Below are 243,793 nucleotides of genomic sequence, written 5' to 3'. Positions count from 1 at the left end.
GACACACAAGGCTGCTCTAGCCAAGATGGACGGAGCTAGCAGAAGCTGGCGGGAGGGAGGACCGGAGCAGCTCGCGCGTCTTCAGGTCTCGGGAGCGCGCGGGAAGGGGGGCAGAACCTGCCGCTGAGCCGCGGCGCTGATTGGCTCTGCCACCCAAACTCATTTGCATGCCGCAGTTTCTCTTCCCTCCCGTCACGTGATCGGGGGGGGCGCTGAGGCTTCCTGTTTGGGGGGGGCGGGGGAATCGAGCAGCGGGTCTCCTCCTGGTCTCGCGCTGCCTGGCGGGGTTCTTGTCAGTTAGCAACAAAATGGCCGCGGTGGCAGCAGCTCTGCTCCTGAGGACGGTGGTGGTGGTGGCGGTGGCAGCGGCAGCAGCATCGAGGAGGAGCAGCGGGGGCCCGGCACCGCCTGTCTGCTAGAGAGAGCGCGCGCGAGACGCTGCAGCCCCAGCCTCCCCGCCACAGAGAGACGCTGCTGCAGCCCCCTGGGGAGACGTTGCTGCCTCAGCCTCTTGCCTCCCCCCGGGGCGCAAGACTCCTGGATTCCCTCCCCCCCCGCCCCCCAGTGAGAGGCTCCGCTGCGGCAGCTTCCAGCCTGGTCCTGAGGGGCACTTCTGGATCCCTCTGGAGGAGACGGAGAGACCCCGCTGGATCTCCCCTCGTCCTCCTCCTGCCACTAGATCCTCCGCGAGAGACGCTCTGCTGGATTCCCCTCGCCCCATTGGGTCCCCCCTGTGAGAGATCCTTCTGCTTGGATGCCCCATAAGAGAGACTGCTGGATCCTCCCCCTGTGAGTGACTGCTGGATCCTCCCCCGTCCTTCTCCCTGTGAGAGAGACTTCACTGGATCCTCCTCCTGCCTGGATCCCCATGTGAGAGAGACTGTTGGATCCCCCTGTGGCTCCAAATTTTGGAGGGGGAGCCCTCTTTCAACCAGGTTGTGGGATCCACTTTCTCCTTTTAATTTGCACTTTTTGAAGCCTCAGATGCTCCTCCATGTGGACAGAGAATCCATCAACACAAACAAAAAATAAACTCTCCCCGATCCACTCCACATCCTGATTCCGTGGGTTTTGCTGCAACTCGAAAGCAAATGTGTATTTAAAACAACATTCGTGTGCAAAAGTCTAGCTAGGGACTTTTTTCCCCTTTCTTTCTCCACTGGAAATCAAAAGCTTGTTTTGGAATTGAACCTGTTTCTCCTGCACTTGGGCTGGATAACACTGAAGCTCTTTGCTCTTCTGCTTGGATACTGTTTCTTGTTGACTTGTTTTTCTTCTCTTCTGTGGCAGGTTGTGGGGGGAGTTGCTTTTTGTTGGGGGGGGGGAACGACTGAATCTTTTTCGTGGCCGTGTGAGGTTTTTTTTTTTTCGGATTCAGATTCGTGAAATTACGGGTATTTTTTTTTTTAAAAAAAAGCATTAAAATAAGCAAGAAGCACGTCAGAGAGACCACACGCTAGACGAAATACTCACTCGTTTCATTGCAGAAAGACTGAGTCGAAAGCTGCCAAAGAGCCCCTGAAGGAAAAGAAGAAAAGGTAAGGGGCGATAGTTATATATTAATCTGGAAACAGTAGAAGTTGGAGATGGGAAAGACCTGTTAAGTCATTTCGTTAGTGCATGCCACCCTTTCCCCCCTTGGAGTTCAGGGCAGGATTTTTCACTATATCTGTATTTTATTTTCAAATCGTCTTCACCTTTTAATTTTATTATGGAACCGGTGGAACAAATAATACTGTGAAGTACTTCCACGCCAACTGTTTTTAAACCGTTACTTTAAGATATATCTTAAAACTAAAATCGTTTTCCCTACTTCCTAATTGTTAAAAAATAGACCTTTATAAAAACTTGGTATTTTCATATGGTGATTTTTTACACGTATCTAATTATCATTACCTGCATCATCATTTAAGTGGAGTCCCATATGTAGCAGTTAAAAATGTTCTAGATTACAGGAAGAACCTTGTGAGTTTGCTTTTAATAAATGATGATGGATGTGTGAGTTGATGTGTAGCGTTTGAAAATTAGTATAAAATAATTAGCGAGGTCACCAGGGCTGCTTTTGATCATAACCAAGTAGGTGAAACTTGAACATCATCCTTGATGGTCAGTTTCAGTTAAATGGTAAGAGCTCTTTAGATCCGTAGTTTTTTTTATATAATTAGGTTATGGTAACTACCAGAACTTAGTCTCTAAATACTAGACATGAGGGAGATTATTTTTCATATTTTCATGAAGCCAAATTTTCCTTATTGGTTTCAGTAAGAGCATCAGTAAGGAACAAAAACCGTGTTGCTAACTGCAAAGAGAGATGGATGTTCAATTGTTATTCTTAGAAATCATGAGGCAGTGGAAGTTTATTAAAGATATTTGAATCCTCTGTTTTATTTTGCAAGTTTCTGTCAAAGGGTAATCTCTTTACTGTGTAACTGTGCATTAGTAGAAGGTCCAGTTATGAGACTCACTGAAATATACGAATTATTTTATGCCTCATAATATAATTTAATATTTTGTTTTCTTAAGTTATATATTTTTAATTGTTATTGCTGGAAACTTCAGCATTTTATTTTCTTTAGAATGGCCATTGTAGTCTAGCAAGTCATACTTTGATTTGGTCTAGGGTTAGCTTTATTCTCTGCTTCAATTTGGATATTTTTATTGGAAAATATTTGCTTATATTTAGTTTATATAATTTTCAACTTTGATTTGTATTTTTCTTGAGCACAACATGGCCATTTTTGCATATAATGAATTGAGGAAATATTTTTTCCTGTATCTTAAACTAATTTGATTTTATATTCAGTGGAATCCAGACTAATAATTTAATTTCATCATTGGACTAATCAAACTAGTTAAAACCCAGTAATTGCTGCTGTTAGTGGTCTGGTTGGTTGTATTTGTATCAATATATATCTTAAATCAATGAATATTGTTACACTAAGAATAATGAACAAGACAACATCTGCTGTTCTTGGATGCCATTATTCAAATGATTCCCACTTTTTAAAATCCTTACTAACAGTAAATGTTTCCTCAGTTTGGATTTGGTGAGAGATGACCTTTGGATTTTGGTTGCTGTTGTACATTATATTTGATTTGTTTAAGAAATCACTGAGGTGGTAAACACAGATTTAGAAAACCTTTGTTTGCTTCTCTCAGAAATATGTATTGGGGGTTAGGTGAGATAGTATTGGATGCGACCTAACAAATTACCTGACAGGTTTTTTTTCCCATGCCTAATAGTTGAATTGCTTCACATCTTCTGTGACTTGTTAAATTCAATAAGCTGCCATTTGAATATCTTTCCAGCCAAGTTAATCTATGAATTGTGAACTATGATCTCAAAATGGTGCACTGACAAATGTCTAAAACGTACTGGTCTTCGAGTAATATTATTTTGTCTGCTACTGCCCCTTTTAAAATCTTTTCCAAAGTGACTCTTCTCCTTAATAGTAACTTGTGTATAAATAGTTAAGAAGGCTGCTGCTAGATATTTCTACTTAACTATATTGGAAGACACTGTTGTTATTGGATATCAATATTTTTACAGCCATGTTTCTTAACTTCTAAATTCAGACAATCTGGTTTCCAAAAAAGGCTGTGGAGTTCAATACTGGATAACTTGAGGGGACCTGGATGGTTCAAGGGACTGGTGGTAGTTTTTCACCTCTATGACCACATTAAATTCAGTGAAGCATGTTGATTTCTGAAATCATTTCACCATTGTTAGGCAGACAAGGTGGGTGAGGTAATATCTGTGAGATGAGAATGGTCTCAGTTCAGTTCCTGGTGAACAGGTGCTTGGGTCCCAAAAATCGCAGTTGTATTGGCCAAGGAATGAATGGGCATGGAGACTTAGAGGCAGTCCCTCCAGAGCAAGGTTAAAACATGCATCAGAGGCTGTTTGGGGTGGGGCCAAGAGTATGATATACTTCTTTGGATAAATAAGACTGTGTCTAATGTATGTAGTGTCATAGGCCAAATATGTTAGTGCAAAATGACTGTGCTGTTCAGAACTTTTTCAGGTGTTTGGTATTGCACTTACGATTTTTTTATGTTTCAGTTCTTTGCAGGATAGCAAGCTATAGGTAGAGCATGTATTGACAAATATTAATTGTTTGGTAATATACAAACGTACAGCTGTTTTTAAAAAAAGCCCACTTTTATTCTTGAGATAAATGGGTGATGGGGTCCTTTACCATTTTCATTTGGTGTCTCTCAGTTTATGCTGTACAGATTCTTTTGTGATTAGGAGGTTATCTGGTACATAGTTTGGATGTTGTACTAAACACCTACCAGGCAGAAGACTAAACCTACTAGCAAGTGGAAGAGGTGAAGGAGAGCAGGGAGAAGAGCTAGTCTAGTCCACAAGCAATGTCCTGGTGAGAAGTCTAGTCCCAACAAAGTTTCCCAGCTGCTGGGAAGTGAAAGTGATGGAATGTCTGACAAAGTGCTGTTTTTGAACCTTGGTTGGGGTCTCTTTTTAAAAAGGATTTGCTAATTTAAAGCTCTTTCCTTTTCAAGTTTTCTGGAATGTCTTTCCGCCTTTTCCAAAACTGTCTCCTGTGCTCTGTGAATGGGAATGTGTGCATCACCCTCTTTCACTAAGCCTCGTCAGTTGCTAGGAAGAGGGAAAGAAGAGGTAGAGACCTCTCTAACCTGCTTAGAGGGTCTTTCATTACCCCCTAACATCTAAAGTACACTTTTGGTGAAGTTTGTGATCCTTTTGTTGAAATTTTAAAGACAATAGATAAATATTTTACTTCTGCCTTGTTTTTATTTTTTGAATATTTTTGATACAATAGATGTTAAGTTTTTTCAGGTAGGATGAATTTTTCCAAATAAGTTTGAGAAAAACATGATCATTGTGGGAGACTGTATTGTTATGCCCAATCTTAAGATTCTTTGTGTTGACTAAATACTCAGGACTGTTAGTAGTTTAATGATGTGTGAAACTCAAAGTAAAGCATTAGATTAGAGTGAGACTAAAACTTTTCCCACCACAAGCTACAAATTATTTAAATCTTGAAATATTTTGATGATAAATATAAATTGAACTTATTAAGAAATTTCACTTAAAGAACAGAGTCTACAAAAGCAGTCTATCTAGAAATAGCACAAGCATTTGGTAGTCTACTTTTTAAGAATCTTGGTTACTTAGGATTGTGAACAAATTTGTTTTTCATATAGAGGTCTTAGTTTCCTTACTTGCTGACTTCTAGAGAAAACAGCTACCACTGTAAGCTGCTTACATATCAATGTATGAGTTACTCCAAACAATCTACAGTTTAACATTATAGACCCCCTTTTTTCATTCATGAGAAACCAATATATTAAAACAGTGATCTGGAAATGTTTTACTTTCAGTTTCAGTAAGGAAAAATCAATGAGACTGGTGACAGTGGGAATGGATAATACTTTAAATTACATTTATTTCCCTCTAGGCAGCTGTCCTTACAGAGATAAATATGCACTTTTCCAAATGCTGTCATCTGGCCCCTTTCCAAAACAAGCTGAAGGAGGAGGTCAAGGGTGGAGCAGTCTTTTACTTCAGCAAAGAGAGGCTCTCAGTTGGAAAGAATTGTTAGATAAAGTCTATGTAGTGCTGGCTATGCGAACACTGCAGACTTAAAGTTAAAAAACAAACAAACAAACCCTAAACCTTTCCTATTCAGATAAAGTAGACTGTTAATTTCCTGTATGTTAAATCCTGTTACTGTAGTTATTTATGTAATAATTTCAGGTTATGCTAGTTTAATTGTGGACATGCATACTACTTACTTGAAAAAAAAATCAATGAAAAATGCAAGACTTTGTTCAATCTTCAGTCACACCAAACCATGAGCAGCACAGAATTACTATTGGGTGTAATAGTTAAAATTCAGATAACAAGATTGTGGTAACACCATCAGAAGGTTTTCTTCTGACTTGGAAGTTGCAGGTAGAAGTTTGTCAATCCCTTAGTATTAGAGATGAATGATAAGGAAACCTCTTTAATGCCTGGTGACACTATATTCTGGCCAATTTTGTATCAGCTGGTGCCTTCTAGTGATTAATGACTGGAGGTTTTCAGTTGCATTATGAAGATATCAGCGAGGACAAATGGTATTTAAAAGAGAAAGTGAATTGGGAGATGCTTTAGAAATGACAATATAAAATTGTGTGCAGTGTTGTAGGTGTGTTGTCTCAAATAAAATTGCATTACTAAATGGATTTTACACTCTGCATGGCCTCTTTGATTTAGCAGTAAAAAGTAACCACATAAAGAGAGAGTGACCATTTTAACAGAAGTCAAATTTAGTGCTTAAAGCAATATATGGTTTTGTTTTTGAAATCTTGTCTGTTTATGAAAATTATTAATCTGTCAGAAAATCATGCTTTAGAGTTTGGACTCTTAATATAAGCATATTTAGAAATGTTTTGCGTGTAACACTTAAAATATGACTAATCTGCATTGTAGTTTTCAGAAAGCAACTACAAATGTGACCATGTATTAAAAGTTATTTTCTTTTGTATGAACTGCAACTTTAAAAAATTGCTTTAGTGCCATTCTGCTGGTCAAAATTAGGTTAGTTAAATTACTGATTTTAGTTGGAGACTAAGTTTTGCTATTAAATCACAATTATCATAATTAGATTCTTCAAGAAAATATTCAAACTTTTATTAGTATAATTTTAATGTATTTTAAGATTGACTTTGTTTTTTCAAGAAATGTTCTTGATTCGCTTAATTTTTCTAAAAATGTTTCACTTGGCAATCTGTCCCTTTTGAGTTTACATTTTAATCTTACCTCTTTCAAATCAAAAGCTCGCTCTTTGTGAAGACATGCTGGATAACACTATTAATATCTATAGAAAGATCTCTATGAAGTAGTTAGCTATATATTTACAATCTTCACAGTTCCAAGAATCTAAGCATCAAATTTTGAATTGATTAACCTTGACCCTGGATGTATCAGCCGTATAATTTTACAAAATTAAAGTCCTGTGTAATTCAGACCTATGAAATATTAAAAGTTTGGGGAGGTAGTGAAGGCTGCTTTCTGGAGCTCTTTCCTTTTGTGTTTTGTGGTCATGGAGGGCTCAGAAGAATGAGAACAGTTATTTGTGCTATAGCAGTGATGTTTTATGGCTGGATGCCCAGATTGTCTAGCTTTGCAGACAGCCCCATCGTTTCTTTTGAGGTCTGTGTAGTTGGAATACATTCTTAATGTACAACTATCTGCAGCTTGCTGTTCCTGTGTCATGAAATGTACATTCACGTCAGAAATTTAAATCAAAGTGAGATTTTTCTCTGGTTTGTCAACAAATGTAGTGGAATTTATTTTTACAAGTTTAAGTTTACAGAATATTCACGGTAATCTCTTGGGGCTTGCCTACACTACAGGGCACAGCTATGGCACTGCAGCTGTGCTGCGATAGACACTTGCTGCGGTGATCTGCTTGAGAGGTGGTAGCTAGGTCAACAGAAGAATTCTTCTGTCGACATAGCAGTGTCTATACGAGGGCTGATGTCAGCTTGTGTGTGTCCATTAGGGGTGTGAATTTCACAGCCCTGAGTGATGTTGACCTAAGTTTTAGGTGTAAACTAGGTCTTACTTGGAAATGTAATTTCTTTGTATTTAAAACGTGTTAGATCTATTCTAAAGCTAGTTTTTGTTCAGACTAAAGAGTGGAATCTTTAGAGAGAAAAATGATGCATATAGTTCTTCAGAGAGAAATTGACTTGTCAAGTAAATGTGACATACTTTGTGGTAAATAAGCCAGAGAGAAACACATTTACATGGCTCAAAATATTTTATAACTACTGCTAGGCTAGGGCAGTATTTTATTAGAGTCAACCCAAGGGCAGAATGGGACCTGTGTGGAGCTTCCCATCAAGCTGCTGTCTGTGGGCCTTACATTTTTATAGTCAATAGTATATAACTAGTACCAGTAAATATCTACTGAAGAAGGAACTTCATTTTCTTCCTTGCTGCTGTTTCCTTTCCCACTCCCTTTTATTCTTGTTTGTGTATGTATGTATTTGGACTTCCAGTGACAGATGAGAGCCTTTTTTCATTTTTTGTTTGTGAAAGTAAATTTTTTACTTATTTAGCTTTATTGAATAGAATTTTAAGGAGGTAGTTATCCATTAATATACAAAAACATGAGTTCATTTTAAACTCTGGTTTTAGTTAAAATTGTTATTGGCTGGCACTTCATGTTGAAGGCACTGCCCCCACAGTGGTTCCCGGCCAATGGGAGCTGCGGAGCCAGTGCTCGGGGTGGGGGCAGCATGCAGAGGTGCCTGCTGCGCCTCCGCCTAGGAGCAGCTGGGACAGGTCGCTGCTTGCAGGGAGCTGCTCATGGTGAGCCCCCTCCCATGCTCCAGCCCCACACCCTCTCCCTCACCCAAATTCCCTCCCTCTTAGTTAACCAGCATTTTTCACTTACCGGCACCCCCCATTTCCCCAACATGCCTGATAAAACAGCTTTTACTGTACTAGTATCTCCAGAGAATATCTGTTTCATTGGGCAGGCTGCATGAATTTATCAGAATTACAACTGTTTATTTAATTTGGCATAAACAGTAGTTCATTTTGATCCATCTAACTTAACTTCATCAACACAAGAAGGAAAAACTGTAAAAACAAGAATACCCAATTTAAAAATACTTTAATTGCTCTGTCTGAGATTAACATGTAGTTTAAGATTGTCATTAAACAGTGAAAAATCAGGTCAAAATTCAGAGGTAATTGTCGTTCTAAAAAATTCTTCATTCTATTATGGTTATATTTTTCTCAATTTAGTTTACCATGTATTTGTTAAGCATGAGTACAGCGGAGTCCTCAAACAATAATTGTAAGTTTAGCTTTCTGACTGTAGTCCTGATGTTGATATATAACAAATACAATATTGATTTAATAAGTTTCTGAATTTAAAAAGCTGAATCATTTTACTACAGGTTTAAGTATTTGTTATTCATCTATTAGTGATCTTTTCTTAGTATTTAAAGATTCTGCTTTGTATTTTGTCTACAGACTTTGCAATTGGTTGTCATTTTTTTTTCAGTTAAACTGTAGGTGTGGTCTGGAAAATAACCTTATAAATAAAATTAGTGTACCATATAAAACTCTGTTCAGATTACAAGGGATTCTTCAGACTGCCAGCACTGCAGGCTTAACCTGACATTTGAAAATCAAATGGTGTTCTCTGCTTTTTGCATTACCAAAAATAGAGAATCTGGAGTAGAATTTTAACTGTCAAGTTTGATAGGAGAGCATGTGGCAACTCGTTCTCATTTTATTTGCAATGCTGATGATGCTAAAACCTTAATACATTAGTTCAATAAGCAGTGGTGACTCAGAGTAATTAGGAAGCCAACACATGCCATACATAAGTGGCAGATAGGTTTTTAACAATAACACCGCTTGGTTTCACATTATAGAAGTAGTTGGTGCAAAATGTAATTCTACACTTAATAAGTAGATTTCCCCTGTGTTTTGGTAACTCGAATATGAAAAACATAGCTGCCATGCATTTGTGAAGCGGTGTAGGTGATGGTATTCTAACTGCCAATTCATATTTTCTAACATCATTTGTCATAAGACAGAATGCATATATTGTTGATTTAGATGTTAGACCACTGATTTCAGTGTAGTTGTCATAAATGTGTGGTGAGTAGTATTCTTACCATTAATAAACTAGTATCCTTATATGAACAGCATAGTTTGAGGGAAAACATGATTTTCTGTGGGATTTGATGGAATTGGGAAAATGCAGAATTGTTACTGTTTTTTGGTAATGCATATATCTTTCTAATCAAGCTTTTTGAGAGAAATGACCCAAATCTGGTTCAGATGTAAGTCTCCACAAATACTTGTTAAGTGAATATCATAAAGGATAAATTATCATGACTCTTGGTATATTGGAGTCTATTGTCAGACTTATTTCTTCATTCGGTTTTCAGACTTATGGCTGTATTCATACATGCTTACAAAATGTATCGTTCTAGCCCAAAAAAAGCATTTTGGCTTGTTTAATCTCATCTGTAAAAAAACAACAAGTTTTAATATTGAAAATAAAACTTTTAGCATAGTTTTATGGTGTAGTTAAATTAAAAATAGGGCGGTCAATCACAGTTAATTCACATGATTAACTAAAAAAATTAATCACGATTAAAATATTTATCACAATTGCACTGTTAAACAATAGAATATCAATTGAAATTAAATATTTTTGGATGTTTTTCTACATTTTCAAATATATTGATTTCTGTTACAACAGAATACAAACTGTACAGCGCTCACTTTATATAAGTATTTTTGATTACAAATATTTGCACTGTAAAAATGATAAAAGTAATAGTGTTTTTCAGTTCACCTCATACAGTTACCATAGTGTAATCTCTTTATTGTGAAAGTGTAACTTACAAATGTAGATTTTGGGGGGGGGGGGGTTACATAACCACTCCAAATCAAAACAATCTAAAACTTTAGAGCCTACAAGTCCACTCAGTCCTACTTCTTGTTCAGCCAGTCGGTAAGAAAAACAAGTTCGTTTACATTTATGGGAGATACTGCTGCCCACTTCTTATTTACGATGTCACCTGAAAGTGAGCACAGGCGTTCACATGGTACGTTTGTAGCCGGCGTTGCAAGGTGTTTACATGCCAGGTATGCTAAACATTCGTATGCTCTTTTATGTTTTGGCTACCATTCCAGAGGACATGCTTCCTGTTGATGATGCTTGATTTAAAAAAAAAAAAAGTGTGTTAATTAAATTTGTGACTGACCTCCTTGGGGGAGAATTGTATGTCTCCTGTTCTGTTTTATCTGCATTCTGCCATATATTTCATGTTATAGCAGTCTCAGGCGATAACCCAGCACATGTTCGCTTTAAGGACACTTTCACAGGAGATTTGACAAAACGCAAAGAAGATACCAGTGTGAGATTTCTAAAAATAGCTACAGCACTCAACCCAAGGTTTAAGAATCTGAAGTGCTGTCCAAAATCTGAGAGGGACGAGGTGTGGAGCGTGCTTTCAGAAGTCTTAAAAGAGCAACGCTCCGATGTAGAAACTACAAAACCCGAGCCACCAAAAAAGAAAATCGACCTTCTGCTGGTGGCATCTGACTGAGATGATGAAAATGTACGTGCATCGGTCTGCTCTGCTTTGGATCATTATCGAGCAGAACCTGTCATCAACATGGATGCATATCCTCTGGAGTGGTGGTTGAAGCATGAAGGGACATATGAATCTTTAGAGCATCTGGCACGTAAATACCTTGTGACTGTGACAGATTGGATCACAGAAACCTCCTTGGGACTGCCACCTGATGTGCCAAGATTACTTCTGCCCTTGCTTTCCCTGCCAGTTTGGGATTCCAGCACCCTGTCTTGCTGAGCCAGACATGCCAGTCTGCTCCAACACAGACCCAGGGTCTGAAACATGTGCCTCAAACTGCAAGCGTAACTGAAACAACTTAGGAAGTGTTCCTGTCTTTAACATTCAGATGCCCAACTCCCAATGGGGTCCAAACCCTAAATAAATCTGTTTTACCCTGTATAAAGCTTATACAGGGTAAACTCATAAATTGTTCGCCCTCTATAACACTGATAGAGAGGTATACACAGTTGTTTGCGCCCCCCCCCCCGGGGTATTAATGCATACTCTGGGTTAATTCATAAGTAAAAAGTGATTTTATTAAATACAGAAAGTAGGATTTAAGTGGTTCCAAGTAGTAACAGACAGAACAAAGTGAATTACCAAGCAAAATAAAATAAAACACGCAAGTCTAAGTTTAGTACAGTAATAAAATGAATACAGGTAAAATCTCACCCTCACAGATGATTCAGTAAGTTTCTTTCACAGACTAGACACCTTTCTAGTCTGGGTCCAATTCTTTCCCCTGGTACAGTCCTTGTTCCAGCTCAGGTGGTAGCTAGGGGATTTCTCATGATGGCCTTCCCCTTGTTCTGTTCCACACATTTATATATCTTTTGCATAAGGCGGGAATCCTTTGTCCCTCTGGGTTTCCACCCCTCCTTCTCAATGGAAAACCACTAGGTTTAAGATGGATTCCAGTTCAGGTGACATGATCACGTGTCACTGTAAGACCCCCAAGCCTTCGTTCCTCCCAGCCTGAGTCACAGGAAGGCCTGCCTGCAAACAGAGCCATCCGCAGTCACTTGTCCTGGTTGATGGGATCCTTCAAGATTCGAAACCACCATTAATGGCCCACACTTTGCATAATTACAATAGGCCCTCAGAATTATATTTCATATTTCTAGTTTCAGATACAAGAGTGATACATTTATACAAATAGGATGACCACACTCAGTAGATTATAAGCTTTGTAATACCTTACAAGAGACCTTTTGCATGAAGCATATTTTAGTTACGTTATATTCATACTCATCAGCATACTTTCATAAAATCATATAGAGTGCAACGTCACACTGGCTACAACAGTGCCATATGAATGCCTGTTCTCACTTTCAGGTGATATTGTAAACAAGCGGGCAGCATTATTTCTTGCAAATTGTTTGTCTGAGTGATTGGCTGAAGTAGGACTGAGTGGACTCACAGGCTCTAAAGTTTTACATTTGTTTTATTTTTGGATGCAGTAATTTTTTTTGTACATAATTCTACCTTTGTAAGTTCAACTTTCATGATAGAGATTGCATTACAGTACTTGTATTAGGTGAATTGAAAAATAGTATTTCCTTTGTTTTTTTACAGTGCACATATTTATAATAAAAATAAATATAAAGTGAGCACCGTACACTTTGTATTCTGTGTTGTAATAGAAATCAATTTATTTGAAAATGTACAGAATATCCACAAATTTAAATAAATGGTATTTATTATTTAACCGCACGATTAATCAAGATAATATTTTTAAGTGTGCGATTAATCTAGATTAATTTTTTTAAGCTCTTGACAGTCCTAATTAAAAACATTTAAAGCCAATAATAATATATATTCTGTTTTAAGGGGCCAGTCTGGTGAGCTAGAATTGCAACATTCTGCTATGCCACGGGAATAGAACTGAATGTACAACTGATCTGTGAATAGGCCTCTGTGGAACTCTTCCTGCATCTGCTAACCAGATCCCAGATTTGGTCCCTTTTAGTATGTGCCGCAGGGGTCTCTCTTTCTCCCAGGCTTTTTATGGAGTAGTGGGTGTATGTACAAGTTATGACTCGGATTATGATGGAAAACTGATGGTAGACAAGAAGGGTGTGTTCACTGCAACTGATTCCCAGATCCACGGAGAACATTTATAGATACGGTCTCCTATAGAGCTGGTATCTGTTACATGATCTTTCTGATGCCCAGAACATTCTCAATAAAATCCAGGGAGATGGGTCATTCTGGTGGCTACAAGCCCGGTACATGGATGCCATCCAGTTATCATTTGAATAATTTCTGCTTGCTTAGTTCCCAAATATATTGTTGCACTATTTCCCCCCGTGCCTTGCTTTTTGAAAGATTTTTTTCAGGCTTGATGACCTTAATGGAGTTGTATAAGTTTATTTTTTGAAAGGAGGTCATACTTTAAAACCTCCAGGTAAATTTGAGAAAAGCATTGATGCACTAGTAGAGATGTTGATACTGGTGAGATCGCCTCTCTTTTCTGTGTAGCTCAAAAACTTGTCTCTTTCACCAACAGAAGTTGGTCCAATAAATCTTATTTCTCTAGTATTGTTGTAATTTCAAAATAGCGTTTCAGCTGAGGATACAGATCTGGTTGCAGAAACTTCAGTGAAACAAACTACTTTCACTCACTTCAGAGTTCTTGATCTTCTCTTTTCAAGATGAATGAAACAAATCTTGAGCACAAAGTTTCAACTAGTTTTACTAAACAAAGTTTAATGCACATTAAGAAGTCAGTAAGATATAATTAGACAGTAATGTGCCCTCTTTTGTCTTTAGTTTAAGGTTTCAGATCTGTACAGTGGACATTTTAAAACACAGTTTATAGTAGAGCATGTAGGTGTTCTTTCTTAAAGATTTGGTGTTATCCCCCTGCTGAGAATCCCAGGACCCCTGACATTTTATTGTGACTCTGGATTAGCTCACTGGGGTCTTGCTCAAAATTCTTCTTTTCATACTTGATAAATTGAATTCCATATTCCCAGTGCATTTAACTAGAATAGTGTTTGAAAAACTTTAAAAAGGCAGCTAAACTTAAAAAAAAGAATTAATTCATTGAAGAATGGTTGTATGTTGTTGCAAGTTTAAATGTGGGGAGGCAGAGGAAATAAGGATTTATTGTAATCCAAAATCTTCCCAAAACATCAAGCATTTTGTATCCCATTGTAGCAATTACATTTACAAAAATGGAAAGCAACATTTTTTCCTTTTATTGTAGGCATTTTGGTTAAAGACCATAAGGCTTAAAGCTAAAACATTGGCATAGATCATGTACTTTTGTTTTTAAACAGGCCACCTATTTCATTTGTTCTGCTTATTTCTGTTAAGGTACTTACAACAAAAATAACTTCTACAGTATTACAATTTAATGGCGAGGCCAAAGTGAAATTGAACTTCTTTAATTGAACAGAGTTGGTTCTCTTTCCATCTCAGGTCTGACATGTCTTCTGGTATGGCACATATACACCATTGCTAGATGGCAGGGCTTTTATATTTTTAGCTTCAAAAGTAAAGATGAAAAACTAGAGAAACAATACTTAAGCTTGGAAAGATTACATTTTTATTGGTACATGTTGGGAAACGTTGATTGCACTCTTCACGCACAAACCGACAAAGTCCATCAATAATTGAAATTTACAGATGGGCAAAGTGAGAAAAATGCTGCATGAGAATTTATTAAAGTTTCATTTGAAGGTATTTTTACTTTTGATATGTAATGTTGACATTTTTTGTTTTATTGGTTAAAAAGCTTTAACTTTTTGAAATGTAACACCTAATGAAGTTAAATAATTATTGTCTGACCCCTGTAATTTCCCACAAGTGTGAACATATAAATGGATAAAAAAAATTGATATTATCTGTTGAAATAAAAATATTCCAATTTTGACAGTCCTAACAATACTGGGTTGATATAACTAGTAGTTTTGCTGTAAATTCAGATGCTCCAGGTATTCTTCATCAAGTACACAATACTACTTTTTTTCTAATGTTTTCCTCCTCCTTGTACCATCCTATACCTGTTAATTGCATAGTAATCTGTTGTATTTGTATAAATGCTCTTTTTTTAAAGTCTTGGATTCTTGTTTCCAGAAAGACTTTTTGTATATATTTATGATTAGATTTTTCTTTAATACATTTCACCACCTGCCCTTCCCTGGCATACACCTTGTTCAATACACCAGTGTTTCTGGGTCACTAATACAGCCTTTTTACCCTTCTAATCTTCTCTTCAGGACATTTGCTTGTAAATATAAGGTGATCCTGGCTGCTTTTTCTAGCTCTGTTTCCTAAGTTCTTCAGTTCTCTTCAAAGCTCCATCGATTGACTGACTATGCCTCGGACTCTTGGACTTGAAAAGCCACTAAAACTTTATTTAACCCAGAGTGAACATAACAGAAGCAGATGGTTACTAACAGAATTCCGACAACTGATTTTTAATGCAGTAGAACAGCTAGAAAAGCAACTACTAACTTGTGTGTGTCTACCATAGAGATTCTCAAACTTTTGTATTGGTGACCCCTTCCACACAGGAAGCCTCTGAGTGTGACCACCCCTCCCCCTCCATAAATTAAAAACATGTTTTTAAAATATTTAACACTATTATAAATTCTGGTGGTGAAGTGGAGTTTCGGGGTGGAGGCTGACAGCTCAAGACCCTCACGTAATAACCTCGCAACCCCCTGAGGGGTCACAACCCCCAGTTGGAGAACCCTGGTCTACTAGGTGACATTTGCTAAAGTAGAGTCTATTTAAAAACAATTTTTCCTTTTTGGAAGATACAAAAATAAAATGGGAAACATTTCTGGTAACGAATTGTCCCCTTCATGTCTTTCTTCCATTCTCATCTCTGCCTCTTTCCATTCAATGCTGTCTGCCTGGAACCCTCTACTTGACCTAGTTCACTGTGCCTCAGTCCTCTCTTCTAAATCTCTCATTAAAACATCTGTTAAAGTCCTCCATGCAGAAAAATGTACCATAATTGACTAAAAACACAAAACAGAGTTGTTTCCCTCTGCTGCCCCCACCCCCAACTTCAGGCAAATCCTAGAGCTAGTAGGATACCTGCCAAACTTAATGAGTCAATTCTGCTGTGTGTCAGTATTCTATATTCTTGTTTCTTTTGAGGCTTTGTTCTACGTTGGGAATTTTGTTCCAATTCGAGCAATAGATGACCAGCTAGCAGTGAAGCTGCACTGGTGCAAACCCCAAGTGTAGACCAGAAAAGCCGTGAAGTGCGCTGGTGTGGCGCCTCTTGAAACTGGATAAAATGCCACCAATGCAAATTGCAACTTCCCTTGTCTGCACTTGGGGGTTACACTGATTCAGGTGCTTTGGTAGCTGGATGATGATGGCTGGAATCAGGTCAAATTCCACTTTAAGGAGTACTGCTTTCCAGTATATGTGAACATAGTATATTGAATACTAGTGCACTGATTTTTTTCTTTATACTTTTGTAATAGAAATGGTGTTGAATGATAGGTTTGGTTATTAGTGTTCAGTAAACTAACACAACATAGCTCATTAAATAGTAATGTATAAGGCTGCATGTCTTCTGTCACAGAAGTCACAGATTCTGTGACTTTTGCAGCGGCCGGTGTGGCAGCCCCTGGGCCAGTAGCAGCAGTTTGGGTGTTGGAGAGGGCTCAGGGCTGGGTCAGGGGGTTGGGGTACGGGGCGGTGCTTACTTGTGGGAAGGGGACTCCCCGGAAGCGGCTGGCATGTCTCTGCGGCTCCTGACCCAGGCAGTGAGGTCAGATGGCTCTGCTTGCAAGCACCGCCCATGCAGCTCCCATTGGCTGCGGTTCCCAGCCAATGGGAGCTGTGGAGCTGGAGCTCATGGCGGGGGCAGCGCATGAAGCCTCCCTGGCCTTCCCTCCCCCTAGGAACTGCAAGAACACATGGAGCTGGGTAGGGAGCCTGCCAGCCCGCCCGCCAACCCTCCGCGTGCCCCCTCCCCCCCCAGCACCAGTGGGGGTCCTGGGTTGCACGTTGCTGCCAGGCCACCCCAGCCCCAGTGGGGGTCCCGAGCCACACCTGCAGCGCCCCTGCCCAAGTTTTAGTTAGGGTATCATACAAGTCATGGACGGGTCACGGGCCATAAATTTTTGTTTACTGCCTGTGACCTGTCCATGACTTTTCCTAAAAATACCCATGACTAAAACATAGCCTTAGTAACGTGTAAATGCTTGGTCTCCCTTATTGTCCAGCTCACGTTAATTGGCTTCTGTGTGTCAGTATAGCTATACTGAAAAAAATTAATGAAGCAGTTGTTTCACCCTACGTGAAAGGGACCTGTTGAGTTAATATTCGGAAACCTCCAAGTAAGATCTACATTTTGCAGGAAGTTGTTTGGCCTCTTCTCTTGGTACTTAACCTGTACGTCAAAATGACTGTAGTAGTGGGAGACTTTGTGCTGTTGGAGATACTATCCTTTAGGTGAGATGCATAAAACAAATATCCTTTTCAGTTCTCCTCATGAAAAATCATTGGCACTACTTGTCAGAGTAAGATTAAAGTATTAACATAGTTTCCTGTGTCAGCCTAAATATTCCCCTGTACCTTCAATAGGATATTTTAATTGACTGTTATATTTTCACGCTCTGTTCTAAACTATTGTTGTAGTGCTTCTGTGAGCTGTTAAACTGCAGCTCTATTTCACCCTTGATGCAGTAGCATTTCAGTAGTAGATTAAGTTTTATCTGTGTATATCCTGTTTCTACTTAAGTGTGTTGTGTGATTTTAGGGCTTGTCTTCATGGGGTTATTCTGCAATAGCTATTCCTGATTAACGATTTCTAATTAACTCCATGTGTGAACACTGGTATTCCAGAAGAAGAGTTCTTTTCTCAAAATTAGCTTAATGCACTAAGGCACTCTTATTCTGAAATAACATCCACATATGGAGTTAATCAGGAATAGTTAACCAATTTTAAATTCACACCTTACTTTTTCCAGATTAACTTTCACATGTAGACAAGCCCTTAATTAGAAGCTGTTAATAAAATGCTCGGAGGTCTCTGAAAGATGGTGTAGAAATGCCAGTGTATCAGCATCTACTAAACTAGTGGTTCTCAACCTATTTACTATTGTGGGCTGCACATGCAGCTCTCTGTTATGTAGGCCACATACCACATACTATATGTACTACCTGTGTTGCCCTGAAGATGTCACATGAGCTGCAGCTGTGTGCTGAATGGGCTGCAAGCGGCCCACGGGTTGAGAACCACTGTACTAAGCTAATACCTTAACCTTTTCAGAATGTTGACATGCTTCACGTTGCCTACAATATTACTTAGGAGCATATATGTAATGTATAGGATTTACTTCAGCAACACTACAATTAGTTAGTTTGTCTACATGGGGAAGTTTTTCCGGGATAAGGTAGGGAGTGAATTTAAAGCACAATAGTTATTTTGGAATAGCTCCCTGTGTGAACTCTCTTATTCTGGAATAATGGTCCCTTTTTCCAGTAGAATAAATTAAACCAGAAAAAGGCGCACTTGCTTCAGAATAAGAGTGTCCACATGGGGAGCCATTGTGGAATAGCTGTTCTAGTCAACTTTCATGTGTAGGCAAGTGCTCAGGATCTTAAAATGAATGAGGACAAAACTCATTAGAATGCCAATGTAAGAACTACAACAGAATGCATTGTATTTAGTAGCAACACCATTAGACTTAACTTTGAGTTTGTGTTTAAGCATAAACTATCCCCAGAAGGGTCAGTGCCAAGTTGTCTAGACAGGACTTCACCAAATTCTCTACAATTAAAAGTGTAAACTGTGATTTCAAATGTGAAGGAGACTCTGAAGATAATAAGAGAACTCAGTCACATGAGTTGTGAATATTTGGTGTCACCTGGAAACAGACATTTTTCTTTTTTTCACTTCCAAACTCTCAAAAAGTTATAAATAAGAAACCTAGCCCTGGTCTACACTAGGACTTTAGGTCGAATTTAGCAGCGTTAAATCGATGTAAACCTGCACCCGTCCACACGATGAAGCCCTTTATTTCGACTTAAAGGGCTCTTAAAATCGATTTCCTTACTCCACCCCTGACAAGTGGATCAGCGCTTAAATCGGCCTTGCCGGGTCGAATTTGGGGTACTGTGGACACAATTCGACGGTATTGGCCTCCGGGAGCTATCCCAGAGTGCTCCATTGTGACCGCTCTGGACAGCACTCTCAACTCAGATGCACTGGCCAGGTAGACAGGAAAAGAACCGCAAACTTTTGAATCTCATTTCCTGTTTGGCCAGCGTGGCAAGCTGCAGGTGACCATGCAGAGCTCATCAGCAGAGGTGACCATAATGGAGTCCCAGAATCGCAAAAGAGCTCCAGCATGGACCGAACGGGAGGTACGGGATCTGATCGCTGTATGGGGGGAGGAATCCGTGCTATCAGAACTCCGTTCCAGTTTTTGAAATGCCAAAACCTTTGTGAAAATCTCCCAGGGCATGAAGGACAGAGGCCATAACAGGGACCCGAAGCAGTGCCACGTGAAACTGAAGGAGCTGAGGCAAGCCTACCAGAAAACCAGAAAGGCGAACGGCCGCTCCGGGTCAGAGCCCCAAACATGCCGCTTCTATGATGAGCTGCATGCCATTTTAGGGGGTTCAGCCACCACTACCCCAGCTGTGTTGTTTGACTCCTTCAATGGAGATGGAGGCAACACGGAAGCAGGTTTTGGGGACGAGGAGGAGGAGGAGGTTGTAGATACCGGTTTTCCCGACAGCCAGGAACTATTTCTCACCCTGGACCTCGAGCCAGTACCCCCCGAACTCACCCAAGGCTGTTTCCTGGACCCGGCGGGCGGAGAAGGGACCTCTGGTGAGTGTACCTTTTAAAATACTATACGTGGTTTAAAAGCAAGCATGTGAAAGGATTACTTTGCCCTGGCATTCGCGGCTCTCCTGGATGTACTCCCAAAGCCTTTGCAAAAGGTTTCTGGGGAGGGCAGCCTTATTGTGTCCTCCATGGAAGGACACTTCACCACTCCAGGCCAGTAACACGTACTCGGGAATCGTACAACAAAGCATTGCAGTGTATGTTTGCTGGCGTTCAAACAACATCCGTTCTTTATCTCTCTGTGTTATCCTCAGGAGAGTGAGAGATCATTCGTGGTCTCCTGGTTGAAATAGGGTGCTTTTCTTCAGGGGACACTCAGAGGAGCACATTCCTGCTGGGCTGCTTACCTGTGACTGAACAGAAATGTTCCCCGCTGTTAGCCACGGGGAAGGGGGAGGGTTGAGGGGGTAGCCACGCGGTGGGGGGAGGCAAAATGCGACCTTGTAACGAAAGCGCATGTGCTACGTATGTAATATTAAGAGCAAGGTTTACCCTGAAAGACTGTAGCCACTGTTTTATAAAATGTCTTTTTAAATACCGCTGTCCCTTTTTTTTTCCTCCACCAGCTGCATGTGTTTCAATGATCACAGGATCTTCTCCTTCCCAGAGGCTAGTGAAGATTAGAAAGGAAAAAAAAACGCACTCGAGATGAAATGTTCTCCGAGCTCATGCTGTCCTCCCACACTGACAGAGCACAGACGAATACGTGGAGGCAAATAATGTCAGAGTGCAGGAAAGCACAAAATGACCGGGAGGAGAGGTGGCGGGCTGAAGAGAGTAAGTGGCGGGCTGAAGAGAGTAAGTGGCAGGCTGAAGACAGGGCTGAAGCTCAAATGTGGCAGCAGCGTGATGAGAGGAGGCAGGATTCAATGCTGAGGCTGCTGGAGGATCAAATCAGTATGCTCCACTGTATGGTAGAGCTGCAGCAAAGGCAGCTGGAGCACAGACTGCCACTACAGCCCCTGTGTAACCAACCGTCGTCCTCCCCAAGTTCCATAGCTTCCACACCCAGACGCCCAAGAACGCGATGGGGGGGGGCCACCGGCCAACCAGCCACTCCACCACAGAGGATTGCCCAAAAAAAAGAAGGCTGTCATTCAATAAATTTTAAAGTTGTAAACTTTTAAAGTGCTGTGTGGCATTTTCCTTCCCTCCTCCACCACCCCTCCTGGGCTACCTTGGTAGTCATCCCCCTGTTTGTGTGATGAATGAATAAAGAATGCATGAATGTGAAGCAACAATGACTTTATTGCCTCTGCAAGCAATGATTAAAGGGAGGAGGGGAGGGTGGTTAGCTTGCAGGGAAGTAAAGTGAACCAAGTGGCGGGGGGTTTCATCAAGGAGAAACAAACAGAACTTTCAAACCGTAGCCTGGCCAGTCATGAAACTGGTTTTCAAAGCTTCTCTGATGCATACCGCGCCCTCCTGTGCTCTTCTAACCGCCCTGGTGTCTGGCTGCGCGTAACCAGCAGCCAGGCGATTTGCCTCAACCTCCCACCCCGCCATAAACGTCTCCCCCTTACTCTCACAGATATTGTGGAGCACACAGCAAGCAGTAATAACAGTGGGAATATTGGTTTCGCTGAGGTCTAAGCGAGTCAGTAAACTGCACCAGCGCGCCTTTAAACGTCCAAATGCACATTCTACCACCATTCTGCACTTGCTCAGCCTGTAGTTGAAGAGCTCCTGACTACTGTCCAGGCTGCCTGTGTACGGCTTCCTGAGCCATGGCATTGAGGGGTAGGCTGGGTCCCCAAGGATACATATAGGCATTTCAACATCCCCAACAGTTATTTTCTGGTCTGGGAATAAAGTCCCTTCCTGCAGCTTTTGAAACAGACCAGAGTTCCTGAAGATGCGAGCGTCATGTACTTTTCCCGGCCATCCCACATTGATGTTGGTGAAACGTCCCTTGTGATCCACCAGAGCTTGCAGCACTATCGAAAAGTACCCCTTGCGGTTTATGTACTTGCCGTCTTGGTGCTCCGGTGCCAAGATAGGGATATGGGTTCCGTCTATGGCCCCACCACAGTTAGGGAATCCCATTGCAGCAGAGCTATCCACTATGACCTGCACATTTCCCAGGGTCACTACCTTTGATGTCAGCAGATCTTTGATTGCGTGGGCTACTTGCATCACAGCAGCCCCCACAGTAGATTTGCCCACTCCAAATTGATTCCCAACTGACCGGTAGCTGTCTGGCGTTGCAAGCTTCCACAGGGCTATCGCCACTCGCTTCTCAACTGTGAGGGCTGCTTTCATCTTGGCATTCATGCGCTTCAGGGCAGGGGAAAGCAAGTCACAAAGTTCCATGAAAGTGCCCCTACGCATGCGAAAGTTTCGCAGGCACTGGGAATCGTCCCAGACCCGCAACACTATGCGGTCCCACCAGTCTGTGCTTGTTTCCCGAGCCCAGAATCAGCGTTCCACAGCATGAACTTGCCCAATTAGTACCATGATGCATGCATTGGCAGGGCCCATGCTTTCAGAGAAATCTGTGTCCATGTCCTGATCACTCGTGACCGCGCTGACGTCGCCTCCTCGCCCGGTATCGCTTTGCCAGGTTCTGGTGCTGCAGATACTGCTGGATAATGCGTGTGGTGTTTAATGTGCTCCTAATTGCCAAAGTGAGCTGAGCGGCCTCCATGCTTGCCTTGGTATGGCGTCCGCACAGAAAAAAGGCGTGGAACGATTGTCTGCCGTTGCTCTGACGGAGGGAGGGGCGACTGACGACATGGCTTACAGGGTTGGCTTCAGGGAGCTAAAATCAACAAAGGGGGTGGCTTTAAATCAATGAGTATTTCAGGCAGGAGGGTTCCAATAAGAAATGGTGCACCAAAGTTATTGTTCTTATTGGAACAATGAGGTTAGTCTGGCCTCTGATTGATACATGGCTAGATTTACCTTGCTGCACCTTCTCTGTGAGTGACTGCAGTGTGACCTAGAGGAATGAGTCCCCTAGACAGGGGAGGGTAGGAAGCAAATGAGTACAAAACAAATCTGGTCTATTTCTTGTTTTGATCCACTCCATCTATCTTTTACATCTTTGGCTGGCAGCAGACTGTGCAGAAGGACTGCATGCCATCCACATCTCATGGCTGCTTGGCAGAAAACGGTGCAATACGACTGCTAGCCATCCTCATCTCTTGCCTGCCCGGCAGAAGATGGTGCAATATGACTGCTAGCCATCCCCATCTCTTGCCTGCCCGGCAGAAGATGGCACAGTACGACTGCTAACAATCCGTATTGCCTGCCTGCTCACCGTAAGATGGTTCAATAGGACTGACTGCAGGACTAAAGAGAATGACCTGGTTAAGTCACTCCAGACTTAGTCCCTGCACCCATGTCTGTCCAGGCACTCCCGGCCGACGTGGCCAGGAGCACCTCGGACATGACGATGACTACTACCAGTCATATTGCACCGTCTGCTGCCAGAAGGCAATGGGTTGCTGCTACTGTGTAGCAATGCAGTACCGTGTCTGCCAGCACCCAGGAGACATATTGTAACGGTTACCTGAGCAGGCTCCATGCTTGCCGTGGTATGGCGTCTGCACAGGTAACTCAGGAAAAAAGGCGCGAAACGATTGTCTGCCCTTGCTTTCACGGAGGGAGGGAGGGATCGGGGGCCTGACGATATGTACCCAGAACCACCCGCGATAATGTTTTAGCCCCATGAGGCATTGGGATCTCAACCCAGAATTCCAATGGGCAGTGGAGACTGCGGGAACTGTGGGATAGCCACCCACAGTGTAACACTCTGGAAGTCGACGCTAGCCTTGGTATTGTGGAAGCACTCCGCCGAGTTACTGCACTTAATGCACTTAGAGCATTTTCTGTGGGGACACACACACGCGAATATATAAAACCGATTTCTAAAAAAACGACTTCTATAAATTCGACCTGATTTCGTAGTGTAGACATACCCCTAGACCGTAATATGTTTTTACGGTGGTGGGTGAACTAATAGAGCCACATGTAATGCCGATAGGTAATATCCATGCTTCTTGACTTGGGTCTCTCAATTTATCTGAGTTCTGATTTGCCACCCTTCCTGCTGTTCCAGTAGAAGATCTCTCCTGAGCAATATGATGATCTCCAGTTTGAAAAACCATTTTGCTTTTAGGGTTGTGGGTTTAAATAATTTGTTTTCTTTCAGGTCAGTTAGAATGTGATAGTACAGTAAAACTCTTTGTCTCTGCTAGTTACTTAAAGCACCTGTGATACAGTACTGCATGTATGCATAAAATGAAAAAAAAGTCGTACAAATGCATACAAAGAAATTATGCTTTATTTTCAGTGGGCTTTTATATTTTTTAAACCAACCTTTTAACTTGCTCCTGTATAATAAAGGAGAACAAATAATGCCTTTGGAGAAAAATGTATAACACACACCTTGGTTTTTATCAATGGCAATATAATCAAAACTTTAAATAACCTTGTGAACTGTGCAGACTTTTAAATATTCTCATTTCATTATGCTGTTAGTTGACTGCTTAACATTGTACCTAGAAGTGAAATCAAGAACTACTGTCTGAAGCCACTTGGAGATTTAGTTGTGTAATTTTAAGCATATTTAAAGTACATGTATTCAGATGTCATTATGTAAATTAGTAATGAAAATTGAGCTCCATTAAAATTATAATATTTTCTGACTGAATTTGAGGCTACTTTAATCTCAGAAATGAAATAAACAGGTTTTTATTAAGAGTGGCACTTGTACCCCTTATAATGGTAATTGACATGTTAATGTGGTGATATTAAATATACAGTGTATGTTTAATATAGCAAAAATGTTTGCTGATCTCTGGTTAGTTTTGAGATGTGCTGTACCTAAACAGGTTTTGAATTTAAGTGTTGAAGTTGAAAAAATAAATCTGTTTCAAACCAGTTGGGTTGGGAACTTAGAGGACAGGTTGGAGGTACACAGTTAAATTTCCAGATACAATTATAACTTTAATAGAATATTAAAACTAGCCCTTTCTTTCAAGATATCAGAATTTTCTGTCATAAGTTATGTTGAAAGTCAAATTATTTCATCAACAACTAGCGGTAATATACATTTTGACAGGAGATCACATATGGATCTTTTGTGTAATGTACTCTTTCAGATCTTTTGAAAGATCTCATCATACCATAGTTAAGGCTAAGTTTTTGTCATGGATGTTTTTAGTAAAAGTCAGACACAGGTCACAGGAAATAAACAAAAATTCACGGCAGCCTGTGACCTGTTCCTGACTTGCACTAAAAATATCCCTGACAAAAGGAGTAGGTGTGTTCAGCACCCATTGCTGCTGGGTCCTCCACTGATGTGGGGCATGGGAACTTCAGGGTCCCCGTGCCCTTGGGGGTTGGGATGCTGCAGAGTCTCCTCGACCTGGGTAGCTGGTAGCTGCAGGGTCCCCTGGCTGCAGCTGTGGTGGGGAAGCAGTGTGGAGTCCCCATTGCCCGCCACGGCTGGGCAGATGCAGGGGGTCCCACTGCGGCTAGGCATATGCAGGGGGTCTGCCTGCCTGCCATGGCTGGGGCCTGCGAGGGTGGGGCTGGCTGGGAGCTCCAGCCCCAGGACAGAAAATGTCCTGGAGGTCAATGGAAGTCATGGATTCCGTGATTTCCATGACATAATTGTAGTCTTAACGATAGTATATGGGAACAAAACAGACAAAAGAGCTGCACCTTCTTAATGCATCGTGAATAGTGGTTAAAATATCTCCATTAGGGTTTCCTCTCCAGATCCCTACTAGTGCATACCTCAGCCTATGGAATTCAGAATCCGCTAGAAAGAAATGACCATTGGGATTACATTTACCATTTTGCAATTCATACATTTTTGTAAGTTTATATAAGGAGTTGTGACTCTAGCCATTCAGAATTCCTTTTCTGCTAACCGTGGCCATGCTTCTTGGAACCATTGTACTGGATAGCTTGTAGCTTGAGCTGACAGACAAACACAAGGAGATGTCAGAAAGACAAGCAGATATTTTAGTTTGGACAGAGACAATGTGGAGTAGAGAGGTAGATCTGAGAGTTGTCAGCATAGATGTAGTAGTTGAATTTGGGTTTGTGGATGAGATTGCCCCGAGATAAGGTATAAAGCAGTGGTTCTCAACGTATTTACCGTTGTGACCTGCATACACGCTATATATACACACACACACATACACACTACCTGTATGGCCCTGAGAATGTTGACTGGATTGTGGGGTTGAGAACCACTGATGTAGAGGAAGAAGAGAAGGATACCAAGGGCAGATCCCTGTGGAATCCCCACAGAAAGTTGACAAATGGATGAGAAGGATCCTCCAAAGGAAACACTGAAGGAGCAATTAGAGAGGGAGGAGAACCAGGAGAAGACAGTCATGAAGACAAGATTTCAAGAAGAATAGCAGGATTGAGTGTGTTGAAGGCAGCTGACAGATCAAGGGGGATGAGTGTGGAGTACTCATTCTGAACTTTAACTGGGAAGAGGTCAGAGACTTCGGCAAGAGCGGTTTCAGTGGTGTTCGGTGTCTCCAAGCTCTCTTACATTTGCAGCATGTCACAAATTGAAAATGATCTTTCTATGCTGAACCTCAGTAAAAAGAAATAAGATTTAAATGTAAGCCATGTGGTGGTCTGGTAAAGACTTTATTACGTCAGATGCTGTTAAAGTCTGGGAGGAGAAACTCCCTAAGAATAGTTTAATTTGCACTGGTTTTAATCTGTCGCCTTAAAAGAGCAGTTGGCTCAAACTTTGTTGAGGGTGTGCTTGAAAGCTTAGTGGAATAGCTAGGGTTTGTTTACTCCATGGAATGAACCATGAGGGATCTGGCATTGCCTGGAAACCAAGTGGTGCAAAAAAAAAAAAAATTCTAAGGAGCAGATACTGTTAACCAAGATTGGTATCCAAATCTGCATTGATGGAGCAAATATATAACACTGCATGAAGCTTCATCTTTGGGAGACCTAAATTTTCTGTCAAATCTGAGTTCATTCCAACAGGGGTTTTTCCTGTTCTCCTCGGCAGAACCAGACTTGTGTATCATAGTCTCGGCTCTATTTACTCTCAAAATCCATCAGCGGCACAGATGATGTCCAACCTCCTTATCTTTCTGCAAAGCACTAGAAGAGTTATTTAAAAACAACTTAAAAATTACCTGTACATAATTTCTTAATTTCTGCGTGCAGTGTAAGTGTGGTGGAAAGAGGTCACTTAAACCTCTTCAGGTAGCATTGGACTAACTATAGCTACAGCAATGAATATGGCCCTTTGAAATCAGTAAAGCCCTGTGAATTTTTATAAATTTTAAATTTTTATAAATTTTTTTATTTTGCTTTTTGGGGAATTTGTTTCATTTTATCTATTAAAATTTTATCCATTTAATTTTTTCTATGTTTACATTAATAAAATACCTGAAATGACTATATATAAATCCCAGTACTGCGACCCCCATATAACATCCACTTCTCCATCCTCACTCAATGACACAAACCCCATGGGAGACCATGGATCTTCCCAGTCCCTAATGCTTTCTTCTCCAGCTCTCTGTACCCCCCACCCCAGTATATCTAGGGACTCCTCCTTGGGTGCCCCATCCCCATTTATATATTCTTCTTTCATTGAACCTTCTCTCTTGAGTCCCAACACTTCAGCCTCCCCACTGTTCCCAGGAACTCCTCCCCTGTTCTCTTCCCCTGCTGGAGCTGCTGTGGAGCAGCAGTGGCGTGCCGCCTGCAGGTGGGGTGGGAGGCCTAAGGTGGATTGCGGAGTTGAACCTGCCCTGCACTCACCCAGCAGCAGCAGCAGCAGCTCCTGTCCCATGGGGCTGGGCGTGGCTTTCCTCTCTGGATGTTGCAGCCTGGCATGTTGGATTGCAGTGCTGCTCAGGTTTGTCTTGGTGGCCCTCTGTCATGATGACAGAGCAGGGGCAGGGCCATATTTGAGTGAGTGGTGCTGCGACTGTGTACGCCATGTCAGTGCCCAGAGTGGAGAGGCAGCCCCCGCCAAGGAGGACAGGAGCTGCTTCTGTGGAGTGTCTGTCTGAGGATTTTTTTTTTTTGGTTCATTTTATTTCATGGTATTTTTGAAAATGTGAAATATGCAGCATTCTAGAAATTAGCGTAAGGTTGGGAGAGCAGCTGCATGTGTCTGCATGCTCCACACATCCTATTCTGGTGAGTTCCTGAGCCTTGTTTCAGCCACCATTGTTGTAGCCTACAGGGAGCCCCCTGTAACCATGCACAGGTCTTTCCTAAGTTGAATATGCATTAACTTGCGGGGGCGGGGAGGGGAGGGAGTTTTCTATATGGACAGAGCAGAAATATCGGCCTTCTGTCTTCGTCCACTGTCTCTTTCTACCATTCAGCTCAGTGGTGTCAAATCCTTATTTTGTATTTTAAGTTGGATATAAATACTGTTTGGCAAAGAGGCTATGTTTAGATGTCAGTAGGAGATTTACACAGGCAGAGTGTTGGGGTGCAGGAGGGGGGTGAGGGGGTACAGGCTCCAGGAGGGAGTTTGAGTGCAGGACAGGGCTCTGGGCTGGGGTGCAAGAGGGATATGGGGTGTTGGCTCTGGGAGGGGGCTCAGGGCTGGGGATTGGGATGCAGGAGGGGGTATGGGATGCTGGCTCTAGGAGGGGGCTCAGGGCTGGGTGTAGGGATGTGGGCTCCCACCGGGTGGTGGTACAACGGGACTAAGGCAGGCTCCCTGCCGGCCCCGGCCCCACACCACTCCCGGAAGCGGCCATCACACCCCGCCCCCCCTGGCGGGGAGGAAGGTGGGGGAGGGGGAAGTGTGGCTCCACATGCTGCCCCTCTCTGCAGTCACTGCCCCCGCAACTCCCATTGGCTGCAGTTCCCCATTCCCAGCCAGTGGGAGCTCCAGGGGTAGTGCTTGCCGGCAGGAGCAGCGTGCAGAGACCCCTGCCCCCTTCCGTACTCCTCCCCAAGGGCCTCAGGGTGTGATGGCCGCTTCCGGGAGCGATGCAGGGCCAGGTGAGGCAGGGAGCCTGCCTTAGCCCCGCTGCACCGCCGGTCTTTTAGCAGCTGGAGATCACAATTGACTGTCAGAAGCTCCAGGATTGACCAGTCGATCGCGATCTACCGGTTGGTGACCACTCTTCTAGCCAAACATGGATCATAGGAGCTTTCGTTTTAGTTAACATTACGCAGTGGTCATTGTGTTTTCATTTATAACACTGTTATCAAGCACAGTCAAGGAAAGTTTGTCATTTAAATTAATTGTACTTCATTCCGCACAGTATTCATGTGGATTGTATCATGCATGCTTTGCATTTGTTTACATGATCTATCCAAAGTCAACTAAACTTAGAATTCGAAAGTTAAGAAGTAGATGAAAAAATTCTGAATGAAACATTTTGCCATTGAAAAAAGAGGTTGTGTGGAAAAACTACATTTTCAATGGAACTTTGTCTGGGAAAATCAATATGTAAGGTAGAATCTACATTAATCTGAGTCCATGGAAGCACATAATGACTCAACCTCAGGGAGAGAGATGTAGTGCAGCTCACATAATACCTCTGCGCTTCACAAACATTAACAAATTTATCCTCACAGCATCTGTGTGAGGTAGGGAACTACTGTCCCCGATTGACAAACGGGAAACTGAGACAGACCAAGTAAATGACTTGCCCAAGGTGAGAGAAGATGTCTGTGACAGAGACTGGTACTGACGCTTCAATTCAGCAACATACTTAAAAAAAGAAGTGCAATTGATTTCAAGGAACTACTCACATACTTGAAGTACCTTGCTGCACGGAAGCCTCAAACCAGGTCTTCTAAGTTCCATCTCAACTCATTAACCATTAAACAATCATTTTTTTTAAAATTTATATATTTGTATCTCAGAAAGAAAGAAAACCGAATCCAGGTCAGCATCATGTTTACCTTTGACAGCCTTAAACATTATTTCTCCAGGTCATCAAGAACATGGGTCTAGAAAAATGCAACTTATAAGCACTGCCTCAGCTATCTAGTTTAACAGGTTTCCCCATACCAGCATAATGCTCCACTCTTAAATTCATATAAACATTCAAGATGGTCTTAGGTTTTGTAAAGGTTTATTTTGACAAAAGACAATTTTATCCAGTATTGTTTGAATCTCAACTTTGAACTTCCAAGCCTACATTTATGTGTTACAACCTCAGTGGAAAGTGTTTTTTAAAAAATAAATAAATAAAATAAAGAAAGCTAAATTAGTACCATTCTAAACTGGTATAAAAATGTAACAGTCAATATTTCAGATCCTAAATTATATTTCCAATAGTAATGGCTCATTTCAAGGATGGACATTATTCCATCCATGAAAGCATTTCTACCCTAAGCCAAAATGCAGGGAGGTGTTTGTTTTGTTTTATATTTTAAACAAGGGAACACAATTTAAATTTATTATTTAAAATTCTTTTCTTTTTATGCTTTTAAGTGGGTTTCTTTTTGCGAAGTAAAGACCCTACAATGGCATTTTGAGAATGGTATCATGAACATGGAACTTCCCATCCCACAGGAGCACTTCTTGTGCTGATACCACTTCATTGGCTTTCTTGGGTTGACAAAAATAGCTGCTACTGTAGGATGAAGAGACGCTGGGGCCCGTCTACATGAACATTGGGTTTGCAGCAAGCTGGAACATGAATCTATCTTGCACTAGCTTGCCGCAAACTAACTGTCCTTGTGGACCCAGATGACACACACAAACAGTTTAATACGCTTTGATCTAGTCTTGTTTCGAACAGGACTAGATGAAAGCACATTAATGAACTGCTCATATGAGTCAGCAGGGTCCACATGGAGTTAGTGTGTGGCAAATTGTGTAGACAAGTCCTCTCACATAAAAGCAAATATTCAAGAGTGGAGAGAGAGAGAGACTATTTTAGCTGCAATGTTTTAGAATGGCTGAAGAGTTGGGATCCAGGCCTTGGTGCATGAATATAATGAAGGGGCAGATTTTAAAAATGAGATGGAGCAGCAATAAGATTACAAGAGAGCCTAGAATTGTAAGGATGGCAGAAAAACCAAAGATAACCCTATACCAGGGGTCCCCAAACTTAGTTTGCAGCTTGTTCAGGGTAAGTCCCTGGCAGGCCGCAACACACTTTGTTTACCTGAGCGTCCACAGGTACGGCCACTCGCAGCTCCCAGTTGCTGTGGTCCAACACTCTGCTCTAGTCTGGAGCCTCCTCCTGCCCCCAAACTCCCTCCCAGAGCTTGTGCCCCTCAGCCCCTCCTGAACCCCAACCCCCTGATCCAGGTTCAGCCTGGAGCTCCCTTCCACACTCTGAACCCCTTGGCCCCAGCCCAGAGCCCGCATCCCCTCCCACATCCCAGCTCCCTGCCCCAGCCCAGTAAAAGTGAGTGAGGGTGAGTGACGGTGTGGTGGGGCCTAATTTTGAGTGGCTGTGGTGGGGTGGTATAATAAACCATTAAAAGGTAATATTTTTGAGCTTTCATGTCTACACCCTAGCTATTTTATTATTATTACAAGGGAGTTGTCTGGCTTACTCCTTACTTGCCAAACAATAATACTTACTTTTTGTTGTTGTTGTTTTGGATGTTTTAGAATTCCATATAAATCAAATTATATGGGATGAAAGATTTGGTCAGAATCTTAAAAAAAAAATCCAGTTTTGTCAGTTAGTCTTTTGGTAGGAGTTTGCAAGTAGACATTCTCTTTATTTGGCTTTGGAATTTTGGTTTGGAATTTTTCATAACAATTCTGTTGGAATACTACTTGTTAGAACTTTAGAGAATAGTGTTTTCAGATATTACTTACTTCTGAGAGATGTACTTTGTAGCATTAATATTATGTATATTGTTTGTCTTGATTGATACGACTGACCTCATTCATAAACTTTCCCAATGCTTATTTTTAATAGGGAGAAAGAACAAGAAATTCAAGAAGAGGAACATTTGATGGAAGAAAAGAAAAAGAAAAAGCAGGAAGAAAAGAAAAAGAAGGAAGGTGCTCAGAAAAAGGTTAGTCTACACTGTTGTATTTTAGAGATGCAGTTACTTGAACGCTTATGTGGAGTTGGTCCTGTGGCCTTTACTCATGTGAATTAATTCTAGATAGTTTTAATGAGAAGTCACATTAACCGTATAAGAGTTGCAAGATCGAGTCTCAAGTTTTCCATGTACTGGGACCTCCTCTCCCTCCCGCCACCTCCAGCCACTTTACTACTTTTTTTTCTCGTGTGTACGAAGTTGCTAAATACATGGATTTCATTCAATATCCATTTAAGTGGTCAGCTGAAAATTATGGCTAGCGCTATATATATGTTATCTATTAATTAATCTATTAAATCTAACTCGTGTAGCATCCTGCAAATAGCACCAGTGGTTTTTATGTCTTAAGAAATTTAGAAAATAACATGAGTTTGGTTTTTATTGGTCCTATTTTAGGCTGCTCATACCCTTTCACTAAGAACCACACTTTCAGGAGGAGCTCTGATGGGAGGAAATATTTGGGCAACATGAGAGTATCTTGGATAATGCGGCAAGATATTAGGAAAACTTATTAAAACTTTGCTAGAATAAGCATATATAAATTACATTTAAAATGTGAATAATTGATAAACATTAAAAAAATCAAATTGAAATGGATAGCTCCAAATTGCAGCAGTACATGACATAAACACTTATTAAAACATATTTAATTATCTGTTTAATACAAACTCAATAATAATATAACAAATATGGAAAGTTCTTATAAAAATGCAATATAGTTTAAATGAAAGTGGAGGGAAATATTAACTATTTGATAAATAGATGAACAATATATTTCAGTACTTGGGTAACAGCTACTACAATGGCATTCAAAAATAAACTCCTTGTTAAAACCTCATGTACATAGTCATTTACCTTTGTGTGAGACTATTCAGAAGTCATGCCACTAATACTCACGATGGGATGGTTTCTGGTATAAGTATTATAATTCATTATTAATTTGGTATTTACAATCAGTAGAATTTGTATTTGTTATCTATTAATTACATACAAACTACTATATTAAACAGTATTTAGGTTGCAAAAGTAAGGTCTTGAAAGCTAGTAAATGCTTAGGTCACACATGCAACCTTAATTCTGCTTCGTTGTGCCCATGCATTGTAATAGGCTTTAATTACATGATCACATAATGTTTTTTTTCTGAAGGAACCCTGCCTCTTTAAGAGCACAGGGTGAATGATGCTCAAGGAATGAAATAACTGGTAAATATTTTTATCCATCTAACTCAATTAGTGTCCCCTGCCTTAATTTTAGCGTACACCATCCAGAGTTTTCAGTGAGTACAAAACTGTTCATTTCCTTATGGTCTCTTTTATGGGACTCATCATAGTATCTAAGCTTTACAAATATGAATGAATTTCTCTCTACTTCAAGATAAGAGAGTACTGTTTTATCCCCATTTTACTGATGAGGAAGCTAAGACAAAGACTTGATTGAGGACATACAGTTGGACTAGTGAGCTTGGAGTTAGAGGGTCCTGAGTTCTAAGCCTGTGCTCATTCCTTCTGACCACACTACTGTATTGCAAGAGGTACTAAACATCCACAGTTCTAATGACTTCATTTGCAGTTGAGTGCTCGATATTGCTGCATTTTCAGCCCCAAGTGGGGGTATCAAGTTGGGCACCTAGAAAATGAGGAATTGCACAATGATGAAATTTTGGTTAGTGACTTACTCAGCATTTGTATATGACTGTGGCATAGGCAGGGATTGAGCTGATTTTTCTCCTGCGTGCAATCACCTCCTTTAATTACAAGACCATTCTTTCTCTCCCTGCAATCCCCTACCTCATTCCCTTCCAACTTCTAGGGCAAATGAGGCAGGACTCCTACAAACAGCCTTACTTATTACACAACAGTGAATCTTTTGTTGAGCACTGTCCATCCTGTGCACTGAAAGAAACAGGATTCTTGTGGAAAAAATAGTATGTTCTATAATTAAAAACTCCTGGGGGAGGGAATGAGTCACCGAGTTCACAGGTGTTTGGGGGAACTTAGCCTGTTTCTCTTCCCTTCTTCTCCCAGATATGGGGAGTTTCTTCCCCATATAAAGCAGGGGGAAAAAGCCTGGAGGTTCAGGTGCGAGTGTCATGCAGAGGAAACCATCCTGTGTGTCTCTGTCTCTTGCAGAGAGGCTGCCTGCTCCCAGGATTCTGAGTGAAGTGAAGCTGCTGCTTTTTGGATTTGGCGTGAGCCTAGCTTTAAATTAGAATGTTTATATTCATTTACTGTTTTGGAATGCTGCTAACATTTTTCCTGAGGCATGCAAGCAGCGGAAGGAAAATGGAGATTTTGAAAAGTTTTTATATCTGACAAACATGAATTGAATGTAGTGGGACAAAGAAAAGGCATTTATCTGGCCCCGTGGCTTTTCTTTGCTGAATATTGAACACCTGCTGGAAACAATAGGAGAGATGCAACCTTTTCTGAAAAGTTCTCTGAATCTTTTATAATGGGAAGTGGTAAGCAAACTAAATATAGGGATTGCTAATAGCTCCCTTTATAATATGTATTACATATCCATGATGGGTAGTGTAACATAGTTTTTGGGCATGTGTTCTAGATGGACTCATGGTATAATAAATAGCAAAAATATGGGATATGTGGATAATCTCAGAGCAGTACCAATAAATCCTCATTACCCCTATACACCATTAATGGCGTTGTCGTGTACTTTTTACATAAGAAAAACAATGATACTTTTTTTTAATCCCTCCACTTGAAGCCAGCGTACTTAATTCCCAAGAGTCCAACTTCACAGACATCTAGAAGAAAGATAAATTTATATTAGTAACCTCTAATATAGCCTGACTGTAGATCATATTACATTTTTAAGCTCTAAGGTTTCATAATATCTTAAGGATATGTGCAGTATCTTATTGGAAAAAGGGATACCTAGCTCCCTATTGTGTCTATCTCTCATTCTCAGACTTGGATCATTAAATTGGGCTGTAAATAGTCATTCTTCTGAGACTGAGTACACCCAGTCATTGGCTTCAAGTGAGGAAAGAAACTTTTTTCAGCACTTGTATTTTATTTTTAAAAGTGGCAGGTTGAAGGGTGTCCTGAGGTTTGGAAAGGTGGAAGTAGTCCTGATTAGATGGATCAGTGAGCAGAATACAGATAAAGGCAGTCAAGGGTGGTGCAAGGTAAATTGCACTGATCTCTTGGTTCTTCAGTTTATTAATTGGATAGCATATTACATATTAATTGGATTTATAAGTGGTATAAATACAGATGTGTCTACAAACATTCCCACACGCTATGCTGCCGCTATAATAGTTCAGTGAACATTATTATGTAGAAACTTTTCAGAATGGGGCAAAGCTATCTTTAAGAAGCTAATTCCTTGTGTTGTGCACTTCATCTCTGAAAATGGGACTTCCAGACTATTGTTTTGCTTCAGCCCAAACAAATATTTAGATAAATCAACTTCACACATTATCTATCTAAAAAAAAAAAAAAAATCCAGAGTTTCATATTTCTCAAATCCTATATTGCAGCGGAGCCCTTGCATTTGGTTTTGAATTATTTTCATGCTACAGCCATGTAAAGATTTTGTCCCCTGGCTTTTATAGACATTGCCATTAATAATTATATGGATATTTTGGGGAGTTATCTGTATCTGCAAATTTCATAAATTATAAGTAAATATTAACTGGGATACAGCTTTGATGTTAACCTTCATAACAAAGTTAGTGATGCTAACTTCAGGTCATTTAAGAGCATAGCTAAATAGGGTTAAATTTAAAGTAGAAATAATGTTGTGTGACAGTAGTGCAGTCCTAATAAGATATCAGCAGGTTTCTCCTAAAGCAGGGACTCAGTGTTCAAGGAAGTTCTCTGCAAGAGAGGAAATTTTAAAGGGTCAAGGGTACAGTCCTATATCTTTGATATAACAGTAGTAGAAAGTGTCTAATACTGACCAGTATTTCTGACTTTTTTTTTCTTTCAGGCTGCTGAACAAAAAACCAAAGGTAAATTAACACTTACTATCTTATTGTGAAATATTTGATATGTTTGAGTTTGTTTTGAATGCATTTCTGATTTTTCCATAAATATATAGTCTTACTACTTACATTAGAAAATGTTCTTGTATTTTTCCACAGACTTGTGGGTGTTGTCTTTGGTATAATACTTCCTTTGGGTGTAATTGCTGTTTTACTATTTTTTTAAACTATAAAAGGCATCTAGCCTATGGTTTAGATGTATGACTCGATCATTATCAACTACAAAATCACAACATATGTTGGTCTGTTTAGTAGTAGTTTAATTTAGGGAGCCTAATGTAGAGGCAAATGTGATTTTTTTTCCCCTTCTAATTTTTAGTGGTCATCTAATGAAAATGGATCAGGATAATTTTCAACTGTTTATCATGCATTAAGACTTTCTGTACCTATGTCTCTTGGTTGATTTAACTAGGAAAATCATTTATCTCAGTTACTTTGAATAGATTTAAAATTAGTAGTTTCCCTTTAAAGATACAATTTTTGCATCATTCATCAGTTTTGGATCTTGTGCTCGGTGCAAAAGCTCTCAGGATTTAAGATTATTGGGCAGAGGCAATGGGACTTACGTAATGATCTACCTTCCTGCAAATGCTTAATAGCCAGGACTCCTACCTCTGCTCACCTTGGAAACATTCTTGAGCATAATCAGTGAAGAAACTTCACATGGGAGGTGCACTTCTTCATTTTGGCTATTAAACCCACCTAGTGAGTTGAAGACTTCAGATATGCTTTTCGACATGCAGCCCTCCTTGCCTTCTGCTCAGATCCTGTTCTTATGTGATTTGGAAAACCTTGTTTCTCTTGTTACCACTGGTTCAGGAGCACTAATATGGCACCTTTTTCTGGAATTATTGGAATTATTCTGGAATCTGTTTGACCCAGGTTTTCTGTTTTGCATAGAACATTTCAGCACCTTATTTGCCTTGGCACTCTTCACAGCCACAGCTTGTTACCTCAAGATTTTGATTCTCTGCACTTCAGAATTACTTCAACTCCAGAGGCTATTGGTTTCAAGTGCTTCTTGTTTCACTATATCATGTACTGCTGTGACCTTTTGAGAAGAAGGAAGACCACATAGAATCTTCAAATAATGCCTGTGTAGCAAAATGAGTATTGCTGAATATGAGACCTGGCCAAGTCACCCCTTATCTCTAAGACTGCCTCAAAGACCACAAGGCTGTCTTTGATTCTTCCCTCTTGCTCCATGTCATGAGCTGTTTAGTGCATTTTGCACTGAGATTTTTGCCTACACCCATAGAATTCTCCTTAGCACAAGCACTGGCCCTGACACTGATACCCCTAGCACCTTTTGGTTTAGAAGTTCTCTGCACAGCCCCTGGATTTAGTGTGTGCAAGCAGCTCGCATGCTCCCCGACAGGAGTCCTTCCACACAGTGGTGTGTCTTCTGTCTGGGAGTGTGCAAGCTGTTTGCGCACACTAGCACAACCAGGAACAGCTGCCAGTGAGCCTGTTGCCTGCCACAGTGGGCAGGGCTGAGGGTAGTACAGCTGCTGGTGCATGTTGTTGGCTCCTGGGATCAGTGGCCCAACATGCTGCTGCTTTTGTCGCTGTGGTTCCCAGTAGAGTCTGTGGTAGACTGAGAATCCTTGCTCAGTAAATATCTTTAGAAATGGAGAAATTAATTGCATTGTAATTCTGTTTCCTTCAAGGTGCCTTTCAGGACTCTCACTATTTATGGCCCATAGGTATCAAAAGCCTTGTAGCACAAGCCTCAGGAGTGAAAATCCTGCAAGGTATCTTCAGAAAAGCAAAATAATAAGGAAAGTGACTTCCAGTATAATAATAATTAGGTGTTCTACAGTAGGCCAGAATCTTGTCCCAATGAAGTTAGAGAATAGTCATGAGTGGGTACAGTACCTCCATAAACAAGTACCGTGAAGGGAATATAACAGGGTTCTGTCATTGTAAATGGAATACATAATTGACCAAGTTTGTTTTCCAAGAGTAAAGCCCTTGATTTCAGGGTGGATTGATTTAAATAAGTGCAATTTAATTAAGACACCAATTTTAATGCTGATTTGAATCAGTAAGCAAGAATTGTGTAATTTGTTTTCTGAATTCGTACTTTTCAGTTATTTTCTGAATGAAGGTTGGTTCTTATTAGTTGATAAAGATGTGGTTAAAACATGTTGATTTGCAACTAAACATTCCCCTAAATCCGGTGCTGCTTTTTGCTAATCAGGGTACACTATGTCTATACACATTTATTTAAGATCTTATATAAGACCTTATATAGTGTATCTTGCATGTATTCAGAGTCTTAATTTTGACATTTTTAATGTTAGAAAATAATGAATGATACGTTTCTTAAATTGATTAATTAGTTTCTTGTGATGTAAGTCTGTTTAGATGGAAATTCAAACAAATACACAAACAGTATTTTAATTTTATTAAATAAAACTACATTACAAGTCTGGATACTCATGATTCTCCCCTCCCCTTCCCCCCCCCCCCCCCCCAAACATGTTTTGCACATAATACTAACTGGTTTATTAAAGGCAGTATTGTCTGTAATTAATGCAATTACTGATTTGTTTTTTGTCACCATGTCTTTCAAGATTTTAGAACTAGTCTATCTCACCCTTTCATATCTAGTTTTCAGTCCTAAATTGGAGGAGGAAAACAAGCTGTCATGCTTTTTCAGCTCCAAATCAACTTCTTATCTTTTACTGAACTAGTCATTGAACTGAACTAGCTGAATAAACTGAAATAAAGAAAATATTCTCTCTGCACATGCAGGGGAAGCTGATGCTATCAAAAGCTGGTTTAGCACATCAACAAATTTTGGTTCCAGGTGCTTAGCCAGTGACTTCCACCAGTTCAGTGATTTGACTTCCTTTAAAATTTTACAGCAAACGTACTGCTTAATCTTGTTTTTTTGTATTCAGTTAAAATGATTTTAATAGATTATAATTTTTTATCTTTTAAAATAGGTTATCAGTTTAAAAGTTTAAAATAAAATGGGCTGCTTTTTTAAAAATAGCCCTTCATTTAATTTAAATAAAATTTGATATTTTTGATATTTTTAATTATTGATTTTCCCCTGCTAGATTTATGATTTTTGGACGTATTCTGATAGTGTGGGGCATCAAGAACTCAGGCACTAGTATGAGTGGGTAAATGAGAAAGGAGCTATCGGAAGACAGGTTTGGGTGGACCAGAAAGAGTGTATGATCTGTAGAAGATGATGAAGGTAGAGATGTAGGGAGATACAGTTTTGCATTTGCCTTGAATGTGAAGAGACGCTTGTATTTCAGCCAGTGACGTAATCTGGAAAGGGGAGACATAGTTGTGGAATAAAGTGGGTCTTTGAAACAATGTTCTGGATGGAAATAGAAAGGATACGGACCTCCAAAAGGCAGGACAAATTAGAAGAAAAATTCAGTGCAAAAGATTATTTTATTTTGGTTCTCATGGTAGTATTTTTTTTATTAATTCATTTCCTTTAAATTCATTCATCAAACAGTTGTGTATTCTATGTTTAAAAGCCACTGTTTGAGACTTCATATATTGAGAGAAAAGAAAATATTAACATAGTTGAACCTTGAATTACTTAGCTTTGTAAACACACACAACGGAATGTCAGTATCAAAAAGATTATTGTAGCTGATAACTATTTCTGTGTTCTCACCACACTACTTCCCACTAGATGTGTTGCATCTTCTACTTCAGTGGCAGTTAACAACACCAACGCTTAACATACCTACATCTTTTGGCATCTTCAGGGACTTTTTCCATCTTGCTAAAACTCCTTTTAGTTACAAACATCGTATTAGCAGCAGCTGTTTAATTTTCTCTGACTTAAATGACAGGAGTAAACCAAGAAAGGATAAGATGTTAAAACTGCTGTTGTGAATTACATAGGCAAAGTTGTTCCATACCATTTCTTCCTGTTCAATTGCTTGTTCTGATGGGAACAGAAGAGTGCTTTGAATATTTAGGCACCTTCTTGCCTGACCAAAGTAGCAGCTGATCAGATGCGATTCACCCTGGAAAGGCGAAGGAAGTTTCTCCCACCGAAACTGTGCAGAGGAGAATGAATCCATGATATAGGGTCAAGAAACACCACAGAACTGACCAAGGCGCAAGTGACTTACTTTTCTAGTCTGTTAGTTTGCCATTAGTAAATCAAGAACTAAAGAAAATGTCTTAGAAGACATCCAGATGATGCTGAAAGTCTCCTTCACAGAACAGTCCAGAACATGGTATGACTCTTGAAAGTTGTTAGTATAGTAGTCTAGATGACACACCAGAATTAAAAAGTTAATACTTTCAAAAGCTTTGCCTGTTTAGACCCTCCTTAGATTGAGACATGGCAGACAGTAAGGAGTTTATTGCTGTCCTTGAGAAACGTTAGACTCTCGCTTTCAGGCATTACTCTTCAGAGGGCAAACTACCTGCTGTCAAACTGAAAGGATGTATCTAGTGTGGTCTGATAGGGGCCTGTCCTAGATCTGGTACTAGTCAATATTTTCACTAATGACTTGGGTAATGGAGTGGAGAGTGTGCTTATAAAATTTGTGGATGATATGAAGCTGGGAGGGCTGGCTGGCACTTTGGAGGACAAAATTGGAACTCAAAATGACCGTGACAAATTGGAGAATTGGTCTGAAATCAAAGATGAAATTCAGTGATGGCAAAGGCAAAGTACTACACTTAGGAAGGAAAAGTCAAATGCACAAAAATGAGGGGCTGGGGAGCACGGGCTAGGCAGTAGTACTGCTGAAAAAGATCTGAGGGGTTATAGTGGATCACAACTTGAATATGATCAACAATGTTATGCAGTTGGAAAAAGGGCAAATATCATTCTGGGGCATATTAACAGGAGTGTCATATGTAAGACCAGAAAGGTAATTGTCCTGTTCCACTCAGCACTGGTGAGGCCTCAGCTGGAGTACTGTGTCCAGTTATGGGCACCACGTTTTAAGAAAGATGTGGGCAAATTGGAGTCCAAAGGAGAGTAACAAAAATAAGAAGTTTAGAAAATATGACCTGTGAGGAAAGATTAAAACATGGCATGTTTCTTTTGGAGAAAAGAAGGTTGAAGGGAGACCTGATAAGTCTTCAAATATGTTAGAGGACCGTGATCAGTTATTTCTCCATGTCCACTGAATGTAGGACAAGAAATAATGGGCTTAATCTGCAGCAAGAGAGGTTTAGGCTAGATATTAGGAAATCCTTTCTAACTATAAGGATAGTTAGTACTGGAATAGGTTACCAAGGGAGATAGTATAGTCCCCTTCATTGGAGATTTTTAAGAACACGTTAGACAAACGCCTGTCAGGGATGGTCTAGATATACGTGGTCCTGCCTCAGTATAGGGGGCCAGACTAGATGACTTCTCAAGGTCCCTTCCATCCCTACATTTCTGTGATTCTTTTCTTTTTAAAAAATGTCTCTAGTATTCATGGCTCTTGAGAATTGCTTGCCCTCAATATTTTAATCTCTCCCTTAATTGAAGGGAAGTCACTTCAGGGAGGTCACTACAGAAACAGGCTTCTCTGCTGAGGATACCATACCATACTTGTTTTCAGGTGATTTTTTTTTTTTTTTTTAAAGCTAGAGAATGTTATCGTGAGCATCCTAGATGACTTCAGCTGCCATGGCAGCCTCTTTCGTGAACTGTCTTTGTGATTAGCACTTGGTTAGGGACTTGGTTTAGTTTTGGGAATGGCCTGATGTGCATCCATGCATCAGTAATACTAGAATTTTGCAATAGGTATAGGACCAGTAGGTCAGTAACTATTATACAAATTAATGTTATGCAGATTAGCACCATTTTTATGGAATAATACCTTGCACGGTATCCAGTGGTTTCTAAAAGCACTGACATCCCAACAGTTTTGCAAAACAATCGGTTATATTTTCTTTTAGTAGCTGTAATTGCAGGCAGGATAGCAAATACCCTTAGTAATATGTGAGTCTCGGTTTCCCTTCAGCCACAGTCTCAGTGGTGACATTTGATATAGCCTTTTCCTTTGCCTGTATCTCTGCTATTCCTGGTATTCCATAGAGATGCGTTTCTAAGTGTGGAAGGTAAGGGTTAATGGAGCGTTCAGGTTGTGTAGTTGTAATTGTGGAAATCTGTAGGCAGCAAACCAAAACCACGGGAAAATTCATTGTAGTTTCTAATATCACATACCTGCATGAGGAAAGTATATCTACCAATATGGTATTTATAATGGAATCTGCTGATGGTGGTGTTTCTAGACAGTATGGGACTCTGAAAACCCTAGGCTAACATAACTTCCCATTTGTTTTGCTTTTGCAAACCATTTTTCTTTCAATCTCATTTTGATGCCAATCTTGGAATATGTTTTAGCATTTCAGTATGGCTTTTGGTCACAAGTTAGTCAGTTGAAATGTATCATAGTCCAGTGTCAACACTTGTCATGGAAAACTGCTACAAGAACGTAGAGTGAAGTGATACACTCGGTGTTATGAGAAGCATATTTATATCTCCTGGCGTATTGCATCATACTGTGTCAGCCAAAACCTGTCGATAAAGATGGTGGGAAATGACAGACTCTGTAGCTGCCACCTAGTTGGATGAATGAGTGAGTCTTCATGTGTCAGGCAAACTGTATGCAGGAGTTTCTCATCCATTTTCTTCTCCCAAGATGCAGGCAGGCTTCACCAATTGTTCTGGTCTTACTGGAAGATGGGTCTCTTGAGGCATTATCTTTCTTCCAGGTCTCAGCAGAGCTCCAGCATGACAGACCAGGGAAGAAAAAGGAAACTTACTCCAAAAAGAAGCCAGGAAAGAAGGGCCAGATAATGTCTCTCCCCTGCAATATTAGGCATTCAGTGCATTCTCCCTATCCAGTCCTTCTACCTTTACTCCTGGGGGAATTCTGTGCCAAAAATTAAAAATTCTGCTCATAGTATTTTAAAATTCTGCAAAATTCAACATATTTTATTTTTCAAAATAAAACAATATAATTACACCAGTTTCAATTATTTTGGTAATTTGTTTCAAAATACCTGTCAGCAACTGTGTCTGTAACAATGCAGACAAAAAAGATTCAGGAAATGTTTCTTGACAAATAGATTCCTTACTAGGAATACTAATACATAATTCTGTGTAATAATTCATTTAAACTACAATACAGAAACATATTTCCTGCACCCCTCAAAAGCAGTGCAAAGGCTTGGGGGAGTCAGGAGTAATGGAGGAGCTGAAGGAGAGGGAAGCAATTGCTGGGAAGCAGCCTGCGTGTGAACTTGGCGGGTTGTTGGGTGTGGGTGGGAGAAGTATGTAGCAGAGTTTTTGGGGGGCAGGGAGGGATTGTTTGGGAGCTTCCAACATGCAAAGCCTGGTTGATCCCTAGCCTCTCATTCAGGCACATCTGCCCATGTGTCCTTGCACCCCCACTCAGCCACCCCTCCTCCTCCTCCTCCTCTACCCATGTATCCCTGCATCCCCCTCCCCCGAGGGGCCCTGCACCCCCACTCAGCCACCCCGTATCCCCATGTATCCCTGCACTCCCCTCCCTGTCCCCATGTGTCCCTGTGTGCCCACTCCCATTCAGCCCCCACCCTAGTCTATCCCCCCATTAGCATTTCTGAACCCCAGTCTGAACCCCCAGCAACCCCATATGCCCCATGCTGTCTCTGCCCCTCCCCCCCCCAATTCCTCCTGACCCAGTCTCATGGGCAGGATACTGTGAGGAAGGCAGCCTCTTTTCCCTTCCCTATCTGCAGCTGGGGCTGCTCCTGCCCAGGAGCAACTGCTCTCTGCTCTGGCATCACAGCGCCCCCGAGTGGGTGAAAGGAGTAACTGCAGCACTTTTCTGGAAGAATGTATTTTCTGCAGTGGGGAAAAATCTGTTTAGCACATGAATTCTGCGCAGTGGCGCAAAATTCCCCAGGAATATACCTTCCAGGCCTGGGCAGGGGTGATAGAGTGGCTCTGATCTGGCCCTGACGCTGCAATACTTCAGCAGCTCCTGTAGAATATGGGGATCAACCTGACAGCTTCTAAAAAAACAAACCAGACTTCCAAGAGTGGGGCCTTCAGAAGGACCAAGACTGGGACAGACAACTTGTGATTTGAACTGTTCTACATATTATCCCAGCAGAATTATTTAAGTTTCATCTGAGTAGCCCAGAGTCCTGAGATGTGTAGGCTTGCTGATATGTGATGGGGAAACTTTGAGAAGTATACTTTACAGACTGCTCAACTTTGTATATATGAACTGTATTCCTCTGTCCTGACTTCTTATATGGGAAAAACTTTTGTATGAAAACAGGATCTTTTGATTTAGAGCTCTGTTTCTGTTGCTCATTCTCCACTTGAAATCATCTATAACATCTTAAATAGTTACTGTGGAAATAAATCATTCAAGAAGATTGACTTCAGGTGAGGACTAAACAGCAGGAGTTAAGCTTTTAAAGATCCTTATTACATGCAAAAATTGCTTGTACTAAAAAAGACTTAGACCAAATTGTCTCTAAATGGAATGTTTTCCAATTTTCCATGAGGTATCAGCTGCTTTGTCTCACTATTGGCCTTTTGCACTGTGTCAAAAGGTTTTACTGTTCTGCGGCACACTAATGAATCTTTCACATCATAATTCAATACCAACTGTCTTCTATTGTCATTGTAACTAATTAGGTTTCTTTTCACATTGTAATTTAATGCCTGTTGATTTGTGGTAATAGTGGAACACAATGCCTGCAGCTTTCTTGTATGTGAAGGTACTGTTGTGATAGCTATTTCTTTTTTAATTGCTTGAAACTGTCAAGTTTAATATCAGTTTCCTAAGTAGCTTTGACACCGTTTTCTCATCTAGACTTCTGTTTGTTTTTGTGTTTCTTTTTCAAATTTAGAGATGTATTTCTCCACTAATTTCTTGATTCTGCCCCTTGCTTTCCTACTTAGATGTCCTATACTACTGTGGTAGAAAAATGGGAAATTAGTGTCCACTTCTTCTGTAAAAGTATTGTTGCCAGTCCTTCTCTTGCTATATGTTTGATCCACTCCCCCATACACCCAGGTTCTGTTTCTGCAATAATTAGTTGTACAGCTATAATTCATGCATTCTCAATCCTTCAGAAATACATAAACAGTTTAATTTTTACATGAGAATTATGGGCTCCAAGACCCTACACCCCCACTCAGCCACCCCGTATCCCCATGTATCCCTGCACTCCCCTCCCCATCCCCATGTGTCCCTGCGCGCCCACTCCCATTCAGGCTCTGTTTATGCAATAATTAGTTGTACAGCTAAAATTCATGCATTCTCAATCCTTCAAAAATACATAAACAATTTAATTTTTACATGAGAATTATGGGCTTCAAGACCCTCAAGTGTGTTCTTTAGCCAGTTTCTGTATTTTTTTAATTGAATGGGATGGTGATGTCAGTACTCCCACCACAGCAATTGAAAGAGAGTTAGTGAGATTTAGGAAGAAAAATCTGAAATGTGTACTGATATGGTAGATCATTTTTCCTTCCAACATACTAGAGAAGCACTGCCTCAATCTTGAATAAACACTATACATAACAGGTATGCTTAGGAAGAGGAGAGCAAGAAACCAAACCAGAGAGTTTATACTTACTGGTTTTTTGTAACTCTTGTAAAATGCTCAGATACTACAGTGATGAGTGCTGTATAACTAGGTAGATGTTATGTTGAAAAGAGAACAATGTTCCTTCAGTGTGCAACAAGTGTTTCCTTTAGCTTCCATGGTATGTAATTCCAGAGATCCAGAGGAGTTGAGAGGTGTAGAAGTGTCTTACTGTTTTCTGCATCCTGACAATTTAAATATAAGTATAGGTTTCCATATTGAACTGGTGTAGTGTCTGACTACATCTATGAGGGTCTGATGATAAAAGTCAGGAACTGAGATGGCAATTGCTTGGTAGAGGGTAATGGGTTAGGAACCAGAAATGGAAGATATTCTATGAATGTTATGCTAGTATTTTCAAAGTAGCCTGAGGAGATAAGCATGCAAATCCCATTGACATTCAATAAGAGTTGGATGCATTAGACCTTTAGGTTCCTCTGAAAATCCCAGCTTAAGGGTTTGTGCCATATCTGAGTAAGTATAGACAAAGCAGTTGTGCAAGAGTTATACATACTTTTAAGTTAGGTAGAGGTTTCAAAGAAACCTACTAAAATAAAATGTAGGTACCAAACTACATGGGGTGTGTGTTGAGGAGCAATGTGAGAACAGATCACAGGAAGTGTGTGTTAGTGTATTTACTACTGTAGTGATGGAAGCTTTCTCCTCCCTAGGGATCATGTTCCTTGCTCAAAATGGAAAACAGAACATTTATGGATTTCATACTGAACAGCTGCCTTCTTAACTATATGAACAAGTGAACTAGAAAAAGTTCCTGTCCAAGTTTTGAGTAACACTTTGGAACTGAAAATGTAATGATAGAGAATTTAAGCACTAGTGACAAAACATAATCAGATTTGTAATGGGAACTAAAGTGAAGCAAAAAAGATAATTTGTTCTGCTACCAGATATTTTGGCACTATGCAGGAAGCAATCAATGGGAAGAAAGTGAGAAAACAGGAGGCAAGGAAAACATTCAGAGGTTAAACTACATATGTGTTTTACTGTAGCAATAAATATATTTTAAATAAACATATATAGTGTGAAGAAAGGAAGACTACAAGTCAAGGTAAGAAAGTGGAATAGGATAGAAAACATCCTGTAAAGTGGACTGGAAAATCAGACTGTTTAGTCTTCAAATACAGTTTTAAAAGCAGTAGAAGTTCAGAATGAATATAAAATTGTACAAATGGTTGAGAAAGAGGTTTTCAAAGAAACTAGAGGTCATTGAATGAGATGAGGTCTCTTAAGAAATAATGCTAATTTATTGATGGAAGAGTGATGACCTGACCAGCATAGAAAAAAGGGGGGTTGTGTCGGGTGAGGGGGAGGGCAGAGAATGTAACAGTTTTTATTTGGTTCTGTATTAGTATTTAACTAGAGTTTTATACCTATTTAACTTTTAGACCCAGCCCCTGTGATTTCTGCGCCTCTGTGTTTTTGTGTAATTAAAATCTATCTTTCTTTAGGGAACTCAAAGTTCAGGTCTTTATGGGGAGGAAGCCGTCAGCCTGTGCCCAAACTCTCTTAAGTGTCTTCCTTTTAGAGGGTCTGCCTTGTTCTCCAGTACTCTGTTCTGCTGTGCTCTTGGACTTTCCTCTAGTCTTCCTGGTTTACTTGTCGATCTCCATGCTTTCAGCAGGGCCTCTTTTAGGAAGCAACAGCACACTTCCTGGAGTTAATGCTCCCTTGGAATGAGCTTAGCCTGACCTATATGGGACCCAGACCCTTCCCACTCCCAGCAGCCTCTGCAAGGATTAGTGGTTAGTTTAAAATGAGCTGGACCCAACTCTAGTTCAGAGTTCCTAGGGTAGATCAATATCTATGGCTGCTTCTCAGAGGACTTGTATTTTTTGGTTTCTGTCCGGTGACAGTTCACTCTGTTTCTTTCACCCTTAAAAGAGATGCTGAACCACTAGCCATTGACAGACTAATGGGAATATCTTAAATTGTATAAAATCAACATACATTCATGAAAGGAGCAAATCTTGCTAAACTTCTTTTTAAAGAAGGGTCAAAGTTGAACATGGAAACTATGGACTTTGATTTAAAATAGAATATTTTGTGCAGTATTTTATGACATTTCAAAGGGTTGTTTGAACAATGCTGAAGAAGTGAGAAGATTAATTGGTACCACAAAGATTAATATTGAGAGTACAGTAGAATCTCAGAGTTACGAACACCAGAGTTATGAACTGACCGGTCAACCCCACAATCTCATTTGGAACTGAAAGTATGCAATCAGGCAGCAGCAGAGGAGAGAGAGAGAGAGAGAAAAGAAAATACAGTACAGTACTGTGTTAAATGTAAACTACTAAAAAGATAAAGGGAAAGTTTTTTTAAAAAAAGATTTGACCAGGTAAGGAAACTGTTTTTCATTTAAATTAAGATGGTTAAAAGCAGTACTTTTCTTCTGTAAAAGTTCTGTAAAGTTTCAAAACTGTTTTAAGTCAATGTTCAGTTGTAAACTTTGGAAAGAACAACCATAATTGTTTTGTTCAGAGTTACGAACAACCTCCATTCCCAAGGTGTTTGTAACTCTGAGGTTCTACTGTAGTTGTATTTACCTCATATACTCTGACTGAGAGAACAAGGCAATGTGCCGAAAAATAGTACAAAGATAGTGCTAATGGACCATAAAATTGAGTGAATTGTGTAGAGTAGATGTTGCATTTTGATGTGCAGAAGTGTTAAAAGTTACTGAGGCCAGTGACAAATATGAAAGAAACTGATAAAATGGCCCTTGGATATGAGTCATGTAACTGCAGGGGAAACTGTATTCCGCTTTAAGAGTGCGGTGACTAATAACTTTCACTTTACTTCCTGTCTATGAACTTTGTTGTTTTTGCAGTCAGTTGCTGTAACAATGAGACATATTTCCATCGCTCTTCTGGAGTGAGAGGAAAGGAAAGGAAATTGTTATGTGGCCAGATTCTGGGTATAGAAGTGTGCAATTAATACCTCTCAGTGTATTTGAAGCCTTGTTTTTATACTGTTTTATATTTGGGTATTGGTGTTTTAGAAGGGAAGGTATCCGTTCTAAGTAAATATAGGATGGAATAATCTGTCCAAGGAGCTTTACTTATATAGTCAATTAAAAGGTTAAGTTATCCAGGGTCACTTATTCCATTTTAGAATCCTACAATGATGTATTAAGTTTCTTTTATTCTGAACAAAACAGAGTTATTCAGTTAATTCTCTAATAAAATGCAAAATCCACTGCATTGTTTCATAGTGTATAGTGTAATGCATAGTTAGCTCCATCAAATATTGTGTGCACAGTTGTAGTTTGCTGTAAAATGTGCCCAATTTCTACATACCTTAGCGACCATTTTCTGCTGCAGCCTCAGGAAAGAGAGATTAGTAAGCAGAAAAAAGGTCTCCTGTGGGTGGGTGTATGTAGTGTGTTGTCAATTAAACATCACAAAGGGGTCTCAAGTGCAGCTAAATGTTTTCATTTATGACTTGAAGCACAGAACTCCTCCAGAATAAACAAACGTACGTTCCCAGCAGAGGAGGTGCTTTGAAAGATATGTGGCTTCTTCTGAAGTTACTGATCCCATGTTAGAAAGCGCTCCATTCACAACTTACACTCATATTTCAATTAAAAAAAGGATTAAACTCTAAATTTTCAGAAGAGATGAGAAACTTAGGCATTTCTCAGTTACAGAAGAGCTCCGTGTTGCTCGAAAGCTTCTCTCTTTCACCAACAGAAGTCAGTCCAATAAAAGAGATTACCTCATACTCCTTGTCTGTCTCATATTTTCTGAGGCATCGGCCACTAAGGTTTATTGTAGTAAGCTGAATATTTAATATTTCATTGGCCACTACTGCAGAGTTGTGTGACTAAAAAAGGTTTTCAGAGCTCTGATGAGAAATGAGGGTTGCTTCCTGTTTAACTGGAGTAAAGTGCTGCAGAATTGGATGATGTGGGGAGAACGTATACTTTTATCACATACTGGGTGTACTTCCACATTATTGGATTTTTTTTATGGTACTGCATTTTAGAAAATGGCTAATGAACTACACAGCTTGCTAGAATTTACTATAATTGTATAAACTTACTATTTTATATGTACTTGATGAATAGGTTCTTCTGATAAAGATTTTGTAAATCAAAGTATTCTTCTATAACATTCAAGTGTTCTGCACTCTGGTAAATAGCAGCCATTAGATCGGAGTGGGCAAACTTTTTCACCCGAGGGCCACATCTGGGTGGGAAAATTGCTTGCAGGGCCGGGGCAGGGGGTTGTAGTGTGGGGTGTGGGAGGGGGTGCGGTGTGCAGGAGGGGGCTCGGGCTGAGGTGGGGTGCGGGGTGTATGAGGGGGCTCAGGGAAGGGGGTTAGGGTGCAGGAGGGGTGTGGAGTGCAGGAGGGGGCTCAGGGCAGGGAGTTGGGGTGCAGGATGTGGCAGGGGGCTCAGGATGTGGAGTTGGGGTGCAGGAGGGGGCTCAGGGTGGGGAGCTGGGGTGAAGGAGGGGTGTGAAGTACAGGCAGGGGGCTTAGGGCAGGGAGTTTGGGGGCAGAGTGCAGGAGAGGTTCAGACTCTGGCCCAGCGCCACTTACCTAGAGCAGATCCGGGGTGGCAGTGATGCACACCGGGGCCAGGGCAGGCTCCCTGCCTGCCGGCCCCAGCCCTGCGCTGTGCCACTCCGGGAAGCAGCTGGTGGGGACGGGGGGCACAGAGGGCTCCTCGAGTTTCCCTCGCCTGTGGGTACCTCCCCCGAAGCTGGCCAATGGGAGCTTCGGGGGAGGTACCCACAGGCAAGGGAAACACGTGGAGCCCTCTGTGCCCCCCCACCCCCAGGGGCTGCAGGGATATGGTGTGGCTGCTTCCAGGAGTGGCACGGAGCCCGTGGCGGTGGCAATCCCGAGGAGGCTGATCCAAAGCCCCGAGGGGCTGGATCCGGCCTGCGGGCCATAGTTTGCCCACCCCTGCATTAGATTATTATAATCTTAATTAGTAACTATGGGGAGGCTTTTAAGAGAGGAAATGTATATACTTGTAGACTATAAACACTGAGGCTGACCCACCCTGTCCCCCTTATGGCACCGAGGGAACCATTGCTCTAATAATACACAGCTGTTCTCTGCAAATAATAGGTGATTGATTTGCTCTTCTCCCTGCACTTCTCTCATTGCCTATCCCAGCTGAAGCCCCACAGGCTTTGTCTAGACCAGGATTTAAAAATATGGTACTGTTTAACATATTCTAACACATGGTAAAAATCATGTTATAAAAGTCTGGTGTAGACAAGGCAGTGTATACTTGAACAAATACTACACTGATTGTCTTAAAGCTTAGGTTTCCACCACTGCAGAGCACGTCAATGTAAACCATAAAAAGAAAGGATATACATAAATAAGTTGTACCTGTGTGTTCAAAGTCGGCTAACGAAAAACAGTTTCTCCATATGCTCTGATTCTGGGTTCCCACTTCATTTCATAAAGCACAGCTATCTTTATTTTGTAAAATCTTTTTTGTCTGCAAACAAACGCAATGTTTAGTCTTATATAAAGTTTGTGAAGAATAGCAAGTGTTTCTCTGGTGACTGTATCTTAGATATTGCCAAAGCTCAGGACAAAAATAAGTGCATGTCCAGTTTTGGTTTCTTGGCAGTCTTAAGAAGCAGATGAATCTCAATATGTTGTAGAGGTCATTGGTGGCTTACTTTTTTATTATATATACGTCTGAGGGCATTCTGCATCAAAAAAGAAAAATTATATGCACAATATTTTACAATTCTCTACATTTTATTTGTCAAATAAAAGTGGAGAGCACAGGCCACTGGCTGCACAGAGGTGGGAGATCACTCTGCAACTCTCTCCCTCCCTCCCCGGGACCTAACAGTAAGGCTGCACCCAACCATGACACAGTGCAAGGACCGGGCCTGCCCTTCCGTGCCAGGCAGCGTCAGCCTGGCAGGATCCAAGTGTGTAGGGATACAGGTGTGGGTTGAGAGGGTTCTCAAAAAGGTAGAGGCTGTTTCTCCCCAAAAGTGAGATCATCATCAGCAGCTGTGGTGTAAATATCAAAATTCTGCAATGATTAAAACTGAGAATTTTCCACACCATCCCTCTAAATTCCTTGTCCAATTCTCATACTTTCTAAAGATAACAGTACAAGTTTGAGTCAAGAGGAGTCTTGAGTAGGTAAAAATGTGAGCCTCAACAATTGTAAATAGTATTTCAAGGAAGTAAAATAAAGTATAGCTTGGCTGTTTATGTACATCTATACGTGAGATGGACATACAGAATTCTGTAAGACTAACAAATTTTATTTAAAGAAATTACTGATATGATAGTTTTGCAGTGCTTTATAATGATCCTCCTGATTGTTTTAGGATGACTCAGACTTTGTTTATTGGGGGGTTTGATTTTATGAGCTAATCTGTTTTAAGCGTTGGTTTTCAGACTTGGTCCATATATTATTGGTAGTTTATTAGTTTTACATTTGCTGGTTTCTTTTTTAAGTAAAAGAATATGACTTTATATGAGCTTTTTAGTAATACAAAACGCCACTTCCTTTGTCTTGTCAAAATTATACTATTTCTTTGATTGTTTGGCTTGTTTAATCTTCTAGATAGCTGACCAATTTTTGGCTACAACACACTTATCTACCTGGACAGTTATATTTTCACTCCTGTTTGACAGTGTTTTAGATACAACATAGTTTGAGCGTGCATGTATATATTTTTATATATGTATAAAAATAGAGATGTTCATAACTTTTGCATCGTGCAGGAATAGGTAGTTTCTTGAAAATAGTTACATTTTCTCTAGTGTGTGCTTAATTTGTGTGGTTGTCATTTTGGATCCCTTACCTTGGGAAAGCCATGAATACAGGATGTGGCTCTCTTCAGAACCAGTCAGTTTCATTTCTGAATTAAACAGATAAGTGTTATATAGCTTTTGGGATTGCTGCTCCCTTCTCCCTTGCCAAATGTGCTGTTTCTAGTGCTCCTGCAATAAATGGATCAAGCTTTAGCCTTACACTTAGTTCTGGTTATGGTAGGGTGTTGTGCATTTACTAGGCTGCTGGCCAAAATGTAGCGTTGTGTACATTCCTTCGATACCCAGTGTATCAGAGCATATTAGAAAGCATTGAAGTAGTTAACTTGCATGTGAATTATCACCAGAAACAATGCAGAACCTTTTTTTAGCAGAATCCTGGTTTTGTTTTTGGAGTAAAATAACGCTGATATGTTTACATAACTAGGCTGGAACAAATTACACTTGTAAGTTATTTGGGGTGGATGTTGGACTATCTGTAGTTTGTCAGGGAACAGCAGAGTTTGATGGGAACATCTCTGAGATTTGTACAAGATTAGGAAGTGTGTTTCAGACAGTAGTCTGGTAAGATTTACAGCAGATTTATGACCTCTGACTCATCTGACTATTTATAGTGTGTGCTTGAATATCTGCCTCTGCCATCTTGCTTGTAAAGCGCTCTGTTTGTATTGAATTGCTTGACTTCCAGTAACAAAACATACCATATATCATGGCTGCTGAAGGGGGAAGGAGGCTCACTGTAACAAATGCTTCAGTTAAATCTTAATGTGTAGTCATTTGAGAATACAGTGCAGTGTATTAAGACCTTCAAGAACACAATCTAATACTCTCATTATTCTCTTTCATAAAGTTTTGTTTAGCTGCTTTTGTATTATATGCTGCTTAAATTCAGATTATAATGAAAGGCATATGGAAATAACCAAATGGCTTTCTTGTACTTTGGTGAAAAAAAGTAATGGTTTTATTTTCCACCTCAGACCAAGATTACAGGAAATACTGAATGCCTTGCAATGGAAATGGGTTTGCATGTTTTGGATGGTAACTAGATGAGGAGAAAAAGGTGAAAGTGGACAGACTCTAGGTTTTTTTGGAAATCTTGGGAGGGCAAACTTTTTTCAGTTCCAGACCTTACTACTGGTATTTATCCACTCCAGATGCAGAAAAGGACTGATTTTAGTTTTATTCTATTTGAACTCATGTTCTGCCTCCAGAGCCGTCCCTTGGGTAGGGCAAATTGGGGCGACCGCTCCGGGCCCCGCGGGCCGGTGCGATTGGCCGGCGCATTTGGTCCCAGAAGAGATGAATCTGTCACTTCCGCCCATGGGCCGGTGCGATTGGCTGGTGCGGTCGGTCCCGGAAGAGACGAATCCGTCACTTCTGCCTCTGGCCCTGCACGACCCTCTGCTCCCCTTACATCCCCCCACCTCCCCCCCGGCCCTGTCTGCCTCTCCCAGTTCTTAATAAATTTGGAGCAAATGTGAGAAATGAAAGGAAGATGCATTGTTTTTGTAAAGAAGACTCTAGCCTCAATTGTAATGTTTGCAACATGGATTCTGATAATTTAAGTTTTTATTATGACACTATGAATGAAATATTTGTGGTCTTTCATCCTAATGTATCCTCAGTACATCAGATCTGAACTGATGGGTTATTTGTTTTCTTCCTCCTGACAAGCAGCAGCAACAATCATTGCCATCAATAACTTTTGGCACCACCTTCACTTGCTTCCTTTCTCTCTGACTTTTCCCAAATTTATTACATTTCTTTTGAGAGAAGCAGAGAAACACCTACTCCCTTGTGTTCTTCCTCACTTTAGTTTAGATGTGTGTTTTGGAAGTCTGCAAGGCAGGCTCCCACTGCGTGTGACAATAGCAATTAGTCAGTTGTGAGAAAAGTAACCTCATTTTTATTAAAATAGTATTTTTCCCTTCTTCAAGGAGTGCCAGATTCTCAGATTGCTCCTCTAGAGCTCTGAAGTTGTTTAAAAATGGATAGCTTTCCATTCTCTACAACTCTTAGAAGACCAGCCCAAAGCCAGCTTAAGTTAGAAATCATCCTGAAATAAGAAACCCACAATGGTGTGGGCCCAGTTTCCACCTATGCTATGTCTCATTTGCAAAATCCTCTTTACCCCCAGTCAGTATCTCTCTTACAGACCAAATTTGACAAGAAAATTAATGGGTTTTTATGAAAAATCTGTCTATATAGCTATTCATTTGATTATACAGCTTCATCATTGCTTGAATGAGGTGGAGGACTTCAGCAAGACAGTTGTAATCCATGATGCCCAGATCCCACTTTTTCAGGAAGAATCAGACCGTGTACTGCTTTGGGGATTACAGCTTTTGTTTGTTTGTGTCTCTGAAGAGCTTTTGAACATTTTTGGAAGTATTATGTTTACAAGGTGACAATTCTGGGGCCTATGGTCTTCTAAATCCTAAGTTTAGCATTGTAACTATATAGTATACAGTAACTCCACAATTAATGTCCTCTCGCTTAACGTTGTTTCTATCTTACGTCCCTGCTCAATTACAGAACATGCTCCATTTAAAGTTGTGCAATGCTTCGCTATAACGTCATTTGGCTGCGTGCCTTGTCCACAGCTGACAGCCCCCCATCAGCTCCCCTACACCGCTCCCCTACACTGCCTCCCGCCCGCTGGCAGACCCCACGGATCAGTGCCCTCCCACTCCTCCCCTCGCCTCCTGCCCGCAGCAATCAGCTGGCTTGTGGTGTTCAGGAGGGAGGGGGGAGGAGTGAGAACACAGCGCACAGGCTCCCCCTCCCTCCCCTGCCTCCTGAAGACCACAAGCCAGCTGATTGCTGTGGGCAGGAGGCAGGGAAGGGAGGAGGGAGGCTGCACGCCGCGTCCTCGCTCCTCCCCCCTCCCTCTTGCCCCCTGAACATTGCAAGCCAGCTGATTGCTGTGGGCAGGAGGGAAAAGTGAAGATGCAGCGCACAGCCTCCCCCCTCCCTCCCCTGTCTCCTACCCGCGGCAATCAGCTGGCTTGCGGTGTTCAGGAGGCAGATGAAGGGGGAGCCTGCGCGCCATGACCTCGCTCTTCCCCCCTCCCTCCTGAATGCCGTAAGCCAGCTGATTGCCGCGGGCACGGGAGGGAGTGGGGAGGAGCAAGGGCTCAGTGTGCAGAGTAAAGGGGAAGGGGGGATGAAGAGGCAGGTTAAGGGTGGGGGCTTGAGGGAAGAGGTGGAGTGGGCGGGCTGAGGGTTGAGCCCCCTGCCCTGGTGCTTGCAGAGTAGGGGAAGCTGCTGCTGCGCAACATGCTTCTCCTAGCCTACAGCATCTTCAGCCTCCTTGCCTGCCTCATTGTCTCCAGTGCCAGTGGGCTGTGCCTGTGTGGGGTAAGGCGGGGGCATCTCCTGACTATAGTACTGCAGTGTATGGCAAAAAAAATTTCTCTGGAACCCAACTCCCCATTTACATTCATTCTTATGGGGAAATTGGATTTGCTTAACATGGTTTCACTTAAAGTTGCATTTTTCAGGAACATAACTACAACGTTAAGTGGGGAGTTACTGTATGTCACTGCATCAAACTACAAATGCTGGGTTTTTTGTGTGAACACAGTTTTGGTGTTAAGAATATACTGTGCCTTACCTCTTATCATTTTGCATCCATCTTTTATTGGAATTCCGAAAGGTGCTGATCTCTTCCAGAGAGGGTGACCAATACAGAGTGATCAGGGGTCATTAACTTGGGGAGGGGGGTGTCTCCTCTTTAGAGTTACTATATTTCAGGTTCCCAACTTCTCAGGAGGCTTAAGAGAGCCAGCACTAGTTTCAGTGCCTAGACAGTTGGACCACAAGGAGGTTGCCACTACTACCGGGTGTCAGACACATGGTGGTCTGCACCTGGACTGTGTTTGGTGGCCCAGTGCCAGAAAGACTCTGCCCAGCCCAAGTAAACCAAGAGCATGTGGCATCCAAAGTTTGTGTGCAGTAGAGTCTGATGAGTGTCCAGCAGAGAGAGCTTATCAGGTTTGTAAAAAAGTTTTAAACTCAATAAAACTGAACTTGCTAAATAAATAATCAAGTGAGACTCCTGAGCAGGAACAAGACTATTGCAGCTGACTGCAACAGATGTTAAAGCCCAATGTAATGGAGACACTATGGGTTCTAGGGTCTAGATTACTAGTTTTCTGAGACTTGACTTTTGAAATGAGATTAAGTCCAAAATGGTCCTTTATAGGTACCCTGTTAGTTATATGCTTTAGAAGTCATTATGTGCTATTACTGTGTATTGAAAAAAGCTCAGATCTCAGTTTAGCTCCGAAGGAGTCTGTGTTACTTCAGGTTTCAGAGTAGCAGCTGTGTAAGTCTGTATCCGTAAAAAGAAAAGGAGTACTTGTGGCACCTTAGAGACTAAGAAATTTATTAGAACATCATGCTCTAATAAATTTGTCAGTCTCTAAGGTGCCACAAGTATTCCTTTTCTTTTTTGTAAAAAGAAAAGGAGTACTTGTGGCACCTTAGAGACTAACCAATTTATTTGAGCATAAGCTTTCGTGAGCTACAGCTCACTTCATCGGATGCATACTGTGGAAACTGCAGAAGACATTATATACACAGAGACCATGAAACAATACCTCCTCCCACCCCACTCTCCTGCTGGTAATAGCTTATCTAAAGTGATCACTCTCCTTACAATGTGTGTGATAATCAACTTGGGCCATTTCCAGCACAAATCCAGGTTTTCTCACCCTCCGCCCCACCCACCACAAACTCACTCTCCTGCTGGTAATAGCCCATCCAAAGTGACCACTTTCTTTACAATGTGTATGATAATCAAGGTGGGCCATTTCCAGCACAAATCCAGGTTCCCACCCCCCCCCCCCCCCCAAAAAACCACACACACACACACACACACACACACAAACTCACTCTCCTGCTGGTAACAGCCCATCCAAAGTGACCACTCTCCCCACAATGTGTACGATAATCAAGGTGGGCCATTTCCAGCACAAATCCAGGTCTTCTCACACACCCCCTCCCCCCCCCCACACACAAACTCACTCTCCTGCTGGTAATAGCTCATCCAAACTGACCACTCTCCTTACAGTGTGTATGATAATCAAGGTGGGCCATTTCCAGCATAAATCCAAGTTTAACCAGAATGTCGGGGGGAGGAAAAAACAAGGGGAAATAGGCTACCTTGCATAATGACTTAGCCACTCCCAGTCTCTATTTAAGCCTAAATTAATAGTATCCAATTTGCAGATGAATTCCAATTCAGCAGTTTCTCGCTGGAGTCTGGATTTGAAGTTTTTTTTGTTGTAAGATAGCGACCTTCATGTCTGTAATTGCGTGACCAGAGAGATTGAAGTGTTCTCCGACTGGTTTATGAATGTTATAATTCTTGACATCTGATTTGTGTCCATTTATTCTTTAACGTAGAGACTGTCCAGTTTGACCAATGTATGCTCAAATAAATTGGTTAGTCTCTAAGGTACCACAAGTACTCCTTTTCTTTTTGCGAATACAGACTAACACGGCTGTTACTCTGAAACCTTTTCTTTTTTGTGTTACTTCAGACACTTTGGATTTTTCTTAAACTTACTGGAGGCAGGTTGGATGAGGGGTTGGTTCCAGTACCCAATGTGTGCATTCTTCAGCTTTTATTATGTACAAAGGAAAGTTTCAAGTTTTCAGATACCATGGTGCTGGATGAGGTATAAAACCTGGATAGTTTATCTGGTGGGTCCCCTATATTAAAAGCCAGGTAGCTTAGAGCAGATGATTAGTCCCTCTGCAGTCTATTCACTGCCACTCATTTCATTCATATTCTCCTACAGTTGTTGAGAGGCTCCATTCACGCTCCTTGTCTTGGTTCCCTCACTGGTTTCCTATCTATAAATGTTTTTGTTATAAACTGGCCAAGTACCCCACTGAAAGGTGACTATTCTGTTGCAACCCAATTTCTGGATCTTGGTAGAGTCTATTCTCTGTTTCTAGCTCTAGGGGCTATAGGGCATGTTCCTAGGCTTCCACCTCTTGACTGACACCCTACTTACAGATGTGTTGCTGCTGCCTAGCCACCCTAGACCCCAAAATCAGTGTCTTATATCTTCTGAACTCCCCTCTCCTCTAAGACACTTACTCATTCTCCACTTAGGCTATGAGCACTCTGGTCTTCTCGTTTTACACTTTCAGGGACAGTGTAACAGGAAAGCAAAGAATATAGGCTCAGGGCTGGTTTACACTAGAATTCACATCAGCATAGCTATGTCTCTTGGGTGTAAAAAATCCACATCCCTGAGAGAGACTATGCTGACCTAACCCCCAGTGTGGACAGTACTAGGTTGACAGAAGAACTCTTCCATTGACCTAGCTATCACTTCTTGGGAAGTGCTGATGGGAGAAACCTCTCCCGTCAGCATAGGTAGTGCCTACCCTGAAGGGCTGCAGCATCAGTTTAAGGGTAGACATACCCTTAACCTCTCTCTCTGATGTTTTACAGTGGGAAGCTCCCATCCAGTGTAGGCACCTGTGTAGAAAGCGTATTGTTCCTTGAGGGTGGGCCGGTAGTTAAGACGATTAGTTGGTGGCCTTAGGTTGCAATCTTGATGGTTTCTCAGTGACTGTCTCTCAATGAGAAGTGAAGCAACTTTTCTGGGTATGGTAGCTGTATGGAACACATCACAGGCTGCCCTCAGGCGAATTTAGGTCTGCTCAGATTATGAGCTCCATATTGTATAATGTGCTGATACAGACCTATCCCATTCTGTCGCAGTTTTGTTTCACTGAAGACTGTTTTTCAGAGTACGCCAAGATTTCTTCTACCTGGTTTGTTAGTTTCCTGGTTAACAGGGAAAGCAGTCTTGTAAGGTTTTTGTCACCATTCTTAATCTGGGTAGGTGAGGGAGTTGTTTAAAAGGCATCTGGAATGTAGGGTATGTCTACACTACAAAATTATATCGACCTAAGTTACAAGAATATATAGCCACCACAGTAATTAAATCGTTTTTGCATGTCTACTTTAGACTCCTTGTGTCAGTGGTGCACATCCTCACCAGGAGTATAGCGATTGAACTGTCAGTGTGGGGTATTGTGAGATGGCTTCTGAAAGGCAGCAATAGTTGATGTGCATCAACCTAACTGCATCAGTGTTTATGCCTTCCGTGGAGGTGGCGTTAAGTCAGTGTAGTGGGCGAATTACTTCAGTGGGAGTGAAGTTTTAGTGTAGATGCTTACAGAGTTAGGTCAGTGTAAGTTCCCTTACAAGGCCTTAGAACTGTAGGTCTTAGTCTCCAAAGTGCGTGTGTCACTTTTGGAAATGAGACTCAGGCACCTAAGTCACCAGGCACATTTGAAAATTTTACCCAGTACCCCATAAGCTTTACATAGTAGCTTTTTATTCTATAATATGTCTGGGGCCTTACGCCTCTAAGTGCTTGTCTGCATGGGGAAGCTATTGTGAAATAAACTAGAATGTAAATTAAAACAAGATAGCTATTCCACACTAACTTCCCATGTGGATGCTTATTCTGCACCAAGAGTGCCCTTTTGCAGTTTAGTTTAATTCACATCCAAAAGTGGATTAAGCTAAACTACACAAAGGCAGTTTCAGTGTAGAATAAGTGTGTCCACATGGGGACCTAGTGTGGAACATCTATTCTGGGATATTTCCCCATCTTGACAAACCCTAAGACTACTCTGTCAAGGTGGAATAAAAGCAAATATAAAGGTCGGTCTATCAAACTTTGTCCAGTTCAAGCTCACTTTTCTAGGGCAGCGGCAGGCTCCTTGGTAAAGCATCTGCAGAGAGAGCTTGCTTGTTCTCTGTCAAGTTTCAATTTCCTTTACAAAAAATAATCTACATTACTGTATTTTCTAGAACATAAATTGAGCCTAGCTATACAATGATAGTTGTGATCAAGCTGCATGCTGCTTTATGATGATTTATTTACCCACAGTGTATACTTCTGTGCACAATAATTGGCCTCTCCCCCTGTGACGTGGATTGCCTAACACAGTGTATTTAACCATGCAAACTGATATGGTCAATCACTTGAATTTCTGTAATCACAACTGGTTTTGGAAAAGCTCATATGCTTTATTTTTTTAATGGGTCTTTAGGAAACAAGGGTTTAATTTTTTTAGGAGAAAGTGACTCTCTGCGGTTTCTTGGCGCTTATCGAAGAAAGTCTTCTTTTTTTTTTTTTTTTTTTTTTAAGTGGATAAGATGTTTGGTTGAGTAACTGCTCTTTGGTGTCTTGCCATCCCACCCTGCAAGTTTCAAGAGTCAGTGTTACACAGCACAGTCTTCCAAGGAGCCAAAACACAGTGAAATGCATAGACTATTGAAAGGCAGCCTCCATGTCCACCCAGTCTTGGCTATTCTATGCCTCCTTTCTTGAAAGCATGGCTCTGACTAGTCCTCCAGTGCCTCTGTTACAACAAAAGGAGAAGAGGGACAAAGGGAGCCAAGCATTTTTATGATGATCCTCCACAATATATTAATGCTACCAGTACTCAGAAAACTAAAGCAAACCGTCTCTCTTGTGATCCATCCTGAATTTCAGGCTACCAGGATCTCAGATGGATGATGACTTTGCAAATTAGACACCTTAGTCTCTTAACCCCCACAGTTTTGACCTTAAGTGGCCAATCCAGGAGTCTTCCTGCTGCTGTTTCTGTACCTCAATCCAGCGTGCACCTCTCTGACCCAGCTTGTCTTCAGGAGTGCTGCTGCTGCCGCCGCCTGCTCTGGATCCTGTTCCCCAAGTATTCAGGAGCCTTCCTTTCTAGTTCTGTCAATTCTCTGGTAGTTAGGACAGTGGGAATATGTCTACACAACATTTTGGAGTGAGCCTGCCAGCCCAGGTCAACAGACTTGGGCTAGTGCAGCTGGGGCAAGCTTTCTAAGAATAGATGTGTAGACAGCGGTTTTGAAGTTGTGACTCGGGCTGTTGCTTGGGCTCTGAATCCATAATGCTGTGTGGACATACCATAGGGGTGTTGTCTCCCAATTGCTGCTCAGTTTTTTTCTGATTGATTGTGAGCAGTTCACCTCTGCTGCAGCCTTCAGAATCATACAGCTGAATGCTACTATTTGTTGTGAGGTTGAATACATCAACACTCCTCACTGCAAAGCTCCCACTTCTTTCCTGCCTCCCCTCTGGGGTTTCCTGTTCTCCTATCTCATTTACAGTAGTTAAATATTGGTATGAGTGGCTCCCTCTCCTTGCAGTCCCTCTCTGACAAGCATCTCATAAAACCAGTGGACCACTTCTCAACCAGAGGAAAACTTGAAAATGAAATAGTAGGGAAATCATAAATTTGAATATGCACCTGTGATGTAGCACAGTGTATTTGCTTTCTGCTGTTTCAATAAACACAAAGACAACTGGTTTTTTTCCTTAATGTTTAATAATACCTAGCTCTTATATAGCACTTTTGATTAGAGATCTCAAAGCACTTTTTTAAAGTGCTTATCTTTATCCTCATTTTACAGATGAGGAAAGTGAGGCACAGAGAGGGTAAGTGATTTGCCCAAACTCACCCAGCAGGTCAGTGGCAGAACTGGGAAATGAATCTGTCTCCTGAGTTCCAGTCCAGTGCTCCAACCACTAGGCCACGCTGCCTGTCTAAATCATGTTTCAGATACAGCCCAACAATCACCTCAGAAGATCAGATGGTAGATACTTTCGTTTCCTCAGGAGGCTGTAGAACTCTTTGTTCAGACATGCTTTCTCCCTTGCGTTCATCAGACAATTTTTTAAGCCATAGGACTCTTGTTCTCTGCCTTCCTTCCCTCTTTCCAAACACCAAATTAAGGATCCTAAGTCTCTCCACCTCATTCCTCTTTCATGTGGTCAACAGAAACTGCTTTTTTCTTTTCTTCCTCTCATGCTACTGAATAGTTTTCTCAATCATATGTCTGTCTCAGAGCTCCCCTCCTTTGCTACCATGTATGATGGTCTCCCATAATGCAGCACCATGGAGACATGTGAACCACTTCTCTCGTCTGGTGACGTTTCAGTATCTGCCAACTGCCTTTTGCTCCAGCCTCAAACTTTCCAGGAAAAGGAGAGCCGATTCTCCAGATGAAACTTCCCTTCTTTTATCATAGGTGAATGGGGCTCACAGTGTCCTTGCATCTGATGAAGTGAGCTGTAGTTCACAAAAGCTTATGCTCAAATAAATTTGTTAGTCTCTAAGGTGCCACAAGTCCTCCTTTTCTTTTTGCGGATACAGACTAACACGGCTGCTACTCTGAAAAGTGTCCTTTCTCACGCTCATATGTGGGATCACCTTTGGTCTTGCTCACCCCAGATTGTATTCTAAACACCTCATTTTTCAGTTCTCCCTGGTTATAGCTTGAGATGCTTTCTGTTGGAAATGGGGAAAGGAGTTATATATAGCTCCTTCCCTAATTCCAACTGATCCCCAGGACTGTGGAGAGGGCAATATCTATCCCATTTCCCCCCAGGTAGCCCCAAGGACTCTGAGCTCCTAGACCTTTCTTGGAGCCCAGGTAGTAGTCCCAAACAATTTGTCTGAATATCTTGCTCCAGGGTCGAGTCCACTTTTTTCTTGAGCCTCTAGGTCTGAAAGATAGTTTCACAGAGAGAGATTTCTGTGTCATGGTTGCTAAAATGTTGTTTACATAGCCACAAGCCTTCAAGCAAGAAGTTTAACCATGTGTCTGGATGACCTCTTTTAAGTGGTAAATGTGCAGACCTAGAATGCTTTTCTGGTGTTCCCTGCAACAAGTGTGTGCAGTTTTTTGCCTGGAGTCAAGAGGGCTTTGAATCTGCTCTCTGAATAGAGGTTTTGACTCTCTCTGAGTTTCAGGTTTCAATGCCATAATGTTTCTTTGGGAAACAATGGATTATGCAGAAGGAAGTGAACTTCTTCCAGTGGAAACTGGAATTATTAAGAATTAATCTGGGAACAGTTTTGAGAGACACTATCTTTGAGGAATGTTAGAAAAGTGTATAAAGGGTAAATGGGATGACCAGGTAATTATAGATAGGTTAGCCTGATAAAAGGATTCCCACTATACAGGAGTGGTATGTATGCATCCTGTAAGCCCTTGAAGACAGAAATTACACCTTTTTTTTTTTTTTAAAGTGGAGATAGGGAGAAGGGGGACATGCCCCCCTCCCATTAGTACACCTATGTATGCCACGAATGTGTACCTTACGATGTGAGGGAAAGAAGAAGTGCATGATTAGGGACACTGAAAACATTAAAATTATGGTAATATTCTGTTAGTTTGGATATTTACGGTGCTAAAAACACTCCAAAACATATAAATGTCCGAAATGTGACTTTCAGATAACATAATGACAGTATAACTATTGTAACATATGTTAGGTGGATAAAGTGTTCTGGACATCTCTTTATAGTTTTCGTTAGCAAATATTACTTTTCTGCCAGAAATGCATGTTCATGTAGTTCAAAGGTGGCCAAACTACAGCCCCTGGGCTGCTTCCGGCCCATCAGACGTTTTTATTCAGTCCTTGAGCTCCCGCCAGGGAGCAGGGTCGGGTGCTTGCTCCGCTGCCCGGCACTCCCCAGCCCCTGACTTCCGGTATGCGCAGAGCCACACTGCACAGGCGCGACTTCACTGTGCTGATTCTAGGATCAGATTCCCCCACCCATAGGTGGCAGCTCTCCTCCCCCTCCCCCCTCCACACGCAGCAGCCGGCCCAATTCCCTCCCAGTCTCCTACGGCCCCCCCTTGAGAGCCTTGAAACCTCCCAGAGGCCACACCCATCCCAGCTAGGGTTCTTCCGCCCATGGTGGTGCCAGTTACGGCCGCCTTAGTGTCACTGCTGGCAGGGCCCCTAGGAGTCCTCAGTACTGTCCCTGTAGAGCCCCCCTGTAGTGAGGCGGTGTGGTGCCCCACCACCCTGCTGAGGGAAGAACCTCCCCAGACACCAAAGTGGGCGGAGCCAGTGGATCCTGTGCCCGCCCGCCCTACGAGGTCAAGGTGCAGGACAGGAAGTAGAAAAGCCCAACCCCAGAGCTCATTTGGGCGACAGCAGCCGGAGAGGCCAGACGCCCATGGCCTGGCTTCGGCTTGGGAGACCCTGGCAAGCCTCGGCTAACCCGAGGACTGGCCAGACCGGCCAATGCCTGACACTGACCAACGCCCAGAGGAGCTGCCGAGCCTACCCTTCACCAGCTACCCAGAGGAACTGCCGAGCCTGCCCCTCGCCGGCGACCCAGAGGAGTCCGGGGTGCTGGAACCCTCCGAGGACACCATCCTGACCCAGGTGCCATATGAGGGGGAGTCCAGAAGTAGCCCAGGGGCAGCCAACCCCAGTCTGGCTGCAGCACTGCCAGAGCCCATGTCAGTGTGTTGCGGCCAGGATCCCTACTGAAACAGCAGCGGGTCTTCGGCCACTGCTAGGGCCCTGGGCTGGGACGCAGTGGAGTGGGTGGGACTGCGTCTCCCCTGCCACCCACCTTGCGGGTGACAGTCTCCCCTTCCCCCTGGTTGCTAAAGCTAGGAGCCAGAGCTTATATTGAACTATTTGACTCAAACCCTGCCTGAGAGCCTGAGCCCTTGACTGTTTGCTGCCCTGCCCTGACCCAGGGGCTGGGCTTATATTGAACTGCTTGTGGGACCCAGCCTGAAGGTCTGTGCCATAGACTGGGTATTCACCAACCCAGCCGAGAGTGTAGTGAGGCGTGTGGTGCCCAATCATCCCGTCGAGGGACGAGCCCTGGCTGAGTTCCCTCACACACACCCTCTCCCCACCTCAGTAACATCCCTTATAGAGCCCCCACATTCTACACCCCATAGAGTCCCCCTCCTGCACTGGGCATTCATGGCCCACCATACAATTTCCGTACCCAGATGCGGCCCTCGCGCCAAAAAGGTTGCCCTGCCCACCTCTGATTTAGATGTATAGTGGGTAAACAGTTACGTTTTTGTGGTATGATTAAAGGTGATTAAAATGACTCTTGCATGGATAACGCAAATATTTCTCTTACTTAATCATTGAACATTAGCAGCTGTGGTTTTGTATGTAGATATTCTGATCTTGGGGCAGTTATTGCATGACAGGAGCAACAAAGTCTTTTAAAAAATATAATCATTGTAACTTATATTCAAACTTCCAGTTGGTACTTCAGTGCACGCTTGAATCCATAATATTGTTTTTGTGATACCTCACAAATATGAACACTTTAAAGCTATCTGTGAGCCTCAGTTAGATTGTTGCTTTACTCCTGCACATTTAGAATGCACTCTTTTTGGTTTAAAAAAATGTTGAGAGACTGAAGAAGGTTTTTTAAATGATTGTCTTTGTTTTTCATTGTTTCTTATAGCTCCTTTTAGAAGCATATAATTTTTTCTTACAAGAGTTTTTTTTGCTGAAATGTTGACTTTTCTATATGTTTATAATTGAATTTGAAATGAACCTGGCATCTGTTTTTTCTGGTTTGTGCAACAGCGTCCTCAATAAGGTCAGCATAGGTAAGGAAATAGCTTGTGCTCCCTCTGCTGTTAGTAAAAGATTCCTGTTGTAGGTCATGCATGTTGTGGTTCTGGTTTAAAAGAAATGCAGTACTCAGATGTTATATGCAAAAAGAAAAGGAGTACTTGTGGCTTATTTGAGTATAAGCTTATAGTTCTGTAACTCCATTAGATTGTAATAGTACTAACTACTTGAATTTACCTTTAATAACTTCCATGCATGTTAAATGTTTAGTAAATGGTTTGCAAGCATCTTAGCAGCTGCCATCCAGTCCAGTGTTAACTTCATCGTTTTATGGCTGTAACCTAACATTGAAAAGTCTTGAATCATCCCTTCCCCATTTGAAAGAAATGGTGTCATCCAATATTTGAAAAAAATCAAGATAGCAGATTCCTTGTCTTTTGTGGATCCACAGTGATTCAAGTATTATCTTAGTGACCTGTCTAGACAGAGCCCGTCTCCCTTATTCTTCTGTCTGTTCAATGCCACTTCACAGTAGAGCTAAAACTACAATTCTGGAGATGATCCAGTGGGCTTGAGAAATTCCCAAAAGCCTTATGTTAAATGTGCAGTAGTAACCTATACTGTTTCAGTTTAAATAGTGCTGTCCCTTCCCATTGCTGGTGTCCTTAATTGCTTTGGACAATTGTAAGTAAAGCTGAATGAGACAAAGGCATGTGATCCAAGCAGCTTTGTGTGGAATGATTATGCATTCCTCTGTAACACGGGAAGAACGTGTCTGAAATAAACTGAACAAAATTTTGAATTAAAATGAAGTAATAACTTATTAGTAATAGTAATCTTTATTAAAACATCTTTAATTTCTTTTAACAATCATGTAATAGAACCTGATTTACTGGGAGTGGCATTTAATTAATTTAATTCAATTTAGAGAGTTTAACTCTATTACATATTAGTAGAGAAAATTACCTCTGAACAGTCATTTCTCATTGGTGACATGCAATAAGTTAATTTAGCTCAGAGTTCCTTTGGGTGCATTGTGAGTTTTGCTCTGAAAGTTGCTATGGTGACAGCCTGATCAACCAAGGGCTGTCAACGAAACAACAAATAGAACAGCCCTGCTTTGCACAGTGGCTCTGCTGCTGTAAACACTGGCAAATGGGTACTGCTTGCTCTATGCCTTATTCTAGTCTCATCATACTATTTTTAGTGAACCTGCTTGTTTAAATCTTTTATAGATGCCAAAGTTGTGTTTGAAGAGCTAGTGAAAAAGCTTCTTAAGGAATGCCTAGTCATTTAGCAGACCTGCTGTGCAGAAGCGTTTTCACTGAGAAGGTTTTCTTTCAGATTCTGTTCAACAAATTGAACTGAGCTTCATTGGTTTCAGCTCAGTCCCAGTGAAATGACTGCAGAATGGCTATCAGAATTTAGTGTGCTTTTTCTTTAGAGAACTTTCGTGCAGCATTTGTGAGATATCTGGAAACTGCTGGAATTGCATTCCTTGTGTTCCTGAATAATTTACGACCTGCTTCTCATATATGTCATTAATGTATGATGGCCCTGCAGATATAAAGAATCTGTTTGGCTTTAGCTGAATTAATGAGAAGAGTTCTTCTGATACTGTGTCAGCCAAGGTTTCAATGTTAGGCCCTTAAACTCCTCTGTTCAAAACAAAACCTACATAGAGAGGCTGGCTTTTGTAAAACTAGCAAAGGACAATTGTTTATGTATTTGGGGCATTTAAAAAAGTGTTAAATATTAAGGGTATTAACAGGCCTGAAAGAAAGTATTAAATTATAAGTTCTGTATATTTGTTTCTTTTATAATTCAGTGTAGGGAAGTGGAGGTTTGCCTTCTCAAGTATAGGAAGTAATTGTTTATTTACAAGATTTTTTTAGATAGAAATAGCATACTTTATACTACAGTGCATCCCAACACTAAACATTAGAACTAAATATTGTAATATAATGGCAAAACTTTAGTTGAAATGGCCTGCTTGTGTGACGAAGGGTTTGTGGGATCAAGATTGTAGTTTATAATGTCAGATTTAATTAATACAGTACATCTAAACTTTCACCAAAGTTACATGTTTTGGTATAGATTACAAATAGAAACATAACAGATATTTTCAGAGGAGTCAACATTGTATAATAGCTGCTAGGATATGAAGATTATCAGTAAACAAAGCAATATCAATGCATTTACTACCAAAAGACTAATTTCAAAATTAGGAAGGAAAGTGTTTTTAACGGTAATTTTGAAGACATGTTTTTTGCACAAAAATCATATTACTTCAGAAGACAAAGAAAAAACATTTTTGCATTGTCAAAATCAAAAAGCAAATAATTAAATCTGTCCCCAAATTCTCAAATTTATTTAGAAAAATTTCTGCAATAATATGTATTAGAAACATTGGTCTTTCAGAGAATGAAATAATTGCGCTTTGTGTTGACTGGTACATGCATACATTTGGGATGAAATTTTACTTTTTATTTTCAGATTTTACTCAACCTACCCTTATTTGGGGGCAGAAGTAAAAAAATAGCTATGCATATTAATTTTTCAGCAGTGGAAAAAGCACCTGAAGGAGGATGCAGGTCATCAGTTATAGCCTCCAACCATTGAGACAGTAACACAAGATTTGCCCTTAGTGACTCTGCCTGAGTCTCAGAAAAGCCTTCTCTTGTGGTAAAGGGTGAGTGTAGAGCTGTACCATAATTTCTGCTTCCTGCATCTGCTTCATCTGAAATATCATGGCTGGACCACAAAATTATTAGTTTAGTATTTCTATGAAATATATATTCCCATAAATGTACATGATTCTAGGGCCTTGATTTTGCATGTACTTAAGGACATGGATAATTTTATTTACATGAATAACCCCACTGAAGTTAGTAGAACTACTCATATGAGTAAAGGTTGTAGTTAAGTTTTTTCATTGTTGGATTCATAAATAGGACAGTGTGCCTTTGCAAGCTATAGTCTATAAACTACTGACAGATCTTTAATGGAGAGATCCTCCTTTTAGGCAGCAGTAATTAAAAACAAAAAATTTAAATAGAAACTGAAAATAATTGGAGTGGCCAGATAGGTAAACCAGAGTCATCAAACAGTTAAGAGGAAAAGGAAATGGAAAATAGATGTATTGTAATACTTATGGACTTGGCAAACAGTACTCACAAATCTAATGCCCTGCGAGCAGAGCTACGATACAAGTCTAAGTCTATCATTTTGACCACTGCTCACTTATGAAATACTTTTAATTATAGTAGCTCCTTTTCCTTTTACATGAACAAATCTTTCTTGGTTTGTGTACCATTTTATCCTCCCAATGATCACTAACCTGTCTTTCACCAATACCATACTGATATGTTGTTCAATAGAAACATTTTGTTTTGGGGCATTTTGAAAGGACTGTATTCATGGAGGAGAAGGAGCCAGCCCCGTCACCCCCATAACATTTTAGCTCAGGAGTTAGAGCACTTATCTGAGAGGCAGGAGACCGGGGTTCATTTCTCCCTTCTGCCTGAAGTGACGATGGGTTTTGAACTTGGGTCTCCCACCTCCGATGTGGGGCTATTGATTTATTCTGGGTTTGATCTCTGTCTCTCCTGTTGAAGCTGTTCCACTTTTTATAAATAATTAAATAGTCAAAGGGCCAAAGAGAGAGAGTGGAAGAGTGTGGCTGTCGCCTGGTGGTTAGGGCAGTTCCCTGGGATGTGGGAGACTCAAGATCAAGTCCATCTCCAATAACTATTTAATTAGTTATACTAAGTGGGACAGCTTCCACAGGAGAGATTGAAAGAGACCTGTCCAAGAATGCTCCATAGCTCAGTGATTTAAGGCATTCTCTTACAATGTAAGAGACTCAAGTTCACATCCCTGCCCTAAATCAGGCAGACTGGAGAATTGAACCTGGATCTCCCACATCCCAGTTGAGTTCCCTAACAAGTGGGCTAAAAGTTGGCACCAGAGACACCACTATGAGGATGACATTTTGGGTCAACCAAAACTGTATTTTTGGGGGTGAATAAACTATACTCCTGTCATCCCAATTTATCCAGTTCTAAGTGTTTCATCATAAGTAACACCTGAATAGATTATTTGCAGACAGAAGTGTTTTTTTTAAAGTTGGTGTCCCTCTACAATATTCAGCTGCGTATGTATTTGAAATCAGCAGCCTTTGCTTTCCATTACCCCCTTCATATTCCCAGTTTAACAGCCTTTCTACTCTATTTTCAAAACTCAGTTGCTTTTTGATCTGTAGTTAGGTAGTTCAGAAGGTTGGTAACTTTAAAAAAATTAATTCTAATGTGACAGTGGAGTGATGCAGTGTATTTGTAGTCACTCATCATTTCCAAAGGCAGAGAGAGGCTTGTTTCTCTGGAGTTCCTTGCTTCTATCAGCATAAAAGTATGAGAGCTTCAAGTTAACCTCTAACCTGCTAATCCACCAGACTGCCCCAGGTTATTCATTTAAAAGAAAAGCTAGTCTCGAGATTTTTTTTTTCTTGTAAACTCTAACCTATAGATCTAGTAGTGTCCCACATTCTAATGTAATTTTAGTCTCTCGATGTAGACAATAGAATTGATGAGTACACCAGACTATTATCTCTCTTTATAAATAAATGTGTTGATTGCTTTGAACTGAATTTTCAAATAACTTTGTACAGGTGTGTTATGTTGCAATTGTGAAGTTTTCTACTGTAAATAATACTTAGCTTTCAAGCTGCTGTTAGAAGTGGCTATCTCATTACTGAAGAAAAGACAATTTGGTCACTCTGACTTTAGCACCCTTTGTGAATTTCCTTTGAAATAGAAAATGTTATGCAAACATTGCATACCCTTTGCTCAAAATTGCCTTTAATTTATTTTTTGCTTTTTAGTATCAATTTAAAAGAAAATGATTTGCCTGTCTTCTGTATGATATCTGTACTAAAGGGACGACATCATTTCGAAATAAAGGATTCTATTCCTGATTCTGCCACAAACTTAGTATGTGACAGTGGGCCAAGTCTCATAATTTCTCTGGTTGTTGTACGCTAGAATTTTCACCTGATTTCTCAGCAATCCTAGCAGGGGGCAACTGGTGTCTAAACCACCATGTGAAACAGAACTCTGAACCAGCTCCTTGTCTTCACTAGCCCTCCTGGTGTTACTCTCTCTGGTGAAGTTGAACTGTTGGTAATAACATTGCAAAAGTACAGGGGGGGAAAAATTGTAGTATACACAGTTTCTGACTCTCTTCTAGTTTGTAAAATGTTATACTTTCCGATCTTACTGGGCTGTTGTGAGATAAATTAATTTTTGTGAAGATCCGATACCATGGTAATGAGGATTATAGAAGAACCTAATAGATCAGTGGTCCCCCAACTGTGGGGTGCGCCCCCCCCAGGGGGGCACGGAGGAATGTTTGGGGGGAGGGACACAGTGGGCCCTGGGCAGCCCCCACAGGGGTGCAGGAGGGAGCTCCACCCAGCCCTGCTTTGTCCCAGCTTTGCTAAGGCTCCACCCCAGCTGCAGCGTGGGCCCCAGCCATGGCTGTGGCTCCGCTTCTGCCCCAGGCTCCCAGCCATGGTTCCAGAAGGGCTGCAGACAGGTTTCATTATTGGCAAGGGGAGGAACAACAGAAAAAGTTTGGGGACCACTGTAATAGATACTGGATCCTGTCCCTGGGTCCACTTGTCAGTTGTTGTGACTTAAAATTGCTTTTTCCTATTTTTAAATAGATTTTTCTCTCCACTGTTCTGTGAAAGACCCATACACGCAAAACTACCTAGTGAATTCTGAGAATGCTATGAAGACTAAACCTGCTTTATGTAGAACCACATTATCAGAAGATTTACTGACTTCCAGAAGTTTCTAATACTGGCAAACCAAATCCTCCTAGTAGTTAGCAACTCTACCCATCCATTTAATCATTCACTAATAGCTGATTCCACAGACAACTAGTCCCTCCCTCTCCTGAGGTGAGAGTTGAGTTTACAGATATCAGAATTCTACAAATGAAGTTCTGAATTCTTCAGGGTTGTTGAGTGAAGACGACATATCCGAGAGCAAAAGAAAGAATAGGTCTGTGCTGAAAATAATGGCATGAAGCTTACATTTCAGAATTAGAGAGTAATCTGCAGGCTGTTTTCTAGCAAGAGTTATGTATTTCTTCTTGCCACACACAAAGGGGTTTTTTTTGAAAGGCATGTGTGATATAAAAATGAATGATTAATATTAGAATTAAGTCATATGGATTCATAAATGCTAATTCACATGATCAGTGAGAAGGAGATCTGTAGTTTGAAAGAAATCAGAGAGAGAGTATTAAGCAGTGAAAGTTACCATCAGTTATCAGCTCTCATCCCAGGAGAATTTAGCCATGAAAACTATGGTAACTTTAAATGTTCAGTTCCCCAGACTGTGATTCGAGAATTTCGAGTTCCCACTTTTTAGTAAGTTTACAAAGAGCATTGAATGTAAACTGTGAATTTACTTGAAGATTAAAATCTTATTTCAAGCAAACAGAAGAAAAGTGCAAAAGAAAGTATTAGAAGTTGTTAAGGATTTAAGTTTTCTTTGACAGACTACGACTGCATGTTAAAACAAAACCTAATGATAAAGAATGTGATTGACAAAAGCTTTTAGGAAATTGAATAACATAATGCAAAGCAACTTCTGTATCTCTGTTTAAGAAAGGCTAGATACCTGGCTGCTGACAGCTATGAAAACAACAGGAAATGCAATCATTCTTCAAGAATATGCAACAGAAGCTAAAATCTAGTCAGCGAAGCATGCTAATTAGTACACAGGTTATAATGTTGAAATACAGAAAAATACCTCATCAAGAGTAAACCATAGTGAAAAACATCCTAAGTACTGTGAAAAAAGCAAAAGTGTACTGGATTGGCTATAATGTAAGAGGATGGGGAAATGAGCTGTATTTATGACATAAAGGAAACAAGAATGAATTAAGAATCACAGTTTGTGGTTATGTTTGACCGAGAAAAAAGGATGCTTCATGATGAGGCTTTTATCCTATAACAAAGAAACAGTTGTTAATGTTTGTTCATTTGTATTGTGATAGCATCTAGGTGCTCCAGTCATGGATGAGAGCCCCATTGTGCTCGGCAATGTACAAACACACAAAGACAGTTTTTGCCCCCAAAAGCTTACAATCTAAGCTTGTAAGATGAGAAACAAGAGAATGCAAGAAACAGACTGAGGGGGCAGAGGTGAGGAGAAGTGATACAAAGAAGCAGTGAGATACTAATGGTCAGCATAACCTGTGTTCATAGCACACCAGCTGCCTAACCATTGTTGGTTTTTTTTGTAGGCACGAAGAGTTTTAAGAGGGAATTTGAAGTAGAAAAATGAGGTGGCCCTGCAGATGCCTTCAGTGAGCTCCTCCAGTGCATAAGAATGACATGAAAGGAGCATGAAGGTGTTCAGAAATTTTAAAAATGAACAATAGAGGCGATATCGTTGGCATAGCAGAGTTGGGAGTTGATGTCTCAATACTGTGTAAGAGGTGATAGGGTTGGGATAGACCGGGGTTCTCCCACTGAGGGTCATGCCCCTCAGAGGGTCACTAGGTGGTTACATGGGGGTTGCGAGCTGTCAGCTCCGTGGGGCTGAAAGTCCTGAGCCCCCATTAAATTAAACTAACTCCCCCCATTTTTAATTTATGGGGGGGGTCACATTCAGAGGCTTGCTGTGTGAAAGGGGTTCACCAATACAAAAAGTTTGAAAAGCACTGGGATAGACAGTGAAGGGCTTTCAAAGCAAAGACAAGAGATTGTGTTTGATGTAGTGAAGATGGAAGAATGTGAAAAAGGCATGGTTGAAGTGACGAACCATGAAAGTGATTTTGCATCAGATCTATTATTTAGTTACAAATGGGGACAAAATGGAATATGACAGTGCTAGAGAGGAAGAGGTTGCAGTAGTTAAGACATGAAATTACAAGGGCCTGGACAAGAATTTCAGCTGTGTGGATGAAGAGGAAAGGCTGGGTTTTCAAGGTGTTATGCAGGAAGAAGTGACAGATATTAAACGTGGTCTGGATGTGAAAATCTAGAAAGAGAGCCATGTTAAAGGCCGTGCTCAAGCTTTGGATCTGAGTGACAAGGAAGGTGATAGTTTATCCACACTGTCGACTTCTTAGCGTATGTGCAATGTGCCTCAGGTAGCACATAACCAGGATTCATGACCAAATTTGGTCCACTGTTTAGATCATGAGCTTCCCTGGGCCAGGTACTGACAGGGAGTGCAACATGAACACTGATCCATGCCCCCCTCCACAGTGACTGCAAAAAGAGAAAGGAAGGACACCTTGGGGGAAAGATTAAGAGCCCTGTTTTGGCCATGTTATGCTTAAACTGTTGTCTGGATATCGATGAGAATATGTCAGAAAGATGGGCTGAGATATAGTTTGAACTGGAAGACACAGGTCCCTGTCTTGCTTTCCAAGTGGAGGGGTAGATCCGTGAGCTGCCAGCATAGAGACAATAGTTTAATATATGTTTTTCAATGAAATTATCCAGAGGTAACATTTAAAGGGAGAAGGGGAGATTGCCAAAGATTAAGGCCTGGACAACCTCCACAGAAAGTTGGGTAGAGGTTGAGGAGGCACCACTGATGGAATGATTAGAGAAAGTAGAGGAACTTGGGGGGAGAGAGAATGGAGTCACAAAAGCTATGGGGACGACACATTTCAAGAAGTGCAGGGCTGTGTGTGTGAAAGACAGGCGATAGGTTGAGGAGAATGAGGATGCTGAGCTTTGGCCTTGAAGAGGTCATTAGAGACCTTGGTGAAAGCTGTTTCAGTGGAGTGCGGGGTTGGAAACCAGATTAGAGAAGATCTGTGGAAAGTTTCAGTAATTGGAGAGGCAAGTGAAGTCAAGGGTGGTTTTAATAAGATGAGAGAGACTGAGGCATGCTTATACTGTCCCTGAAAGAAAAGTACACAACACCAGATTGTTTGCTTCAACTGAGGATCAATTTCAATATAACATCACAGCACTGAGATATATTTATAGTGAAAAGCTTATTATCAAAGGCTAGGATTTAAGAGATAGTGAGTAAGGATAATGATGAAAACAGATCTGGTTACATATAAAACAAAAAGTGTAACACAATTCCTAGAGTCTAAACTTTAACAGGCTAAAACCCTTGTCAAAAGTAGTTTATCTCAATCTCCCAGCTGACATGGCTGGGATCCAACTTTTATGCCTACAGAAGGCACTGTCCTTTTTGCTTTTTCAGTGACTGATGGAGTGTCTTTTTGCCTTCCACTTATGGTCCCCAAAGCCACTGTTTTGTCCCCAGAGTCACATGACCCCCAGGGTTTATTCCCTGGTATGCTGGCACCATATTGCCTTCACATCCTCGTGTTGATGTTGTAAGCAAACTCCCTTCCATTGTGATGGCTTATAATGATAATTTTACATATGAACCAAGGCAGACAGGTGAATATACATGCTTTGTCTTGTCCAAACCTGTTTGTGAATTCTCCTTTGGTTCAGACTTTAAAACGTAAATTTCCAGTATATATACACAGACCCTTAAATGTCATCTGGACATACATCTTGCAATGACTGAGGATCAGTATGACAAGCTTTTTTAGATACCTCACTTGATCCTCTTGGATAAATACTATGAAAGCAATGCATAAGGAGTAGAGAGTTTGTCAGGCCTGTCGAGTAACAGTTATAGAGCAGTGAACCCTTTGCCAGTTGGCACTAGCTCAGGTTCACAAGGGTCCACACTGCATTGTAAATAATTGCTGGACCCAGGTCTAATAGCTTTGCAAACATGTCCATGTTGCCCTACCGAGACTTGGATTGGGTCTGCAGCTTGAATTGCATCCACACTGCAAAGTGACAGGGCTTGGACCCGAGTCACAGCAGTACTCGGGCTGTGACCCTGTGATTTTTTTCCCCCCCTGTGATGGGTTCCCACCGGGGTACCACTTGGAATTGGGGTTCCACTGAGCCCTCTGACCCACCAGCCTGGATTCCCTCTCACACTGTGCTGCTGTGACAAGCTGTAGACTGCTCCTAGTCCTACACTCCCACCAGCATTCACACAGACAGGGACATACCCAGCTGCAGTTACATGCAGGCTGACCAGCCCCTGCATGAACCAACAATGGAGGGGCTACAGCCAAGATAACGCCCACCTTCTCAGCCTAGGACCTCAGAGCTGTACCATTCTGCCCTGGTCAAAACCCTGACCAGTATGAATTTATTACTCAGTTTGCCTCTCCCTCAGTGTGGAGAGGAATATGCAACAAGTCTGTTAACCAAGCTGAGATTTTTCCCCAGACACTTCACTTAAAGGCACACTGATTTAGGTTAAAACATAAAACAAGTTTATTAACTACAAAAGATAAATTTTAAGTGATTATAAATGATAGCAAACAGATCAAAGCAGATTACCTAGTAAATAAACAAACCACAAACTAAGCCAAGGATACTAGAAAGATTGGATATGAATTACCAGTTTCTCCCCGACTGATGATACAAGCAGCACTTGCTTTGCAGCGTGGGCTCTCCACCCCCTTTTCTTTCGGAGCTTTTCTCAGGTGTTGAGTTGTGGGGGAGTGAACAACAGATGATGTCACTTCCTACCTGATATAGCTTTTCCATATGGCGGGAATACTGTTTAAAAAAACAGTTCCCAATTTGTGGGGGAAAAAACAGGTACCCAAATGGAGATCAGTGTCATGTGGTCTGATCACATGCCCTGCTGAGTCATAGCAGCCACAGGCTGTTTGGAGCGTTCTCAGGAAGGTTCACCAGGTGATGGATAAGCTTCTCCTAAGGTCTGTTGTTTTTCCTAATGGCTCATTACTCTGAATAGGCCCTTCACCATGAGCTCTCTAGGCTGGAAGCATTTTGCCTAGTGGGTGCTACCTAAGTGTGATTGATTGATTAGCCATCCCTCAACTCGAGGATGATCTCTACCACAGATTTACATATGGGTCCTGAAATGACTCAGGAGTCCAATCCTGGAACCGCAGATCTGCCCACTGTAGGTACAGGCATTTTGTGGCAGGCCAACTGCCTGCTGGGAGAAAGTTATTTCTTTTTCCTTCCTTCCCTCTCTCTCCAGCTTCGAGGGCAAGGCACTTCTTCTTGAAGTGGGCCACTGCCTTATGGAGGATATGGCTCCATTGGGGTCGGTTGGTGGCTTGCTCCTCCAAGCTTGTGATGTCCACATCAGTTTTCTTAAGGTACGCTTTCAGTGTATCTTTGTAGCATTTCCTCTGACCACCATGGGTGAGCTGAGAGTAGAAGACTTATTTTGGGAGGCAAGAGTCTGGCATCCGCAAACAATGTCCAGCCCAGTGAAATTGGTTCATGAGGATCATTGCTTCAATGCTGGTGATATTGGCTTCAGCGAGGATGCTGGCATTAGTGCCACTTGATGCGAAGGGTCTTCTGGAGGCATCACTGGTGATACCTCTCCAAACTCTTGAGGTGCTGTCAATAGGTCACCCAGGATTCACATCCATAGAGGAGTGTAGGAACAACAATTGTCTTGTAGTCTTGGATCTTGGTGTCCAACTGTAGATCACGGTCTGTGAAAACACGTCAGAGCAATTTCCCAAAGGAAGCACTTGCACACTGGATCCTGTGCTGGATCTCTCTGTCGATTTTTGCATTTTGAGAAGGTTGGCTACCAAGGTAGCAAAAGTGCTCAACTGTCTCCAAAGTCAGGTTGATAGAGCACTTTAGCCTTCTCAATATTCAATGAGAGTCCTAGGCTTCGGTAAGCTTGTGCAAGTAAATCCAGGTCATTCTCGGTGTGTGTGAGGATGACACAATCATCAGCATATTGAAGATCAGTAATGGATATCCTGAAGACTTTAGACTTTGAGCAGAGATGTCGAAGATTAAAGAGCTGCCTATCCATTCTACATTGAATGTCAGCTCCATTGGGGAGGTGATCTTTAATGAGGACCAAAATAACTATTAAATAGATGGAAAACAGGGTTGGGGTTATAACGCATTGTTTAACCCCAGTTTTGATGATGAAAGGTTCCATCTCAAGGCCATTACAGAGAACCGTGACAGTCATCAGATCATGGAGAAGACTTAGGACTTAATAAATTTTGGAGGGCAGCCAAATCTGGCCAGCACCTTCCACAGGGCTTCGCGATTGACAGAGTCAAAGGCCTTTGTCAAATCGATGAAAGCCATGTACAGGTCGTGATTTTAATACCAAGATTTTTCCTGGATTTGACAGGCAATGAAGCTCATGTTGGCTGTCCCGCGGGATGGTCTAAAACCGCACTGAGATTGCGGCAGTATTTCTTCAACAAGGGGAAGTAGTTGGTTTAAGGGGATATGGGCAAGAATTTTCCCTGCTGTAGATAGCAAGGCAATGCCTCAGTAGTTTTCACACTCCGACTTATCGGTGTTAGCGTTTCTCAAGTCTTCTGGAATCGTCTCATTATACCAGATATGAAGAAAAAGTTTGTGGAGCTTCCTTACCAATTCCTCACCTCCAAACTTGTAGACTTCAGCTAGTATGCCATCTGGCCCTGCTGCCTTGTTGTTCTTAGTTTGCTTAATGGCTTGTGTTACTATTTCGACCTGGGGAACAGGGGGGTGTCAGTAAGTGATTCTTTTTTGTATCATTGAGGTATAGATTCGATAGTGGCATCAGAGACAGTTGACTCACAGTTCAGGAGTAACTCAAAATGCTCCTTCCATCTGGCTTTAATGGCTTTGCTGTCCTTAAAATACATTGACCCATCTTGAGCTTGGACTGGGGTGGGTTCATGGAAGCAAGGACCATAAATGGACCTTATTGCTTGGAAAAAAACCTCATGTCATGTTTATCAGCATAAAGCTCAATCTCCATCGCCTTTTCTTGCCACCACTTATTTTTGATATCATGGATTTTCCTTCGGGCTTCAGCCTTGAGTTGCTTGTATGACTTCAAAACAGTATTTAAAAAGAAGCTACTCAACCTCAGTTTGACAGAAGACGACATTTAAGCACACATTGAAACAAGAAGGGATGAAAAGACTGAGGTGGAGACCCTGTAATAAAAATGGATAGGCTAGGAAGATGAGACTGACAGTATTCTGGGAAACGCACTTTTGTCTAACCATTTAAATAATAATATGCTAACAGTGTATATAAATGAAGGCAGTATCTTCATTCTGGGGTGCTCGTAGCAAGAGCCAAACCATTTGTTTGACTTTCTGTAATTTCTTACACCATCTGCAGTGTTTCCTAAGAGTGGACCCCAGACAGACTATCCAAAATATGTAATGTAAAGTATAGGAGAACAGGAAATGTGAAAAACACGGATTAAATTACTTATTTTTGGTACTGTCTTCGACTGAGAAAAGATGATGGGAGTCTTTCACAGAAGAAAATATAGTGGTGGTAGGGTCCTTTAGGTCTGGGGGAAGAACCTTGTTCCAGTCTCATTTCATGGAATTATAGCCTCATGTACAAAGGTTGGAGTGCATTAAACAAACCAACCTTGCCCACTCGTCTGCAGATGTAGAAGGTCCTCTTGGAGCAGAACTATAAACTGAAGGTGGGTAACAAAGTGAATAGAGCCTATAGAGAGGGTGTGGTGATGTGTTCCATGGTGAGGGTCAAGGAGTCTTCCCAGCTTTGAAAACACTGTGTGCTTGGAGAAGGATTTGGGTTTAAGGGTCAAAGACTGGTCTCACTTGTCAAAAACTCCCATTGATTTGTTAACAACCAGAATTTGGTACTGAAATTTGTGCCCATTTCCATAAGGACAGTTATTGATGGGATAGAGAGGGGACTGTAGGAATTGTACTCTCTAGGGAAGCTGTGTGGCTCTAGCTGATATGGCATTGGACTGAGACCTGAGTTCTGTGCCTGGTTCTGCCACTGGCCTGCTGGGTGACTGTGGGTAAGTCGCTTCACCTCTGTGCTTCAATTTCCCCTCCTTTCAAATAGGGATAATGATACTGATCTTTGTAAAGTGCTTTGGGATCTAGTGATGAAAAGCCCTATGTTAGGGCTAGGTGATATTCTAAAACTGAGTTAAAAGGAAACGCACTTAAGTTCAGACATCCCATAGCAGCCATGGTTCCATATGGTCTAACAATATTTGGTATAGACAGCATATAACAGCACCTCTGAGGATCCAGGAAGATGCAGAAATAATAGATTTTTAAAAAGCCTTGTTTTGAGAGCAGCTGTTAATGTCAATATAGGAATGAAGGCTTAAGAACAGAATGTTTAGAGCTCTCAAAATTGGAAAGTATAATCAAATTAAATACTATTCTCAGTTTACTTGAATTTTTATGTGCTTCTAGGAGGTTAAGAAAGGAAGATTTTATTTTAATCTTTAATTTATAAATATTAATATTCAAGTCTCACTCTTGGAAATGTGATTTGTGACATGCTCATCGCTGTGGGGCCTATAAGTTATCAAGGTTTCCTCATAAAATGTTGGTTTCCAACGGATGGCAATAAAATATTTCTGGATGACAATTGCAAAGGAGCTTTTCCAGTATCAAAATTAGGAATTAATTTTTGTCTGAATCAAAAGCCACTGAATAGATAGCAAATAAATTTCACTGTTCTATAATATATCCATTTATGATGGGTAGTTATCTATCAACTGCCTCTGATCATATGCCTGAATATGTGAGGTTCTAAGACAAATCATGTTCACACCTTGAGGAAGCCCATGAAATGTATTCATATGAGCAGAGCAGACTACTGCATTTGTCTTTAGAATACATGGACTGCAGATAGATAGGGCTTTGGAAGGTACTGCAGTATAGATATTACACAAAACTAGAAACTTAATTCTAGGCTGAAGAGCTGCCTCAGACAAGTAATATATATATTGTTTAGGCAACACTTTAAAAAAATCACTTACCTACAGTGAGTAGGGATTTTTCCTGAATGAGTGTCATCTACTTGTAGAACCAAAACTGTCGTTAGAAAAAAAAAAAGTTTGAAGACAGCTTTTCAAATGTGAACTAGGTATAAACCGATGCAGTGCTGACTTGTAAGTCTGCACACAGAGCTCCAGTGTCTTTCCCTCGCCCCCAAAGATGGAGCAGAGTGAAAATAGACCAGAACGTTGTCATTTTTCACCGCTGCTATTGGGTATGCTATATGTAACCATGAAACAGGTAAAGATCACATTCTGCTGTGATTTAGGAAAGTTATGAGTAACAGCGAACTGGAGCTGTTCTCGTTGGAAGAGGACCCCAAAACTGAGACTGAGGAGAAGGATTACCAGAATCACTCTGCCATCGCAGAGAGAAGGCTCTGGAATGGGGATGAAGGAACAGAGCATATCTTTTGGAAATTTATTGTATATGTGCTACCTGCAGGTTACAGAAAATTGAGCCACTGAATATGGTATATGGACATTACCCTATTAGAAAACCCAACAACTGGGTAAGGGGGAATACATGGTTTTTTCATTGCCATTTCCGGTGTGATGTTGGGCTCCTGATCTTCGTTTATGCATCTTATTTAGTAGTCTGACTGAGTACCTGGTAATTTTTTCAAGCTCCATATATGTATACAGGGCTACTAGGGTGGGCTGAGGGTGAGGGGTGAAAGGGTACCCTGATGTAGGTTGGGGAGAATGGGGGAAATTGGTAGGGAAGAAGCCTGGTGCAAGGAAAGATTTTGGAGAATGAAAAGAAAATAAGGGAAAGAGGTAGAGCACACATAAGGAACAAAAGAAGAAAAGATATAAGGAGGTGAGGGTGGAGAACGAAAAAGAGGAAGCTGACACTGACCTGAGACATAAATTACGTTTTTAAACATTAGGGAGAGACAAACTGGATGCTGTAATATTTTTTATTGGACCAACTTGTGTTGGTGAAAGAGATGACAAGCTTTCGAGCTACACAGCTCTTCTTCAGTTCTTGTCAAATAGAAAATTGATTGACAATATCTTAAATGCAGTGTGCAGTAAACAGCACAGAACTGATTTATTCCTTTGAATACTAAGGAGTAAAGCTTTGGGGGTTATGGTGATGCAAACATATTCCGTGTAATTTTATATTTAACCCTGGCTAGTAGGCTTAGTTGTCAAAATGTAACTGTTGGGTAAATTTTTTAAGCCCGTTACTAGGCCATTTCTTAAGTCATTGTTTAAAGTTCTTTCTCTTGTGAACCATCTTGTTTCATTGTCAGTGTCAAACTGAAATTCATTGTTACATCTGATAGATTTTAAGCATGTGTGTGTTCAGGTGAGAAGGAGAGGGGGAAGGATGACTTTTTGTGTACAAATCATTGGATATTACATAACAAGCTAACAGTTTTGCTGAAATACCTTTACTTTTACCAGTAGATGTCACTGTCGTGAAAAACATCAGAGTTTAATAGACAAAGGAGATAATTTTCTAAATGAAAATTCACCATTTAAAAGTAGATTGGAGGAAAAAAAATTTCCCTGTAAGAATTTTTTTCAGCAATTAAAAGTGAATTTACTACTTATCAGAGCATCTGTGCTTTTGACCTAGAATTTTTATTTCTCAGCTGAGTTGGGTAAGCGCTAGCATTTGTATCTGGTTCCAGGAGGCAGTGCTTATGTATGGGCATGCTAATGTTCTCTGTTTTATCAAAAAGGCATTTACTGTTTCAAGGTTGCTTTAATAACTTCTGTTTCTCTGCTCAGCATACATGTGCAGGGATTTGGACATCAAGGAAGTGGCTTCATTAAGATTGATTTGGAGTGGGGAGCAAGATGGGGGGGGTGGAAATTGCCTGTATTATTGAGTGGGAGAATAGTGCTGAATTATGGGATCCATCTGTTTCCTGTAATGAATTCATAAACCATCAAACAATGACCTGAACGAATTGCTGAAGGAAAAAAATAATACATTGGCATGATATGTTTAACGCAGTGAGGCATTAGCATTGTGTAATCAAAAATTCTTCTCACATACAATAGTTTGTAGTGGAGCTGCTGTGTTTAACAGAAGCTGTAAATAAATCCTGTCACAGTAGAAGCCAAGAATGCATTTCTGGTTTTAACTATTCCTGTTTCAGAATGCCTTTTTTAAAAAAAAAAAAAAAAAAAAGTTACAAACGCCAGTTTGGGCAACTGGGGGCCATGGGTGTAGGATTCTGTAGTGTAGTGGAATGTTAATAATCCTGCTATAAATCAGTATTTTGTGGCTTCACCTGTTTCTGTCATTTATTCATATTCTTTCCTTATGTCACAGAAATGTACTTAAAAGCTGTTGTACTTACTGAAACCTGGTAGTTTGATCCTATTCATTACATCAGTACAACGGCTTATAACACTTTTTTGTATAGTTGGGCTTTCTCAGAGATTGTAATCATTAAAAAGCATATGCAGTAATTATTGGATTTGTTTGTGTAAAATTGGATTAAGACGTTTAGATATCAGTAAGTATCAAGTAATTTATTACTAGCAAGCAATATTTTAGTATGTAGTAGAACAGTGGTTCTCAAACTTTTTTTTTGTGGACCACTTGAAAATTGCTGAGGGTCTTGGCAGACAACTTAATGATCTTTCCAAATGTACCGTTAGCTAACTATTGTAAAGCGCAAAAAGAAAAGGAGTACTTGTGGCACCTTAGAGACTAACCAATTTATTTGAGCATAAGCTTTCGTGAGCTACAGCTCACTGCATCGGAAAGCGCTATATTAAAAAAAAGTAGAAATTGTTTTTCTGTTCTACAACTAGAAGCACAGAACTCATATTTTAATATCAGTAATATTGCCTTTCTAGTGTGATGGATGTGCCCTCTCTCCCCGGCCATGGCAGCCACAGAGCTGAGGCTGGGAAGCAGGGGGTGTCTCCCTCTCTCCCCCACTGCAGCAGCTCCAGGGCTGGAAAGCGGGGGGGGGGTGTCTCTCTCTGGTAGCCGCAGCCCTGAAGCTGGGGAAAGTTGCCTCTTTCTCTGACCACCACAGCCCTGTACATCCCAAATCCCCCCCACCCCCTCTTCTCACCCCACTGCCCCCTCCTATCTACCCCCTATTCCCCTCAAGGCCACCATCTCACCTTACATGTGCGTCTTCTCCAGGGTCCAGGCACCTTGTGGCTCCACTAATTAGGTGGGTGGCCCTTCATTCTCTCATGTGCGGCTGCCCAGGCATGCACCTTAGAGGCAACTATCCACAGACACCTGAATGGAGCTCGTGGACGAGTAGTGGTCCGCGGACCACAGTTTGAGAACCTCTAATAGAAGATACATCTACATCACATAAATCTAAAGTGCTGGCAATATTTTCTTGTATTTTTTAAAAACATGCTTGTTTTTGTGTTTGACAGAATTCTTGCATTTATCAAGAATGTGCAGTTTCTCTTCAATGAAGTTTTAAAATTGAGTTATTTAAGAGCACAGTATTAAATACTGTCATTTAAAAAAATAATATATTACTTTAGAAAAGATGGCTTGTGGTGATATAAATGACGTCATGAAAAGGCTAGACTTTATTTTCCATATTTCAAACAGTTGATCAAATAACAACAGCTGTGAAAGTATAATACCTTCCAATGAAAGGTTTGACATGCAGCTTCTTCTGGTACTGGCAAGATCTCTCTATAGATTGGCCGTTGACGCTGATTAAATGTATGGTGCACAATGCTTCCATCTCCTGGTCAGCCTCCACTGACCACAAGCATTGCCCTGTTGTATGAAAAATAATGCTCTCTGGTATGCTTTCAGCCTAAGGTTTGCTAAAATAGTATGCCTTTGTACATTGTGGGTACGTTTTGCAAAGAGCATCCACATTTCAAAAATGTGCCTGTTGGATCAAGGAAGGTGTTTTCAAACTCTTGACAATTCATACAGTAGTTATGAGGTCTGCTGCAGTACATGAAGAGTTAGCAAAATTAATGTAGTCACCCACAGCAGCAGGCATTTTCCCACAATGCAGCAGCAAATCAGCATTGCTGCTTAGATGCTGCAGAAGACTGCTCTACAGAATAGTATGCTGAGAGTTTTTGAAGAGTTTGTTACAATTTGTAGTCATTTTAAAAATACATTCTCCAAATAATTATTGCTGCTTTTGATACCCAAAATGAAGTATTCCATACCCATACCCCAAAGTGTTGCTCTTGTACAGAATTTTGGAATTAAGCCATTTTCTAGATCCTTCATATGCCTTGCTTTAATTAATCATAGTGGTGTAATTAAATGTTTCTCTTCCAAATACCATGATGACGTTAATCTATTTTTTTTGGAAGGATATTAATTTCATTGTTTAAATGTTACTTTTTGTTACTAGTTTAAAAGATAGAGATATTTTGGCATTCAAAATAAAAAGCACTTTTATGTTTTGTAAAATTATTATTATTAGTAGTAGTATTAAGTATTATTATTATTAATTTGTGGAAATACTTTCATTCTAAAACAGAAGCATGACTGATCCTTCCATTCCCTTTTTTCTTTATATGTTCTGCTAGGACTTTCATACTTATAGTGTGACAAAGTTCCTCCTCTGCCTTGGTGGGTCCTGCGCTTATTGGCGGATTTGCTCACCTCAGAGGTTCATGGCAGCCCTCAGTTTGGCCACTTTCGTGGCTCAAATCTGCTGTTCGCTCAGTTAGCCTCATCAGTGGCCAGCATGGGGAAACAGAAGAACAACAATCCCCGCAGTCTCTGCTGATCCACGTAGTAGATTGGGAAACAGGCCAGAGACCTTCCCCTCTGGTGGAACCCACAGTCCAGTTCAACTCCTCCAGTATCAAGTAGGGAGTTGTAGGGATGGGGGGAACCTGGGCCCACCCTCTATTCCGGGTTCCAGCCCAGGGCCATGTGGATTGCTGCTCTCTACAGTGGTTTCTGTAACAGCTGCGTGACAGCTACAACTCCCTGGGCTACTTTCCCATGGCCTCCTCCGAACACCTTCTTTATTCTCACTTCTTAGTCTTCCAGTAATACACCTTCTCACTCCCAGCTCCTCGTGCACACACCACAAACTGAAGTGAGCTCCTTTTTAAACCCAGGTGCCCTGATTAGCCTGCCTTAATTGATTCTAGCAGCTTCTTGATTGGCTTCTTGATTGGCTGCAGGTGTTCGAATCAGCCTGTCTGCCTTAATTGTTTCCAGAAAGTTCCTGATTGTTCTGGAACCTTCCCTGTTACCTTACCCAGGGAAAAAGGACCTACTTAACCGGGGCTAATATATCTGCCTTCTGTCACTTTCCTGTAGCCATCTGGCCTGACCCTGTCACAACAGGCAAATATTGTTTGTAAATCCAAAATTAGGCAGCTACTGCTATAGCTTATTTATGGAAAATGCTTGGTTAAGAATTTATTTAAAGCAGTCATTTTTATGTAGATTATTCTGTGCTATTAGTAGTTATATGTATCAAATATTATTACTGTCAAATGTATATGCACATACTTATAAATATCAGATGCTATGGTTTCTATACAGTGCTTACCCCTGAGAATATGCTGCTTTTCCAAATCAAAAATCTGTCTTGCCATTTCAAATTTTAAACAATGTAAATTTCAAACAACTGTTTTCCTTTGGGAAAATCTTTGGGACAGGAGGGCATCTGATTTCTTGCCATCATGACCAATGTTGGGTTTAGTTCTGCCAAAGAAACTTCCTTTTGGGGTGCATCCACCCTAGAAAATTTTTTTTCTTTTTTTTTGTTAAACCACGTGGTAAAATCCTGGTGAGGACAAGGCAGTGTGTCATTTTAACACATGAGCAGGTCAAGGTAGACACTAGGTCAGGGGTCGGCAACCTTTCAGAAGTGGTGTGCCGAGTCTTCATTTATTCACTTTAATTTAAGGTTTCGTGTGCCAGTAATACATTTTAACGTTTTTTAGAAAGTCTCTCTCTATAAGTCTCTATATTATGTAACTAAACTATTGTCATATGTAAAGTGAACAAGATTTTCAAAATGTTTAAGAAGCTTCATTTAAAATTAAATTAAAATGCTGATCTTACGCCGCCGGCCCTCTCAGCCCGTTGCCAGCCTGGGGTTCCATTCACCTAGGCTGGCAGCAGGCTGAGCGGGGCCTGCGGCCGGGACCCCAGCTGGCAAGGGGCCAGCAGCCAGAACCCCAGACTAACAGTGGTCTGAGCGGCTCAGCCCGCTGCCGGTCTGGGGTTCCATCCGCTGGTTCCTGCCAGCCAGAGTCCTGGCTGCCAGCCCGTCTCAGCCCACTGCCAGTCTGGGGTCCCGGCCCTGCCCATATAGAGTGGGTACCTACCTTCTCCCTGGTTCTAGGCCATTCTCTTCCTCTCTCTTTGCACTGAGCTGAGGGTGGGAGTGCACTGAGCACAGGGCTGGAGGTGAAGGAGCAGGCTGGGGGTTAGGGTGCAGGGTCTGACCAGCAGCTAGAATGAGGGAGGGGGCTCAGGGTTGGGGCAAGAGGTTTGGGTGTGGAGCACTTGCCTGGGCAGCTCCCATTTGGTGCAAGGGGTGCAGGAGCTCCCATTTGGTGCTCAGGGTGGGGGTGGGAATGTGGGGGGTGCAAGAGTCAGGGCATAGGGTGTGTGGGGGGGTAGGAATCAGGGCGGGGGCTGCGGGTGTGTGAGGAGGGTGCAGGAGTCAGGGCATGGGGTGTGGGGGGCTGGAGTCAGGGCTGGGGTCGTGGGGGGGTGTAGGGATCAAGGCAGAGGGCTGGGTGTGTGTGTGGAGGGGTGGAGGGGTCAGGGCAGAGGGCTGGGGGGTGTGGGCTAGGGTCGTGGGGGTGCTCCCAGCCCCCGCCCAGAGCGGCTCACGGCAGGGAGCTGGAGGGGATATGCCCTGATTCCACAGCCCTGTCCCCACCTCTTCTCCGCCTCCTCCCCGGAGCAGCGCGGGGCTCCGCTTCTCCCCCTCCCTCACAAGGGCCATCAGCTGATCGGCGGCAGGGAGGGAGAGGAGGAGCAGTAGGAACCCAGCACGGCTGGAGAAGAAGCGGGGTAGGGGGGAGCTTGCCTGTCCTGCAGCAGCAGCCGGCAGGGACCAAGCTTCTTCACCCTGCCCCCAGGGGAGCGGAGAAGAGCAGGCCAGGGTGGGCAGGATTTTGAATGGCACGCTGCTGCCTGCCAGGTTCCCAGCCTGGGTTCAGCAGTCGGCTGAGCGGGGCGGGCGGCTGGGACCTGGCAAGCAGCAGCGTGCCTTTAAAAATCGGCTTGCATGCTGTAGGTTGCCGACCTCTGCACTAGGCTCTTCCTTCATAGAATATCGGGGTTGGAAGAGACCTCAGGAGGTCATCTAGTCCAACCCCTTGCTCAAAGCAGGACCAATCCCCAAATTTTGCCCCAGATCCCAAATGGCCCCCTCAGGGATTGAACTCACAACCCTTGGTTTAGCAGGCCAATGCTCAAACCACTGAGCTATCCCTCCCCCCTTCATTACCATATGTGTGGTAGCATATGGTATCTCTACACCCCCTTCACCATACACACACTTTTTTTGTAGTGAAGACCATGTCTTAGGCCTTGTCTACGCTGCCACTTTACAGCACTGAAACTTTCTCGCTCAGAGGTGTGACTAAACACCCCCCTGAGCGATGCAAGTTTCAGCACTGTAAAGTGGCAATGTAGACAGTGTACCAGTGCTGGGAGCTACTCCCCTCGTGCGGATGGGGTTTTTACAGCTCTGGGAGAGCTTTCTCCCAGCACTGGTGCCGCAACTACACAGCCACATTAAAGCGCTGCCATGGCAGCGCTTTTACGTTGGTAGTAAAGATATACCATTAGAGTAGTTTCAGGATTACTGAGTGAGCCAGAAGCCCTAATCTCTGCTCTGCCCCTGCATCATTTTGTGGCCTTGGGCAAAGTCATTTAGAGTTTGATTTTCAGAGATGTTAAGAACCTGCAGTTTCCACTGGAGTTCTAAGCACTCAGCCACCTGTGAAAATCAGGTTCTTAACCTTTCTGTGTCTGGTCCACATCTGTATAAAATGGGAATACTTACATTCCTCACAGGGGTACTATAAGGGATTTTGTACAGAACTTTGAAATTAATAATAAATGCTCTTTTGAGTCATCTCAATCACCAAAGCTAGGCAGCTTATCAGATTTTTGCATCCGATCAATTTGAAAAGACAAGCATTTAGATATAAGTTCTGAGTACAGGTAAGTCTTAAATGAGGTAGCCTTCTCAAAGGCAGAATGGCAGGCAGAAGTACTGTGACTTTCTTCATGTTCTCTGTATAGTATGTTCGATAGTTGCCAGTGTCTATTGTTAACAAGTAGAAGCTATGCTTTTTCTAACAGCAGTACTTCTGCAGAGAGCTTGCCTGAAATTCATTTCCTTAGGGACTATAGTCAAGTGAAAGAACCAATTTAATTCTTACTGTACACTGCAAGCTTCTTAAAGGTCAGCTGGAATGTCAAAATCTACTGTAAAGTAATGAGATGCATTAAAACAAAATGAAAATATTTTGGATCACGTGGGAAACTTGATAAAACTAAAAATGATTTATGCTGAAAAAACAAAATCATTTGCGTGTAAATGATGAATGTTGATTTTATTCATATTTGAAGAGGCATTATTCTGTGTTTCATAGGTTTCTCTTTCCCCATAAAATTTTCAGTTGCAGGATCTGAGAAGACAGTATTGGTTGGCATTTTAGAAAAGGCAAAAGTTTTTTTTTCCTGCACATTGAAATTATTTAGAAATTATTAAAATAGAACATCATGGAAATGTATTATTTTTTATTTTAGAAATAAGTTTATATAAAATGATGTAGACTCCAAAATGAAAGGTAGATTAATTGTTTAAAGAGTTACTTAGATTGTTTGTTCTTTGTGGCAGGTACTGTCTTGTTATGTATTTTCACAGCACCAGTGGGTTCCTGGTCCGTGACTGGGGCTATGCGGTGTTATGATGATATTTATATAGTAAGATTCTGGGATTGGTACTCTGTCTCTCTTTGAAGCCTTATTGCATACGAGCTTGCCAAGCCAGTTTGTCGGTGCCTCATCAGTGAAGTGCAGAGCCCTCAGACCACTATCAAATCTCTTCAGAGGGCAGTCCTCCGTGAATAATGTCTGTTTGAGTCAGTGTGGCATGTTAGAAAACAGCTACAAGCATGGTGAGAGTTCTTTCTGTTTAGAATGTCACTACGTTGAATCATCACTGGTATTTGTGGTGTGTTACTATCTGGTTTTCAAGTTCAGTCATTTTCAGCTTTTTTTATACACAACTTTACAAATTGCACTCATGCAACAGCACGGGCTTTCAGCTGCTAGTAAATAATAGTGAGAAATGGAGTATTGATGAGTCCTATTGCTTTTCAAACATATTAACCTATTTTACATATGCGAAAGCAGCACTTAGTCATCGGAACTGCTCTCAAAACTCCTATGACACCTAAACAGTGTTTACATTGTAGGGTTGCCAATGTAGGGTCGTCCTGTATTGTAAGGGACATCCCTTATTTAAATAAAAAATTGCCTGTCCTGTACTAATTCAGTGCAGGATGCCTTTTATCCTGTATTTCTTCCTCTGCCTGCTCCCTCCCCTTTTGTGGGCACATACACATGTGCTGCGGATGAAACAGCCAGAGTTCATTGGCTGTGTCTTCCATCAGTAAAAAAAAATTCTGATTGGTTGGCCTGTACAATAGGAGGCAGGGCTACAGGGGTTGCGGGCAGTCAGGAAGGCTCTCCATACAGCAGGCAAGGTAGCTGGTCTCAACTGAGTCAGGAGGCAGAAGCACAGGACCTGGTTGCACAGGGAGCTGGGGTCAAGGGAAGCTGGGTTGAAGGGATGGGGCTACTGCATAGTGGGGCAGAGCAACAGCTGTTAGGGGAGACTCCTTGGTCCTAGAGCCAGGCAGAGGGCTAAGCCCTCCCCCCGACAATTCCCATCTGTGCTGCACCCCTTTTTTCTACGTCCCAGTCCCCAAAACCCTGGTCATTAAGGACATCTGAGGTCTGTCCTGTATTTTTGAAATGCAGCATTTTCAATCCTAGTTCACAATATGGATGCATAACAGACTTTCCAAGGATGGCTAAAGCCAAAAGCCAAAACTTAGTGGCTGATCATGGGCATTGGCTGGCTGTGAAGAGTCTAGGTTCAGTTTTAAGCAAACCATGATTTTGCAGTTTAGTCAACATTTTTCTGATTAACCAAAAGAAATTTCCTGCCTGTTCTGCAGTGGCTGCCCAATGACTTCACTGAATCAGTGCATTTCCCAGCTACAAGCCATAACCTCTCCTTAGCTAATGTCACTCTCTTGGTGTTACTTTGGTCCTCAGCATCCTATTGCCCCATCAAAGTGGAAGTCACAGCTATGAGCCCCTTCCTAGTAGACTTTACACTATTAAGGACTCTGTGCCAGTCTTTGTTGGCAGAATCTGGTGTAGTTTTGGCCTCATTACTTCAGGTAAGATTAGCATGTGTGACATGTCAGATATAAATCTGGAGTACAGGATTTAGATGCACAGCAAAATGGGGATATGCTCAAATGGCTGATATAAATAAGGTAAAAGATTTGGTTAAAGACAGCCAGAAAACAAAGGCTTAGTATGTCCACATAATAAACTTTTGGATCAGTTTTGATGTAGTTTTTTGTTTCCTGAATTATTAGACAGGTTAAAAATATGTAAAATTGCTTAAGGTTCAAAGCATCATGGCTGTAAACAATGTGAAGGTTATATAGTTATGTGGAATCTCACCAAACATTAGGAGAAGTGACTAAACTTAAAAGACCATGGGCTGATCAGACATACACAATGGCTTATAATTAGGGTTGGAAAGGTTAGATTTTTATCAGTAAATGTCAATCTCACTGTACAAACACAAACTGATGAAAAAATATTGCAATTGACGATTATCAAGATTTACAGATAGGCAAAGTAGGAAAAACGTTTCTTGAGACCTTAGTTTGATCTAAGGAAATCTGCTTTGTATATTTTGACATGTGGTGGTTGTGTTTTAATGGTTATAATTTTTTGAATCTGTTTACTATCATTAAATAATTGTGTGACCCGCTATAATTTCCACAACTATGAACATTTAAATCTATAAAAATCTGAAAAATGCTTAAAATAAACATCGCTACTGTCCATTGAAATGATAAAATTGAATTCTCCAAAGCCTGCTTATAATTCAAAGTCTAAATGAGTACTTTATCCCAAGAGTAAATTGCCCCTGCTAAAGAGAGGAATGTCTTATCAACTGTACAGACGAGAGATTTGTTATAGTAACTGCGAAATAAACAGCTCAAAGATTGGAAATGCATATTATTCACACAGAGGATAGTGAGAATTTTTCATGATTTTGAGAATTTAGTATTCTGCTTACTTAACTGGTACTTCTATGGGGAAATTTTGGCTTTGGTTTAAATTTAGAAACTGGTAATAGAGGAGGAGATAAAAGTTGGGATAGCCATTAAAAAACACAAGTGAAACTGATTTTAGTGGTTTAAATCTAAAATTTGTGGAGAGCATTAAAGTTTAAATACAAGGATTATTTATATAGTGTATTATTTCTATTTATGTACATTTATTTCTGAAGTATCTAAGATAGATCTTTTCTGACTATCCTATAAATTACTCAGTACATTTATAAAAGCTAGTGCTCTTTCTGTAGTGCTGTCCTACTGTGCCTTGGTCTATCTATCTGATGCCCAGAAAATGTAAGATAACACAAACGTTGGAGAATCAGACTTCTCTTTCAAAAAGGCAAAATCTTTATCACCCAAATTGAAGATACTCTCACCAGGCGAATACTAATTCAGCAAATCCACATTCAGTTGTACTGCATGGAAAACATCTATTTTGGATCAACTCTGCAATTTAAATAGAGTACCTCTCCTATTGTAATCAGCAAGGAAAAAAGGACTCCGCTACTATTCATGATATGAAGAAAACTAATTTGGTATTGTCAACACATATATTGTTGATTATTATCCTTACAGCCATTCCCTTTTGTGTGCCTGCAAAATATCTTCAAAAGTACAAAATATGTATGGCTTTTGTATAGAAAATGGGGTAGTGAATTTAAACTTAATGTTATGACTAGGAATGTTTTTGGACTACTATATTTAGGAGTACTATTGGACTACTATTTAGAAAAATGTCCTTGACTTAGAACTATTGGATAGAGAAACAACTGTTGATTTTGTAAAACATTGGATATGTTATAATGAATTATGTGCTCTTAGTTATGAATTAGTACAGTGATAGGAACACTTGGCATTATTGTATGAAAGTGCAAAAAAAAAAAATCCAGAGAAATGTGGTCAGCGTACATAGGATACATGTAATTTATTCTTTCCAACCAAATGAAATAACTGAATAAATCCATCCTATTCATGTGTTTAAAACAGATCTCATAATTTAAAACATTTTCTAATTATGTATGTATGTATAATCCATTTCTAAACAAACGGCACATACATACACATGAATGCAGTGTGACAAAGTTCCTCCTCTACCTTGGTGAGTCTTGCATTTATTGGCGGATTTGCTCGCCTTGGAGCTTCACGGCAGCACTCAGTTTGGCCGTTTTCGTGAACCCACAGTCTAGGTCAATTCCTCCTGTGTCTGACTAGGAGTTGGGAGGTTTGGGGGGAACCTGGGCCCGCCCTCTACTCCGGGTTCCAACCCAGGGCCTTGAGGAATGCAGCTGTCTAGAGTGTCTCCTGGAACAGCTGTGTGACAGCTACAACTCCCTTGGGCTACTTCCCCATGGCCTCCTCCCAACACCTTCTTTATCCTCACCATAGGACCTTCCTCCTGGTGTCTGATAATGCTTGTACTCCTCAGTCCTCCAACAGTCTACGTTCTCACTCTCAGCTTCTAGTGCCTCTTGCTCCCAGCTCCTCACATGCGCACCACAAACTGAAGTGAGCTCTTTTTTAAACCCCCATGTGCCCTGATTAGCCTGCCTTAATTGAGTCTAGCAGCTTCTTGATTGGCTGCAGGTGTTCTAACCAGCCTGTCTGTCTTAATTGTCTCCAGAAGGTTCCTGATTGTTCTGGAACCTTCCCTGTTACCTTACCCAGGGAAAAGGGACCTACTTAACCTGGGGCTAATATATCTGCCTTCTGTTACTCTCCTGTAGCCATCCGGTCCAACCCTGTCACAGCAGACAAATACATAGTATGTGCAAGTATATCTTAAAATGGAATCCAGAGTTATTTATTTGATAACTTAAAAAATAGTGAGCTGACTTATTCCCTTGAAATTACTTTTCAGCCAACACACACACACTTCGCTTCAGTGATAACAGAAAGTTATTTAACAATATTCTTAAATTAGGTATTAAAGCAAAACACTGCTGCATCTGTATCTTACTCTGACCATTATGGATAAAACAGTGGTAGAATAGTCTGTATAGTTTTTGACTTTGTAATTTAATTCCTTGGCTGTGGAGAATAGTAAAGCAATTTTATTCGAAGCAACCTTATACTTGCTGTTTTATTTTATTGTTTTAGGACAGTCTTACTTCACCAGGAATCTAGCTTTGACTTAAACTCAATTTAAAATCCAGAAAACTTTTCCAGTCACACACACACAGAGTTGTGGAGAGTTAAAGGGAAATGCAGATGAAACATTCATTTCACAAGTATACATTCTTGAGTTATGTTTTTTTATATATATTTTTTTTCAGTTCCTTCTCAACTGCCGTTGGCCTTAAAGACTAACAAATTTATTTGGGCATAAGCTTTCATGCGTAAAAAACCCACTTCTTCAGATGATGTGTTTTACCCACGAAAGCTTATGCCCAAATAAATGTTAGTCTTTAAGGTGCCACCAGACTACTTGTTGTTTTTGTGGTTACAGAGGAACACAGGTACCCCCTGATATGTGTGTGTATATATATATTTTACTTACACACACACACACACACACACACACTCTCTCTCTCTCTCTCTCTCTCTCTCTGTTTTGAGCTTCATGAATGCGAGCCACACAAGGTTTGGAATGAATTTCAGTGAATATTTAGGGCTTATTTTATCCTACACTAGGAGATGAACACTGGTGTGTGCATGAGCATGCGCAGCTCATTTCCAAGATGCTGGGTGAAGGGCAGAATGTACATGAGGCAGAATTGAGTTTTTGATGCGCTCTGTTACAAAGATACTTGAGATTATATTCACTGGTGTGTACGTGGACCTATGTTATGGTTTTGATCCAATTTATAAATTGTATTTAAACATCATTTGATATTTTTAGCTATCATAAGAGTTATTGTATATATTTAAGCATGTATTAAAGTTTGAGGAGACCACATTTTTTCTTTGAGTAGTGTCCCTGTGGGTGCTCCACTATAGGTGTATCTGCCTCCTTGCGCCTCAGATCGGACATTTTAGGTGGCAGTGTCTGTTCAGTCTGCACATGCACTTTCTCTGTCTTGTTTCTTGCCTCGAGGCTATCTGGCACTGCACAGGTGAACCATCCTCAGTTCCTTCTCAACTGCCCTTGGCCTGCGACGGACCATTAGCACAATCTGAGAGATGTTTAATTTCTAAAATTAATTTTAGTTTACAGAATAGCTAGTAGGATTTGTTATCTAGGTTTGTTTTATAATAAAACATTTTTTTGTAGCTTTCAAAAACCGTTATTTCCCTCTCCTTACTGATTTTGTTACCTTCTCCCCTTGTGGGGGCGGAATGAACCCCAAGAAGGGGCATGACCAGCTCCCCCAGGTTTAAATACTGTCTTTCCTGCAGAGAAGCCATTCTGGTCAGTGACAGCCATTCATGCTGCAATAGCTGCTTAGGAGAATTCCATACGCCACCAAAGTGTACTTTCTGTCTGAAATATAAATAAAGGACAAGACCGACCCATTAACTGAAGCTCAGATTCCTTATGATGAAAAATTTACTTAGACCAGCCTCTGACCCAGGACCTCTCCAGAGCAACAATCCTTGACGTGACCATCAAGATCCTCGGGACATTAAACTCCAGTGGATTCAAAGAAGAAATCTGCTGATTCCTTTAATAAAACCTAAAAAAAGAGGGCTACAGGTTCCCAGACTGAAGAATTTGACTAGGGAAAAAAAAGGTGTGTACAAAATGGGAAATGACTGCCTAGGAAGGAGTACTGTGGAAAGGGATCTGGGGGTTATAGTGAATCACAGGCTAAATAAACGCTGTTGCAAAAAAAGCAAACATCATTCTGGGATGTATTAGCAGGAGTATTGTAAGCATGACATGGGAAGTAATTCTTCTGCTCTACTCCATGCTGATTAGGCCTCAACTGGAGTATTGTGTCCAGTTCTGAGCGCCACGTTTCAGGAAAGGTGGGGACAAATTGGAGAAAGTCCAGAGAAGAGCAACAAAAATGATTAAAGGTCTAGAAAACATGACGTATGAGGGAAGATTGGAAAAAAATGGGTTTGTTTAGTCTGGAGAAGAGAAGACTGAGGTGGACATAACAATTTTCAAGTACGTAAAACGTTGTTACTAGGCAGAGGGAGAAAAATTGTTGTTCTTAACCTCTGAGGATAGGACAAGAAGCAATGGGCTTAAATTGCAGCAAGGGCAGTTTAAGTTGGACTAACTATATCAGAGTGGTTAATCACTGGAATAAATTGCTTAGAAAGGTGGTGCAATCTCCATCATTGGGGATTTTTAAGAGCGGGTTGGACAAACACTTGTCAGGGATTGTCTAGATAATACTTAGGCCTGCCTTGAGTGCAGGGGACTGGACTAGATAACCTCTTGAGGTGCCTTCTAGTTCTATGATTCTATGCCTGGCAAAATAATCTCTGTACTAACTGAATCGTGACATGGTACCCATGAGTACCAGTATTGGCAGTAAGCCTGAAGACTGGAGGGGCACAGGTTCAGAAGCGTCAATACGGTCAGTCAAGAGAAGGGATAGAGACCGGACTACTTCTCCTAAAATAGCACTGCTGGAGACAAGGAGAGCTTCGGTTCTGAGCACTTTCACCAGAGCGCCATCTTCTGATCAATTGTTGGACCACAGAAGACTGCAGGTACCACTGACTCCCTGGACACTGATGGGCCACTCTAGACCGACTCAGTCGACACCGATTACCACCATGGTACCACAGGAATTCCGTTTCTCCAAGGACCTCTTGGTTTCAAATGCTGGAATCCTCCCTGCTAGGTATCGACCCCATCTTAGTCTCCTGAATTCCCCAGAGTACTGAAACACTCTCTCCATGGGCCTCCTTATCTGCTCCACCTCTGTTGAGCGAAGAAGAAGAGGTCAATGATAACATATCTTTGGTCTCAGTTCAAAGCTCCCCAGGGCAATGTCAAGGGACCAGTCACCTGGAAACACTTGCAGAGCCACAACGTCACCGTGACAGGGAAGGCCCGCCCACTTGGTATGGACAACGTTGGGTATGGACCACCCATGACTTTTGCACCACTCCAGTGGCAGTACTGGGACCAGTGGGCAGCATATAGACACCAGTTCTCTAGGACCTCAGGTGTCTCTCATAGTGATAGAGAAAAACGATCTCCCTCAGCTTCCCTTTCTAGACCCCATGATCCTCAAGAGGAGATCTTTGAGGAGTAGGAGGCACAACTGAATAAAGATGATATTCCAGCAACAAACATTTCATCATTCTATCCAGATGAAGCTGTGATGCCTCCTCCATCATCAATCTCAGATGACTTCAGACAGTTTCAAGACTTCACCAAGAGAGTGGCAGACTTACTTTAGATCCCCCTCGAAGTAAAGGAGTCACAACACAAGCTGCTGGACATACTCCATAGGTCCTCATCAGCTCTTACTACACTCCTGATCAATGAAGCTCTACTAGATCCATATAAAATCATCTGGCAAACACTGGCCATGATAACGCCCACATGGAAAAGGGCAGACAAAAATATTATGTCCCCTCTAAAGATGTGGACCCAAATTTCCTTGTGGTAGATGCTGTAATTGATCCTGGCAGACAGCACCACCCTAAATCAACACCGTGCAACAAGGATTGGAAAAAACTGGGCTTATTGAGCAGGAAATTGTACTCAACAGCAATCCTGCAGTTTAGGATTGTGAATTATCAGGTCCTGATGGCAAAATATAATCAATATCAATTATGTGAAAATCAGTGCCTTTATTGAACATGTCCCAAATGATCAAAGAGAACAGTTACAAGCCATCAGTGCTGAGGGCCAGCTTGTGACAAGGACAGCGCTATAGACCACATTAGACACTGCAGATACAGCTGCTCACTCCATATCAACTGCGGTAGTAATGAGGAGAGCTTCATGGCATCACTTTTCAGGCCTCCCAAGAGAAGTCCAAATGACTGTGGAAGACCTTCCATTAGAAGGATCCATACTCTTTGTGGAAAAAACATTCCTCTCCACACAGTAAAGGGCTCAAGAGCCACATTATGTTCCTTGGGGATCTACATACCTGCACAGAAAATAAAGTACAGCAAATCACAGGCATCACAAAGATTGACTGGCCCAGTTCCTTTCACCCCAGAGACACTACAAATCCCAGAGGAAAAGACAATGGATACAAAACCAAAAGCTAATAGCCCCTCTCCCCCCCAACTTCAACTGTACAGCTCTCAATGTCGAAACATCAATTTTGAGACATTGGTTGAGGTCCAGATCGCCCACTCTCACTATTAATTGCTGCAAAACTAGAGTTAGCTATATCCTTTTAGACTTTTTCGATAAAACTGGGAAAAGATAACAGACAAGTGGGTACTGGAGATCATCTCCAATGGTTATTCAATCCACTTTACCTCCCTCCCTCCTACATATCTTCCCTGCCTGTCCCTCTTCAGGAACCCTTTTCATGAGTGCCTGTTATGTCAGGAAATAAATCATCTCCTAAATCCTGGTCATGTAGAACCAGTTCTAAATCAGCACAGAGGGAAGGGTTTCTACTCCAAATATTTCCTGATACCCATAAGGAATGGAGGATGGAGACCCATTCTGGATCTGAGGTCACTAAAGAAATATGAAACGGCACAAAGATTCAAGATGGTTACATTAGCAACAGTAATTCCATCTCTGGACCAGGGTTCTTGACTGTTGACCTATAAGGTGGTTATTTTCATATTGTGATTCAACCAATCCCGCAGGCGGTTCCTGAGATTCACCTCAGGTCAAGACCATTTTCAATACAGAGTACTTCCATTTGACTTATCTGCACCCAGAGTGTTCTCAAAGGTCCTATCAGTGGTAGTGTCCCATCTTCGCAAACTAGGAATCCTGATATATCTGTATCTAGATGGGTGTCTACTTAAGGCTCAATCCTTTGAAGTCGTCCTGGTAGCCAAGCAAAAGACTATAGATGTATTCATGCAGGTGGGACTACAACTGGCACTCAAAAATTGACTCTGACTCCAGTATAACATCTACAATTCATGGGAGCCTGTGTAAATGTGGTGAAGGCCAAAGCCTTCCTCACACTACACAAGTTCAACACCCTAAGCATCTTAATCAGTGCCATTCAGATCAGCCTCCAGACATTGGCCAGAAATTGCCTTCAGCTACTACTGGGGCACATGGCAGTAAACACCTTTATAAAAAGTCACGTAAGTCTCCACATGCATTGCCTTCAAGCATGGCTCCAAACGGTATACACACCAAACAGAGACAGATTGAATAAACTGCTGTTGATGGTCAAAGACTCTCTCAAATGGTGGAAAGATCTGCAGGATGTCTGCATAGGAGTCCCCTTCACTCAGCCACCTGCAACACTGATACTGACAACAGACTCATCTTTACGTGGCTGGGGAGCTCATATAGATAATCACATGGTTCAAGGCAAATGGTTCCTCTTAGAATCAACACTACATATCAACCTGTTGTAGCTCAAGGTGGTCAGGAATGCTTGTTGACATTTCCTATAATTGATCAAGGATAAACATATAAAACTCATGACAGACAACATAGCATGAATGTTCTACATAAGCCACCAGGGAGTAGTGAGATCACCATCCCTTTGTGCAAAGGCAGTGAAACTATGGAATTGGTGTGTTTGGCACAGCAGCATCATAACAGCAGCCTTCCTGCTGGCTGTGCAGAATACCACAGTGGACACCCTCAGCAGGACATTCTTGCAGGAACATGACTGGGAAATGGACCCTGTTGTTCTCCACAATGTATTTTGTCATTGGAGAGTCCGAAAAATACTTATTTTATTAATTATTTTAATTTATTAATAGACCAAAACAAAAAATGCTCCCAGTATTGCTCCAGAGCCGGTCTGGGACATCATTTGCTACGAGATGCCTTCCTCTTTCACTGGAATACAGATCTCCTTTATGCTTTTCCTCCAATTCCTCGCATATTGAAGGTCCTGCTCAAGATAAGAAAAGAAAAGTTATTCTCCTAGTTCACACGTGGCCAACCCAAATGTGGTTCTCATACCTTACTCAGTTAGCGGTGTGCCTCCCAATCACTTTTCAGTCCCTTCCTCACCTCCTCTCTCAGAATGCCGGCCAGATTTGCCATCCCAGCTCACAGGTTCTGTGACTCAAGGTATGGTTCCTCAATGGTTCGAAAACATGGAGCGTTCCTGTTCAGAGCATGTGAAAGAGGTGTTATTCCATAGCACAAAAATAACAACTCATCACATGTATATGCAGAAGTGGAAAAGATTCCAAATCTGGAGTGACTCAAAACATGTTACCCCCATATCCTCTCCACTCCTGCTAGTACTAGACTACATCCTAGATCTAAAAAAGGTCAGGATTATCTCTAAATTCAATAAAGGTACACCTCACAGCCATAACAGCCTTTCATCATAAGATAGATGGCTATTCCGAATTCACTTATCCTACAATGATTCCTCAAGGGTATGGGTAACCACCTACAAATCAAGCGTCCTACACCAACATGGGGCCTTAACTTGGTTTTCAAGTGCCTTACAAAGCCTCCTTTTGAACCAGTGGTCACATGCTCACTTATGCCTCTGTCTATGAAAACGACATTCCTAGTAGCCATCTTCTCAGCTTGGAGAATCAGGGAAATAGAGGCTCTAATTGCACACCCACCCTTCACAATTTTTTTTTTAGTGATAAGGTCACACTGACACCACATAAACCAACTTACTTCCCTCCCAACCTTCTTTCCAAAGCCACACCATGCCAAGAGAGAAGCAATATTGCATAAACTCAATGTCAGAAGAGCTTTGGCATTCTATTTGATTAGAACAATAATTTTCAGAAAATCTCCAAAACTATTCCTTTTGCTTGCAGAGGTCTAAAGGATCCTCAATCCTGAAACAGAGACTCTAGATGGATATCTAACTGCATTTCCTATTGCACCTACAATCTTCAGCCTCTGTCTGGAGTTCAAACTCATTCCACAGGATCTGTTTCGACTTCATTAAAAACGTTCCCATCACAGAAATATGTAGAGTAGCAATTTGGGCATCTGCTCATACTTTTGCAGAACAGTGTGCAATCATCTATAACTCAGCATCAGATGCTGTGTTTGGATCCACAGTATTATCATCAGTACTAACTCTTTAAGTACTGACTCTGAAGTCCCACCCTTCCATCAGGGATACTGTTGTACAGTCACCTACAGTGGAGCACCCATAGGGACACTATTCGAAGAAGAGGTTACTTACCTTGTGCCGTAACAGTGGTTCTTCAAGATGTGTGTCCCTGTGGGTGCTCCACAACCCGCCCTGCTCCCCTCTACTTTGGAGCTCTTAATAAATGTCTTTGTGGTAGAGAAGGAACTGAGGATGGTTTGTCCACACAGTGCTAGATAGCCTCGAGGCAAGGCATGAGATAGGGAGAGCGCACGTGCGGGCCCAGATGGACACTGCTACCTAAAATCTCTGATCTGAGATGCAGGAATGTGGATACAGCTACAGTAGAGCACCCATAGGAGGGCATATCTTGAAGAACCACGGTTACTGCACGAGGTGCGTAACCTCTTCATCTTGTAAAGTAATTTTGGTATTATCCTGTTTGTTCCTGCATTTGTTGCTTCAGGATTGTTGTTTAGGGAAAAGCCCTGGTCAATTTTATACTATTATCCCTCCTAACAGAAACTTGGATAAAACTGTTTATTCCTTAAACAAATGTAAACATTTTTCTCCGTAGAAGTTTCTTTATATATTTTATATGTAATTCTTGTATGTATTTTACTTTGCGTTTCTAAGATTAAATTTTATAATTTCTTTTACTCACTCGTTTTGAAGAAATGATCTTTAATTCTTCCTTGGATTAAACTAATATTTGTTTCATTTTATACAGTGCCAGAACCTATTAAGACCAGTTTAAGCCAGCCCCAGCCTGCCGGTACCGGTACCAGTACTTCCACCAGCACTATCACCAACAGCAGCAATGGCAAGCGTGCATCTGCTAATGGGCAGCAGCCAGCTGCATCCCGTTACCTGCCTCGTGAGGTGCCTCCACGCTTCCGCCAGCAAGAACAGAAGCAGCTCTTAAAGAGAGGTCAGCCACTGCCTACTGGAACTCTGACAGGCGCAACCCCACCACAAGGTACTGGACAAGGAGGGGCAAGTCCTCCTCCACAGCCAGGAGCAGGTGGACAGCATCATCCCAGTAAGACCCTAACCCAAACAGGTAAGATGTTCACATCTAATGGGGACACTGCAAACTCATTCTCTGTGTAATTATGCCTTTTACCTTTGGTAATTAAAGAGACTATGATCAAAACTACTGTAAGAAATTCCAAATATTATATGTGGCAATGATAGTATTGTAAGTTGAACATGTGCAATTTCTTTCTTCCTTAGAGAACATGAAAGCAGATGCATTAGCAACTTTATCGTGCAGAACTCAAATTTAGAAATGTTTACATATGCCAAAATTTAAAAAACTTTTTGTTCAGCAACCATTATCTACTGTTTTCCTTTTCTCAGTATGATGAATCTTACTGAAAATCTTACTATGAGAGAGGAAAGGGAGACATGAAATCTGAATCTTAAAATATATTATTTTTTGTTTGTATCACTGGTAAAAATCTTCATATCATGTGAATAGATTTCTATTTCTGCAGGTAGCAGGGCCTCGTGCTAGATGTTTTAGGCACAGCCTAAGATTCTTGCACAGGCAACCTTAATTTGGGAATTTCCTATGTGTTGAGTGCTTGACTTTGCGATCGTCATGTTCTTTAAGATATCTTTTGCATGTAGGTTAAAAACAGGTATATTTCACATTTGCTGTACTGCATTTTTTTGGTGTACATTTACTTGCTCTTCTGCTCCCTGATAAGCCACATGGTAAGAAACAAAAATCATAGAAAAACTAAATGAATACCCTGGACCTTCCTGCAAAGTCACCATGTTCACTTCAGATGGAAGCATGAAGGCTACCTACCTTCCTGACTATTGGGACTAGTGTGTGAGAGGATGGTCTCTCATCCACCTTCCCTCTTCTTTCTTCCTCCGCTCCAGCTACTGGTGAGGACATAAGAGGCAATTTTGCTTCTCCCTTCCCACTCCCTGTTAGGGATTCTGTAAATCTCTTTCTCACAGTGGTGATCCATTCGTTCAGAGTCTCTGATAGATACCTGTCAGTCTGTTTTCCACTATGCCTGTTACGTACATATGTCAGGCAAAGCAGGGTGCATTCTTGTATGAGGTATTTACTCTGAAAAGGCAAACAGAGTGGGTCAGACCTGGTCCACACTTGAAAGCTAGGTCGTCCTAGCTACATTGCTCAGGACTGTGAAAAATTGCATGCCCTGTGCAACATAGTTAGGATAACCACATCTAGATTAATGGAAGAATTATTCCATCAACTTCGCTACTGCCTCTCAGAGAGGTGGGTACACCTACATCAACAGAAAAAACCCTTTCGTTGATGTAGGAAGCTTCTATGCTAGAGCAGCATAGCTCCAGTGCCAATCTGTGCAGCTATAGTAGACGTACCCTCACAGTGTTGTCAATGTTTGAGATATCATGAATATTACTGTTGCAGCCTGACTTAATTTAATTTTGTCGAAACTGCTCGCGGTTTCCCCATTTGGATGCTCAAGGACATTTTGCTGTAACTGTAGATGTAGCTGCTGCCTGCAGTACGGTAGTACTCCTACACATACTGAGCATGGCAGAGCCCTGGAGCAGGCAGAGCAGGACAGTGTTGCCAGCTGTCATGGTCTTATTGCAAGTCTGACAACATTTGGTGTTTTCCTTAAACTCTCAGCTTCTGGGGGTATTTAATTAGATTAGAATCTCAACCTTTATTTAAAAACAAAGAATACGTTTCTAGTTCTTGTGGTTGGGGAGAAAAAATTTGAAAATGTGACCTGAGTATTTCCCTAAAGGCACAAAACCCCAAAGGCAAATAAAAAGAACCTGAGATTGAATTGAATTTATTTTAAATTTCATGATTTTGCAGGGTCTGACTCTCATTTGGGCATTTGTCTTTGGTGGTACTGGAAGTAGCCCATTCCCACACTCCCAAGCTCAGAAGCAGAATCCTCATCCTGTCCTTTTCCCCAGTCACACTGCAGGAAGGAGGGAACTAACAGAGTTAAGGTAGTAAGCCCCTTTCTCCATAGATTATAGAGAGAGGACAGCTGCTGGAGCCTGCCAGGGGGCAGTGTGGCTCTTGGGGGCTAAAGGAGCCTATCAAAGTGGGAATCAAGGGAGCAAGGCAGACTGGGGTCCAGGAGAAAGAAGATATACAGGGGAGCTGCAGCCTGTATTTGAATTCACTTACAGTAAATTTTTTACTCTGTAAATGTCACACCGATATTTGGGGAAGGCAGGGGGAATTAGATTAAGATTTTTCAAAAATTCTCATGGGTGTTTTTGGGGTCCCTACTCAATATTTTTGAACACTTAGGCTGTGGTCGTGTCATGCAAGTTGTATGACTGTGAAAGCACCAAACTTCTTAACTGTTCTTTGTTGCAAATTGGTTATGAAAATCAATTAACTTGAGGTTTTTGACAGAAATATTTTAGATAGGAAACTAAGTTGTAGAGGTATTTCTGTCCAAAGTACCCTGTGATTGTATTCGAAAAGATATTGGAGGCAATTGCCATATGTTAGACCACAGGAAATGGTAAATGCTACGAGATTTATGCAATTGCTCTTGTCCAATATCAAACTAAAATGAACAAACTCAGAGTAGCTAGGAGTTAAAAAGTACTCTCAGAACAATTTATAAATGTGTTCAGTAAGCAGACACAGTTGAATTTCTGGGGAAGTTTCACAGTTATATATTTGAGAAGAAATAACTCCATTATTTTTGTCTTGATTTTGTTTTGTACATTCTCTGTCCTAAGATGATGATATTCCAGAAATACAAAAATAAGGAATTCAGTCACTCCTTAGCAGATATGAATTTATCCTGAGTGATATGGAGGTCTTTGAATTTGAAGTCTGTGGCAGTATTTTCCTATGGCAACAATGTATCATGTAATTGCTTGATGTTTTATTTATTGGTGCTCATATTGCTGAAATACCATTTTGAGGTACGTTTTCAATATTTCTTTGCTGTTTAGGTTTGAAAACTGAATAGATCAGTTAGTTTTCACGGTTCTTTTTTTTTCTTCCTTTTACATTTGCTGCTGATATAGAGGTGCTTGTGAATTGTCAGATTACAGCAGCATTTCACATCAAATAAGTTTTTGTTATAATGAAAAAGAGGATCAAGGGAAAACTTAGAAACACAGTAAAAGTTATTTAGGAATTGTCACAACAGATATAGTTAACTACACATTTGTTTTTCTTCTGCCAACTGATGTAGGCCAGTTTCTTTCACTTACTATATATCCTGCAGAAGTCATAGCTACTTCTCTCATGAATGACAAATTTTTATCTGCTTCTGCAATGTACACCTGTGGCTAGCTGGAAAGACATGTCTTCCATAATTACAATCTCTCATGTTCAGAGTTCGCCTTGTTTCATAACCCTGTTGTGCTATGGATGGGATGTTTTGTTTTATTTAGTTTTCTAAAAATGTGTCAGTACAAGTCTAAACACATTTAAGAAAACAATACAGTTGTCCAGTGCCAACTGAGACTTTTCCAAGCCATATGGCCAAACACTACTTAATAGTCATCCCTATCCAACATCCTCTTCTTACTTAGAAAAACCCTGGAAAAACATGAGCCTTGCAGCGTTCTCTGTAAGTTGTCATATCTCCTTTCTGGAAGTCCAAAGAGAGAAATTATTTCCAGAATCAAGAATGCCATTCTTTTTGGGTTGTCATAGACACTGTGCCGTTGGATAGGCTGTAAAGAAAATACAGTCTATCCACATAGCGTAAAGAAATCAAAGGTAAATTAGTTCTTGCTCACTTTGTGGAAAGTTACTCCCCTCCCCCCAAAAACATGCAGAAGATCACTATAAATTACAGTATAACCTACAGAGGGATTTAGTATACAGTAATGTGAGGCTCTCTAGCAAGCCTTGAACCAGAGACTCCCTGACTAATAGGTCTCCTGAGGTATCTGGCTTTTATAGTTTCTTGTACCTCCATTTCCCATTTGCTAATCTGCTGCACCAGTGCTTCCAGCAGGGTTTATTAATTTAGTTCTTTCAGTCTTAGTAGCAAGGCAGTCCTCAACAGCACTTTCTACATCGGTGTGTGCATTTACTTATTTACCCTTTTCCTAGTTTTCTGTGAAGGCTAGAAAGAAAGACAGAACACTAGCAATTAACAAAAGAGAAAAAAAAAAAGCAAGCAGAGCAACCTTTCCCACTTCTTTCATAGCACATTCACTCTGGGGCATGCAAAACAAGTGAACCCACAATAATAAAGAGAACTGCTGCAATATTATACGGTTAGCGAAATCGGGATGCAGAACAGTTAGGGTCAAAATGAAAACTTTAAACTACACGTAGAAATCCAGTTAGCAGATTTTGGAGCACACGTAGTAGAATGTGTCTTTCTCCAGTTATCTTGGCCAAGCTAGATGCTTGGGAACTGTTCTGCCTGCTAGCAGATGGAGATGGCACACTGAGACTTTTTAGTGATATCATCCCCTGCATATAAGGAGATTGCTGAAATCTCAGAGCTCATTTGTTTTTCTCCACCAGGTGGTGCTAACTGAGGAGTTCAGATTGAATATAGGAGAAAATGCAACTGGTAACATAGGTCTAGGAAGATATCAGGCTACATACCAGTGTGCAGCTGTCTCAGTCCCACATGCAGTGAGCCAGTTGAAAGAGGTGTACAGCATGTCTGACTCTTATAGGAATTCCAGGGTCACAAAATGCCCATGTTGCCAGTCTTTTACACAAAAAATGAGGCTTTCGTAATGGTTTATTCCACCTCCGAGCAGCATAGAGAATCAGGAGGTAAGACCTGTTCAGCTGCAAGGGGGTCTGGTATCTAAGCAGATAGTCTTCTCAAAGGGGATTTATGGTGCCTTCACCCAGGCATAGCTAGAGAGCCTTTCCCTGCTTCCTTTAGGCACCTCCCTGGTGATAGAAGCAGCTGTGACACCTGGCACAGGGAACATTCCCGCCCTTGACCCCACCCTAACTCCTGCCACTGAACAGAGGCTGCTTCTCCCCTCCCATTGGAAGAGCTGACATATTGCACAGAGACATAGATAGCTGAACTAAGAGGTTACAGAAGGAATTGAGTTCATACGGCTCCAGAGTTCATGGACTTATGAAAATAGCCTCAGGCATTCAAAAAAGAGGATCCAGGCTGTGAGAGAGCAAGAATCTGCCAGAAGCAAATGCCTCTACTTCCTCCTGATACTATTACCTTACCTTAGACCTTAGTCCGTCCTGTGCTTTGCTGCATGTTGGGCTACCCACATTTGCCATCCTTGCGTGTCAACTGCCCTTCTCTGCAGATCTTCCCATTTCATGTTGAGGTGCTTGATGTCCTTCAGAACTGTTTGTTTCCATGTTATTTATGGTCTTCCTCTTTCTTCTTGCGTTTTCTGGCTTCCATTCAAGGGCGGTATTTGGTAAGCATTCTTTTTCAATTCTCCCAACCACTGATGTCTTCTTTTGTAGATTATTTGTGAGAGAGTACCTTGTCTAGTAATTTTTCTGACTTGTTCATTCGTCTTCGTATCTCTATATGTTATTCCCAGTATTCTTCTCAGACATTTGTGATGAAATGCATCCAGCTTTTGCGTATCTTTCTTGGTAAGTTGCCATGTCTCACTGCTATATGTTGTGATGGCAATAACAATTGCTTTGTACACATTCAGTTTTGTCTTGAGGGAGATGTTTTTGAGTTGCCTGATACTATTAGACAAGGGGTATTCATATTTCAAAACCTGTTGACCTGGGTTCCTCAGATGCACCATTTACCAAAAGAGGTCCCTGGGGGATAAAAATACCCATGGGAAGAAGAGATCAACAGTGAAGAGGAGGACCTGAATAATCAGATCCACATCTAGATCAGTGATCCTCTGGTAGCTTTAGAGGCATGATGATGCACATTGTATCATCTGCTAGACATTAGAAGCCTCTGGATCCTTTTTTCAGATGAAAAAGTCTTGGACGAAGAAGAGCTCAAGGGAATCCAACAAGCTTCTGGGGATAGATAGAACTTTTTCCTTCTTAAGGATAGATTAATCTGTAGTGGAGTCTGTCCCAGCTCCCTTGGAAGAGGAAAAAATTCCAAACTTATTGTTTGGGAAAACGGTCACAGTTTTTCAGGAAAGGAGGTGGTTCTTTGAGAAGTGCTCCACTTTTGCTTTGGGTCTACTCACACTCCTCTTTTGCCTTTCAGACCTCCCCAGTGGCCATCCTGGGATCCTTGTGCATCATCTCATCAGCAGTTTTTCCATGCCCCACAGCCTCTCTAGTGGAAAGTACAGGGGAAGATGCTCTCCCACTCCAACTGCCCCCCTCCATTTCCCCAGGTGCAAGACTGTTTTGAAGAACAGGAGGTCAGAGTAGATAGAGGTTACCCCTCAAAAAAAAAATTCTTCATCTTCCCTAGATGACATGTTTGTGCATGTCTGCCCGCCCGCCCCCCCCCCCCCCCCAATCAACCATGGCCGATGACTTCAGACTCTTCCAAGAAATGATGAAGCACATTGGAGACTCCCTTCAGATTCCCTTGGAAGAGGTCAGAGTTACAACATAAGCTCCTAGACATCCTCCAATGGATTCCCTCCACCCGTGTTGCCCTGCCTATTAATGGGGCCCAGCTTGACTCTGCCAAATCCATCTGGCAGACCCCTTTCACAATCTCCCTGATGTATAAATGGGCTGATTAAAAAAAAAAAATACATTCATGCTAAGGATTGAATTTCTGTTCACCTACCCATTTCCTAAATCCCTGGTTGTGGAGGCAGTGAACAAACGTGGCAGACAACACAACATAAAGGCCACATCCTATGATAAGAATAAAAAATGCCTTGATCTGTTCAGCAGAAAGACATGCTTATCCACTGCTCAGCAATTTAGGATCCTGAACTATCAGGCTTTCTTGGCTAAATACTATCACTCAAATTATGTCAGATTCACCACCTTTATTGAGCGCCTGCTGGCTGATCAGTGTGAATGATTTCAGGCTACTATTAATGAGGGTCAGCTGTTAGCTAGGTCATTGCTGCAGGCCTTGTTGGATGCAGCTGATACTGCCGCTCAATCCATCTCTATGGCGGTAGTCATCTGGAGAGCATCCTGGTTTCAGATGTCTAGATACCCAACGGAGGTCCAAAGTTAAGGACTTTCCCTTCGATGGTCTCAAATTGTTTGCGGAGTCCACTGATTCACTTTGTACCCTTAAAGATTCAAGATCCACAATTAGATCTCTACACACTTAAAAATAAACAGAGGTTTAGTAGATCCCAGTCAGCTCAAACATCCTACCCAGTCTCATTTTCAGGACTTCAGAGACCCTATGGGCCACCCAGGAAAAGGTCAAGATTCCAGAGGGGGAGTCCATCTGCTCTGTGTATGCCCACTGCAGAACCATCATCATCTAAATGTCAATTTCAGTTGTCTGGATGAGGGTCTGAAACTATCCCGCAAACCCGCTCTGCCTATATGACCTGTTACCCATCTCCCACCCTTTGGTAACAGTCTTTTCCCCATTTCTTTCTGCATGGGAGCGAATCACATCAGAGAGATGGGTGCTGGAGACTATAAGATTGGGATACGTTATCCATTTACCTTCCTGCCATTTACTCACCCACCTTCCCCATACTTTTTCTGGAACACCTCCTATAAGCACCTCTTTTTAAACAAAAAGTTGACTCACTTCTGCAAATGGGTGCTGTAAAGCCATTCCGTATTCAGCACAGAGGGAAGGGATTTTACTCCCAAGTACTTCCTAGTTCCAAAAAAGAATGGAGGGTGGAGACTGAATTTAGATCTGAGCTTCTTAAACAGCTCTGTCGGGTCGCAGAACTTCAGGATGGTGTTTCTTGCAGCTATAATCCCATTATTAGAACCAAGGGGTTGGTTTTTGGTCCTCAGCCTGCATGATGCGTATTTCCATATTGCAGTTGACCCAGTCTACAAAAGGTTCCTACACTTTTCAGTGTCAAGTGCACCCTTTCGGACTCTCATCTGCCCCATGAGTGTTCTCAGTGGTGCTGGCAGTGGTCGCAACTTACCTCCAGCATCTGGGGATAATTGTTTTTTCATACCTGGACAACTAGCGGATCAAGGGCCGTTTTTACAACGAGGTCTTTGACACTATACAGACTACAAGATCCATGTTCTGCAAACTAGAGTTGCAGCTCAACATTAAAAAGTCAGCTTTGAGCCCAATACAAAGAATAGAGTTCATGGGAGCCTAGGCTAGGGCTTATCTTCTCCACAACAATTCGTGACCTTAGCAGATCTCATCTCAAAGCTTCCTCCTGCCCCCTCTTCCCTCTTGATCGTCCTGGATTACCTCTAGAGCTGAAGAACACAGGTTTATCTGTAAGCTCTGTCAAGGTCCATTTGGCTGCTGTAACAGCTTTTCATTCAGCGGTTGAAGGATTCTCAGTCTTCACCCATCTTACAAATGTAGTATTTCTGAGAGGACTAAGAAACCTCTTTCCCCAACTTAAGGAACCCACCCCTATTTGGGACTTGAAATTAGTTCTTAGATGTCTGATTGGGACCTCCTTTTGAGGCAAGGACTACATCTTCCCCCTTTGATTTATTTCAGAAGATAGCCTTTTTGGTGGATATCATCTCTGTTCAGAGGATTGGTGAAATAGGAGTTCTAATGGCAGATCTTTCATTTACAGTATTTTGTAAGAACGAAGTCACGTTACTCCCATGCCCAAAATTTTTACCCAAGGTGTCAAGCTGGTTGATGTGAACCACAGATATCTACCTTCTGTTTTTCCCCAGAGAAGAAGTGGTTTTACACACTTGAGATGTTAGGAGGGTGCTAGCTTTTTATTTGGACAAATCTAAGGAATTTAGACACTAACAGTCTGGTTGATTTTCTATCGCAGATAGAGCCAAAGGTTTGACGATTTTCCACCCATAGACTTTCCAGATGGATCTATGACTGTATCATATTCTGTTTTAAATCTTCAAATATACAATCTTCTTGTAGAGAGTTGGTCCATTCTACAAGATCCTTATCTGCTTCTGTGGCATTACTCAAGAATGTTCCTCTTTTGGACATTTAGGCAACCACTTGGTCTTTCATACATATCTTCTCTAATCATTACACAGTGGTCCAGTCTTCTAGATTAGATGCTGCTGTTGGAAATGCTGTGTTGTCTGCAGTCTGAAGTCCAGCTGTGAGTACTGCTCGGTAGTCACATAAAGTAGAGCACCCATAAGGACATTACTCGAAGAAGAAGAAGAAGAAGAAGAAGAGGTTACAAACCTTTCAGCAGTTTTACTCTGTCTTCTTCGATCAAGCCAGTGCAGGGTTTGAATAAGTTAAATTCATTCCTTTGGGTATGGAGTTTTCAAATAGAGCCTGAACAGTCAACTCAAAGCAATTCTCTTTTCATTAGGTCTACAGAAGTTTACCTCTAGATCCTGATCTTAAACTCTCATCCATGGTTCCTATTCTGTGCAGTCCTGTAACAACATTTTCCAAACAAAACACTGCTGTCACATCTGAACTCAGCATGTTGAGTCTTTACCAAGATAATGGCCAGATCTGCAGATGCTCTTGGAAAATGCGGCCTTTTGATTCACTCCACCATGAGGGTCAGTTAGTCATTGTCAAGTCACAACCACTGGTCAAGCCACCCTTCTCTCAACTATGGTCATTTCTCAACCAGTGTGGCTGGATATTTAACAGAAATTCATGGTATCCTGATGTGTCCTTTTATATTCAGGAGCCCAGTGCAATACTAAACCAGAAACCACTTCAGATAGTCACACAGATGTCATAGCGTCCAAGCAATCTTGAACCAACTAACAACAATTATCTTAAGAAGATATCCTTCAGCTAAGGTTACATGTAAATAATAAGACACCTCCACCTGCTTGATTCTCTCTCACTGCATGATGAGCTGGGTGCCTAACGAGTTGATTGGGTCAATATTGGACTTAGTGTCGTCTGACCAAGTCTCCATTATGCTATGACAGATCAGGTGCTGTTTCTGTACTCACATGATGAATAATAGAAAGAACGAGGAGTACTTGTGGCACCTTAGAGACTGACAAATTTATGTGAGGATAAGCTTTCGTGGGCACATCTTCCTACTGTATTTTCCACTGCATGCATCTGATGAAGTGGGCTTTAGCCCACGAAAGCTTATGCTCAAATAAATTTGTTAGTCTCTAAGGTTCTACAAGTACTCCTCGTTCTTTCTGCTGATACAGACTAACACGGCTACCACTCTGAAACCTGTCATGATGAATAATATTGTCTTTATTTTAACCATTAGCCTGAATTAAAGGACAGGAGGGTCACTGTTGGCCAGTGTCTCACTTCTAGCCCAAACTATCTTAAGAGTCTGTTCCTGCATAGTTAACTTCAAACATGTGCAGCCAGTATCCTCCATGGGCCTCCATATAATCCTTCCAGCCGCAGAGGAGCAATTAAAGGCAAGTACATCTGGTCATCAAGTACTCACTATTGCCTCTTTTCTTCCTGTAATATCCTCTTATAATTAGTCTTCCTTATCCACTCAATCCTATCATTGACCTATTCAAAAGACTCCTCATAATGTTCATCCTGATGCCAAGGAGTTAAAAAGGATGTTCTGTAAATATAAGGAATGTAAGGATTAATGCCAGTAAATATATCATTACTACGTATCAATGAAGCGGGTATAATTTTGTTGTTGGCTTTTAAAGTATTCTGTAATCATGATCTGGATGGGTAATACTTAAGAAGTAAGAAAAAAATGTTTCAAATCGGTTAGGAATGTTGATGTACAGATGTAAGTAATGTAAAAATCTTATTCTTTGACCTAACTACGGTAGAACCTCAGAGTTACGAACACCTCGGGAATGGAGGTTGTTCATAACTCTGAAACCTTTGTAACTTTGAACAAAACATTATGGTTCTTTCAAAAGTTTACAAATGAACATTGATTTAATACAGCTTTGAAACTTTACTATGCAGAAAAAAATGCTGCTTTTACCATTTTAATTTAAATGAAACAAGCACAGAAACAGTTTCCTTACCATCTCAAATATTTTTTTAAACTTTGCCTTTATTTTTTTAATAGTTTACGTTTAACACAGTACAGATGCTCCCCAACTTATGCAATCGTTACCTTCTGGAAAGCCTTGCGTAACTCGAATTTTGCGTAAGTTGGAAACGTATACTCGAAAGTTATGCCAAAAAAAACCCAAAACCCCTACTCCTATTTCTAGTTTAACTTTTTCTATAAGTGCAAATTTGTGTAAGTCAGGTCTTGCGTAACACGGGGAGTGTTTGTACTGTATTTGCTCCCTCTTCCCCCCCCCCCCCCCCAAAAAAAAAGACACCCTCTTCTGCTGCCTGATTGCATGCTTCTGGTTCCAGATGAAGTGTGTGGTTGACCGGTCAGTTCATAAATCTGAGGTTCTGCTGTATACATTTAATGTTAAGTATTTTAAACTCAATTTCATAAGAACATTGTATTTGACACTACTAGATTTCTTCAAAAATAAAAGCATATAAAAGTGTACATAAGTATCACTGTCCAAATCCTTATACTGGAGTCAAATAACAAAAACAGTCCTAAAACTCATGATATACAGAATTGCTCTTTTGGACTTCTTTTCAAGATTATAGTTAAAGAAAGCTATGTGTGTGTATGTAGCTTGTTCTAGCTTCCAGTTGCTATTCCTTATCTCCCCCGCAAATAATGATGATGGAAATTGGTTTGTACCTTTTTTCTCCTCCTCCAATCAACCCCAGTATGTCGCCAGTAGCGTCTTCCTTTATTGAGGTGGAACATTTCTAGAGTACTTCTAGTACCTCATGATCCAGAAGAATGAAGACTACAGCTGGCAACTATTCTTAGAGAACAAGAGTAGCAAATAATATGTCTCATCCGATGAAGTGAGCTGTAGCTCACGAAAGCTTATGCTCAAATGAATTGGTTAGTCTCTAAGGTGCCACAAGTACTCCTTTTCTTTTTGCGAATACAGACTAACACGGCTGTTACTCTGAAACCTGTCAATATGTCCTTTGTTTTGTTATAAGTAACAAAGTTGGTATAGCTGTGTCCAGATAGCCAAAGCATGTTTGATTAGATGTGCCAGGTTTAAATGATACAATCAGTATTAGTTTTTCTTAAAAGATTATTTTTCTGTAATTTAGCATTATGAAACTGGCATGCATTAACTCTCAGAAATGGTCATGGTCCTGCAGGAATTATGATGAAGCTTCTGAGCGTTATGGTTTTTTGTATTGGAAAGCAGAAGGTCGTCTTGCAACTGATCAGGAACGTATAAAAAGAAATGAAAACAAGAAATACATGCAGTAGTCAATATGATGTGAAAAACCAGATCATTTACAAGCAGATTTAAAAGTGCATCTCTTGTGCTCTGAAAAGTGAGGGTTTGACAACAGTGGCAGTATCTCATTATTTTCCAGCCCCATGGGCTGATGCCAGCATCAATACTGACCTTTTTTCTTTCAATCTCTGTGGTTCTGGAGAAAATACAGCTTTTATTTTGGGTTTTAAAAGCTCATTGGCTGCAGTTTTGTTAAATAATGTTCGTAGTGTATTCTGTTTAGTTTGAAATAAGTGTTGTGAACAAATAGGAATTTGTGAATGCTATTATATAGACCACATATTTCCTATTTGGGTTTAATTATGTTTTTTGTTTGTGTAGTGTATAAAATTTTGTTTTATGTAGTAATATCACAGGAAAAACTAAATGAGCTGTATTCACATCTCAGGATACTTATTTCATCACATATTACTTAGCTTCTCTTTTGTTGTCATATTTTAATTTAGAATTCCTGGGGGTGGCATATCCTCATAGTTTAGTGTATTGGCTTATAAAGGCAAGATGTCTACAAGGATAGCAAACATACTGTCTAATGTATACTGATAAAGTTATCCTGATTTCAGCCTCCTGAGAATTATAGAGGTCCATGTTTAACCTCATTTCTTGGAGGACTGTCTAACAGGTGCTTTTTACATGTAAGGCGTTCAGGAAAATAATTGTTTTTCCAATTAAAAAAATTAACTGAAGACTGGCTGTTTGGATCCTAAATTCTGTAGCTGCTATTAGGAAATATCTTCACATATCTCTATTTTGTTTGGAGGAAAAATCAGTTACTGTATGAAAGCAAAATTATTCTAAAGGTATCCTGAGCTGCTGCTTAGTCAAGGAAAAAGTTTAAAAAATTTGACAATTTTCCCATTCCACTGCAGTCACTTTCCCCATTTGTTTTATGGGTGATGTTTCACTCAGGTGGAAGAAGCATTTTAAAAGAGGAAAATGTAGTTATAAACCTTCAAGAATGGTAGGAGTACTCAGACAGTTGTGGTATCTGAAACTACTTTTAACTAATTTTTAACAGACTATATTTCAAGTTGATGGTGTCTCTTTAACAAATAGGCACAGCCAGCTGAGTATTCACAGGCTTGGTAAAAAATGAGAGCTCAGAAATCCCAACTTTATTGCATTTCACCAAAACAAACCATTTTAATTTAGTTTAGGTTTTTTAACATGTGGACAGTCACCACTAATTCCTTTTTTTGTAAAACAGAAGCGGTTGATAAAATAAAAATAGAATGCAAATCAGTGAAACTAGAGGTAAAGCACTAATCAAAATCAACAGCAAAACAAATAGGGAAACATTCTGGATTTAGAATGGAACTTAGCTCATGGCTTTCAGTAGTTATTAACTCATAGCAATGCCACTGTCTACTTCGGCTTGTTTTCAGATACTGTATATTTTTTCTTTGTGGCTTAGGGGTTCAGAGCAGGAGTTGGAAGTGATTACTAAATGATGATTTTTCAAATTTGAGTTCCTTTTCAAAAAGTATTTCTGGCCTTGTTTGTAAGTCTCTTATGTGGACTGTTTTAAAACTTGCAAGAATAATATCTTCTGTTTGTATGGAACATACAAAAAAAGCTATTCCCTAATGTTCTCAATAGTTAGTTAAAATAGTCCTTATTCCTGTTTATTGGACAAATATGTTTTTTGTTTAACAATGGAAGGGAAAGAATTATTGCGGTTTTTAACTACTGAACATAGTTATACCACCAAACTGAAGTCACTCCTATGAATAAACTAATTTGCAAGTTCCATATAGCTACAGCCTTACATCTTACAATTTTTTATTTTAACATATTCCTATTTTATTAATTCTTAGGAAAGTCAACTCTACATAAACCTGTAGTGTTTAAAGGTAAGGTTTATCAGAGTAATAAGGTAGAATTACAATCATGTGTCCTGTATTAGACCTTGTCTTTGGAGATAATTGATTTATAAAACTAAAGCTTATAACAAAATAAAACTAGTCCTTTATTTGTTGGTTACACATCAAATGGTTAAAATGACTGGAAGAGAACTTAGTTGATGGCAGTAGCCCTTAGATAGAAACTGTATGTGCTGATGCTGGTGAAATTTAAATATGTAACTGGAGAGCCAAACATGCTTACTAGTATTAGATGAACATTTTGAAAAGGCTGACAAGAAGTAGTATTGTTAGTGTGAAACAAGTTTTTCTTTTTCAAATGTTGCTCTAATGTGTTGTGGAGGAAACTGAACTGTCAGAAGTAGTAGTCTCCCTGTCCTATAGTCACACCAAAGTAAACCTGTTTGTACTTAAGATAAGTAATATTTTTGTTATGTTATTCAGAGTGTGATTAATAAACATATATCTGATTTAATTTGGCTTTGCCGCAACTTACTTTATTTAGGATTATTTTGCAACTTGCATCAAAGTGTATTTAAATAAAATGCTTGCAGGAGCAGGATGTTACCTGCAGTCTTCCTGGTGCTAAAACAAATTTAGTAAATTGTCTATTACAAAAGTTCACCTTGCATGTTCTTTATTTTAACTAAGTGCTTTTGTTTAAAAAAAAAAAAGTCAATACACAAAATTAATGGGGTAGGAGGAACAATCCAGGTTTTCAGATTTATAATTGCCTGTGAGTTTTAATGATTATATTGAATGGCAGTAGTAAAAATAGTTAGAAAACTGAAATGAAGTGACAAAAGTTGTTTGTAATGGGTGTAAGTTGGCATTTGATTTGATACTAGCTAGTTGATAACTAACAAAAATTATCCAGAATGGATTTCACACAGGAATCAGATTAATGTTTACGTGTTGGCTGCCAGAAAGAGCAGATATCCGGATTATAGATCGAGACCCTAAGAAGGACTTTAAGCATAGTGGAGTAGTCTTTAATTTTCTGGGGTTTTTTTAAGTGTGTTATGAAATAACTTTAAGATATGCAGTATTATATAATCACGATTGATCCTGAAATAAAAGGAACTCTCATTCTACTGTTGTTTAGCTAACTCAGGGATCTGCAATATCTTATTAGTTATGTAAAGATTAAACCTTTTTATAGCAAATATCTGATTTCTTTTTTTGAAGATGGAATAGAACATCTAGCAAAATCAGTTTTCATGTCACTAATTAGCCATTCCTCTTTGGATATATGTAGGTCATAATGTCACTACCATGCAATGTAATAGGATAGCTGGATTATAAAATAATAGGCATTTTCTATAAATTTGACAACATAAGGTTTAGATGAAAAGATAAGTGTACACATGCTGCTTACATCTGAATTACACTTTAAATAGAAAATCATTTTATTAATGCAGTTTTGTGTGTGATGTTTATTATACTGCTACAGCCACTAAAGCTTAACAGTTGTGTGTATTTAATCAGTGCACACATGTCATCCATAATATGGTTAAGTAATAAAGTTGTCATATTAGTGGGACCAAGTCTGATACTATGCAGTCAGTATAAAAAGAAAAAAAAAGTAAAGTTCAGTTTTCATTAACCAACTGATACCAGCAAAAACAACGAGGAATCCTTGTGGCACCTTAGAGACTAACAAATTTATTTGGACATAAGCTTTCGTGGGCTGAAACCCACTTCATCAGATGCATGGAGTAAAAAATACAGTAAGCAGTATATATTACAGCACATGAAAAGATGGGAGTTGCCTTACCAAGTGGGGGGTCAGTGCTAACAAAGCCAATTCAATTAAGGTGGATGCCGCCCATTCCCAACAGTTGACAAGAAGGTGTGAGTATCAGCAGAGGGAAAATTACTTTTCATAGTGACCCATCAACTCTCAGTCTTTATTCAGGCCTAATTTGATGGTGTCCAGTTTGCAAATTAATTCCAGTTCTGCGGTTTCTCATTGACGTCTGTTTTTGAATTTTTTTTGTTGAAAAATTGCCACTTTTAAGTCTGTTGTTGAGTGTCCGGGGAGATTGAAGTGCTCTCCTACTGGTTTTTGAATGTTACAATTCTTGATGTCTGGTTTGTGTCCATTTATTCTTTTGTGTAGAGACTGTCCGGTTTGGCCAATGTACGTTTCAGTGGGGCATTACTGGCACATGATGCCATATATCCCATTGGTAGATATGCAGGTAAACGAGCCCCTAATGGTGTGGCTGATGTGTTTAGGTCCTATGATGGTGTCCCTTGAATAGATATGGGGACAGAGTTGGCAATGGGATTTGTTGCAGGGATTGGTTCCTTGGTTAGTGTTTTTGTTGTGTGGTGTGTAGTTGCTGGTGAGTATTTTCTTTAGGTTGGGGGGCATTTCTATTCAAGGGACACAATCATAGGACCTAAACACATCGGGGGAGGGGAAGCACATACAGTACAGTGCTGTGTTAAATGTAAACTACTAAAAAATGAAGACGAAGTTTAAAAAAAAAAGATTTGACAAGGTAAAGAAGCTTTTTGTGCTTGTTTCGTTTAAATTAAGATGACTAAAAGCATCATTTTTCTTCTGCATAGTAAAGTTTCAAAGCTGTATTAAGTTGTAAACTTTTGAAAGAACAACCATAATGCTTTGTTCAGAGTTACGAAAAACTTCCATTCCCACGGTGTTCATAACGCTGAGGTTCTGCTGTACTTTAAGATTGTGCTTGGGTTTTTGTTGTGTTGCTTTCTTCTACCTATATATATCTCAGCAAAATGACTGACCAGGTATAATTTTATCAACTACAGTTGGTTAATAACATAATAAAAGCATCCTGATTGGCTAAAAACTTAGATTGGTTAATAATTCAGTCACACAGTGTTTTAATAGTGTGTGCTTCAAAAAGCTGCAGGAGACACTGCAAAGAGTCACTTGTGGCTCCCAAGCCTCAGTCTGAGTATCACTGGTTTATTTCAAAAGTTGAATGACTATAGCCCAAATGCATACATTAGCAGAATAGGTATATTAATCCAAGGCTACAAATTACTTGAGCTGGTTAGCTCATTAGTGCAAGAAGAAATTGGGTAAATGATATAAGGAGGAAAACAGAGTCAATGAGAAGGCGAGGAGCCAGCAGGACTGGTTAGGCAACCTGTTAATGCTGACAGCCCCTGAGATGAGATTGGGTTGATGGTTTTTCTTCTGACTCTTTTTTTCTAATGTGGGGAAGGACAGAATCAGTGAAGCATCTTGAGTGGGAGCACCAGTGTGGTACCCATTCAGGCCTTTTGACAGGGACTTGGGTGCATAAGTGACTTAGGTGCTTTTGAAAATTTTACCCTTTGTGCTTATTGTGCTTCCCATAGAATTTGCCTGCACCAAAAGATAGAGTGATCATGCTAGAAATCTTCCTTTGCGTTCATGGATTATTATGATTTTTAGAACTTCGAAATATTTGTCTGTTTGAGTTAGTGAAACCAAAGAAGTTTTAAGTGTAACTAATGAAGGGAAAACATTAAGAGAAATGACAGCAAATCTGTATCAGTGGATTAAGCGGACACCAGAGCTTGTCTATATGTACTGAAAACCAGATATGATGGCCAGCTATCGGAAAAATGGACTTCTAAATAGAATTTCCTAATGGAAGTAATTCTGTCACTATTATTACTTATTAATTTCTTTAATGTGGATAGTGTGCTTGGTACTGTACAATGCACAGAAATAGAGTTTTTGTTGTAAAGAGCTTTCAGTAGAAAGGTCAACAACTTCTAGAAATTTACTTTCTGAAACTAAGCCTTTCAAAATCACTGTGATGTGTTATTTTAAATTGATGTAGGCTGAAAATCAGTCTGTAGATGAAAATACATTCAAATAGATTTTTTTAAACAATTAATTAGTTCAGAAAATATTTGCTAATTTGCAACTAATGGTTAATAGTGGTGTATTAGACTAAGTATTTTAAAAGTAATAGTTTTAAAATAGAAAGTCTTAGAAGCATTGTATTATCTGGTAGTACAGTGACTATAGAAATCAGCTAGCAGGGTCCCAAATCTGCAGCTTTTACTGAGAGTAAACAATAGATTAAATAGATATGTACTCCTTTAAAGGAAACATGCATCTGCCGATAACTGCTTGCAGCAAATATAGTAACCTGGGGCTTTAGCTGCCTTCATGCAGAGATTCCCGTAACCTGTTGCCATTCTGGCAGTAGCTTTGAAAGAGCATGCTATGAAAATGCCATTTGTTGTCACCTCATATTTCTCTGTGCACATAGGTATTGCCTCCTTTTTATTAAAATGTGGAGGCAAAGGTTTTCAAACTACATGATGTCACCATCTATAAGTTGTGCTGTTTATCATGATAGATAAAGGTAGACTGTTAATGATAACTATGGCACACAGCATGCATTTTGATGATGACCGACAGGCTTGTTGTCATGGTGAGCACAAGACTCATATACATACTGGACAGCATAAGATCATTAGTCCCTGCTTGATAAACACTATTTTTCCATTAGAGTTTAAATTTAAAAGTCGTCTTTTGTTAAGCTCTTCAAACACAGGCCTTGCCTGTTAAGTCAACGGTGACTCTTGCTGGCAGAGCAAAAATGGCAATAATTAAGCACTATTTGCACTTCTACAGAAGATATGCATGCGAGTGGCTTATCTTAGTGATGAGAGAGACCTTTGTGAAGTCCTGCAAACTTAAGTTGAACATCTTACTGCCTTGTCACCGTATTACATGTTCCCAAACATCTGGGACATGAAGACATTACTTATGTAGGGTTGGAGACAGTCATTGGAGAGAAGGCTCCGATAGGAAATCAGCGTACAGTTGGTTTTAGAACACACTTTAAAAGTTGCTGTGTGTGCAAGCTCGGTAGTACAGATTCCAAAATAATGTCCCTCTTGTAAGACTTCTCAAGTGCTGTGTTTAGAGGAAACAACCACAGAGTGAGCAAAACAGGTATAATTACACTTACATGGTGTAAGTACATGTGCTTTATAAATAAAACTCACCAGAAGCATTGGTAATTTCTCCTGGAAAAGCCCAATTTAAAAAAGGAATTGTCACAAGTAAGGAAAAATTCATCTTACCCCATTGTAAAGGGAAATCTAAGGAAGAGAATGAAAGTGTTAGACATGTTGGTGGCTTCTGGTGGACATTCAGAAACATTCTGTGTTAAGGCCAGTTCACATAAATATATTTTTCTGTATTTCTCTCCTGCTTTTTTGATTTCTAGATACATTAGCATAGCCGATCAGTCTGTCTTGGTTAGAAGTTGATGTTTTCCTGCTGCTCATTCCTCACTTGAAGTCTCAGTCCTCCTGTTCCTAATGTTCTTTTACTTTGGAGATGATGATATCACAGAAACAAGATTTGGATTTCATGTAACAAGAAATAGTAACACATGACCTCCTAAGCAAGAAAGATTCAGAATTGGTTGCATGTTTTTTTTTTTCATGAGTGTCGCTGATGAAGGATTTACTTTTTCATGCCATATTTTAAAAATTCCAACATATGGTCATTTTGACGACAATTAGAAGTGACAATCTCAATGTAGAGAAAACCACGAGCATTTTAAATTAAAAATTACTGCAGTTGTAAAACTCATCAGCAAAGTAATTTTTGGAAAGAATTTCTCTGTTTTTTACAGGGCATTTGACATCAGACAGCAGGGCTGGAAAAATGTACCAGACACCTAGCAGAAGTTAAGCTGTAGTGTGTACATAGCCTAGGTCAGTATAAGCTATGTCACTCGGGGGTGTGAATAAACCCACCACCCTGAGTGACTTAAGTTACACCGACCTAAGCGCCGGTGTGGACAGTGCTATGTCGACGGGAGAGCTTCTCCCACCAAAATAGCTACCGACGCTCACAGGGGCTGGAGTAATTGCGTCTATGGGAGAACTCTCTCCTATTGGCTTGGAGCATCTGCACCAGCAGCACTGCAGCGGCAAAGCTGCATCGGTGCAGTTGCATTGCGGTAAGCTCTATAGTGTAGCCATAACCTAAATCTATTGAGTTAATGTCCTTTGCCAGGCACTGGAGTTATTCACTGGATGATCCAAAACCAGAGATGAGTGAAATGTTGAATAACTGAGATCTCTTGGTCTTCTTTCTCTCCCCACCTTGCTGTATCTAGCAGAGTGGGGGGAGCGGGTATATTAGTTGGAGATCCTTTACTATCACTACATCAAGGTTCTTCAGGAACAGGAAGAGTGAGAAAGCTCCTGCTTTCCTCCTGCAACTAGATCCTGGGTGGGCAAACTTTTTGGCCTGAGGGCCGCATCTGGGTATGGAAATTGTATGATGGGCCATGAATACCCAGTGGGGAAGAGGGACTCTATGGGATGTAGCATGGGGGAGCTCTATAAGGGATGTTACCAAGGTAGGGGGAGGTGGGACTCATGGGGTGTGGCGCAGAGGGGGGGCTCTACAGGGGCAGTACTGGGGGCTCCTTGGGGCCCTGCCGGCAGTGACACCAAGGCAGCTGTACCAGGCACAGCCACGGGCGGAGGCGCCCTAGCTGGGACAGGTGCGGCCCCTGGGCGGTTTCGAGGCTCTCAAGGGTGGGGCCATAGGATACTGGGAGGGGATTGGGTGCGCTGCTGTGTTTGGGGGGGAGGGGGCTGCCCTGTGGGAGGGGTTCAAATCCCGTAAACAGCACGGCAAAGTTGTGCCTGTGCAGTGCAGCTCTGCATGCCAGAAGATGGTGTTCATCAAGGGAATTGAGTTGGGGACTGGGGAGCGCCTGGTGGAGAGGGGCAAGCCCCTGACCCCACTCCCTGGCAGGAGCGTGAGGTCTGGATAAAAATGTCTGACGGGCCGGAGTTTGCCCACCCCTGAACTAGATGGAAACAGAGTTTCCAGTGTATAACGCCTACTAGCCAGAGGCTGGTATAATTAAGCCCTCAAATTTGGTCAAGGGACAACACTCTGGTAGAAATTCTAGCAGCAGATCGAATGGAAACCGTGCTTTTAACCAGGATGTTGCCCCTGAAGCCTCCTTAGAGGCCCTAATCTCTCTGTAGCTTCCCACAGTCAGATTTCCCATTTACCTCTGTCCAATAAACATATTCCTGTTGACTATCAGCTGAGGGTTAACCTCTGTGGCCCTAATCTGAGCGAGAGAAAGTACTCTATTATAAATATTTTTTTTTGCAATCTACCATATTTAAAAACAAAACCAAGCCGCAATGTTTGTGGAACTCATGCAAACAGGGTTCTACATTCTTTGCTGGTTCTGCAGTAAAACGAATCAAAAGTGCACTCACATAACTGAGTTCACACAGATATTCTTACATGAAAGGTGCTGTAAAATGGACACAACATTCATGCCAGTTATGGTTCCATTCAAAATAGTGGGGTTTTTTTCCAAATTGAAAAAGGCATGGTCAGAGGGGAAATTTTATTTTTAGGCTTCTAACTTACTTAGATTTAAGTTGTACCTATTCAGGATTCTAAGGTTATTACAAACAAATGGAGAGTAAATGTCTTCAAATAAAAAAAATTGAGCACTTTCAAGAATGTTTAGTAAGTGAAACGAATAACTTCACCCACTAATTTGACAGTGGTGATTGTACTGAGATGTTAGAGCGGTAGCAATTTTAAGAATGCAACCAAGCCTTCAAAGAGGCATCAGTAATGTGCAATCTAATTTAATGGATAAGGCAGCTCAGATAAAAGTCTGACAAGAATTGTATCTGCAGACTTAAAACAGTTGAATTTAATATAAAATTAGTGTGTATTTCAGACAGAGGAGAGGGAGAGGAAGAAAGTGAGGAAGCAAAGTAGTTGAAAAGGCAATGCGTTAAAAATATTGGAATGGGGGGTTGAAGATGCACCTGTTAAAGCTTTTGTACGTATGCATTTATATAAGATACTGTACATACGTATTACTATAACTCATGATACTGTTTAGGTCTTGAAAATGTTAGATCATTATGTTTATTTTTGTTCACACTGTATACATTCACAAGTCTGCAAGATAACTAGTGGTCTCCAGCCTGCAATTATTAAAGAATTTCTTCTTCTTCTTCTGCACAGCAAGCAAGGCAAGAACCATCACAGTCTGATGTATTGTTTTGGACTGCTGTGCTATACATTTATAAACAGAGGCTTTGATTAATATGCTCTCATGTTTGTTGCTTAGATCTTTTTTTAGATAGAGGTAGGAAAGTAATTAAGAATTTGGCAGCTTGCCAATTTACATATGGGACTTGCCCTGAATATTACAGCTACTGTTGGTATGCCAAATGTCTAGAGCTGTTGTCATAGAGGGATTGGGGAGGAGGAAGACATAAAGGAGGCAGGAATGTATTTGCATGCAGCCAATCAGCAATATGCGGTTGTTCTTTTGGCTGACTTTCAAAAAACAGAAGAAAAGCAGCTACAGTGCTAATTGTAGCTAGGTCCTGAAGTGAAAATGTTTAGTGACAGTTGAAAGAATTTAAAGAGGAAGGAAGATCGGTTTAGTGTCAGCTGCAATTAGATAATCAAAGATTAAAAATCCTAGTCTGTTGGTTCCTTAACCCAGAGTTAAAGGGGCTGGAGATTGCCAGGGGCCGAGGGGAGCTCCCTGTGTGGAAAGGGCTTTTCCAAAGCCAGCGCAAGTAAGGCCCGACTGAGCTTGCAGGTTGTCTGGATGCACGCTTGCACCGAGAGATTTTCTTGGCAGCTCTACAGGATGAGGCTCACACTGTACACAGCCGACATATTGAAGCAGAGAGCCCAGGCGAACATAGATGAAGGAATAGAGACAGCTCTGCACACAATGTAGCGTCTCCTAGGATGGTTGGGCGGCACCTTTCCTCAGGTATTTCATTACCCATCAGCCCCTTTTAGAGCAAAAAAAGCCTCCACAAAAAACCCTGAGCAAATAGCATCTGCTTCTGTTAAATCAATTTATTACATAACATTTCAGAGACAGAGCAGCAGCACAGCGTCCTAAGCTTTTGGCTGCATTTCAGGTTTGATAAAATGGCGTCCTCGCAGAAAGAGCTGCTTGCTAAAGATATGCTGCACTGAACAGAAAATTGAATTATTTGTCATTATTTACTACTGTTTTTGTTTTAGAGAGTTAGCATTTAGTGGAATACCCACTAATAATGAAGAATGCTCTTTCTTCTGCTTGTTTTTCTTGATGCATTTTAAAGGCTCTTGCATCGGAGGAAACCAGCTACATTTTAATGTCATGGTGCAGAAAATTAAACTAGAGTAACAGGCTTTTCCACTTGGTTACTTAATTTTGTTTTTGTCTTTTAAAAAATGTTCTATTCAATTGTCTTATCTCTTAACTATCTTCCCACACTTCTAGAAAAACATGAACAGTTTGGCAGCTCTAGCATTTATAAAGTCACTGTTCTTTGGAAGAAATTTTGGACACAATGCTTTCAAGAATTCCTCGTGGGACTTTAAATCTGAGAATAGTTGTAAATTGGCTTTTTGAGCACCTTCAAACATACAACAGTTTTTAAATTTGCTTAGACCCCAGAACATAAGGATTGATGGAATTAGACAAAATCTGCTAATGTTGTTAAACATATCTGACAATCCAACTAGTAGCACTTGAATTGAGATGTTTTTCCTACTTTATGCTGCATCTTATTCTTTAAAATGAATGTTCCGAGACTCTCTTTTTTGCTGTATAAAAGTTAGACTACATTTGAGCTAAGCTTTTAAATGCCTTTCTGGCAGGTCCTATTTATTTTATTAACATTTATTGTAATCTTTTTAGAATTCTGTTAAGATGTCCATTTGAATCACTACAGTGAGCTACTTCTTATTTTGGGGGAGAAGTAGTTGTCCTTTTTGGACTTGCCTGATCAGGATACATAAACTTTATCTGATTAGTGCTGTGATTTAAAATCCTCACCAGGATTGATGTCACTGGCTTTAGTCATTGCTCGCAAAATGAACCAATTAATTATTATGTTGGCTGAAAAAAGAATTCAAACCTAGAATAAGATTTTCTTGTAACGAGAGAAGGTTTTATTTTTATCTTTAAAGGTTTGGGGGGGGGGGGTTGGTGGGGGGGGCTAAGGGGGAGAGAGGTTTTATAAATGAACTTGAGCTTTTCAATTTTTTTCTTTTTTAAATCTGTTAATGTGCAACTATCAAGAATCTGTGCCAGTCTCTGACATTTCATCCAATTCCCCTCTCCTCCCCTCCCCCCCGCCAATATGTTTTTGTAAATCAGTTGAATCTTTCATTATGGTTGAAACTTGTTAGGTGTAATTGGTTTGAACTGTGTGCAGTGAACAAATAGAAATTTGGAGATATGGATAGTGTACATTATTTTTTTTCTAGAATAGAATGCAAAGCTGAAAAGAAATAGTTTATGTAAACCACTGAGTATCACTGGAGGGGTTATAACTTTTGAGTAGACTGCATGATGTATAGAATGGGTATTCTGTTTGTTAATATGAGTTTACGGGTAAAAGAAGCTTTTCTTCATTTCTTGCTCTTCTCAGAGTTCATATTTGTTATCGGTTTACTTTTGATGGTGCTGCCAAACTCAAAACTAATATTTGAATTGTTCAAGCTAATTATGAGCTGTAGGAGCAAAAAAAAATTGGGTTCTATTTTGAATTAGTAACTAAATCAAAGTTTTAAAGGTATATTTCACCACAGTTCTTAATGTTAAAAAATGTTGTCTGTCTCCTACTCTTTGTAAGGGAGGGATTGAATTATTAGTGATTATTGGTGACACCACTTAAAGCTATGCATGTTGGAGGTATGCTGTCCTCCAGCTTTCTCCATTCAGCTTTCCTAATGAACCATTAATCCTGAAGAGCAAAATTCCTAATACTTCCAGTCCTGGATTGTTTCTGAGCAGAAACTGCACATGGTGCCATTTTGCAGGTGGCTTTGTGGAAAATGGAAATGGCCACCAGGAAATGACAACCTCAATTTTAAATTGTTCCCAAAGGTGAAATATTGATGGATGAATTTAGTGTACAACATAGTAGTTGTTAAATTACATCTGTCTGAAATATATAGCTAAAATTATTTGCCTCCTTAAGATCATTTCCTTTATTTGATCTCATTTTGATTGTTGCATTTAGTGTGTGAGTGCTGGGTGGTATTGCTGGCCTGTGATGTATAGGAGGTCAGACTAGCCCTTCTGGCCTTAAGCTCTGTGGCTCTATTTTATTTTCCTTCATTCTAGGGTACTAGGAGTCATTTGTAAGATTTAGTCCCATCTTGACAGCTCACTTGCTGTGTGACCTTGTGTAGGTTAATCTCTATGTGCCACAGTTTGCTCTGCGATACAACCGCATTTGCTCCAACCCCTCAGACAGAGACAAACACCTACAAGATCTCTGTCAAGCTTTCTTACAACTACAATACCCACCTGCAGAAGTAAAGAAACAGATTGATAGAGCCAGAAGAGTTCCCAGAAGTTACCTACTACAGGACAGGCCTAACAAAGAAAATAACAGAACGCCACTAGCCGTCACCTTCAGCCCCCAACTAAAACCCCTCCAACGCATTATTAAGGATCTACAACCTATCCTAAAGGATGACCCAACACTCTCACAAATCTTGGGAGACAGGCCAGTCCTTGCCTACAGACAGCCCCGCAACCTGAAGCAAATACTCACCAACAACCACAGACCACACAACAGAACCACTAACCCAGGAACTTATCCTTGCAACAAAGCCCGTTGCCAATTGTGCCCACATATCTATTCAGGGGACACCATCACAGGGCCTAATAACATCAGCCACACTATCAGAGGCTCGTTCACCTGCACATCCACCAATGTGATATATGCCATCATGTGCCAGCAATGCCCCTCTGCCATGGTCAAACTGGACAGTCTCTACGTAAAAGAATAAATGGACACAAATCAGATGTCAAGAATTATAACATTCATAAACCAGTCGGAGAACACTTCAATCTCTCTGATCACGCAATCACAGACATGAAGGTCGCTATCTTAAAACAAAAAAACTTCAAATCCAGACTCCAGCGAGAAACTGCTGAATTGGAATTCATTTGCAAATTGGATACTATTAATTTAGGCTTAAATAGAGACTGGGAGTGGCTAAGTCATTATGCAAGGTAGCCTGTTTCCTCTTGTTTTTTCCTGCCCCCCCCCCCCCCCAGATGTTCTGGTTTAACTTGGATTTAAACTTGGAGAGTGGTCAGTTTGAATGAGCTATTACCAGCAAGAGAGTGAGTTTGTGTGTGTATGGGGGTGGGGGGGATGTGAGAGAACCTGGATTTGTGCAGGAAATAGCCCAACTTGATTATCATGCACATTGTGTAAAGAGTTGTCACTTTGGATGGGCTATCACCAGCAGGAGAGTGAATTTGTGTGGGGGGGTGGAGGGTGAGAAAACCTGGATTTGTGCTGGAAATGGCCCACCTGATGATCACTTTAGATAAGCTATTACCAGCAGGACAGTGGGGTGGGAGGAGGTATTGTTTCATATTCTCTGTGTATATATAAAGTCTGCTGCAGTTTCCACGGTATGCATCCGATGAAGTGAGCTGTAGCTCACGAAAGCTCATGCTCAAATAAATTGGTTAGTCTCTAAGGTGCCACAAGTACTCCTTTTCTTTTTGCGAATACAGACTAACACGGCTGTTACTCTGAAACCAGTTTTTTTTTCTCATCTGTGAAATGGGTATAATACTGACAGGATGAGGTGAGACTAAGTGTGGAAAGCATTTGAACTTACCAGATCAAAAGTATTCTAGAATTCCACTGTAATTGTGTTATAGTTGAATTTTTCCTTTCTGATTGACTACATATTAAATTTTACTTTTCAAGTGAACTATACTGTGAACAGATTGCATATCTAGACTTAACAAACACACAGCAATGTTTAAAAATCTGTTCCATCTTCAATGACCTATTAAGACTAATGCTCAAACTAGTCTGTTTCCTGCTCAGGACTCCTGGACATCAGATTCCTAAAGCAGACTGATTTCCTGTACCCCTTGCTTTAAATGTTTGTCATCAGTTTGCAGGGTAAATATGGAATCCTGAAAGCATATAAATGAAATAGTAATTGATTTTCCAATATTAAGTTTTGTAATGTTCTTTTCACTTTTGAGTCCTAACAGTTTTATTTTTTAAAACAAACTTTGGCAATGCTTATGAAGAATTATACCCTTTGTTTATCTTTAGATTGTAAACCCTTTAGTGCAGGGATTGTCTCTTTTCTATATATGTACAGTACCCAGCAAAATGGGGCCCCAGTACTGATTTGGGGCTTTTGGAAGCTATCCTAATATAAATACTTACAAAATAATAAAATACTGACTAACGTGGCATTGAGATCAAAACTGTCACTCTCCTCTTTATTATGTGGCCTTCAGTAATGTAGCTAGATTATTTTTGGTCTTTTTATATTTTAAAAGTTTAATAGAATTCATAGTAAAGCTTTTGCATTTGTTTTGCAGATTAGGCAGATCTAGTCCATTCTGTCATTGTTCTAATCAGTTTGGCTCTTTCTCTCTGTTGTGATGTAAGTATCCCTAATGGTGGACTGGTCCGGCGTGTGTGATCCAAATGATTGCATTTTATGCATCCATTCAGTGAGTGTTCTGTATCAGTCTTCACAGCTGAAGTATTCTGGCATTTCCCATAAGGTCTGATCCAGTGTAACAGAGCTACTTTTTGAAATTCTTTACTACTACATTTCAAAGGCAGATGGCACTCTGGATGAATTCAAGGAGATGAGGTCTATCTGGTGATCCTTTACAAGCTTTCTCCAGACCAGGGATGGCCAAACTGAGCCTGAGAAGGAGCCAGAATTTACCAATGTACATTGCCAAAGAGCCACAGTAATACGTCATCAGCGCACCCACCCATCCCCACTCCCAGCGCTTCCCAGCCACTGACAGCTCTGCCAATCAGCGCCTCCCTATAGCTCCCAATCAGCTGTTTCGTGGCTTGCAGGAGGCTCTGGGGGGCAGGGGGAGGAGCAAGGGCAAGGCCAGCGTGGGGGCGGGAAGGGGTGGAGTGGGGGCAGGGCCTGTGGCAGAGCCAGGGGGTGAGCAATGAGCATCCCCTGGCATACTGAAAAGTTGGCACCTGTAGCTCCAGCCCCGGAGTCAGTGCCTATACAAGGAGCCACATAGTAACTTCTGAAGAGCCACATGTGGCTCCGGAGCCACAGTTTGGCCACCCCTGCTCCAGACTCTAGAGTTCCTGTATGTCTTCATTCCAATACTTCTACTAACAAGGACAGATATCCATTCTGATTTTGGTAGTCCCAACCTGGAGTTATCAGATCTGATTCTCAGTCTAGTTAGAAGAAATACAGACCAACTACCAACTCTTGTCTTTTTTGTTGTAAGACTATGTTTACATTGTAAACTCGGATCTGAAATTTCTCTGCATGTCTGTATGGAAAGTGGCTTCTTGTTAAGCTTTTGTTTGGATTGTGCACAGGAAGCTCAACAAATCTCTTAGCAAAGTCAAACTTTCTACAAGAAAGAGCTGGGCCTTGAAGTGGAATAGGAAAGTAGCAAGATCATCTGGCAGCTGTATCAGTGTTCCATCCTTCAGTTACAGACAGCCTCAGTCTTTGACCATTGTAAGTTAAAGAAATTATTGAAAGGACTAATAAAAGTCTTTACAACTATACGTGAGCCACCACCTACTTGTGAGAATGTGGTGTTTTTAATTCCCTGCCACTGAAGATTTCATTTTTAATGGCTATAACATAATTGAAAAGTCAGTGAGAACCAAACCATGATGGCTAAACTTCCAGATGATGATATTTTCTGGAGGATAACATTGTACTATATTTACACCCCAAATTCCTGTTCAAGGTGCCTTACATTTGAACAAAGCTGTCAGCCCTTCCTGAAAGTTTCCTAGTAAATATTGCCAAGACAAACTAGGTTTCGTAATCCAGATATTACGAGCTCTTAACAATTACCAATATCTGAATAATATCAAACAGGCTTTTACATAAAGAACCCAAGATTGTGCCGTTCGAAGATATTCTTTTTATTCTTTCCTCCCCTCCCCTGTGCTCAGATTAGAAAATCTGGTAAAACGCTATATAAACCTACTGTTGTCATGTGGGTCTCACGGTGCCTGAGAGTTTGGGGACACAATTAACCAGGTGCCAGGCAATCTCCAGAGCTTGTTTTAGGAATAGCTCCTTCACAAAGAATCATAAAATCATAGAAATGTATGTGTGGAAGGAACCTGAAGAGGTTATCTAGTCCATTTTCCCACTCTACCTCCCGTTTTCCCCCACGCACAAACACACACACCTTTCCCTGCTGAGGCAGGACTAAGTATACCTAGACCATCCCTGACAGGCGTTTGTCTAATCTGTTCTTAAAAACCTCCTGTGATGGGGATTACACAACCTCCCTTGGTAACCTATTCCAGTACTTAACTATCCTTTAGGTTTGACATTAGGAAAAACTTTCTAACTATATCTTCCTTGCTGCAGATTAAGCCACCACTACCTGTCTTACCTTCAGTGGACATGGGAAAACAATTAGTAACTGTCCTCTATAACAGCCTTTAACATATATGAAGACTATTATTAGGTTCGCACTCAGTCGTTTGTCAAGACTGAACATACTGAGTTTTTTTAACTTTTCCTCATAGGTCATGTTTTATAATGTTTTTATCATTTTTGTTACTTTCCTCTGGAGTCTCTCCAATTTGCCCACATCTTTCTTAAAGCATGGCACCCAAAACTGGACACGGTATTCCAGATGAGGCTTCATTAGCAAGTAGAGCAGAACAGGTGCCCCGTGTGTCTTTCATATGACACTCCTGTTAATACAGCCCAGAATTATATTGGCCTTTTTCACAACTGCAGTACATTATTCGCTCATATTTGTGCTTGGCAGAATTAGATTTTTATTTTTATAATTTCAACGGATAATAGCAGTGTTTATTTTTAAGCCTTTTTTTAGATTTTTATCAATTTAAATTTTCACAGTTGCACCAAATTATGGGTTTTAAGCATTTTTTGATTGAATTCTTATCTATTTAAATTGTCACAGAAAATAATCAGTTGGTCAAACCGGGGAGGTGTCAGACACTTTAATGACTGTAGACGTTAAGATTCAAAAAGTTTAAGCTTTATAACTGCTAAAACACAAATTGTCAACATCACATGTCAAAATATAAAAAAATGCCTTAAATCAAACTCTAATAAATTCTACAGCAGCATTTTTCTTTGTTTTTGTGACAGGTGATGGAAAGAGTTATGTAGTACCATTAAATTGACTATGAGCATGAGCATAGAAGTGAATCAATGGCAACAGTTTATTTAAAAAGGAAATGATCATTGCAGTTGTGGTTTAACTACTGTGTAAATCTTTTCTTGGTCTGTGTATACTTGATAAGGTGTAAGCATGTATTAAAAGGTTGCTAGGCAGAATGGTATTTACTGATAGAGCATTTGGCATTTTCCATTGACTCTGTAATGACTCTATATCAGTGGTCTCCAACCTTTTTAAGCCCAAGATCACTTTTTGAATTTAAGGGAAACCCAGGAGCTACCCCGCCCCTTCCCCAAAGCCCTGCCCCCCCACCCAATCCCCCCATCTCTCCATCATTCACTCTCCCCAATTCTCACTAGTTTTCACTTGCCTGGGGTAGGGGGTTGGGGTTCAGGCTCTGGGCTGGGGCTGAGGGGTTTGCAGTGGGGGAGGGGGGCTCTGGGCTGAGCCTGGGTTAGGGGGTTGGGGTGCATGCTCTGGGAGGGAGTTTGGGTGCAGGAAGAGGCTCCGGGCTGGAGCAGAGTGTTGGGGTGCAGGAGGGCGTCAGGGGTGGGGCAGGGGGTTGGGGTGCAGGAGAGGGTACGGGGTGCTGACTCTGGGAGGGGGTTCAGGGCTGGGTGTTGGGGTGTAGCCTCCAGCCGGACAGCACTTATCTCCAGTGGCTCCTGGTCCGTGGTGTAGCATGGCTGCTGCTAAGGCAGGCTCCCTGCCTACCCCAGGTCCACGCCACTCCCGGATGGGGCCAACGCAGCCCCTGGGGAGGGGGGCACATGGCTCCGTGTGCTGCCCCTCTCTGCAAGCACCACCCCCACAGCTCCCATTGGCCACAGCTCCCCAATCCTAGCCAATGGGAGCTGTGGGGGTGGTGCTTGCAGGCAGGAGCAGTGGGCGGAGGAAGACCCCTCACCGCTGCGGGGCTGCGTTTGCCACTTACGGGAGCGGCGTGGGGCCAGGGCAGGCAGGGACTCTGCCTTAGCGGCAGCCTCACTACATCACTGGAGATCGCGATAGATTGGGAGATCCTCTAGGATCAACCAGTTGACCGTTGGTGACGACTGCTCTGTATTCTGACTGGTGAATGGTGTTTCAATCAGCAGCATGTTTCATTTTATTACTGCAAATTAGAGGTTATACACCACTGCTTTTATTTCCTTTTTTACATGCTGATTCAATAAACTAGTGACGATAGTAACGATACAAATGTAAAAACACAAACGTGGGCCTATATAGTACACTGATTTTAGAAAAAGAGACCCTTTCTTGGCTATTTTCAGTTATGAGACTATTTCACTCTGGCTGCATAGTTGTGGTTTTTTTGGTTTTTGTTTTAAATCCACTCAAACATAATTGCTGTTAGTAGTCTACCTTTGAAGCATTATCCTTGGTTTTAATTTGGCTTACATAGGGTACACACCTATACAGAGCTGGCTAAACATACATCCCTGGTTGGCTTTGTTTGAGGTAGATGATTGGTTTTTTGTGGACAATATAATTGTCTATCTTGTAAAGAGTTTGGTCTGCTTTAGAAGTAAAGTAGGTTGGAAAGGCAAAGAATAATTGAGACTTCCAGCATTCAATATTTGCATGTATGCACACTGGTTTTCCTCTCTACCCAAACTACAATTTAGAGAGACTATCCTACAAGTTGCCTCTATTCATAGCTCTCTGATCACACTAGCTATACAGGATAAAATTCCCATCATGAGAAAATATAAGGGAATAATTGCACTCATATCTTTTGCACAATGCAGTCAGGATAGATAACAATATCTAAGTCTTTAAAACTTGAAATAAGCTTAACATGACCAATTGTGGCTTCTCTCAGGTTATTTAACTAAGTGCACTCTAGTAAAGAGCCAGGTCATCAGAAGGATTTGGTTATATTTTTCTGTTTGCTTATATGTTGGAGGAACATGGGGGAAGGGAGCAAGAGGATGAGGAGCTAAGAAGGCTGGTGCTGCATTTTAAGGATAAGTACAAAGATAATGTTTATTTTCTTTGGTTTTTGAGACAAATTGGACTGTAATTACAAGTTTAAAAATGATATTCAAGTACCACCTAAATCATTTAAGAGCTAAATTGCTTATTCTGGTCTTGCCATTTAATACATATTATTGAGTGACATAACCAGGCTGTTCTTTAGAACTACTTATCTTGCTCTACAAAAAACATTACTTATAGCCATGCTCAGATACTATAATATAGTTGCATTAAAATATCATAGTTCTGTATTCTCTGTGTATGGTTCTTAGAGAGTTTAGCAACGAAAGAAAACTAAATGAGCAGTGAATGTAGTGTTTTGACACTATTCATATTTATCAGTAATAGCTCTTTGAATATTTTACATGAGGAAATATTTTAATTTTTAAAATGATTTTTGTTGAACTGTCTTTTTTCATATTTCACCAAAAGAAGGGGGGGGTTAACTGAGTCAAAATAACTAAAATGTTAACAGAATATCAACACTTGACATAGTATTCATCTCTTTCCAGTAATTTTCAAAATACAGATACAGTTTTCTTAAATGTGGGAGTTTTTTTGGATTGCTTATTTCTGGTGCAGAGATATTATGACTTAGAGACCAAAAATTTAAAATTTGTAAGGTTTTATTTTTGGAAGCTCAAAGGAAAAGTTTAAAATTAAACCAGGTAAAGCACTAGAAAACCTATTATTGTAGGGACCAGCCTGCATTGGCAAGCGGATAGATTAGATGTCCTAATAGTTTTTTTTTTCAGATCTTCTTTTTGGATTCTGTACAAGTATACTGTGCCTCAGTATAACCTGTTTGTTGTTTTTGATCTGTTTGTTTTTCACTGGTTTATCAGTTTCTACTAGTATACCAAAAGACGCAAAATATTTATAACTTCTGGGCAGTTCTTAAACCTTTTCAGTGTAAAATGTTTGTAAAATTTACATAAAATGTTGAATATGAACTTGATGATATAGAAGATAAATTTATGATCAAACTCCTTTTATAGAAAAAACGTTTTTAAACAGAAAGATGTAAGGTACTTATTGTGGTGCATAAAATTATCTTATATACGTCTTTTAAAAATAGTGTATGCTTCGTTTTAGTGTAATTTGGAATTTATGTAGAGTATGGTATAGTAATTAAGAAAGTAAAATGTATTTAATGACGTTATTTTAACAGAATTTGAATGGCAGACTAATTCTGAGTCTTGTTTAATCCTTTTCAGATCTTAGTCACAGTGGTTTGGGAGACCATTATGAAAATTCCCACTGGGGACAGCAGCCCACTTTCAGAAGTGAAGCCAACTGCAGCTGGGATAAAGTGATAATAGATAGGACTGACAAGGAAGCGTGGCCTTCCATTACAGGAACTGAGTCTGAATCTGCTTCAGAATGTACTACAGAAACTGACTCTGCCTCTAACTGTGGCTCAGAGAACAGTAGCATGGCTACAGGGAGTGCCCAAGGCAACTTCACTGGACATACAAAGAAAACTAATGGCAATAATGGCACCAATGGAGCACTCATCCAAAGCACTTCTAACCAGAGTGCCCTTGGAGCTGGTGGAGCAAATGGTAATGGAAACTCAACCAGAGTGTGGGGTGTGGCCACAGGCTCCAACTCTGGCCTAACTCACTGCTCTGCCAGTGGTGGGGATGGAAAGATGGACAACATGATTGCAGATGGTAGAAGTCAAAACTGCTGGGGTGCTTCCAACTCAAATGCTGGCATTAATCTTAACCTTAACCCTAATGCCAATCCAGCTGCCTGGCCTGTACTCGGACATGAAGGAACTGTGGGAGCAGGCAACCCTTCCAGTATTTGTAGTCCAGTCAGTGCCATAGGTCAGAATATCGGCAACCAGAATGGTAACCCAACAAGCACCTTAGGTGCTTGGGGAAACTTGCTGCCGCAAGAGAGCACAGAACCACAAACGTCCACTTCTCAGAATGTGTCTTTCAGCGTACAACCTCAGAACCTTAACACTGATGGACCAAATAACACTAACCCCATGAACTCTTCACCAAACCCTATCAATGCAATGCAGACTAATGGACTGCCAAACTGGGGGATGGCTGTTGGTATGGGGGCCATCATCTCGCCCCACCTGCAAGGCCTTCCTGGTGCTAATGGAACATCAGTTTCTCAAGTCAGTGGGGGCAATGGTGAAGGAATGGGTAGTTCGGTATGGGGAATATCCCCAGGTAATCCTGCCACAGGAAACGGCAATTCTGGGTTCAGTCAGGGGAATGGAGACACTGTGAACTCAGCATTAAGTGCTAAACAGAACGGATCCAGCAGTGCTGTGCACAAGGAAGGAAATGGAGCAAGTGCATGGGATTCAGGACCTCCTGCTGGTCCTGGGGTACTAGCATGGGGCAGGGGCAGTGGCAACAGTAGTGTTGGTAGCATGCATTCTGGAGCTTGGGGCCACCCCAACCGTAACACCAGTAATGGTGTTAATGGTGAATGGGGTAAGCCCCCAAATCAGCATTCCAATAGTGACATCAGTGGTAAAGGATCAGCAGGGTGGGATAGCCCTAGTGTTACCAGCCAGAATCCTGCCATGCAGCAGGGCAATGAACAAATAAACTCTTGGGCCAAAGCTGCAGCATCTGTCACCACAGCTAGTGAAGAAAGTAATGACAGTGGTGGAGGTCAAAATGAGGGCAACACTGGGAGAGAAGGAGCAGGAGAGGCCAGAAGGAGAGACAAAGGGGTGATAGACCAAGGGCAAGTCCAGTTGCCAAGGAATGACCTTGACCCAAGAGTTCTGTCCAATACTGGTTGGGGGCAGACTCCTGTAAAGCAAAACACTGCCTGGGAATTTGAAGAATCCCCAAGGTCTGAACGAAAGAATGACAATGGAACGGAGGCCTGGGGTTGTACAGCTTCTCAGCCTTCAAACTCAGGGGGGAAGAATGATGGGTCCATCATGAACAGTACAAATACCTCTTCAGTATCTGGGTGGGCCAACTCTCCACCCTCAGCTGTTCCAGCAAATACAGGTTGGGGAGACAACAACAACAAAGCGCCAAATGGCCCAGGGGGATGGGGAGAATCAGCTAGCTCTACTGCTGTCAATGCTGCTGCTGCTACTGCTGCCAAAAGTGGCCACGCTTGGAGTGGGACCGCAAATCAGGAGGAAAAATCACCGACATGGGGTGAACCTCAGAAACCCAAATCTCAAAACTGGGGAGATGGACAGAAATCAAATCCAGGCTGGACTTCAGGAAGTGGAGATTGGACTGAACCATCATCTGTCCCTGGACACTTGGCTGAGGGGAAGAAGAATGGATCTGGATGGGATACTGACAATAGATCAGGGTCAGGTTGGAATGATACTACAAGGTCTGGGACCAGTGGATGGGGAAATGGCACAAACACCAAGGCTAATACAGGTACAAGTTGGGGAGAATCTCTAAAACCTAGCCCTCAACAGAATTGGGCTAGTAAACCCCAGGACAACAGTGTGAGTAACTGGGGAGGAGCAGCTTCTGTTAAACAGACTGGGTCAGGATGGGTTGGTGGGCCAGTGCCACCCAAACAAAAAGATAGCAGTGAGGCAACTGGCTGGGAAGAGCCTTCTCCACCATCCATTCGCCGTAAGATGGAAATTGATGATGGTACCTCAGCTTGGGGTGATCCAAACTACAACAACAACAAGACTGTAAACATGTGGGATAGAAACAACCCTGTAATTCAGAGCAGTACCACAACCAACACCACCACTACTACCACCATTATCAACACAAATATGGCTGAACCTCAGCCTTCGCACCAGTCAAGTGCCCAGCCGAACCGGTCCCCACTGCTTGGTCCAGGTATGGAAAAAGTTTCATTTTCTTTTTAAGACAGAAGTAGGATACAGTGGAAATAAATATTTTATTACACACACACACACACACACACACGTCTCTGTCTTTTAAGACATACATACACATGCTAATAACGAGGAGTGATTTCAAATGTTTTTAATTAATGTGAATAATAGTATAAAATGAGATCTGTTGGACTTTTCCTATTTATTTAAATTTAGTGTTACTTAAGAATTTGTTCAATTTTTCAGATAAGTTTAAAAAAACGTTTAGGATAATACAATTGTGTAGGTTGTGTTTACTAAAATAAAATAAAAAATATTACATTCTCACCTGCAGAGCCCCCAGTTGATGTGCTTTTCCAGTTGGAAAACTTCTGATATGAGGGAAAACAATGGAGAGTCTGGTGTCACCTTAAAAACTAACAGATGTATTTGGGCATAAACTTTCATGGGTAAAAAACCCAGAAGAAGTGGGTTTTTTACCCACAAAAGCTTATACCCAAATAAGTCTTAGTCTTTAAGGTGCCACTGGATTCCCTGTTGTTTTTCTGAATACAGACTAACACAGCTACCCTTCTGATACCTCATCTGAGGGATGCTCTGTAAAATTCATGAATAGGTCAGCAGGATCCAGGAATGAAAAGAAACTGGTGTGGGGAAGGGGATCCTTCAAGAAATCATTATGGCAGGATCTGCTGTCATAGCTGCACTCAGCATTGCATCAGGTTCAGCAGGCCAGTTGAGGCCTTTTGAGCTAAGAAGGCAAGGGGGAATGGAATGTCTTTAAAGAGTCTGCACTCACTTGTCTAAATTGGTTGTCTGCTGCACAGGAAGAGCATCTGGAAAGTGAGGTGGAGGATTCAGCTGGCACAACCCATAAAAATGTAGCTATGGTCTCACTCAGATTTTCTGAGTCCTGAAAGCCTCATTCAGAAATTAACTCCAGCCCAGCAATGCTTATGCTAGCCACTGTTTCATCCTCTGGGTTGGGATATGCATTGTTGTTTGAAGACCTAGAGAAAGGGATTGAAACTATAGCTAGAGAGCCTATTAAAGTTTATTAGATATTTCATTTTTATATGTACAGTGTTGTAATGTTTGTAGTGTCCTTAATATTTTTTTAATAATTGCTAGATTTATAGAACATTAGTGGCTTAAGTATTATAAACAAAAATTATGCTGTGTATGTTGACTAGCAGTAGTGATTACCCTTTGATGTCAAGCATATTTGGCATAGTGTAGTAATTAGCAATAAATTGTGTTTTTTGTTAACTGTTTTGTACCTGGAATCAGATTTTCCTTGAGAATAAGCATAAAGATAGAGAAAAAGTCAGCCTTGTGCATCATGAACTCTAGACCATAGGCAGGAATCCATCAAGTATTGATTTTAATTGCTCCATAGCTGGACAAACGAGTTTGTAATCTTGCACTCTTTGTACTTGTGAACAGGTGTAGTCTACCTTTTTATTAATTAAGGCAGTGTATTTGCAGATTTACCAAATCACGTGTCCCACATGTCTTAGGGTAAGGGATTTCTCTTCAATGGCTGGCTCTTAAAATCACACTTTTACTGCTCTCAATTGGGAAGTTGCCTTTTTACTGGTCTGCTGCTGAATTCAGAAATTTAATTAGGGAGGCTAGTATTCTCAGTTTTCTACTTTCCTTTTTTAAAAAAAGGAAACCAAGATGTAACAACATCTGATAACCTAGATTATTCAGCTATCCCTGTGCCTACACTAGCGCTAGTCTGCCCTGCTGTGTCACTATTTCAGGAGAAAGACTGGAGTCTTCTGTGTCTTATTTTATATCAAGGCAGTTCCCCGCTTCTTTGTCTCCCTAAGAAGAAAAGAACATTGTTCACTCTCCATGGTTCCATTCAGTAACACTCCTAAATAAATCTCCAAACTTAATTCAGTTTTCCTTAAATGAAACAATATTTTATTGATAGTGCAAAGAAAAGGAGATGGGACATAAACTTACCTTGAGCATTCACCTCTGTACAAATACTACAGAAAGCTTTCTAGGTCTGGTTGAAGTTTAGTTGCAGATTTTTTGAAATGCTGTCTGTATTTATAGCATGGCAGAAAATGACTCCCACAACCTACAGCTTGGTTAGCTTGATGTCTTGGTTAGATACCCTTAGTATCTGACAGTAGGAAAGCCCCCACTTTTCTTTGCTGCTTTTGAAATCCAAGCATCAAAAATCTCATTTATAATTCTTCCTGGGCCTGACATGGAAGTAATCTTTTTCCTAGCGTCCTTGCTACCATTTTGTTTCTCGAACAATGCTTAGTTAACGTATCTGAGACTAGCTTGGATTAGGTTCTGATAGCCAATTTGGAAAGCTGTTCATCCAGAGTACATTTACTCAGTTACGAAATGTGAATTAGAAATTTAGATATCCAACAGAATTAAAACTGGCCAGTAGTCCTTACTTATCTCCCAGCGTTTGTGATAAAGGAAGAATACTTTTCTACAAGTTAAGGAAGTTCAGCGGAATTTTGTTGACTAGCAGAATGAATGTAAGAAAAGCTTCTCAAAAATGTCAGTTTAGCCATTGATTACACTCTTAGTAATCAATCTTGATCTCTCTCAATTTTTTCAAACTTTCAGTGGGTGGGAAGGTACCATGTTGTAATTCCTTTTCATAATTGTCACCATCCTTACTAATCTCATCCTTACAATCACAGCAGGAACAAAGATGAGGCAAGAGGAATTATAGAGGGAAAATCTAATAAATATCTTAGTTAATCTGTATACTAATGCAAGAACTATGGGCAATAAACAGGAAGAACTAGAAATACTAGTGAATAATCGCAATTTTGACATAATTGGCATCACAGAAACTTGGTGAGATAATTCACATGACTGGGATATTGATCCAGAATAAGTTTGCACTGAGGTTGAGATAGTGGGAGGCAGACCTGTTGAAAGTCTCTGAGTAAGGATAAAAGGAGTAAAAAACTAGGTGTGATGTCATGGTACATATCTGCTACAGATCACCTAACCAGGAAGAAGAGGTCGATGAGGCTTTTTTAAATAATTAACAAAATCATCCAAAACATGGGACTTGGTGGTGATGGGCGACTTAACTACCCAGACATCTGTTGGGGAAATAATACAGTAGGTCACAGATTATCCAACAAATTCTTGGAATGCATTGGATACAACTTTTATTACAGAAGGTGGAGAAAGTGACTAGGGGAGAGGCTATTTTAGGTACGATTCAAATAAATAGGGAGGAATTAGTTGAGAATTGGAAGGTGAAAGTGATCATGAAATGATAGAATTCATGATTTTAAGGAATGGTATGCAGGAAAACAGCAGAATATAGACAGTGGACTTCAAGAAGGTAGACTTCCGCAATCTCAGAGAATTGCTAGGTAAGGTCCAATGGGAAGTAAGTTTAAGGGGAAAGAGACTTCAGAAGAGTTGATAGTTTTTTTTAAAATCAATTTTATTAAGAGCACAAGAGCAAACTGTCCCCATGTGTGTGTATATATGGCAAAGGGACAAAATTAGAAAGTCCAAGACAAAACCAAGATTAAACTAGCTAGGGATATAAAGAGTAACAAGAAAACATTTTACAAAGGTATTCAAAATAAGAGGAAGACCAAGGACAGGGTAGGCCCATTACTCAATGAAGAAGAAAACACAATAACAGAAAATGGGGCAATGGCCACAGTGCTAAATGCCTTTTTGGTTTGTTTTCCCCAAAAAAGTTAGCAGTGATTGGAAAACTGAGGACAGAACAAGAAGTAGTTGTTTTAAATTGCTGCAAGGGAGATTTAGGTTAGACATCAGGCTAAAATAGGAAAAGAACAAGTCAAATTATTACTTAGACAAGTAAGATATCTTCAGATCAGTAGGGCCTGATGAAATAAATCTTAGAATACTGAAGGCACTTGCTGAATAGATCTCTGAACCATTAGTGATTATCTTTGAGAACTTGTGGAGGACAGGAGAGATACCCAAGGATTGAAAAAGGGCAAATATAGTACCTATCTATAAAAAGGTGAATAAGGACAACCCAGGGAATTATAGACTAGTCAGCTTAACTTTGGTAACCTGAAAGATAGTGGAACAAATAATCAACCCATCATTTTGTAAGCACCTAGAAGAAAATAAGGTGATAACTAATAGTCAACATGGATTGGTTAAGAACAAATAATGTCAAACCAAGCTAATGCCCTCATAGCCTTCTTTGACTGGGTTAACAAGCCTTGTAGATTGGGGGGAAGCAGTAGATGTGATACATCTTGACTTTAGTAAGGCTTTTGATACTCTCTCACATGACGTTCTCACAAACAAACTAGGGAAATATTGCCTAGATGAACCTACTATAAAATGGGTGCACAAGTCTTTGGGAAACTACTAAGAGAGTAGTTATCAATGGTTCATAATTAAGCTGGAAAGGCATATAAAGTGGGGTCCTGTATGGATCTGTTCTGTATCTGGTTCTGTTCAATATCTTCATATATGATTTGGATAATGGCATAGAGAGTACCCTTACCAAGTTTCTGGACGATACCACACTGGGAGAGGTTGCAAGCATTTTGGAGGACAGGATTAGAATTCAAAATGATCTTGAAAAATTGGAGAAATGGTCTGAAATGAACAAGATGAAATTCAATATGGACAAATGCAAAGTTCTTCATTAGGGAAGGAATAATCAATTGCACAAATACAAAATCGGAAATGACTACCTAGGAAGGAGTACTGCAGAAAAGGTTCTGGAGATTATAGTGGATCACAAACTAAATATGAGTCAATATTGTTGTGCAAAAAAAGCAATCATCATTCTGGGATGTATTAGCAGGAGTGTTGTAAGCAAGACACGAGAAGTAATTCTTCCACTCAACACTGATAAGGCCTTGATTGCAGTACTGTTTCCAGTTCTGGGCACCACATTTTGGGAAAGATGTGGACAAACTGAAGAAAGTTCAGAGAGCAACAAAAATGATTAAAGGTCTAGAAAACATCATCTTTGAGGGAAGATTGAAAAAAATTGGTTTTGTTTTGTCTGGAAAAGAGAAGGCTGAGGTGGAACATAAGTATGCAAGTGTATGTAAATGGTTGTTCTAAAGAGGAGGGTGATAAATTGTTCTCCTTAACCACTGAGGACAGGACAAGAAGTAGTGGGCTTAAATTGCTGCAAGGGAGATTTAGGTTAGACATTAGGAAAAACTTCCTAACTGTAAGGATAGTTAAGCACTGGAACAAATTGCCTAGTGAGGTTGTGGAACCTCCATCATTGGAGGTTTTAAAGAACAGGTTAAACAAACACCTGCTAGGAATGGTCAGAAGATAACACTTAGTTCTGTCTCAGTGCAGGGGACTGTACAAGGTAACCTTTTGAGGTCCCTTCCAGTCCTACATTTCTAAGATTCTGTGTTTTCTTTTCCCTGTTGCTATTTGTTTCCCTATGTTTGTCTTTCAGCCTTTGATGGCCATTTTCAGACAATTACTGTACTGTACATCTGTTTCTGTTCTTCTGGCTATACTTCCTGCCAAAAGACATATTTTTCAATTGTGTCTGTTATTCAAGTCTGGAATGCTGCTGTTCCTACTAATTCTATTCATTGACTTGTACTGGGAGGATATCCTCTTCTGCACTGGGATAACAAGCATCCTTGCACTTATATGTCACTCCCACAGAGGCACATTGGTTAAAAACTTTTATCTTCAGGGTGACTAGGAAAGCATCTGTAAACTTCTGTTGTAGTCCAAACTCAAGTTTTTAGGTTATTGGGTCATTTCAGGAGGAAAGAAATATACAGTTTTCCTTTATAGGGACAGGGTGTTGTGGTGAGCGAATAGCAATGAAAAATATAGGTCACCTTTTAAATACAAGTTATCAGAAACCTGAAAGATCATGCACTGGAAATAATGTTCCATATGATGATTCCCGACATCACAAAACTAATTAGACCTAGCAGTGTTATCTGAAATTCTTCCATCCAGTTTTGTCTTGACCTGGAAAGCTGTCCAAGCTAATGCTACTTATTTTCTCTGAGTTCCCACCTATAAGGATGTTTTGTTCAAGTTCCAGATAGATTTGCCATTTTCTTTTCCTGCTACTGAGTTCTTGGTGCCTCTTATTTTGGTCATGACTAACACTGACATTCCAGATGCTGCTTCTATCCAGTTGTGGTTTTTCTGCCTCTGCATCTCCTTCATTTTCTTCTACCTGGTGTTCTGGAACAATACATATTTATTGTAATTTTGGTATAAAACTATTTCCATACACATTGGCCTTAAACTCTATGATGATATGAACAGAAGAAACCATTAGATCATCTAGTCTGACTTCCTGTCTATCACAGGCCCTTAACTTTGTCCCAGTTATCTTTGTATAGAGCCCAATAACTTGTGTTCGGCTAAAGCATATCTTCCAGAATGGCATCCAGCTTTGATTTGAAGACATTAAGAGATAAAGGATCTAGCGTTTCTTTTGGTAGGTTAATCACACTCACTGTTAAAAATTTGTGCCTTATTTCCATTTTGAATTTGTTTGGCTTCAGCTTCCAGTCACTAATTAAAGTATTTTTAAAAGTTGAGGATATCTGTTTTCATTAAATTGACCTAAACTCTAGAAAGAAAAATATTTTCCAGGGGCTAAATGGATGACAAATATAATGGACTTGCAAAACATTTTAATCATAGTACCTTGCACATGAAATTGTCACTTCAGATTTTTTTAATCTTTCTGGCAGTGTTAAAGTAATTCTTTCTTTACACTAATTCTGATTTTAGTAGATCATATCCACAATTTTGAAACTATAAATTTTAAATTATGTGCTATTCACACTATTCAAATAATTCGATACCTTGCACAGGAAAACTTACTATTTTTAAAAAGAAAAGGAATATTTGTGGCACCTTAGAGACTAACAAATTAGTCTTTCAGGTTTTGAATGTTACCTTTCAATAAAAGGTGTTACTATACATGGTTTCCTCTTCAGATGGAAAAGCACTATTACAGATTTTTTTTGTTTTCTAAATTTATCTGCTTATACCATATGACTTCTAATGATCATTTTTAAAAAATCCAACCGAGAAACCATAGCATTAGGTTCAAATGATAATATTGAAAAATGTGCATGAATGTTCATTAAAAAATGCTGAGATAGTGAAATAAAACAAAATCCAAAATATTTATATATTGGTATATGTTGTAAAAGGAAGAGAATTGTTGCTTTAAAAATTAATTCTGAAATCATTGTTGCAACAATGTTATGAATAAACATCTGTCTGTGTGTGTCTGTATGTATTACACACAGAACTGTTAAAAGGTTGCAAAGTCAAGCACTCAAAAGTTAGGAATTGCCATAATTATGGTGGTTGCCTGTGCAGCCATAATTGGGCCACCTTGTGTGCATGCATTGTGATGCAGTCTTTAATTACGTGATCATATACACAGGAGGGAGTTGCTCTGGGGATGAATCAGGTTTGTGTTGTAAAGAAGGCTATTGTCTGTCAAGTCCCTTTGACTTTGTTGCAGAAATTGGAAATTATGTAGTGAATGAAGTAGGAGATTACAGGAAGAGAAAAGGAAGTCTCATGGGTAAGACAGTTGAATGCTGCCCTGCAGGCCTGGATTCTATCCCTGTCTGTGCTTCATTATTCCTGTGTGATCCTAAATAAGTCACTTAAACCTCATTTTCTGAGTGCCAAACTTGAGACCCTGGGGTCTGATTTGCTCTGATGCTGAGCACTCACAACTACAACTGAAGTCAGTGGGAGCTGAGCTTAAATATATACAGTGATATAGAAAGCTAAATACTCTGAAAAATAAGGTCCTTGATGCCTGAACTAGGGCACCCAAAATTAGGGGATGCTTTTGCCCTTAACCTCTGTGGCTGTGCTCCCCACATATAAAATGGGGATAATACAGCCCCTTCACTTCTGTTTTGTGAAGATGAATTAATGTTTGTGGAGCACTCAGATATGATCGTGACGAATGCCATAGAAAAGCCCATAAGGAAATCAATAATTCTGTCTTCAGATCAGGGTTTGAATAGGGTGACCAGATGTCCAGTTTTTAAAGGGACAGTCCCATATTTTAAGGCCTCCTGCAGGTGTTCTAACTTTTTCTTAAAAACGGGCAAATTGTCCCGTATTTTCTGCGTGCCTCCCCCCCATCAGCACTGGTGGGTGCTGCTGCTGACCGGATCCTTGGTCGCCAGCCACCTGCCTGCCAGCGGTTAGTGGCACGGGGGTCCAGTGGTCGATGATGGGAATGGGTGTGCAAGGCTGGTGGCGGGGCAAAGTTGCAGTGCACAGGGTTGGCCACTCCCTCTGCTGGTCTGTCAGCACAGTCCCCCCCTGCATGCTGGCTCCCGCCTCCCATCCCATTTCCAGCCGGCAGTGGCTGTGTGCTGCAGTGGCTGGTGAGTGCGGGCAGGTGCTAGATGATGGCCGCTTATGTGTCACCTCTGCTAACCACCCATCGGCCCTTTACGTGCTCCCCCTCTCGCTGTCCTCCCCCTGTTTTGCTCCCCCTCCCCCCAGCCCCACTGCTCCTCCACATCCCCCCGACAGGGCGCATACTGCTCCCAGTGCTGTGCAGAAAACCAGCCCCTGGTTAGAGTGCTCCGCTCCCCTACAGCCTGGCGAGCAGGCTCCTTCCTTTCCGCACTGTCTCTGGCTGGGCTGGAACCCTGGGAAATCTCAAAACTTTCTGGCATGAGCTGGGCTCCACAGCAGCCCCCCCTCCCCGGGAAGGGGCTTAGTACCCTCTTCACCTGCTCCCCCGGCCCTGGGTCCTGCCCCCAGTGAGCACAGGGCTGCTCTGTTCCATAGGCACACTCTCTTGCTGAGCCACCTCTCTGGCTGGGTTCGCTGAAGCCCCTGCAGTCAGGTTCCCTGGGCCCTGCCTGCTGCACAATGCATCCTTAGGGCTTAACCCCTTCCTGCCCGCACTGTAGCTGGGGGACAGGAGGCGGCTGGGTTATGTCAGTGGCCAGCAGCAGCCTGGAGGTGTTAACTGCTTTTCGACACTGTGCAGGCAGGAAGGGACAAGCTGTTTCCAGCCACAGGGGAGGGTGGTAGAAGAGATGAGATCTGCAAAGACACGGGGCAGGTCATCCCTTTCCCCCCTCCTCCTTCCTTGCAGCTAGAAGCAGCTCCCATCCCTTCCCTCCTGCACAGTGCAAAAAGGCTGCTGCGGGCCACGTTCTGGGCTTGGCCTTGGCAGAAATCTGGGGCCGGGGAAGGGGGCATGCATGTGACCCTGCATGCCTCCCAACCATGTATTGCCTCAGGAAGACGCGGCGCCAGGTACCAGGAGAGGTGTGTCTGTCCTGGGGGCCCAGCCAGGCATCGAGGACGGAGAGAGCCGGGCAGGGAGGGTCGGGGTCAGTCACCCCCTCGTGTGAGAGAGGTGTACGGGAGTGTGTGTGTGTCACCTCTCCCCGTGTGAACCCTAAAGCCTTAAAGATAAGAAGGTAAATAATAAGAATCCAGCTAGGCAGTATTTCTTTTTAATGGGGGCTCAGTCAGCTTCATGTTAATTTGAACATTTGTATTGCATATTTCTGATTGATTGCTGTTGAACTCACTTGAATATGAGTAATTTTACCAGGTGTCCCATATTCAGCATAGGGAAATATGGTCACCCTAGGTTTGAATAATGTGGAGGTCTTGTGGCACTGGTATGTTCTGTGGCCTGGAACTATCTTTCTTCTACAAGAAATATTGGGTGGGTATCTCAACCTCTACGGAGGCACCTGAGAGTCTTTCTATCTCACACTGACTACACTGTTCTTAGAATATAAAAACTCTCACACAGTAAATATATAAAACCACACAGGAAGTAGGTGCCCTTAAGAAGTTAGTTGTCACTTCATAGAAAAATGTAAGAGAGTAATGCTGTGAGCAGGTTTCAGAGTAGCAGCTGTTAGTCTGTATTCACAAAAAGAAAAGGAGTACTTGTGGCACCTTAGAGACTAACACATTTATTTGAGCATAAGCTTTTGTGAGCTGTAGCTGTAACAAATAAATGTGTTAGTCTCTAAGGTGCTACAAGTACTCCTTTTCTTTATGCTATGAGCAGGTATTCTCTCTCCTTAGAATAGGGAGTTCTGGTAATGCCTTACTTAAAAGTAAAAAGTTTACATAATTATTTTCAAATGGGGCCCATTTTATTAGGTTGCACCAGAGTCATTTGCCCATGTTTTCCTTCATGGAAAATCTAGGATAAAGAAGAAAAATCCCTTTTTATTTTTTAAATACTTTTTACTCTAACAACTTATTTCTTTTTTGCTACATGACTACTTTTGTGTTGAGATATAAAGTGTATGATGAAGATGAATGGACATTTTCTATCCTAGTTTCTCCTTGAAGTGTGTGTCTTTCTAAGCAAATAAAGAAAAATATGGCAATTGAAGCATCAAAGCTACATTGAACAGAATGAAAACCAATAACCCGGAAGAGCATTTAACAGAAAAAACAATTCTCAAAAAATAATATAAAAAAAATATTGTTCTGATAGAGGAAACCATTAAGGATCATCTTTAGGTCTGTAATTTAAGATTAATATCTCAAACTCTACGTAGATGGTCTCAACCACAGTTGAACTTGGTACATTTTCATTATATTGGACCAAGAATCTTCATGTAATTTTTTTCTCTCATAATATGGTCAGGAGAGTTACTGTAATTTTACAATAGGACACAGATGTTGCGTCTAGCACTAGAATATCATGAGATCAGACCGTAACCTCACCTATGGAATGGTGACCTCAACCCTCTTGCTTGAGCATACTGTACTATGTCACCAATTTAGGAAGAGAGGATTCTGTCCCTGTATTTCTGAGTTGATCCTCTGCTGAAGCGCATTTATAAGGAGTGTAGGTTTTCACCCTCAGTGTGCAGTGTGTCTAATTGATATTTTACCATTGGTGGAGAAGGGGGAATGAGAGGGGAATCCTATGCCTGGTCCATAGTTCCAGTAAGTGTTGAAGGGATAGCTGATTCATTTAAGAATATCATTATATTCACAAAATTTCAGCAGAGGATAGAGATGTACTTTAGCAGATATGACCCGTCAGTCCATTTAACAAGGCGTTTGTAGTTCCTGTTTCAACAACCAACAAAACAAAACACATATTTTAAAATGGCATAATACACATCCTGTGCATTTTTAACATATTTTGAAGGCAAATTAAATATACATTTCTTGCCTCTTGACAGTTTCTCTTAGACTTTTGATTGTGTGGTCTCTCGTAGAGTAGTAAATACTAAAACCAATTTTTCTGCATTACATCAAAAGTTCATGTTGCAATTAGCAACATGTCTTGTACAAAGTAAATTCTTACAGATTGCTGTAGACCATTTTGATGGTAAAAGGCTGACCTGCAGAAAACTGATGCCTCTGTCTGGTTCTTGTTTTATGCACATAGTTAAGTTGAATAAATGAGGTGGGTTTTTTTGTTTTGTTTCGAAAGTGCATGTTGAAAAGAAACACCAATTAAAACACCACCCGGAAAACTTTCTAAAAGTAAAATATGACCCTTAATCTTTGAATCACAATTTTTTCTTGCACAAAGTCATTTTTACATGGTTTTAACCTTAAACAGTCTATTGACTGTTGCTAATCTGTTTAGGATCATGTTATGCTTCTGGAAGTCTCTCATCAAACTGCAAATAAAGCAAAGCATGCAGTATTTCAACAAAAGTTGATATCCACACCCATTCAGTATGCTTTTCTCCGAGATGAATAGCTAAACAGAAATGGTTGCTTTTAAGCTCTTTAGCTAGCTACCCCCACAACTCATTCTGAATTGAAACCAGACCGAGTCCCTCCTTCACATAAACAGAAGCCTAACTTTTTTTTGCATCTGTTTAATTTCTGTTATTCCACTAGGCAGTTCCTTTTCTTACCTGGAAAAACCGAAGAAGTGTGACAAAAGCCAGTCTGATAGTGCAAAACATAATTAGAAAAGAAATCCATGGTAAAAATATAATAAAATAAGAAGAAAGGGGGACACTCTTGTGCTCTGAGGAGTTAATATTTTTAGTCTCAGTGGATAATGGGAAACACCCATTTTAATTTCAGTTGGAAATAATAATGTCTGTATTATGCACAAGTGGTAAAGCAACAAGTGAACTATGCATTTTATCCCAAACAAATGACAAAAAACCTTTGTGTATTTTAGCAAGTATTCATGTGCTAAATACTTAAGGAAAAACAATTAGGTTTTTTTATTATATTGGCACACTTTTTCACATTCTTCTGCTTGTAAAGCCAATCGTGCACATTTTGGATGGAGAGAAAATTAATAAAATATCAGACCTCTAAAATGTATCTATAATACCTGTTCTTTATCTAATAATGTGTGGTTAAGGTCTGATCTAAGGCTATTCTATGTCCTATTGTAAAACTAGGACTCTCTACTTTCTAATGATTAAAAGCTCCAGTCTCTAGCCCTGATATGACACAAGATATATCAGACCTTAAACTTCACTGCTCCGGGACCAGTAGAAGTTTTGGGGATGCAGAGACAAGAAACATTTCTATAGCTACTGAGTGGTTTGTGATGTTAGTAGTCCTGGTAAAGATGAATTAGTGGACAGAGTGCAGATCAAGTGTATAAGGGTGCATGGTAAATGAAATCTGTCATTCTGCAATTTATTACATGGATATCACTTCTGCTTTTGTGGAGTCAATATTGTGTGTAGTATATTGTATGATTCTACACAAATAATGTATAGTAATAAACTTTCACTCTACACTTGTCAGCTGGGTCTAATGATAATTCATGGGTTTTTACCCTTTCCAACAGTTTTCATATAAATGAATAATGAAAAGTGTCTGAGTGCATCAGAAATTAAATTTGTCTATTTAAGCCAGTCTCCCCACATTGCCTTCTAAAGCGTCTCAACCCTGACCTGAAGAATACTACCTCCAAGGTGAAGTGAAAACCCATTTTTACGGTTTATTCAGTTTTGCACCCCTGTTGAAAATAACAAGAATGCAATTTAGTGCTGTTTGTGTGGGTTTTTTATGATATTGAAACTGATGTGAATCCACAGACTAATTTCACACAGACTTCCAAATGTTTTGTGTATGTTGTCATAAACACAGTTAGGACTAGAGTATGCATGATTGTGAGGTTTGAGTTACTCCTATAATATAAATATTTAGAACTAGAGGAAGAAAATCCAACTGAAGAATTTCAAATAACAATCTAACCATTGGAACCACCAAGACCCCTATTTGCTTTGCTGACTAATGCAAAAAATGCATTAGCACATCTCATTGGTGAATTCTGACTTAGAGTACCACAGGCTTAATAAATAGAAATTCTCTTTAAACTTATAATACAATCAAGTGTGCTGGAGCAAACAGACAACAAAGATGACAAATCAATATTAAAGTTTCCTTCAGTAGATAAATTTGTAAAATGTTTTTTTGTAGCAAAATTTCAGATGAGCATTTCTCAGTTGTTTTTATTTAATATAAAATTGCTATTAGAAAAGTTTTAAAGGGCTCTGAGTTGCACTCCCTGTCAGTACCTAGACCAAGCCGGGGAAGCTGGTCTAGGTACTGATCCACCAGTGCGCCAGGCAGCACAGTAAGGAGGCAGGGAGCGGGGGGCAGAGGAGTTTGGGGGTGGTGGTCAGGGGGTGGGGCAGTGATCAGGGTGGTTGAACGGAGGTAGGGGTCCCGGGGGGGGGCAGTCAGGAAGGAGGGGGATGGGTTGGATGGGGCCGTCAGGGGCAGGGGTCCCGGGGGGGCAGTCAGGGGACAGGGAGAAGGGGTGGTTAGATGTGGCAGGGGTCCCGGGGGGGCCATCAGGAAGGAGAGGCAGGGCGCAGTCAGGGGCAGGGGGTCCAGGGGCGGTCAAGGAGAAGGCGTGATTGGATGGGGAAGGGGTCCGGGGGGTGGGGGGGCCAGTCAGGAAGGAGAGGGAAGTTAGGGGTGGGGAGTCCGGGGGCATTCAGGGGACAGAGAGCGGGGGGTGGATGGGGCAGGGGACTCCAGGGGGGCTTGCAGGAGGCGAGAAGCAGGGGGAGTCGGATAGTGGGTGGGGGCCGGGCCATGCCTAGCTGTTTTGGGAGGCACAGCCTCCCCTAACCAGCCCTCCATATAATTTCAGATGTGGCCCGATGCGGCCCTTAGGCCAAATAGTTTTCCCGCCCCTGCTCTAACATGTGGGTCCTGGTGATACCTGACTTATTTGGAGAATTTGCTGTGGAAAATAATTTCACTGTTAACTATGGATCTGTCTTTGTCATTTTAATTGTCTATCTAGGATTAAATCCATTATTATAAACTGTTATATTAGCAACTAATATTATCAGCAGATACTTAATAAGTTAACAGTTTATAGCCACGTATAGCTTAATTATTTCACAGTACTATTAGACTGTCTAGTGACAGATTGACTAGTGGTTGTTTTGTTACCAATCAACTTTATAAGGAGATCTCATTGTTCTAGAACACAATCTGTTTCTTTTTAACCTATATGAGGCCTCTTGATTTTTGTTTGCTTGTTTTCAATTCCACTGTCTCCTCTTTGCAGTGGATAAAATAAATCTGAGGAAAAATAACACATCTACCAAATGACCATAGAGTGATTTTAAGGGGAAATAACTGCCTTGTGACACAGTTTCATTTCTCTTGATTATCCAGGGCTGGATTTCCTATTGGCTGAGACCCCATGTTGATTATGCTTTATCTTTCTGTAAACAAACCCTGCTACTGTGCCCAAAATATTTTTTTAATAGGGTCGCTGTTAGGGTTACCATATTTGAACATTCAAAAAAGAGGACACTCCACTGGGGGTGGGGTGGTATCTCGTGCCTCCCCACCCCAACTCCACCCCTTCCCCGCCCCCATTCCAACCCCTTCCCCAAAGTCCTCGCCCCAACTCTGCTCCCTCCCTGCCCCATTGGACCCCTTCCCCAAATCCTCGTCCCGGCCCTGCCTTCTCCCCTGAGTGCGCCACGTTCCCCCTCCTCCCCGCCGTGCGAAACAACTATTTCACAGCGCAAGCCCTGGGAACTAGGGGGAAAAAGCAGGCACTCTCTCGAGTGATCAACATTCACTTTCTTTCTTGAATGATCAACATTCACTCTTTCTTGAACGATCAACTCTTCTTTGGGGAAAAATAATAATGGCAAAATCCCGGATGTTTTTAGATATTTAAAAATTCTTCCCAGATGGCGATTTAAGAACCAAAAAGTTGGACGTGTCCGGGAAAATACGGATGTATGGTAACCCTAGTCACTGTGTGTATTGATATTACTGGTCTACAGCATTAAAATAGTGGCTGGAAATGTTAGTGTTAAACACATACTTTCTTGCCACGGAGAAAGCCCTTTTATGGACTTTATTCCTGTTTTAAAAACAGATCTGTGTTTGCCTAAAACCATGGAGATATTTTCTCAGGACACTTTATATCTGTCTCTCTCGCACTGTAAAGAAAAATGTAAAAACAGAAATTTTCTATTAGCAGAACTGTAGAAAACCAACAAAATGATTTCAATAGTTTAAGCTGTTATAGAGATATTGTCTTTCCCAAAGCCTTCCAAAAGACAGATTGGAGAGGTTTTAAAAGCACTTTAAATCATTTCCATCCAAACAATTCTAGCTCATTTTCTAAGCTGCTTCCATTGTGAAATCTAAAGTAGTAGTGGAAAGCAGTACCCTTACCAGTAGGAAAGCTGCTTGGACTGGGCAGGCAGAGAAAGGTTTGGTGTGGAGGACAGAGTTTCTTTGAACTAAGATTCCACACGGACGTGCCACAGATATGAATCATTTCATCTTATTTTCAAACCCCAGAACAAGTAAAAAGAGGAACTTTCCCTCTGAATACTAGGTAAGCAGACACTCAGTCCATCACTATGGCAGTATTTTGCGTCAGTAGATTGATAATGGAATTTTCTCCCATCTTTTTAAGTCCCTAACGTAGAACAGTTGCGTACAGTCATAAATGTTGGCACAGAGCTATGTAACAGCATTAACAAAATTTTATACTTAGCTTGGAAGAAAGTAAAAATGAAAAAATTACAAATATTCATAGCTGTTCTGTTTAAATTACCAAGATTGTTGGCAGTTTTTCTGGGGGTTAGTGTTTAGCAGCACCCAAGCTATTGTAGAGGTTTCCACACCACCTATCATTTTTATCTACTCTGCTAATTTCCTGCATTTAATTTCATCTGTTAAAAGAGCTTTGAAAACTGTTGTATCAAATGGATTTTGTTTTTATGTAATTACAAGTAATATTTTAGTAAGGGCTAACTCCATTGTTATTGGTAATGTTTTACATTGTTATACTTAACACATTTAGAGCACTTAAATCAAAATGACTGAGACATTACATACAATCTGTGGTTATTAGTCAATGTTACTGAATTTAGTTAATGTAAAGAGCAAGAAGAGAACTGCTTCCTAGGATTTTTTACTTATTAACTAGGTCTATCAATTAATCACAGTTAACTCAAAAAATTAATCGTGATTTAAAAATGTAATTGTGATTAATCGCACTGTTAAACAATAGAATACTAATTGAAATTCATTAAATATTTGTAGATGTTTTTCTGTATTTTCAAATGTATCAATTTCAATTACAACACAGACTACAAAGTGTACAGTGCTCACTTTATATTATTTTTATGACAAATGTTTGCACTGTAAAATGATAAAAGAAATAGTATTTTTCAATTCACCTCATACAAGTACTGTAGTGCAATCTTTTTATCATGAAAGTGCCACTTACAAATGTAGGGGTTTTTTTTGTTGTAACTGCTCTCAAAAACAAAACAATGTAAAACTTTAGAGCCTACAGGTCCACTTGATCCTACTCTTGTTCAGCCAAGCACTAAGAGAAACAAGTTTGTTTACATTTACGGGAAATAATGCTGCCTACTTCTTAATTACAGTGTCACCTGAGAGTGAGAATAGGTGTTTGCATGGCACTGTTGTAGCTGGCATCGCAAGATATTTACGTGCCAGATGCGCTAAAGATTCATATGCTTCTTCATACTTTGGCCATCGTTCCAGAGGACATGCTTCCATGCTGATGATGCTCATTAAAAAAATAATGCGTTAATTAAATTTGTGACTGAACTCGTTGGAGAGAATTGTATGTCTCCTGCTCTGTTTTACCCGCATTCTGCCATATATTTCATGTTATAGCAGTCTCGGATGATGACCCAGCATGTGGTGTTTATTTTAAGAACACTTTCACTGAAAATTTGACAAAATTCAAAGAAGATACCAATGTGAAATTTCTAAAGATAGCTACAGCACTGGACCCAAGATTTAAGAATCTGAAGTGCCTTCCAAAATCTGAGAGGGATGAGGTGTGGAGCATGCTTTCAGAAGTCTTAAAAGAGCAACACTCTGATGCATAAACTACAGAGACCAAACCACCAAAAAAAGAAAAGGAACCTTCTCCTGGTGGCATCTGAGTCAGATGATGAAAATGAATATGCGTGGGTCCACACTGCTTTGGATAGTTGTCGAGCAGAACCTGTCATCAGCATAGACACATCCTCTGGAATGGTGGTTGAAGTTCAAGGGACATATGAATCTTTAGTGCATCTGGCATGTAAATATCTTGTAACACTGGCTACAACAGTGTATTGCAAACTACTGTTCTCACTTCCAGGTGACATTGTAAACAAGAAGCAGGCAGCATTATCTTCTGTAAGTGTAAGCAAACATGATTGTCTGAGCGATTGGCTGAACAAGAAGTAGGACTGATTGGACTTGTAGGCTCTAAAGTTTTAGATTGTTTTACTTTTTGAATGCGGGGGGGTTGTGCATAACTCTACATTTGTAAGTTCAACTTTCATGATCAAGAGATTGCACTACAGTACTTGTATTAGGTGACTTGAAAAATACTATTTCTTTTGTTTTTTTACAGTGCAAATATTTTAATAAAAAATAAATATAAAGTGAGCACTGTACACTTTGTATTCTGTGTTGCAACTGAAATCAATATATTTGAAAATGTAGAAGACATCCCAAAATATTTAAATAAATGGTGTTCTTTTATTAAGTGTGATTAATCGCGATAAATTTTTGTAATCGCTTGACAGCCCTATTAAGAACTAATACCGTTTATTGAAATTATAGCATTCATGTTCTGAGGCTAAATTTTGGGGTTGAACTAGTTATAATTTTCAGCATAGGCTGTGCACACACAGGCAAAGATTATAATACTGTAGATACACTGTGTTCTGGTTGGGACTTCAGATGCATTTCACGTTTTCCTACCTCATCTGTTTGTGTATAGTTGATCTCTTTCATTATGCCAACATATATGTAAAACAGAATACATGCACCTGTCTGCCAGGGATGTCTCCTGAACAGAGGAAAGATTATTTTGAAATAATGTCATTTTAAATCTTTTTAAATGGATTTGACTAAATACCCACTGTCACCAAAAGCAAACTTGAATAAAAATTTTAGATGAGTCACGAAGAGGTTTGATTAAGAATTTCTCTAGTTTTCTATTAAAAATCTTAACATGAAAAATACATTACTTTCTGGTACTACTAAGTGCACAGTGACTTTGTTTCAAAAATGAAAATCTCTTATGAATTCCATGAAAATAATTTGAAAATCATCCCTTCTTATGGCAATGCAAATTCAGAAATGATGTTTTATGGAACATCATGAAATCAATGTTTGTGTCAAGAATAACATGGCGATTATTGTAAAATATATTGGAGTTAGAGTGAAGAGCATGCTGCTAGGGAAGGAGATTTATATATTAAAGTTAAATGGGTATATAGTTTATCTCAGCATTATGTGCAATGCAGTCATCCAAATATCTAAAAGTGAGCTGTGTGTTGCTGTGTGTTGGCCAGTCGCCAATTATTGGTGAAGTGATGTATGCTGCCTGTGGCTTAGCCACACCAAGACTGGAACATTGGTGCAAGTTATGGGTAAATGGCAGCAGCATGGAGTTTGAACTCAGTGTCACCTCCATGGTCTAACAATCAGTTAGACTGATTGTTCCCTCAGAAATGACCATATGGATTACTTGCAAATGTAGACCTCCTTGTTAAAATGGCACCTGTTCTTAGTCAGTTTACATGCTGCTTTAAAAGGTAGAGCAAATGATATCAAATATCTTGTCATTTGCCAAGAGGCTTCATCTTTTGGCAAGGGAAATAGTTCTTAAAAATATTAGTACTTGATGGAGTTCTTCTCTGTTGAAGAAAAAGGAAAAATTATGATCAAATCAGATAATACTCTTCTGACCTTGCTTAAATGTAAACTAATCTGAGTGAGAAAAGACCCTTTTTATACAGTAGAAGGGAATTAAGGATGATTAGAAATGACTGATATCTGTTAAACAGATGGATTCTGCTCTACTTAAAGTAAGGGGGAGTGCTGCGCCAGGTGCTTTCAACACAATCTTCCTACTTCTGGATTAGGGAGAGGACCATTAGCATCTCCCCCACAAGTTTCTGTTCCCAGAAGGAATCCGTGCTGCGGCAGAAGTGACATACAACTTCAATTATAACAATACTAACCTTGTGTTTTGTATTGGGTGGCAGCCTGTTCATAGTGGGTTTTTTAAGCTTATGCTCAATTAATGAAATGTGCTGTCCTTTCTGAACTTTGTGCTTGCACGTGATGTAATTAATTTTGTGATTACTGTAGAACAATATTTCTCAAACTGGGGGTCCAAAAGGGGGTCACAAGGCTCTTGGGGGGGGGGGGGGGGTTGTCGCAAGATCACAAAAAATAGGGTTACCATACGCCTGAGTTTTCCCGGACATGACCTCTTTTTTGGTGGTCCTGTTTCAAAATGGACAGATTTTTGAAATATGAACAAATATCTGTGATTTTTTTTTCCTTGCTCATTCTTTTTCCTTGCCTTCAGTGCTGAGCTGCCAGAGAGCAGCAGCTGCTGACTGGGCACCCAGCTCTGAAGGCAGCACCGCTGCCAGCAGCAGTGCAGAAGTAACAGTGGCATGATATGGTTACTTAGCTCTGTAGGAATTTGCACTGAGGCTGCAAAGCTATGACTGGTACCAAGAGTGTGGGGAATGAGGGGGTGGAAGTCGTCAGAGCCTGAAATATTTTCAAAGGGGGGCCCAGCAAAAGAAAGTTTGAGAACCCCTGCTTCCGAACATGTACCATGGTTTCAGTTCCGTGTAAGATAACATTGTCTTTCAGTTCCCCTGTAATATACTGCCTGTCATAAATACCCAGTGCATATGCTTTACCTTGACTTGAAGTCCATCTCTAATAAAAAAAAATATTTCACTCATATCTTTTGGGAAACTTGCCCAAACAATTCAGTTCTCCAAAAGAATCTGTAGGTGCTATGTTTGTCTACATCTTGTTTTGCTTTCTAGACAAAGTTGGTTTCTTAATCGCTAACACTCAAGTACACTGAAATGAATATATAACAAAAAATGGAATGAGTAACTTTTCCACCAGGAAAAGCTTTCTGTAGTGTAACAGACTTCAGAAGACCTAATTTGGAGGTAATTACAACTTTAAATGGAACCTTCCGCTTGTACTATATCCCACGCTTTATTTTTCTGTTGGTCCCAAGAGCTGTGCCATAATTCCTGGTAGATTCATCCTAAGTGGTAAAATCAATAGGAGGTGGACTTGGCTAAAAGCATTCCACTCAAGCCAAGCTAAAGTGATTTACCAGGTAATCCCTTGAAAGACATTAAGATACTAATACAAAAACCGCTTTGGTTGGGAAATAGTACCTTGTATCAGCAATCCCTTCAACTGGTTTTGGTGTAGCCATAGGTGGTTGTTGTAGTCCCATTTAGTCTTGGTATGGTAGGATGTTGGTTACAGCACAGGGCCTCAGTGATGGAGGGAATATGGGGGGAATACACTTTCCTGCAACCCCATAATAAAAACTTTTTAGAATGCTTATGAAATATATGATCACATTAAAGGTAGCCACCCAGGCAAATACAGTATTTTATTTTCTAGAGCACAAGAAAGGAAGTGTGACCATCTGCAAATGGTTAAGAGAACTAAAAATAGCTTAAATTATTTGGTTAAAAATTGCACCTCTGTGTTCAACTCTAGCTGAGATTCCTCCTGATATTTTCAGTGATCTTACAGCCTCCTAGTAGCATGATATGACACAAAACCACTTCACTTGCACTTTGAGACTGGTTAGCATGGTCTGAAGAGGCATAGCATTTAAGGAGATGATTCATCTGAGAAGGAGAGTGGTTTCTCCAGATCAGAGTTGAGGTACATTTGTATAGCAGTATGGATAAGCTTGAACATCTGCCTTTATGCAGTTGATAGAAAATATTTTTTCCATCTTGACACATGCATATCATGAAGTTCAATTAAGAAAAAGAAAATTGAGAGTAAGTCAAGTTGATTTTTACATGCTCAATTAGAGCCATTGTGTCTATCCATTGCTTTATGCTCTCTCTCTCAAAAAAAGTCATTTTAATGACAGATGTAGTTGGAAATTTATTCAGAAAGGTTCACTGTTGTTTTCCACTTTTTTTCCTTTTTGACTAACTTTATTTTATCTTTCTGATTTCAGCAGGCTGGGGAGAAATGCCTACTGTCCACACAAAGACTGAATCTTCTTGGGGAGAGCCCTCATCTCCTTCTGCTGCAGTTGATAATGGAACTTCAGCATGGGGGAAACCTCCCAGCAGTGGTACAGGGTGGGGAGATAATTCTGCCGAGCCAGCGGGGACCTATGGAAGAGTGAATGCTCCAGCTGCTGCCCCAGCACTGTGCAAGCCAGGTGAACTCTCACACTGCTTCTGTTGTGATGGTGTTGGGAGGTAGGGTGGATAATGTGGGAAACAGCATCTGTACTTCTGCATATTTTTCAGTCATGTTTCCTCTCCCATACCCTTTTTTTGCATTTAAAATTGTTTTTAGTTTTAATTATGGTTGGAAAATATAATACCATTATAACCAAGGACAATCTAATATCAATATATAACTTCCACTTTCTTAACTCAGTAAACTATCTCAATTCTTTTGGTGTGTGCACTAATTTTGTCCCATTTAGAACATTTTAGAAAACCAAATTTGTTTACTGGACTGTCAGATTCAAATACATTGCTTATTGTGTGTGTGTGTGTGTGTGTATCCTGGAAGCAATTCAGTATAAACAGCAAAAGATATAGAAAAGGGAAGTCGTAAGACACCAACACCTCAAATGCCTACGTTACACAGATGACACCCAATTCTGTTCTTCCTCATCAAATGCCAACAGTGCTATCACCAATTGTGTAATTGAGATAATTGCCTGGATGAAAAGCTGCTAAACTCCTTCAAGACCCAGGTGATGTTAGTAGGAAGAGGATTGTACTTAAGAACTAATAGTCTGAAACATCTTAAACTGAATTAGTGGGAGAGGAATTATACCCTTCAACCATCAAAACAGTTCACAGCCTCAAGTCATCCTGGATTGTTTACTGCTATTAGATTCCCAAGTAGCATCAGCTGTCAGATGCACATTCTTTCATCTACAGTTGGCCTGAAGGCGACACCTCATCTTGTAGAATGCCATTTTGGCTGTGGTGAGCTTTTTATTTGTAACTTCTAAGCTCTACTGCTGCAACATGTTGTACATAGAAATAATTGACAGCTCTGGAAAAGCTATAGAGGGTTCAAAATGTGACATTCCACCTTTTGAGCAACACAGGACAGGACAATTGGAAATAGATCATCCCAGTTCTCCTTACACATCTACTTGCAACTCACTCACTACTGCCAAATTCCATGTTCATGTTGTAATCCTCAGAGATCTCAATAGGTTTGGCTCAGACCACCTTCGAATCTGCTTCTGTCTCAGCAGCTATAATCTATGTTCATTAGGAATAACAGAAATTGTCAACTAAAAGGGCAAGAATCATGAGATCAGGAGATAATATATTTGTAGTGGCTGCATGGCTTTGGAGCCCTGTTCCCCAAGAGATCGGATTGATCTAACATTTCACCTCCTTCAGAATATAAGCAAGATTCTGCTCTTCACAATTTTCCCACAGTAATAATAAAAATATTGTATCCCTTCCCTCCAGCTTCAGGGAAGGGAACAAAAGATTAATATTGATCAAACTGTATGTTGCACCTGTGTAATTCTGTAAAATGTTCAGATGCTAAGATAATGAAGATAGGATGGATGGATGGATGTGCATATAAACGAAAGGATTTAAAATCTAGAGAAAATTAACATAAATGTTTCCTTCCTCCCCAGCTTCTAAATCTATGCAAGAAGGCTGGGGCAGTGGTGGGGATGAAGTGAACCTCAGTACTAGTCAGTGGGAAGATGAAGAAGGAGATATGTGGAATAATACTGCTTCACAAGAGAGTAACTCCTCCTGTAATTCATGGGGGAATGCCCCAAAAAAAGGACTTCAAAAGGTAGGACAGTGATAAGGATGGATTGTAGAAATCAGTAGGATTAGAGTACAGCATTTCTAGCACTGAATGTTACACATGGTTTCTGTATAAGATTAATACTCTGAGTTTGAATGAAAGTTTGTCTCATCACGAGTGGTGAAAATGAGTGCAGTACTGTAGGAAATGGATTTATATACACTTGTTGCAACTAAAGTAAAAGCAGTCATATTAAATGATAGACAACAAAATATTGTTCCCTTGAATACACTTTAGCTAGTCTGACAGGTTTCAGAGTAGCAGCCGTGTTAGTCTGTATTCGCAAAAAGAAAAGGAGTACTTGTGGCACCTTAGAGACTAACCCATTTATTTGAGCACAAGCTTTCATGATCAGATCCGATGAAGTGAGCTGTAGCTCACGAAAGCTTGTGCTCAAATAAATTTGTTAGTCTCTGAGGTGCCACAAGTACTCCTTTTCTTTTAGTTAGTCTGTTGTAGGTGTGTCTAGAATGTCTTAACATGCAGACTATTCCCAAGGGGGGTAGTGTAAGGCAGTGGATGGAAGGCTACAAAAATTTCTTTTACTTTTAGAGTGGTGTCTGATGTTTCTGATTGTTTTTGTTTCTCACCAGTTTCATGAACGTTTATGTATTATGAAGATCTTTTAATGTATTCACAAATTAATCATACTGATGACCTCTTAAACGATTTTATTTGCAGTGGAAAAATCAAATGTTGGTCTCTTAAGAAATGGTCCAGCTTAATTCATAAGCAAAAAAAAGTATCTATTTTGTCTCCTACATCTGAAGGGGGAATGTATAATTTTGTGGCCTGAACTGATGTGGGAAGAAAGCAAAATTTAACCAAAATGAAACTCAAACAAGAGAACATCCACAATTACATTAGGAATTTTTATATTACAAGAAATATAAACCCTCAAATTTCAGGACATGAACCAACCTCTAATTTACAGACTTAGCTTTGCTTATGAGCAGCTTGTTCCATAATTGTCAGCTATACTAGATAGACCACTGGTTTGATCCAGTATTACAATTTTTATATTACTGTCCCAACCCTTAACATTTGTTCCTCTGTAATTCAGAGAGTTGCACTTCAGGGTCTTGAAGTGGAGAAGTTGCCCAGAGCTCTACTAAAGATGTCTATTTCAGTCTTTTCAATGCAGCCGATGGATTGAATGGACTCTGACAGATTAAGTTTGCATATTCAGTTTGTTGGGTATTTTGAGGGAACTTTGTACTATGTCAGAATTTCTGAGTGACTTTATTTTGTTTTCCTGCTGATAACTGAAATGAATAATGCTGTTTAGAGAAAGGGTTAGCTATTTGCAGTATCCAGCGTATCAGGCAGATAGCAAGTAGTTCTTTACAACACCTGATCAGGTGAGGTAAAATTTGCTCTGTGCCCTCTGGGGAGAAGAGGAATGTAATTCTATCCTGTTTTGTAGGTTTCATGAATGTGTTATAAATATACATATGAATATACCCTGAAGCAACATACGGTATTAATAAGGGAAACCTGCCATAGATTGGGCTGCAGCTCATTGCTATAAATATGAAAAATAGATGATTAATGGTCTTTCCAATTTGTTTACCTAGGGCATGAAGACATCTAGTAAGCAAGATGAGGCCTGGATCATGAACCGTCTGATAAAACAGCTCACGGACATGGGCTTCCCAGTAAGTAACATTCATATTCTAGGATTTTCTGCAGCTTGGTTTTTGTAGCTTCTAGTGTGTGTGTTTGACCTTTCTGACTGCAGATACAAAAATGTTTCCTAAATGGGAAATCAGTTGTTTTAACTATATTTGGCCATTTACTCTAATATAGTTTGTGAAACCTCAGAAGAGCATGTAAAATACCCTTTGAGTGTAGATACTGACATGCTTAATTTTGATGAAACCTGTAGAACTTTTATATTTGTAGCTTTTTTTAATCATGGGTTTTACTTTGAACTTATTAATAGTCTTCGTTCTCTTCCCCATTCCCCTATTAAACAAATGAAATAGGGAGTATTATGTGGTTTGGGGAGTTTTTTCGTTTGTTTTTTTTAAGTTAGGGGTGTGTGGTGATATTTTTAAAGTTATCCGTTGCATAAGGTTACAAATTCGGTTATAAAAAGAATATAATTTAACTTTATAGAGAAGAATATACATTTTGTCCAGTGAGACAAGCCAGATCTTTCTGGGAAGCATGTCATAATTGGTGAAAGCAAAAAAGTTACGTGTAAACATAATCTGATTCAGTTAATACATGTCAGTGTTACCCCAGTATTAAAGAGAATCTTGAAATTTCCCATTTAGTTTGGAGTCCTGTAAATGTGTTCTTGCTTGAAACACAATATAACCAAACCCACATTATTGTTTGCAGAGAGAGCCAGCAGAAGAGGCCTTGAAGAGCAACAATATGAATCTCGATCAGGCCATGAGTAAGTGTCTTTCTAACCAACACTTTTCGTAAAAGGTACTTCAGTAAATGAATACATGATTATAAAGTTTGATCTATTCCAGTTAAATTAGCTTCTGTTTTCCTAAAGAGTATTTCAAGAAAACACATACAGTTTTGTGATTATTTTCTATGCCAAACCCCAGAGTGTAATTTGTAGTGCTTTCAAAGATAGTGTATTTTAGTTTTCTACTGTAAAATTAATATTAATTGTAATAGGTGTATAACTGACACTAGTGTTGTCGTTTGGGTTTTAGAAGTTTTTGCAGACTCACTTTACCCTTGCATCACCAGCCCTTGTCTTGCTTCCACTCTTCCCTTCTATGCAGGTACTCTGCTGGAAAAGAAGGTGGAAATGGACAAGCGTGGAATGGGAGTGACCGACTATAATGGAATGGTCACCAAACCCCTTGGCTGCCGCCCACCATCAATCTCCAAAGAGTCTTCCATGGACCGCCCCACCTTCCTTGACAAGGTAAGTTCAAAAGTATGAGTGTAATTTATAAATCAGTAGTGACAATGCAGGGTGGGGGAAGAGCTGCTGATTTCTGCTGACTGTTGTAGTAATCTGGACAGCACTACAAACAAAATGAAGAAAAGAGGTATAGATGTGTCCGTCTTCTCCATCTTTTTTTTTCCTTTTGTAAATTCTGCAAAGGTGAGAGGAGCCCACTTAGTACTAACGGCCTGCCCCTCATTCAAGGGAAGGGCCACAAGAACTGAGGAATAATTAATTTCATGGTATGGGAAGAAAAAACTAAACAAAAAACAAACAAACCAGGAACAGTAGTGCAGGTTGTAGATATAAAATGAGGGCACTGGATGTCAATACCAAGCAGTCCCCCAGTCAGCCCTCACTGCTCTGTGAAGCAGTCCAAGCAGTTAGTGGATGACACTCGGAGCTGTGCTCAGATATGTGAGACAAGTAGGGACTGAAAATAGTCTTCCCAGTCACAGAGAACCTCCCTGTCAAGCTTTCTTCTCCTAACCTCAGGTATGGCCATCTTGGCCAATGCCAGGAGGAGGAGGTCTAGACGAGGTTTTCATGTCTTTGTGAGGCCGTGGACACAAAAGGCTGTAGGAAAAGGGTGTGAGAACTTCAGCACGAAGTTTCGAGGAGCCAGAAGTGGGGAGGCAACCTGGTGCACTGGAGCAGAGATAGGTGTGTGCCAGGATCTCCCTCCTACTGCAGAAGGTACAGGTGGCAGGAACTTCGTGAACTGCACCTACCACACACCTGTGTTCTTGGCTCTGTGGAGCAGCCACCAACTTGTGGAAAGGGACAAATTGACTATACTGTAGGTTGAAATGCTTTCTTAAGTTACAGAAGAGGTACAACAAAAGCATTGGCACTGTTAACCTCCCCGCAGTGACCCACCAATGTATCTCAGTACCCCTCTATAGGAATTATTAGGAGAGAAAAGGATAGTTGAGATTCTGAGATTCCTCTCCCATTTGTTTCTTGAATAATGTTGAAAATCAGTACCCACTAGGAACTGCATTGAAACCAGTTCATTTTATGTAGGCTACTCACCTGATGATAATGACTTTGTTGTCTATCAATTTGGGCTAGCTTAAAACTAGTGCTTTACGCATGAAAGGGTGTGTCTGTTACCAGTCCCCTGAAGCATTCAGTTTCCCTCCTCTGTATATTAAACTCTTTCCTACAGTGGTCATCATTAAAATGCAGTTACTCCACAGCTTTTTTTTGAGATGCCACAATTCTTTTCCTACATTTTAAATAGAACATAAATTTGGTATCTCAGATACTGAGCTATAATTGCTAAATATTAATTTTTAGTGACCACCATTGTAGATAATTTCTGCTACTTTTACTTTGCACTTTGCAACACAAACATTTAGCTGAAGTTTCTATTCAGTGTGACAGGGTCGGGCCAGATGGCTACAGGAGAGTAATAGAAGGCAGATATATTAGCCCCAGGTTAAGTAGGTCCCTTTTCCCTGGGTAAGGTAACAGGGAAGGTTCCAGAACAATCAGGAACCTTCTGGAGACAATTAAGGCAGACAGGCTGTTTAGAACACCTGCAGCCAATCAAGAAGCAGCTAGAATCAATTAAGGCAGGCTAATCAGGGCACATGGGTTTAAAAAAGAGCTCACTTCAGTTTGTGGTGCGCATGTGAGGAATTGGGAGCAAGAGGCACTAGAAGCAGAGAGTGAGAATGTAGACTGCTGGAGGACTGAGGAGTACAAGCATTATCAGACACCAGGAGGAAGATGGTTTGGTGAGAATAAAGAAGGTGTTGGGAGGAGGCCATGGGGAAGTAGCCCATGGAGTTGTAGCTGTCGCACAGCTGTTCCAGGAGGCACTCTAGACAGCTGCATTCCACAGGGCCCTGGGCTGGAACCCGGAGTAGAGGGCGGGACCGGATTCCCCCCAAACCTCCCAGCTCCTGGTCAGACACAGGAGGAGTTGACCAGGACTGTGGGTTTACAAAAACAGCCAAACTGAGTGCTGCCGTGAAGCTCCAAGGCGAGCAAATCCGCCAATAAGTGCAAGACCCACCCAGGTAGAGGAGGCACTTTGTCACATCAGGAACAAGGAAAAGTATAAAACAAGTTACTATATTTAAACAGACACACACCTTACATTAATACTGCTAAAAATTATTACTGTTACTAAAATCAATCTAGTCTCATTGCAGTTTTCCTCCAAGTGAATGTATGTTAACAAAACACTTCCCTGTTTCTGGGGGATCAGCTTTATTCTCCCAAAGACCACTGTTGTATCAGCATCTATTCTACCATCCTTCCTTAGACCAGACTAAATTGATAATTTTCTCTGTCTCCCATGGCTCATCTTTCTTACTATCCTCTTCCCCTTGCTTTAAAATTCATCACTCATTCTTAACTATTATCAGTCAGTTTGTGGGATGCCTTAATGAACATGGTAAGTGAAAGATTCTTTCCATACTCAAGTGTACAAAATGTGTGCGTATGTGTCAGTTAACCTTTTCTTTTCTAGGTTTACACATTGAGCAGTTATATCATTACTAGAGAGAGAGAGAGGCAGGCACATTATGCAGCATATTGTACATAATATAGAAATATATGTTAAGCATAACTATTTAATATTAAGTACTAAATTAATCAGTATTTATACAGCAAGTAAAATCCCTATCTGTCAGGGTATGCATAGTCTGTCACAATGACTTTTTCTTTCAACAATAACATTCCACATGATTCTAAATAGATATTTACTTGTTAATGTTAGATAGGGATTTGATCATCTTGCTAGTAAATAAAAAAAATCTCTTCTCTAAAGTAGAGAAAATAGTATTTTTTTAAATATATCATTCTCATACTTCAGTTTCATGCAACTAGAGTAACTCACCTTCTCAATGATTTTTTTGCCTTTTGAGTGGTGGTATTTCAGTACAAGAATTCATCAACTGGCACTGCCTTAGTCCCTAGTCCCTTCTAGCCAGCTCAGCTTTGTCCTTGGTCAGTGAACAAGCTAACTGCCTTAGCTGCATCAAGATCTTCAGTCCACCACTGCTCCAGCCCTCCTTTAGCCCACTGTTTCAACAAATCACCAGGTATCTTTTTATTTGATTTTTCTGAGTCTCCAGTAAGTCATTAAATATTTCTATGTTTCTGCGTGCCAGCTGTTTTTGGATGATCTGAGCTGTGTGCCCCACAGCTCTCTTCTGAGTTAAGCCAAATGCCCTTTCTGCTACTCCCACTCTGAAGATTTTGTTCAACACTTATTTATTCAGATTCTTTTTCTGCCCTATGAATTGTGGTGAGGGACTTCCAGCTCCTCAGTACTCCACATTGGGGTCTGCTTCTGGATGTGCTGCACTCCTTACTTGCTTTGGGATAGCTGTAGTTTGTGGAGCAAAACACTTATTTGCCTTGAAGCTTTTGTTTGACTTGCTTTCTCAACATAACACACATTTTTTTTCTGTTTTGCACTGAGTCAAGCTTTGACACTCAGTGCTTTCTGAATTGTATTATTTTTCAGGATGTCATCTTGTCTTTTAAAAGGAAGAAGTCCAGTGGCTTCAAGAGCTACAGATGCAGCCTAGCAGTGCCCCTCACACATGATTGCAACCATATTATCTTGTACCTAAGAGTCAAGTATGCTCTGCTCAGATATAAGATTTGCTTGAAGTTGTAACCTGGATGTCCAGTGGAGCCATCAGTTTGGGAGGGGAGCTCCTGAAGATCCTATGAGAGAAACCGTCAGTCAGCCCAGTATACTTCAGAGGATCTTGTCTTGAAGCAAAGGTCTAATCTGAGTTCCATTGCTGACAAGTAGCACTCAATGTTACCACCACTCATAACTTCACAGACAACAGTATTCATTAAAATTTAGAGGATCTACTTGGTTGTCTGAAGGTGATCTGCACTGACCACCTCATAGTTAAAGTCTCTAGAGCATATTGAGGCTTGGTTTATTAGCAAACTAAATAGATACTATTGAATACCAGATCACTGAAAGAGGCGATGCTTCGACTAAAGTGCCAAAGGTAGAAGATGCTGAGAGGGGCAATATCCATCAGACTCCACCACCACCAATTTGCTTGTTCCAGGCAGCTAAAGATCCCCCTCTCCATGTGTGTGCGACATTTAGCAATTTGAGACTAAGTTGCATCAGTGTATTGTGTGTTATTGAATTGCTCCATGTAGCTTTGTGGCTGAGGTTGTCTTGAAGGGAACAGTACCATCTTTGATGCCCAACACCAAATTTGTCCAGAGCCAGAAATGCCAAAGGGCCAAGATTGATAGCTGTACCAGGCTCCCTCCCACATTTCTGTGCTTTTGTATCCTGTTCTTGATGAGTTGGTGAAGAATAAACTTAGCATGGCTCTCTCCTTATCCCAGCTGGTGGAGAAAAAATGTATCTTACAAAGTGAGTACGGCTAAGTCTTCTACTCCCAGTATTAAGAGCTTGATGAACATGGTGTCTCTTGGTAGAGGAAAACCTGCCAAACTCATGACACTGCAACCAAACCTCTGAGATTTGTTACATCATACAGTTTGCTACTGCAAAGATGGTTTCCTGACTGGTTTGGCATCAGATTCAAGCCTGTTAATTGACTTGCCTTCAACATCACCTCTATTGATTTCATGGTAGACTCACTCAATTCTACTCTCTCCTCCTCTCTTGACTCTTTATGCCTTCTTCCACACTGCTCCATTCATACCACTAGCCCCCAGGCCTGGCTCACACCACCCGTATGTTTCTTCCAAACCTGCTGCTGGACCCTAGAGCATCTGGAAGATCACATGGAATTCCTTCCTTACAAATTCTGTCCTTTCTTTCAGTACTATCTTGCTCACTAAACAACAGTTCTTCTTCACCTTTATTGAAGAATCCAGTGCCTAAAAGCTTTGATGCCTATTTGCCACGTTCAGCTCCTTCCACAAACCACTTCCTTCTGCCCAGGCTGTCGCCTAGTACTTGGAGGTGAATATCAGTGAGTTTCTTCATCCTTATCCACGCTCTCTATCTTCTTGTCCCAGATGTCCCTAATGAGTTGGACAATTTTTGAAAGTTTCTCTCTTTTTAGGAGGACATAGTCTGAGCTTTTGTCTGTTTGTATGTAGATGATGATGTTGGTTGGTGGATTTTTTTATGATATTTTATTCACTCGCACACACTTTGTTCCCTCATCTATCCATGAAGCATCTGATTCAGTGTTTTGTATTTTTTTATTTTGAAAACTCTCTCAAGCTCCACAGATAGTATCCTCAGGATAGTAATCACTGCTTCTTTGAATAGATCACCTTGCAAGATTTGCACATACCTATCTACTTGCATGGGTTTGTGTGATCTGCTTCTGAAGTGTGATTTCCCTCCAAATACTCCTACTTTTCAGCTTTATGTATGTAATATTTTTACATCTTTAGCAGGGATTGGGGGGGATTGTATTTATTTTTTTTAATTGTTTACTGATGTTTTGTCTTATTTTTTAAATTGATTTGTATGAAAAGCTTTGGCTTTCTATGCAAATCCAGTACTGTTTAAAAGGCCCTTTGGAATCAGGTAGTGGCAGTTAGGTGGCATGTGACCATTGAGGTGTAGGGGAGTCTCGTGAAGCTATCAGTATCTTGCACAGCTAAAAATCTTTGCACAAAGGGATTTCGGTTGTCTATCATTTGGCGTATGAGAAGAAAGAATCCCATGAGAGATTTTCAAATAACTGGAAATAAGTAACTTTGCCTTACTGACCACCAGTGGCGTGCTCTGCACTATACAACCACAAGAGCATATGGTCCTATCCTAGAAGATTACAATCTTATCAACTCTGATAAAATACTAAATTCCATATTGGTTTCATTGTTTTATGGGGAGTCAAATATGAGAAATTGTACTAATGGATAGGAGACATGATGGTTGAACTTGGGAGGAGTGTACACATTTTTTTTAACAAGATTATTAGAGATGGACTGAGAGAGGGAAAGTTGGCTGTGACTGGATGGTCCTGAAGTTTAGTAATGGGTTACAAATCTCTAGGTCATTAGTATAAGTCCAGCCTACCCTAAATTGGTAGTAACCAAAAGTCCTTAACGTTTATTGAATTAAGTGCCTAAAATGAAATGAGTTTACCTCAATTCCATTTCTAGAGAATAAATATCCCACGTCACAAACTGCAAACCACAACCAAAGACCAAATTAACATGGACACTGAACTATACTTGCCATTTGATTGTTCCGGTTCAGGGTTGAGGCACACTATTGAAGTTCGGGGGGAGATGGCATTGCAGCTAAGCAGAACACATCTGTTCTGGAAATTGAAAATTTTGATTTCCATAGTAGTCAGTCTAGCACTTTCACCAGCACTGCAATCAATGTACATTTTTTTTAAATGGGGGTGAGGGGGGGAGGGGAAATGTGGCAGTAGATATTTCTGCTTTTGGCAATATTTAGTGGTTACATCCATTACTCTCTCAGCCAACACTGTTGTTATTTGTGTAGAAAACAATGGCACCTGGAAGAAAGAACACACAAGTCACTGGGAATTATCTCCACTTTAAAGAGTCCAAAAAAAAAAAATTAACGCATGTCCATGACCTAGGCATGAGAAATCTTTGAACCTGTTACTGTCATGCAAGCTGCAGTTGTTTGTGGAGTATGACTGATGTCCAGCAGAATGTAAAACATCTTGAGCTGAAAGGCCTTGGGGATATCATTAGAAAATGTCAGCATCCCCCTCAGGATATTCAAACACCAAATCAAGTGTCACTTTGACTGATGATAAACTTTTCCTTTGCACAAAGGACTGCTGTTGAAAATTCATATTTACAGGGTAACTTAGAACATAAAGTTTCCTGAGAATTCCCACAGTTAGGTGCTTTATTTGATATGCTCCTCTTTCAGCTTTTTTGAGGTGCGAGAGAACAGCAAAAGACTTTTTTTTTTTTTTTTACTTCTAAAAACTTGTCTCATGTTTCTTGGGACTCAGCACTTTAATCACTTACCAGGGAGAGTACATACTTAGGATATAAGTAGTTTTTAAATGTCTTTTTTGTGTTCGCATATATAGAGAGAGAGAGAGAGAATAGCAGAATTTAATTATGAATATTAGTAAGTCAGTGCTACATGAAAATTAAAACAAGGTTACAAGTCTTATCATCCAGTTGAAACTGGAGTGGGAAAGAGGATTAATGCAAACATGCTTTCTGAACAGCTGAGTTGGGATTTGGAACTGAACCCAGACTAGTGATCACATGGCATTCTGCTAAAGAACCTGTAAAGCGAGCTCATCTGGTCTTTCCTTAGTTCTAGCTTTACAAAGTGCGCGTCACAAGTGGGTGCTGTGTTTCTCTGACAGTGCAGCAAACAAACTGCAGGGAGAAAGATTTCTGAAATTTGCTGTTGCACTACTCTTTCCACTGTTTAATGTCCTGGTGCCAAGAGAGGAGAGAATAGAGTGAGTTGTAAAAGCAGTTGTATGGCAGTGGTCTGATTCATGAGGTTGAAGTTGCCTGCAAGGCCATGGAATTTGTTTTACCATGTTCATACTAGATTTTAAACTTAACATAAGCACCAATTCCTGATTATTCTGGATGGGAAATGAGAATGGTCATGCATCTGTACATTTGCAATGTGCAAAAAGTAAAAAAGAACAGTACCTTAATCCTGTTTCTCTTTTTCTTCTTTCTTCCACCCCATACTTTCCATTCCCTATTACTCATGCCTTTTTTTTTTAATATTTTGATTTTTTTTATTCATCCATGCCCATTTATATCCCCATGGGAAACTGTTTGGTGCTCTGTCTGCTTGTGGACACGGCACACAGCTCACCCTTTCTTTCTCCAATCAGGATGGCGGCCTAGTGGAAGAGCCCACTACTTCACCATTTTTGCCTTCACCAAGCCTGAAGCTCCCCCTTTCAAACAGTGCACTCCCTAATCAGACCCTGGGCGGGATTGCCTCAGGGCTGGGCATGCAAAACTTGAATTCTTCTAGACAGGTAAGGCTGTTGGGAGAGATCACAATTTGAATTTCGGCTCTCTTGAACTCACTACTAGAGGAATTTCTCATCCCTTTTTCAGTTTAAACCACTATTTCCAAATATGAACAAATTTTGTTCATATGAAATGTCATTGTAAACATTTCACTTTAACAGCTGCTGTTTAACTGTAGTTGCTGTAACCTGAAACTTACATGCATCCATTGAGAGGAGAATGCAGCACTACAGATTTATAATACTGGACATTGTATTTTGAAGTACAAGGAACTTAAAATATATAGGGTATATTTGACTAAACCATAAATGACTGATATAGTGTTTCTGTATTTTTAAGGCATTGCTGATTGCCAGAATAGTTGTTTAAAACAGAAATTTTCTTCTAATTAGCCTTCACTGGCTTGATTATTCAGTGATGATACAACCTTGTGATGAGGCTGGAGTTATATCAAGTTTTTCTACCATAATTGCTGAGATAAGACTGTTAGCTTTTGCATGTGTGGGGAAAGATCTTGCATATCTCTTTAGTGAGCATGTCTAGCAGACTAAAGGGTGGGAATCATTTCTTATCTGCCTTGTTGGAAGAGGATTTGAGGGACTGAAAATGAAAGGAGGGGAAAGGAAAGTAAGTGGAGTGAACATTTATAACTATGAATGTTTGTGAGGTCATAAATTATGGCTGATCATGAAAAGAGAGAAGAATATAGAAAAATCTTGTAGCATTCTCTTGTGGCATTGACTATAAAAAGGTAGCTTGAGCATGGTGGAGTATGCTTAACCACTTTTCTGCTTTTCTGACAGCAGTAGCTCTCCAGCATTTACAACCCGTTAGGCACACCTTTGGGAACAGTGACTACACTAATATCAGATACATTACCAGTAGCCAGGGCTTTGGAGCAGAGCCTGGAGCGCGGAGCAGTTCCGGAGCAGTGGAGCTGCAGGTTTTTGCCTGGAGCTGGAGCAGAGCCGGAGCACAGCTTCAAAGCCCTGCCAGTAGCTTTATAAAACAGAAGTGTATTGGGGCTACATGGACACTACTTAGAAAATTCAGTCATGTGTGGTGATAGGATTTTAGTGATTTCATTCTTTGCCCCTTCTCATGGACACAGAAATGTGTTTGGCAGATGATTTTATTATTCGTTTCTTGGATGACATCCTAGAGTCATGCAGACTTATTTTGGAAAATATTCAACCTTCTGGTGCCACTCAAAGAACTGTACAAAACTTTAGCAGGCTTGGAATGTCTGTCTTGGATTTATAGCTATTACTTACGAGCCTGTTTCTAAACCACATCTTCAGTAAAACTTGCCACAAAATAGATATAAGCCTGTATGTGATCATTTCGTTGTCTATGCTTATCATGATCTTTGAGAATAAAAGGCAGCACAAGCATGTCACTGTCATGGAGTCTGTGGAATGTTGCATCGAAATAAGACCATCTTCTTTGTCATATTGTAGATACCGAGTGGCAATCTGGGTATGTTTGGCAATAGCGGAGCAGCACAAGCCAGGACCATGCAACAGCCGCAGCAACCGCCAGTGCAACCTCTTAACTCATCCCAGCCTAGTCTTCGTGCTCAAGTGCCTCAGTTTCTATCCCCTCAGGTTAGACTGAATTGCATAGCACAAAAAACTGTCACATCTTTGTTTCATAGCGACTGTATACTGAGTAAGAACATTTTCAATATGAAAAAAATTCTAAATAATGAAGTAACATGACCAGATGATTTGGACCAGCATTGATAACAGAAACACCATTAAAAAACTCTTTATTTTCTTTGTTTCTGCATCCATCAGAAAAACAGATTTGATTGTGGTTATTGTTGTTTATATTTGATATAGCGCTTCTAAAACTGGTGACAACTCATCTAATTGCAAATTTATTTTGTGTATGATTTGTGGCTCTTACTGGCTATTTACATAGTGGGCAGTTTTAACAGTGAACATACTGCGCTTAAATCTGATATGCTGTATTCTCTGTTCCCCAGGTTCAAGCACAGCTTTTGCAGTTTGCAGCAAAAAACATTGGTCTCAACCCTGCACTATTAACCTCGCCAATTAATCCTCAGCATATGACGATGTTGAACCAGCTCTATCAGCTGCAGCTGGTGAGTTAAAAGGCACAGCAAACGAGATGTAAATCAGACTTGAAGACGTTTTTTCAGATTTGCACATCACATTTAAAATAAGAGAAGTGCCAGCTTAGTTTTAAAAATGGAAAGTACAATGCTACTGTTTTGTTTTTTTTAAAGATAGTTATTCCTTTGAAAGTTACGTATTCTTCAAGAAGTAAAAGCATGTTTTGTTTTTCCTAATGCTCCTTAATTGTTACAGTGACTAATTTTCTGTATTGTCATTTAATACTAAGGACACTAGTCCTTTTCATTCTTGTAGCTGTAATTAGTAAGTCAGTTGTCTCCGTTTTTGATGTGTGTACTGTATAGCATGCTCTCAAATAGCCCTACTAATATGTGGCTTGGTGACGTCTTATTTACAAATATTGTTTGGGAGCTATAGATTTTTCTGTAGCCATAGAGTTTTATTTGTTTGTTGTAAGGACTAAAACTGCTGATTTATTTTTAAAAATTTCTTCTATTATCACTGTACTTTTACTCACTTACGGAAATCGTCCCTGGTTAGAATCTTTGCTACCACTATTAATCTCTGACTGCCTTTCTCAATTTTAAGGAGGAAAATTAGATTCACACTCTTTAATAACTGAGCAGGATGGTGCTTGAAAAAACAGCCCTGAAACTTTCCTCAACTAGTCCCTCTGAAATCAGTGGTACAACTTTTGGAGTAAAGTACTACTTGATGTAAGGATGTCAGAACCTGGTCCTGTATGACTTCATTTTATTTTGTTTTAATCTGACCAAATGCCAGAATTCTACCAGTCTGTTTGGACAGCACTGAAAAACATTAATTCACATTATTGTTTGGATAAATAGTTTTCATAATTTCCCTTAACTTTTTCATTTCTAGTTTTATGAATCATGCAGAGAAACTCTCATTCCCATCTTTAAGTGAAAAATAATTGCTGAGAGTCCTACTCATTATCAACAGTTAAGTTTTATTAGCTGAATTGCGTTTTAAAAAAATCAATATACTTAAAGCAAAAATATATTTATCCTTTCAAAAGTTCTTTTTAACCAGAAAATGTACTTTTGCTGCAGTAACCTTCTTCAGGAAGCAAGAATATTTCAGTTTGCATTTTTAGAATCATAGAAATGTAGAAATGGAAGGGACCTCAAGAGGTCATGTAGTCCAGCCTCTGCACTGAGGCAGGACCAAGTAAACCTAGACCATCCCTCACAGGTGTTAGTGTAACCTAGTCTTAAAAACCTCCAGCAGTGAGTATTTCATAGCCTCCCTTGGAAGCATATTCCAGTACCTAACTGTCTTTATAGTTAGTTTTTTCCTAATCCTAAATCTCCTTTGCTGCAGATTAAGCCCATTATTTGTTGTCCTACCTATAGTTGACATGGAGAACAATTGGTCACCATCTTTTCTATAACAGCCCTTAGCATATTTAATGTTTATTATCAGGTCCCCCTTCAGTCGTCTTTTCTCAAGAAGCAAACCTGTTCAGTTTATTTAGCCTTTCCTCATAGGTCATGTTTTCAAAACCTTTTCTCATTTTTGTTGTTCTCATCTGGACTCTCTCCAATTTGTCCACGCCTTTCTGAAAGTGTGATGCCCATAACTGGATACAGGACTCTAGCTGAGGCCTTTCCAGTGCCAAGTAGAGCAGGGCAATTACTTATATCTTAAATATGACACTCCTCTTAATATAGCTATACATTATAATATATTGCTATACGTTGAGCAAGTAAGGCTCACAACCCCCACCCCCAAGAAATAAGTATTTTTGTCCCCATTTTACCAAACGGGAAATTAAGGCATGGAGATGTTGTGTGCCAAAACAGTGATAGGAAGAGAACTCAGGAGGCCCCAATCTCATGCGTAAATCTCTAGATAGATCATAACATTGCATTAGTTCATCATAATGGGGCTCTGACACAGTGAAGAATGTTACGGTATAAGTGTCATAAGGCCACTATGTTGTCCCACACAGAAGATCAAACACCAAGAGTGGCAGGAACATAACTGTGCCGCTTGCATCCACACAAGGACGGGGCTGGCCTCGTTCTCCTTTCAAATCTCAGGTTTATTATTTAATGGCAGATTATCTGTGGGATTTACTGATGCCACATGGGGCCAAGTGGAGCCCAAGAATGACGTTAGACTTTTTTCTTTTTTTTTTTTTTTTGTAACTGCATCATGTTGACTCATTTTGAAGTTGTGATCCACTGTAACCCCCCAGACCCTTTTCTGCAGAATTACTGCCAGGCCAGTTATTCCCCATTTTGTAGTTGTGCCTTAGGAAGGAAAAATCAAAGTGTAGTACTTTGTACTTGTCTTTATTGAATTCCACCTTGTTGATTTCATATTTATTCTCTAATTTGTCACAGTCATTAGGATTAGAATTCAAATTCTTCAAAATGCTTGCAATCCCTCCCATCTTGGTGACATCCTCAAATTTAATAAACAGACTCTTCATTAATGAGAATATTGAATAGTACGAGACCCAGGACAGACCCCCTACAGGATCCCACTAGATACATCCTCCGAATTTGGCAACGAACCATTGATAACTGCTCTTTGAGTACGGTCTTTCAACCAGTTTTGCACCCATCTTATAGTAATTTCATGTTGACCACATTTCCATTGGGACTGTGTGAAAAGCCTTACTAAAATCAAAATATCATGGTTACAGCTCCCTCTCCCCCACCCACTAAGCTAGTAACCCTATCAAAGAAGGAAATTATGTTGATTTGGCATAATTTGTTCTTGGCAAATCCGTGTTGGGTATTACTTATCTCCCTGTTATTTTCTAGCTGCTTACAAATTGATTATTTAATAATTTGTTCCAGTATCTTTCCAGGTATCGAAGTTAGGCTGACAGGTCTATAGTTCTCCAGTAGTCTTTGTTCCCCTTTTTAAAGATAGGTCCTACTTTTGCCATTCTCCAGTCTTGTGGAACCTCACCCGTCCTCCATGAGTTCTCCTAGATAATCTACCACGTCTGTCTCACAATTCTGTGAGATTGTTTCGCCGGGTCCTTAAGTACCCTTGGATCAATTTCATCAGGCCCTGCCAACTTGAGTGCATCTAACTTATCTACATAGATTTTATCCTGTTGTTTCCATATTTTGGCTTGTGTTCCTTCCCCTTGTTAATATTAATTGTATTAAGTATCTTGTCGTAATTTACCTTTTTAACAAAATAGGCATTAAACACCTCACCCTTCTTGATGTCAGCCATTATTAGCTCTCCTTCCCCGCTAAGTACAGGACTAACACTTTCCTTATATTTTGTAACTTACAAACACACTTTAAACAAGGATGTTAGGTTTTTTTTAATGTATGACTTTTGACCTTCCTTGTTTCTTACTTGTAGGCGTACCAACGTTTACAAATCCAGCAGCAGATGTTACAGGCTCAGCGTAATGTTTCCGGACCTATGAGACAACAGGAGCAGCAAGTAAGTTTAACCTGCCAACTTTGATTTCAACATTAGGTTCTGGTTTCAGCTGCCTATAAAGATTCTAGTTCATTACTCGAAATGAGTTAGAGTAGCATTAAGTAAACCAAACTGTATTGCATGGATTTATATTGAAAGAGAAGAGTACCAGTGTTACTGAATGCAGTTCTACTTTCCTCACTTTTGAAAGAATGTTGTTGAACTCTTAATTCAGTTAATTCTTTGTTTCAAAGGGCTGGATGTTGTGTTGATTCAATTTAGAAACTGGGGCAGCATGGCTTGTGCACCTTTGTACTATCTAGCTTTTGTTGATTGTTTTTTGTTTTTTGTTTTTAATCTTTGGTGACAGGTTGCACGTACAATCAATAACATGCAGCAGCAGATCCAGCAGCACCAGCGCCAGCTGGCTCAGGCCCTGCTTATGAAGCAGCAGCCTCCCCCTCCACATCTATCTTTGCACCCCTCTGCAGGCAAATCAGCCATGGATAGCTTTTCACCTCATCCCCAGGCTCCCGGCCTACCTGACCTGCAGACCAAAGAGCAACAGTCTTCTCCTAACACCTTTGCTCCTTACCCTCTTGGTAAGTTTCTTTCATTTAAGCTTCCACTTACAAAAGAGAGGAGATAGTGTTTATATGTTTAATTATTTCAACTTCTGAGCACCTATCCTTTGTTCTAGGTCAGTGGTTTTCAACCTTTTTTCATTTGTGGAAGCCTAAAAAATTTTGAATGGAGGTGTGGACCTCTATGGAAATCTTAGACATTGTCTGCGGACCCCCCGGGGGTCCATGGACCACAGGTTGAAAACCACTGCTCTAGGTGCATTACAGTACTAAAAATATAAAATACAAGAGAATCTACAAGAAGCATGTTAACAAAATGCATATTGAGTTGCTACACAAAATTACAATAATTTATCCCCATCACTGTAGTAGCCCTACACCTAGTCGTCATAATAGCCTACCTCAACTCACTCCCCCAAAAGCCTGAAAGAAATTATGAACTTAGCAGCGTACTTAGAAAGCTAATTCTTGATTCTGGTGCACCAAAGGGGGGGGGGGGGAGTTCCAAAGTCAAGGATCTCTTACAGAAAATGCCCTTCCAGCACTGCAATTGCCCTCCTCTTTAAGCTGGATTACAGTGCATTAGATGTCAATGTGTTTATTTTTGTCAGCAGAATGTAGCGTGATTGTGAACCAGTTCCACTCTAACTGAACTATATGGTTTTCACTAAAACTTGCACCAGGAGGATATTAAGGATGGTCTTGTGTGCAAGGCAATTGAGTGGGATTCAGGAGATCTGTATTTTATTTCTATCTGTGCGAGACTTCCTGTGTGACGTAGGGCAAATAACGTAATTTATCTGTGCCTCTATCTAATCTTTGTAAAGTGGGGTTGATGATACTTACTTATCTTACAGGTTAGCTGAAAAGGTATATTAGTGTATGCTAGGTACTAGGATGATGACCACCACAAGGTCAAAAAGGTGCTTATAAGTATATGAAGGGCCTAAACTTGAAAGGTGCTCAGCACTGTCTGATCTGTTAACTTTCAGAATCATTTCCTGAAAATCTAAAGATCCCCATCTTGGAAAGATGAAAAGTTCTTCCCTAGAATACTGTCTATGTATTGATTATAAAAATGTATCATTTAGTCTTTATTATAATTTTTAAATACATTAAACGTGACTCTGAGTAGAAGAGCAGCAACTTAAAGAATAACAAATCAGTATTATGCAATTGGTTGCTGAGGTGTTAATCGTTTTAAAAAACAGTGGTAGCCCAAAAAATCCAAGGATTTTTTGGAAAGTTGACCAGAATGATCTGTCACTGATGGAACGTTGCAAATTCCTTGCTTGTTTTAATTTCGAATTCTAATGCAAAATGCCTTTTCTGAGACAACTAGGAAGAATTAAAGTGGAAATGCCGATGGCATTAAAATACATCCCTACGGTGAGTTCTTTTTCTCATTGTCAATGGTTTAATTTTATCTGAAGTTAGTGGGAGTTTTAGCAGAAACAAAAGGGTGATATTTTTTAGAGGAGTAGAATTTATTGAGCAGCAGGCTGAGACCAGCATGTGATAAATTGACATACAGTATATACAGAACTATTTCTATCTGAAATCTAAAGTTCAATAACTCATTTGTGTGGACATTAAGCACCAAGAATTAATGTTGGGGATTGGGGGAGTATAAATGTTAGGAATATGTAACAACCTACCTGCTTCCCCTAAGCTGGACTGAATCCGAACATGAATGTAAACAGCATGGACATGACTGGTGGTTTGTCAGTGAAGGATACTTCTCAGTCTCAGTCTCGCCTTCCTCAGTGGACACACCCCAACTCCATGGATAATATATCTAGTGCTGCTTCTTCACTTGACCAGAATTCTAGCAAGCATGGTATGTCAACTACGTTTATCAATTAGTACTCTTAGGACATGATGGTCAGATTGGCAAAGCAACCTAATTTCCAGGCATTCTCTATTATAAGAGCTCATACAAAATACCCTTTCAGATTATAAACTATTAAATTAATACTTTTAAAGAACTTCTTATGGTATAGGCTGTCTCATTATGGTTGCAGAACATGGATCCTTCCATCAAAGCTTTGTTTAAAAATGTTTTTGGTTTGGCGAATGTAGTTCAGAAAAATGAGTGAATAATAGCACCAACTAGAACCAGCCTTAATGTGGCAGGCACTACGCAAACATCCCTCACAGAATTGCCAGTGTACCTCAGAACAGAGCTGCATCACCTTTGCCCTAACTGTAATGCGTTTTAAATTCCTTCCCCAACTCCACCTCCAAAATCTTGAGTACTAAATTCCCAGCTCTGCTCAGAGTTGTGCTCTGTTAAGATTACTGTGTCCTGCTTCTTTGTCATTAGCAGCACAAATCATTTCACTTCGATGATAGCTGTTAGCCTGCAACTATTTCTACATCCCCACATTAACTTGTTGTTTTCTAATTCCTATTCAGAATCACCTTATCCATTTGAGCTTGTTTTTGACAGAGATCTCTGAATTGCTGTTAGCTAACTTACAGTATGATGTGCTACTGAGGTTTTCATCCGATTCAGATCCTGGGAGTGCCAAGAGAGACTATCTTGAACTGTGTTAAATCTTGAATAATTGTTTGTTTTCTTACTGTATGTATATTTTAATTACATTACTTAATTTTAAAATTTGGAAAGTTTTAAGGACAAGAAAAATTATAAAATATAATAAAGATGAAAGGAGCAGCCAAAGAATGAGTCCTGCCCCCATACAAATTATTTTTTTCCCTTCTATCATTTCAGGTGCTATTCCTGGAGGTCTAAGTATTGGTCCTTCAGGAAAGTCCTCCATTGATGACTCTTATGGACGGTACGATCTGATCCAAAACAGTGATTCACCAGCCAGTCCACCTGTAGCTGTTCCTCACAGCTGGTCACGTGCCAAAACTGATAGTGATAAAATCTCCAATGGTTCCAGCATTAACTGGCCACCAGGTAACAAAACACAAAAATATTACCTTAAAAATACTGATGTCACTGAATCTAAGTGTTGGTTTTATTTACTGAATCAGTGTCTGTCTTTTGTGTGGGAGCTTAGAGCAAAGGATAGTAATTTCATAGACTCTTGCTTCTGCTATTTTAAAATAGAATTTCATCCTGGAGTGCCATGGAAAGGACTGCAGAATATTGACCCTGAGAATGACCCAGATGTCACTCCTGGAAGTGTTCCGACTGGGCCTACCATTAATACCACCATACAAGATGTTAATCGCTATCTTCTCAAGAGTGGAGGTAGAGCAAAAGTCACACAAACACTTTGCACCTCTGTAGTCACTTTGTTTCCCTTCCTTCCAAACATTTGAACTAACTGTCTTATTCCTAAAAAACAACAAGGCTTTCGGTGGCACCTTAAAGACTAACCGCTTTATTTGGGCATAAGCTTTCGTGGGTAAAAAACCACTTTTTCAGATGCATGAAGTGAAAATTACAGATACAAGCATAATCTGTAATTTTCACTTCATGCATCTGAAGAAGTAGTTTTTTACCCACGAAAGCTTATGCCCAAATAAAGCGGTTAGTCTTTAAGGTGCCACCGGACTCCTTGTTGTTTTTATGGATACAGACTAACATGGCTACCCCTCTGATACTTGTCTTATTCCTGTGTTTTGTATATACTGGGGGTTTTTTTCGGTAGAGAATTGTCTGTACTACCTATGTGCAGATGAAAGGTGGATCTGATAGTGTTCATGCTTTGCTGCTACTGTTGAACTTCCACCATAAATCTAGACATTTTTGGCCCGCTAAGTCAGAATTTGGAGATTCCTGGATTCTTATTGGAAACTTACCACTTTTCATACTGTTGAAAACTCTCAGGCTTAAATATAAATCTACATGTTTTCCAGGAGATTTCTTATTATGTTTAAATACTATATCTGTTTGGTTTTGCTCTCTACACAACCCAGCCTTTTCTCCTACTTGACACAGCAGTGAAGTCATAATGCCAAAGTCAGGAAATCACAATTCTTTCCATGGCAACAAATTGACGTCATGAAAACCTGATTTGTGACTTCACTACAGGATCAAGCAGAAAGAGAAGATGGATTTGTATATCCCTAAAATCAGCCAAGAGAGGGTTGGAAAAAAATTATTATATATAAATATTCTTTTCACCTTTCTCCATCCCTCTCCCCATAAGTTTTACTCCAGAATGAAGAGGGATCCTCTCTAAAACACTGAGTCATTGGACTTTAGTACACCTCAACAGGGGTCCATAGCTTCGGAAAATGGACCAAACTAAAGGTAGCTTAGTTGTTGTTTGTGGTCATGCTATGACCTAATATGTAAATTGTCCGAAGAAAGCAGTCTAGTAGAACACTATAATGCGCAGAGCAGAATTATAACCAAGCTGTCAGTAGGACCTGCAAGGACTTTAAAACGTAGATTGAGCTATCATAGTCACTTGTGGGTGTTTGCCTAGATTGTGAATCATAATTATCATTGAAGCAAGTTTCCTGGTATCCTGAGCAGTGGAACTCGAAGCTATGTCCGGTAAGAGGCTGTGGAACTTGAAGGGAGTGAGAGATGACGGGATGTTTTTTTATCACATTAAGTAATGTTGAATTATATCCTTTATCATCTGGAAAGCTGTCAGAAAGTAGTCTTTGTTCAAGCTAAAACTTCAGTTATTTGTGTATATGAGTAATACTCAATTAACTATTTAATGACTTTAGGTGTTTTTAAGGGAGGGGAATTTAAACATTTTTAAATTATTTTTACACTGCTAATCAGGTAGGCTTAAAGAAGTTATTTAGCTATAGTTGAGATTCTGATGCATCCAGTATTTTATTTGTGTTGTGCCAACATTAGAGTGACACTGAAATTAATATTGTCTACTTTGTACATTTATATATAATAATTCATGGCTCTGCATCATGCAGATCTCATATCTGCGTAGTTAGAAAATGTACTATAATCCTTTACATAAATACTAGTGTATGAATAAATAATTGTACTATTTCTTCAAGTGCTGGTCCCTATGTGTATTCCACACATGGGTACACATACACGTCATACACCCGAGTCCGGACATTCTTCAGAGCAGTGTCCACTGACTCACACATGCACAGTGGTTTCCCTTGTGCTCCTGACTGAGAGTATAAAGAGCAATGTGGATCAATGCCTTTCCAGTTCCTCCTTGCTGTCTCATGGCCTGAATTGGAATCATGTCCTCTTTTTCAGTGCATAATCTGTAAAGTAAACTTGTTGTAAATAGATTTTATATGTAGTTTATTAGTTTTAGTTAGCGTATGTTTATAGTAGGTATAGGATAAGTTTCCCCAACCCCCATTCGGAGGACAATCCTCCCCGGTCCTGGGATTATGCCCAGAGTCCCAAGATTGAAGAGTTGCATCTCCTGCCCTCATTCCTTCTCCAATAGTGACAAGCATCAGTGGTGCCGGTACCACCTGGGTGAAGCACGTATGTCAGCAAAGTGCAATATCTGCTCATCTTTTCCATCCAGAACTAGAGAGGCATGAAAGTTCTGTTGTAGGAACCTATGTAGGACCTATGTAGGAAGGTCGTCTCCTCTGCAGGTCTGCAATTTCATTTAGCTGATTACCAAGCCTTATTAACAAAATACAATTTCAACACCTACGCCAGATTTACGGACTCCCAGTGGAAGACCGAGCCCAATTCCAAGCTTTTCTGGTCGAAGGAAAACTAGTGACAAAGTTGACTCTCCAGCTGCAGTAGATGCCGGAGATACTGCATCCAGAAGTTTGGCCACACAGGCCTGGTCATGCAAAGGGACTCCAATTGTCAGGCTTTTCTAGAGAGGTCAAAAACACTATCCATAGACTTTCCTTTCGACAGGTCCCACCTGTTTAACGAAAAGTCCATTACACTTCAGCCCCCAGGAGAAGAAACCAGAGACAGCCCTTCAGGCCACAACCACCCCCTGCAGATGCTCCATATTATCAGTGTCCACCTGAACCACTGGCAGCTCCTACTTCCACAGCCTCTGCTTATTCCCAGCCTCAGGCCAAAGGCCATTTTTTACATGCAGGTTGAGACTTGCTCACCACTGTTCATGACACTTACGCCTTCCCCTGTCAACTTTGGAGGTCATGTTACCCTCTTCACCCACACCTGGAACAAGATCACCATGGACATTTGGGTCCTGGAGATTATACACCAGGGATACTCTATAGAGTTTCTTTCCTTCTCCCCTCACAATCCACCTCCCCAGTCCCCCTGCAGGGACTATTCTTATCACCATTCGCTATACACGGCTTGCGGGGACTAGAAGTGTGGTTTCATTCAACCTACTGACCAAGCAGAGATCACATCGACTCCAGATGCCAGTGTTTTTCCTGACATGATGTAGCATTATTTCTAAAATGCCTAGAACAGCACCCTAAAGAAATTAAAGGAGAAAGATCGGAGAGGGTAAATGATGCCCAGCAGCAACACAGTGTAGTTCTGAATTATCCAGGGGGGTTTCTTTTTAGATCTCCTCAGCTTCTAGTTTCATCACGAGTGTTTCAACAAAAAGAGCAAGAGCTACCTCCAGAATGCCCCTTCATTTACCTATGCACAAGTATTGGATGATGATAACTTGTGGAGTATGTTTAAGTTCAATTTTATATCTAAATGGCTTTCTCTCCTCCTCCCCTCCCCCGGCCAATGAAAGGGTTTTGTTGTGGATGATCTCTATACAGATGGACCTTTTACCATAGTTAATTAATTTCAGTTGGTCCTACACAAAGGTCTCATATTACTGGGAGGCAATGTTTGTTCCAATCTTTATTTTACGGAAGTTTTACAAAGAAACATAATCAAGTAAGTTCTAATAATTTAGCTGCGCTTTAATACTTACAATAAGTTGTGCTAAATGAATTCTTCAATATAATGAGCCACTTAGGGAGAGGTTTTACCAGAGAATCACTATCCATAGCTGTCTCTAGCACAGTTTCCAACAGAAATTGCACTAACAAACACAAAAGGGCAAATTCTGTTCTCTGTAGTACTGCTGTAAATCTGGAAAAAATTGCCTGGGTTTCAACCATTATTCTGAATTTGGAGTTGTATAAATGAGAACACAATATGGGCCATCTTGTTTCATTTTTAGTTTTGATCTTACTGCTATAAGATTTTGAACAATATATTTTGACCTCCTTCATATAAACATGAAGTTCATTGAAATTCTATTACATTTAGAATGTCAATCAATCATTTATGCATTGGGAAAGTCAGAATACAAAAACCAATGCTATGGAAAGTGCTTCCATTGTGTGTTACTGTGAAACAATCTTTGAGTTAGTGTGTAATAAAATATTGTTTGTGTGAATCATCCAAATTGTTTCAGTATCACAAGGTTTAAAGTAGTTAGCCTGCAAGGTAGTGGTGGTTGGTTATTTTTGAAAACTACTTGTATCTGCAGTGTAGCCCCTGGAATCACCACTAAAGTTCTCCTCTCCCCGCTCCCAATCTGAAATGGCACCCCTCTCTGGGCTACCAGCTTCCCTGCACCCTCCTTCACTCTGAGCATTGCCTGCTAGTCACCCATGTGTGGAATACACATAGGGACCAGCACTCGAAGACGTAGTGGAGATTACTTACTGGAACTGGAGAGTCTTTTAGATTGGTGGGCTCTATCTGTATTCCACCACCTGCCCTCCTTCACCTCTGCTTTGGATCCTGTTGGATTGTGGTAAGAGGGAACTGGAGAGTCATCAATCCATACTGCCCCTTATGCCCTTGGTCAGGAGCACAAGGGAAACTACTGCGCATGTTCAGGTCGATGGATGCTGCTTTGAAGAATTTTTGGATTCTGGCGCATGGCACACATGCATACCCACATGTGGAATTACAGATAAGGCCACACATCTCGAAGAATCTCCAGTTACAGTAAGTAATCTCCCCTTCTCCTTTAAATGGATTGTCAATATGCATTACCATTCTAGGGGCATACATGCTCCTTTGAGACAAACCTCTATGGAAAGCAGTGACTCTGGGGCTCACTAACATGCTGTCTTCCTTCATCAGCTTTTTCCTTTAATTTGTGTAAGAATTAGCATTGTAATGTTAGCTTAGCTGTTTGGATAGCTTTTATCATTGCTTAATACTGAGGTGTCTGGTCCCGTGCCCAGTTCTGAGCACTTTTGTCAGCACCTGTTCCTTCAACCCTGGTCAGATCCCTTGGAGTCTGAGATTATATTATGGCATGCCCTAGCGTAAGAGATTGACTTAAAAGCTGTGCATTTTGTAGTACAAAGAAGACACTGACAGACTGGCATTTCTGATGCCTAAAGTACCTCAGTGAAGGTCACTCACAGGGTCAGAGCATGGCTTGTAGTCCTTTTATCCTTCATACCCATAAGGAGGCGGATTCCAAGCTTTATTCCCTGTTCTTGGAAAAGCATTGCTGGATGAATCTGCTCTTAGTTAAAAAGCCTAGCTATTTAGAATCGGGGCTATTTTTGGCACCAAATAGATTTCTGAATCATGGCTCCTAGAAATCCTCAGGTTCAAATAAACTCGAGGAAGGGCAATGTGTTGTGCTTGGCCTTAACCTCTTACTCCTTGATATAAGAAGGAAGATAAAAATGAAAAGTCATGACTAAATATAAGAATTTGTCACAGAAGTCACAGATTCCATAACTTTTCAGAAACCTCTGTGACATTTTCCCTTCAGCTTCAGCCACTGCTGGCAGTGGGTACTGGAGTGCCCCCCCCCCACCCCCCACCACACACACAATAGTGGGGCTTAGGCTCTCATCTCCAGCATTTTTGTTTATTGCCTGCAACCTGTCTATGAATTTTACTAAAAATACCCATGACAAAATCTTAACCTTCGTCATCACTATTCCTCTGGGTATTTCGGAATCCCCAAGGAAGGGTCTGTTTTGAAAGTAGGTTAGCACCAGCGGAGGCCTTGGCATTGAGGCTTCTTGGCACTGACGGATTCCTTTGTGTTGGTGTGTGTGTTGGTGCCCAGCAAGGTTGGAAGGGTGAAGTCTAAGCAATTTGTTCAACTTTTGTTCTCTTCTTGCCTACCTTCTCAATGCCAGTTTAACACTCAATCCCTGTTGCTGTAGTGGAGGTGAGGAATTAGATGACACTCACGGTTGTCCTGTCCATTTTTTCCCCACCTTCTTTGAAATGTCAGTCTCCCATTACCATTAGGCAGTTTGAGGTATCCTAGAAATTGAGGCCTCTGGCCCAGGGATTTTTGGTGTCCATTCTGCTGCCATCAGGAAGGGAGTTTGAGACCCATTCAACTGTTACAAGGTCAAAGGTCGAGGTCCAATCTTTATTTGAAAATTACCAGTGATGGAGAATCCAGCACAACCCTTGGTAAGTTGTTACAGTGTTGAATTAGTCAAATGATAGATCCCTCACACATAGCATTCTGTAAAGATAAGGTGGTTCCACAACCTGTTCTAAGTTTCACCCAGGTGTTAAGTTGCAATTTGGATGGAACTATGCATATCAGTGAGTCCCCTACACTGTTTGTATCATCTAGGGAAATGAGCTGAAATTCCCTTTAATCTCCCCCTTTTCCTGTCCATAATGGCACCTGTGATAGTTTGGGGGAGTGTGGCTGTTTATTCCCCCCATGCCCTGGACTTTTGCCTGCTGCCTGTCTTGGGAGGGTAAGCTGACATGGCTGTCTGAACCCTTCCTCTATCTCAGTGTTTAATCTTCCCTCTGTACCTCCCACCAACTCCCACTCCCCTTACTAGTTCTGCTACCCCTGCTTTCCAGCAAGCTAGTTCACCCATAATAGATGGGCTGCTTCCCTTGCAAACCTTGCCTCCCTACAGTGATGTCTGAGACCGAGCTTCCTAAGGCTCACTCAGAATAGCAGCAGGGCTCCCAGGTGTTCTGGAAAACTTCTCCAATTAATTTGTCAGCTCTTTTGAGCTATAACTGGTGCTAATGCTCACTTCCTTTTTTTTTTTTTTTTTTTTTTTAAGGTGGGGGTATTATGTTTATACCAGTACTTCAGTCATCTAAAATTGGGGAGCTATACTGACAAAACAGGAAGAAGAAAGATAATTGACCAGTAACTGTAGTGTAACCATAGATCCTCACTTTCCACCACCATTCTTCTTCTATGTCTTCATTTTAGATTCTGAATACATAGAAGGAACTGAGGGACAGTTATGGCTGAGGATCCCTTCCATGCCTTCAGGTCTTGAAGGTTCAGTTCTGCATGGAAGCATTGTGCAACCCCAGCTGCTTTCGAGAGGGTTCCGACTCAATGGCAAGAGAGCATGTGCGTCCCGATAGTGTTAATATGTACTGACAATATACTGTGAGAGCTCGGTTACTGATAAGCAATCTGTCTATAGGCTGTATTCTTAGTTTCCATTCTACTTTGTCTTAGGAACAGTTTGATGGCAGGAGTTTAGATGTGCAGCAGCCACTGGTGCCACGTATTTATTCAGTTTCAGTCAAACTGACATTAAAGTCAAGTTGCAAGTGTCTGTCTTCTGGGTGCTGTATAAATCATTAGTCTCTTGTATCATCAATTAAGATACAAAACAAAATATTTCCTAATAACAGTGCATCAGAATTAGGCTTTTGTATAGCATATCATCTTGTAAAGAGAAACAATTTTGTGTTTTCTGAATTAATATATTACGTAACACAGTATGTGTATATATGTTTTGAATAATGAAAATCACTCATAATATGCTGCTAATTGTGGTTGATTGCTAGAGTGGATACTTTCAGTTCATAGCCTCCCATTCTTTGTTCTGACTGTTCTGAAGGTATTTTGTTTCAGTCCCTACTTTTGGTACATCGTATATTTGTTAAAAGTAGGAAGGTTTTGGATGTATGTTTAACATTCCTATAAGGCAACCTGATGACAAGATAGCTCCTAATTTAAGTTGTGTGAGTTTGTCGAACACATGTAGAATGATTTGCCAACTTAAGATGGTTTCAAGTTGTTTCTTACTATTGCTCTTTTGATATATAGTTAGTTTTAGAACATTGTTATGATATACACATTTATTTTACCGGCTGCAAAACCTAAATTTGCAAAATACCTGAGGGTATTTGTGGGGATTAGGGCATGGGAAGAAGTGCTTACTTCAGCAGTTTTTAGGTATCAAGGATATTTGGTTGGTTTTACATATACATTCATATCCATCCACAGTTGCTGGTGCTTAGATAGGCTGACAAGCATGTTATAAAATGCAGATAGATAGCTTCCCTCCTTCAGATCTCACTTTAACTCTGATGTCCCAAGAGTCAGATAGTCTTAAAGGAAATCCAAAATGTGTCTTCTGCATGGGCACCAACACACTTGCCACTCTGGTGCCAGCTTTCTTTTCTTTTATACTGAAGAATTCTGCTTCACTTTATCATGCTTTCTATGACATTCATTCATGGTTAGAGGAAACTGGTTGCCTGGTTTGTATTTGCACATGATGTAGTTAGAATTGCTTATTCTGCAGCAAATACCATTTTGCCCATCTTTCTTAGTTGCTTCTTTGCTGGTTCTGCAGGGTCATCCCCAACATCATCTCAGAATGCCACGCTGCCTTCATCGAGTGCCTGGCCGCTTAGTGCCTCCGGCTACAGTAGCTCTTTCAGCAGCATTGCATCCGCACCTAGCATTGCAGGTACGAGAAATGGCCTTTCTACTTTCAGCATCCCTCTCCATCCCCAAAGAGCAAAGGCCCTGAAAAAGTGCTTTCCTCTGGTTATTATAATAGAACTACTGCAGACTTCATATCTTTTGAGCACTGTGCTGCTCCCACTGGCAGCTCTGCAGTGGTGAGCATTTTAACCAGGTGCCTGGAGTTGTGAATATCTGATAAGGGCGCTAATGAAATATATATTCAGCCCACTTCATACCATGATGCTACTACTTTATTTTGGCATTCATACTTTTTTAACAAAGTTTATTTTTGCTCCAACTGCGAGGCAGAATGTTCTCTGCGAGAACTCAGTGGTAACACTATTGCTGGATCTTACCAGGAAAGGTTGATCTGAAAGCTATTGCCAGTAAATTCAGTTTTGCCTGTCCCTTTAGTTAAGTATCTTCTATAAAGCTCTAGCCCCGGTATTGTTAGGATTTCTTTGAGTCCAGCAAGCTGTAGAAAAACTTTTAAAATTTCCAAACTTAAGTACTAACACAATAATCAAGGCTTCATATTTTCCACTGCAGTTAAAAACTTTCTAACACAAACCAAATGCAAAGCGATGCAATCCTGTCTGCCTGAGTCTGCAGACAGTCTCAAAAAATAACAAAATCTTCAGAGTACTGAAAGCTGGAAATGTGCAGCCAGTATAAAATAAATATAATATAACAATACCCACTCTACTAATTTGCTTTATTCCTGTTCATATTTAGTAAATTAAAAACCTCATTTTAATTTAAGTGACGCTTGAACATCCAGGGACCTTAGTGCAGCATTTAGGTCCACGTTGCCACAAAGCAAAGGGGCCTTGAAGGAGGGTAAATTAATGGCTTGCTTATCTCTTAATTTTATCTGCCATGCATATTTCCTTTTTATTTGTTTGTTTTTTTGCTGTTACATCCTATCTGCATGTGAACCTCATAAGAATCAGTAACATAGCAACATCTAACTTTTATTAATGCACATTCGTTATATGTTAAATTGTAGGCCCAGCTGCTGCTACTAGTTCTAAAAATCAAACTTTCAGATTTCTTTTCTCAGTCAGTTACTTGAATAGTATTAACAACTTCCTTTTTGTCACTGCAGTTTGCACAAAAATATGGGCCTGACTGGCCTCTGACTTTACACCAGTTTGACTCCGTTGACATCAATGGAGTTGCTCTTGATATACATAGGCGTTAATGAGAGCAGGAGAATCAGGCTCTATATCTTTGGTATGTGTGTAGCTACATGAAAGACAGGCAGATATGTGGAAGCTTAACGGTGAAATGTTTCAGAGGTGATCATTTGACAGTGTGCATTTTGTTTGGTAGTGTCTATATTTTGAGTTGGTCCTGTTTGTGTTATTGACACCAAAATGCTAACTTGTCCTTTTTTTGTTTTAATGTTTGTCTTTGAAATGTATAATTTTAGGTCATTATAGTATGTTTAATAAAACTCTGGTTTGACAGAAATTGGAATAAAATAAGTATGATACTAATATAAATGAAGGTAGGATTCAGAGCATAACAAAAAAGTGGTCAACAAAAAGTTGTAAGAAGTGGTAGATTGCGATGTATAGGGCTTTTCTCGTGAAGATTGTTAGTGTTTCAAAGAGGAACTTGTAAAAGAATCCATACACCTGATGCATTTATCTTTGATTATTCAGCAGCATAGGAAATTTTGCCCTTTCTACCTCTTCTGGAATCAGCTTAATACTGAACCATGAGAACTCGTGTGTGCTAATTTCTGTATTTTAAATAGCAGTGGTTGTTCCTTCTTGGGTGCAGAAAGTATAAACTTCATTATTTTAATAATTTGGGCTAAATAACTTAGAACATATACAGTAATGATTTTATTTTTGATTTCAGCTAATCAGACATAGTCTCTAGTCTTGTTTTATGGTTCTTTGTCCTTTATCAGAAAGAGAAGTGCTGGGAGTTACAATAGAAAGCGGACAATAGTAACAAATGTCAGATACTAGCAGATTATAATTAATGAACAGCCTTGAGGATCACCTCTTCACTTACTGGAGTTGCAGATTGTTCAGATTTTTTTTTTTTAGCTTACTTACCAAAAATACATGAATTATGTTTCTCTGTTGCAGGTAAATTGTCAGACATCAAGTCTACATGGTCCTCTGGCCCAATCTCTCACACACAAGCCTCTCTATCCCATGAACTATGGAAGGTACCCAGAAACACTACTGCTCCTACGAGACCACCTCCAGGTTTAACAAACACCAAGCCATCATCTACCTGGGGTGCCAGCCCACTGGGTTGGACCAGCTCTTATTCCTCTGGTATTCCTCTGACTCCTACATTTTATAATATTGCAATGCTCTGTTTGCTTTTATTTTCCATGTTACAGTAGTATGGTACTATGGTACTTTTGCTCTAGTACTGTGCTCCAGGTACTTGAGGTTCAATAAACACAGAGTGCATCAACTCCTGTGTTGAAATGCAGGTTTTATTTTCTATTACTTAGGATGGCTCATTCTCAAAATAGAGTTATGGGTCAGTAGGGCATGTTTCCAATCAGTGGGGAATAATTTCACTACAACAGGGGTCTTTCTTTATAATACTTTTGCTCATTTTTTCTAAATATCTTGAGACCTTTTTCTTGTTTTGTGGCAGGTGTTTTTCTGTGAATTGTTGCAAGACTTCAGTATTAGCTAATTAATCAGTAGAATTTATTACATAGAATACACATCCACTGCTTAATTTGTGCCAGGGCTTGCCAGGACTGAGCCCCGGCAGCTCTAGGCTTGGCAGTTCATAGCTCTGCCACCTCTGGGGTTGCCACATAAGTTTTGAAAGTAAAAAACTGCTTGAGCCCCAGCCCCTCTTTCATTACAAATTAAGCACTGTACATCTCTATAGCAGGGATGCAAAACATCCAGGACCTGATTATCCCATCAGTTTTATGACGGGGCCCCCAGACAGTAAGGTATATGTTCTTTTCTGTTCAATCTGTTTCTTTGGCTGTCATAATTTTGTTTATACACAAATTAAAGGGGGAATGTGTATATAATTGCTCTATACTCTGTGTGTGTGTTTATCAAAAAGCATCTGCATCAGAAATAAATGTCACTACTGATACCTGACTATTTTATCAATCATCTTCCCAAAAAGCTGGGAATTAAATGTTCTACCTAATTGTCAAAGGCTGTCACGTCCATTTTTTCTTGGGAAAAGCCCACCCGATGGCTACAGAGCGCTGGTGCAAGGATTTCATCTACAGCCTCAGTATTTTTACCAAAGTGACTTTAGAAGTACTGCAGTTTTTCAAATGCCACTAGAAAATGTCATCTCTGTTGCTTTTAAGGTATTACCCGCTGGCTAATTCCAGTGTAACCTGAAGGAAGTTTTGTTGCAATATCAGCTTTCACAAATATAGTGTCACAGTGGCCGATTATGAAAGATACGATGGCAGGATTGTGAGAAATCCCACTGATCCTTCAGAGCCAACTGGGAGCATTCTGATCATTGAGCTCCCTCCTTTCATTCCAAATAAGAAAGGAAAAAAGGATGGAGATAAATTGGTTATTGGATTGCTTATGAGCATGTTTACAATAGCAGTTGCATTGCTAGCGTGTTGTATCTTGCACATTCTTTATTCCTGATGAGTTTGATTGTTGTATTGTGCTCTCACTAAGGTATTAAATTAGTCCCTTTCTGGATTTATGATACAGGTTCTGCCTGGAGTACTGACAGTTCAGGAAGAACAAGCAGCTGGCTGGTCCTACGTAACCTCACACCCCAGGTAAGCAGAATAATATTACCGACTACACAAAGAACAATGCTATACTTAAGAGATGGTAGGAAGAATGCTTATCAACCTCGTAATTTTGGTCAGCTGCAATGAGTATATAATAATCATCTATATAGCAGTAACAGTAATATGTTGAGATAAGCCAACATAGTGGATTTAATGGTTTTAATGGGAGCCACTGTGGCCTAGTGGATAGTGCACTGGATTGGAACTCAGGAATCCCTGGTTCTGTTCCCAGTTCTGCTACTGGCCTGCTGTGTGACCTTGGGCAATTCACTTACCTTTGTAAAGCACTTTTAGATCTGCAGGTGAAAAGCAAGAGCAAATCAAATATGAACTCTGAGTCTGTATAATTAGTCATTCCAGTGTACATCGTTTATTTGTTTAAAAGTTAGTGGTGTTTTGCGGGCAAATTCAAAGATTTAAAGTCCAATTTTTCTGGGGTTTCTGCTATTCTCCCCAGTCTGTCAATTCTTCTACTCCTCTCCATAGTATAATTTACATGGAGAGGCATAAGACTGAAAGCAGTGGGATCAGAAACCAGGAGATGTCTTGGAAAAACAAGCTTTATTAATATAAACTATTTATGAATAAGCTGGATTCCCGACCTACCCTTGGTAGGCATGTAGTGATAAATATTTTTATATTAATTTAAAATAACTGGCTGGTTCTTTGTGCTGAACTGTACAGAACTTGAAAAGAAAAGATTACCTCCTCCTAATAAAATAGTGACACATCTAATTCCATTCTTTTATCTTGTGGGAGGAAACTACATTTGCACTCTATGTAAATTTTTTCCTTTATCATTTAAAGCCTCTTCCATTAACAAATATACTAAGGACAACTACAGAAAAACAAGTCAACTTTTTTCTTCCTCTGCAATTAGATTGATGGTTCTACACTGCGGACACTGTGTTTGCAACACGGCCCTCTAATTACATTCCACCTGAACCTGACTCAAGGGAATGCTGTGGTCCGCTACAGTTCCAAGGAAGAAGCAGCCAAGGCCCAGAAGTCTCTGCATATGTATGGTTTTTCTCTTCTTTTCCTTTTTTCTGTAAAGTAGAATCTAGTACAGCACCTGTTCTCCTAAGCATTCGCTTGATATGTCATTGAATTGCTCTGCTGAATTGTTTGGTGGTGTCTTGGAAATTATCTGTTAGCAGAAATTGTAGGAGAGCTGCATAAACAAAAGTATTTGTGGACTAAATACATTCAGAAGTAATGTATGAAGTGCCATTATAGAAATCGATGGTAGGTGTTCACCATAAGTAGTGTGTTCATTTCTGCTCACACCACCTCGAAAAAGATACAACAGAAATAGAAGGGACCCAAAGACAGTCAACAAAAATGATTAAAGGCACGGAAAAAATTCCATATGCAAAACAGAAAAGACTAAGACTGTTCAATTCACAGAAAAAATGAATAAAAGAGGACATGCTAGAGCTAATCAAAATAAGAATTGGCGTAGAGAAGGTAACTCATGCACTGGTATTTACTTTTTCCCAAAGGGACTGCCAATGAAACTGAAAGACCTTTAAACTAATGAAAGGATGTTCTTTTTAAACTACATTACTAAAAGAAAAAAAAAAACCTGTGGAACTCATTGCCACAAACTGTCATTGAGGGCAAGATCTTAGTAGCCGTCAAAAAGGAATTTGGCATTTACTGGGATGAGACATAATTATATTAGATTTAGAAATATAAGGAATATAAATCCTAATGTTTCAGGACATAAGCCCACCACTAATTGCTAAGGATTAATAACGTAAAGCACTCTTCTCTGAAGCATCTTATTCTGGCCACTGTTGGAGACAAGATTCTGGGCTAGATGTAACACTGGACTGATCCAGTATGGCAGTTCCTATATTTCCCTATACTTTAAAATTACGGGGCAATAGTCACTCCAGATGCAAAGTTGCAGCTAGCTTCCCATGATGAGCCTCATTAGATAAAAGAATAAAGTGTATGTAATATAGAAATATTTGCATAATGATATGCATGGTGGTGTTGCTTTTTAAAGTTTTGACCTTTCCTTAATTAAAGACTGTGTGGCAGCATTCAGAACAGATAAGGTCAAAAATTGCCCTGACTTAATTATTTCAGTTTAGATGTGGGACTAAGTTAGAAAGAATTCTATCCTTTAGGGAGTGTTTATGCTGTAATTGAAAATGTAGATTTAAAAATCAGTGTATATTTTAAAAGCGTATACAGTACATCCTCTGTGTTCTCCGAGGTTTCAGCATCCATATAAAGGAGGAATTTTGATTAGCGGGGAAATAATGTTAGTACATATGCTGCTAAGGACATGACAGACCTCTGCTTTACAGAGGTTGGATATTGGGTTGTGCTATATGTATTGTGTGCAGATACAAAAACATATTTGTTTGGAGGGCAATAATGGTAAATTAAAAAGGGATTTCAAAAAGTTAACGAGATTGTAACATAATACTAAAAGACTTCAGCTATCATTTCACAATTGAAACTCAAATAATGGCTTACATGCAATTGTTTTTAGAAAATATGAATCACTGAACTGATATGAATCACTGGCATTCAGGAGACCTAGGTTCCAACTCTACCAGTTCTCAATGTGTGACCTGGAGCAACTCACTTAACCTCTCTTCCTCATGTTCCCAACTTGTAAATTAGGAATAACCATGCCTACTCACATTTAATACTATATAAGCAGGCTCTGATACTTGTAAAAATAGTGTCAGTTGTATCCCTGTGTTTCACTGTGTTGTGTTGTTGTTGTTAGGTGTGTTTTGGGAAACACTACCATCTTGGCTGAGTTTGCTGGTGAAGAAGAAGTAAACCGTTTCTTAGCACAAGGCCAGCCACTGCCACCCACCTCCAGTTGGCAGTCCAACACTGGAACCAATCAGACTCGTATGGGCTCCACGAGCAGCTCTCATGGATTGGTGCGGAATGATGCAGGCCACTGGAATACTCCCTGCCTGGCTGGCAAAGGGAGCAGCGATTTGCTCTGGGGTGGGGTCCCTCAGTACTCAAGCAGCCTTTGGGGGCCCCCCAGCACCGATGATGGCAGGGTTATTGGCAGCCCAACACCTTTGAATACTCTGCTCCCAGGTGATCTTCTCAGTGGGGAGTCCATCTAGGAAAGAGAGAAACAAAGTGGAAATAACAATCATCAGCACTAAAGGAAAAAAATGTAACCCTTTCCAGTCCAGGGCTTCACGAAGAATCCAGCTTTAACAGATCAGACTGGCAGCCCTTTTTAGTACCTCTGTCCAATATCTAATATGAAACTCTGCAGAAGTCCTTGTGAACTGTTAATGAAACAGTATGGGCTACATTTGGTCAGTGTCACATGCTAATGACAGGTTTTATTTTTTTCATGGCTTATTATTTTATGTCTTTTTACGTTTGTATGGTGTTTTTAAAAACAAGGTATAAAAGCTGCTTAGAATAGGTCTATCATGAAGGGCACTTTTCAGAATTTGGGCTGGAAAGGGTTATTTTGTCAACTTTGGGGGGAGGGAGAAAATGAAAGCCTATTTTAAATGAGCCTGTGACTATTATGCACATTACCAGAGGCGGACCCAATAATCAGAAGAGAGTGGAGTGTGATATTCATCTTTGGTACAGAAAAGTAATGAATCCGAATGGTAACTATTGACTGTACAGGTTGAATTGGAGGGTGGGGGTGGGGTATCTGTGTCCACATCTCCCATGGATCTGCCTATGCACATTACCCTTGTTTCATTACTTTTTCATGTCATTTTTTTAAAATCCCCCCAAAATATAAAAAGTTAAAAAAACAAAAAAAAAACACATATCAAACATGCAAATACTTGAATCCAGCAGGCCAATAACAAAATGTGAACACTTTCTAATTATTACACTTCCAGGTTGGCATCAATACACACAAAACAGGCTCTAGGAATTTTTTTAAAGTTCATACAATGTGTTTGTGTTGGAACAGATGTATGTGTGTGAGTGAGCTTGTATGTGTGTGCGTGTACACGCGCCCGTGTGTGATTTAACAAATGTGTGATTTTTTTTCTCTTATCAGTATATATGCTTTTTATTTGCTCATTGGTCAAACGTTTAATTGTTATTAGCTTCTAACTTTGCACTGAGTGTCCGCAGCCCTTCTTGTAGCTAATCCTATATGTTCAAAAAAAAAAAAAAAAATTGATAGGAGGGGCCGGCGACAATTCATGTGTAAATGTTTACTCAAGGACTCTTATTGCGTTTTAAAAATTACAGTGTGTATCTCTGGAGAATAATACGTATATCTACCTTTAGCGGCTTTTTATTGTGGACTAATGCAAGAAAATTATTACCGGAGTATTGCACCATTTTCCATTCGGAATATAAAGTTTAAAAAAAAATACTCTTGTTGAACTGTGGCCATAGATATTTGTAAAGAGTGGATAGTTCCCCTGCAAGCAGGAACACAAACAAGCACTTGGACATAGTTTTGACTGCTTTTGGAGGAGTCAGGAGTTTTGGCTCCCACCTGTTTACAGACCTTTTTTTTTCTCCTTCAAACTTTAAAATAAAAAAGGAATTAAAAAAAAAAAGAAAGAAAAAAAAAAAGACTTCCATCGTAAAGAAACCTATTTTCAGAATGAAGATATGCTACTTCAGAGCTCTGGGATTGAACAGTGTTGTTGTATTATCCTTTTCTTTGGCCATTGCTGTGTACTATTTTTTGTTGTTGTTTTCCTCTTCTTCGTCAAAGTGGCGAAAACTTTGTGATCACTATCTTGCACATGGTGGAAGATGTCTCAGGAAAGCCGGGTTTCCCGAGGAGCAACTCCACACCATTTCATGTATTTTTAAACCCAACTCCTAGCACTGAAGATATTATTAAAAAAACAAAATAAAAAAAAATAAAAAGACAGAAGAAAATACCTAATCTAATGTGTAGCAGTTACATATTTACCAAATAATGGACTCAAAAGAAATAGATGTTTGAAGAGTGCTTTATATATTAAAAAAATTGCTTTATGTTTTAAAAAATGATCAATGTTTTTGATTGTTTTGAAAGGAAGAAAGACAATGGAATAACATACCCTTCAAAGTATGTTTTAAAAAATTATATGAACATTGTGCTCCCTGCCTGCTTGGATCAGGAAACTTGTGCATTACATTTTTTTATTTTTATTTTTTTGGAAGATTAGCTTTTTAATGGTTTTATCAGATAAAAAGGGTCCTGCAAGTTTGCAAATCAACAAAAGCTGGTTTTATAGAGGATCATGAACTATGCACAAACTGGGTTCAAGACTTGTTTTTTTCTCAAGTTTTAGTAGTGTATTTAGCTGAATAACCTTTCCTCAGAGTAATTGCATCTCATTGCCATTACACGCAATCTACATATATATTTTATATATATACACACACATAAAATATGTATGTGTGTATGTGCGTGTTTCCATACAGTACATAAAATTTTCCATGCTGAAGTTTAGCATTGAGTTGTAGAAAAACTCCTGATATTTTAAAATTGGCGATGGAAGTTTAAAATTTCTGTTAAGCTTTTTTTTTTTTTTTTGTCTTTCATTTGGAATTAAAGATGTCTGTAACTCTGAGATTTAAAAAAAAAAAATTGTGGCTTTTAATGTTATTTCTCCTCATAGAATGTGATTGTTAAAGAACATGCACCGAAAGTTGCTTTCGAGAGTACGAAGATTCTTTGAAACTTAATAAATTGCAGTTTTTTCTTGGCTGTTCAAATAAATGTGTATTTTTCTTTAATACAGGGGATACTAAAGGATATTGTTAAATGTCAGTTTATTTCATGGAGGAAGTTTAACCCTTTCAATATTAATGAAGACTTAAATGTGCAACCAGGCAAATTACTTCCATTATTAAAGTCTCGTCCTTTAAAGGTATGCTAATTGATGACTACACTCTCATAGTCTTTTACCAAATCACATTAGGAACATGTGGTGTATAAAAAAGAAGTTACCACATTTTTGTTAGAATTAATTTTGTTTCTGCTTCTGTTATTTTATTTATCCATGCTTTTGTTTTCCTTTTAAAATATTGTGGATGAATTGTTTTAGTGCTTCTGAAAATGAGAGTAGAAGCAGAGGTAATGGGACCCCAAGTATCTCTGCTATAAACGATTATGATGAGGCCACCCAATTATTTTCATGTTTGTACCAACGAGGTTTTGAAACCAAGAGCCAGATCCTCAGCTGGTGTAAATCGTCATAATTCCATTGAAGTCAGTGAAGCTATGATTTATACCAGCTGAGGATCTGGTTCCAGGTCTCCAGAGGTAAAAGGTATACAACCCACTCTACTACCTGCCCTTTAAGATTTTTTTTTTAAAATTGCAATATTTTCATAAAGGTAGTTCGGGGCATCTGAGAGATTTTGAATACTGGAAGGGTTCTGATGGCAGTGTATTTCACTGGCCCAGCTTCCTAAAATTCTGGCCTTGGCACAATGGCCAGTGATTCCGTAAGTAATACATCTTCATTTAGAAAGAAGTCTCCTTTATGGAATAGAAGCAGCTCTTAGTGAGTTTTCTGACTAGTCTTAGCATATGACAATATTATCACAAATGATCAATTCTAGATATTGGGGTGATTTTTACTGTGTAAATACCTAAGATAGCTAGATCTGTCTATCTTGCTCGTAAACATGGTAACAAAAATTACATAAATACAGAGGTATAAACATTGTGTTTGGTTCTCTGTTTCCCATGCCCAAAGAAGGGCGGTCCCACCCTTCTTTTAGTTTCTGTTCAAGATGATATTTGCAATGCACCTCTGGGAAGAGAGCTGTGCCTTTCTTCTTCTTTCGCTGTCTTTCATGAAGAAGAGTTCAACATCAGATGTTCTCAGCCTTCATTTGTTTAGACTTCGGAGTCTCTTACAGAGCCAGGTGTTTCAGTCAGCTTCCTTTAGGCTAGCAGAGATGTCTTTTTATAAAGTAGAACTACTTTCAGAAATTAGAATACATCCTGTCAAAGCAAGAAACAAATTTGGCTTTTGGCCAAAATTTGATTGTAGTGCTTGTGATTTTTTTTTTTTTTCATTTTCAGTATGCCACATTCATAGCTATTTAATGCATTCAGTGACATAAGATATTTCTTAGTTCATATAAAACCACTGTTGACTTTTACATGGAAATGCATTAGGGGCTATTGCTTTCATGTACATGTTGCAGTTATCTTACATAGGGAGCCATGCAATGAGAGTGTTGTCTTCTAAATCCAGACCAAGCGGTCTGAAACTGTAAGCAGTCTGAAACTGTCAAACTTCTTAGAGAGATAAGGTGGGTGAGATAATATCTTTAATTAGACCAGCTTCTGTTGGGGACAGAGACAAGCTTTCTAGCTTACACAGAGCTCAAAAGCTTGTCTCCTCTCACCAGTAGAAGTTGGTCCAATAAACGATATTACCTCACCCACCTTGTCTCTAATATCCTGTGACCAGCACTGCTACAGCAGCATTGTAAACTTCCTTATAGTCATTTGTCCAGTCTAATTTGTGGGTGGTGCCGTCAGAGCAGGGTTTTTTTCCCCTTTTTTCTTTTGCTATTTCTGCTCCACAATTTTCATCCTTGATAAATCAGTGTATGGTTGTGTATGTGAAGGAGCATTTTAATTACAAAAAATTGTATACAAACATTTGTGTATGTTAAGTATCATTGGAGTTGAGAGAGTCTGGAAATAGAATTGGAATCCTCTAGTTTTTGGGCTGTGGACAGCTATGGTGTGATAACCAGAGCAAGGACGGTCAAGGTGATCTGTAAGGACCTTCTCATATTGTATATGAACTGCTAAATGTCTGTTAGAATTGACATGTAAAATGACAGCTGTACTAATTGTATCACTGTATTGCTGCTGAATGTACAATCTCTTCACAGTTATTTTCTCAGCTTCCATGGAGGTGCGGGTTCTGAAAAATAGGCATCAATATATTTATATCAAACAAACTTAGTATGTAACTGTATGGATGCCTGCCCTACCGCCTCCACCCACCCTCTGTGCAAAAAAACCCAACCTGGCAACTCCATGAAACGTCTGGAAACTTGAGATTCATTTCCTTGGAGGAAACTCTGTGCATAAGACTATCCAGGACCATTTTAGGGGTCCCCTCAGACTGTTTTACCTAGATCATTGCATCTTGCATGAATGGCAGTAACTTACCAACAGAAAGCTTTGTGGGAGAGACAAGCTGTTGTTCACTTTTGGAACTTGCAAGGGGCTCCTCCAACATTCACTCCACTTTTTCGGGGGGAGGGTCTTCTCTAGTTTTCTGGAGAGGGGAAGCTCTGCTGACGTGCCCACGTTCTAGTGGGGTGTGGGTGGCTTTGTTTAACTTTCCACCCATTCTCAGGTTAAATATTGCTTGCTGCAGGTTGCCAGACTACATTCTCTAATGGCAGATTGAGTCCATGCAAACACAGTAAAGTTTCCCATTTATCTTCTCTTCTCCTCCCCCGCCCTTCTCCCTAATGAAAAAGTTTCATATGACATTTTATCTTCTATGTGCCCCCAGTGTTAATTTTTACTGTCGAATGCATTGGAAACAATTTGCTTGTAAATTTTCACTGATGAAACATGCTTCCAGTGCAGTCATGGTTTCAGGGTTATTAAAATGTTATAAAGCATAATAGGCTGGAAGAGTCCTTTGCTTTTCACTAAATATTATTTGTAGAGATGGGCTGGCATTAAACTAGCAACAGGTGCTGCCTAGTTTCTATAGGTAACCCATTCACCTCCCTAGCTGGCTTACCCTGATACATGCAACAGAAACTCGCATTGAAATTAACTGGGTCATTCATTTGAATGTTCATTTTTCACATAGACTTGTTAATCTTCAAAACTGTGCCTCCCCCATTTCTAACCCAGCTGCAGTCCTCAGCACTTTTCTGGCTATTCTGCCACCCTTCACAATCCATATCAGATAATTGTATTAGAACCAAAATAGACCACTAGAGAGTTATAGACTGACTTCTTCAGTTAGGAACAGCCTCTTTTGTTTATATCTTTGCAACAGGTGACCTAGTTTGGCTAACAATACAAAAGGCTGAACATATAAATATACCTCTTCAGATCCTGCTGGAGCAGAAAAAAACAACTGGGTATTCATTCCCTCATATGATTTCAACTACCACACGCTCCTTCAACCTTTTCCCTGCACATCTGTGATCTCACGACTGGCTTCCCTTATTGGGAGGCCCAGTTCTCTTCCCCGCTCCCCACAGGCTTCAAGTAACTCCCAATAAAGTCAAAGAATTTATTAACCTGCAGAGGGAACAATTGGACCCCTAAGTATTGAACTTCTCCCAGTACAAGTTGTTTATCCTGCCTATTTACAAATAGTTCTATTTAGTGGCAGATTCAGCACAAGTGTATCCTATGTAATACTTAGGGTCAGCAGCTGTATTGACTATTATGTTTTATCATCCTAAAACTAGACAGCCATACTATGCAGGTTTATATGTGAGAACAGAGTAAATACTGAAAGTTCTTTGACAACTCATACTGTTATGGAAGTATTAGTAACAATGCAAATGAAAGGTATTCAACAGCGTTCAAAATGTGTCATTGTTCCAAGGTAAGTATTGCTGTGTAGCTCTCACCCCATCACATTATGCTTTGAGAGAGATTCCAGAGTAAAAGGAAAGACCTCACAAGAGAATGAGGCAGACAAGCATGGAGGAGCTGGAAGGAGACATAGTAACCAAACTAAAAGGATGTGTCCAAGTCTTAAACAATTAGTTTTGGACTGGTTGACCATGGATGAGCCCATTCTGCGTCATTTAAGTGTCTTTTTATCCCCCCTTTTTAACTAAATCATTTGGTTTTCTTCTGTCAGCTTTAGTTCATTGACTATTTTCTTTATGGTACAAAAATGTGACCAAAAAAAAAAAGTAAAATATGTAGATTGCTTTAATATTTTTTATTTCTTGCTCCTCAGTTAGGGTGCGACAGATGGAAAAAATCCCATTGGGTTCAAGCACTGCTCCTTTATGATTATGGCACTGCATCAAACTGTATGTCCTGGGCAGGCCAAGATAAAGCTACATGTGAGAGATTCTCAGAGATGTCCTCTCCTTGAACTTTCCTTTAAGTTTTCATTATCTGTCAGTCTAGTCTAGCCAATGACTCAAGGATCAAATAATTGCCTGGATGGAAGTCAGGATGTACTCTATCTCGAGACACTTAGTTTCAGAATAATTTCTGAAGGATTTTTGAACATTTCAGAAACACATTACTGCCTGGGACAATTTCAAGTCATGGAGACACAATTACAGAACATCACTAAACCAACACAGAGGAAGGGAAGGCTTGTATCTCTTGGGTAGATAAGCACTGATGCATGGTGGCCTTTGCCACTATTATAATTATAACACTACCTTTTGATCCATTTTATGGAATCCAAACCCTACTAGATATCACGGATCTATTCTTGTGCACTCCACACCATTGTCTTCTCAAAATGTGGTCCATTACCTCCAGTGGCCTGGTGCTTCACAGAATGGATTTTAAAAGCCAAGTAGTGATGGGATTGGACTGTTGGGAGGAGGAAAGTTAGCCATGAGAAAGAGGAACTTTTCCAAAGTGAACCTCGAAATGAAAAGGTTGGTGAACTCTCTTTTCAGATTTCAGAGTAGCAACCTTGTTAGTCTGTATCCGCAAAAAGAAAAGGAGTACTTGTACCACAAGTACTCCTTTTCTTTTTGCGGATACAGACTAACACGGCTGCTACTCTGAAACCTGCCATTATGCAAGGCACTGAATTTATCCGTATGGAGTGGAAATGTATCAACTTCATGAAAAAACTCGTACAGATACAGACAGACATCTTCCTTTACAATGTGTATGGAAACACCCATTGTTTCTTATTCTCTGTGTATATAAATCTCCCCCCTGTATTTTCCACTGAATGCATCCAATGAAGTGAGCTGTAGCTCACGAATGCTTATGCTCAAATAAATTGGTTAGTCTCTAAGGTGCCACAAGTCCTCCTTTTCTCTTTTCAGAGTCACGCCCTCAGCAGAGGTAATATTGGACCTTTTCAAATCAGGTGACTTTCATTGTCTATCAATATGATGCATTTTGGTAACGGATTCTTCTTCACCTGTGTGTTGTCCTGTGTGTGCACACCCCAAGCACGGTAACCAGAAATTTTTCCCTCACTGATACCTGTTGGGGCTGCTCAAGTGCCCTCTGCTGCCATGTGCCGTGATGGTCGCTGGAACAGCTTTACTTGCATCCACAAGCTCTCTGTGGTCTTCTATTCTTTCTTTACACAGTTAGTTGTAGGTATTTTTAGTGAATTTAGCTTGTGAATTTAGTGAAATTTAATAAATTTAGTGAATTGGTTAGTTGTAGTGTTTTTGTGGAGATTTTGTGTGATCCCCAGTGCCAGGGGATGCTTCAGTCACCAGGCTTTAAGCCCTGCGCTTCCTGTAACAAAGCTATGACCCTGAGCAACCTGAAGTACCTGGGAGAAGCTCACACTGGGGACCATTGCCAGATCTTCAGGGATTTTAAATCGCATACAGAAAAGGATTAGGAGGCCAGGCTGAAGATTTTGCTCATGGAGGCAGCATTGAGATTTCCATCTGAGCCAGGCCAGTCAGAGTTAGCACTAGGTGCCTCGGCATCCATAAAGAGTGCTCCTACCATACAGAGTCCCAGCACTGATCACCATCCCCACTGCCTAGACAAAGGCATAAGAAACAGCCAGCCAAGAGGGAGCAATCCCCGGCACCCAAGACTGCCAGACATGGAGATCAGAATAGAGTGCGATCAGAGCCAAAGCGCTCCTCTGTCTTGGTACTGCAGAAGTTGGCGCTGTTGATTCTGGCACCTGTACAGGCACTGTGGAGTCCAGCACCAAGAGAGCCTTCTACATCTGTGCCACCATGTGCTACCGATGCTATCTCGGTACCGACCACATCAGAGGTGTTTGCCTCTGCCAGGGACCTTCTCTCACTGTCAGTAACGGTATTGCCAGCAGTACAGGCTTTGGCATTATCGGTGCTAGCAGACAGGAGTGATCCTGCAGGGTCCTTTCAACTTGCGGTACTGCACCTTTCAGTAAGGTCAGAAGGGAAGCCGGCTGTGCTTGCCACAGTGCAGACCTCTCCTTCATGGCACCCCCTTTGGTCACCAGACAGAGACTCATACTTTCTGAGTCAGGGGTTGGGTCCTACTTCTGCCATTTGAGGAGACATTCTTGCTACTCCTTCAGGCATTTCCACACTTCCATGGACCAGGGCGCAGGAGTACCACTGAGTGCATGGTCAGGCAGTCACTGGGGACTTAAATCAGTCATGGGGCCCTTTTGGAACCCCTGGCAGTTCCCCCCAGTTTGCAGGGCATATTTCAAGCACTGCTATTCAGTGGCCTCAGAAAGACAGGCAGAATTGTCCCACCTGGCAGCACCTGGTCTGGACCCCAATACTGAGCCCAGTACTGATCTAAAAAAGCTGGCTCAACGGGATCCTGTGATGCAGAAAGAGCATCCGCAGCCACTGCTGGCCTCCTATTCCTCCTTTCCTAATGAGACAGTCTCAGGAGAGAGCACCTCACCTCCATTGGATGACTATAAGGCTCACAAAGAGTTGTTAAAGAGGGTGGCCTTAAATCTGGGCATACAGATGGAGGTAGTAAAAGAGTCCTCCCCCAGTCTAGTTGAGATTTTAGCTGCTGCAGGCCCTTCAAAAGTAGCCCTGCCTCTCAAGGGTATTATGGATCCTGTTAAGATTTTGTGGCAGACCCCTGCATCCCTTCCCCCACTTCAAAAAGGGCTAAACATAAATACTTTGTTCCCGCCCTAGATTATGAGTTCCTTTACATCCATCCCTCAGGATCCCTGATGGTGTCCACTGCCAACAAGAGAAAAAGACAGGGTCATCAGGGGATAACCCCAAAATCAAAGGGCTCAAAGAAATTAGATTTGTTTAGTAGGACATTTTTTTCTACTTGGGGGCTGCAACAGAATTGCAAATCAGCAGGCGCTGCTGGGCAGGCATGATTTTAACGTGGGACTCCATGCAAAAATTCAAAGACTTGTTCCCACAAGAGGTAGATAAGAGTTCTCTTCAGTAGCGGAGGAGGGGAAATCAGTGGCAAGGGCCTCTTGAGAAGTGGTGCTAAATACTGCTGACTCAGCTCCCAGGTCCATTGCTTCAGCAGTTGCTATGCGCAGGAGTTCATGGCTACAGTCATCAGGGTTCCCGCATGAGGTCCAACAGACTGTTCGGGGTTGCAAAGTTTCATGGGCTAAAAGACTCAAGAGCCACGCTAAGTCCTTTGGGTTATACACCCTAACTCCTTCAAGGAAGCACTGTAGGCCCCAACGGCCCCTTTGATAATCTGCCCCAGCTCCCCATTAGGACCTGCAGAGGAAGAGAGCTACGGGGTTTAGTCATAGGCAACCACCCCATCCTACCTCAACATCAATGCCTACCCCACTCAGTCATCCAGGGGGTTCTAAGCAGGCATTTTGTTGGTATGCTGAAGGACGCCATACCAGTTTCTGTGATGCCAGACCCTGTTTCTCCTTTATTTACAAACCACCTTTCCCACTTTCTTAATGCTTGGTCCTGTACTACTGCAGACTGTTGGGTGTTGAGCACGGTGGAAGTGGGAGATATCCTACAGTTTATACCCCCTTCCCATCCACCCTTCTCCCTCTTCAGGGACCCCTCTCACGAAGACCTTCTGGTCCAGGAGATTCAATCTTCCCTTTGGGTGGGAGCATGGAAGAAGTTCTACAGAATTTAAGAGGGAAGGGGTTCTCCTCCCCATTAGTTCCTAATCCCGAAAGCCCAGGGAGGTCCCAGATACATTTTTGACCTGCATCAACTCAACAACTATCTCAAGAAAATAAAGTTCTGCATGGTCACCAGGGCATCCATTATCCCCTCCTTGGATTCCGGAGACTGATATACTGCTCTCTACTTAAGAGATGCTTATTGTCATGTGGCAATATATCAGGGACACAGAAGACTCCTCAGATTTGTGGTGAACCAATGCACAAATTCACAGTTGTCCTGTTCGGCTTGTTTGCAGCTCCTCAGGTGTTTACAAAATGTATGGTAGTAATGCCACTTTTCTTGAGAAGGTTAAGGGTACAAGTCTACCCTTTCCTGGATGACTGGTTAGTCAAGGGCCAGTCCAGGGCTCAGATAGTGTCCAACATTCGACTTACCCAATCGACGTTCAAAGTCCTAGGCCTTCTGATAAATGCAGAAAAGTCTGTCCTCGCTCCAGTGCAGAGGATAGAGTTAATTGGAGTGGTGTTTGACTCTAGTCAGGCCAGGACAGTAGAGTCAAACAGAGATTTGTTTCCAATTAATCAGATCCTTGATAGCACACCTCAAATCTAATCTTATCACAACAGCCTGAAACTGTATGAGGCTCCTGGGTCACGTGGCCTTATGCACATACATGGTACAACACACAAGACTGCACCTCAGCCTCCTCCAGGCTTGACTGGCCTCAGTGTACTTACCAAGCCCTCTCCATCTGGATGCTGTACTTACGATAGCTCGTTAGGTTCTCATCTCTCTAAATTGGTGGTTAGATCCTCTCATAATTTGTGTGGGCATTCCCTTTATATGTCCTTAACCATCAGAGACTCTGGTCTTGGATGCATCAGCTCTAGGGTGGGGAGCTCATCTGGGGCCCCTCGGAACTCAGGGCCTTTGGTCGCTGGTGGAACCTTCACAGCACATCAACGTCAGGGAACTCAGAGCAGTTTGCCTTGCCTGTCAGGTTTTTCTGCCCCACGTAAAGGGCAGAAACTTGTTTGTTCTCACATACAACACTGCAGTCATGTTTTATCTCAATAGGCAAGGAGGAACTCACTCTTCCCTCCATTGTCGGGAAGCAATACAACTATGGGAGTTTTGCATAACCCACTCAATCAACCTTGAGGCCTCATACCTTCCAGAAGTGCAGAATAAGCTGTCAGACTGCCTCAGCAGGTCTTTCTCCAGTTGCCACAAGAGGTCTCCTTGCCCAGATGTGGACAGAGACATTTTCCAACAGTGTGGGACTCCCCAAATAGACTTATTTGCAAGCAGGTTCAACAGAAAGTGTCACCAATTCTGCTCCCTACAAGGCTATAGTCTGGGTTCCATCATGGACGCCTTCCTACTACCATGGAAGGGACACCTGTACTATGCTTTTCCACCTATCCCTCTTGTGCACAGAGCGCCGCTAAAGATCAAGCGGGATCGCGGCCAGCTTATTCTGTTAGCCCCAGCATGAGCCCACTAACACTGGTTCTCCACTCTGCTAGGTCTCTCAGTGGTGACTACTATCCCACTTCTGTTGCACAAAGACCTGATTTCCCAGGACCACAGTCCAGCCAAAATGAGCTCCCTTCATCTAATGGCCTGGAAGCTCCATGGCTAAATTCCAGAGAGCAAGCTTGCTCAGAGCAAATTTGTCATATTCTACTAGGCAATAGAAAGCACTCCACCAGGGCTACTTACCTCTCAAAGTGGAAGCAGTTCTCTGTGCATCCCAATGTAGAGTCTTGCCCATGCATTCATCCATACAAAACATACTTGAATATTTATTGCACCTGAAACAGCAAGGTTTAGCAATCTCCTCTGTCAAGGTTCACCTGGCAGCAATATCAGCTTTCCCCCCTTGAGTAGATAACTGGTCTGTTTTTTCAAATGAAATGTTTGTCAGATTCCACAAAGGCCTAGAAATGTTATATCCTCAAGTAAGAGAGCCTGTTCCTTCTTGAGACCTGAATTTGGTCTTATCAAAGCTTATGGGACCCTCGTTTGAACCTTTAGCAACATGCTCCCTATTATTCCTCTCCTGGAAGGTGGTTTTCTTAGTGGCCATCAGTTCGGCCAGAAGGGTCTCAGAACTCCATGCCCTCATATCGGAGGGCTCTGTATACAGTCTTCTTTAAAGATATGGTGTATTTACAGCCTCACCCCAGTTTCCTCCCGAAAGTGGTTTCGCAATTTCAGAGCAATCAAGCAAAATTCCTTCCTGTTTTCTACCGGAAGCCTCATGCAAATAGGAATGAGTAACATCTTCACTTATTGGATGTTAGATGGGCTCTAGCTTTCTACGTAGAAAGAACTAAACTCTTCTGTCCACCCAACAGTTTGTAGCTGTAATGGACAGGATGACAGGTCTCTAGTCTCTTCACGGACATCTTCATCTTGGATTACTTCATATATTTGCACTTGTTACGATACGGCAGGTGTTTTGCCGCCAGCTAACCTGACTGCTCATTCCATAAGGTCGCAAGCATTCTCAGCAGCATTCTTAGCGCAGATCCCTATTCAGGACATTTGTAAAGCAGCAACTTGGTCATAGGTGCACACATTCTCCTCCCGTTATGTCATCACTCAACATTCCAGAGATGATGCCAAATTTGGTTGAGCTGTACAGCATTCCATGTGTCCATGAACTCCAATCCCTCCACCTATTCTTCTGCTTGGGAGTACAATCACTCAAAGAAAAAAACAGTTACTAATCTTTAATAACTGTTATTCTTTGACCTGTGTTACACATGTCCATTCCATGACCTGCCCTCCTACCCCTCTACATTGGAGTTTTCCAGAAAGATGGAAATGAGGGGGTGCAGGGGTCAGCTGGGCACTTTATACCAGTGCTAACAGCATGCGGCAGCAGAGGGTACTCAAACCGCCCCAACAGGTACCGCTGAGGGAAATAATTCTGGCAACTATGCTCGGGGCATGCGCGCACCTAGAGTGGAATGGACATGTGCAACTCATCTTGAAGAGCAACAGTTACGGGAGGTTAGTAACTGTTTTTTCTAACTGGCAATGGATCTAATCAAAGCTTTAATAGTAGTAGGTTTGATATTGGATGACACCACAAAAACCTGTTGTTGAATCTTTGATTATACCCAGTGCTAACTTTTTCTGCTGTCTCTGAAAGAGAAGGGAGGTCAAATTCAGAATGGAAGAGCCATATTTCATCACAAAGTACAAGCTTATCTTGATTATGGAGGGATGCAGTCTTTGGTTTTGTTTTTGCAAAACAAGTGGTGTTGCAGATTTTATCATTTTATCCTTAGCCTCCAAGGGTCAGGTTGGGATGGGGTTTTGGATTAATGGACTTCTCATGAATGCAGTTCAAGTGAGAGGATAGCCTTCCTCTCTCCATCATCTGAGAGCTACAGCACCAGAGGTTGTCAGGGTCACACATAGCTACATCACAGAACTACAGCATCAGAGGATCTTAGGGTCAGACCCCTTCCCAGATCCCCTGATGCAGGATGAGGCACAGTCAAACACCCTAACATGGGCTCGCTCCACCTCACAGCCTAGTGTTTCGATTGGTGTCGGAAGTAGAATGCTCTTGTTTGTCCCCTGTCGAGGCTATACTTACCCAGAGTAGAAAAGTTTTGACTAAGACCTGCTATCTGGCTAAATGGAAATGTTTCTCCGTCTGAGTATAGCACAGTCAGTCTCACCCAGTCTCTCAAAGAATCTCGATCATTTTAGATTACCTCCTGTCTCTAAAGAAAGCTGGTCTCTCGATCAGCTTGTTACGAGTCCACCTTGCAACATTAGTGCCTTCCTCCCACCAATAGACGGGTGCTCTGTCTCTACCCACCCAACTACAACATGATTCATGAAGGGTCTCATCAAGGCCTTCCCACCAGTCATTAAACCAATAACCAACTATGGGATATTAATCTTGTGCTGTCAAAAAGTACTAGACGTCAGTTTGAACCCTTAGTGACAAGTTCCATGTCCCACCTATCCACGAAGGTAGTATTTCTAGAGGCCATCACATTGACCAGGAGATTCAGTGAATTGGGAGCCCTAGGTGGGTAAGGTATTTCAAAAGGACAAGATATCCCTTGGCCTTCACCCCAAATTTTTCCCCAAGGTCGTCTCCAAATGTCACCATAACGAGTGTATTTACTTACCTATCTTTTTTGCAAAATCCCATGCTTATCCCGAAGAGAAGAGATTTCACTCCTTTGACATCAGGTCTGCACTGGCCTTTTACCTACAAAGAACCAAACCAATCAGACAGTCTCCAAGACTCTTCATTGCAATAGCAGGGAGATCCCATGGTCAAGCTATATCCTCTCAAAGGATTTCTAAGTGGATCTCTGTCTGTATTATCGAAAGTTGACCTTAACTTACCTCCAGCCTCCTGGCAGTATAACAGCCCACTCCATGAGAGCACAGGCCACCACAATAGCATCCCTGAACGAAGTCCCAATGCAGGATATTTGGAAGGCAGCCACGTGGAGTATGCACTTTGCTAGACATTATGCATTAGTCCAGACCTCTGCTCCAGGTGCAGCAGTGGGGTCTGCCTCTTTGCTGTTAACTTCCTCACACCAACCTCCAGTCTTAGCACAGTGGAGTACACACTGGGATCAGCACCCTAAGAAGAAATGGAGGTTACTTACTGTAACTGGAATTTCTTCGAGATGTGTGGTCCCCATCTGAATTCCACTACCCACTCTCCATCCCCTGTGCTTCAGATCTGGTTAGATTCATGGTAAGAGGAGGAACTAAGAAGGCATTGACCAATGCAGCCTCTTATACTCTTGCTTGGGAGTTTGAGGAGATCTACTATGTTGGGAGGGAGGGGGCCAACGTACACTGCTTGTTAAAATCTCCAGACTTGGGCGCATGGTGTTCATGCATACCCAGGTTGACTTCCACTTATAGTAAGTAATCTCCATTTTTTAAGCCAAGCTTATGACATTTTGGGGCTTGCCTCATGATTTTTGAATGCTTGGGGTTGGCAAGACTGGCATTTCTAGAAGTCAGACTCCTTCTGTATCCCACCAAAGGTCCCAAGCAGGGGGGATGAGGCCTCCTGTTCAGTCATAGCCAAATAGCTATGTGCTTTCACTAGGGCAGCATATGCTACAGAAAGGTGTCCCTGCCCTATGATTAAAAGCTCACAGTCATAAAGGAATCTCCATTTCTTGAAGAGAAAGAGAAGCTGCCAGTCTCCAGTCAATGTTTACCCAGTATTACAACATTGATGTCAGCACTTCACTATATGTAGCTTTTGGACTTAAGGTCTGTGATAGGTTGCCCAGAACCTGTACCTGGACTGGCAGTGAAAGGGTGAACTCCTCTGCCTGGAAAGGGCCACAGCTGCCTGCAATCGTTCTAAATGGTGATGTGTGTGTGCACAACCAGCACAGTGCATTGAAAGTTGTAGAACAATAGTAACATTTCCACTGACCAAGAGTGCACATTCTGAATTTTACGGTCTAACATTCAGCTTGCCCATGCTGACATGAATGTGCAATCTAATATATATATTATATTCATGTGAGTAATTCTCAAGCACTTGAATGTTCATAAAAGTAAACAGGAAATAGTTCCGTGCATATTGAATTAGAAGTTTACTTTGTATCCAGATGGTTATTCACAGCTCTAGTAAATGCAAGAAATTACCCTTTATGAAGGATTTCAGACATTAATTAACATTTTTAGATAGTAATTTAATTTGTTACCAGACATCTTGCAGTTTGGAATAGAGGAAAGAATTTTTGCAAGGTGTCCCCATTTGCAATTCACAACTTCTACCACTAGGTGGTGTAAAGAAATAGCTCTCAGAGTAGGAGGACTTGTGGCACCTTAGAGACTAACCAATTTATTAGAGCATAAGCTTTCGTGAGCTACAGCTCACTTCTTCACGAAAGCTTATGCTCTAATAAATTGGTTAGTCTCTAAGGTGCCACAAGTCCTCCTTTTCTTTTTGCGAATACAGACTAACACGGCTGTTACTCTGAAAGCTCTCAGAGTAACAGCCGTGTTAGTCTGTATTCGCAAAAAGAAAAGGAGGACTTGTGGCATCTTAGAGACTAACCAATTTATTTGAGCATGAGCTTTCGTGAGCTACAGCTCACTTCATCGGATGCATGCCGTGGAAACTGCAGGTGACTTTATATATACACAGAGAATATGAAACAATACCTCCTCCCACCCCACTGTCCTGCTGGTAATAGCTTATCTAAAGTGATCATCAGGTGGGCCATTTCCAGCACAAATCCAGGTTTTCTCACCCTCCACCCCCCCCACACACAAATTCACTCTCCTGCTGGTGATAGCCCATCCAAAGTGACAACTCTTTACACAATGTGCATGACAATCAAGTTGGGCTATTTCCTGCACAAATCCACGTGAGTTTGTGTGTGTATGGGGGTGGGGGGGGGGTGTGAGAAAACCTGGATTTGTGCAGGAAATAGCCCAACTTGATTGTCATGCACATTGTGTAAAGAGTTGTCACTTTGGATGGGCTATCACCAGCAGGAGAGTGAATTTGTGTGTGGGGGGGGTGGAGGGTGAGAAAACCTGGATTTGTGCTGGAAATGGCCCACCTGATGATCACTTTAGATAAGCTATTACCAGCAGGACAGTGGGGTGGGAGGAGGTATTGTTTCATATTCTCTGTGTATATATAAAGTCAGCTGCAGTTTCCACGGTATGCATCCGATGAAGTGAGCTGTAGCTCACGAAAGCTCATGCTCAAATAAATTGGTAAGTCTCTAAGGTGCCACAAGTACTCCTTTTCTTTTTGAGAAATAGCTCTACCACACATAAAAATCCAGGTTAGCTAGGAATAAGAGGTTTGGAAAGCAGAAGGCACTCCCTATCAGGGGGAGAGTGCATGTCAAGTCTTTAGAGCAGAGAATCATGAGCCAAGATCTCTGTGTTCTATTCCTGGGTCTGCTACTGACTGTTAGGGGACTTCCGGTTAAGTCCCGTTGGTCCCATTCACCATGCATCAGTTTCTCCATCTGTCAAATGAGTCTTACCTGTCTTAAGATAGGTGATTGGAATAACAGAGACTTGGTGGGATAACTCACATGACTGGAGTACTGTCATGGATGGTTATACACTGTTCAGGAAGGACAGGCAGGGCAGAAAAGGTGGGGGAGTAGCCCTGTATGTAAGGGAGCAGTATGACTGCTCAGAGCTCCGGTACGAAACTGCAGAAAAATCTGAGTGTCTCTGGATTAAGTTTAGAAGTGTGAGCAACAAGAGTGATGTAGTGGTGGGAGTCTGCTATAGACCACCGGACCAGGGGGATGAGGTGGATGAGGCTTTCTTCCGGCAGCTCGCGGAAGCTACTAGATTGCACGCCCTGGTTCTCATGGGTGACTTTCCTGATATCTACTGGGAGAGCAATACAGCAGTGCATAGACAATCCAGGAAGTTTTTGGAAAATGTAGGGGACAATTTCCTGGTGCAAGTGCTAGAGGAGCCAACTAGGAGGGGAGCTTTTCTTGACCTGCTGCTCACAAACCGGGAAGAATTAGTAGGGGAAGCAAAAGTGGATAGGGAATCTGGGAGGCAGTGACCATGAGTTGGTTGAGTTCAGGATCCTGACACCGGGAAGAAAGGTAAGCAGCAGGATATGGACCCTGGACTTCAGGAAAGCAGACTTCGACTCCCTCAGGGAACGGATGGGTAGGATCCCCTGGAGGACTAACATGAAGGGGAAAGGAGTCCAGGAGAGCTGGCTGCATTTCAAGGAATCCCTGTTGAGGTTACAGAGACAAACCATCCCGATGTGTCGAAAGAATAGTAAATATGGCAGACGACCAGCTTGGCTTAACGGTGAAATCCTAGCGGATCTTAAACATAAAAAAGAAGCTTACAAGAAGTGGAAGGTTGGACATATGACCAGGGAAGAGTATAAAAATATTGCTCGGGCATGTAGGAATGAAATCAGGAGGGCCAAATCGCACCTGGAGCTGCAGTTAGCGAGAGATGTTAAGAGTAACAAGAAGGGTTTCTTCAGGTATGTTGGCAACAAGAAGAAAGCCAAGGAAAGTGTGGGCCCCTTAATGAATGAGGATGTGGAAAAAGCTAATGTACTCAATGCCTTTTTTGCCTCTGTCTTCACGAACAAGGTCAGCTCCCAGACTGCTGCGCTGGGCATCACAACATGGGGAATAGATGGCCAGCCCTCTGTGGAGAAAGAGGTGGTTAGGGACTATTTAGAAAAGCTGGACGTGCACAAGTCCATGGGGCCGGACGAGTTGCATCTGAGAGTGCTAAAGGAACTGGCGGCTGTGATTGCAGAGCCATTGGCCGTTATCTTTGAAAACTCGTGGCGAACGGGGGAAGTCCCGGATGACTGGAAAAAGGCTAATGTAGTGCCAATCTTTAAAAAAGGGAAGAAGGAGGATCCTGGGAACTACAGGCCAGTCAGCCTCGCTTCAGTCCCCGGAAAAATCATGGAGCAGGTCCTCAAAGAATCAATCCTGAAGCACTTACATGAGAGGAAAGTGATCAGGAACAGTCAGCATGGATTCACCAAGGGAAGGTCATGCCTGACTAATCTAATCGCCTTCTATGATGAGATAACTGGTTCTGTGGATGAAGAGAAAGCAGTGGATGTATTGTATCTTGACTTTAGCAAAGCTTTTGACACGGTCTCCCACAGTATTCTTGTCAGCAAGTTAAAGAAGTATGGGCTGGATGAATGCACTATAAGGTGGGTAGAAAGTTGACTAGATTGTCAGGCTCAACGGGTAGTGATCAATGGCTCCATGTCTAGTTGGCAGCCGGTGTCAAGTGGAGTGCCCCAGGGGTCGGTCCTGGGACCAGTTTTGTTCAATATCTTCATAAATGATCTGGAGGATGGTGTGGATTGCACTCTCAGCAAATTTGCGGATGATACTAAACTGGGAGGAGTGGTAGATACGCTGGAGGGCAGGGTTAGGATACAGAGGGACCTAGACAAATTGGAGGATTGGGTCAAAAGAAATCTGATGAGGTTCAATAAGGATAAGTGCAGGGTCCTGCACTTAGGACGGAAGAACGCAATGCACAGCTACAGACTAGGGACCAAATGGCTAGGCAGCAGTTCTGCGGAAAAGGACCTAGGGGTGACAGTGGACGAGAAGCTGGATATGAGTCAGCAGTGTGCCCTTGTTGCCAAGAAGGCCAATGGCATTTTGGGATGTATAAGTAGGGGCATAGCGAGCAGATCGAGGGACGTGATCGTCCCCCTCTATTCGACATTGGTGAGGCCTCATCTGGAGTACTGTGTCCAGTTTTGGGCCCCACACTACAAGAAGGATGTGGATAAATTGGAAAGAGTCCAGCAAAGGGCAACAAAAATTATTAGGGGTCTGGAACACATGACTTATGAGGAGAGGCTGAGGGAACTGGGATTGTTTAGTCTGCAGAAGAGAAGAATGAGGGGGGATTTGATAGCTGCTTTCAACTACCTGAGAGGTGGTTCCAGAGAGGATGGGTCTAGATTATTCTCAGTGGTGGAAGAGGACAGGACAAGGAGTAATGGTCTCAAGTTGCAGTGGGGGAGGTTTAGGTTGGATATTAGGAAAAACTTTTTCACTAGGAGGGTGGTGAAACACTGGAATGCGTTGCCTAGGGAGGTGGTGGAATCTCCTTCCTTAGAAGTTTTTAAGGTCAGGCTTGACAAAGCCCTGGCTGGGATGATTTAGTTGGGGATTGGTCCTGCTTTTGAGCAGGGGGTTGGACTAGATGTTCTCCTGAGGTCCCTTCCAACCCTGATATTCTATGATTCTATTATAGCAGTAGGCCAGGCTTAACTAATCTTGGTAAATCACTTTGAATTCATCCTAGGATAAACTGTGCTGTAGAAATAATGCATGTGTAATTACTAATATTTATCACAGTCAAACATGACATTTTTTGAGATATTTAAGGGTCATATGAAGTGAAGCCATGCCAACAAGCACACATAAATACAGTAAAAAGTTCCTCACTCTCCAAAACTACTTCAGGTTGAATTTTTGTCCCATCTTGGTAGATGAGGCCTGACTATAACAGTTGAAATGTAGATATTGTATTTTGAATACAAACCTTTTGAAGGGGTGTCAAGTGTTCTGTAAAGGGCCAAACTTACTACAAAGTAAGTATAACGATTACATAGGGATACAGGTATTAATATATATTAATGCTAATTAAAAGAGCAACTTTTGGTCCCCTGGCCTGTCAAGCGTCCACTAATTTTGGCTGCCTGACTTGACACACCTAAGACCTTATCTTTCCAGAGTACTTAGCATTTAGGTTTCTTTTTCCAAGGCTGCTGCAGAGCTTCAGTAAAAGACCCTGAAGACTAATCATACTAAGTAGATCCTCTACTTGCAATTTCAGCTTTAGCATTGTAGCTTTCTTGTTCAGCTAAGCTTTGGTGCTGCATCTGTAGATCAATCAAAAGTTAAACTTTAACAGCCAGACCCAATTACCCATATATATCTGTCTTAAATCTGATTTCTCTCCCCTTCAGCCAATGCTTCTATCGTTGGCATAGAGTTCTTTCAAGATGTATCTTGATTATTTGTGTACACAGATTAAAGAGGAGCGTCTGACTGTGGTTTGATCTGATGTGTCCCATGATGAGGACCAAGGAATAGAATAAGGCACAGAAAATGCTTATCTGTAGATGACATGAGATTACACTGAGAGCAAACTTCAGATTTCAGAACCGGTGATGCCCCAGGTAAGCCTAGAGTATAAAGAACATAGGTTTTGGGGGTGGAGGGAATGATTTTAGCAAGGAGAAGGGTTATAATAAAAAGAGTTTTAGGATTTTCTCTCTCTTCTCTGGAGAGATACCAATAGAAGGGCAGCCTTTGCTTTGGCCCATTAGTGGAATACATTTTAAAAATGTATTTGTAGTACAGTAGCACTTAAAGGCCCCATCTGAGACCAGGGCCACATTATGTTAAGTGCTGCACACCTAATGAAAGAAAATCCCTGTCCTGAAGAGCTTACACTCTAAATAGGCAAGTCTGAGGGTGGGAGGGTAAAATAAGGCACAGAGAAGGGGAGTGACTTGCCCGAGGTCACACAGGCCTGAAGTCCCAGCCCAGTACTCTACCCACTGGACTGCACTGCTTCCTGAAATATGACAGACAGGTAGAATTCTTGTTTGAATCCTGAACGCTACACATGAAAATAGCAAGCACCCACAGCCTGATTGCTAACTCAAATCATAGTTAATTGTTTCAAGTGGATTAAAGCTAAGAAATCTCTTTTACGCTGAGAATAGCACTGGTGCAAGAGAGACTAGAATCTGGAGAACAAGTTGTTTTAAAGCAACAGGTGAACTACAAGGGGTAACAGGGCGATACACTGAGTGTCCCAGTTCAATCTGCAGTGGAGGCATTCCTTTTCGAGCCTGGCTTCCTCTGCACCTTATGGCCACACTCTAGCCTAAATGCAAGACAAAGGCCTCATCAGCATGCAGGGCCCCTTCACGAGTTGTGTTCAGCATGGAGTTATGGTGCTCTTGTGTGTGTGCTGCACCATTAAATGCAAGGAGTCTGAAACTAGAGGATTTGAGTCTGCTATGAGCAGGTTCCAGATGGAAAGTTGTCCTCTTTCATCCTCTCCCATGGAGGGCTCACTTCTCTCTTTTGTCTGTTGTTTCAATGACTCCCAAACAAGGCCCCTAGTCTGAAAGTGCCTTTGTATGGGAAGCCTCACTGGGAAACCTGTCTCTGCTCCTGTGGGTCTGATGGGGAGAGTGAAAGTGCGTGGTACTTATGCCAAATGGAATGGAGCCAGGTGCTGACAGGCGCTTAGAATTCAATTGGAATTCTGATCCAGCTTCTCCCAGGCTGCCCTCTCATTTCATGCTGCAAATAAATCTGATTCAATAATCATCCCATCCACCTCCCAGTGACTTCCTCCCCTCCCAGCAGCCTCTTGCTCTGGCCCCGAACTGTCCTGGGGTGAACAGGAATTGTATATTCTGACAACATCAGGCATGGCCAGCAGAGGGTACTGTTGCTTTGTTTTAAGCAAGCGGCAGCATCACTGTGCAAAAGGTGGTATAATGCAGACAGGTATCCAATGCCAGAAAGGCCAAGGCTGCAGTTTTGTTTGTTTGCTTTGGCTTTTTAAATCCTTCAGTCACTTACTTTATTACTGTATTTACTGTGCCATTGGGAAAACAATAATAGAACAGATTCCATATGTAAGTGAGGTGGATATATACTGTACTGGTACCTTCCGGATCTTGGTGTCTACAGTCAGTGGGGCTGATGAGAGAAGGGAAAAGGGGGAACTGTGTTACCAGGCTGCTGAGCTTGGGTGAGGGGGTGAAAAACGTCTAACGTCTGTGTAAATGAAATGGGATGGGGTGGTACCCCAGCGAACTTGATATAATGAGCCCAAAATTTCTTTCATTGGACCTGACCATCAGTATAACGGGGACAGTATAGGAGCAGGTTTTGGCTTGAGCAGGTGTCTCTAAACACAGGGTAGAAGAGTCACGGGAGGAATCGGGAACCTTCTTTTGTTTTTGTTTTAGAGCACACTGGCTTTTTATTTGTTAACATCAAGTACTGGAAGTCTGAGGAGACCAGAAATATCTGAAGATAGGGAGCCCCTCATTTCCAGGCTTAATCCAGAGTATTGATTGAGCCCCTGAAAGTTGGATCCCATCTGGGTGGGAGGTAAGAGCTTTTTGAGCATAAGTAGATTTTAGACACAACTTGAAGCTGATCTTTATCATTAAGGGAACACCTAGCCCTGTAGAGGAGAGGACTGTAGCATATGTCCATTCTCTCTCTTCTCCCTCATTTTGCTATGCAATGCAGCTTTATTTTGTATAGGTTTTTATCCTATTCTGCAGTGCTGTGTCAGGCTTCCCCTGTCTGCCTGTAACTTTGGGGATGAGGATGAACAATGCAGTGTTTCCCATTTGTCAGTTCTGGGGAATGCTGCATCAGAGGCAAGCTCAGATCTAAGCCCTGATTCTCTCTGCACATGGACCAATTATCACTCTCCTTTGCCCACAGATGGGGGTCAAAGCTAAGGCCCTTAACCAAATGCTTTTGAGCAAAAAGTTTCCATTTGGTATTTTCACATGAAATGGGCAATGGTTCAGAGAGTTCTGATCTCTGCCGAACTCATTCATACGTCCCGAGTTGTGTCAGGCGAGAGAGTGGATGGATGACTGAACAGGCAAACAGTTACATAAGCAACGCACCAGGCTGCACAAGAGGCTCTTAGAGAGCAGCAAAGTGGTGGTAACAACTGAACATACAAAGGTCCAGGCCAGCAGGGTCATGGTGCTACATCATCAAGTTGCATGTGGAGATAGGGGAACAAGAGCAAAGCTGTCTCCAGAATACTACTCTCCATGCCCAGCATTTGCTCACGTAAGCAGAGTCTGAATGAACTGTCCCCTCACAGCTAGTTGGGGAGGGGGACAGACTTCAGGAGCAAACTGTATTTACATGAATACACCTACTCTGTGTAGGTATCTAGCAGACAAGAGCTGTCTAGTTCCAAGTGATCAACTTTGGCTGGTGCTGGGTTACAAATCACTTTAGTACTGAATGCAGAGGTGGTGAAATGTTGTCATCAATGTTGTTGTCTTTATTGTCTGAGTAAAGGGGAGCAGAACTGTGCTTAACCTGTCCCAAATGAGGGGGTAACCCTCAACTGAAAGGACCTTGTTAAGCCAGGGGCTCGAATGTCAGACCCTTGTGAAAGCAGACGGGTGGGAGTAGGTGTCCCAGCTAGGAGGTGTGGACTCTTCCTAAGGCTCCCCAGTCTGGTTTAACTTGTTCCTCCCCATTGTTCAAAGATAGAACTAACTAGGCTTCATTAGCAGGCTTTTGTTGTTTTAAGTGCTGAAATTACTTTTGGTGGGACAATGTTTCTGCCCAGCCTGCTGAGAGCTAAAAATCCCTAAGAGCTGACAATCACTAAGGGATTGACCTACAAAGGTTGCAGCAGAAGGTGACTGGCGGGAGCAGCTGGTGATTGAGTATTGATTGAGCCCCTGAAGTCGGCCGGCGGGAGCAGCTGGCGGGAGGCAGCGAGCAGTAGGCCGGCAGGAGGCGGTGAGGAACAGCTGCTGGCACGACTTCCAGACAGCGAGGAACAGTGGCTGGCAGGGCGTCCAGCCAGAGCAAGTGCTCAGATGGTGGAGCAGCCAGGAGCCTTCTTCCCTGGGTGGGAGGTGAACTCACACAGATGCACTTCTGAACCCTGAGTCCTCACTGACCAAGGACAATTACTGTGAGTAGGGTATGGTGAGGGAGCAGAGGGGGGCACAGTAAAGGAATTTTTGGTTATAGAACTCCAGAACATGAGGCAGAAGACTCTGCCCCACGCATGCTGGGGTGGGTGTCCTGCTCACAGTTTTATGTTTATGAATCCTGCTTGAGGCATTTTCCCTAATTAATGTCAGATGACTTCTCTCCTTTCATTAAAAATTTCTTTTCTATACTCAGACTCTGTGATTGCAAGTGGGGAAGTATTGCCCCTCAGAGGCACTCAGGGGTGTTGTGGGCTCGAGCCAGTTCTGTGTTGTATTGTTGAAAAGGAATCCCTAGTTTCTGAACCTGGTCCAGGTTGCTGCCCGCTCCACCTGGCAGAAGGGTTACACTCACATCCTCCAATCCCTGCTACTGGGGGGGGGGGGAGATGGGGAGAAGGGTCCCAGATCTAAGCTCAGGTTCTCATCTGCTTGCGTAAAATTCTGCTGACATTCAGCCATTGTCTGCTTGGGAAATCAGCATTCTAGGGGTTGATCCAAAACCCTCTGAAGGCAAAGTTTAGTGTTCATTACTGGTAGCCTCCTTCCCACATTAGGATCTCTCTGGAGACCACACACTCTTCACGTTCAGCACTTGACTTGCTTTAAGCTAGCATTTATCTTTCAAGCCTGCCCCTGAGCAGAAATCTTATCATACAAAGACAATTTAGAAACAAAACCAAAATCCTACCTAACAGCCAAAGTTCAAGAGAGATTCTGACAGTGACTTCAACTCAGCAGCAAGGGAAACAAAAGAGAAAACCTAGACAGGAGATCAGAGTGTTTTAGCCTGTTGTGCACTGTAAAGGAGAGTGCCTGTGAGTGCCTCAGTCCTGCTAGAGGAAGGGTCAGCATTATATGAAGCTCTCCCTGCCCTCCGTCTAGCTGCCCAGCCAGTCAATGCACCCCCTCTTCCTAATCCTTGGACATATTACTCTCTGGCCCACCCAGCTCAGAGCTGTGGGCCATTGCACGCTCTCTCTCTCTCTCGTACCAGCCTCTGTGTTCTGAGTTGCTTTGGCCTTGGGAAGTTTTACATTCAGCTGCACTTTGGGAAATGCCAGGTGGTCCCATCTGTCTCAGAGAGGTGACCTGTGTCTCCCAGCTTGACTGCATTGGGTACAGTGGACCTGGGGTGTGTAGCTGTTTGTCACCTTACTGTTGCAGTATGTGCATGGCCGGATTTCCAATTAGGCACAGTCAGCATGTGCCTGGGGGTGCTGGCACCTCCATTCCCGAGGTGTCTGTAACTCTGAAATGTTCCCTAACTCTGAAGAAGAGGTTACGGATTTCAGCCACAAGGGGGGGGGGGCTGCAGCCGCAGGTTGGTGGGGGGCAAGGTCACGGCTCTGGGCGGGGGGGAGAAGAATCAGGGATTCTGACTGTCAGGGCACCAGGGCTTTGGGCAGCAGGGAGTAGCTTCAGCTCCGCTCTCAGTTTCAGGCTTGGGGCTCCCCAGGGATCTGCTCCCTGCTTCAGTGGAGCGGGGGGAGGGGGGACACCAGGGCTCAGGGCTTTAGCTATGGGGGGAACACTGGAGTGGAAACCGGCAAGTCCCTCATAGCTAAAGCCCCGAGCCCCAGCCCCCTCTGCAGGACTGAAGGCATAAACAGAGCTGTGCGGCTGAAACCGGCAGTGGAACTGTGGAGGTCTAAAGCACTGTGCCCCAGTGCTGTCATGGGTCAGAAGCCTGGCGCCCTGAGTTCCCCCGCACCCTGCAGCTCCATCCCCAACCCCTAGTGGCTAAAGGCCAGAGGCAGTACAGTATTTGTCTTTTCGGGGGGGGGGGGTCTGCGCTGCTGCCTGATTGGTTACTTCCGGTTCCACAAGGTGTCCGGTTGACCGGTAAGTCCGTAACTCTGGTGTTTGTATCTTTGAGGTTCTACTGTATTTAAATTATCGTTTACATTTCTTTTCGTTTCATTTTTTACTGAAAACCTGAAGGTCAGCTGTAGGCAGGGGGGTGCTGCAGATGCTGTGCCTAGGGGCTCGTAAGGGTAAGTCAGGCCCTGAGTGTGTGGTCCTTTATTCACAAATGGAGGTATTCATTTTGAAAGGCTCTGGTGTAGCATATGGTCCTATCTGGGCACAACAATGATGGGTGTGTTGTGCCTAGACTGATGACTCACCCAGCCATCTGTGAATCAGTGTATTGTGACAGGAGGAGGGAGTCTTTACACAGTTGTCTAGTGAAAGCAATATATATATGGCCATAGAGTTCAGCACCTGGCAACTCCCGTTGTCACACCGGTGGCCAGATTTTCCCAAGAGCTCAGCTCCCATCATGCTGATCCCCTCTAAAAATTCTGGCCACTTATCTAGGTGCCTATAGCGGAGCTGAAATTTTTTAGAAAAAATCTAGCCCCACTTACAGACAAAAAGCACCTTTGAAAATTCTGGCAATAGCATGTATAAGAGGGGACGGTAAATCAACGGAGCATGCAGTAAATCACAGCAAAACCTGCCACTTGCCTCTCCTCTCCCACTCCTTTTATTACCTTCATTTTAATGTGTTTATGGTTTTATTTCAGCAGATCAAATGCTTTTTAATGGCTTCATTCTTGTTATACTTTGATATGAGGAGTGCTGTTTTGTTTGTAGCTGCTCACTGCCTGGTAAAATGTTAGTGGCTAAATTACCAGGAAAAGCCATAAAAGGGGAGGGGAGGGTGAGTGTCATAAAGTACTGGGAAGCCACCAGATAAGGACAGCGTGTGGAAGAGAAAATGCAAACACAGTGATCAGAGGTCCGGCTGGGTACGGATCACAGCTGGTACTACTTTTCAGAGAGCAGAAGAAAAACACACCTTGAGTTTGCAATGTAATTTTTTTTAATTGGATACAACTTTAAAAAAGAACAAAATAAAAACCAGACTGTTCACAGACTGCCCTGCCTTGTGCTCTGTGATGCTACCCAAAGTGCAAAATCAAAACTACCTTGGACACTGGTTATTTCATTGTAAACGAAGCTTGTACAAAAATGTGTACAAATGCACAGGGTTAGGGGCTGGTGAGCAAGAACCCAACACAGGACTGGGACCAGTGAGAAACAATACGGATTCACAGATGCACATGTGCGCTTTCCACTACATGTGACAGAAGAGACTCCCTGGTTTGCTCCCCCTTGTACCACAGAGCTTCAGGGACATACGGTATTTACTAACTCTCATGATGGACGCTCAAAGGCTTCACAAATGCAATATGCTTCCTAACTGAGCCCCCTCTCTAAATATACACTCTCTCCTCTCTGCCTCTGTCCCTTGCTACACGCCCCCCCCCCTCCCGCCCCAAACCCCTGTGTAGCACCATGAAGACAGACTTCAGTGACTCAGGCACGCCCAGTTCCTGCCTTTCGGAGACTGCTGCTGAACGCTCCCTATGGGTCAGTCACTCCCCCTCTCCAGCCCCCGGCCAGCTGAGTCAAAGTGACTCGGGCCCCTACCTCATTTGATCTACAAGTTTAACAGTCTTAGCAGGCTGGGTAACGAACAGGAGGGGGAGGGGGAGGGGTGCCACTTTAGTGGCTGCAGCCTCATCTCTACCCAGCCCACCTGAGTTTCAAGTCCATCCTGCTGCTCCTCCTCCTGGCCTGGCCCAGCTCAGCAAACAGTGCAGCTGTTGGTCTTGTTCATGGGTGGTCTGAGTGCGTTCTCCTTTGGGAAGGTCTCCCTCCTCCTGCGCAGCGCCGGGCTGAGCCGGCTGGGCAGGTTGACTTGCTGCAGCAGCTCCCTGAAGACTTCCACCACATTCTCGTTTTCCTTGGCCGATGCTTCCAGGAAGCGGTTGTTCCAGTCCAGCTCCACCAGAGACAGGGCATCCTCAGTCAGCACCTGCCTCTCTCTGTTGGCCTCTGCCTTGTTGCCCACCACCACGATGGGGGGGAACTTGTCTTCCTTCACCTCCAGGATCTCCTCCCGCAGGCTCTTGATGCTCTCGAAGGACTCTGTGTCATCCACCGCGTAGACCAGGGCAAAGGCGTCACTGTTCTGGATGGACAGCTTGCGCATGGCCGGGAAGGAGTAGCTGCCACTGGTGTCCAGGATCTCTACCTTGATGGTGGCCCCGCTCACCTCGTACTCCTTGCTGTGCAGCTCTTCCACTGTCCGCCGGTGCTTGGGCTCAAAAGTGTCCAGCAGGAAGCGACGGATCAGGGCTGTCTTGCCCACGCCTGCCGCACCCAAGAAGACCAGACGCACGTGGTTCTTCTCCTTCACTGCCAGGGACATGGCTGCACACTGGAGCTCTGGGGACTTTGTGGGAGGAAAGCTACAAATCCAACTTTGGCTGAAGCTTTGGTGCCTCTGATCTGTCTGCAACCCAGGGTTGCAGGTCTCCTTCCTCTGCAGCTCAGAGCCTGGTGTCTCCCTCGCTTTTCATGGATGAGTTCTGCACATCTCTCTCCAAGTTTGTTGCTACTCTCGAGTGGCCTGCAAACTTCTCCGGGCTGGATCTGGATCACTGCTGTCTCCCCACTCCCTCAGCTCGGCTCACCATTTATTCACACTCCCCTTCAACATGTGTCATAGGCTTGTCCAATCTCTGCAGTTGGGAGTATAATAGGGGAGGGGGAGAGAAGGATGCTCTGAGCCAATCCGCTGAGATCTGTCCTTGAAAGCCATCCCCAGCCCTGGAGAGGCTCAGCAATGCTGTGCATCACACTCGGCTCATGCTGCTGTTTGTAGCTCTGGGGAGCTAGCTGCCTTTTAGCAGCTGCCCTTATGTCATCCTTGGAGATGGAGACTCACCGAGAGCAACAAATTAGTGCCAATGAACTAGAGTGAGAGTTCTGAGCCCTCAGTGCTCCTCTCTCCTGTTGGGGGATTGTGTGGGGACAGACCAGGGCTTTATTTGAAATTACCTGCTGAGTTTCTGTGACATTTTGCTTTGTGGCTTGTGTGCTACCAGCTGGTTGTGAGTATTGGAAAAAGGTAAAAACAGCCTCTACCTGCGTCCCTGCCAATTTCTGTTCCCATTTCCTGCAATTGTATCATCAACATAGAGAAAGCAACTGTAACTGCTTCTACAGCACCAAACACCATTCCTCACCCCTCACCTGCAATGCATCCCAGAGCATGATTCTGCCAAACCCTGGATTCAGCACCAGGATCCAGCCAAATTTTGACCTGGTCCAGCTCCCCCACATTCTAATGCCTATCTAGAGAACAGGGGTAGCCCATTCCTCATGCTGCAAAATATTTTGGGCTGTGGTACGAGTGTGGCAAAAACCCAGATGTGGCACATGTATCATGCCAGATCCACCTAATTTTTGGCCATCACCAACCAAAATATACCATATGAGCAGAGAAGAAGTGTAGCTGTTTCTGCTGATCAAAACATTCTGGACACTGATCCATCCGAGGACATGAGTGTCGCAAAACCTGGATCTTTACAATATTTGGCTCAACCCCCAAATTGTTCACTCCAGATTATAAAGCATAAGTAGCCACTCCTGCTCCACTGGAAAACTCTGTACCCAGCTACATCCCAACCCAATTGTACTGGAAAAACACATGTTTGGTATCTGGAGCCAATTTTTAACCCCCAAACTCTGTCTAAATAAACAGTTGTACCAGCTCCTAGTGCACCTAAAATTTCACATGCTTTCAAACTAGAGCTGCAGCACTGCAAGCCGACGTTTCTGGCCCCTGGGTTATGCTGGATCCAGCTTGGTTTTTATTTTCTTTTTGTGCCACCCCGTAAAATTCTACCAGTTAAACAAAGAAGTGCAGCTTTTCTCAATCTCCTGCAAAAATCCAGACCCTGATGCATCTTTAGTAAATAGCACTACAGCAATCCCATCCCACACCTGGAGCTTCTAGGAGGGTGTGTGAGACACAGCTGCTGAGCTAGAGGCACACTGCTGTTTTTGCACACACTGACGTACATGCACATATTCTCTCTCTCCTTCTCAGTCTGTCATTCTGCACTTCCATACTGCCCATCATCACAACATCTGAGTGCCTTTCCTTCTGCAAATCACAATGTTAACTTACCCGCTCTGGCCTTTGCGAGGAACCTAGCCCACTCAGCTCATACAGAAGGGAACAGTCACAAAACACTTTCCATAAAGTTACATACCCAATACTCTTGCTTAGGCTTTGGAAAATGAGGCTGTTGAATGTCTGGACTTTTTTAGAAAAACTTTGGGTTGTGTACCTTTTTTTAAAAAAACTGCAATAAATATAAAAAATGCAAAGGGAGAAGATTAAATATATTCCTTTATCATTTCTCCTGATTGGGTGTAGGACATAATGCTGTATATCTCAGTCACAAGAAGATCCCAGTAAGAACCTGGTGAGGATGTATAGTAATTGCAATCACTGCATAGGTGCGAATTCACAACCCCTTATTAAAAAGATGTGGTTTTATAACAGTACTGTGCACTTGCACAGTGTCTTCCATCGAAAAAGCTCCAGGTTTCATATTTGTTCAGCCTCAGGACACCCAATGAGGTAGGTAAGTGTCATGATCCCTCTTTTATGGGTGAAGAAACAGAAGCACAGAAAAGTTAAAGGACCTGCTAAAGGTCAAACGAGGAGTCTCTGGCAGAGAGGGGAACAGAACCCAGGTCTTACGACTTCCAGTGAGGTCACTAAACCACAAAACCATCCTACCTCTCTAAGTAACCTGACCTCGGAGGAAGTATGAGCTGAAAGGAGGTGTGAGGAGACATCTTGGGAAATTATACATGATACATCTGTTCCTGGAGGACTCATCTGAATTCTGGGCATAAGTGAAATGAGTGTGGTAGCCTTCTGGTCCACCTCATAAAGTCACAACACAACTCATTCCAGTTTGATCCAGCTGGTGCTGTGTGTGTGTGGGGGGGTGTGTGTGCATGGGGGTGTCCTTTTAGCATGTGGGAGGAGAAGATGACAGGTGGAGGAGGAATGAAACAGTAACAAATCTTCCACATGGCTGGCAATATGCAACAGCGCAGTACGACCACTGCTATCTTCGGTATTTTGAAACTTCCTTATAGAATACTGCAGGGTTTTTTTTAAAGAGCTTCTTCACTCCAGTTAGCAGCATACACCTGTAACTTGTACAGATTTTTTGAAAAAATGTTTCACGGTATTAACCAAGGAAACATGGTGCAGAGGAAAATCTCCCCAGCTCCATTTCACTCTCACACAGAGACTAGATCTTCATGAATGATCTTTCACATTGATTGTCTCCTTTCATTTCCTGCATCAGTGCTGCCATGGTTACTGCAAGCCTGAAAGGTTTTAAATCTCCCTCAAAGCAATGGAGGATTTCAGAGGTAATCTTGTTAAGTGATGAGCAATGAATATTTCTAGAGGCATTTTGTGCTAACATCTTATTCCATCTTGGCTTATGTCCAGCAACAGAACAAAGGCAAAAGATGTGGGTTTGTGCGTAAGGAAAAGTAAGAAATTGGGGTAGGGAATGCAGAAACTATTCTCCTATTGCAGCTTCTTGTAACCAAAGAGACTTTGTGTTTTATATTGGCTGAGTCCAGTTTTTATAAATGAGAGGCTAACAGAGCTGCCAGTGGCCAGGTATGTTGCAAGTAGACCTCACCTGGCCTCTGTCAATTCACCTTAATTCAATCTGGACCAGTGGCATGCACCCCTTTTCCAGTCAGCTGCCTCCTCAATGCATCTTCTGTGACCTTTATCCTAGCAGAGGGTGGAGCAGTTGAGTAGACTGGTCACCAGCCACTCATCACCAGCTGATGCCTTGTCAGTGGCTATGTGAAGTGAATTTGGAGCACTCGGGCCTCTGGGTGCAGCAGAGCAATGTACACCTCACAAACGAGGGCTATTGTTGCCCAGTGGCTAGGGGACTGGATTAGAAAAAGAGGGACTTGGCTTCTATTCCTGGTTGTACCACTGTGCTGGTTTTCCCTCCCCTCTTTTGTCTTGTCTTGCCTTTTAGATGGTCAGCTCCTTGGAGCAGCAACTGTCTATAATTGTGTGTGTGCGGCAACACCCAGAACAATGGACGCCCCAATCTCAATTGATGCCTCTAGTTGATACTCTGATAAGAGCAGCCTAATTGGTGCTAATAATTGTCATTCTCTGTAGAACAGCTAAGGCCTAGCTCGAGCCTGGAGCCTGAGTTCTTCTCTTAATCCGAGAGGAGGGATGGTACCTAGAGGCACAATCTAAGGCATATTGGCAGGTCAGTGTGTGGACACTTGTGCTTAGCATGCTGTGCCTGTTTTGTGGCTAAATAAAGGATTTTATTCCCTATTGATTGCAGCCCAGCACCTTTCAGAAGCACTAAGTTCCCATCCAAATTACAAGAGGGAAACAGATGGTGCCTGTCCTAAAGCCAACAGTGATACAAATCTCATCCTTGCCACTTACCTAGGGCTGTAGCGATTAATTTTTAAAAGCCTGATGTAACCTGAGGAGATACCTTTTACAGGCCCTGGAGAAGAGCTCTGTGTAAGCTCAAAAGCTTGTCTCTCTCACCAACAGAAGTTGGTCCAATAAAAGATATTACCTCACGCACCTGGTCTCTCTGATGTAACTTGAGGCATTTTTTACTGTAGTTTGATGTAGGTGATGACCTCAAAAACTCTTCTGGCTCAGTATATAAAATCAGGGCCTGCTCATGAATGGCCTCTGCGTATAAGCCCCCCTTAAAGTCAGTGACTTTCAGGAGCATTGCCATATTCTTTTCTACTTTAATTCCTGAAAAGTCCCTCGGTGGGACACAGATTTGGGTGAGGAAAGGGTCAGAGGATCCAAAAAATGTGTGTGTTTTGGAGCCTATTGGGGTCAGCAAAGCAGGGGCTGGGAAAATCTCTCACAGAACGACTCTTCCACGAGACCTAGGCTGACATTGTCAAAGTCTCCCGAGATTTGGATATCTAAATCCCATTAATCGCAGGCCTACTCTACACCCAGAAGCTGCATGCGTTTAACTGATTGTAAATTAACCAGGGCAACGAATGCTTATAGCTGTTTGGTGTAAACGAAACTGCTATAATACTGGTTTAGACTCACGCACTGGCCAGAGCTGGGAAAGGCAGAGGCTGCATTTAAGGTGAACAAAACTTTTTGAACCTCCCAAAATATTTGGTTTGAGTTTGGGGTAGTGGTTCTGGACGGAGTGGGGGGGAGGGAGGGGCTGAACCAGTTCACCCTCCCTAACAAATGACCAACTACTGGGAACTGTGATGCCAAACTAATGGGTCTTATTGGCACTTAGCAAGAAAAGTATTTCTTAAAAGAAAAAAGTCTACAGGACATGCAGACATTACGCTGTGTATAGGACTATTTCAGACCTCTCAGCACTGAAGTTACTCAGCCTTGGTATGACGGGGTATACCAGACCCTCTGAGGTCCCCTGCTGGAGGCCTCATGGCTCTGCCACACCCCACTCCAGAAAAGGGCAGTAGAGACGGTCTTCCAAGCCAGAGGCAGATTAGGGGTTTGTGGAGCCTGGGGACAGAGCAAGCGAGGGCCTCTCACCCCTTCCACCTGCAGCATCCCCCCACCCCCTTCCACTCGGCACTCCTGCCGGGGAGCGGGGTCAGGGCGTGGGGGCTTCCCCCATGCCCTGACCATGCTCCCTGGCAGGAGCGCCAGGTGGGCAGAGCAGGTCGGGGTGTACAGGCCCCGTTGGCCCAGTGGCTAATCCACCACTGCTCCAAGCTGCGTAGTGTGGTTGTGTGAGATGTAGCCAATCCGGGCCCAGCAGCCTAGTATAAGAAGAGCTGAGCGCCAGCAGGTGTTCAGTTTCTTGCTGGAGCTGGACAGGTGTGGATGGTGCGTGGATGGCTGATGGAGCTGCAAAACCTCCGACAGGGCAGTGCTGCCAGAAGCCGGGGAGAGCGAGAGGGAGCCCTGAGCTGGTTGCTGGAACTCCATTAGGACAAGGCCCTGAGGTAAGGGTGAAGGTGGCACAGGGAAGTGGCTCAGGGGATTGTACCAGTGGCGCCATTTATTTATTTACATGGACACAGTGGATGGTTGCCATCTATAGGGTCCCTGGGCTGGGATCCGGAGTAGCGGGCAGGCCTGGGTTCCCTTCCCGCCCCTCTCCAACCATTGGGAAAGTGGCCTGGACTTTGAAGCACCGCAGAAGAGGAGTTGAACTGTAGTGGCCCAGCTGGAGAGCTGCAGCCCGAAAGGACCTGAGAGGGTGAAGACATTGCCCCCAGGGTGGGAGCCCTGGTGCACTGCTATTCCGGAGCAGGGACAACATGAGAGAGAGGTTACAGAGGGCACAGAGAGAGGCCTCTGTTGGACTTGTACCTTGGAAGGGGTTTCCTTTGGTTTTATTTCAAATACGGACTGCGTGTGACTTGGCTGGAGGGCTGAGTCACCGAAGACCCACCACAGACTGATAGAGAGTGAGTGCCGGCACACACACAGACATGGGGGATGCTCGCAAGAGGTGACTGCACCCCATTACCCTTGGCCAGAGCTACCCAGTGTTATACCCTTTTCATCCTGCCTTGTCTTGTTGCTACAAAATAGGCTGTGTCTGCCCCATGTCTTTGTTGATCTACCTTCACAGTAAGTGCTGGTCATGCTTGGGAGGCGGGCCCTACCATGGTTAAGGAGTGTTTTGCTGGTTCCCTGTGGACTTATCCCTCCACAGCTGGGTTTCTGAGGCTTCTGCCTTCTGCAAAAGACTTGACAACACTATAACCCACTTCTTCTCTCTGCAGAGGGCTGGATACAGCTCCATTCTGATGCTTGACAATGACCCTCTGGCTAGAAGTAGAAGTTTGAATGTGGCCAGCTGGAATCTGAGCCCCTGCCAATAGGGATAGCATGGGGGTTAGAAAGAAACTACTTTTCCCAAGGGTAGGTTAGCCCATAACTGCCTGCTGCAAGGTTTCTGTCTTGAAAGCAGCTGATGCTGGCCACTTTCAGAGACAGGATACAGGAATAGAGGGACTCCTGGTCAGAGCCAGTCTGGCACTTTCTATCTCCCCAAATACTGATACACTGAGTGGAAACATATCATGCAACCATACCATTACTATGCTGACCAGAGCATGCCTCCCACGGGGTTTAGAGTCTCTATTAAAACACAAACCAGTGTGTCACTAGACTCCTGGAAACTGACTTTTCCCAGCTTTAACTGAGCAGAGAATTACTTCTGAGATTAGCACAATGGACTGCTTTTTTTTTTTTCTTTTTTTTCCTCCAGTGTGCAGCCTTCAATTGGAGCTGTGGGCACTCAGCACTTTTGAAACCCAGGCTCAGTGTGACCCACAGGGTCATGGACGGAGGTGTACTCTTTCTCTTCCCTCACTGTTCACTGGATGTTGCATGGCACTCAGCTATTGGGCTTTTATCCCATCATTGCTCAGGGATGCCAGTCTTCAGAAAAGTCCTAGATCCAATAAACCATTTGCTACGTATTTGGCCTGGAGTGGCTCTGGACCAAGAGGGAAATACTGCATTGTAGGCCCTGAGGGAGGAAACAGCCTGTTCTACCAGGGAAGCATGTGCCCTTGTAGAAAGAAACCACCATGGGGCATTCTCTTGTCCTCTGTGAGGTAAATCTGCAAGGCACTCTGAGCAATAGCTGAACTTCTGACCCTTTATGGGCTGGAGCAGCCAGAAGCCAGTAACTCAAATTAAATAATCCAAGTGATGTGTGGGAAATGCCTGTGCTCCCTGGAATGAGGCATTGGGTGGGGGGGAATAACTATCTTCCAAAACTGGCATGGGATGGGCAGAGGGGGCGAGCCAAGCATATTCCATGATTCCTAAAGAGCCAAGTCATGCCTCCTTCACACCGGCAGGACCTCAGCCACACCTGCAGTACCCCTGCTGGAGTCAGTAAGGCATCTTGTTTGAGTACAGTGAACCAGAGATGGCTGCTGGGGTTGTGGCAGCACCCCCTGGCTTGAAGTGGTTTCCATCATAAGCAGCGTTTACAGTTTGGTTCAATGGCTCTCAGCGCTATACAAATTGTTCAAGCACCGCTGCCCACGCTGTACTGGATTTTTACTGGAAAATAAGTCATCTGAAGGGGAAGTGTAGAATAGGTTCTGGTGGTTTGATCTGGTGCTTTACTTAAGGGTAGAGAACAGGCGAGAGCACTGGCGGTGGCACCGAGGAAAGGCGAAGTCTCCCCCACAGAATTCCTTGAGGGGGGCTGGAGTCTGAGCGGCAGTATCTGGGCTCTTCCACAGCAGCTCCCCTGTCCCATAGGCCTGTGAGCTGTTCTTGGCTGGGAGGGGAAACAAATGATTGCTCCTGGCTCAGAACTGCTGCAAAGGGCTATAAAGGCCCGAGGAGGGCTAAGACCCTCTTTTGCTTCATGTAGGCATGGGAGTCTCTCCAGGCTGACTACAGTGTTGGGACTCTGAGGCTGAGTGTTCTGGAGGGGAAATAGCTGTTGTTTGATGTGGGGGAGGGGGGATAGTGAGAGTGTATGCCGGGGGAAGGAGAAGTGAAGGAAAGATTAAAAATGAGTTTAAAGTATCCCCGAGTAGGAGCTTGGCAGGAGGGGATAATCAGTTGCGGAGATCTGGGAGAAAAATGCAGAATCCCATAGTCAAATCTTTGAGAGGAAGGAAGGATGGAAGCAGAATGGGAGTTGGAAGGAAAATATTAAATTTATTTTTTAAAATTAATCAGAATGAAGGGACCTGAGGAAAAATGCTGAGAACTTTATTTTTTTCCACCAAACAATGGCCCCCTTTAGTTTAAGAAAAAAAGAGTGTACATAGAAAACCCAAAGTTGAGGGTGAGCAATGTGGAAATTAACTCTTCTTATGAGGCATAACTCTTCTTCTGTTTAGGCACAAACAGATGACAGAAATGTCCGTATATTCAGAGCAATTATGGGGAGGCAGTGCAGTCTTATGGTATCGTCACTGGCCAGGGAGTCAGTGCTCTGGTCTATGCCACGTGCTATGTGACTTTAGGCAAGTCTCTTTGCCTTTTTGTGCCTTTGTTTCCCCTTCTACTCTTTGTATGTCTTCTCTGTGTAGATTGTAAGCTCTCTGTGGCAGGGACGGTCTCTCAGGAGGTGTCTGTACAGTGCCTAGCACAGTGGGGCCCTGATCCCAGTTGGAACTCCTAGGCATGACTGTAATAATTTGTTGCTCCTGTATGCTCTTTATTGCTGTTTAGTGAGTTGCAAGAAGGGAAAGAACAGTGGTGAGAGGGAAAAGGTGCATGAGCTGAAAGAACAAAAGGGCAAGACAGTATCAGTAAGTTAATTCTTTGTGTAAACTGTCTTAGAAAACTGGCTGCAAAAATGTTATAAACATTAAGCTTAAATGTTCAGAGAGACTGAGCCCCCACAGCTGCCAGGGGATTCACCTCAAGTTGCAGATGCTCTTCACTTCTGACAAAACTCAGTATTACTTCCCCTGCTGCTGAAAAGGGGAGTGAATCTTCTACAAGCAAATTAATTTAATCAGCCCCTTTTAAAGCAACCTTCTGCTTGATATTTGCTTTCTAGAATAGGGCTGCATCACTTTCACTTCATTTGACTGCAGGATTCAGAAAATATGTTGTTCTGTTATGAAATGACGGTTGTTTTGAAGTTCAGTGCTGTGTGATAAGATTGTCATTACACCTAGAAAGCAGCAGAGTGACTGGAATGTTCCTAGAACTGCATTGCCAAGAACTGACATGTTTGTGGAAGATAATGCATGGGCCACCTGTAATTGTTTCTAATATGGGAACACTGGGAGAAGAGGAAGTGGAATATAACTGTCCTTCTGAAAAACTCCTATAGGATTTAATAAGGATGAAATGAATAGGGTCAAGCACAAATTAAATAGAGTCCTTTCAAATTATTTCAAGTTTTATAAGAAATTAAGATACAATTATACCTTTTCTATAGTTTGTAAACCAGCCTATGGAATTGTATTATGTGTGCAATGTTGCTGTAGCTGTGTTGATCCCAGGATATTAAAGAGACAAGGAGGGCAAGTTAATATCTTTTATTGGACCAACTTCTATTGGTGAGAGAGACAAGCTTTTCACTTACACAGAGCTCTTCTTTAGGTCAGGAATTACATGACAGGAATTTAGTTCATCACAATGTAGAGGTTTGGTTTAAACTTCCTACACAAAGGCTTTAATTTTCTATCATTCGATAGGATTCTTCCATTAACATGGATCCTAAAAAAAAGTCTTATGTTCAAAATGATCATGAGATTAAAAATCTGAGTTACTGTTTTAGAATTTCTCACTAGCTAGGGGTGCATCTGCAGGCAGACACAAAATTCCAGGCCAAGAGTTGAGACTAATGTTAGTGAATCAAATATATCATTCAAGTCTGTGCTAGAATCTGACCGGTGAGGGACTCCCTCAGTGTGTTGTTCCTTAGCCTGTAAAATTCACGGCAGGAGGAGTCCATAGTCAATGCTGCATCTGGATAATTTTATGTCCATTGGGCTCAAATAAGGGTAATCAACTTTCATGCTTCAGGGTTGAAGCTGATCACTGCTGTGGTCAAGAATTATATTTTCCTTCCATGGACAGTAACAGTATTATTCTACTGGTCAGATGCATTAAGAGTATTTTTGTCATCTGCTGAAGTATCAGGTGTTGGCCAGTACCAGAAGCAGAATACTGGATTTGATGGCCCAGTAGTCTGAGACGGTCTGGCAAATACTACGATAAAGCTGTTTATTTTAGTACAAAAGAGGCTGGCTATATATTCTCATTAAAATGTTCTTCCCAGCCAGGATCTCCTAGGGAGCAATGGTCCTTGACTGTTGCTAAAAAATAATAATCACTGTAAACTGGTGTTCAACTATAGCAACAAGTAATGTATAGTGCTACACTGTGTTTCTATGAGTAAAGAGAAGAGATTGGATTCCCATGCCCACCCAGGACTTGATCCAAAGCCTCCTTTTACTGACTTCCATGGGCTTTGGATCAGGCCTGTAGAATAGAACAATACAACCACAATGAGTAGGGTGAATCTGAACTTGATTTATTGTCTCACATGGAATGGAACTCTAGATCCAAATTGCTGAGAGGAGAGGAACTCACAGATGGAAAGAGATCTGAGGAATTGCCAGACTCCATCCCTGAGACCCAACTGTTTTATGCATCATGTGAAAAAAAGATAAACAAATGCAGAGAATCAGCAGCTCTTGGAGTGGTACGAACAGTCCATTTAAATAGAACTTGTCATCAATCCTGCTTTTGTCCCCATGTTCCATTCCTGACCGTGCTTTAGTTCATGACAAGCATGAAGGGTGGATAAATCTGTGTCTGTGTGTGTGTGTATGTATATGTCTCTGTACTTGAGAGGAACAGAGCTAAGTAAGACTTCCCTTAGCAGAAAAGCTTTCACAGGTGCTTTCTATCACAGCAAGGATTACAGGGAACATGACTGGGCCCAGCTGGAACAAATTACTCCATCAAGTGGATTGAGGGTTGTGAGCCATTTGTTCTCTAGCTTTAGATAGAACTAAGAACAAGTCCTGGTTTGAGACAGAGAAAGATGTCTGGGAAGAATCCTTTCCTTTGTGGCTAGGAGCAGTCGCCTGAGCTTCACAGTGGGACTTGTTTCTTCAGCATTTGCCTCTTCTCACTTCATCTGCCATGGTAGGTCTTAAGCTTTACATGTAGAACTTCAGCCTTCCCTCAAGTGAGAGGGGTTGACCCAAATCTTCCTGCTATTCAGATTATTAGCTTTGTGCAGTGCTTTGTGTGGTTCCTGCCTGGAAGATTGTTTAGTTTTAGACAATAAGCAAACAAAGGTAGGGAATTGACATCAAAACATGTACATTGCATTATGTAGGACTGGCATGTCTCTCTTCTGGTTCTAGTTTTTTTCAGTTTGATGTGAAGTGTGTGTGTAAAAGTATAATGATGTGTATAATTACATGTCTGACTCTCACCCCCACAAATGATTTTCCTTTACTGTCAGCTTCCAAAATAGAGCCTATAGCTCTTCTCTGCTATGCAAACCTGGGCTGGATGTGCCATATTCACTACACCCAGTGGTGCTGCTCTCCATAGTAAATCATAGTGGGCATGGACAAAAAGGCCAATAGTAAAAAACTCAATAGGACTGCTCTTGTGTGTAAAGTCAGGCACATATGTAAGATATGGGTACTATAGAAAATGAATACCAAAACCATAGAATGTCTCATTCATTTTCTGCCCATCTCTTGTAAATTTTGTAGTTCAGTCAAAAAGCAATAAAATTTCTCTGGCATGACTTCATCTTTATAACTCTGTGCTGCTTGTATCTCTATTACCCTCTAAGTTACACAGCTCTCCTCCCCTTTATATTTTCTCTGTTATTTTGCTATATATATAAAGTTGCCAGTGCTTCAGTTAGGGCCTTGGAATACATATCTCCTGGCCAAATAACTTACTTATGTCCAAATTTCTTCCTAATTATACAAACCCCTCTCCTTTTTATTACTGCAGACACGCAATACAAATATAAAAGCAACTAGGCAGCTATCATTGACCTCTTCACACACTGAAGACAGTTACATGCTGGCAACATTGTACCCACCAAATAGCTGAGCAATGAACTTGCTGGGAAAAAGTAGAAAGGGAGTTAGATCCCTACCGTTTATGGTAGAGGAAGGTGACTTCCTGGTGCATTACCAGCTACCCCTACAAGCACTTATGTTGCAGTGTCCATATGGAAATATCATACAGGTCCCGCAGCAAACCTGAAGGAAAGTGAAACCTCCTTTAGTCGTATCCAATAAAGATTACCAGTCCTCCCCCACCCTCACTTATTATTGGGCCTGCTTTCATGCTGGCATTTCTTCTTCCTGGGATTTATCTCTGAAAGCTATTGTTGTTCTCCTCAGCCCTCACTAAAACTGAAGTGTTGCAAGAAAGCAGGTGAATTTGGGCCTTGTAAACCTACCTAGCCCTTACCACAATTTCCGGCTAGGTACCTAATAAATAAACAAAACCCATCTGATAACATTGTTTGATCAGCTCCAAAGCTCACCTGGCCTCAGGGGATTGGATACAATATGTACTAGTTGATTGTGGGTAATAAAATCTAGTCTCCCTGTGAGCAAATGTCTCCTTTAGAACTACAGGGATTTAACACAGCTGTTAAAAGTCTCAGAGGGTTTCCTGTAGCAGTGGTTCTCAACCAGGGGTACACAGAGGTCTTCCGAGGGTGCATCAACTCATCTAGATATTTGCCTAGTTTTACAACAGGCTACATAAAAAGTACTAACAAAGTCAGTACAAACTAAAATTTCATACAGATAATGACTGCTCTATGTACTATACACTGAAATGTAAGTACAATGTTTTTATTCCAGTCAATTTATTTTATAATTATATGGTAAAAATGAGAAAGTAAGCAATCTTTGAGTAATAATTTGCTGATACTTATGTATTTTTATGTCTGATTTTTGTAAGCAAGTAGTTTTTAAGTGAAGTGAAACTTGGGGTATGCAAGACAAATCAGACTCCTGAAAGGGGTACAATAGTCTGGAAAAGTTGAGAACCACTGTTCTATAGCATGTCTTATCTTGCTCTGTCTGGGTTGTTAGCAGGAGCTAAAGGCATGCATCCCTTCTTTTCCCTAGGTGCTGCTGTGTAATATGCTATCTGACAGGCGTCTCTATTTATTAGTGAATAAATATCTGTGTTCCCTTGCATTCAAACACTTCTCAATATAAGGCAGTAGGCTCAATATTTCCGTTCTTGTGCTAGCAGCTTGTGAGATTTACAATGGGTTTATGTGATGTGGCACTGTCATAAATATAAAGGGAACGGTAAACACCTTTAAATCCCTCCTGGCCAGAGGAAAAACCCTTTCACCTGTAAAGGGTTAAGAAGCTAAGACAACCTCGCTGGCACCTGACCAAAACGACCAATGAGGAGACAAGTTACTTTCAAAGCTGGAGGGGGGCAGGGAAAACAAAGGGTCTCTGTGTTTGTGTGATGCTTATGCTTACGCAGGAATGCAGGTCAGAATGCCTGTAAAAAGTCAGTAAGCAATCTAGTTAGATATGCGTTAGATTCTGGTTTGTTTAAATGGCTGATAAAATAAGTTGTGCTGAATGGAATGTATATTCCTGTTTTTGTGTCTTTTTGTAACTTAAGGTTTTGCCTAGAGGGATTCTCTATGTTTTGAATCTGATTACCCTGTAAGGTATCTACCATCCTGATTTTACAGAGGTGATTCTTTTACTTTTTCTTTAATTAAAATTCTTCTTTTAAGAACCTGATTGCTTTTTCATTGTTCTTAAGATCCAAGGGTTTGGGTCTGTGTTCACCTTTGCAAATTGGTGAGGATTTTTATCAAGCCTTCCCCACGAAAGGGGGTGTAGGGTTTGGGGAGGATTCTGGGGGGAAAGACGTTTCCAAGCGGGCTCTTTCCCTGTTATATATTTGTTAGACGCTTGGTGGTGGCAGCAATTAAAGTCCAGGGACAAAAGGTAAAATAATTTGTACATTGGGGAAGTTTTAACCTAAGCTGGTAAAAATAAGCTTAGGGGGTTTTTCATGCAGGTCCCCACATCTGTACCCTAGAGTTCAGAGTGGGGAAGGAACCTTGACAGGCACTCTTTTTGTTTGTATTGGGCTAGCACCTAGATGCCCAGCACCATTGTGCTGGGTGCTGTACAAACACATAACAAGACAGCCCCTGCACTAAAGAGCTAGCAATCTAAATATAAAACAAAAGATGGCAAGTAGATACGACCAATAGATGAGGGGAAGCATAAGGTAATGTGTTGCCAGTTCTCATGATTTTAAACCAAAAATCATGAGACTTGTGACATTTCTTAAAGCCTCCTAGAGTCATGTGATTATGTGAAAATCTCAGGTTTCGTTTAAAAAAAATCAATAATCTCCAAAACCTGAAGAATGTCCACTTTTTTTAATTCATGATTTTGGGGGCCTGACTCATGATTTTAGGAGACTGGGGGTAGCTCGTACCAGGAAATAGGTTCATCCATTTTGCAGGGCAGGAGTGGTGCGGGGAGTAAAGAAAATGTTTTGAAATTGCCTCATTTACACATCACCTTCACAGGCTGCAGGGACAGGAAAACACAAGATAATCATGGAACTATGCAGCCATTAGCAACTCCATAATCAGACTGGGTTTGGCTTTCCACTTCAAGCTTGTATTGAATATCTTGGCTTCATTCCTATTCTGTAAGTTCTCTGTTCCAGTGCTGAATTCACCCTCCATCCTCAGCCCAACCACTTCTTTCTCATAGGGAACTATCACTCTGTTAGCTGCCCCAGTGTTTCAAGTCAAGCAGAACCTCTTTAGACAAAAGCATATGGCTTCCAATTAGAGCCGATCACCTTTTAGAGCCAATAAAGCCAGTAGCTAGTCACCTGATCTGGTATTTCAAGGTACATTAAGCAGCACATTTCCTCCATGCTGCTCACTGGTGTTCCAGGCAGGCAACTGCATTAGCAAAATTAAACCTCATGGAAGTGAAGCAGCTGCATAACTAATAGAAATGACAAGAAGTGTGTAATGGGGGGACTGGGAAGCTTATGGTTTATTCCTCCCCACCCAAAATAAACCTAGTAGCTGGTGGGGCTTTGACATGCTCCCACACCTCCTTCATCATATTATTGTTACTGTAGCACTTAGAGAACCCAATTAAGATTCAGGATCCCATTGGGCTACCGGCTGTACAAACCCTTAGTGTGCGAGAGTGCTTGCCCTGAAGAGCTTGTAGTCTAAATAAATGTGTCTGGGGAGAGGAGAGGAATCAGGCACATGGAGGGGAAGCAAGTTGCCCCAGGTGACACAGTGGGCCAGTGGCAGAACTGGGAATAGGATCCAGGTATTCTGAGACCCAGTCCAGTGCTCTAGCCACTAGATTATGCTAGCAGAGTTAACCTTCAACTTCAGACGTTTGTAATTGCAAACTCTGGGCAGGTTTGTGAATCAGGGTCAGTTAAAGGCCCTTCATGTAAAATTTAGGGTTTCAATGTGCATCCTGACATTGAAACTGTCTGAGACAGTGCCCTGAATGTTGGGTTCATTTGAACGCTCAACCCAAAGCAAACCCCTGGCTGGCTGGGCTGCAAATACTTGCAGATGGAAACTGAAGGAAACATTTACATGGGCCCATTGGTGTGAAACAGCAGGGTCCAGCACAGCTCTGCTTTAAACTGCGGTGCTGAAGGAGCCTTCCTAATCCACCCTGCCATCTCCACTTCATGCACTGGTTTTGAATGCAAAGTCTTGCATATGCATTGGGACCTGGTCTGCGCTTAGCACAGATGTGAAGGATGACGTGCTTCCACTTAGTGGCTGGAACAGATAACTCAGTGCAGCAACGGGGTGGAACTAGCAAACCTCAAGTTATCACAAGGAATAGTACCAGATGCTGCAGCCTCACTGGAGTGTAGTCAAGCACCTTGCCATTAACAAGGGCGCCAATTAGGGGGGGTCAAGGGAGGGCTTGTCTACACTCGCAATTTACAGCACTGCAACTTTCTCGCTCAGGGGTGTGAAAAAACACACCCCTGAGTGCAGCAAGTTTCAGTGCTGTAAAGCGCCAGTGTAAACAGTGCCCCAGCTCTGGGAGCCGCGCCTCTCGTGGAGGTGGGTTTTTTAAAGCGCTGGTGCACAAACCATGTGACTTTAGCGTTGCCAGTATAGACTAGCCCTTAACTACAGCACAGCATTAGTGTGAAACGTGAGTTCTGCAGAGCAGAGGTGTCCCTGGAGCAGGGAGTCAGTATTTTATTTACAAACAGAGGCAGGGTGATTAAGATAAGAAAGGGCTGGTGATTATATTAAGGGTATGAAAGTTTAGCTTGTAAAAGAGGAATCCCTTTGTGGAGGGGGGAGAGGTTGTTTTAGGGCTAGTCCACACTGGCAGTGCTGCCATGGCAACGCTTTAACATGCCTTGTGTAGTCACGGCAGAGCGCTGGGAGAGAGCTCTCCCAACGCTCTAAAAAGCCCACGTCCATGAGGGGCGCAGCTCCCAGCACTGGGGCACTGTTTACACTGGCACTTTACAGCACTGAAACTTGTGCTGTGGGGGGTGTTTTTTCACACCCCTGAGCGAGAAAGTTTCAGTGCTGTTAATTGTCAGTGTAGACAAGCCCTTAGAGAGAACAGGGGGTTCAGACAAAATATAGCAAAGCACTGAGCCTGGTTACATTCAGAAAAGGGGGAGATGGGGTCAATCCCAGGGAAGGGCAAGCAGTGTATAGAGAAGTTCCCACTTTACCTGTGGTACTTATATGGTCTCATCACCATAGTATCTGAAGCTGCGCCTCACAATGTCTAACCTATTTCTCCTCCCAGCCCCTTGGTGAGGTAGAGCAATGCTGTTATCCCCATTGTACAGGTTGGGCATTGAGGCACAGAGAGACTAGTGGCCAGATTTTCAAAGGTATTTAGGCACCTAGTGGGATTTTCAAAAGCGCCTAGAAGTTTAGATGCCTTGTAAACTCCCCCCCGATGCCTAGCTTCATCTTTGGGTGCCTAAAAACCTTTGAAATTCTGTCCTTAAAGCACTGGCCTGGGGTCAGACAGGAAGTCCATGGGGGGAGTAGAACCCAGGTCTCAGAGGGCTAACTCTGTATCCAGCAGACCAGCCTCTCTCTCTGCTGCATGCTGCAAAAAAAGAGGACTCTGATAGATGGGAGAAAAACCATGCTGGACAGTTCTCTGAGACTCCAGCACATGCTCCCAGGATGGATGTCATGGTTGACAGAATGAAAAGCAGCACAGAGGTTAGGAAGGATGGAGAATGAGAATCAGATGAGAAGAGATCACTTAACTCCCCAGGGATGGCAGGTTCTGCCCCATGCTGGGTTGTACAGCAATGGCTGCTGTATAATTTTACATTTTAACTGAAAACCATTTTGTTCAGT

General features: G+C 41.4%; 1 protein-coding gene and 1 pseudogene across 11 annotated transcripts; one reads left to right on the top strand and one right to left on the bottom strand.

Moving 5' to 3' along the window:
* The first annotated feature begins 208 nt into the window (after positions 1-208).
* TNRC6C (trinucleotide repeat containing adaptor 6C) lies at positions 209-204,259 on the top strand. Of its 11 annotated transcripts, none has more exons than XM_073311080.2 (24): positions 209-1,538; positions 31,858-31,957; positions 35,942-35,963; positions 101,878-102,210; positions 135,724-138,321; positions 159,835-160,041; positions 161,506-161,672; positions 163,265-163,345; positions 164,037-164,094; positions 164,441-164,586; positions 172,383-172,556; positions 174,012-174,158; positions 174,542-174,661; positions 178,014-178,097; positions 178,447-178,678; positions 180,333-180,500; positions 181,398-181,589; positions 181,743-181,886; positions 188,734-188,880; positions 190,121-190,237; positions 192,345-192,539; positions 193,932-194,002; positions 194,898-195,037; positions 196,773-204,259. In XM_073311080.2, the coding sequence occupies exons 2-24, from the start codon at positions 31,895-31,897 to the stop codon at positions 197,131-197,133; spliced, it is 5,967 nt and encodes a 1,988-aa protein (XP_073167181.1). In that variant the 5' UTR covers positions 209-1,538; positions 31,858-31,894; the 3' UTR covers positions 197,134-204,259. The 11 variants fall into 11 exon arrangements, with proteins under 11 accessions (XP_073167181.1, XP_073167182.1, XP_073167180.1 ...); XM_073311081.2 differs by having other exon boundaries at positions 159,832-160,041; positions 172,407-172,556; XM_073311079.2 differs by having other exon boundaries at positions 159,832-160,041.
* Positions 204,260-224,844: 20,585 nt separating this feature from the next.
* Positions 224,845-226,700, bottom strand: LOC144929289 (GTP-binding protein Rhes pseudogene; annotated as a pseudogene).
* Positions 226,701-243,793: the final 17,093 nt, after the last annotated feature.

This window comes from Lepidochelys kempii, chromosome 14, assembly GCF_965140285.1.
Source record: "Lepidochelys kempii isolate rLepKem1 chromosome 14, rLepKem1.hap1, whole genome shotgun sequence".
Taxonomy (NCBI): domain Eukaryota; kingdom Metazoa; phylum Chordata; order Testudines; family Cheloniidae; genus Lepidochelys; species Lepidochelys kempii.
This window is presented reverse-complemented; position numbering and strand designations above follow the sequence as displayed.

Bases quoted from the DNA above. Each gene is read 5' to 3' on its own strand.
- TNRC6C (XM_073311079.2), top strand. From the start codon at position 31,895: ATGGAAGAAAAGAAAAAGAAAAAGCAGGAAGAAAAGAAAAAGAAGGAA. The intron at 163,346-164,036 runs GTAAGTAACATT...TATTGTTTGCAG, and splicing joins TCACGGACATGGGCTTCCCA to AGAGAGCCAGCAGAAGAGGC. The intron at 192,540-193,931 runs GTATTCCTCTGA...TTTATGATACAG, and splicing joins GACCAGCTCTTATTCCTCTG to GTTCTGCCTGGAGTACTGAC.